General features: G+C 39.6%; 12 protein-coding genes and 1 non-coding gene across 31 annotated transcripts in view; 5 read left to right on the forward strand and 8 right to left on the reverse strand.

Moving 5' to 3' along the window:
- Nucleotides 1–2,064: 2,064 nt before the first annotated feature.
- Mid1 (calcium-permeable channel component Mid1) lies at nt 2,065–66,628 on the reverse strand. Its single transcript, XM_077414375.1, has 4 exons — nt 64,553–66,628; nt 7,205–7,415; nt 4,889–5,092; nt 2,065–4,211 (listed from the first exon to the last, which is right to left on the reverse strand). The coding sequence occupies exons 1-4, from the start codon at nt 66,626–66,628 to the stop codon at nt 3,412–3,414; spliced, it is 3,291 nt and encodes a 1,096-aa protein (XP_077270501.1). The 3' UTR covers nt 2,065–3,411.
- On the forward strand, nt 58,238–165,443 carry LOC143901837 (uncharacterized). 4 transcript variants are annotated; one of them, XM_077414446.1, is made up of 5 exons: nt 58,238–58,506; nt 58,861–58,982; nt 76,585–76,711; nt 77,001–77,055; nt 79,339–79,467. In XM_077414446.1, exons 1-3 carry the CDS (start codon nt 58,378–58,380, stop codon nt 76,589–76,591), a joined length of 258 nt encoding a protein of 85 aa, XP_077270572.1. In that variant the 5' UTR covers nt 58,238–58,377; the 3' UTR covers nt 76,592–76,711; nt 77,001–77,055; nt 79,339–79,467. The 4 variants fall into 4 exon arrangements, with proteins under 4 accessions (XP_077270572.1, XP_077270591.1, XP_077270581.1 ...); XM_077414465.1 differs by lacking the exons at nt 58,238–58,506; nt 58,861–58,982; nt 79,339–79,467 and adding exons at nt 69,828–69,891; nt 118,717–118,815; nt 164,836–165,443; XM_077414455.1 differs by lacking the exons at nt 58,238–58,506; nt 58,861–58,982 and adding an exon at nt 69,828–69,891.
- Nucleotides 79,462–83,273, reverse strand: LOC143901830 (neuronal acetylcholine receptor subunit alpha-2-like). Its single transcript, XM_077414427.1, has 8 exons — nt 83,165–83,273; nt 81,949–82,172; nt 81,620–81,664; nt 81,411–81,520; nt 81,004–81,217; nt 80,431–80,608; nt 80,217–80,369; nt 79,462–79,842 (listed from the first exon to the last, which is right to left on the reverse strand). The coding sequence occupies exons 1-8, from the start codon at nt 83,223–83,225 to the stop codon at nt 79,490–79,492; spliced, it is 1,338 nt and encodes a 445-aa protein (XP_077270553.1). The 5' UTR covers nt 83,226–83,273; the 3' UTR covers nt 79,462–79,489.
- On the reverse strand, nt 83,620–96,377 carry Gogo (thrombospondin-1 like protein golden goal). Of its 2 annotated transcripts, XM_077411371.1 has the most exons (16): nt 95,268–96,377; nt 92,034–92,180; nt 91,423–91,666; nt 90,774–90,978; nt 90,119–90,340; nt 89,874–90,023; nt 89,312–89,660; nt 88,614–88,744; nt 88,272–88,517; nt 87,871–88,126; nt 87,444–87,662; nt 87,093–87,261; nt 86,373–86,546; nt 86,071–86,212; nt 85,551–85,749; nt 83,620–85,457 (listed from the first exon to the last, which is right to left on the reverse strand). In XM_077411371.1, exons 2-16 carry the CDS (start codon nt 92,092–92,094, stop codon nt 84,412–84,414), a joined length of 3,813 nt encoding a protein of 1,270 aa, XP_077267497.1. In that variant the 5' UTR covers nt 92,095–92,180; nt 95,268–96,377; the 3' UTR covers nt 83,620–84,411. The 2 variants fall into 2 exon arrangements, with proteins under 2 accessions (XP_077267497.1, XP_077267487.1); XM_077411361.1 differs by having other exon boundaries at nt 83,620–85,749.
- On the reverse strand, nt 98,194–103,945 carry LOC143901813 (SCY1-like protein 2). 2 transcript variants are annotated; one of them, XR_013258184.1, is made up of 8 exons: nt 103,093–103,945; nt 102,505–102,743; nt 101,945–102,283; nt 101,503–101,805; nt 100,999–101,383; nt 100,531–100,906; nt 99,877–100,454; nt 98,194–99,795 (listed from the first exon to the last, which is right to left on the reverse strand). XR_013258184.1 is itself a non-coding variant. In XM_077414402.1 (7 exons), exons 1-7 carry the CDS (start codon nt 103,526–103,528, stop codon nt 99,944–99,946), a joined length of 2,589 nt encoding a protein of 862 aa, XP_077270528.1. In that variant the 5' UTR covers nt 103,529–103,945; the 3' UTR covers nt 98,194–99,943. The 2 variants fall into 2 exon arrangements, 1 of the variants encoding a protein (XP_077270528.1); XM_077414402.1 differs by having other exon boundaries at nt 98,194–100,454.
- LOC143901807 (uncharacterized) lies at nt 104,765–114,075 on the forward strand. The gene is made up of 11 exons (XM_077414388.1): nt 104,765–105,106; nt 105,192–105,550; nt 105,656–106,553; nt 106,670–106,839; nt 108,741–108,876; nt 108,970–109,128; nt 111,624–111,860; nt 111,947–112,051; nt 112,138–112,344; nt 112,527–112,882; nt 113,106–114,075. The coding sequence occupies exons 1-11, from the start codon at nt 104,846–104,848 to the stop codon at nt 113,218–113,220; spliced, it is 3,003 nt and encodes a 1,000-aa protein (XP_077270514.1). The 5' UTR covers nt 104,765–104,845; the 3' UTR covers nt 113,221–114,075.
- Nucleotides 119,087–159,644, reverse strand: Hgtx (HGTX homeodomain transcription factor). Its single transcript, XM_077414418.1, has 4 exons — nt 158,055–159,644; nt 148,194–148,304; nt 139,234–139,445; nt 119,087–123,473 (listed from the first exon to the last, which is right to left on the reverse strand). The coding sequence occupies exons 1-4, from the start codon at nt 158,869–158,871 to the stop codon at nt 123,219–123,221; spliced, it is 1,395 nt and encodes a 464-aa protein (XP_077270544.1). The 5' UTR covers nt 158,872–159,644; the 3' UTR covers nt 119,087–123,218.
- A 17,840-nt stretch (nt 165,444–183,283) lies between the features above and the next one.
- Nucleotides 183,284–198,869, forward strand: LOC143898771 (UDP-glucosyltransferase 2-like). Of its 5 annotated transcripts, none has more exons than XM_077408486.1 (6): nt 183,287–183,361; nt 183,525–183,841; nt 184,526–184,945; nt 185,645–185,876; nt 186,215–186,443; nt 187,322–187,691. In XM_077408486.1, the coding sequence occupies exons 2-6, from the start codon at nt 183,542–183,544 to the stop codon at nt 187,614–187,616; spliced, it is 1,476 nt and encodes a 491-aa protein (XP_077264612.1). In that variant the 5' UTR covers nt 183,287–183,361; nt 183,525–183,541; the 3' UTR covers nt 187,617–187,691. The 5 variants fall into 5 exon arrangements, with proteins under 5 accessions (XP_077264635.1, XP_077264630.1, XP_077264602.1 ...); XM_077408495.1 differs by having other exon boundaries at nt 183,314–183,366; XM_077408509.1 differs by lacking the exon at nt 187,322–187,691 and adding an exon at nt 197,782–198,869 and having other exon boundaries at nt 183,284–183,841.
- Nucleotides 198,870–198,876: 7 nt separating this feature from the next.
- Nucleotides 198,877–211,260, reverse strand: LOC143898756 (uncharacterized). Of its 3 annotated transcripts, XM_077408453.1 has the most exons (17): nt 211,066–211,260; nt 210,690–210,812; nt 210,080–210,197; nt 209,618–209,879; nt 209,214–209,336; nt 208,600–208,690; nt 208,397–208,530; nt 208,092–208,224; nt 206,455–206,574; nt 205,869–205,986; nt 204,727–204,988; nt 203,937–204,059; nt 203,332–203,422; nt 203,129–203,262; nt 200,490–201,224; nt 199,795–199,913; nt 198,877–199,364 (listed from the first exon to the last, which is right to left on the reverse strand). In XM_077408453.1, the coding sequence occupies exons 1-15, from the start codon at nt 211,258–211,260 to the stop codon at nt 201,041–201,043; spliced, it is 2,211 nt and encodes a 736-aa protein (XP_077264579.1). In that variant the 3' UTR covers nt 198,877–199,364; nt 199,795–199,913; nt 200,490–201,040. The 3 variants fall into 3 exon arrangements, with proteins under 3 accessions (XP_077264579.1, XP_077264571.1, XP_077264588.1); XM_077408445.1 differs by having other exon boundaries at nt 198,878–199,364; nt 208,397–208,690; XM_077408462.1 differs by lacking the exons at nt 198,877–199,364; nt 199,795–199,913 and having other exon boundaries at nt 201,096–201,224; nt 203,129–203,245; nt 208,397–208,690.
- Nucleotides 210,963–230,676, reverse strand: Hop (tyrosine-protein kinase hopscotch). 3 transcript variants are annotated; one of them, XM_077408427.1, is made up of 23 exons: nt 230,520–230,676; nt 230,161–230,446; nt 228,233–228,534; nt 227,716–228,075; nt 227,357–227,569; nt 227,000–227,277; nt 226,567–226,894; nt 226,344–226,500; nt 226,152–226,273; nt 225,915–226,068; nt 225,495–225,819; nt 224,839–225,257; nt 224,153–224,481; nt 223,632–223,942; nt 219,961–220,223; nt 215,958–216,080; nt 215,393–215,510; nt 214,594–214,855; nt 214,133–214,252; nt 213,199–213,289; nt 212,990–213,129; nt 212,364–212,496; nt 210,963–212,120 (listed from the first exon to the last, which is right to left on the reverse strand). In XM_077408427.1, exons 2-23 carry the CDS (start codon nt 230,272–230,274, stop codon nt 212,094–212,096), a joined length of 4,689 nt encoding a protein of 1,562 aa, XP_077264553.1. In that variant the 5' UTR covers nt 230,275–230,446; nt 230,520–230,676; the 3' UTR covers nt 210,963–212,093. The 3 variants fall into 3 exon arrangements, with proteins under 3 accessions (XP_077264553.1, XP_077264561.1, XP_077264544.1); XM_077408418.1 differs by having other exon boundaries at nt 212,119–212,287; XM_077408435.1 differs by lacking the exons at nt 215,393–215,510; nt 215,958–216,080; nt 219,961–220,223 and having other exon boundaries at nt 210,963–212,249.
- A 1,136-nt stretch (nt 230,677–231,812) lies between these two features.
- La (La autoantigen-like) lies at nt 231,813–235,085 on the forward strand. Of its 3 annotated transcripts, none has more exons than XM_077408381.1 (7): nt 231,813–232,171; nt 232,884–233,237; nt 233,601–233,743; nt 233,926–234,001; nt 234,093–234,344; nt 234,444–234,570; nt 234,788–235,085. In XM_077408381.1, exons 1-7 carry the CDS (start codon nt 231,974–231,976, stop codon nt 234,865–234,867), a joined length of 1,230 nt encoding a protein of 409 aa, XP_077264507.1. In that variant the 5' UTR covers nt 231,813–231,973; the 3' UTR covers nt 234,868–235,085. The 3 variants fall into 3 exon arrangements, with proteins under 3 accessions (XP_077264507.1, XP_077264517.1, XP_077264498.1); XM_077408391.1 differs by having other exon boundaries at nt 231,814–232,171; nt 234,444–234,579; nt 234,727–234,879; XM_077408372.1 differs by having other exon boundaries at nt 231,816–232,171; nt 234,444–234,579.
- On the forward strand, nt 234,627–234,717 carry LOC143901999 (small nucleolar RNA U6-53/MBII-28). The gene has a single exon (XR_013258240.1). It is a non-coding gene; the product is annotated as a small nucleolar RNA U6-53/MBII-28 (small nucleolar RNA).
- A 106-nt stretch (nt 235,086–235,191) lies between the features above and the next one.
- Nlg-5 (neuroligin 5) overlaps nt 235,192–243,592 on the reverse strand; it is a 214,539-nt gene continuing 206,138 nt past the window's right edge. For all 4 annotated transcript variants that reach the window (XM_077408313.1, XM_077408305.1, XM_077408322.1 and 1 more), the window contains 5 exons: nt 243,378–243,570; nt 242,033–242,477; nt 239,485–239,758; nt 238,801–238,947; nt 235,192–238,714 (listed from right to left, as the gene is read on the reverse strand). In XM_077408313.1, the coding sequence (XP_077264439.1) occupies nt 238,062–238,714; nt 238,801–238,947; nt 239,485–239,758; nt 242,033–242,477; nt 243,378–243,570 (1,712 nt within the window). In that variant the 3' untranslated portion in view covers nt 235,192–238,061. The remainder of the gene's footprint in view (nt 238,715–238,800; nt 238,948–239,484; nt 239,759–242,032; nt 242,478–243,377; nt 243,571–243,592) is intronic.

The raw sequence follows: 243,592 nt of genomic DNA on the forward strand, positions 1-243,592 counted from the left end.
CGTGAACGAATTGCGCGTACAGTCTATTTTCATTCGTGCGTGGACGTGATGTGTGGCGTGAATGTGCGGCGTGTGCGATCCTAAGATCGAGGACGAGACGATCCTCAAAATCGAACCGTCCGCGGTTTTACTTCCATGAAACGGCAGATATATACAGATATATTTCTCGGGAGGCTACCTTTGGTGGATATACGTCCATCCTTTTTATTTTTTTTTCTCCTCCGTCACTCTGCCCGACCCTGCGTGGCTTCGCACGGCTCAACAACGAGAAACAACACGAACAATTAACGACTTGTTTAGGCGGTGGGCGAATTTGTGCGTATCGTGTGATCTCCTCCTTACATTCCTCCTCTCGTCTTATTCATCCCTCTTCGTCGTCCTCTCCTTCCGCACTGTACCGCGCGATCGAGAACTTTCCCCCTCTCCTTGCTTTACGTTTTATTTTACGTCGAAGATGGTGGTCGCATGTGCATGTGTATGTGTGTATCCGTGCCGTTAGATACTTCTCCCCGTCTCCCGTTTTTTTCTTCTTCTTCTTTCCGGAGAAGGGTTACCTCGAGTCTCTCGTTACACAAGCGGAACGAGCCGTCCCCTCGAAAACTCGACTTTTCTTTGGTTACCGTATCCTACCATTCTTACGTTGCTATACACCCTCGCGCTCCATCCGACCGTGTTCTTTTGCCGGTCGTGTACTTTCGATGTTTCTCCCGCTCGTCCGTTCGAGCCAGCTTTAACTTCGTACACTTTTGTTTCCTAAACTACTTCTTCGTATCTTCAATTCGATGGAGACATTCGTAGGATTTTATTTTTTGGTTTACCGTTCCGTTAAATCAGATAAACTTTGACTGTGTCCTGACTTTCTTCGCGTTCGTTTAGAATTTTCGCTGGCGCAATTAATTCTTATCGTCCCCGCCCCTGAAATCGACTCGCAATTTCTCTGCTCTCGCGACAGATGGAGAATCTTATCTCAAGATATTACATCTCTAGATGCTACATCTCGACATATCCCAAGAATGAATGCACGAGCTTCCAAAAAAGAAATCGTCGAGCGAAATAAGGAATAAACAGATGGTCGATAAGGCGCGAGCGAAAGGGACGAAATGAAGAATGGAGTGCAACGGATAAAGGAAGAAAGGCGCGATCGAATCGAATTTGAAATGTAATAAATCTGTCGCAAACTCCGAAGGAAAAAACGAAATCGATGACGCTTGAAATCACGGCGAGCGGAGCCTAAAAGGAAGTCGAAGTCCTGGCGCACCTTCGCGTGAAACGAATCACCAATATGTGATCTCGCGCGACCAATCACCACGCCGTCCAGCGCCGACATCGCCTTCCGCATGGTCGATCTCGATAATCGAACGCATCGCATCGCATCGCGTCGCATCGTATCGCGTCGCGGTGATGCACCCGAGGATCGAAATGCGGAACGCAGGACGGAAGCCGAGATTTTCTCGGGGATTTCGCGTGTTTTTTGCTTCCCCGACGCGACAAACGGAAAAAAAATCGACTCTAAAATTTTCCCTCCTCTACTCTTTGACCCCCCCCCCTCATCTACTCTTCTCGATCTCGATCGGCAAAACCATCCCTCCCTTCACCGTCCGACGTTTCCTCGTTCCTCGTTTCTACAACGGTTCTCTCGGCCCGTCACCTCTCTTTTTCTCTACTTTCCCTTTACTTATCTCTCTTTATCCTCCCAATCCTATCTCCTATCACTCGCGCAAATACACACACACGTACACACACACGTACACACACACACACACACACACACACACACACACACACACACACACACACACACACACACACACACACACACACACACACACACACACACACACACACACACACACACACACACACACACACACACACACACACACACACACACACACACACACACACACACACACACACACACACACACACACACACACACACACACACACACACACACACACACACACACACACACACACACACACACACACACACACACACACACACACACACACACACACACACACACACACACACACACACACACACACACACACACACACACACACACACACACACACACACACACACACACACACACACACACACACACACACACACACACACACACACACACACACACACACACACACACATGCATACACCCTCTCCACTTCGACTCAGTCCTCGTTACACAGGTCTATGTTTTAATATTTACGATTATTATTTGCGGTAATGTCTAAACGAACACATATTATATCGCGATAACGTCGTGCTTATTTATCATCCCGTGCCACACGTTTTTCTATACTCTCTCTCCTCTCTCCAGCATGTCCACATCGGCTATATAAGAATATACCAATCCCCCTCTTCTCCCCGTGCGTTCAAAATACCACTCTCTCTCTGGCCGAAGAAACTACCTATCTACGGTTTTTCTTTCTTTAATGTTGCCTCATTAAAGTTTAACGACTCATACCTCAATGTGTATGTGTTCTTTTGTGTGCCTATACGTCTGCTTTTGTCAGATTCTGCAGCTATTCTCTTTTATTCTCTGCCCCTCCTTTTATCACCCTTACATACATACATACATATACACACACAACACACAGGCTCTCTCTCTCTCTCTCTCTCTCTCTCTTTTCTCTCATTTTTTCACTCTCTTACTCGCATCGTGTGTAACGTATATATAATTTAATATATAATAATAATTGTGTCATTATCATTCTATCGTTTACTTTAACGTAACTCTTCAATCGTTTCTCTTTATATATATAATATATATATATATATATATATATATATATATATATCGTTTACTCCATTATTTAATTCTTCATTATTATTTCTCATTATCATTATTGTTAACTATATTATTATTCATTATTTATTATTTTATTTTGTTGTATTCATTATTATTGTATTATTATCATTAATAGCTCATCATTAATAGCTCATCATTAATAGCTCTAGACATTACGTTTCCTTCGTTCTCGGTTGTTCTTGTTTTTGTGGTTAATGAAGCTGTTCTTTGTTGTTCTCCCTTTCCTCCCTCTTTTGCTCTAGTCTGCGGAACCAAAGTCGTCGACGAGACCGGCCCGCGCTCCTCCACTTGTGTGATCCTTGAATCCTTTCGCACCCTGCTACTTCCTCACTATCCTCGCAGTGCTGTGGTGTTCTTTCTACCCGTGCAATATCCCGGGGACATCCCCCGATCCTTTGTACACTTCCTCCGTATTTCGCCCGACAAGACGTTTCGCTACGTCGACCTGTCCTCGATCGAGTTTCGCTTCGATCGAGTCTGCGCGTTTCTCGAGTACTCCGGCACCGTGGAGACAAGCTCTCGCGGACACCTCGCGATAGAAGAAAACCCGTACGATCCTGCGTATCCAGGAAAGCGAAGCTGTGTCCATCCTATGGCGGGTCCTTCCTGGATATCAATTTGGCCGACTTTTCGACGTCCATCCTGAGAATCCTGGAAAGATCCCTTCTTCTCCCGCGTCGTCGACGTGCCGCCCCGTGAGTCGCCGGATGTTTCCTCCGCAGGACAAGCTTCGTGTACCGCTCGCCTGTCGATCCACACTTTCGCCACCGACGCCACAACCACCACCAATCGCGACACCGACACTTCGCCACGAACTTGAGGAACAGCTCGAGAATAGCAATCGACACGCTCAAGATGGACCGCCGGGACGCGACGCCGAAGCGGCGAAGAAATTTCCAGCGGAAATGCCGGCTGCTGGACCTCCTCCAGGACCTCCACCACCACCATCCACGACGACGGCACTTCATCACCGCCCGTCCGGGCATCCCGAGGCAACGCACGACGGCAAGCCGGTAGATGCCGGCCGAGCGTGGACCGAAGGAAACGCGAAGATCGTTGAAGGCCCTCCTCAGGACGAACGCGCCCGAAAGGAGCAGGCCGGAACCGATCAGCCGGAGGAATCCGGAGGGACTCCAGGACACGGCGTTGTACTGCAGCGCGTTCGCAGGGAGGGCGATCAGGATCGAACAAAGCCAGAAAAGTTGAAGGACAATCGGCGGACTCGGTCGGCCGGGCGAGGACGCGCTCGATATCGAGCCAATGCGACCGCTGCCGCAGAACGCCGTGTCCTTTTGGCCGACGGTGGTGGTCGAAGGTGTCGTGGTGTTGGTGTCCTGGTCGTCGTCGCCGTCGGTAGACGTTTCCGGTTGACCCGCCTGCGAGCCCGGACCTGCGGTCAGAATAATCGGACCATTGACTTTTAGAGGAGAATTATATCGATCAAATAAATAAAACGGAAAATTCTGCAGCTTTTTTCGGTATCGGGAATTGGATAGGACTAATTAGCCAAAGAGCTGCTAAAAAAAAAGATGATTCTATTCTTGCAAATTTTTTGGAATATAATCGCTTAAATATCCGCACAATTTATATATTTGCAAATATGGATACTGTAAATATTTATAAATAAAAAATGTGAATTAAGTAGAGAGAAGTGCCATTTTCGATCAGGCTGGATCCTGATAGCCCAATAATAATATTCTTGTGTGAATATTTTAATACTTTTTCCAACTCAGCAAACTGTTCAATTATTTAGCGGCCTTAAAATGCATTCTCTGTTGAAACAGTAAATTTATATACTTAAATTGTTAATTGATTTAATTTTTGACGTTAATAAGCATCTTTTATAAATCATTTTGCAGTAAAGAATTTATTGCGAAAAATATCATCCCAGCCAGGGTTCAAATCTGGACTTTCCTCCAATTCGTGGTGGATATCTTTATCGATTCGTCCTCGTATGAGAAAACGTTAAGATTTTTAATTTTCATGAAAATTTTTTCGAAATTCTTACACTTTGTCAATTGTTTTAATCGCTCGCTCGTTTTCGGAATTCTTTTTGTCGGCGCTTACCTGCAGAACCAGATTGAGGGGGGCCCATCTCGCAATGGGGCGCCGTCGCGGGGTCCTGGACCATGCCATGTTTCCACGGCTCCTCGCAATTGGTGCAGATACCCTCTATATTATCCTCGGAGCATACGTGGAAGCAGCACTCATCGCCACTGATGCTGTGCAACGCCCTCGCGGCCTGCTCGCCGGTCTCGAGGATGTTCGGGTCTGAAATCATTGCGTTTTCCAACGACCTCGTGCACGGACGGATGCATACGATGGTCGTTCTCCTCACAACCAACAAGAATTTGAGAAAGGAGGCGGCAGGAAGCGCGTTTTGGAGAATACATATAAACCTCGGCGAATCAAAATAATTATTTCTCAATAAATTTCTTTCGAAGGAGAAGCGGGGAAAATAGTACAGATCAAAGCATCGTAAAAGAATTCGCAAACAGAATTCCGTAAACAATTCAGTGAACGATGATCTCCGTGCTCGCGCGCATCTCCTATTGTTTTCGCGATTTTGTCACATACGCACACGGGAGTTTAGATCTAGTTGATTAAAAGCGGATTAGTTGGCACGTAGTCGCTGACGACTCGCCAAATTTTCTGCTAAAGGCCAATTATCATTTAAATCCAAAATCGATCTTACCAAGGACGATTCTCGTTCATAACTAATTGGCAATCGATTCTTACGAGGAATTGCGAATCAACGACGTGCCATTTACCTACCATATCTGTCAATTAGATTTCTCCTCTCAATGCGACAAACATCGCGACAAATAACAGGATAAATGTCCAATAAGTTGTTCTCTATTTTAATTTATTCTGTGTTTCTCTCCATATATTTTTTTGCCGACTCCATGTCTACGCTCCTTCGTATTTAATTCCATCTCTCGCAACCAGGCGTGCGCCTGCACCAGGTGTCATCTTAAAATCCCACCTTCGCGTTCTAGATCCGCCGCGCCGCGAAGATTTACGTAAACAGCGAAGGAGAAAGAGAAATAAAAGAAAAAGAGACAAATCTTTTCGTTAGCCGTTACGGAAATACGACAGCGAGAAGTGAAGGGTTGAATGGCGTTCGAGCCGGGGATTACATCGGGCGATCTTGGGGTGTCGGTGGGCGCGGGGTGCAGAGGGATAAAAAAAAAATGATAAAGCGTCCAATCTTCCAATAACCGCGCGACACGCGTCCCATTTAACGCAGTTTATACCCAAACGCGGCGGCGCTCCTTCGCCATTTACGACCCTCGCGCCGACGCATGAAAAAAGAACAAAAAGAGGATGACGAGGAGGTATTCGACGGTTCGGACGCATTCGCCTTCGTGTGTGCTCGGATACTAACCCATTGCGCTCGGTAGTACGGTGATATAAACTGAGGGTGGATGAGACTCTTCGTATAAAATAACACGGTCAACTTCTCTTACGGAGAAACCGGTGCGGTATTGTATTGTTATACGTTTATCTTTTTCTTCATTGTTTTAGTAATTGTTATGCCATTGTGCTTTATGTGTCAAGTTGATAAATCTCTTAAGAAATATATTTCAAATTTGTCCCTTTCATCTTGTGATTTTTAATACAGTCGTATCGGAGTATCCGTAGCGCCGAGCGTAAAGAGCCAAGATTACCGAGTCAACGGGGCTGACAGTGAAGCGTGTCATGCTGGCAGAAACGACAAAACGTCAGATAGAGCGCGAGAGGCCGGATCATGCTGCGAGGACGCTGCGTATTAAAAAAAAATCCGTTCGGGAAAACACAGAGACGCGCGCCGATCTGCTGAATAAAAATTGAAAGAATTCATATTACCCGTTACGGTAAATTACGGGGCGCGAGCCTGAAATGTCATTGATCATGTTATGGCGCGGCGCAGTATGGCAATAATAATTTACACGAATACGGGGACGCCTCTCCCCCTCCGGCGTAAGGCGCCCGCATTGTTTCGCGAAGCTTATGCAAAGCGTCCACGGCGCGGGCGGCGACCGTTTATGCGCTTATGCGTATCCTCATCATGCAAATTTCTATGCCACGCGGACTTAGCGCTATGGCGTGAACGCCAAAATGAACGTTCGTCGTGAACAAGAGGAGAAGGACTGATGGCGGTGTGACGGATATCGGTTGCCCGCGTGTTTCATTACTATTCCTCGCGAACTCGCGAAGCAAGCAGGGTGCCAACTGAACATTTGTACCCTTCTTTCGAGATGTCTCGTTGAACGAAAGAACGACTGAATTAAACGATCGAACGCTTCGACTAACTTCGACAATGATTATGTTTTTTCTTTTTTCTATCTGATTAACGTCTCGTTTTCCTCTTTTCCTTTTTCTATTTCTTTTTCTTTTTACCTCTGCAAAGAAAAGTGGGTTCGCCGGCGTATTGTGTAGGGTATGCGGGGGCACGATCGCCCGGAAGGAAGTAGGGGCAACGTTGCTCCACGGTCTGGCAAAAGGATCGGCAGGGCCTTAATCTGGTCCAGCTGCCCTCTGAGATTTCTTTCGGACTCCTGTGAGCAAAGTAAGGCACCAGGGAGCTGCACACCCATTTCCTATACGCCTCCTGCAATCAGAATCATCGTGCATCGTTAGTCAATATTTTCCTACGATTTTTTATAATATAGGGGAGACCGGGGCAAGTTGTTACACGGGCAAAATGTTACACGCGTAAACAGTAGGTTCGTGAAACCGTCTAAGAAACGCTAGATGAACGCATTTTGAAGATAAATAATCATACATTTCACAATCGTTTATCTAGCGTTTATCTAGACGGTTTTATGAACCAGCTACTTTTTACGCCTGTAACATTTTACCCGTGTGTAACAACTTGCCCCAGTCTCCCTTACAATTTAATTATAAACAGAAAAATGTGAGAGAGACAGTATACATCTGATTACAGATAAAGTAAAAATTTTTTCTAATAACCTTTACATATAAATTATATTATTTGCAACGTGAAATTTTATACTTTCTTGATTATTATTTTTCGCGGAAGAAAAAAGAGCGCGCCAAACTTGCGAGAAAATTTTAGTAGAAAATTTTGTATTATGGCTTGAAGGTTTTAATACGCGCTCCTCTATGTTTATAGCCTTCCCATGCTATTCAAGATGCGGTTTATAACCCAAGCGCAAAATGTGTCTCTCAATCAGTCTCTCAGTCTCTCAATTAACGTATTAACATGAGGCTTTCCTCCGTTTGCAGAAACGTGACTTTTCTAAAAGTGCACGTTGTAACACGTATGTGAGTAAATCATCATTCATACAATAATTTCTTTCGACTAATAATTGCTTTGAAATGATTCTATTTGAACTACTTGGTGAATCATCACTCTTACAAAACTAAGATATTTCACATATTTTACAGCCTATAAAAGACTGTATATTTTATATATTGTATTTTTATTTATTTGTTTTTTACATATTCCGTAAGTGATTTATAAAACGTTTGAGACTACTGTCGCAACGGCTATACAAGTTTTATCGCCAGATCATCGATTGCAAATTGATACATTGGCGTACTTATCATAAGAATATATTCAAATAAAAATTGCGAACTGTATTGAAAATCGACTGTGCTTGAAATTCGAGCTTAAAAGCTCGTGCAAGATGATTCCATCGTTTGACGTCTCCCCTAGGAGATCATGAGGGTAGGTCAGATCCGTTTATAAAACGGAAGCTGACGGCACTGTAGAAGAAGAAGGCGGCATAGCATCGACGTCGACGTCGATCTATATCCGTCCATCCGCTCAAATTAGCTGCCTCCCGCGGGACAGACCGGTTTACGAGCGTCCTATGCTTTTTCGAGGACTATTTGTCAAATATCAAGGATTTTTGAGGTCAGCCCCGGCGAAGTAGGAATAGGCAATAAGGCGGGTGTCTGACCCACATAGCCGTCTTCAAACATGAACACCACGCTAGAGCGCGTCCCCTTCCGCGAGAGCACGCTATAATTACACACACATACCGCGACTCCGCAGAATCTTTTATCTGCCGCCAGGCTATCCCCGGAATCTCCGCCGGGTGCCCCGCCACGAAACACGCTGAAGCCAGAGTGAACATACCGAAATGTTCCTCGGAATTTGAAGATACGAGTAGAAGTGAAGTTTCCCAAGTTCAGAAATGAATTCGCGTGATAGAATTAGCTCTAATCGTAACTGGTCGCGAGAGAAAGATGGACGCGAATTAATAGCAGCTACTTCCCGCCTTCGGATGATGGATATGAAAAATTAGTCCCGGCGAAAAAAATTTCTTTGCATAATACGCGCCGTCTTCCAAAGTTATCCAACTTTGAACTTCTTCTTTTACCTTCAATCCTGAGGGAGATATACAGGTGACCTGCTTCTAATGGATCTACCCTCTGCAGGCCAGAAAGAGAAAACTTGATTCACAACGAAATTTGTCGTCGATCGTCTCCCCCTCGAAGCGAATTTAAATCACGCGAACCCGCCCGTTTATCCGAAACCTTTTGATTTTCAACGAGCTGTAAGCGATTAATCGCTGGATGAATCTTTTGCCGAACGAGAACGAACCGAATAGCGTATCTCGATTGGCACAATTATAATTACTCGTCACAGAGAGCCTGAATGAAAATCATGAAAAGAGGTACAAATCTCATTTTCGAAACACCCGATAGACTCGACCCTTTCGCGACTCCCCTTAAAGGGTGCTTATTAAAGTCGCGGTGTAAGTTCGCGCTCGCGTCCGGAAAAAAGGGAGTAGACGTCGAAAGTATCGCAAGGGATTGTTGAAATATGTCATTGCTCTCCGCTGGGAAAACGTTGCACATTGGGAACTCCGCGGAGACAGAAGAAGCAGTATTGCAAAAATATAAGCAAAGCCACAGGGCATCAGGGTCGGATTTATAAATAGGCTAACCAAGACCGAGGTACAACTTTGAGTCCCGAGGGGCCTTGCACCGTCTTAAAAGCACCGGCTGATAAATAATGCAGATATTTTCAATTTTTTAAACATTTCGCTCCGCTGGTGAATTATGCGTAATTTATCACGTCTTAAATATTATTTAAGATACATTTAAAAGCAATGATGTTTTAGGCTAATCAAAATACAGCTTAAAGACTCGTGTCCCGAGGGCCCCTGCACCATCTTAAAAGCTAAGTATAAATAATTCAGATGTCTCCAACTCTTTTATTTCATTGCTGGATTATATGGAGATTACTTCGTTGGAAATCCATTGAAAGATATTTCTCTTAAAATACATTTAAGAGCGATGATATTTAGAAGAAGTCTGCGCTTTCGGAAGTAGCGCGTGCTTCAAAATAAAACGTGAAAATCTCAAAGCTGCGTTTTTTCCCTCTTTCATTCATAAAATGTGGATTCAATTATGTAATGGCATCATTCGCGCGTGTATTGTTAGAGATTTGGCCGAAGAAAATCAATTCAACGGGAAAGTCTCGGTTATAAGAATATCGGCTACCCTTGAGAGATATTCAACGAGATATGGATATTGACCTTATCGAGTATCGCACGTATGCACGATGCATCATCGAAATTGCGCTCGGAATACGGAATACAATTTCTTTTGAGTGCAGCGCTGGGCAAGTAATGCGAATTTCCGACACGCTGTAACATTGGGACGAAAATATTCTATAACGAGCAATATGCAAATAGTAATACTGCATTTCACGCGATCCAGTTACGTTATACTGAACGTCTCGGGGGTTCTTTTCAATGCGAACATTTTATCGAAATTAAATTAGTCAAACTAGTCAAACGCTGAATTTTGCAGGGCCGTATATTTCTCTAAAATGTTTTAGTACTAACCTTTCATGCAGTACCTTTAAACATTTTTAGATTTATAAAAATTCGTAGCACAAAGACGATTCTTTTAGCCAAGACTGTCTAATCATGAAGGTTAAACAAATTCGTTTTCTCAAAGGATATCGCGGACGTATCTTCCAGATTGATCGAAACGGCCGTCTCTTTAGAGAAGCCAAACGGGACTTGAGAAAAAATGTTTTTCGCGATATAGCGAAGAGATTCATTCCCGATCCCTTTGTTGCGTCGCTAGGATATTCGCCATAATGACGATGTAGACAAGGAGTGACAAGAGGAAAGGCTTGATAGGAAAGAATGAGGAATAACCGGGACGATAAATGCGGAAGTGCAAACGGCGCTACAGAGAACGAGGAGCTGAGGGGAGAAGGTAGCGATGTTATTAGTCGGCGATTACTGGAATTATAACGAAAATTTAAGTACACGGAAAGGCATTAATCTCGTCATAATTGCGTATAAGAGAGCAGTTTGAAAATTTAAGAGTAACAACGTAACCGTGCAGTAACTTCTTTACATTTTATAATGCAGTAATATCTTCCTACGAACCGTCTCAGTGCTTAAAAATATATATATTCAAATATAATTATAATAATTTTTCATATATATCAACCGTACAATAATTTCCTCTTTCCAAATAGCGATAAAAAATATCTTGCAATCTTTCACGCGCGAACTGAGGCCGCGCGATTGTTGTATCAGCACATGTCTCCACTTTAACTCGGCCGATAGTTTGTCATAGTCATTTTACCTTCGACGCTACAGCCTTCTCGAGCGGCGCACGAGGGTAGGCAGGGTGGCCCTGCTATACTCTTTAGGAAGATAGGTACCTACACCTGAAGTACCCTCCAAGCCCACTGACCCAATTCTCTATTCTACCCTCCGACGATCTGCGTTAGTACGAACCAGACAGATGCGGCAGCTATCATCCCTTCCTGCTCTCTTCAATCCTCCGCAACCCTACCTTCACCAGTGCCAACCTCCAGCCTGTCCGCGTGTTCGCGTTGCTTCAATCCGTCCCTTTTTCGTTCTTCGTTCCTTTCGAGTATTATTCAATAATAATTACGGAATTTCGTCGTTTAATTTTTGCATAATTTATTTCTTTCTTATCCCTTTTTTCCCCATAATTTTAGTATGTTGAGTTCTGCAAGCTTAAATCGGAGCTTTTTCGAAGTTTCGACACGAAAACTGGGGATTCGTGGAAAATGCTTACTGCATACTTTACACAGTGCGTTCGCGATTCGCTTGAGGTTTACAAAGGCGCGGAACGTTTCGCGCATGCAAACAGCCGCTTCAAAATACATATTAGACAAAGGCATACTTGAAGTGGAACTGAAGGGAAAGAAAAGCAATAGGCGAATACGCAAGTCACTGTATTGTGGAACATGACAAATGCGATTGCATTGGCCGCACATATCGTGAGCTATAATAAAACGCATATGAGTTGTTACGTCATATTAAACAAGTCGGTAATTTTCAAAAGAATCGCTCTTGCTTAACAGAGAGAGAGAGAGAGAGAGAGAGAGAGAGAGAGAGAGAGAGAGAGAAATATACAAAAATATTAAATAAATGAATCTCCAAAGATTTCTCGATTTTTACATCTTCTGTGCCATTGCTAAATTCTCGCGTATGGACGAAACGCGAAGATATCGGATGCCGAAATTCGAGATTCCGTGAGTCGCGAAGCAAAAGGGGTACAAGAACTCGGACAAAAAAAAGCTCCCCGCCAAAGCCCCTCGACAATGGATAACAAACGGACTACGCAATCGGCACGGGAAAATCCCAGCGCCCCATTGCAGTAAAAGGAAGGCAGAACGAGTGTTTCCACTATCCGTCCTCGACCACCCGCGCAGTCTGGACCAATCGTTATCGTGTAATCCGACAGCATTCCGTGTGGTCTTGTCTAATCGATAACGAACCGCCGCTCCGGTGGGATTAAAAATTAAAACCGTTGTTTAAACGGCCTTAATCGCGCTAAAAGAGATACTAAAAAAAAAAAGAAAGAAAAACCGCACGTGGGAACAAAATGTTTCAATCTTAATGAATTTTTTTTTTTATAGGAAAAATAAGCTGTGTGATTGCAGTAACAGAGCGCATTTTAACAGAGCATATCTTGCTACAAATTAACATCTTGCAAAATAAATGTGGCTCTCTCTCTCTCTCTATCTATCTATCTATCTATCTATCTATCTCTATCTCTGTTTTATCGTCGCTTTTATGCGCATACAAATGGAGTCTAAATGAAGTATTAATTCGGCGTTGCTATATCACGACGCGGTTATTGCGCGACGGACACGCGCGCGAAGTGCCACTTCGCCATAAAATTGTCCACGATGTGAAACGAACGCAAAAGGGAATGTCTCGCGCGCAAGGGAAAACATGCAACCCGCGCGAGCAAGCCGGAAAATGGCGAGATGGCACTTATTAGCCCTTATAGGTGTCGGCGCCTCTTCAGTACCTTAAATTATCTCGAGAAACCCCGAGCGAGCACGTTTCTCCGCACTTCTCTTTTTCGTTCCCCTCACCTCTGTCCCTCGCCCCATTGCGCTTTAAGAGGTAGAGATAGGTCATAAGCAACACTCGAGAAAAATTACGCAGCTAAAAATATACATTTTCTAATTCTAGACTTGTTATCATTAACTCTACGAGTTTCTCAAGACACACCGTGTATATGGGAAACGAAGTTCCCTGAGTGAATTGTTTTGCGGCTACGAGAACCGCAATTGGATCGCGTTGATTTCAAAGAGCCTTTTCACCTGCTTTCTGGAAATCATCGTTTCTGCCGCGATAGACACCCTCCCGTGCGCTACGCGCGAGTACGACGAGAACTCGTGAAGGGATTAAACGAGATATTGAGCAGGGCTCGCAGGCGTGAGAAAGGAAAAGTCACAGAGCGCAAGGGGTTTCTCCGGAGAGGAGAAACCCCTTAACTATGCACGGAAGGAAGTAACCCATCCGCGAGGAGCGAGACAGGGATGAAACAGGATGACGTATCGTAAATAAGAAAGAGGTAGTCGTCTGTCGAAGATGCGACACACAAGGGGGGGACACGTTGTCGCCGTCGTCGTCGTCGTCGTCGTCGTCGTCGTCCTCGTATCGGATCGAGACACCGACAGCAGGGGGTTGTGATGCGACACAAGGAGGTGGTTGGATAGGAGGGGCACGGTCGCGCGGCGGCAAAAGCATTGCCCTCAGTCAGGGTGACCCAGTTGCCTGGTCCATATCTGCCCACCCGCTTCCCTCCCGCTGCCCGCCAACCCAAAATCCACGCGCTTGCTCGCCATCCTCCTCCTCAATTCTTTCCCCCCATCGTCGCCGTTGTTCCCGTAGGCATCCGCTCTCTTTTTTCCCCTTCCGCTTCCCCCTTTCTCTCTATCTTTCACTGCAACCCTTCTTAAAGTCTCCAATCGTAGAATACAGCTGGCGATTATCAATGTACTCACGTGTCTTCTCACTCTTTCGCAACTCCGCGCGAAACCCAACCATCCCCATCGCAATCCTTGTTTTTTTTTCCTTCGTTTCTCTTTTTTCCTTCCGGTGGCGGCTTTGTCGCTCGTGGAGAGTTGGACTCATTACGAAGTGATTTACGGACGAGATAATAGGGCCGGGGGCCGGGGGACGTCGCCGACACGAGGGATTCGCTTGTATCGGCCGCAGCCATCGCGCGGTGTCCACGCGAGCACGGACAGTCAGTCGGTCGGTCACCGGAAACGGAAAGCCCGTTCCGCTTCTGTATTTTATTCCGTACTTGACAAGCGCAAAATTCTTCTCCAAGTTTTATTTTATTGTCATTTTCGATAAGATATACTTCGTTCCGTGAATTCTGAAAAATTTGAGCCGGCTTTTAATTCAAGGAGTAAGATCGATTCAAAAGACTGTTTCTCGCGCACAAAATGAAGATAAAGCGTTTATAATTAGCACTGCTGGTGCTAGTTAATTCATTTCCGTGGTACAAATTTAATACTCATTTAAATTAAATTTTCTGTATGTGTATCTTTTAGTGAAGTTTTCATCAAGTATATGGTATAAGAGTTTTATATTGCAAGACAAATTAATTTATTTAGTTAAAAATTTGTCGACATTTGACTTATCTATAATATTTGTGTAAGAAGAGTGTCGTAATTGGATAATATCCCGAACAGCAATTTCACCGTAGATGTTTGACAAGACTTAAATAATGTTCTCTCGAAGGTTAAAGCGGCTAATAAACAATCACGCGAATTTCTTTTCTACAAAAAGTGAATCCCGCAATAACGGCTTTAAGGTGGTCCTTTCGCGGACCAAGTTAGTCAAGTAACAGTCCGTTATGAGGTAATTGAAAACAAACAGTGACAAACATTACATAACATCCCAATAATTATAATAATATAACATGATTTTACACGCACGATTTAATCGCATTTAATTATTTACTAATTAAAAAAATATCACAACAGTAGTGCGGTTGGACTCGATGTAGGTTAGGTCAGGCATGACAGTACGAGTAAAGCAATACGCGCGTGGATCCACTACTTATTTAACCTCATATATCAGAGCAAAACATTCGGCAAGCCCTTATTTTCAAGGTATGTACGAAATCCGAAAACTTCAGGAAATATTTTAAGACATGAATAATGTATTCGTCTGATCGCTAAGTACATGTATTGTTCGTTGAAAACCTCGGCCGTGGCGATTTGCATCGTTCTATCTTTCTCGTTCGTTAGATGTAAACAAGGATAGAATGACAATGGCACGCTCCGCGAACGCACATTTAGAACGACTTATTTCTTGTAAAGTGTCGGTAACCTCACTTGATTCTTCGTACACATGTCCCTTATTACTGTATATTTAACATATATAAAATTTAGGTACTTATCTAATACTTGTTCTCACGAAAGGACCACCTTAACGAAGCGCGCGTTGCCAATTTGCAATGGGAAAAAAAGATAAAAGATAGGGGAAAAAAGAGAGAAAGGGAGATCGTACAATTAATCCGGGAACTCGATCCGCGACGGGGGAAAAAAAAGACCATCCAAATACTAGCGGTATAATTGGATTAAATTCCACACCTCCGCCTCGAGTCACTCATTTGCCGACCACTGGCGATATGTTGCGTGTTCTTTTTCTTTCTCTTTTTTTATTTTTTATTATCACCCCCCGCGGCCTCTTTCCAGGACATTAAATTTATGCGCGGCGCGCCCAGAAGCCTATATACGTATACGCGCCGTATAATCACTAACAAGAATATTGGCGCGGCTCGGTTGCCGGCGCGGCGTGTCACACTAATTATATATATATATATATATATATATATATATATATATATATGTACACGTCATATCCGCGCTAATATCCATGCCAATACTCTTATCGTGAGCCGAGTCACTCGACAATCGATATTCGCTATCGCGCACGCGGTACCAATCCGGCGGCCCGTGTAAATCATGTTCGATTTGATCAACAGCACATTTGACTCTATCGAATTACGAGCGAAACTGATCAACAAATAAACATATGCAGCCCATCCGGTTATTTACGCTCGCAATCTTGCACGCACAAATAAATTGATATCTACAGGGATGAATTGGGATCAAGCCCGGGATCAGGTGAGCAAAGGAGCAATCGCACGTGCGGCTGACATGAGAGTTTATTTCGTATTTTATATAAGCAGATAAATAGGCTGTCTGTAAATTTTTTATAAATTTCGAAAATCGAAGGCTCTCTCTCGGATCGTAAATTTCATGCTTTCAAAATTCTCGAAATGTCAAATATTCGGAATCGCGATTGGTCTAGAATTCTAGATAAGCTTCTCTGTTATTTGTCGCTTGAAATTTGCAGAGCGGCTGTACTTTGAATTGGTGACGGCAATAACGATGGAAGCTGCCCACTCAAATTCGTCAAGGAAATCTATTATTCAAGTTAAGGTCGAGAGTTTCCCCTGTATAGCGGGAATTGTACGTCCGAGTCCGTTCTCGTCATCGCCGGATTTTCCCCGTATAAATGCTACATCAAGATGAATTTCACGCAAACATCGAAATTCTAATATCGCTGCCTCCGCTTGCCAATTAGTTGCGCTCCAGATAATGAACGTGAATTTCACAACCGGCAAATATTTTCTACCGTGATCGCGGATGCGCGTGTGCGTGCGGTATTGGCCGCAAGGGTATTAATAGAAAAACATTTTATCCTGAAAATCCGGTATTACTTCCGGCGATCTGTACGTGCGTTCTGTACGTTCGCTTACACGTGTGTCGGCGTAACCCGGATGCACCGCTGCGACGTGTCGCAATAACTCGCTCATATAGCGAGCCCCGAGAAGGGGACCGGAAAAATGCGAAAAGCGAAAGGCTTTGGGATTCAATATCGAGTGATTTTTATGCTCGCGCCACTCTCAATCTGGCCGTTATCGAGACTCGGAGCACTATCTGGAAATCTGATGGTATGTGTTGAGTGATATTGAGACCAATAAATGACTTAAAAAATATAATTAATCCGGCGTATTTGTCTCTTGATTATTTTATTCTACAAAATATTATATGTGCGATCAAACATATTAGATAAAAGTATAAGAAAGAGTACGAATTTAAGTATTATATACTCTGACTGTAACCCCAAACTTCTTGCTTATTTTAATAATTAAAATAATTAAAATAAAATGATAAGATTATTGAGAATAATTCTGATTGGCTTCTCTTATCACCTAATTCTGGAGTATCTTTCTCAAAACTCTTTTCCTTTTTTTTCTTAAATGCAGTCTATGACGAGCAAGAGGCCGTCGGGAGATTTAAGGGAAGCTCCCGGTGCTTTGTGGAGAAACGCGAATCGCGCGCCGACGTGTGCGGCTGCGGCTCACTTGCAGCTCGATAAAGCTGCCGTGGTCGTTGGGAAGACAATTGCCCGGAAGACAGCCCCTGGCAAGTGTCACTTTTGTATGCATACAAAGCGGAGTGGGCGCGCGAGGCAAAGAGTCCGGAAAAAAGTGCACCTCTACGCTTCGCCGCTTTTTAGCGAGCCGAGCATCAGGAATTTTGCATGTTTGCCGAACGAACGACTCGATCGAATGTCACGACTCGTTCCGATAACAGAGGCCCTTGAGAAACCGTATCTAGATTGTTAATTTGTGAATCTCTATTTTATTTAAGTAGATTTTCAGAGTTAAACGTCTGCCGTGTTAATAATAATTATTAAAGATTCTAATTAAAGCGACTTAAGAAATAACTGATAAATTTTAAAGTCACGCGTTTACATAATTAACACTTTTTTCTAATAAAATAGCTTACATTCTATTTTTTCGTATAATTTAAACACTCCTTACGCAGCCATCGTACACATTACATATAGTTATTCAATTATTCAAGTATAAAACTTTGCAAATTCCTTTTCGCAAATTCTATTATTTCTTATAATATTTAACAGAGTTTTCTTGGTTTTCTCTTTTTGGTGAGATGTATATATTATCTCATTAATAAGTCAATTTTAATTCTTCACTTCTCGCAAAAATGCTCCCTCGTACTCCTCACTAATTCAACTTAAACATCTGTATTAATCGCAAAAAAGATTAATTTTGATTCAACATTCAATTAATTATCATTAAATTAATTGCGGACATAGATACGACGCGTTATCAATTAAAAGAATTGATTTCTTTAGCAAGCGAATATACGTTTCTCACTAATGAGATCTCACGATAAGTCAAGGTTATAACAATGGTTGCAGAAACTTTTTTTTTCACTCTGTCGACGCCACGGTTTTCTCTTTTCTTCCGCGTTGTTAAAAGCGACGAGTCATCAAGACAGCTTTGCAATGAAAAATTATGTGGCAAAAATAAAGCATAAGGATGTACGGAATACGCAAATTTTCAGTTCATTATCGCGAAAATAAAAGAATGTTTTTTTATGCAAACGCATCGTGGGTAGAATTAATGGCGATATAGTCATTGCATTATATTTATATTATAACTAGTTAGAAGAGGATTATCGTAAGATTAATAATAAAAATAATAAAAAATAATTACAATACGCGTATTTAGAATTAGCAAAAAATATAAAGTATAATATGGTATATCAAATAGAAATCTCAATTCTCAAAGAATTATAGTCAATTCAGGATTGGCGTATATTTAATGAGATTTAAAAATCGATTTAATAAAAATGATTAGGGTAAACTCGGGTAAGATGGCCATAGAAGAAAGATGGCCAACCCACGTTCATTCTATGTTTCATGGTCAACTATAGATTGAAAGAACATAGGTTGGCCATCTTTCCTCTGTGCAATACCGATCGATAACAAGAGTTATAAATTATCGTTAGTTATTGCAGTTGCCTGTCTGTATGATGATGCTAATTTCTGTTTTATTTCGCATTAATATTATGTGCGGGCTTTCTGTGTACCCACAACGCGACGCGACGCGATACGGCCTTCCTCGGCCGACGGCGTCGAAATCCCCGGCGTCGTTTCCGGCAAAGCCGTATAATTACATTATCTGTATTTTCGACCGTATAATAGGCTTCAGCGGGGAATTCCGGTTTTCGCGTCACGACAAGGTATTACATCGATTATTGGATATTGCGAGCCAACTCGCCGACCGAACGCCGAGCTCATTTTGATTGCACCACACCGAACCTAGGACTAAACCCTTTGCAGACTTTACCGCCTCTTGCACCTGCGATTGCGACTAATAACACACTCGCCAACGGTCTTGCTAAATCCAGTTGAATTTTTACGGGCCACCTCTCACGCTTTCCGTCGCACCCAGATCAAATAAAAGTTGTCCGAACGTATCACGCTTTATTTTGTGTCCGCACATGCATCGTGTATCTTTAAAGAAAAAGAGAGAGAGAGAGAGATGCCGTTCGGTATACCTACCGCGTGTAAAAAAGAAATTTATTTCGTCGAGAAAAAGAAGAGAGTATGGATTAAAAATTCGGAATATTCACCGGGAGAAAACACACATCAGGATGTAGACAAGCCGCTCCATCAAAAGAGATGACAAACACCCGTGTCGCAAACCACGCAAAGTGAATAATTCCCGGCGAGTTCAAAGCGCGCGGCGCGAATCGTGGCGGCGCCGCGGCGACAGGACGATGGACGAATTGAAAATGCAAATACACCCTCGGTGGACAAAGGGAAAGGGGATGTTACGGTGGCTAACGTCACTGTAACCGCCGTCATCTCCGACGGGCGAATATCCACGGGGTCGGACCGTCGGCAGCGAGTGCGCGGAATATGCCGACATATATGTGGATGCGGATAAATGACGTGCGATGAGTGATGGAACGATCGTTCTCGTTTCGGGAAGCTCTTGTCGAAGCTGTCGGATTTAAGGCGAGGATACACTTGCTCTTCTATCTCGCGCCCTCGCGATTTGGATATCATGCCGTCAAGTTTAAAAGGAATTTCTCTCTCTCTCTCTCTCTCTCTCTCTCTCTCTCTCTCTCTCTTTCTCTAATATTCTTTTCATAAAATAAAAATTATTTTTCACACATCGCGTCGTGTAACATATTTACGCCTGACACGTCTTAATTTTTTATTTACATATTGATTATTGATAATAAATCTAAATGACATAAAAATGCTGATTACGTTTCGACGAGATAGAGAGCAGAGATTCTATGCGATAAGTTGTCTCAATGCGGAATGCCTCCGATGCAGAATCCGCCGCGGCGTCTTCACCGCAGAGGAAATTCCGCGCGTTTTCCAACGGAATCGTGCGCACGTGCGGAACGCAACAGTTTGTGTGAAACCTCGGGTAAACGTATGGGTGGGTCGAATTTCGAGTCGATTATAGATTGCACGCTCTTCCCCCGCTAAAATTGAAACTGTTGACATTTCTATCAAGCGACTAGCTATTATGAACACACATTCGTCCCGCGAATTCTCTCTCTCCCTCTCTCTCTCTCTCTCTCTCTCTCTCTCTCTCTGTCTTTCTTACTCTCTTTCTATCATCCGAGGCTGTAGTTGCTAGCAGCTGTTAGATGTATCTCTCGCTCAGGTCATATTAAATAAAACTGATACGTCTGCTCCGCTATAAAAGCCGCGACCGTGTGTACCGAGCTTGTGACGCCCTTAATAAACGTGGAACCGTGGACAAAATTTCATCAAATCGAGGCACGGCAATATTGCTCATCGAGTAAATAGCGAAAAGCTCGCCGTTAAATAGCATCCATTGCAGCGAAGTTACGAGCTTACGAGTTAATTAGTTGAACTTACGATCTGCAAGTTGATAAGTTAAAAATTATGAGCTGTGCGTTAACGAGTTAATACTCGGCGGTGAGAGCTAACGAATTAAAATTTTCAGCTACGAATCAGTCTTTCGATACACACTTTTGCGTTCGTCTTTTTTTCCTCATATATGCAGCGCCAGTTTGTAATCGGTGTCTTACTAATAACGTGTCTGCATTATATTTGCATAAATCAATCGCAACGGTAGCATTGCATGCCAGTAAATTAATTAAATTGTATATATAACAAAATTAAGTTATCGCTCTCCTATAAAGGGTATGTCTTTTAAGAGCGCATCGTATTACGCAGACAAATTTCTTAAATCGTACCTGCTAATATGCAATCGAGTTGCAGAGAGTTGTGGCAATAAACTGCGGCGGATGCAGATGTTTGGGACACGCGGAACAAAAAAAAAGAACCATCGAATTTTGCTCATCGACACCGCGGACGCGGTAAAGCGAGGCGAGAGTAATTAATTTAAATCAAATGAAACGTTTACAGGTGTACACGTTGTGTGTATAGCGGGAGAGTTCTCGATGGGTCGCGGCCGGGATAAATTAAATCGAAATGATATTATATAGTGTCACAGTGTTATTAAAAAATCCATAATTATCGAAATTACACATTGAGGCGGGCGGTAATTATTGTTCCGTTACGCGTCCACCAAGTGCCACGCTAATTGGCGAGTTTAGCGTAACTGCTATACGCGAATCTGCCGCCTGTCGCGTTCTGTTAGCCACACAAATATTGACAAACACTGCATACGTTATACATCCATGTATGATACGCAAAGCGTCCATAAAGGAAAATTTGATATGATATAAGATAACGACGGGAATGGCAATTATTTACTTCTACATTGCAATCTTTTATGCGTATTCAATGAAAACATCACTGTGTATAGAAAGAGTAAATTTCTTAATCTTAACTAATCTAATTATGCTCTAGATACGATACGATAGAAATAAATTCTGTTATTTCTTATATTGGAGGATATATAAATTTAATAAGACGTTACACTTAATTATATATAACGTTTTAAAAAGAAAGAAAGAAATTGTATATTTTTCTACTTTCTTGCATTTAATCCCTTATCAGTGATAAATAAATTATCGCCGAGCTAATACCGACGTTTTTATGATGCGGACCATCGTAAAAAAATGCTTGTAAGAACCAGCTGCAGAGCACTATTTATACGCGGTGATTCGAGATGAGATCGATGCTCTGTGACGTCCGCGATGCCCGAACGTCGAAAGTTCAAACGCCGATACCTCAAAGGGTTCCAAATATAAACGGTGTCTTTCGTTGTCGTGGAGAATGTATATGATGTTCCGAAAAAATGACAGCGAGGACGATCTTACGACTTTTTCTCGTAAGAAAGAACGGGGGTTACCTGATAGAGCGGAGAGTAAGCCTGTTACATGTATACCTATTGGTAAAACTTAAGGAGATTTCTCTGGTAACCAATTTGACCTCGTTTGGTAACCAGTGATCGTTGCATTATAAGCAAGCGTCGCGTATCCAGTCTTGTAAACGCGCCCTCTCTCTCTCTCTCTCTCTCTCTTGCTCGCTCGTTCGCTCGTTCGCTGAAACCTGAAACTGTCGTTGCTACGCCGAAATTGAACCGTAACGAATTTCGTCATCGGTGAACGGAATCGATGTTCGACCATGATATACCTTCCGCAACCATCCAACCATCCATCCATCTAGCTATCTATCCATCCATCCATCCATCCAGCCAGCCAGCCAGCCAGCCAGCCGATGAAACTGCAGTACGCTTCCGGAGTGGTGGCACTTTCCAGATGGATTCTTCGCCGCTGCCAGAAAACTTGCTCGCTCTTTATACGTAAATCAGGCGTTATCCGTACTCGCGAAGATGAAGAGAAATTTCGCGGAAGAATAAGTCATAAACTCAGCGATTCGTACTTCAATGGGGAAGCGCCTGATGTAATTACGCGAACTCTGGAATGCGCGGACCTTCTTCACGGGTGATATCTAGAGAATTTTATAGCTAGATAATAATAAATAAAAAATAAAAAAAAAAAAAAAAAATCTCAATCTTGAAATAACACGATCAATAATTATGCTTTATTGTATGACATTATTTCTGTTTTACATAAATTTTAATAATTTAGGGATAATGAATTTTAGGCTGGTGAGATAAAAAAAACCCAAAAATAAGGCACAAAAAGAATAAATGTTATAAAAAATTCATAACATACAAAGATGTAATAATAGCTATTTTTATATGTTGGCGTTTAAAAAGACGCACGAAATATTGGCGGTAACGACAAATCATCCGTGGAATGAGCGGTGGTGCCAAAATATTCATGAGCCGCATTTATAGGTATTAACTATTGCAGGTTAGTCCTTTATTTAACCCCTTCACTGTCAATGTCGTGTACACGTCATGCTGAAATAAATGGAGAATGTCCCGGACATTTTTGGCCCACTTTGTGATTTTCGTCTTAATAGTGAAGAGATTAAGGTAACGAAATAAATCGCGCAAATAAGGCATATATTTTTATGTTATAATTTTGTTCATGCAAATCCTCATACTTCGAACTCGGCAAAACGCAGTTAAAAATCGTAAAATTGCGCCGTCAGCATAAAGTTCAGATAATTGGAAAATTTCGCGAAGAATATATGCAAAAAGGCAGAAGAAGTCGCGAGAGAAGAAGCGACGCGACGAAATAAAATGTCTGTCAACGTTGATTGCCGAGACATAATAAACGTAAAAGCCGAGACATTTTTTGCTCTTGCGAGACGCGCCCCATCTCGACAAGTATTTTCCTGTATTAAATTCTACCCTTCGCCGTTCATCCCCCCAATTAAATAAAATTCTTCGGAAATATTTCGCGGTCTACTGTTACCATGTTAATATCGACGGAGCCCAATTAGCGGGCCTGATAATTTTGAGAGAAAAGTACAAAGAGCAGACGCACTTTGCTAATTACGTTGGTTGAGCGAACAAAAAACTTAGCCGTGTCACTTTTACAAATGAAGTCGGATTCCGGCGAGCGCTTTCGTATTTATAATAAAAAACGAGCGATAGAAATGATAATATAAAATACCAAAATACATCGTTGATCGCTAAATAAATTGCTTAGACAATTTCGTTTAAGTGACTGAAGATGTATGTGAAGAAATACGCATTTTCGTAGAACTCGCGAGAGGGTTAAGTATATATTATCGTCGGTGAGTACATCTCGTATCTTGAAACGAACGTCTTGTAGAGTTGTTGCAACTCCTTCGAAGGACACCCACGGGACTTATGCTCGCGGGACGAAATGTTTGTCCGAACCGCTATCATCTGACATGACGGGACCTTCTCAATAAAGGGAAAAGATAAGATCAGCATTGAGCCAGAAACAGAACGATCGTGAAACACGATGTGAAACACAAGTCAAAAGGTCTTGTTTCGACGTCGTCCTGGAGAACAATTTCCCAACAATGTTCTACTGTCTGACTAATGTCTGCGATGTGTTTTAATTGGCATAAAAGCTTGAACGTTAATCACTCTTTGGAAACCATAGATTGTGTAAAAATTTAAAGATTTGACTTTTTAAATATAAAACAGCTAAGATAAATATATTTAATATCACTTATCTAATTTTTGACTAGAAATATTTTCCTCAATATGTCTAAGATTAATATTTAAACAGTAGTATACTAAACACGTCGTTTAGTACTAATTATTGTGCAATACAAATTTGTGGATTATAATGAAGAGAAAAGCTTGCCGTAGATTAAAAAAAAACAATAAAATTCTAAAATTGATAAAAAGGATTCGCGGAGCTTTGCTACTCCAAAGCGCTTATTTTTAATAAAGCGCGTAACGGATAAAACGCATTTTTTACGCAATTGCGCGCAGGCAGGTAAAAAGAAACGACGCGAGGCGCCGAGGGCGGAAAGAAGCTTTTCGAAATAGCCGGCTGGTTGTACCATCGGAGGCGTGACACAGGGTGGCTTACAATGGGGGGGGGGGGGCTTTTCTCGCTCGTCGTCGTGTCGGCGCGGCGGCGACAAGGAGGGTAGCCTCTCCCGGAGAGAATCGATAATCGAAAGAAGAAGCGTGCATACGCGACGCGCGCGTCAACGTGATACCGCCACGTGAGTCATCGTCGAATTTAAGGGCGCGTCCGTTCCCTCAAAGCTCGCATAATTGACGATGCAACGCGATGCACCTATATATCCGACGGCGCGCGCATAACGCAGGGGAGTTCTTTGTGCCGCGTGAGCGGCACGTTTCGCTCCGCACGTAATTAACTCTTTACAACGGATAAATTACGGAGCGACATCGCGGGGAGGACGACTTCGTGCGACGCACAACGTGACCGGCGTACATTAAAGATTCCACTATCTCGACCGTAAACACTGAAAGTTAACTCTGTTCGACGCTTCTATCTATATTCTCAATGTAAAAAGAAACGTTCCATATATTATATTGAAGAGAATATATGTAACATTGTAACTGGAGTAAATCAAACTCGGATCATTGTTTACAAGTTAAATATATGTTAATTATTTTATAAAACCAGAATTTATGATCTTCGAAATATGATTACTTTCGGTGGAGTGCATGCGTTTCTCAATATCGCGATATCACCAATATAATGATAATCTGATATTAAATCACGTAAACGAGCGGTCCACGTGTATTATTAAAGCGGTACAATCATCGATTAGACTTACAGACGATAACGTTTAAACGCCATAAACGCGTGACATACTGCCTTTATCCGGGGAGTATATTAATCGCTGCTTCAATCCGCTACGCATTTACTGTACGCCTGTCGCTATATATATATATAAAGCCCGGAATAGTTTAAATAGATTTCTCTCACTTGCGGTTTGCCGCGCTTAATTCCTCCGAGGGGAAAAAAAATAAACGCACGAAAATCGAGTTATCCGTCGAACTCGATTTTCAAGTTGCCGAACGGCGGAACATTTTGACACTTCCGTCATTCGGACAAGGTTCGAGGGGTTTTCCTTCCCATGTGGATTTAAAGACCGACCCCAGCGTGTAAATCGTTCCACGCCGTGTAACAGGGGCGGAGGAATGGCGCGTGTATGCCGCGCTCTGGTCACCCATTGTGAGTCCGTGTGTAAACACAACGGAGGAGGGCGGTCGATCGGGCGAGAATTTGGTGGATGAAAGCATCGGCAGCAGGGAGAGAAAGTGCCGCGCGCGCGCGCGTATATGTGTGTGCCCGAGCTTGTGTATTTATGTACATACGTATTGTATTTTCGGAAGCGTTCAACTTCGTCACCGGTATGTCGGCCCAAATGAGTGTATACAGCATCGTTCGCGCGCGCGCGAGCACGGTGATCAACGAGACACCGATCCTTGGCCTACCGCCAAAATCGGGATATTAAGTTAGTAAGTACTAGCGATTCAGTCGAACTCAACGAGAATTCACCGCGTTACCACCGTCTGGAATTTGATCGCCCTTTCGAACGTGAGCCGCAAATTGAACCTTCGCTTTACATCCCAGGAGGCATTAACCTTAGTGTTACCGAGGGATCCGAGCACTTTAGTATCTACTGATCGCACATTCATATCTTATTTCATTACTTGATTGCAAAAAGAAAACTTCCACGAAACAATAAAACCATGAAATAATAATTCTATAATAACACCTAGTGATATTTAACAATATATATAATATAATTATATAAATTATATAATTTTAACAAAAATTGCTAAGTGTATATTCCTATTAAAACTAGCTATTTATATTCATCAAGCCAATGTAAAATATATCTAATACACGCCCGGGCAATAATATATGATAAATTTATGGCGATTATCAGCGGGTCGTTGTAAAATTGCAGCGGCGTGTTGTAAGAGATTAAAATGACCGGAGCAAGGTATCGGACATGTAAGACGCTATCAATCAGGACACGATGGACGATATATAGAGGAAGTGATGGACGAACGAGAGGCCCTCTTCGACCTCACTGTGTCTCCTCCCGTCCGCTGGAAACGCATCAGTGTCAGTTTCGAGGAAGACCATCCTTTTGCGTCGGACGACGTATCGATAGACCGTCGCCCGCGATATATCGCAATTTTACACCGTAATTTTGCCTTGCCACACACATACTCTCTTTTTTCCTTTCTTTTATATAAATTACTCTGTATTATATTCCACAGGGTGTCCCAGATACTTCACGCTCGCCTTCATCCATCTCTGGAGATTCTTCAGCAAACTATTTTTTTTCTCAGCGAAGATCGAACATCACGTTTTCTCGCAATCTTTTAATATATTTGATTTCTATATGTAAGGTAAATGTACCAATGCCTGGACACGTACCTATGTCTGGACATTTTTATATTATTTTAGTCCTTATAAATAAGTTATAACGCGAATTAAAATCAAAGAATCAAAGATAAAAATATTTTACTTGTATTATATTTTTATCTTTGATTTTAATTCGCGTTATACTTATTTAAAAACTAAAATAATAAAGGTTTCCAGACATAGGTCTTAAGTGTCCCGGCATTGGTACATTTACATTTACCTTATTTAATTAATTCTGAATTGAAAAAATTTGTATTAAGATTAAGTATATAAAGAATAACATTTTTAACTATGTGAAAAAAATCTAAAAAAAATTTCTTGCATTCTGCTTCCCATTTCGTCTTATTGATATCATTTTATTGATGGTATTCCATTACTGACAATTAGTCTGAATATACAACTAAAGACGTATTCGATCTTATTGCGGGCAGATTGCGACAGCTTGTCGCCGCAATCTTCGAAGTCACTAGAATCGATTCCGGGGTTATTCGTACTATTCCCGCGGGATTGTGGCTCTCCCCCTCCCTCCTCTCTACCTACCACCGAATATATCCCCGTGGAATTTCACGTAGAGAAATAAGTAGATGTTATTTCTTGGTCAAGCGACTTTTTCGCGGGACGTCTTCGTCTCGCGCGACTCTGAGACGAAAGTTCCTAATTTTTATTGCAGTACGGGACACTCGTCAAGGCAGTATAGGGTTCATACACTGTTCCCCAAGGCACTCCTTCCTTCCACATGTACACCCCCCCGAACTGCCTTAGAAACCCGCAAACAACAAGCAAGTCCGCTGATGTGTCACGAATGTCGCCCGTCTCGCAAGACGTCGAGCTATACTACTGTCCTGACCGCTTGTAGTGGAAAAAGAAGCGTCAGAGGAGCGACAAACACGGGCACCGACATTGTTTTGTTCCTCTACTCCTGCCGTATACTATGAAACTTGTGATTAATATTCTCCAAAGATATGGAAGAGATAAGAATGTTAATTATTTAATAAGAAAAGCCATTAAATAAGAATAAGAATTTTAATTAACTCTGCAGTAAGGTATCTATAATATATTTCATAATTATCTTTTTTGTGATAGAAACGTTACTTAGAAAGTATGTTTAGCATTAAGCTCAAAATTATATATAGATTAATTCAAAATGTTATATGTACATTCCTAATATTAATTTCGTGCATTGATTAATTACATCGATCATTCTCGCTGCTTTTTCCGGCAAACGATGCACACTTAGGTATACAGGACATCGCAATGGCAATGCAACTACATTTACAGACAAGTACGCCCTTCATTTCCGCAACGATTCGCCGCTACGTTTCTCGCCGCAGTCGCATTCCCATGAACGACGTCTTTTGTTCTCCCATTGCAAAGTGCCGCGATAACGCTTGTCGAACAACACAGGTGTTTCAGAACGGACGAAGACAAGCTCTTTCGATTCAAATCGAGCTTTCCATGTTCTCCAACTTAACGCGTGTCGCGATTTTAATTCGCAAATCTGTTTTGTCAAAATTCATAAAGTTTAAAAATTTATTGTTAATCCATTTAAAATTGACTAAATTGATTCTTTGAACAAACAATTGAAAAAGCTATTATCTCGTAATTTATTGAATATATTTTTTTAGCTTTTAAAATGTTTAAAATAAAATTTATTTGAAATTATTAGAAAGCTTGACAATGTCACAAGCCTAAACTCGCACAATTTTAAGAGCCCAGAGCCACGGCGAAAGAAATATGGAAATTATCGTGCGTTGCCGACGAGGCTTCTATAGAGATGCAAATATTTCGGCAAGTTTTCCATAGTGGCCCCGATGACTTTCCAATGGCTTCCAACCACTGTTGTCGTTTTCTCATGGCTGCAGCACTTAGGCGAACCATGATTTCCCTTCGTGACAAACTTGTTCAACTCTCAGAAACTTACGAAGCTTCAGACATATTCAATTATTTCTCGGAACTCGCACATATCCGCGCGTTTCCTATGACACTTTGTATTATTCAATCGAAGACAATTTGCATGCCAGCACGGTATGCACCGAGACACTCAACTGTAATCTTATAATAAATTTCTCAATCAATTTTACAATTGGTAGAATTGTTGTATCAAGTGTAAAATTTCATTATTTCTATTTGTTTTCTTTCCTTCACTTTTATATTTAATAATACTAAAATAATTAACCCTCAATTAGCACACCTCGGTTGGGCTACCTCAAATGCCACACTAGTGCGATTTGAGATTTTGACAACTTTTAACTATCGTATCTCGGTCATTTTTAATAAAAATCTATGTAAAATTTCCCTGGCAATCGAGTAGTGCACTTTATTTTAGGAAAAAAAAATGATTTTTATATGAAAAATTGAAATATATAAAGTGCTGATGAACAAAAAAAAAGTGGCGCAAATTAGCACATGTGTGCTAATTGAGGGTTAATCTGTTATCTGCTATATAAGTTACAATTTCTTCTCTTTTTCCTTTAATCTGTCATTAAATTAATGCTAATTTTAAGAGCATATGTTTATGATAAATTGTCCGTCCAACTATCCAAACTATCTAACATCACTGTTTCATATTATTATGCGTATCGGAAAATCGGATGTGACAGATGGCACTAGACAATAGATGTTTGATTGATATTGCGGTCGTGACTTCGCGCCAAATTCGGTGGTTTCGAAACCCGACGCGATGTCATATTCGTTATTCGTCGCTGCATCGTATTCCGACAACGTCCTCCGCCGATCAGTACCGTACTCCCCTTCTCTTTTGTCGTTTTTCTAAACAACTCCTCCTCTCTCTTTCTGTCTCAACCCCTATGGAAAGTATCCCTTTATACGTACAAAGAGCAACTTAATGATGATGACACTATAGTAATTCCATCTATTCATAAGAAAGACAAATTGCTATTTGTGAACAACATAATGTGCTATTGTATATTTAAACTCGATGAAGCTAATAATCGAACAAATGATAAACTCTCGATTATGTCTTATTTTTATAACATTATTTTCATACGAGATATATTCAAACGACACATACATAGGTAAGGATAAGTATCGTTGGGGTGAAATGTAATTAAGTGTAGTATAATATCTCAAAAAGAGACACACACACACATAACGATAATCGCGATGATTGGGACTGCAAAATAGGAGACTGAAGGCACGAAAAGAAGCGCGGCATATAGGTATATATACATATACATATATCATATTTTTTTAAAAGTTTCCCTCCCTTTATTTTATTTCGCCGTATTGATCGAAGGAATTTTCTGCTGCACGCCCGCAGATGGAACTCGCGTGCCAACAGTGCTTACGATTACACTGCGGTATACATAACGGGATACATCGTGCTATATATATACATAGAAATTGCGGCGGACAACAGACGTTTCTCTTTTCCCGCCGGATTTTTATCTCGTAGACTGAATTAAGCTAAGTAATGGCGACACGGACACCCTTCGGAGAAAAGCGCGTTGTCGGTATGATTAAATTAGCGCGTTCGCGTCGACGCTACTCGCCAGCTATGACGTTTCGAGCTGTCGGATTCCTGACGGAATAACTTGAGGACTTGTGTTCAACAGTGAAATGAATCTTTTCCGTATGAATTAAGGAGTAAGTGTATCGAAATTCGGTAATTTTCGCGCAGACCGTTGCAACATCATAAATCATAACTTTAAATGTCAAAACTTTTCGACTTTTCCCCCAATTAAGATCAAGACGTCAAGAATTTTTTTATTTATAAGCGAGTTGTATATCGCTTATACAGATTTATCAAATTTTTGTTATATATCTATCACACACAGATATTTATATTATTTTGTTTCTAACTTTAGAAAAATGTAAATATACTTTTTCTTAAAGAAATAACATGACTTATTTGTGTTTGAATGAAATTTAGAATACGTTGCTTCACGTTATTGATTTTCGTTAAATTATAATTTTATTTACATATAATATTATTTACACGTTTGTTTAGTAAAATATATGTTCATCTAAAGAGATCGTGTAGACGTGTTTCTCTTTCTGCGGGAAAATTTACTTTGAAAATTCCGACTTTATGCGACTCGGCGACGGCCAACGAACTCATCTGCTTTTATTGCAACAAAACTTTACATTCTTCCCGTTTCCAAAGCATAATAGTAAAAATCTCTTGGCGCGCGGATTGCCTACCGAGTAAAGAAAAAAAAAGGAGAGAAAAAAAAAGAGAATTGATGCATCCTTGGCACCGCGCCAAGGAGGGTCGTGCGATTATCAGAGAGAAAAAGAGAAAGAGAAAGAGAGAGAGAGAGAAGAGAAAGACGGCGTGACAGAGGGAGAAAAGAGAGCAAAAGGAGAACGTCACGACAATTCTTCCATGTACAAGAGCCGCTTATAAAACCGCAGTTTTCACAGCGTGCGAGTTTTTTTTGCCGCGGGGTTAATAGCGGGGAAAAGTGACGAACGGTCAATATCCCGACGACTGTAATTGCTTTCCATAAAGCCACCAACAATCGCGCTCCCGATATGAATGATGGAATTCCTCGAGAATGACGAGTGCATTTAAACAATCCTTCAGGAAACAATCGCGTTTTTCGCAAAATATTGCAACGTACGCATTAAAGACGACGTTACTTCGTAAAGAAATACCAACAACTTCGTTAAGACAATGTACATACACAAAGTATAATAGGTAAAAAGAATAACAGATGAAAAAAAAGAAAGCTGATTAGAGAAATTCTAAACACAAAACGCAGGAAGTTAATGGTGCGTGCAAAAAAATCTCGCGCCGCAGCTTCTTTCGCTTGTCGTATATATGCCCGGTGTCCACGATGCAAGAACTTGGTCCAAGTTTTGGTTTAAGCCAATCAACTTGCAGCTCTTACAGAAAAGCAGCAGTTTCATTGGCTTAAACCAAAACTTGGACCAAGTTCTTGCATCGTGGACACCGGGCTGTACACAGGCTTCAGCCTCTCCCGTGTCTTCTCGCCCTCTTCGCGCCGCGCCGGGACCGCCACCCTCGCCTCGTTTTTGTGCGAGCCCTCGAGCCACCGGGGACCAACTTTCCACTGTCTCTCACTTTCTTTCGAGACGCAAGAAGGGAGAGACGGCATCGTGTTAGTTCTCTCTCTTCCAGGAGAGCTCACGGTCCCTCGAGAGAATAGAAGGAGTAAGAGAGAACGAGGAAAAGAGTGAGATGAAAAAAGAGAAAAACAAAGGAAGAGACAGTCCGAGATGACGGCCGGGATGGGCGAGGGAGAGCCTACGGAGGACAGAGCGAGAAACAGGGAGAGTAGGAGAAAAGCTGCTCCGGAGAGAGGACTAGTTTCGCGCGAATGGAATACGGATCAATATCAGGAACCGAGGAGAGACCTCGCTCTGCCTGTTCGGTCCAACTCCTTTGGCCTTCGGAGATATCTCGCGTCCTGTCTTGTGCTTTTGACGAGAGCGCGTGAGAAAAGATTCTTCCTATCCTCTAACACCCGGGAGATTTAATAGAGACGACAATCGGAAGGAAACGGAACGGAAGCGCGTTATTCCCGACACGGCTCGTCCCGTTGTGTAGTCTTTCGTAGCTAACACGGTGAAAAGAGATATGGGTCGATCGCTTTTAAATCCTCTAGAGAATACGTGCCATTATATGATTTTATTTGGAAATCCTAATCCAATCCATTTTCACGTGTAATTTTCCTATCTCAATTTGTCTTCTTTTTAGAATCATGTATATTTTTTTATGTAAATAGAAATTCCAAATATAATTGAAATACTTAAAATTTTAACAATTAGAAAATTATAAGAAAACATTCCATCCAACGCAATTATCCTGGAACAAAAGCACTTCGAAATTCGACGGAAAAGACTTCATTATAATACAAGTTGTCCGACGGATCCTATTCTGCACGGTAAAAATAATGATTAAACAATTTGCGCGCGCCTGATACGCGGACGTGCGTGAAAATGCACAAAAGCGCTCATTAGAAAATCCGTACATCGTTCCAGCGTGAAGACAAAGCACTGGCAGGGAAAAAAGAAGATTATTGCCGGTTTCAATGCGGCGCTTGTTTCCCTCGTTTCCCGACCGTACAAGATGCAACTTTTTCCACTTGTCTTAAGTTTCGAGTAGCTTCCCAAACCCGTTCGAGGTTCGTTGCAGCTGCGTGTGGAAGCTCGACGGCAGCTACACAACCATCCGAGCTCGACATCGAGTCGCTGCGAGTCTTAGGGCTCCGTTTTCTTCTTTTGTTTGCCGCAATGTTTCTTTTTTAACCTTTTTAACTATCCTTAATAACGCGGGATCGCGTTTCCACCGTCTGGCGGAACTTTCTCAACCTTCCCATTAGAACGTTGTATAATCGCGCGAATTACCGACGTGCTTATGAATAATTAAATGGGATGTTCCTGATTTTCGCAAAATAAGACCTTTGTTTCATTATACGTAATGAATATTCCGTCATTCAAAAATGATTAGCAGTATTAATTTCCGTCAATTGTCTTTTATAAGTTCTTTATCTATCGTTTTAATTTTAATAATTTTAGCATTTAAGATTTTTCTAAGCATATGTTATATGTGTTAAATTATTTTCCAAGTTGATTATAATTAATCTTCTTTTAAATAATAAGCTATACAAATTAAACAATTATCTAAGGTAGTTCAGAAATGTCGTCTAATTTTAACTCTTTCGAACGTATATACACAAATTAATAATTGATATCAGCAAAATGTCTAATTTTAATTTTTTCAAACTGCATGCACAAATAAATAATTGATGTCAGCAAAATGTCAGCGACACATTAAAATAAGATATATAGATTTGATAGAAAGTCTTTAATAAAAATTGCGTGTAATTGCCACCTTAAAAACAATAAAAACATTGTATAAAGATATATTGCAGTCGTATAATGGAAGAGGGAGATTTCATGGTATTTGTATGTGTATGCGTATAATCTAAATGCGTATCTACTTTGAATGGAGTTGTTCGCCACATATCCGCGATGTTTACATTGATGTCACGTGAGATGCATTATCTGCTTGAAGTGTACTTACACTGAGAAAAAAAATTGTTAATTCCAAGAAATATTTAGTTCGATACGTTCAACTAAACATTTTAGTTAGTCAACTAAATATTAGTTGTTTCAACAATTTATTTCGTTTCTTTAATCAAGAATTAATTAATTCAACTAATGTTTAGTTGACTAACTAAAATGTTTAGTTGAACGTATCGGACTAAATATTTCTTGGGATTGACAAATTTTTTTTCTCAGTGTATTAGGCACACGCAAATAGCCGATCGGAATGGGGCTTAAATGAGCGGACAGTTAATTATCGTTTTAATTATAACTAACGCCGGCCATATATTCCTTGTACCCGTATAAATGTTTGATCCATCGCGAATATGCGATTCCTAATATAAACACACGTCAGTGGTGTTTCTCAACATTATCAACATTATATATTCCGATGCGATTTGAGAAGTTCCGTATAAACGGATGCAGAAATAATAAATCGCTACAATTTGGCAGAAACGCGGTGATAAATTCCCAAGTTACCCCAATTCTTTCAGCCTTGGATCCTTTGCCAAAATAAAAATTATCGAACCATAAATGATTGTTATTATCTTGGACGTGCAAAATACGTGAATAGCATCTTTATTTCCAAATGTGGCACGCAATATTTTAAAAATATTAGTCGAGTCACATATTAGTGTTTGAGCATTATCAAAAGAGTTTACAATAATCATGATAAAATTAACTGTCTGCATCAATACATGTTACGTTCCTTTAAAAACGTAATATTTTACTTTAATTACTCGAAATTGTGTTAATATATGTTTCTTTACTATTCTACTGTGGCTTTCCATTTACATCCCTGGATAAAAAGAATTACCCGCGTTGTACTCCATCACCGATGTAATCTCATACAAGACAAAGCAAACGTATGCACTTTGATCGCGCGATAAACGGTCCCGATAATATAATCGGCGGCTTAAAACCAACGCAGGAGGCAACATCGATACACGGGAATGAAGTATTCATGGTATCTCGACGCCTCGTGCGTTTCCCTAGGTAACTATATTCACGTTAACCGCACGCATACATATCCAAGTACTCACGTGTAAGTATAGGATGTAAGCATACTAAATGATTTACTATGAAGTTAGCGCAGTTAAACTAGTGACATGAATAATAGAGTGCATCTTTGAAAAAAAAAATGCACTTTAAATCGACGACTAAAAATTATTTCTTATGGGTTACTTGAAAGTCGTAATCCGAGTGGAAAGCAAGGAAATAATTTTTGTCGTCATTGTGGCCGGATAAAAAGGATGGAACACAAAGAAATGATTGATAACTATATCATCTCGCAAATCTGGTTTCGAGTCTTTTTTTCACAATTCATAATATTTTGAATATTTAGGAAATATTATACGAATATTCACATATTTTTCCAGTGTCTGTTATATAATATTGATATAATCAATCAACATTAATTTTTTACTATCTGTTATAATATTGGTAAATCAATACCGATATCAATTGTTCAGTTGTCATTAAGTAACAAGTAATATCCCCGACATACAATATACACTTAATTAATTTCCATGTAGTAATTTACAGAAATTTGTATCACAGTACCAATAAAATTTACTTATTTATAACCAGTGTTTTGTTTAATAATTTCGAGAATTAAAACGTTCTGCGGAACTGCAGCTGATAACGCCAAGTTGAGCGGATGAAATGTGCGTAGATCTCAGGCGGCGCGATATTGAAATCGGAAGAAAAACAAGGCATATATGTATATAAAATTCACGGTTTGCCCATTTGCAAAGAAAGCGAAGGCAAACGGGAGAAATTTGAGATACCCGCGCTCCAGTTATCGCCCGGTTATCAGGTCCACCGCCGGAAACTGGGAAACTTTTCAGGGCGCCTTTTGCACGCGACGATGCCGTTAAGCCGCGGTCGCTCCCGTCGCGCCGCCACTGCCGCCGCCGCCGTTCGGCTACAGCCCCCTATGCTCCCTGTATCCCCGCCCTGATGGCACATGCAACACCCCCGCGTAGATCTGCAATCGTAACAGCTCTACGTGTGTGTCTATATATAACGGTCTTATATTGGCGTCAAGTAGCGACCGAGCGCGAGGGCAATCTCGCTATTGATTGCACCTTGCATCCTACCCGAACGATCCCCACGTCGCCTCACCACCCACCGTCCCAACCTATTTCGCCCTCTGCCGCCGCTCCACCCCGGCCACCCCAATTCCATCGGCCTGGTCCCTTTCAATCCGCCACCAGCATCCCGCCGCTGTCGCCCCCTCCCTCCCACCCGTCCGCCAGCCTTTCCTCTCCCGCCACAGTGTCCTTCGCCCCCTCTTCTCACGACCCCTCTCGAAATAACGGTGCCTATTTTTGGTGGGATATCGCAACGGCCTGGGTACCTGGGCTAGCTCCCGCTCGTCGCGATCCTCCCTCTTCGACATCAATCTTTTGTTAATTAATTCGTCTCTATTAGAATATATATCTCGGGCGACTCCCGGTATCGGAGTTGCGGCTGCATCACGACGTTCGAGCATTCCGAACTCCCGCGTGTTTTCACGAACTTTCGTTCGGGCATTGATACATACGGAGAAGGAACTTCGGCCGGATAAGAGAGACGGAAACATGGAAGCGTTTCAAGTCTTGTTTCAATTACGCAGATAAAAAATGTTAATCAACAAAATTAATAGTTACAAGTTTATAATTACACGATTCGTTACATAAGTAACGACATTGTTCTCATGATTAATTTCAATAATAATTTATTCCAACAAAATTGATAAATTATAATATTTCTCATTTGTCCTCACATGTTAAACCAATAAAGTTAAAAAATTTTTACGTACTTAATAAAACTCTAGTGCATTACCACAGAGAGAAAAATACGATAAGTTTTTAATATAGTTTTATCGCCACTGTTTCATTTTTTTACGAAGGAATACGTGCCCCGTATCTTAGACTCGAGAACTGTCCGAAATCCGCCGCTTGATACGTTGTCTACTTTGAGCTCGGGGGTCGTTAGAGTCGTTCCCGAGAGTCCTTGGAACTTGTCGCTGAAGTCGAAGAAAAGGGCTGTTCTTGCGCGCATATACGGACAACTCTTTCTCATGGTAAAAACTTCCTTTCACGTATGATATAAATATACCTGTCACGGAAAGCTGTACAGCGCTTTAACACGAAGTCTGCCCGCGATAAGCCGTATTATGTCGCTCCCGTGATGTAATACCGACACAAAACGACAATCAAGCGGACGCGTAATATAATCTCTTTATTGGCGAAAGATCATCGAGATGGATCTATGTTGCGGAAAGATACTATATTTTCCGTGCAACTGCAAACAACTGCAAAATGTCCCTCCATAAGACTCTCAACGAAGGTTCGATTAAAAATAGAATGGCATATAACAGCATAATTAAATAATAGAAATAATTTCCGATTCGTCGAATATAAACGCAAATTGTTAATTGTTACAAGTTACAACGCGTTTACATATGGCGCTGATGGGGGTTTTTGATGATAGTCGCGGCTGATTGCCTCGATTTACTCGTTCGATTGTGTTTGATTTGCGTCGAATTAAACGAAATCGTATAATTTCATTAATTTCATTATAAGTATGGCGTGGTAACAGGTTCGATTAGCTCATCTGTCGACCCGCAGTTCCCTCCGGGCTCTAGAAACGACGTTGTCCTCTCCTTGTCTTCCACCAGGGATCGATACTCTCGTCCTTCCCCTCGTCGGGGATATAGGGACTCGAAGGGAAACGCCTTAATGTCTTGCTTACCTTCGGGCCGATAAGGATAGCGGCCCTCTATCCACGACATTGGCGCCGGAGAGCTGTACTCAAAGTCGTGCGGCCTGATACGATATCCCGGAATTTCGTTCAATTCCATTACCGATCCGATGAACGAGCCTGCTCTCTATCTCGATGCCGAGCGCCTAATTTGATCTGCATTTTGAGACCCCAGCGGAAATGCGGCCATTTACAGAATCGATCCATTAACGGGACCCCTCGCAAATCATCCTCCGCGCGATCGCGGCGTTCAGCATTCTGAAGATATTTGTACGTAATCTATTTTGCCAATTTTTCAGCACTTAATATTAAATAATTCAATAATAAAATTCGTGGATTAAGATCCGCGCATTGCTTAAGATTAATAGATAATAATATTTTGTTATTTATTGACAGCTATTTGAAGCTATAATTTACAAACGTCTTTCATCTTATTTAATATCCAAAGGTAACGTGATATTTTTGTGAAGAAAACAGTGTTTGTTAATTTGTCAATAAATTTTGCTACGTAAAGCATATTTATAGCCAGGCTAGAAGTTCATCTATGTTAGTGTGAAAAGTAATGTTGCTTAGTGCTTACAAGCGTAATGATGATCGTCCTTCATTTCACTGGAATGACAAAGCTAACATCCATCAATTTAAGGAAAGTAAAGATAGGAGTGTCCCGTGCCGATTCCGCTCCGAAGAAATATTTGGCGGCGATCCCTTTCGAGGGATGAAAGGAGGGGCTCCGGAAGAAAGCTCGGAAATTACGAAAGTCGCGCGGTGTAATCGATGGCCGTTTTTTTTTCGATTGATCTTTCCCGGTTCGGGTTATTTGCTCCTTCGCGAAGCGTGCGTGCCATCGTATCGGAGGGAGACAATTTGTTTTCCGTTTACACTTTTTTATACCGTTGCTTGACTATATTTTGCCGATGACACGTTTGTTTTACGACGAGCACTCCCGTGTAAAAATGTTTATAAGGCTCTAATAAGGGCCCAACTAGTTGGCCTTAATATAAATAAGGGCCTTGTAGGGTAAAATAATAAGGCCCTTATGTGGCACGTAACAAATTGTTTTCAAGGTCCTTATAAGGAAAGTTTTTCGGGCCCTTATAAGGAAAATTTTTTGGGCCCTTATAAGGCAAGTTTTTTTAGCCCTTATTTCCGATATTCACTCGACATAAAAAAAATGATTTATTTAAAAATTTTATTATTATTTTTTAACAAATTTGTTTCTTAAGATGCAGTCTATGATATTATAAATATTTTCTTTATTTAAAAAACACTTACCTTAGTGGGATTTGAACTCGGGACCTCGGGACCGTGAGCTAACTATGCCTTACGTGGTAGACTACTTCTTAATTTGATGTAAGTGTTATATATAATCTACATATGTCATAACCGGCGCAAATATATAATTTTTCACAAATCATCTTAAGAAACAAATTCAGTTTAAAAAGAGTGATAAAATTTTGAATTGGATATGTTATAATATTTCTTAATGTCGGGTGAATGTCAGAAACCAGTGCCGGTTCATTACGAAATTTTGTGTTTGTAAATATATTTATGAAAAAAGTATATTTATAAAGTTAAAACATCCTTACACACACAAGGCCCTCATTAGACAAAAATAAAAAAACCTTTCTTATTGCATCCCTAATAAATAATGATCGGGACCTCATCCGGTTAGCCCTAATAAATAAGTATTTATAAAGTTAAAACATCCTTATCAAATCCTTACAAGGGCCTCATTATACAAAAATAAGGAAACCTTTCTTATGGAATCCCTAATAAATAATGATCGGGACCTCATCAGGTTAAAATAAGGAAATCTTTTTTATGGCATCCCTAATAACTAATGATCGGGGCCTTATGTTATATAAGGCCATCCCTAACAAATATATTGCACTCGATATCGGAGACCGTTTCGTCGCGTGCGGAGGAAATGCTGTCTAATTCCCCGATCAAAAGCCTCGATTCGATGGCTAATTTTGATCAGAAGTTCATTTTAGAACAGACATAATCTATTTTCAATGGCAAAAATAGCAACTTTGTTCTATCGTTGAACGTTGTTGCGAAATTTCTTGGAATCAATATTCATACAAAAATTTAAGCAATTTTTCCGATAGCGGATTAAGATTTAAAAAAACCTCATATATATTTTTTATTTTCATTTAATTTATATTTTTATTTATGTATATAACTTCTGATTATAATTTATTTCTATGTCGTTTCTCGCTTCTTTTATTTCTTTTTCAAGAAGATTTCATTATTTGTCGACGTCACATTTTCGTATTTTCTCGGCAGATAACGCATAAATCTTCGCGCGAGCCGTGACAAATTGATTCATTCATCAAATAACGGCGTTCCGCGATTTTCGAGTAAATTTACCGACAAAAGCGTATTAATACGCTCGCGATCCACGCGCGATATGTTTTCGCGGAGAGTCCCCGTTTTCGTTGCAACTTTTCGCAGCGGCTACCGTCGTGTTGAATTAATGTCAAACTTCGTCCCTATTAACTTTACCCTCGACTCAACCTTGATTTATGAGCATCAATGCGCGGAGATGTGCCAAGGGTGGCGTGTGGAGCACGGTAGGGCTGCGGACTGAAGCGGGATTTACGAGAGATTCGCGTATTCGGGGAAAGAGAAAAGAACTGGGAGCACCGCTAACAAGACTTACGACTTTTCGCAGCCCGCACAGAATGCCGGTTATTTTGATTTTTGTAATATTCACGAGGAACCGTATTGTCATCAATAATAATTTTCCAATAAAGTATACAGCATGGAAGAACCGTTGATATGAAAAGTTGAGACTACTCATAAAAATCTGATAAATTGAAATCGAAATATTAAATTGAAAAATCGATCGTTTCCAAGACGTGGTTTGTCTTCATTGACCAGCGATAGCATCAGAATAGCATCTCTTCGCGGAACCTCGATAACAATTGGCGCGTTAATTAAATTCAGTATATAGAACAAACCGCTCAGTAGCAATCGAACGTGATTGGCTCTTACTTTAGTTTAGACCCAACAAATCAACGTATCGCGTTGATAAGACGACACTCAACAGTTGTGTCTGCTGAACGCGGCCAATACCAGTTTTGACAAGTATCTCTCACAGTCGACATTATATCTAGAAATTGGAAATTTTGTGAATTTTGTGTATCAGACCTCAGACCTTTATTATTTTAACTTTCTTATTTCAACAATTCTTCATTATCCTGTGCGTCAGACTGCTAAACAAAAATTTTTATCTTTTTTACGGTAAAGTTAATTATTTTCCGCATTTATTTTTAACCATATATATAAGTTATAGAAGTATTTATAATTTGAAATTAAATCGGCGTCATATTAAATTTCAGGGATGAGTGAAAGTGTCTGAATTCTAACATGTATACGAAACGTATACGAGTGCCGAGTGAGTCGGCGTTTCGATATATATTTCGGAGTCAAAGTAATCACGGGTAGCGCTATCGCACGATTTTTATCACCGTGTTACACGCTCGCCGTTCCGCGCAATTTGCGCCGACGAAACGCACTGACAAAACGCCATCAGATCAACGAACAATTTGCAGCCGGCCGCGTTGTCGAGCTTCCGCAACAGCGAGGAAGTTGACAAATGGTGCACTAATTACGCATTAATATATCAAACGAGCGGCTGTCGTTCCGTTTCGCTGAAAGGCCGTTTCCTAAAATGCGGCGATATAAATTGCGGCTCTTTGTATCGTTCGCGAGACACGCCTCTATATGATTTCTCAAGACCTATAGATCCATTGTTTTAATTATAAGACGGGGGATTCAAGGAATCTTTCTAACTATACTCTATTAAAAGAAAAAAATAAGGAACATGTAAAAATCAATATGAGTACGAAATAATTAAAGTACAATAACATCCTTCAGTTGATAACTCTATATAAATACAAAAATCCAAGTAGAATCGAAGAATCTACATATAAATTTGAGATTACGCGAATTTCAACTATATTAAATCACCGGCTTTTCTCTCGCAGTATTTCTATTTGCGGCTGCTTTGTAAAAGCGAGAATCGCACACCTTTGCCGAAACACATCCGCGTCGATAAACGGTTCACGCCATGATTGCTCGGCCCGTAAATCTAACGACGACATAAAAAGGAAGATATTAAACGACGATACCCCTCTATCGCACAGTCGATACTGCGTAGTCGACCGTTTTTATCACCCTGGGTGTACGATCGAAAGATCCACGCGCGAAATTCTTCCTTTCTAAACACATACGTATAGAAGGGGCAGAAATGCGAATACGAGGAAGGGATGATTTTACATGAGGAACACTTTATAAGAGACTATTATACTTTCGGTTCCAAAACGACACAGCGTTGAAGATGAATAATTGATTGCATGATATCCCTCGGGGAAATTTAGAGCAGCGAGAGAGAGAGAGAGGGAAGACGGGGGAAAGCTCATCGACGGTGTGCAACGAGACTGCCACGAGGATAAGCCGCGTCGAACGTTTCGTGAATGAACTTTATACAGTCACGAAACAGTCTCTATAGAGACATTAATAAGCGATAACCGCCGGGGAGATTAAGCGCTTTAATAAATAACGGAGAGAACGTTTTCACGCGCGCGCGTCGAACGTTAATCTTTCCGAGACAGAGACCGACATATTAATCTATATAATTACTTGTTTAGAGAATTTGCATTTTAAATTTCAACGAGGATTGTGCGCGCGGTCAGGCAAAAATGCCGAGGTGATTAATATCATCCGGTGATATTTCGACGCATAAATTTATTTCTACTTTCTGCACTTAATTTATTTCGAAGGTGCGTATGTCCGTGAGTTACGATCCTCTCGATGGTCTTCTTCGAATGTGATGCAGTTTTCGCGCTCCTCGGGTATATAGGATTTATATTTACAATCCTGCATGGCGAACGCGACACGTACGTGTTACGAGATGCTGGGCACGAGTTGGTCCTAAGAGAATATCGGCTTTATCGAGGTAATAACGAAACACACAGATCATATCCGCGACCGCGGCTCGTTGCCAAATATCCGAGGTGTTCGTCCCCCTACACCTCTCGCCAGTACGACGGGGGGCCAGACTCCGGATGAGGAATGGATGCCCGCCGACACACGGGCGCGCGCACACTCGCGTGCACGTGCGCATACGTACACACGTGAACAAGCGGCCGAGCGCGAGGATGAGGACTATGAGGAGTGACTTGCCGTCTGCGAGCGACAGGCCGCAACTGCATATACATACATCGGCAATGCAACCACATGCAATCGCGTACTAACTCGTGGAGCTAACGGCGGCGGACACGTTTCGACTACTACTACGACGACGACGAGACGAAGACGATAACGCTCGAGTGACTTTTTCGCGGATTCACTTATACGTGTCGCGACACGTGTAATTCCTTTCAGGAGAAGAAATTCAGCCGGATTTGCTGAAGTGCGGAGAGAGAATTTACGGCGCAATTCGTGCGTGCGTGACTCTTGATCTTCGATCTTTTTTTCGAGGCACACTGTTATCAGAGCAAAGATGGATATACTTTTTGAGATGTGATTCATCATGAACGATATATACGCCGGATAATGTTACATTCTCGATAATGGTATAGCCATATAGCCTCTCTACTTCGTAAGACAAATACACCGTCCGTCTTATGACGGGATTTCTATTAAAGAAAGTAATATTCTGTTAAAGATAAACTGTAATCAAGCGCTTATTGATATTTGCCAACATGTTTTCACGATTATTGCATTGTTACTTGAGAATCGAATTATTAGTCGCCGACAATTTATTGTCCGTAAAGAGGGACGTGTGCCGCGGCTCGGATAACAATATCGCGATTGAAACACCTCTGACATTGAATTGTTATTATGCAAGATTATCCGGGATGGCGTCAATACATTTGTGTATGCGCGTGCATACACAAACGCTTGACAACCATCATCGCGACCGGGGTGCACACATATACATATACATATATACGAAAGAGAAGTGGTCGGCGCTGCACACGACAGGCTGTAACTCCACACGCATCATTTCGATGGTAATTCGACGGTATGCAAAATGATGACAATATTAATTCCTGTGACACATTCGAATGAATAATGCCCCGCTCGCTAGAGACGTAACGCGCATTTCCCGCATTTTTCACCGTGCATGAGTACCCTCGTCATCGCCGCTGAAAACGTTGGCAGTTCCCGCCACGGAAAAGAGGGACACGCGAAATCCAGGATCGTAGAGTGCGAGGAAGCGTGAAAAACGCGGTCTGGGAATCCGCAAATCCGTGGACACGCGGAAAACCGCGTAGATCCAAAGATCCTTGTATTTGAGGTTGTATAAATTTATAAATCCGCAGCCTCCCCTTCGAGCAAATATATAATCTTGCAGCAATCCATTTATTCTCTTTTGGGTCATGAAGAATATATATTCTAAAATTTAAAGATTAAAGAATGGATGAGAGAAATTAAAACCTAATGACTATAATATATAGAAAATGTGCCTGAAAATCAAATCCATGATTCAAATTAAAGAATTCTTAGTATAACAATTTGCGTTTCAGATGTCTCTTTTTTTTTTTTTTTTTAAGAACGTACATACATGATATACATTCCAACGATTCCATATTACTAGAACAAGAAAAAATTAGATTTTCCGGGGGTTAATAAAATATTTAAAACGCTATTGAACGAGCTCTGCGAATAACGGAACCACGTCGTTATCGCGTGATCGTCGGGGTCTTGCGCATCGTAATCAATCGCTAACAAACGGGCGATCTGTGTTGAAGTCGCGCGAGGAAAACACGGTAAACGCTCGCGGAGAAAGAGTGGACGAGAGATGGAGGAGGAACTTTTGCGGTTATACGTCGAACAATAAACCATTAAGCGACCCGCCGCTCACACGGCGTGCGCGTGTAGGTACATACACGCATACGCGAAAGATAGAGAGATGTGGCGACCGTCTGCATGCGACGGGGGCTGAAGCTGCAACTGCGCGACGGCGGCGGTCGTCATATCTGGGTACACGTGCACCGGACCGCCATCGACCGCTGTCAGTGCGAAGGACCCGCGGCGCGATAATTATTACGCCGTGATAATAATGATGAAAATAATTAGCGCATCGCGATTTTGCGATCGACTGCCTCGTTCTTTCGACAAGCAGCTGTCGCACGCTTTTCTTCTCTCTCTCTTTGATGCGCATTCACGCAAATGCACTGCGAATGACTGTGGTGCGAACAAATAAACGTGCAATGAAAAATCCAGTACAGATCAAGTGCCGTTTGCGATAATGGAAACGACGCCCGGAAAAACGACGGTCGCGGCCGTCAAATTTGTCAGCTAAAAGCGTATCGCTGCAAATTCAGAATACAACAACACATAGCTATTATTTTAATAAGAGCAATAAAATGGATTGTTTTTATTTGGATTATTGTTTTTATTCGTTCAAAAAATGTCTGATGATTGAATGTCGCTAAATGTAACAGTCTATCAAAGATCGTTTAAATCTGTTTCGGTTGCAGCGTCGTTCAAACCATAAAATTGTGCGCTACTCTGAAAATATAAAGTAAAGTTTTTATACCACGTAAAATTGTTAAACGTCAATATCCAATAACATCTACGATCGCCAGCTGTGCGAGATAAATGGTATTGTTTGCCGCGTTACAATGCGAATCGTGTGTACTTCACACATTTTTTTACGCTCTCATATTATCAATGCCATTTTTGTATGTTCAAAAGTGTATCAGTTACATCACGTCATATTCGAAATTTGCTCTGGATTACGTTACGTTATTCATATCAATTGACGATACACCTGTGTCAACGCGCCTCGTCCTCGATTATTCAATCAACGACGAGATTTGCATCCAAAGTCACCGAATAAGTTTGTCGCACAGCTACAGAATTAAAGAAGTTTCTCGGCAAGACAACAGAACTGCCCGCGGAATTAGAAATATTTTTCCACGACGGGATGACCGGCGGAATCTAGAGAAAAAGCAAAGAGAGAGAGACGCTTTACCCGCAGTTTATCCTGCCGCGAATCGATTTCCGTATACGCAAATGGCGCGGCGGCAATTTCCGCGCGAGAGAATAAGTTCTGCCGGCGCGCAAAACTTTCGCTTGCCGATTTATTCTGCTAAAATGGCGATTCGCGCTGCAGAGAGCGATCTCGCAGAATAGCTATACAGAATTAAAAAATGCAGATATCTTCTAAATATTTATTTTAAAAAATTCATTTTAATTTTATATCATACAAGTTATAAACATTTTATTTTATTTTAAAGGCTTTGTTTTATAAAAATTGTACGGATCTACTATTACAATATTAATGACAAAAATATTTCTAAAATATAATAATGTAGCAATATTCGAAAATGAATATCAGCTTCAGTGTCAACGATTATACATATTATATTATAACTATCTTCGCTAATATGACATCGAAGATCAGGCGTGGCACGCCGCGAATCCTATATAAAAATCATATTACTAGCGGGCGGCCGTAACATCTTCCCCTGATATCCTTTCGGCGCGAGAAATCCGATCCGGTGGCACGCCGTAAGTGATAACGCGATATCCCGTTGCAAAATCCCGGCACCGTAGTCTCGCGTACGCGGCGTTAAAGTAAAATCCCGGATCGTAAACCTCCATTTGACTGCACGTAAGATGCACCGTGGGAACGTGGAAAACTCTCGCCGATAAAATCGGATAACTGCGACTGATAACGATGTCCGACGCTTTCATGGAAATGCCCGCCTGACACGTGTAGCCCCGTGATTTCTTCAAGTCGCACAACCGAAATTGAAAATAATTGTAAAATATAATTGACGGATAGAGCGCGGTATTTAGAGTCACTTTTTATAGTGACGAGCGAGTTTATAATAATTTCTTAAATTAAATTTAAAATTTCTCTATTATCTTAATACACAGATAGATAGTTTGCTAAAAGATTCCTGAAAGCGCGTGTGTCTTTAAATATCTGCCGTAATGTGCCGCGAATAATTTTTCAGAAGCTTGTACCTGGCAGGAGTTAACTGTGAGTAAGCTAATGCGCTAATTTAACGTGACGCATTAGCGTTTCGCGCGACCGGTTTCCGGATGCAATTATTTCGCACTCTGATCCATTACGAGATCCCTCGAAATTAGGACCGGTTGCGCTTTTTAGGGAACGAAATCGCTCGTAAATCCACGTTTCTCGCTCGACTACGTCGTCGTTGACGCAATCATCATCCTCGTTTTATACCTATCTGAACCTTGATTCGTCGCGCGTGGTTAACCGGAATTTAGCTCGCCCCGTGCTATGTTGACATAGCGTGACTTGGAGGCGGCTCGCGAGCTTAATGTCGCCTTTATGATTCTCGACGTGAATGTCCTGTTTATATCATTAATCCCAGATTATCGCGCCGAACGGAACATTGACAGAGAGCGAGTCTGCTGCTTTATCACCCCTGATAACCGGAACGTTTCCCAGTCTTTGAACGCGTTTCCTCTTGTCTTGAGAATTTAATACGTATAACGTAAGATAAAACTGCAATAAGCTGCTTTTATAAGCTTTACGTAACAAATGTTTCACACACACACACATTTCCGCTATCTAAAAAATATATCCTTCAATTTAAAAGTATTAAAATTAAGAAGTACTATAGAGATAACCAATTTAACCTGATTTACATAATTAGTTGCAATTTACATTCCTGTTATGTAAAACATCTGCCTTAAATTTCATAACATCACAAATAAGATTTTCTTTCCAAATACAAAAATTAAAATTTCTTATTTCATATATGTACTAACGTACTCGTTATTTTATACCACTTAAAGTCAGTATCAGCTTTTAATTTCTCGTGCGGACTATCGCTTACTCGTCGTCCTTATTAAATATCGCAACAGGATTAACATTATTACTTAAGTAGAGATGAAAAAAATTTCAAGAGTCTCGGACCAAAAATTATCTCGCTCGTTTCGGACCCTCGCCCTCGTAGAGAAAGTTAGTCGAGGGAAGTGTATATGCATGCTCGTAAATAGGCGGGTTAAAGCGGCGTTAGTCGTGACGAGAATCTCGCGTAATTCTCCCGAGATTGAAGAGATCCCAGGTTCCCCTTCTGGCGCTCCGCTATACGAAAGGACATATCGTATCCTCCGCGAACGGAGGCGCATCCCACATTGCAGTTTAACCGAAGTCCCTGCGCGATTATCCCGCTTGCTCGTTCGTCTCTAACTAGATCGGACAATCAAGCGAGAGCCTCACTTGATAAACAATCGTTCGTGCGTCCATCGTTGATTAGACGAGAGGTTGACGAACCTTTGTATGCGTTTTGATCTCTACGAGTGCGATATACATCGCAATTAGCCTGACTTAACTTATGTATGTTTTTTGTTTAAACGTTTTCGATAATCAATATACATATATGATTTTCTGTATAAAATAAGGTTATTCTAAAAAAGACGGAAATTTAACCATATTTAAATATAATTGCTTTTCTTTTAACAATAACGTATCCGGTTTCTAAAATATTATTATAATATAAATTATTATATATATATATATATATATAGTAATATATTATTATATTATATAAATAATATATGTAATTATATATTACTACGTAATTTTTACTATATAAATAATATAATTAATAAAATGATAGATGAGAGAATCAATCAAATGCAGATTAAAAAAGTGTAGCAGTATTTCTAATAAATCATCACGTTATTAATGCTAAACAAATGTTTTAATCTGGAATTATTTTGGTAGAACCCGAAGAGGATGAACTTCGTCTTACGCGCCGAGTATCTCCGTCGATCGTTTCTCTCCACTTAAGTGGCGCAAAGCTAATATCTGAATTATATGCGGGTTCCCTCATCATGACCAGGTTGACTTAATTGATGCCTTCATAAAAATTACGACGCCCGACGCGCGAGTTTGATGAAATCAATTGGGCGGTCCCGGCCAAGGCCGTGATCGCATCATGTGGAAGGTCGATAAATATAAGAATATCGCTGTAGCCAAAGAGCGAGACAAATTAAATAATAGGTTCGATTGAACAAATTGAACCTATTGCACGATCTAATATCCACCACGATTATCCGAAACGTTACAAGATCGAGAACTTCCGAATCACGTAGAGAAGTCGCCTTGAAGAACGCTTCATAGATATGCGTCGTCTTTGTTTTGCTCGCTGCAAACAAATGTTACGCTGTCTCCATCCTTTTTCTAACATTCTTTTGTTTTAAAAATCGTTCACATATATTTTTGAGGTTTAACAAAAGGAAATCAGTTTGAGAAGCGCCTCCGCCACAGAACAGTCTCCGTAATTGTTGGAAGTGCTTTTTACCCGCCCTTTTGAGCCGTTATTTTATAATGTTGAAAATTTTACTTCAGATTCGTATTCAGCAACCTTGAAAACACATTACCTATGAATTTCATGTGATTATACATTTAACATTTTTTTTTAATTATAATTACTTTTTCACATTTTTCTTAAAAAAATCGGTTTTTTTCGTTTTTTTCCAAAAATAGGTAAGAGCACATGAAATAAATAGGTAAACTTTTCCATTTAAGGGTAGAAAAACACTTTCCAAAAAGTTTCAAATGAATTCAGTCTTCGAGAACAAATTTCCAAATAACGCATGTTTTTCGCTTACGTTGCCTGGACTAGGTAGAATTTAATGGTTTTTGCTGCAAATAAAATTATTGAAATTTTATTTGATAAAATTAAATTGTGAAAGAAATGATAAGAAAACGGGATTATGATGTTAAATATAGATATACAGTGAAGTAATTCAAAACAACTTGATTATTTCATAGTTTCTTTATAATTAACGATTTGTTACATAATAAATTGCAGAAAGATTTTCAATACAATGAGTAAGTAACATAATGACCGTTAATTATTAATCCATATTAACCGATTAAGATAGAAACGAGAAAATCCATTTTAACATATGACTCTCGGGTTCCTCCTCGGGTTTCTCGGTATGAGGTGGTGTATGTGGAGATTTATTTTTTACAATTACACCCATTATAAAACCCAAAACGAATCCCACCACAAATGGGCCCATCTGCAAAAAATATGTTATTTATGGAATTGTAAGCTGTTTTATGCATAGGCATTTTTAGAAATCCAAATTAAGATCGGAATTCTTAATATCTTGTACATGAATTATGCGCACAGACATGAAATCTCCTTAATTAGCATAAAATTTATTTATTTTGTAGAAATATAGATTCTATAAAGCCGTTAATGCAAAAAATACTAGATAGAAAAAAATTCAGTTTGTCATAAAATATTAATTTAGCACGACACGCTAGCTCCAATATAAAATCACTTCCACTATTTTATTTAAATATCGCTGATTAAACGAATGATATTTCACGACAACTTGCGAGCTATAAATTGTTATCCACCAAAGTAAAAGAAATTTTGTTAACTCAATATTTTTTAAAACACATTTTTACAAGTGCATAAATAATTTTCTAATATTAATTTTTTATCGATCCAGTGACTTTAATTTACTTACTGTGCTTTGTTTATCACGATTATGGAAGTACTCGTTTATACTCAAGTACACTGCTTATGCTGCTGTATCCGACACGAATGTGACGAACGTCAAAGAGCAAATGCTTAGTCTCAAGCTACTTATTAGCGAATATATGTATGTATTATAGGAAATATATGATGAGTATAAGGAACGAGTGGGAGAGAACTAAGAAAACGTGTCGATGAATTCTAAGTATCAGGCCTTCTAAGTAACAAATCTGTAAAGTAATGAGAAATGTTCAGTCTCGATTACATATGTCAACACAGATATTCTTATCTTATTTTTTTAACGGTCTACAACGATTTTAATAAGTGTCTATGTAATTTTTATATGTTTTTATATTATTGCTTTTGGGTATTAAAGTATTAATTACATAATTGATAATATATAATTTTATTTCATATTTATAATTTTTATCCCTATCAATTTTATTAAGCCGCGATATCTTTACCGTTTTTATATCATTTTCACTATTTTTAATCTGTATAATTCTTTCATAGAAATGATGTCGTTTATGCCTGTCTTAGACCACTATTTTACAATTCAATCAAAAATTATTAAATATTTGCTCATAGTCACGAGGCCGTTAAGAGAACATTTTGCGTGTTATTTGGTTGAAACTTATCAAAATGTAGGCAGATGCAACAATCGATTACCGATAGGACGATTACAATGCGTCTGTTCTACTATTTGCGCATGACAGTTACAAGAGATGCCACAATGTTAACGGTATCTATGAAAGATACATTTGTCTCTTCGACGGGTATCAGACATCGCATTGGTCTGCAGATCGACAGATCGGATGATAGATGCAATTATTTGCAGCAAGATGATCTCAATTAAGGGCATCGCGACCAAAAGCCTTATAATCATATCAATTATATTTCACGGTAATAATTATTTAGTCATGTTCTTATGTGTATAACTAATTGTAAGCAATTATATCTGTACGGTATAATTACTTACAATTATAATTATGTTCTTATAACAAATATGTTACGATAATAATTATTTCGTAATATTTTAAAAACTTATAATATGGGAAAAAATGAAGCTATAGAATCCTTTTAATTTATGTAAAAATATATCGCATTTTCTTAATTATTATAATTAACGTATTAAAGTAGTTATAAAAATATGAACGTGCGGCGAAATCGTAATGAAAATGTAATGCAGTATATCTGTTTTTTATTTAAATCTTTAGAGATTAATCAATCATTAATTGCCTACCCGTTCTTTCCTCGTAAAAACTATAATTGTCTATATTAAAACGATTTCTTAGTACTCTTTTGTGACTATATTATTTGACTGGCAAAATAACATAGCATATCTAAAACGTCCTGATGTATATTGTAATCTAATCCTGTATATTAAATTTCACAATTCTTTTCAGAGAAAAAGTTATCAACTAACGAGCTGCTGAGATTGCGAGTAACACGATCGGACAGCGCCGTAATCTATCGCATAAATTTCAACGAGAAATAAATAATAGCACAGTATAATGCGACTTAAAGACAATATAAAAAACATTCGAATATGTAAGAAAATTTAAAAAAATTATAGCAAAGAAATTAAAGATATATATGTTAAAATATATCTAATTAATGTGTGGAGATTAAATTAGAGATGGAATATAGTTTAATCCAAGTTTTTATTGCACGCCGTTACACACACGACTTTTTCCTTCCGCCGTCTTCTCTAACTCTGCCTCGTCGGCGATCTCACAGGTCGGTGCGAGAACAGAAACGTCGGACTGCACGGCAAAGGCGACACACGATCCTGACGCCGCATGACGCAGATAAAACACACACACACACGTCACACACGTGTACACGATGCGTGTGAGTAAAACATGAGCCTCTCTCTTTCGACTTACAACAAATGTACGTTACAATTAGTTGTATCAGTGTAAAAATAACGAGTATAAAATAAAAATAAATAAAATAAAATAAAATAAAATTAATGTAAAACTAGAAAAGTTTTGTAAAGCAATAAAAAAATAATGATTCAAAATTAAAATGTTATCTAAGGCGATATAGCTATTATTGTGTGTATCATCTTGGAGTTTTCTTTCCATGTACCTAATTGTTTTTTTATTAAAGCACCATAATAAATTTCGTGCTTGTGGTATATTTCCGATAATACTTCGTCGATTGCTTTTCACTACAAAACTAATCCGCGATGAGTGATAAATACTCCGCAAGGTCGAAACGAGCTTTAGGAACAAAATTGAGAAAAAGATGGCACTCTTCGATGTTCATGAGACTTTCCGGTCTCTTTTGATCGAATAATGTTCCGTTAACACATTCCGTTTTTCCCCGACGTTTTCTCGCTCCTCTTCCCGAAACAGCCAAAGGCGTGCGGGCGGCAACGAGCTTCATTAAACAAGCCGGCAACTTTTGTCTACTTTTTGAAGGGAGTAACAAACGGATCGCTGATGGGCAAACTTGTAATCCCAACAATCAACAAGCGTATACGCCATCGCGGAAATCGCAGGAATGCTTTTTATCCGAGAGAGGAAAAAAAGAAAGAATAAAAGAGACGAAATTTTCGACGAAAGATGTCGGAAATCAGGATTTTCGTAATAATTATAATGGCGCGCGATGAAACGCTCGCGCGGAAACGATAAGCCGCTAGGGAATGCGTTTCGAGAAAATTATATGAACAGCGAGCTATAATCCCGAGATTGTAATGCAGTAGTTCGCAGGGAGTAAAACTCCAAGTGCGAGCCTTTGAAATGGAAACCGCATCGTGAGCTGCACGTTCCTCGTTTAAGAAGTTAAACACGCATTCCACGGTAAATTGCAATTCTCTCTCTTCGATCATGTTGAATTCGACAGCAATAAATATTTGGCCGTAAATAGCTCAATTAAGTAACAATATGTTACGCAAATTTGTATAATAATAAATTATTATCGTAAAAATATATTAATGAATTTTATAAACAGGCTGCTTAAAAATTATAATTTAAGAAAAACGTATTTAATACTTTAGCGATTGTTATAGCAATTTCGATATAATTTAGACATTTAGAAAAACAATACTGGAGAAATATGATAGAATTGATAATAAAATTACGCATCTAACATAAATAAATGTTAATTTCTATGCTATTCTAAGCTGCATGCTTTATAATTATATGATACGTGCAACATTATTCAATTGTACGTAACGTTTAATCTCTCCTAAAAGCCCGCTATTAATTTTCACTGTTCACCTTTCTATATATATTACCCGTTTCTAATCAATTACACGTAGACATTCTTATATATCATTCGCCATTTATATAACAAGAGAGAGAGTTTTATCTCGCTGCGATCGATAACGGAGAAAAACGAATGTTCGATAATACATTTCCAATTTGATAACGCACGAATTGCCGTGACGCGTATCAAGCCATCGTTGAATTAGTTAATTGATTATTAAATCGAATTTAAAACAGATCGTGTGTAAAAATAGCCACAAAAAACTGCAGAAAAACGATTCGAGAATGCTCGCGCACGGGATCTTTTTCATCAGAACCGGCGTTGTGTGCATTGTTCCGGAAATGGAAGAGCAATTCTATGCATAATGCGCAAGTATAACTTTGCTAAAGCGCTCATAGCCAATTTACGCATTTCGACGTATCCGATATCGACGATGTCATGCGCACGGCCCGTAAACGTTGCGCCAACACTCGCGTGTCGGGAAGCTCGCGATTGATCGCCTCGCATCCTGCGAAAATCGTGTTCGTCAACGAATTCATCACCGAGCGCGAGAAAAAAATATTGCTGTTTAAAACTAGAAAAGAAAAAGATGGAGAGGAGAGAAAAAGAGAAAGAGATACGAAACGAATCGTGCGATCATAATTGTAAATTAGTTTAGATTTTAGATTAATTGATTGCGGTAAAATTGTGTGCGCGCATGTGTGTGATAGTTATAAATATTTTATTATATAATATATACTAATATTAATCTAATGACTGATCTAGTACACTTGGCACATATTGTTAATTTAGAATTTTCAAACGCGCGCGAATTATTATGAAACTCGAGGCTCTTGTAAAGGCGCGGATTTAATAGCTAATCCGTCGGAAACGCGGGAAAAGAGACGATAGAATAAACTTGGGAATAAATTGGCGAGAATACCCTAAAATCGATTCACGGCCATTATTATCCCATCTGGAATTTGATTGCGAGATCGTCCCATCCTCGCGTATGTTTTTACTTTAAGATTTCACTTGCGCGCGGATTTAGTCACCCACTCACCGACCCACCTACTCCGCAGAGGAGCTGTCTTAAGAATGCCCGCGATCCATATATCAACTCGACCACTCGGATGCGACGGGTTATTTTAAAAAGGCACATAGGTGCATACCTACACACGGGGCTAAGCGGACTCGCTGCTTGACCTTTGTCATCCACGAGCAGAAATCTTTGCCATTCGCGCGTGCGGCTATTCGTAGATTAATTTAGCCGCTCTTTAAGCTAACCGCAAAATTATCCGTGAATTGCGGAACTGTCTTGTTTTACAACGCTGTACATCCGGAAATTTTTCGAGAGTGCACTAGCGCACGCTAGATTAATGTCGATAATATAGAATTTATTTATCAAAGTATCTGAACGTTTTTCCTAAAGGTATAAGATTCTCGTCGGGGATTTCAGAGAAATAAAACGCAACTTTAGTTTGTTGTCGGGCGATATAAGAGACTTAAAAATATTGGCATAAAGTTGAATGACTATAAGAGGTACAATCCCCGCGATTAGACCTCGCAATTGAATTTCGCCGATAAAATCGTCCACTCCCGACGATTGTATAAGCGCCCGCGATATCTATACCCACCTTGCAATGTATAACTCCGTCGCGCGCTGAACAATAAAAGTACTTAAATCAGTTCGTCGAAACTTCACGGCGCGGAGGTAAAAATTGAACGGTTATATGCATTTAGAGTACGTCCTCGGAAGAAACTTCGCCTACTTAATACGCGCATAAACTTATCTCGAATGGACTTCGTCTGTACGTCGAGCGAGCCAGTGTGCTTATTTATCCGCGCGTAAGCTTCCTTAATACAAATTGCATTTTCGCGTAGAAATTCTCGATCGCGGAATATTTTGTGCAGCGAGTAGTAATTCGTCGACTGTTTGCACAATAAAAAGTTAACTAAATAAATGGAGCATAATTTGTTCAAGAGTTCACGGTGGCTGAAATATCTTTCCGTTAATCGACATTAAGATACATTCATTAAAATATCGGTACGTTGTCGGGGTCGCCGACCGTTTTGCGAACCGACGGTACACGTGTGGTCTACACACGTACCAGCACGGGAGGATTATATTGGGCTTCTGCTGGTCACCCCGTCGATTCAATAAGTGATAAATATGACCGCCACTCGGCACGTAACCCACACGTAATATCCTCTCCGCGACGCCAGTATATACCGGTTTATATCATAATTTTCTCATCTTTTTAAGATGGCTGCTCGGGTGGAATCAGGTCATAATAAGATTTTTGCTCGAGCGAAAGGATACTACTACGGATCTCTCTATATACCGTCAATGGCTCCTGCAAAACGAGAATGAGGATGAAAGGGGGGAGAGCGGATGAGAGATGAGCTTTATTAATGTCACCGAGCGAGCGCTTTGCCGAGTGTAATATACGGAAGTACAGTCGTCTGTAAACAATTTTGTCATTTTTCCACGTGCGTAAGACTGAACGCGACGCGACTAATGAACGAGCACGTTAACGATATTAATTCCGACGAATAAAAGCCTTATTATTCGTGCCCTATATAGAAAAAGGAAGAAATATCGCTAACAAAATCAAGATGATATGGAATAATATAATACAATTTGCGTATATATTATACAACATGTACATGTATTATAACAGAGAATATTTTTCTTTCTATTGTTTTTAATATCTTATCTTTTAAAATAAAATAAACATGCGCGACACATAATTTTCATCACTCGAATCCTCTCTTTTCGATTAATTTCAAACTTTGTTAGTGAACTTTGAATCATAAATAACAAAAATAATCGAGAACAACTGTGTTTGTATTTAATTATTTCTTCAAATGCTCTCCTCTCTAAAATGATAAACGCACGACGATTTAATCCATAAATAAATTATGAGTAACCATTTGTATGTGTTATCAATTCTCTCTCTCTCTCTCTCTCTCTCTCTCTCTCTCTCTCTCTCTCTCTCTCTCTCTCTCTCCCTCTCTCTCTCCTAATAATTAATAATTGAATATTAAATCTGTACTTGTATCGCTTTTGTGATAATTAATTTTCGACCATTTTTGTTACACATTATTTGTACAATATTTGCTTATTTATATAATATTGTTTTACTATATATATATATTACATATAATATATCACCTTTATTTATTATATATTATTCTATTTTATATATATTTTACATGTATGTATATCTTTATATATTTTTTTGCACTAATATAACGTTAATATTAGTTTAATTGTTTTAAAAGGCATAAAAGTTAAATGTGTTGATTATTATATTATTTCTTAAGACAACTTGAGCTTACCAAACGATGCGCAACAGCGGAGTTTTAAAACTGCATTGCAAACTATACGTTGAACCTGTAAAATACAAATAAATCCAAATTATATTACGTTCAAGATAATCAATATTTGCAAGGAAAACTATTACACGAATCGAATTATTTGCCTTTTTTGGGAATATATATATTTAGTAAAATTATTAAATATAATTAAAATCCCGAAATAATAATTTCCAAAAAAATGTTAAACAAAACTATTATATAAATTCCAAATACGAAATTAGATAATTTTGGAGAGAAATCTCCTGCCTAAACAAAATTTTTCATAAACGTTACATTCTCTCTTTTGTTTAAGTTATCTAAATAAATCATCGGTGAAAAATCACCGCGTTAATCGTGAATACGCAAGAATAAACGTTCAATACCGCAAACATAAATCAAATAACATGATATAATATATGCGTACATAATAAATTTTACTCACCCTGTGGTTGCTCCGCCGTCGCCCGATGCCTCCTAGGCCCTCTTCCTCCTCTCAGGTTAGGTTAGGTTAGGTTAGGTCGCATTTGCACACTCACTCGCGGAAACGCGAATTAATTATCCCGTGCGAATTACACTCGAATTATTATCAGGCAATACGACTCTCGCACGGCACTCCCGACGAATAATCCCGTTAATCGCGCGCAACGTACATACACTTTGAGGAAGGTCAGGCGTCGAGCAGATCGCGCATGAATAACACGCAATCTACTCGACGCCCGTGGCGAATTGACGGAGCGGAAGATTCTCGGACGATCGGGGCGTTCTAACGGGGATGAAAACGCGAAATTTATGTCACGCTTTCGACAAACACATTAATTACAAATACGCTTGCTAATTGAACGCGTCGCGACGCCGCTGGGCTCGGGAATCGATCCGCTTCGTGATCACGCTTCGCGTTCCGCCAAGGTCTGAAGTCTGAGCCGGAGCCGGCCGAGAGAGATTCGAACGTCGACAACTTCACACCGACGCGACGCGACGCGACGCGACGCCGCCGCGCGAAGGCACCACGCGAGTCGAGTCGGCAGCCAGTTCGAAGCGCGAACGAACCGTTTGAAAAAACTTAACACTCGCGATGTTAGTCGAGCGCGCGCGAATAAATCCGCGAGAGACACAAATGCGATTAAACACGTCGATACATCGTTCCGTTACTCGAGTTGCACGATCCGCTATTTCATTACGTACTACGTATGTACTACGTCACGTAGTCGCGCGCGCGGCCAACGACTCACGCAGGTACCTAATTGACGTACGCGGCGCGAGAGGGACGCGCAGATCATTCCCGAGTCGACGAGGCGCGAGGTGCGCGACGATCCCGCGAGAAACGGTCGTCGGTAAGTTGGTTCCTTCCGCTCCTCCCCTCGCCGCGATTCCCGCGGATGAACCGCGCGAGACACTCCACCGCGCGACGATTCGACCCAGAGCCACGAAAGTCTCTGCAGCGAGTCGTCCAAATGACGGGAATCGGGCGGGAGTTGCGTGATGGGCGAGCAACGCGACGCGAGACGGTTAGTGTTATTGGAGAACGATTCATATCTTTCTGAGACTCGCGGCACTAATCGCGGCACTAATCGCGGCGTAGGCACATATTTCGCGGCGTAGGAACACTGCACGGGGAGCGAATCGCTCTGCTACGTGCCGCTTCGAGCGTCGGGAGGGGAATAGGGGAATCTGGCTGGGGAATGGAAATATGAAGATGGAGAATGGACAGCGCGGCGCGCGGGGGTTGCGTGACGCGGCGTACGGCGGGGCGGCACACCAACGCAAAACCGAGCGCCGCGCCCCGCGGCCGCCCCGCTATAGTAATACTTCCGTAGTGCACAACGCGGAAATAACGTTACGCTGCATATTTTGTGCCTTAGATTTCGACGGACCATCGTCGGAGTAATGTATCTCCGCATCGTCTTGTGCTTCGGTTTGGTGGACTCGTCAGCGTCGCTTTAAACGAACGCCGACTTGTGAAAGAGCTCTTGTTGGATTTCAGGTAAGTATTTCCAATACTTTCAAAATCTCGCTTGCGATCGAGCGCATTAATTTAATAGATGTCGAAGACGATAAATTCGCGAAGCGAAGAACACAAATGTGCGACGATAGTCTCATCGAGATTAATTGGAAGAGTATGTAGTATTAATAATAAACGGTGTGCATAAAAAAAAGTACTTTAGAAAAGAGAAGGCAAATTTTTATATGTACGTTTATATTTATTGTGTATATAATTCAGAGTTTACTATTAGAGTTTGATTAGAGAAGAAGTTCCAGAAATAATTAGTTAGCATCATGTTTATTTATTTTAAAAAGAAAAATTTATTTATTTCAAAAGAAAGAGCGGCATAGTTTATTTAGAAAATATATGTAATGTGATATACAGTGTCCAATAAATTGTACGATACTTTAATAATGTATATTGGAGAGAAAATTCTAAATAAAAAAACGTGATTTTATTAAATCAAAAAAATTCAATTGTTGCGAAAGATTTATCTTATTCTCTTATGTATTAAATTCATACAAATTTTATTTTTTTAAATAGAAAATAGAGAAAAAAACAGTAATAATAATAAATTAATTTTCGCAATTTTTTTTTATAGAAACATAAATTTTAATTTTTAAGAAAATGTTACAATATTTTCTAAGTAAAGTAATTAAGAAAATATTGTATAATTTATTTCATGTAATATTTAAACTTATTGTTAGTTATCATCTAATCGATATCAATAAGAGATCAGTAAGAATTTATTTAATTATTTTAAAAAAAGTGCGTAGTTTCTCTTTTGAAATTATATGTAATGTGATATACAGAGTGTCCAATATAATTGTAGGATATATTAATAATATATATTCTGGAAATAATTAAGGTGGTCCTTTCGCGGACCCAGCTAGTCAAGTAACAGTCCGTCATGAGGTAATTGAAAATAAACATTACACAGCATTCCAATAATAATATAACATGATTTTACACCCACGATTTAATCGTATTTAATTGTTTACTAATTAAAAAAATATCACAACAGTAGTGCGGTTGGACTCGATTTAGGTTAGGTCAGGCATGACGGTACGAGTAAAGCAATACGCGCGTGGATCCACTATTTATTTAACCTCATATATCAGAGCGCAAAACATTCGGCAAGCCCTTATTTTCAAGGTATGTACGAAATCCGGAAACTTCAGGGAATATTTTAAGACATGAATAATGTATTCGTCTGATCGCTAAGTACATGTATTGTTCGTTGAAAACCTCGGCCGTGGCGATTTGCATCGTTCTATCTTTCTCGTTCGTTAGATGTAAACAAGGATAGAATGACAATGGCACGCTCCGCGAGCGCACATTTAGAATGACTTATTTCTTTGTAAAGTGTCGGTAACCTCACTTGATTTTTCGTACACATGTCTCTTATTACTGTATATTTAACATATATCAACGTTAGGTACTTATCTAATGCTTGTTCTCACGAAAGGACCACCGATAAATTCAAAATAAAAAAACGAGGTTTTAATGATTCAAGAAAATTAAATTGCTACGAAAAATTTATCTTATCTTTTTAATGTATTAAACTCGCACAAAAATTTATTTCTTTTGAAATAGAAAATATTGGGGAGGAAAAAACTGTAAAATATAATAATAAAATAATTTTCGCAAATTTTTTTTCGATAAAAATAGAAATAGATATACTTCAACTTTTATGAAAAACATAATTTTTTCTAAGTAAAGTAATTAACAACAGATTAAATAATTTATTTTGCATAAGATTTAAACTTAACTATAGGTATCAACTGAATACCCAGTATTTAAACGTATAAGAAAATAAAAAATCAGCTAAGCGGTGCAAATTTATATCATCTATAAAATCTATTGCTGATGATGATAGATCGACTCGTGTACCTAAATATAATTATGGATTTAAGAGTTTAACTACGTGATATTATCCTTAATTATTTAGAACTCAAAAACTGTGGCGATAACTTTCTGAACATGATCGTTAAGATTTGCAATTAATAATTGCGAAATTTTATCGCATTTCTTGACTTAGAATTTTTTATTTTAATTCCAAAAGAATATGATGTGTGTTAAAATATTGTTGACACACAGTGGTTAGACATTCTATATATAGAATATGGATAATAATAGATGATGTATTTAACCCTTAAAGCGCACATGGGGTGTAGGATACCCCACTTCAAACTTTGTGCTTTGATAAGTCCCATTAAAATGTCTTTTTCAATAATTTTTTAAACAATGTTAATTTTAAGAAATCGCTATAACTTTTGTTTATTCTTAAAATACATGACTTTAACTTCATTCAGAAATTTTTATGCAATAAAATAGTCAATAGCGTTGTTACAGTACATACTTAAAGACACTGGGGTATCTCATACCCCCAGTGCGCTTTACGTAATTTTTCGGAGGTGTGCGCTTTAAGGGTTAATATATGTGAGCGAGAGTATAATGCATAGCGTTATCTACGGAAGAGCGTTTCATATGGAGTAATTGTATCCATTTTCTACCAATTTTACGGCAACGCTTGCACGGCGAAATATAATTTCCGCACAGTCGTAACAGATGTTTTATTCACGTCAAGAATAAAACAATTATTTGAGATGAGATTCTCCTCGTTAGTCGGGCTATGTTTTGCCGAAACGTCAGTAGGTAAATTTGGACAAATTTGCTCGGAGCGTCGCTCCCGTAGGAAATAAGATCATTCCGCTCTCTCTCGGTGGATGGAAAACGGGGACAAGGGAAAGGGAGTAAGGAGGAGCTCCCGACGATAAATTAAATTCGCTTTTAAAGAGCACCACTTTTTTGCTGGAAACGCTCATTAGTGCTGATTGTGAGGCAGCTCGTTCACGTTCTGCGGGCGCATTCTACACACGTCGCTATGCAGTTTTGCCAATAGCGATGCGGTCTCGTCTCGAAAACCGACGAAAATCAATCCGCGTCTCGATCTCACGTAACAAACGAACTAAATTAAACGAGCGAGGATCGTATTTACCACAGCCGAACGCTTTAGATATATTTTTCGTATAGTAACAAATGATATCTCGATAAGATAACGAGATAAATTGGAGCGAATAAATTGCGTAATACTCGAATAACCGCGAAAATCAACGGGGGTAACACAACGCAATTAATTTTTCCAATGCATAATTATCGGCGGTGGCTGTTACCACCTCTTTTACGAGCGTGTCGGACGCGTGTTTATCTAATTACCTCGATTGCAGCCTTATTGTATCGCTGACGGTAGGGCTAATTAAGTCAATCAACGCAATCGAAGGACTGAATGCGAATCGATAAACGCGTAATTATACCGTTTCTGATGACGATCGCGCACGGTAAAAAAAATACAGATTCGAGCCTAGCCTACGACCAGACTAAAACGACTGGGAGGGATGTTGCTGATCATGAATCGCGGGGTGCACTGGCTGGGCAGTATAATTATCGTGTAAACCACGTCGCGAGCGCATAATGCGCTCTCGTATTATTGCCGCTCATTGTGAATTACCCGCGCGCGCGAACTCTGCCACTCTCGTGTATACTCTTGTATGGACGATGATAATGATGCGAACAACGCGGCAAGCGGAGAAAGACGGACGGTACTGTCGGTTGGAAATAGGGAAATAGTTTCGACGCTCGTTGAATGAATCGGACCGCGAATCACTAAGCGAGCAATTTATGCGTCGGCGTTATCGGCCGGACGAGGGAGAAACACCTGTTCGTTAACTCATTCGACGACAGAGACGACGACGACGACGACGACGACGACGACGACGACGACGGCGACGACGGCGACGACGACGACGACGACGACGACGACGACGACGACAGTGCGGCGACGATGACGACGACAACGACAGAGTGTTCGCTTTCCAAGGCAAACCGCCCACGATTTACCATTCATCTGGAAATTAGTCCTGTCTGTCGTAGACACCGGGACGTCTATCGACAGACCGCACGCGCGACTCGAATAATTCGTCCCTCTGCAATTGAGCGCCATGGAGTGATATTTATAGTCGTGTTAGCTATGTTTATATACAAATCTAAGGGTAGAGAAAATCATTGATCTTACTCTCTTTCGGATTCTCTTGAATCCGCGCGCTCGAGAATACGGGCGCCTTCCAAATAGTCCAAATATAGTCGACCAAGCAGTTAGTCACGGTTGTAAGTGCCCAAGTTAACAGCGTGGCTGCTCGACTTCGCGCATTTCGAGATTTATGCGTTTAAAGACGTACACGTGGAAGATCTACGCATTTAGATGAGACGCTCGCAGCAAAATCTTGTGGAAACATAGTCTGAGGAATCTCTCCACGGTTCTTCTAATCTCAACGAATGCCTCATATCAAATTATGATACGTAATGCTTCGCATAATTTACGCGTTCAACTCAACGGCGAACGGCATAAGGCACCGCAAAGCCGTCTACTGTCCCTCTCTTTCTCACGGTGCCCCGAGGAGATCTCATGGTGAAATGCCGCGAGTAAATTTACTACGCCCCATATTAGACACGAGCGTGATACAAACTCCCGGGAACAGCCCGCGAGAATTTCCAACAATTTCGCTCACGCTCACGAACGCTTGCGATCGCGCGAAACTCCTTTGCATTAATTCCCATTAAAACGGATTAACGCGCATCCTAATCGCTTAATTGTTCATAAATAACTGCATATGAGCGATATGTCACAAAAACGGTACAGGCCCGATTTTGAAATATCATGAATGTTGGCAAAGCTCAAATATAACTATAGCACGATATGAGCATTACTTTCAAAACAATTCTATGCACACGTGTTTAAAACATCCGAGAGAGAGATTTATATACATCTATAATAACGATTAGCTGCAGAAATTCAGTGTGTCATTCAGATTGTAGTATTAGGGTATCGAATATTTTACAATTATACGTATAACAGAGAGATAAAGATGGCTAAGTTTATTAAATTGCTAATAACGGGTAAAAGTAATTAATATCTCGATTTCTGTCCAAAATATATTTTAAATACAGTTTATTTTTTCTACCAGCTTTTTCCAAAATAGAGCAAGCTTGAATTTTTAACCGTGAAAATATTGCAAATTACTTACGATTTATGACCTTTTTAAGAGAGCTAAAATAATTTTTTTCAGAAACATCACGCGCGACAAAGCGTAAATGTGTACGAATAATAAATTCAATACACATTTACGAATTCACGAAGTTAATATTTATGAAATATTAAAATACATAAAATGCTCTATATGTGTACTTCAATTTGTGCAAAGATCTTAAAAATGTCGAACGTTCAAATTCACTATCATCCCACATCATTTATTTATAAATTTACAAAGTTAATATTTATAAAATATTAAAAAACATAAAATACTCTGTGCCCCAAAAATGTCGAACGTTCAAATTCAGTATCATCCCGCATATTGTTCTGTCATTTATACGTAGGTGACAATGTCCTCCAAATTCACAAAGCGATCCACATGAAATTCACGCATCTACACGGTTCTCTCTCTCTCTCTCTCTCTCTCTCTCTCTCTCTCTCTCTCTCTCTCATCGTGAATATGTGGAAATTGCCCTCTTACCTTGCAATGGGTGCAGTTGTGGATGACGGAGTACGGCTGGGCGCAATCGTAGCGCTGCAGTACCTCCTCGAATTCGCAATGCAGCCTCGCGGCCAGGGCATCAACTTGCAACAGCTTGTCCAAGACATTATTGCACTCATCGTTGCCTTCTAGCACATTCTCTAGCACGCCGAGCGGACCGCCCGGCGCCAGGGCGTTGAACACCGCGTGCTCGCAGCAGTGCCGTAGACGCAGCCGACGCAGCAGATCGGTATTCCTCGTTTTCTTATTCTTTTGACAGATGATGTTCTTGTGCGATTCCTCGAGATATAAAAGGCACTGTTCCTTCTCCTCCTTCTTTTCAGCGGTGCTATATTTATCACCATGTCGACTGCCGCTATCGCCTCCGTCCTCGACCCCCCTATTTATTTCCATATTGTAGGTCTTCATTATCCCGGAAGCGTTTTCACATGGATTCAGGCAGTACTCGGGTATTTCCCGTGCTCCACAGCTACCCTGAAGATCGGTCGGCGCTGGTCCCGCCAGATCGCAAGCCGACAGCCAGGGATTTATCATGTTCACCTCCCAAGTGTATTCGTTGTAGGGGTGCCGCTGCTCGGAATTCTCTTGATCCGACTGTTCCTGTTGCTCCTCCTTCTTCTGTTGCTGCTGCTGCTGTTGCTGGTGATGACGATGACGCTCGCTATCGGTATTGTGATCGGTATCGCTACCCTGAACGTATTGTTGCGAATGCTGGTATTGGTGCTCGATGACTGTCGACGACGAGAACAACGATGGGTCTGGCGGTGTGGCATTACCTCGGTGCGCGGGATTCTTGGCGTGCGCGAAGGTCGGGTTCTGCGCGAAAGTCGAGGCGAGGTGACCTGAGGGACTGCTCGAGCACAGGAGGGGCCACGCCAGAAGATACAACACGAACAGCAGCAGCCTGTAATAGCTTCTGCGTATACTCGGCTTGTCTCCCGTTCCTCTTGCTTTTTCTCCTTCGCCTCTTCCTTTTCTCCTAGTGATTGGCTTTTGGAACCAGGCAGTGTTATCGGTACGTCTCTTCTCGCTACATCTTTCTCCCTTTCTTCGTCCTTGCCCGTCGAACACCTCGTCCATTGTCGGGTACCCGCAACCATAGTCATCGACGCGTTCGCGATCCTTCTTCCCGTCAAACGAAGAGGATTGCGATGCCCACTGATCACTCTTAAATACACCACGATTACTCGCATCCATCTCGGTGCGGATGTAGTCCTCGCGAGGCGCGTTCTCGTTCGCGTTTTCATGTTCGTATTCGTCACGCGGATTATTCGAAACACTAACACGCGCGTTGTCATCGTTTTCATCTTCCTCGTATTCGTCACGGGTCTCCTCGGACCCACCGTGGGTTCTCTTACGCTCGCAATGCGCTTGTCCCTCGTTGTCATCGTCGTCGTCACCGTCGTTTTCTTTATCGTCGTCGTCGTCTCTGTCATCGTTATAGGCAGTGTAAGCATGCACGTCGACGAAAGAAACGGCCGAGGTAGCCACATCGGGCCCTTCCTCGGAGATCGCTCCGCTCCCTCGTCTTCTTCGTGACCTTTTTCTTGCTCTTCGAGCAAATCGCGGGGCCCGTCGTCGTCGCGGCGACGAACGATCAGCGCGAAGAATGCGTGTCCGCGCGCGCAACGCGTCGCTATCATTATCATCCTCGTCCTCGTGATCGTCCTCTTGGCGATCACGTGTGCGCGCGCGCACCTCGCCGCGCGAAGCGGAATCGCGAGAGATGCGAAAGGCAGTGGCAGTTCCGGCTGTCTCGTCGGGTCCGTGCCCAACCTCACAGTGTCGGGCTTCGTGATGGTGTTGCGCGGCGGATACGCCACCGTCGTCGACGACGCGATCGCGAATCGACTTGGGGAACGGCCTGGACGACGCGTACGAACGACACGCTGCGCGGTCAGACCGTACGCACTCCACGAACGAGATCGATGACAACGACGACGACGACGATAACCAGAGCTGCTGCTCCTTCTCCTCCTTCTGCTTCCTTCTCTTCCCCTCTCTCCATTTTTTCGACGTAGGTGGTCCCGTGAGTCCGAACGGGTCGAGCCGCATGGGCGCGACGGGATAATCGGGGACGCTAACGTCCCCGACGTCCTGCCGTCGTCGTCGCGCTCCTCCTCGTCGACGTTCCTCGGCGCGCACGTTCGTAGCCGTACGACGCGACGTGCTTCGCCTGCTTCCAGCAAAACCGACCGATCTTCTCGCTGCCGCTGCCTCCTTTCCCTCGGTATCGCGCACGCCGGTTGATGACAAAAAAGATGACTCGCGATGGACTCGTTGCGTAGATGATCCGTGTCGCAGCCGGGCTGCTGCAGGAGGCCCCGCATCGCTGCCACCAAATCTGAGGCCCGCCTCTCGGCACGCGCTCTGTTCCCCGACACTCGACTCTTCGTGCTCCCGGAACGCCGTACGCGGAGCGACTTGTGACGCTGCTGCTGGTGCTACAGCTGCTACCGTTATTTCCGGTACGTCTGCTGTGACACGACGCCAGCAACGCTGCGCAACGTGACCGTTCAGGCGATTCCGCTTCCGAATGTTTCCTCGAAGATATATCGGAGATATTCTTCCGCCACTCGATAACTCGCGCCAGATTTTCCTCACTCTCCCTCTCCACTGTGCAGCGATACACGTCAACGCCTTCCTGGACGGGTGATCGAACCTCGACGTATCTTCGCTTTCGACCGGAACGCTCTTCCCTCGTTTCCGTTTCTCTTCTCGTTTGCGTCTCTCGTCGTCGCGGTAACGGGCAAACTCGCGCCACGATAACCCGCGTCGTCGTCCACCCCGTCGCTCTGTCGGCGAGCGACCACTCGCCGGGATGTCCCCGCTGTTCGATGATGTCAGCCCCGCTCGTGCGTATCCCGGACCAGTCGCCCAGGTGCCTGCCTGAGCGGTCCGGGTTGGCGGGGCCCTTAGAAGTTCCCCTGGACCAGCGTACCACGGCCGACCGAGACGGCGGCGACTGCAATAGTCGCGGCTGCTGCGGTGGTGGCGACGACGACGGCAATACCGGCAAGGAGCTCTCTCGACGGCGACAGCAACAACGGCAACGCAACGCGTTCGTAATAATCCACCACCTCCGCTTTCGTTTCTTCCTCCTGCCGCGCCACCTGCACCTCTTGCACCACCTCGTGTCTCTCGTCGGCTTGGCGATGCCTTCTCTCCCTGATGCTGCTGCTGCTGCTGCTGCTGCTGCTGCTGGTGGTGCTGTTGCTGTCCCCGCTGTGCCAGGTGTTGTGCACCACTTCCGAGTGAGCGCGACGACGCCGGCGGCGGCGGCAGTTCTCGACGCGCGCGACGACGTTGCGTGTATCGAGGACAACCTGATGCGAAAGCACCTGAACAACACCCGTTTCGTCGTCGTCGTAGTCCCCCTGCCGAGACTCGCGAGCTCCCAGTGCGGGGCACCGAGGTTCATGCTGCATCCTGAACGCCCGGCTACGTACCCTCCTCCTCCTTCTTCTCTTTCTCCTCTTCCTCCTTCTCCTTGCACCCTTTGCTGCTGCCTGTCGTTGCCGATGATCACGGCCGGTGGTGGCACGACAATACGCACCACCACGACGATAACGACGACGACGACGACGACGACGACGACGACGACGACGACGACGACGACGACGACGACGACGACGACGACGACGACGACGACGACGACGACGACGACGACGGCGGCGGCGGCGGCGGCGGCGATAGCGGTGACGATGACGCGGACGACAGCGGCAATCTGTTCAGAAATCGCCGCACCCGAGATCTCATGGACGCATCCCGAGGTCACTGCGTGTCGGTAACCGATCAACCAACCCGACCCGAACGTCACTAATACAGAGATACAAAGAAGGCGCACTCACTCGAATCGCGTCGGAATCGCGACGACAGGAGATGAACACACGGCGATTCGAACTCGACACAGCAACATTGATGTCACAGTGATTCTTCAGCGGTGATTCCTGGGCGAGAGAGGGAGAAAGAGTGAAGGTTATGGCGTTTCACCACTCAAACCACACCATCGCCACCGCCACTCTCGCGTTCGCCTATATACCCAGAAGACGGGATGACCAAATTAATTACGCGTACAGAGGATTCACGCGCAAAACCGGAGGGCGCACTTTTTCTCTCTCTCTTTTTCTCTCACGGTTCTCGATTACGTTTCCGAAAGAGGGCGAGAAAGACGACGATGACGAAATATCACGGCGATGACGATGAGTATGGGCAGACACCAGCGGGTATCTCGCGGTCGCGACGAAGAAGGAACGTACGAAAGGGCATTATTAGGATTAGGACATCGTCGTCATAGCGAGGATTGCCGCGACGCTGGAGGTACGCGCTGGAGGCCGCTCCGTGCTGGCGGTGGTGCTCGGGACCCTGCTGCTGCTGCTGCTGCTGGCACCACCGTCGTCGCATCGGCGCATTGTCACCCCCGTGTGTGCAGCCTTGTCGCGGCGCTCTTCTGCGCCCGACGATTCCACTCTTGGATCTCGGCGGTGGACGGCGGCACGCGCCACCGAAGAATAACGCTTCGCTCGGACGGATCCTCGTCGAAAACCTCGTAACGTGGTGACGACGATGATGATAAAATCGGAATTAACATCCACTCGTCGCGTAGCGGGAAAAATTCTTCTTGTTCTCGGTGAACTTTGGGATCTATCCTACGCTCTGCTTACGACGTTGTCTTTATTAATTCTATTTTTCCGATAGGTTCTCTTTGGAGTATCGTTACCTACTTAGGAGATTATCTCGTTTTTCTTTTCTTTTTCTCGCATCTTTTTAACGCGCTTGTAATACCAATATGCACACGTGCGACAATCTAGCACATGCACGGGGAAGGGAAAGGCGATGTTCTATGTATGTCGCGTAAGCACGTTCCTCCTCATCAGCGCGATCGTTGTCGGAATTACTGATCTATATTGGTAATTGATACATTTGTTATATAACATTTGCCTCTCTCTCTTTCTCTGGGATGCAATACCATTGCTTTGCGCGGGGGGGGGGGCAATCCTCCGTTATATAGCTATTTATTCTCCACTCCACTCGCTTGATGCGCTTCGACGATCGTAATCCACGATCGCAAATATCGGGTACGTCGATCGCGGACGGACGTTCGCGAGGGGAGGAGGCGAGCGAATGAAGATGAGAGAAAAGAGACGGGTAGGGGGTGTTGTTCGCGCGACACGAACGACGGCTTCGAAAGAGTTACGGCGAATCCACTTTGTTCGCGCCCCCCCGAACGGGGAAGGGTTAGACCCGCGGCGGGTGCGTCGGGTTGCGCGGCGACACGACGCGGATCCGATGTATCCGGATGTTACACCGGGGTGAAAGTAGGTGTGCTCTCTTCTTTATATCTCTATCTCGGCTCTAAAAGACGGCAAAGGCGACGGAGGTGGCGGAGACGGCGGTGACGATAACGGCGGCGACGGCGACGACGGTCGTACGTCGGAACGGGCCCGGCGACGTAGAAAGGGACGACAGGGAGCACAGTGGGCGAGCGCACCAGACTAATAGTAGGACACACACACACACAACATGTACACACCACTCTTCACTCGCTCGTTCGCTCGCTTGCCCGCTCGCGCGGTCAAACGCGCGCGCGCGCGTTTTGACACGACGTACGAAGAAGAAGAGGAAAGAAGAAACACCGCGGAAGCGCGATCCGCGCCGACACTAGGCACTGCGCGCTAGCTCGTTATCGGCTAGCTCCTGTACTACACGGACGTACCCGAGGATCCCTCTTGGAGAGACTCGTCGCAAAACTTCGGGGGAGAGCGCCCTCTCTCTCGCACGGATCGTGTCCCTCCGTGTCGCGCTGTTTAGCGCGCGCGCGCATCACGCACCCTTTCGCCGTCCACCCCTTCTTCCATCACGCTCCCTTCTCCGTTCTTTTGCCAACCCCCGTCAACCCCCGGTTCCCACTCTTTGTGTCCTCTACTCTGCCTCCCGTTTTCCATCCGCGTCTCTTTTCCGCCGGTCTATCCGCTTTGGCTACCTTTCTTCCTCTCGCGCTCGCGCTGCGCGCTCATCCTTCTTTCTCTCTCTCTCTCTCTCTCTCTCTCTCTCTCTCTCTCTCTCTCTCTCTCTCTCTCTCTCCCTTCGAAACCCCATCGACCCCTTCTATCGAGAACTTGCATCCGCTCTTTCTTTCTCTTTCCCTATCACCCTTGTTCCCGCGGGAAGAGATTTGTAGGGCGGATTCTTTCTCCTCGCGGAAGTCGCGCCGCACCTACGTCCTCGTTCTCGCGCCCCGTGGCAACGCGATTCCCTTTTCTCGACGGGATCACCGACAACGTTAATGGGACACGTTCTCCAACGAACGTCCGATCTCCCGATCTTCATGATCGTCGTTGCAATATGCAGCATCCAATGTATCTGGATTTCTGTGTCTCGTGCCCGTGAATGTTAATGACGACAACGTGATGGGCGTCATCGAGCGCAAGCCGCCATCTTCGTTCTCGCGCCGCTCCCCGTCCGGGGACGGCGGCTTCGAGCGTTTCCATCCTCCCATGCGATCGTTCCCCGTCGCGTCCCCATACCCTGCATCTCTCATCAACCCTTCATCCATACACGCGATCCTTCTCGCTCATCCCCTTTCGCTCGCCTCTTTCTCTCCCCTTCGCCCCCTTCTCTCTTCCTTCTCTTACGATCTCCGTCTCTCTCACACCTCGAGCCGCATTAACCATTCCTCTCCCTTCCTGTCCATGTCGCTCCCTCCCCTCTGTTTTCTTCTTTCAGCCACCGCCTACCCCTGACGCATACGGCGCTACACACACGGTTTCCGACTTTGCTACCTTCCCCCCTCGTTTTCTCTGATCCCCGAGTTTCATCCCCGCGGAGAGCTCTCCGCCAGCCTACTCCGTTTTCTTCTCTCTAACTTCATCGTCGTCCCTCTTCCTTCTCATCCTTCTTATTCTTCTCGTCGCCGCTACCCTGCTGATTCGCTCACCACCCGCCCTTCCACCCTTCTCAATACCGACGAACGAGGCGCTCGCCGAAAAAAAAGAGAGAAGCGGAGCCGGCCCAAGTACGATCCTCGGCTCTCTTGCGCGCGTGGCGCAGTATGGATTTGTGCTCGTTCCGAGATTCGAGCGACCATCCGAACGACCCGAATATATCGACGGTGGCGGCGGCGGCGGCGGCGGCGGCCACGGCCGCGCGCCGCGGCGCGCGTTATATACGCTTCGACTTCGATCGGCGTCGAGGTCGAGAGGCCGAGCCGAACCCGAGAGGGCGAGAAAAAAAGGGAGGAACAGAGAGAGGGAGAGAGATAGAGAGGGGGGGAGATAGAGAAAGAGAGCCCGCGAGAGATCGGACCGCGCACGGTCTGAGCTGACTTCGCAATCGTCTGGTCTCGGCTTCCGATTATGAGGAACGATGGATGCACCATCATTCTTCGTGGGGCTCTCGAACAGTAGAGACCACCCTCTTATTCTAGGAAACGTTAGACTCGAGAAGATTCTTGCGGAGATAGCGCGTATACACGATAACGCTTATCGGTGAAAGAACATCGCCGATTCAACGATTCTAAATTGAAATACGCGGTTTATAAAGAAATTCGCGATACTTAACTGTTATAGAATTAAAGGGAAAAAATACAGAAAGAAAGAGAGAGATTAAAATAAAGTAGCTATTAGAGCAAGAATGGTTAATTCCTCATACTCATATGTATATTTTACATGTACATCTCATTATAATTATATATTTTTTATAATATTGGATAGCCACGTGGAAAAGAAGTATGATAATAATAATATTAAAATGAAAAAGAAGATATCCTCAAAATAGCAGAAGTATTCTCCTTTCTATTAATAGTATTATGGAAGTTTTATTTATAAAGTGCTTTGTGTAGCTTCTAACAATTTTTCAGGCTTGTAGTTTTCTTGTTACTTCACGCGTAAAATGATGTGTGTGATAAGTACCTTGCTCATCATATATCGGCGCAATTTTTTTTTACAAACATTCATTATCTAATTCGTCTTTTTTTCTTCGTCACTTTTTTATAAAAAACGTATATTTTTACAATTAGACTATCTCATCATATAAAATATATTATAATTTTTAATAAGAGAAATAGGATCGTAACGATATACAATCAATTAGAATCAAAAGCCATGCGATCCAAGCTTAGGTCTTTGACAGCCTTATATTAGTTTCTGTATACATATATGTCTATATATATACATATAATTTTTCCAACAAACTGCGCGCCGATTATCTGCAAAAATTTCTTTACAGTTTTCAGATAATTAAATCGAGTTGATTTAATTTCGGGGAGGGAAGGGTTTTTAATTCTAACAATTATTGTGTTTTGAGTCCGACAAATGATCGGCGCGCAGTTTGTTGGAAAAATTATATGTATATATATAGACATATATGTATACAGAAACTAATATAAGGCTCTGTCAAAGACCTAAGCTTGGATCGCATGGCTTTTGATTCTAATTGATTATAAGTTTTATTTACGATCATGTATCTGTTGAAGAATTCAATTGAAACTAATTTTGAAATTTGATACAATTCGACCAATATATCTTAAAAGTCAATATGATATTCGTAATGTCATTTGTAATCACTATTTAACTAAAGAACACTTAGATGAAATTTGTCCTAAGACATAGTCTAAGTTCTATTTCCCGTGAGGGAAATTTAATCAATTCTTGAGAGAGCATTGTACGTATTCGTATTAATAGTCTTTAAATCATGTATGCACAGAGTATTAAATTGGAAGTAATTGCATATTGTTTAAATGTTATCCGGAGATATTTTTGAGAGCATGATTTTCACTCACGTGAAAAAAGTCTGTCTTGTGATTTAAAAATAGATTTTTGACATTTTTCCCCTCTGATCCAAAGAAATATTTAATAACCCCCATTATGTTATTTCAGTTTCCTGATGTAATATTACATGACAATTTTTTGTAATGCATATTGATCCATATGTAAAACGAATTTACGGAAATTATTAAATTAATTTAATATTATTATTTTTTTCTCCAATTTTTAAATATTTTATAAGCATTGAAATTATCTAATTTTAATAGATAAGTAAGATTAAGTTACATGAACTTTTTAATTTATTAAAATCTTGATACACAACACTTGATTTACTAAAATTACACAGTTTTACTTTTCTCAGATAAAAATATTAAAAAAAAGCAATAATTGAATGAAATTATTGTTTTACATAACGCTAACAAATCTGTAAAATCAAACGTAAAATTTGCGATAATAGTCCGTTTATTAAAATGTAAGGAACGGAATATATTATTCAGCGGTATAGGTATTTTACGATATTTCTGAGACATTGTGTAAAATTGGTATTGTGTTTACTAGCAGCGAGACGGTTGGCACGCGGCGACAGTATTTGTTTTTTCGTAGAGTATATACGCGCCGTATGTACGCCGCGTCGTAAACCGCGCCACGTTTGTAGAAAGATCACCGTGCTATCATTCCCCTCCCGACACTCGAAGCGACAGGTAGCAGAGCGAATTGCTCCGTGTGAGGCGTTACTGTGCCGCGAAATGTGTCGCGATAAGTATCACGACGATCCGATACCATAGGTATTAGAAATATGAATCGTTCTCTATTAATTGTCGGATTATCCGTCTATACGCTACTGATTGACTTACTCCTTGCGAACGTACCGAGATGCTATATGTATTCGTTCGTCGCAAAGCGGGTCTTTCGCGTGGTTTATCCATAAAGATTGGAGCGAGGGGAAAATCAGAGCACTAGATTAACGTTCCGGTTTAACGTCGCGATTTAACGACGATTTATCTAACGATGATTATCTTTTGAAGGATAATTAAACTTGAATGCGTCGCGCTTTTGCATCAAAAGCGCGGAATAATACGCGAATCGACGAATTGCGCGATTTGTATGATGGAATGCGCGGATCAAGTGATTTAAGTAACGGAATGCAGTGATGTGTTGACCGTTTAATTGCACTTGTATCTCGTGGAATTTATGCGCTCGAATTGTGTAGCAAGCGTGTCTCGAGTGCATTTTCAGATGATTCGTTCAATTTAGTTGGTTACTGAATCGACTCACGTTGTATCTGCGCGGAGTCGATATGAATATCGTTGATGCTCGAATCTCTCGATGAATTTATATTTAGATAATGGAAGAATGCCATAACAATACATCGCTTCATTTCGGGAGTGTTTAATAAGGCATCGCATCATTTTACTAATTTTATTTGTTACTACCGTTTTTAGCTGTAAGAAATATATTTTTTACTTGCGACAATTAATTCGCTCTCAATCGCGTTACCGTGTGAGTGCTGAGTCGTGATCGAGTGTGCAGCGAAGGAAATTGGATGATGAGGAAAAGGAGGCATCAGGTTTATTGGCAGGGCATCATATCGATGAGTTTTTTTTCCATTAACTTAAGATGAAATAATAGATCTATGAAAAATTAGAAAAATTTGCACTTTTCCTCATAGAGGAAGCTTTAACTTTCGCAGATTTAGAGATATCGATCTATTTCTAATTTTATTATATTTTTCAGTCTTTTTTTTCTACCCCTATATTTCATATATAATTCTTTTAAATTCGGTTGATTAGACTTAGCTTTATACGCGATCAAAATTTCCGAAATTTCAAACGTCTGTAACTTCAGAACTAATTAACCAAATCTTAATTAATTATATATGAAATAGGGGTAGAAAAAACTGAAAAATTAAATAGAATTAGATATAGATCGCTATCTCAAATATTGAGAAAACTATAGGATAAAACACACTTTTCTATATATAAAAAAAAAAGAAAAATTCCAATAAAATCTCCAAAAAATCCGTACATACACACATACATACATACTTCCGGACATTTTTTACTAATACAATTTTTTGACATTTTAGAACATTCTAAACCTATTTCCATCAAAATCTCGAAAAAAAAATTTTTCACCATCACCTTTTTCTATGAGGAAACAATATATCATGATTAGATATAACATTTCCCAGATTTATTGCCTTGAAATAGATGGGCTAGGACAAATTATTATAAATGTTTAACCCTGGAATAGATGTAATCGCTCGTCGATTTATTGTGCATATAAAAATGCACGTAGTTCATAGGAAAGAACTTACAATTAGAACTTATAAAAGAATTTATTGATGAATTATTGCCGGATCCCTTAATGCATATTTTAATGTTACTTGCATAATAATTACAAGGGGCACAAACAATTTGAAATGTACATAAATTTGCTTCTATAGAAATAAATAAAAATACACGTAAAAAATATAATTCTTATATATTAGCTAAGATATGATTGGTGAAAAATGAAATTAGTAACACCGGTGATTATTGTAAAAAAGGATTATGTTCAAATTTGATAAAGGTAATTTTTTTTTTGCATTTTTTGCCAAGCTGCACTATGCACAGACAAAACTTTTAAAAATTAAAATTAATAGAATATTATGAGGATATAACATATTAATTCTAATATTAATATATTGTAATTGAATACATTTTTTTAGTTTAGTGCTTTGATAAATAATACAAAATAATAAAAGAAAGAAATAAAATAAAACTGTAAATAAGTAAACTGTTGAATATTTTTAAAATATAACATTTTTATTTAATTTTATTTCCTTCATGTGATATTTATTTTATGGATAAAAATCGGAGTAAAATATTTATTTTACTGCAGTATTCACTTACAAAATAATTAATTATATTATCTATAGAGTAGAAAAAAAGTATTTAATTTTGAAGTATTTAAATATGTTAGTTTATTTTCTCTTCCTTTTTTCCCCCAAATATCGTTTAATTAAAGTCTAATTTTGTAAGGGGCTTGCGTCTCTATTTTCCCCCCCCATCAGGGTTAAATATTATATAAATTGGTGCAAATGAAAGAAATATAGAAATCTTTTTAATATGTTTAATTTAGAAACACTTATAAAAAAAAGAAAATAATATTTTAGCATTACGCAATATATCTTAAATAATTGAATAAGAAGTTCAATGCGCGTAACAATTATTTAATCAAATCGTTTATTTATATATATTTCAGAAAATAAGGAAAGAAGCATTATCGTATCGAGGGAATCCAAGCTGACGAACAGAGATAGCTTGAGACGAAGCTTAAGAGGAGAAGGAGGCCTAGGAGAGGCGTCGGACGCCGGCGGAACAACTTTGCGGTAAATATTATTTTTAATTTTGTGTAAAAATAATATTTTTTTCTGTTTATTCTTGCCATTTTATTTTACTATAATTCAGAAATAATAATTACAAATGTAGAAGTAATTTTAAATTATTTTTTAAAAGTTTATTCTTGTAAAGATCTTTTTCGGAGAATGAATAGTTATTTATATATAAATATCTAATTGAATAATGAATAGAAATTTCGATGCGCGTAAAAATAATATTTTGAAATATTGGTTTTCTTGAATGCTATTTTAATATGAATTTTATATTTGTATGTTACAGAATCTACGTAGCTATACGTGGCAGATACAAGCTCCGCTGCTGCGCATCGGGGTCGGTGAGTGATGAATAATTTATTTATTTATTGAAGTAACGGAGAGATGTGTGGCAACTTATTAAATATATACATATATATATCTAGATGCATGTATGTAATTTTATAATAATATAAAGATGTTGCAGATTAGTATATATAGGTAAAGCATTCCATATATTTGTTGCCTCGAAATAGATAAGTTAGAAGCAGATTAGGGGGGATAACTTTAATCCTAGATCCTCTTTATTATTGTATTTATATTGTATTTATATTATTGATTAATTTTTAGTGTGCATATGCGCAATGTACTCGTATGCACACATTATGAACAGATCTTATAGATATTTTGAAAAATTGGGAATACCATGAGTCTCAATACCATGACATAATAGAATTTTGTAGTGATTGATAATACTACTTACTGCATAAAAATATGGTTTATATACCAGTTAAAGTAGTAAAACGACGTGAGATCCCATATATATTTTGTTATGAAATAGAAGAATTTTTTTCTAGTAATTGTTTAAGAATGGATCAGTTTCTCATCACTTAAGGTAGTCGTCTCGTCAGGGCATGTATTAGATAAAGTTTTCGATTTCGGATTTTATATCAAATTATATGATCAGCTTTGCAGTCGATTTTTTTTGTGGCTCCTTACCGACTATTTACTCTAGAAAATCGATCTCGAAAACCACAAATTTTGCATTACTTCATACAGACGGCCAGAAAAAGAAGGCTCTATCACGGTTTCGATCACATATTTTCGCATTTTTCGATTAGATGAAGTGAGAAAAAACATTGCTTTTTGTACATTAGATTTCGAAGAATCCGATGCAACCATAAAATATATAGTTTACCGGAGATTTCGCTGCTAATTTTTTAGTTTATTTTAATGAAAATGCGGTAATCGAGCAGACATTTTTTGGTCGAGATGAGGTTGGGAAGACTTGGCAACGCCGCTGGCTAATCACTGTAGTTGCAGGTTATGGGGTTCGTCTTTCTTAGTCGAATTGAATAGTGATTGACACCCTTGTCATGCGTTTTGAAACCCTTTCTCAGTACGTGTCAAAATTCAATCGAAAAGTATTTTTCTCACTTGTAACCTTTCTCGACGACTCTCATGATCAGCTGATCAAAACGGAGTCAAATGAAAAAAATCACATAATTTGGAAAAATCAACATACTTTGTCACGTATGAAATTTTACACCATAATTCATAAAATTATTTTTCCCTTAGCAAAAATTGCCTGAAATATATTTCTGAACGTAAAAACCTATAAACAGTCACATGACTAGCACGTAGCGAGACGCCTACCTTAAAAATTCTTGATTTTGAAATAATATATACGAAAAATTTTAATAAGTATACAAAGTATACAAAGAAAATTATTCCTTTCGGATCTTACGTCATTCTAAATTTCTCATCTCTGCATCCTTTCGAGATGAGATTCAGCAACAAATCGTTCGAATCGTTGAAAATACGGATTCTGTCATTCGTAGTAAAGATAATCATAAAAAAGTCTGTTTGCATCTGACTATTTTCTTAATATTACCATTTGCAATATAAAAACAGCAAGACGTATACATCGCATAGATACGTAGGTATATAACCAATAAAAATAGACGATAAGTCCGAGTATATAAATTTTGTATGGGAACTTAGAAGTTCCGATGTTACTGCTACACTCTCTACCTTCTGTTTATTTCTATTTTCTTTCTACTTTCTTTCAGTTCAGCAACGATCGGCCAATAATTATTATATAATTTACGTTGAATTTATTTTAGAAGATATCGGTAGAGTAAAACTCAAAAAGAATTTTTTTGTAATACGCATATAATACTCACTACAGATACTATCAGCTGATATTAATAAGTAGAGAGTACTGATAACCATCAATTATATAAATATTGCACCCAATTTATTTAATCCTTTGTTTTAATAAAAAATTATTATGGTTAAATAATTATTTTATTTGAAGAGAATTTGAAAAAAAGATAAAGTTTATCTCTTTATTCTGTAAATAAAAATAAATTAAATAAATTTAATATTATTATTTTTCTTTTTTGAATTTTATCTTGAAATATTATTTTATCTTTTCTAATCTAAAGATAACTTATTTACGATAAATATTATTATCTTTTAAATAATTTTATTATTGATTTGAAGTAATCGTTTTGAATACTCTGGTTGAAAATTGAGGATTATCTAATAAAACGATATTTTAATATTATAAAGAGTATTTCAAATATTATGGAAGCTAACGAATATTAAGCAAGATATTTCGACGTTATACTTTTTGCTAGATTAACTTGTGAATATAAAAGTAATCAAGATGACAACGTAAGTGAGATGCACGCAACGAAATGACATTTGAATGTTATGAGAGTATTTCAAACATTGTGGAAGATGGGGAACATTGGAGGATATTCCAGCGTTAATATTTTTTATCACAGATTAACCAGCGGGTACTAGAGTAATCAAGACGATAACGTAAGTAAGAATCACACAGAAGAAAGATAACCAGTCGATAATAGCAGCAAAGTATTTCCAGGACGATTCCTTCGTGCTTATTTCAGATTTGGGAGCATTCAAGTTTTCTTCAGTCACAATATCTCTGTCTATTATCTTACAATTAAACTCGTCGTCTTTAAGGATCAAAAAACGCCCAGCTTTGTTGTTCAAAACAAATGCTGTAGTAAACGAGATCCAATTTGGTATCTCTGTGCTCATATCTTCCAGTTTGCGTAACAAAGCCGTCAGTATTATCGCGAAGGTAGCCAATGCTAAGGATTCACGGTAAAATAACACTGTAAGATAAATATGAAATTTATAAATTTATTAATAATTTACTCACATTTGTTATATATTAGAAACTATAGGTCTTTTAAGTCCGATTTTAATGCCAATTAATGCTTATCGTTTGTTATGTATGTGTGATATACTGGAAATGTTTCGATATACTTAATTTTAATTGTAGTTGACAGTTCTAATATAATGTGATATCTTATATTTTCTTCAGCAAATTAAATCAATGAATATTTTAAGTCTGTTTTAATATATTTTAAATTTTAATTTAGCAAAATGCTGTTTTCAAATTAATAATTAAAAAATTAAAAATTATTTGGATTTTATATAGATATGCTTTACATATTATATTTTTTTATGATCTTTCGTTACTTACATATATTAGGGGGATTAATCCTGTTGTATGGTATACTCCAATGCACAACGTACATACAGAGGAAATGACAAACAAAATTCACGCTCGCTACCGCCATTCGTTCAACTGACTTCAAGTCGAGGCAGAGCACTATTAAAGTGAGTAGCATCAAAGCTGGAAAGAAATGTATCGTCCTTATTGTTAGTTCCTTGCACTTTTGCGAACAATTACTCACCGATAGCCGGTATGATAATAGACGAGCGATGTTTGCCGTGATGGCGCGTCAACAAGAAGTTATAATTGATTTTTGGATACGTGTCGTTTGGACAGCACTTATATTTTTTGACTTCCCTTATCGAATTGATAAACTTGAAATCCCACCTCGTGTCATTCATGTAACTGCTCATAGTAATCTGCGAAAGAAGATATCGATTTTTTAACAGTCAGAATATTCATCAAACTAATGTGAATAGATACGATTAAATATTGTAATTTTTTAATATAAAATAATCTTTAATCTTTTTTACATTTTTTACATGGACAAGCTCGCACTATAAAAAAATACAAAAATATTTAAAAAGCACGGGGTTATAATATAAAAGTATCTCATTAATCCTAAATACGTTATAATTTGATTTTTGCAACGCGTAGTTTTTAAATAATTTTATCAAATTAGTATCTACCCACGTGCATAGACAGAGAAAGTATTATTCGGAAGGCAATGGGAATTAACAGGCACTGTTTTATGTAATAATAATGATAGATCAAATAATTAGGGAATTAAATGATTTTCGATTAAAGCGCATACCCCAATTCCACTCATCAGCAAATCGACTTCTTCCCCTTTATGCCTCCATGAAATAAACGTGACGCGACATTGATGTTTATCGTAAGGCCAATACGTATAATCGGGATCGCATTTTGAAATAAATTTTACTACGGGGACGCAGCTGACGGATCCCGAGTTGAAGAGCAAACACTCTGTCGTAGGTAGCTCATATTGATCACTCGACATATCGGCACTAAAAAAAATAGAACAGACAAGTAAAAGATTTAAAAGAATAACGTGATATATAAAAGATTTTTGTTGATGCTTTCTGTTACTCTTTGCCTATAAAGAATATGGATAAGAAAATGGATTGTTAAAACACAATTTACTTTAAAGCGGAAAGGGTTGGATAAATTTTTATAAATTATTAGAAAAAGTCTACTTACGAATTGTTGAGACATAGATCGGGCGTCCAGATCTCCCAGCTTTTTACATGAATAAAAGTTATATCGTCGTAATCGCTCGGTGTCCAAGTAAGTCGCGGATCCGTCCACGTCTGTCAAATAAATACTATATTGTAGTAAATTTATTAAATATTTTAATATTACACACAAAAAAACGAGGCGTAATGACAATAAAGAAATTAAGTACTCACAAGTGACATCCAACTGTGCAATAATAGCTTAGCATTGTCTGTTTTCTGTAAATAAAGTTATTTAATTTTTTTACACGCAATATATTATTAAATAGCTATCAAATATCATGGAAAAAATAAGTTTTCTATAAAAATTCGGGTCTCAAGTAAGTCAAGTAACAGTAGCGAAGCTTTTATTTTGTTGAGGAATATGTTTTATGTCATGAAATGAAACTAAAATTTATTAGTCCTATAAATTTTGTATTTGGAGAATGGACACACTTTATTACGATTTTCCACAGTTGGATAACTATAATTTATATATTATAATGTTTCTTATGTACACTTACGAAATTCATTAGCTTTGGCATCAAGGCCAGAGTAACATTGGTTGTTTTAGGATAATTTGGATGAACAGTATCATCGTAATCGCAAAAAAGATGCTTTTTAAGGCGTAATAATGGCGATAAAGTTTCCAAATTCTTGCAATTTCGTTTCACTATATCCAAATCCGATACCTTATATCCGTCAAATCCACCAATCCAATTATGAATATTCAGGCTGTCCAAAGCATCTATGAAAACATTAACGAAATATTTATACTGATTTGTATATATTGATAATAAATTTACTACAATATCGATAAATTAAATTAGATTTTATTTTACTTTAATATTATTTTTAATTGAAATGATTTTTAAGGCAATATAATCATAAATATAAAAAGAGTGCAAATTACAAACTTGCACATTGCTTCCTCATTATTACAGGAAGCTTATTTTATTTAATGTATAAATTTAATGAATATGAGGAAGCTTTTATTTTATTTAATGTATAATTATTAGTATTTATTTTTTTGGCTTCCTCATAGAGGAAGCTTTGTGAGCAAAGGGTTCTACTTGCACACTTAAAAACTATAAAGAAGCCCGATATCTCAATATTTGCGGAAGTTAGAGCAAATTTACCGAAATTTCTACAACTCCAGAACTAATCAACCAAATCTTAACGAATTATATATGAAATATATATAGGAGTAGAAAAAAGACTGAAAAATATAATAAAATTAGAAATAGATCGATATATCTCCAAATTTGCGGAAATTAAAGCATAAACAAACATTTCTGCAAATTCAAAATTTTATTAAAAAAGAACCCCTTAATTATTAGCAATTTTTATTAATTTTATTATATTCTTTAATTTTTTCTATATCCCTATTTCATATATAATTCGTTAAGATTTGGGTTGATTAGTTCTGGAGTTATAGAAATTTCGGTAAATTTGGCACATACACACACACATACACACACACATACATACATACATACATACAGACATTTTTTTAAATTGCAATTTTTCGACATTTTAGAACATTCTGAACACATTCAAAAAAACGAAAAAAAATTTTTTTTTTACGAAAACAAAGTTTTTTCTATGAGAAAGCAAAATTATTTTTAAAATTATTTTAGATAGAAATATTGATAACATGACTACAACATTATTGAACTTGTTAAAAATACGTAATTACGTAAATAGTTCTATTTTAATGATATCAATTGTCTTACGTACTGAATTGTTCGAAATTGATGCAGAGGATACCAAAAAATCCGAACACGTTTAATATTCTCATATTGATCGTTACGAGCCAACGATTTCGAGTCGACTAATTCTGTTCATTATAGTACCAGATTAATTATCGCCGAGTTCGTGATACTCGACGCTATTGATACGCCGAACGCCCCCAAGATATGGATGTCAATGTAGAAACTTTGTGACAACCAATCAAGTAAAAATCTATACAATGAAATTCGAAATTTGCAATTCTTTAAATTCTTTTGTAAATTGTCACGTTGACTCATAAGGTATTTTCAGCTGATTTAAGTTATATATGTGATATTTTTTATGATATAATAGATGAGAATTTTTCTACTTTTATATTGCTATATGAAAAGATTTACTTACCTTTAATACCGAAATAATTCTTTCTCCTGCGATTGTGATAATTTGGTGGAAAACTGTCTGTATGTTATATACGAGAAATGTTTATTTCTATATGTACACGCGGTAATTCTACAGAACATCAATATATCACAGAAATTACACCGAATATATGGAGCGATTAATTGTTAGTGCGTCGCATTTGTATGTAAATCTAAAAGTATTTCAGAGATTTTCATTAGCATGGCGATAAAAATATGACAAGATCTAATTTTCAGTTAATTGACAACGTTGCCTAACTTGTACGATATTCCGATCGCGAATGCAGAGAGCTCGCTTAAAAGTCTATATGAAACATATATATAATCAAGAATAGAGTGAAGTGTAAGAATAACAAGGTATTCGAGGCAGGGTTACGAATTTTGGGGAATAACTACATTTCAATATGATTTGGACGGAGCATATTTACATTTCTCGTGCAAGATACTCTACACATTTACAAAAATAGCGATTACAGCAGTTATACTCGCTTTTCCGCCTTCTTCCGTGTTAGAAAAGAATTATACATGATCGAGATACGATCTGACACGTTAATCGTTATTCATTAAAAAAAGTCTAAAATCATCGAATAATAATTGTCCACAATTCATAATTTGTCTTATGACTAGAAAGTACAATACATTTGTAATATTACGTCATTCCTTTGCACGCGTAACAGAAGATTATGCATATGATTGCTAAATATAACAACGTTTAACGTGTCAAAACATGTCCCGTCAGATTCCCCCAAAACATCGTTGTACCGATACAACATTCTCAGCCGTAAAATAGCAATAATCTTTATTGCGCTCCCATATGTAGCAATTACAACGTAAATTTCACAGATTCGCTCTGTTATCGATATACTCGTCGTCGTCGTCCGCGAACTTGATACCGTCCTCGTTCTCGCGGATCAAGTCGTAGAAGGAGTCGCGCGATTCCGTCTTCATGTCGCTCTCGACCCCGTAATCCGGGCTCTGAATCTCTTTCTTGGACAGACTGATGTTCAGGTTGTCCGTCGTCAGTCTTCGCGTCGCCGCCGGCGAGTTCAATCGCGGCCCCGATGAGAACTCAATCATCGGAATATTAGTGCAGTCCGAGAGTTTATTGATCTCGCGCGGTTGCGTGAACTGCGTGAAGTCTCGGTACTTGCACGGGCCGCTCACATTCAGGTTTGTCAGAACGACGTCTGATTTCGGATCGTCCTTGGCACTCTGAGGACCTCTGTCCTTGCCGTCCGCGTATCCTTGAGTCTTCGAGCTGGTCGACTTGCTAGACAACTTAGGCGCGTTCTCGTTTTTGAAACAGCGGTTCTTTTTGTCGCCCTGAGAAACATCCTTCGCTTTTTGAGTCACGTGAAGCCTGGAAGTACCGTGATGAAGTACCGCCTCTTCGGGATGCCTCTTGAAGGCCTGCCTCGATTTCTCCGATTTATCCTCCGCCTTCGCCACGACGCCGTCGAAGATATTTACATAGTTGTCCTGCCGACTGCTTCTCGCAGCGCTCTGTTCCTGGGAGAGATCAGGTTTAGTGCCGTGAAGACGATTGGGAATGGTCCTGTCAATCGCAAGTTGACTGCACAGAGACTCCTCGCTGACCCGTGTCCTAGAGTCCTCCAGGATCCGATGGATCGGCAGTAGGTGTTCGTTCAGCCTGGTGGTTCTGCTCTCGCTGATGCTATCCTCGGACAGAACGCTAGCCGATGACGAATCGTTCCTCGACGACGACGAGGACGTCGAGTCTTGGCGTTGCTGTTCGAGACTCGGTCTAGTCTCCTCGACGCTAGACGCGATTTGATGTCGCATACGCCGATACTCGGCCGGGGTCAGGGTCGCGCCTTCAGTGCTCTCCGGCAGTCGGTACAACGCCGGGCTCGTCGTCGTGCCTTGAAAACAATCCGGACAATCCGCAGACGGACCTTGAGAATCCTCGGACATCGACAACGGGGGTATCCATAGGAGAAAAGCTGGATCCATACCTAAGTACGAGCCCGGCGCGGCGCCGGCGTTCGCGACGTTGTAATCGTAATAGTCGATCTCCATATCCGTCTCCGGATTTGTCAGACTGAACTCCGAACCGGGCCCCTGTAGCAGTCGCTCGCGATTTCGACGGTCCTTCGTCTCCTTACCGCTGCGTAACGTGGACGTGCCCGATAACGGACTGCTCGTCGACGAATCCTGATAACAGGTTTCGGTCGCAGTAATTAAATAACTTTTCTAGCGCAAAATGTCGAGTTAAAATTGAAGTTTACCTTCTTCTTAAATTTTTCCCGAATAACATTACATTTATTTCACTTGTATTTGAGTAATTATTTGAGATCGTCTGTTTTATTGTAATTGATTTAATTAAATTTCATTAACGTTAGACATTATATTGATAAAATATTGTTGCTTTATTAATTAGACAAATAATCTAGCTTCTTTTTTTCTTGATCCTGTTTCAACTACTTTTCTGTGTGGTTTTAAGTGAAATACCACGCAATCAGATTAGATCTCTACCTTGGACTGCAAAGGATTAGACGTGTAACGATGAATTCTTGCAATATGCGGGCTGTCGGTAATACTCGCTCTGCTTTGACATCTCGTCGTGTTGCCCGACGTCAATTTATTCGCGGGACTGACAGATCCCAGAGTGCGTAATCTGCAATGTACAAATTATTAAACTGTCCATTCGACTGTCGGAGGCATTCCAAAACGCGGCCGGCGATTACACATTGGCAATGGATATTATATAAAATATTTCTTCATTAAGTTTAATGAATTATATGAACAAACAATTTTATTTCTAGAATCATATTTACTTGACTGGTGTGGCATATTTTACTTCCGGCTGGCCAATTGCCATAATAGCCGATACCGTCGCTGGTGGTTCATCGGCGTGCAATTTGTTCGGTATTACACTCCTCTCCGTACAGCTTTCCTCGTTATCTCGGAACTTCAAGGTGGTCGAGCTCAAGCTGGTCTCGTCTTCGTATCTATTACATCAAAAGTATATACCTTAGAATAGAATACAGATGGTTGATATAGGGGTTGCAAATAAAATATTCAATAAATCGATAGCTTTCTCATAGAATGAATAAAGCAAAATTGCACAATACTCACACACACACACACGCACACGCACGCACGCACGCACGCACGCACACGCACGCACGCACGCACGCACGCACGCACGCACGCACGCACGCACGCACGCACGCACGCACGCACGCACGCACGCACGCACGCACGCACGCACGCACGCACGCACGCACGCACGCACGCACGCACGCACGCACGCACGCACGCACGCACGCACGCACGCACGCACGCACGCACGCACGCACGCACGCACGCACGCACGCACGCACGCACGCACGCTCGCACGCACGCACGCTCGCACGCACGCACACACACACACACACACACAGTAATGTTAAAATATTAAATATATAAATGCGATCAAATTAAAAATATTTAACCATCCATATATCAAAGAATTATAAAGATCTTAATTTATTAAGTCCCAAATTGTCACTTACTCCGCCAAAGTTTCCGAACTATCATAACCATCCTCCACCGCGCAAGGTGCTTTGCGTTTCGACAGTCTTGGTGTGCACTTCTTTGGTAGTCCCACTAGGGACGCGACTTCCGAAATTAGTGTCGTAGAAGACATCGATTTCGCTCGGCCCACCATCATATCGCTACATCCTGAATAATTTATCAATTTTTTATGTTTTCATGTTCCAATACGTTTTTATGTAGCACATAATATATTAGTTGTTCTAATATTAATTAATTCTATTCTGTACGATTAGCGCTTGTTGTCGACATTAACTTCTTAATAATCAATGCCTAATCTTTTAATACACGAAATTATATCAGATACTCACCGGAGTGCTCGCTCAGAGTATCCAAGTCCTCCGCGATATGATACTTCCTATATTTCAGTGCAAATTGTAGTGCTAGAAAAATAGATATAAAGAATATGAGTATCAAAAGGGATGCTGTTGCTAGATGCGCGGGTCCCCAGAAGATCCATTGCTCAACAGTGAGGGTGGAATTCGTTTCCGAAGGGAGCGAAGCCGACGTCTTATTCTCATACAATTTTTCTGAAAATATCAATTACGTAAATTGCATCGAATACAGTAACGACTGTAACGAGTACGAAAACAATGTATAGTAAATAAAAGTACACAGTGATTTATGTAATTGATAATTCGTTGCACTCATATCATATTTATTATTATATATTTGATAGATATCTATTGATATTGGATTTTATTTTATTTTATATAATACATGTTAAGTAACGCTTACGAAACGTGCTCGCGTGTCCCAAAAAACCACCCACGCAGGAATTCCCCGAGGCAGTGTGCTCGTCGCTAAAGAATTCGAGCAGCAAGCTTTGACCCGAGGAAAATATCGTTCCCGTCACAGGGGCAACCTTGTCAAAAGCGATATCCGTCAAGAGCTCCGCGCTCAGCGAATCACCGTCGCGAGCACGAAAATATTGTCCCGGACAGGGAAACTGCGTTTGATCCAAATGCAGTCTGATTATGTAGTCCGATTTTGCCTAAGCAAATCGAGATCTATTGTTAGGTATCTTCAAAGGCCGAAGAAGAATGAAGCACTATTAATTTTCATTGACCGAGTATAAGATTATTCGAGTTGCGTATATTAAAAATAATTAGAACAAAATGTGCGCGAGAGAGATTTACCTGCAGCAGCCAGAAGGAGCGACCGGGACAGGCTTGGGTATTTGCCGCCAGTATCTTATTCAAGGTATTATCGCCGAAATTGATAATGCAACCACACCGACACTGCGCGCCGATCTGTGCCGTAACTTCCGGTCTCGCGGCCGCTAATGTCGTTCCGTGTCGGCACTCCCATCCCTCGGTATTCCACGCCTCCTGGAAATCGATCCTGCCGGTGCCGCCGCAGGATTCCGTCTCGACCGCTCTTCCCTGTTTTATTTATTTTTTTTTTTTTTTCCGAGCAAACGCGTCACTGTTTGATCCGATTGCCACGTAATTTGCATTTTGTCGGCCGTTAAAACTCACCTGACAGAATTTCGCTCCGTATTTCGGCGGTGGCGTGTCGCAAAATCGATATCGATTACGAACGCCACCCACGCAGGAGCTGCTGCAAGGGCTCCACGCGCTCCAAGGACCCCAACCGGCCGCGTCGTTTTCTGCATTAATAATTAAGATGAGTAGGGAGGAGAATATATATAAAACGTGTCTCAAAAGTCGAGCACTTTGTCGCGGCTCAAAATTGCTCAAAGAAATTTAAATTTAATGAGACACGCATGCTTTTTTGCAATCTTTTAATCTTCGATATCGTCTGCAGTCGAGAAATTTTCAATCATTCGTGTTTCAATTATTTTTGTGAGAATTAATTTATTTACCGCTCAAAGAAAATATAAAAATACACGCGCGATTTATTTTCTTAAGTGATTAATGAATAGAATCCGGATCGTCAAACCTCGTCAGAGTAAATATATAGTAATAAAACGTAACAGTATATTATTAACAATATAGTCATGAACGAAATTAATTTATGCTCCAGTTTTATTTCACCGAAAACAATCGCACACGTTTTTATTTTGACCTACATCGAACGGTGAGCAATCGCGAGGCTCGTTAAGGGGATAAAAATCTACGTGCAGCGCGCGATCTCTCGAGGTGAATTACGAGGCGGTAAATCTGTCGGGGACGAGAGGCACCCGGGTTTTAAGCGTTATCGCATGTCCACTCACCCAGAAGCGGGAAGGTCGGTATACACGCGAGCTTCACCTCCGCCATCGCGCCGGTGATCGCCTGGCTCACGTATATGAAGCAATACTCGATGAACTTCTCGGTGAAGATATCGCAGTCGAAATTCAGCGAATGCTTACCCGGCGCCGCCTTCAATTCCGCCACGTAGTGCAAGGCGGACGGCGGCGCCAGGGAGCTCACGTCCGCTCGCAGGCGGCCGTAAACGCGCACGCGATCGCCCTGAAGACGGCACGCGGGGTACTGAAAGAGGACCGATATGCCCGCCGATCCCTCGCAAGGATAGATCGATCTCGCGTGGACGTTGAAGCTAAACTCGTCGGACCATTCCACCTGCGAGTAAAACAGACGTGCTTATATATATATATAATTATAGTTTACATATGTATGTACATATGTAAAAAAAAACCAATTGTTTTAATTTATATATATAATAAGCGCGTGTGTGTGATGATATTAACCCTTCTATGCCCTAGTAATTACTTCCGTAATTATTACCTTCCGCAACCGCATGCTCCAATTATTTTAATTAAGAAACTTAATTACCTTAATGTACGCGCTGGTCGTTGGCGCGGATGGATTGACGTCCGAGGCCTTTAATCTGAGCGCGTAATTTCCGGCCAGTCCGAAAAATTCGCATTTCAACTTGACGATCTTCGGGGAGGCGAAGCCGTTTATTTCCTCGTAATAGAGCACCTAAGGAAAGTTCGAGGAACGTAAGGGATTGAATTTCGCGACGTTCTCGCGCGTTTTACACGGACACGATCCCTTTATCAAATGTGGGCGCTTACTTGCATGCGACCGTTGTTCTGTGGATCGCAGGCGGCCGCGGTCGTGCCGCAATATATGAGTTGCAAAATATAAGCTGCCACCGGAACACCGTTGGCAGGTACACATGAAATTCCGTTGTACTTTATAGTAGCTATTACCGGCTGGCTAGGATATGTACCGAAGTGTTGGGATTCCAAAAGCAGAGAAGGGGTTGGCCATTTTACGTCTAAGGCACTGCTCATCTGGATACGTTTTGCATTTCAATTAGGCAACACTTTCAAACGAGACACCGATATTATAAATACGACGTTCGTTAAGATTTTTTTCACGATTCTTTCACGTTTCCGAAAAAATACATATATAAAGTCAAATCTCGAGAAAAATGGATTTCGACTTTTATGTATAATTTATGTGTAATAAACGTATAGTGTTTATCGATCTTGAATTTTATCTCGCTCGATATATTAATTTCTCTAATTTCTACTAAAGAAAAGTTTCTTAATATGACTGCTAAAAATAGCCAATAATTTTAGAGATTTAACATAAAAAATTATGCTGTTATTATTAACCCTGTTACTCAAGTTCTGTGTGTTAAATTAATTATTTATTTTATAATAATTAAGATATAACATGATTACGTGGAGTATAATTTGATAGTTGAAGTAGTATGCTGACCTCAATTTCGGGCAGCCCAGCAATGGCAGTGTTGTATCTGGCAGCCACGGTTGAGAACTTGTACTGAAGTCGTAGTGTATAAATTCCGCCGCGTGAGAAGACACCACAAGGTATTATCACAGAAATATTCTCACTCTTATGCGGCAAGGTATCCAGAAGGAAATCACCGATCAATTCCGACGTGAGGCCATCGACGTATAGTACTCTGAAATTAATGCGCGAAATTAAGATACGATATATATCAAAATGCAATCATTTATATTAAATATTATATAATTTATATATATTAATATATTGAATATTAAATATAAATTTATATATATTAAATATATCATTTTGGAATTAAGATACGATATCGCATCGATAGTAATCAATTAATTTATTTATTCTTCGAAATTTTCGAAGAAGAAAAGTAGAAAAGAAAAGTTTATTGTTATCCATTTGTTTTAGACATATATTTATATATATTTGGACAAAATATATATAAAAATTGTTTTTTGTGCAAATACTTTTACTTTTACGAATACGGTTTAACGTCGTCTAGTTCATTTCAATGCTCGATTATTTAGGGGTGCGTGTAAACAGCTGAACATTTCAGGGCGTCGCAATGCCGTGCACGTTCGTGAAGTTTTACGATTTTTTTACATACCTAAGCACGAGCGGTTCGTGACCCGCGCTAACTCCATCTTTCTTCGGATCGATTTTTTCTTTCTCGTCTTTCTTTATGCCATTTGTGACGTTGTTGGACATGGTACTTGTGGATACCATAGAGGATTCCTTTTCCGAGTCCAAGATAAAAACGGTCACATCGCCGGACAAAGCCGTGTGGGACGGAGGAGCTACAACTTTTAACAGTATCGGCTCCTTCGCGTCTGTCATCGATCTTGTGATACCTGAAACCGTTAAACACAAACATCTAAAGTTGCGCAAAGTTAAATATTTTTTTTAATAGAGGCGTTAGTCAATATTACCATTAATGAATTTAAATAATTAGGAATTAATAATTTAATTTAAAAAATGCGGATTCAATATCGTCCACGATTAAAGCTAAATTAATAAGAATGGACAAACTAGTCTTTCAATCTTAATAATCATTTTTAATCGCTAACTTAATATAGTTAATATATAGTTAAATAATAGAGTTATTATTTCACTCAATTGTGTTACTCGTTATTGTGATACGATATCATATATTTTTTTAAGTACAACGTTGCATTTCTTATACGTCTATGCGAAAATTAAAATCTTTAATGTTAATACCGCATCTCAGAAGAAGGATGATTAATAATCCCAATGATGACCGTTCGGATGTCCAATTCATGTCCGGCTCTTCATTGATGACTGCCAGGGCCTAACCGAGATAATTCGGTGCCCCGGAAAATGTAACAAATCTGCTCTGTCTCTATTCTGTTAAGGATAATAAAAAGCGCATTAAATTTGACTGTCATTAAATAAATTAGACTATACCGTTACCGATATGAAATAAGTTACAGCAAAGTAGAGCATACTAGATTACGTTCAAAGAAAGTAAACCAGAGTAACCCAGATTACGTCGGAATAATAAACGCTCCTATAAAGGTCCTGAAATATTTTTAACCTCAATGATAACTATCGAACATGCAATTCAGGCATTATGTGTTCCAAAAAGTTGTTTATTGTGAGGTCATAGTTTAAATTATATATTAAGACACTTTATATAATTTAACAGCATTTATGATTTTATAATACTTTTGATATTCTCTTACAATTAGTATAATTTTCCATCCGTAAATTAATTTTTACACGGGAAATTAAGAAATCTCTATTCTCTCGTGCAAATAAGAAAAAGGAATTTGTAAAAAGCTGATTACATTATTGATAATGTAATGCTCTTTTTGCAGATATTAATTCAAATTCCTTTGCTTGAATAATAATATTATTTTAATTTTAAGCGCAATAATTGCGAGCATGGCAAATAAAATTATCTTCTAAATATTTATAACTTTTATTTATTAATTTTGATCTTAATTTGTATATATATATTAAGAAATTAAGATTAAATTAATATAAAATAAACATTCTCAATAATTAAAAAGTTAAGTAGGCATTTATGATTTTACAGCGTAAACTCTTGCTAAATCTATCTAGCCCTAATCGCCAACATCTTATTTTTGCGAACGATATATTAATGCAAGATACATCGTCGATTTAGTTGTTTCCCAGATGCAAATAAGTTAATGCCGGTAGCGGCATAATTTTGCTTCGGGCCAACGATCAAAGTCACCGGGCGGCGCGTGCGTGTGTTTTACACCCCCGTTCCGCTTCTGAAAATCTGCAGCCTCGTATAATTGCACGTGTTGCACCCTTAGGGCAACCCCGCATCGCTTCTCGGAGGAAAATCGAAATCGCGGGCATCGTCCTTTCCCGTCCGTATCGATCGGCCGCGTCCCTATAGCGTGCACCGTTTCAGAAAACGCACGTATGTATGTACGCGTCTGTGTACGACATCGACCGCATTAGGGGGTACGATATTTCATGTCTATCATGATACTCGCAAGGCTAATAGACAGATAGCACAATTAACATTTGCAAACTTAATGAATGATATATTTAACGTTATAGAATTCTATTTTCATCGCGCACTTAAAATATGTGAAATAAATAACAATATAAATGAAAATCACAATTTTCTCATGTTGCATAATGTGCAATAAACTTCTGCATAAATTTTTATATTGCATATTGAATACTTTTTAAAATAATAGTATTTTGTTGAATGTAACTTACGGAAAAGTTTGTTTTTTATAAATTTATTTTGAAGACAGTAATGATTTGACATTAATAGCTGAAAGACGTTAATAACTTTTAAAGCATTTTTGTTTATATTCAATTTTATATTCCTAAGTAGTTGACTATAAAACTGACTACTGCGAAATATACGTGATGTTCGTCTGAATCGTTTTCCGATATCGCCTAGGTTCACAAAATATTTGCGCATATCTGTGAAAGACCTGACTGGTCTCCGCGGGGTGTCTCGAACCCCCTGAGGATTCTTTTCACGCGAAACAAAAATGGATGGATGGTGGACCCTTCCATAAATGTGCTCGTTAAAATCGAGATTTCTCACTATCCGCGTTCCCCTGCTAATTTATGAGAAAACGCGATCCATGTGTGAACCTTTTCCTTGTTAAAATTTCTCGTTTAAAATACCAAAAAATATGATGTATAATAAAATTTCTATTCGAATAAGTAATTTTTCTATTATAGAAAATTTTTATTATAGATATTATAGATATCAGAATATAATATTGTAGAATAATTTTGATTTCATTATGTTTATGATTAAAATGAAGTTATTATTGAAGCAAGAAAATTATTATTAAAGCAAGAAATCAAATTCTACGTAGAGAGAATTACTTATGTTATCAGTAATTTTTTTATAATTTCAGTTTTCTTCTCTATACAAGAGAAAAAAAAGAGAAAGAAAATTCTTTTATTACGTAGTACTTGATTGTTGCTGGCAAGAATTTATTTTGCATTTGCTTTTAAATACTTATATAATGACGTAATAATGTGAGGATGATAGATGTGCCCAATGTGGACAGTCCACGTGTCGGAATGGTGTAGAAAGTATTTGGATCAATTATGCAATTGGAATAATGAGTTCGTAGTTGCGTACAAAAGGGAATACCGACCCCACACAGACAGACGCACGCATTGCTTATCGCAGCGAACACGCGTAGTGGTGATTAACATTGATATATCACAGATAAACATCGCCCCTCTGTCGGAGGCGCGACGATATAGGGCAACATCGAGCACTCTTGCAGTAACAATCGCGAAACATGCACAAGATGCATCGACGATTTATGGCGTAAAATAAATTTTTGGTAATTTTTTAAAGATATTTCTGTGAATCTCGGTAGAAAATTGCTAAATAATTAAATTAATAAATCTCAGTCTTGTATCAAGCATTGAAGACATTTTTTAAATAATTATAAAATTACGGCAACAACTATGCACTAATATTTTCTTATTACTTTACATCTTTAACTATATGTTTCTCTTGAATTAAAGTCTAATTTACAATTATATTTTTTAATTATTCTAATACAAAAAAAAATTTGATAAAGAAATTAACTCTTATTTATTAATTAATAATGCAATGATGCTGCCAAGCGGTCACTTTTTAGTTTATATATTTGTTCATATATATTATAAGTTTATATATTTGAAGAGTTCTTCTACTTAAAGTTAAAATTATTTATTATTTATCTTTAAAAATTATCTTGACTAATTCTTTAAAATTTATACTCAATTATCTCCAATTATCATTTATTGTCAAGCATTTTTGAATATTTTCTAAAAGCAACATAGAAGTCATGATGTGAAAGATATTTTCAAGCTCCTCAAACATTCGATGGATATCCTAATTTTAAATAAAATATCTTTGAAACATCTTTGCGATGTCTTTCCAACATTTATATTGTTTAAAAGTCAACGTGCTTCGCTTACGTAAATGTTTCTTATCCTGACACTGTCCGCATCTTCTTTGGATTAATCGCAGACCGGTATAGATTTCTTCCGCCCCGGGCAGGACAATATAGATGAATTCGATCGTCGGCTCTCCGACCCGATCGATCGATCTTGCCTCTCATTGATCCCCCCTCCGCGTATCGACGACGACGATGTCAACGAGCGGCCGTTTTGCCGACCGAAGGTCGACGAAGGGGGTGCGCGATTACTCCGACGGTGGCGGCGGCCTCCTAGAATCGATATCGAGAGCCACACGCGAAATTGCCGGCTCGCCTATCCACGCCGCACAAACACCCTCGCGCGCATCCCCGCGCTGCTCCGAGGGTCGACCCTCCGACGGACACGAAATTACCCTCCCGCCGAGGGAGAATGCCGACGATGTTTATGAGAGTCGGGTCTTCTAAGAAACCGACACTATTCTTACTTCGTCTCTTTCTCTCCCGGCTCCCTTTTCCCTTTTCTTTAGTCAACGAGAAGTATAATTTCGAGTTTTTTAATTTATTAAATCTTTAAAAGTAAATCTCTCTCTCTCCATAGCTGCGACGTGTGCATTTTTCAAGTTAACACGGGAAGAAATAAACGCTTTCCTTCATATATTTCTCAGTCGTTTTCTTAGAATTGCTGTCAATACCGCGATGCTATAATGACACCGTGAAGACTGAAGCACTAAATCGACAGAAACTCTAAGTTCAGAAATTAAACAATTTGTTTTTCCTCGCAACTTTCTGGTCGAATTGTTCGCAGGTATCACTACCGCACTCTCCCTCGTTTCGAATTATTCCGTAAGATCGGAAAGAAATTTACGACGTGATCGGCGCGAGATTTTTGCCCGTCGGCAAGGGATCTCTCGCGGAAATGCGAAACAGGGAGCAACTGCGATGGGGCGACGCGCACATCGCGACTAAAGCCGGGGTCGCCGGCCACCCCTCTTTCCCTGTGTCGGATGGGGTCGAATCGTCGCCACCGCCACTGCCGTCGCCGCTGCCGCCGCTGCCATGCCGCCGTCGCCGTCGCCGCCGCCGCCGCCGCCCCCGCTAGCACCCCCGTTCATCGCTCGACGGGGTGCGCCTTAGGGTTGAGCATTATGACAGAAGGTTGGCTTCTATGAATGAATGCCCGATCTATACGTGATAGCATGTTACCCCGTTGCGTGTTTTCGGAGCCCAGGAACGCGAGACCGATTTCGCCTTGGGGGGTGGCAATTTGATATCCGAAGAAACGGCGAAGAGGCGAGAGATTGCAATGCGAAGGCGCCAAAGTCGGGAGTGGTTTTGAGCAATATCGGCGCTGAGGAAGCGAAGGATAGTGTTGGTATATAGGAAGATCAATGTGATATGATGTTTCGAGAGGGGAAGAAAGAATAATTTGTACATTAAATGTAGATATGAGACGTATACATCTTCTTTTATCCCCTTTAATGATATTAAGGGTATTCTCTGAAATCTAGAATATTAATGCGATACATCGTAAATATGTGGTATAATAAAATATTATTTTATATAAGCTTTAATATATTATTGAGCAAATTGATTGATGGAAATCGATTTAAATCTTAGATTAGACAATTTAAATTATATTTTTCTTCTATCTTTGATAAACAATTTATTTTTAAACGTTTAAATCTACAAAATTAGTCTAATTAATGCCACTAATGTTATTATATTAGCAATATTTTTACCGAAGAGATATTACAAAGAAATATTATAAATTTTATAAAAGAAGGAATAAATATTTTTAAAGTTTTGTTATTTTCGGTATCTATATAATTTTTGTCATATTTATATATATATATATAATTAATAATTTAATATTTCTATATTTTTATATATAAAAAGAGAGAAGTTTACTAACAGAAATCATTAAAAATCTTTAAAATTTTGTTTCTGTACAGTCGTTTCTGCCATCTTGTTTTTACAAACAAAGATTGCACAAAGACCCGTTGTTCAATAAATAAATACAGGATTGAAGACGGACATAATATAGTGCGTAAGGGAATGTCCTCTGCAGAATTCCATATTTCTTATTCCTCAATAAATCATTGGCTAACGAGACACGACGAGTAATTATCGCGAGTAATGTTCAAACAAACGAGGGTTTGAGTGCGCTTAACTTCCCGGGGCGCGAGCCACTTCTGCGCAGCCCTTATTCGTATATAGCTGCAAATCGAAAGAGAATGGAGGGTCGTTGCAGGGAGGCATACCTCAGCCAATTAACGAGTGCAGCCTTTATTTAAAAACCTTTCTTTTTCTTCTACGTTGAATCTAATTCCCATTTATTGTCTGTCTGCTCGACGGTAAGGGCGGCATTCTCTTCATCCCGGCACTTCTTCTTGCACCTCCTCGGCGGCGACGATAGTATACAGCTTGAATAATCGATACTTCCAGCATTTCTCCACCGCTGCACACGCACACGGCTATCGGCGTCTACCGAAACCTAATTGCGCGGTGTTCCGAGAACAAAGGAATCGCTGGTTCTTTTTTGTTCTTTATGACGAACGACAACTATGGGGTGAATGTCCCTTTTCAACGCGAACCCTTGTTTTTTCGGTTGTAGATCAGGCGTCTCCCACTGCATGCTTGCAGTCAATTGCAGGGAAAACCATTGCACAGAAAAAAAGGAATATAACTTGGAGGGAAAGAAAATTTAAAGAGCTTTTAATGATTTCCGCAAACTCTTGTTTCTTCTATGTGAAAAATATGATAATATCAAATTATCAACAAAATATGGTAGAAATTATGCAGATATCGATGTAGACAAAAAATTGTTAATCTTTGCACGCGAATTTCAACTAAATAATAATTATAAAATCGAGTTTTTGTTAAAAATACATTTTTGCATGCGATTAATAATTAATAATAATACAATTAATAACGGATAAGAAGGAAAGGCGCTATAAGTTGAAACATTTTAAGCGTTTAAGCAGCAACATTTCAAGCAGTTTTTATTAGACTCAAACAGCAATTATTAACAATCGTACATAACAACGAAATAAACAACAAACACAGATCCAGGATAATATTATACAAATAAATATGTACGTACAATTCGCTTTTTTCTTTTTGTGACTTCATACAAATACACTTGCTTCAAAATAACAATTGCACATAGGACTAAAGAGATTTACGTACAATAACATACGTAGAGATTTACGTAGTAACTCTGCATACACAGAATTTTGAATAAAATGCATTATTTTGACCATTCGTAATATACAACGCTTGATCATTTCATACAGAAATATATTATAAAATAAACTTTGTTTCTGCAAAGCTCTTGACAGTACGATAATATATTACAATAAAAGTAGATGCTAGTAGATAATAATTATGTTAATACACAGTTTACAGATTAATATATACATACGATCCGTTATTACAAATCTCGTAATATAGAATGGAAACGGCGGTCCACAATCCTGGATCATTTGAATGAGCAATATCTTTATTAAATAATTCTTACATTAAGATTTTCTTTATCCTGCGGGCAAGTTATATATACCTCGTAGCGTTATATAAGGAGTATGGCGAATTAAATCACGATAAAAACATGCGTTTCTGTATAAAAGACTGTGTGACTTCTACTTTATTATCACATAAAAATAAGTTACTACTTTTTAGCGTTCGTAGTAACTTATAATTAGTTTCATACTTAGCGTACGGTTTAATGTTATCTGAAAGATCACTCTGTTTACATAGCATTTGTCGATTCTGAACATCTTTATAAATATATCCATTTTCATAAATATTAAAACAGGAAGTATACAATAGAACTCTCTAACGAAAAATTTAAAGAAGAGTTACAACACATATAGACTTTTCTAGTTATCAATAACATTATATGTATGACAAGTATTATATAAGACCGCATAATATCCGATCATACATCTTAAGTGCTGGAGACAAAAAAAATATTGCGAAAACAAGCATTTTATTTTCGAAAACATTGTATAAGCATATTAATTCTGCTAATTGTAAGTGAACATCCTTTACTTCGGTAATAATTTTTTGTTCTCCAAGATTTCTCAAGATTCGAAATTCAATTACTTTACGCTAAACAGCCTCAATATAAAATATACACTAAAGTTATTTAATATTCATCTAATACTGCAATCTTTGATTGCTTGTGCTAATACAAAGGATGATTAATTTCTCTTTTTGCGATTATTATAACGTGACTTTCATCTTCGATAATGCTGTCAGAAATCACGCTAGACGAGAGAATATGTATTACAATCACTGTTTTTACAATCAGCGTTTTCATATCGCTAACGATGTAGCTGTCTCTTTTGTTTCATTTTTCTAATTTCAAAAATGATACTGGTCTCTGTCAGCATTGTAATGCAATAACAACTTGGCTTCTTCAATTCTGTTCAATTCTTAGAAACTTCTCTTCGAAACTTAGTAGCTTCGGTCTTCGATTCTTATAATTTGATATATTTGGTGATGCTCCACAATTCAGTAACAGTTCACATCTTTCAGTATATCCGTACTGAATTAATCATTTCTTGCTGAAATGATTATGCAGAACAATTAAAACTTGACGACATAGTGTAAAAATATTTTAAAAAGAGACCCACAAAGACACGTACTGGTATATGATTCCTTTACCAGTGATGTCCAATCGGCATTATATCTTTTGTATTAGGATTAAATCTATTAACTAAGCAAATCCATGATATCTTGCGTGGATGAATTAGGTTTGTTCGTATTGGTTTCCATATTAGTGGGCGACAAAAGAGGTTGCATAGTTCCAGGAAAGTTTAAGTTTGGTTTAACTTCTGGTTGTGCTGCAAAATTTACATTATTCTGGGGAATGACAGAGTTCCACATCAAGGTAGATTGTGGCGAGTTCCAGTTCATGGGCGCGTTCATTCTATTGGAATTCCAATTCATTGGCCTATTCAATGTTGTTTGCGAATTAAGCGTTGGAGATGTTAAAAATTGCGATTGCGTTAAACCGTTATATTTATATGCATTTTTAGTAGCCAAGCAATCCGGTTGTGACATGGTCGATCTTGACATAGACAGATTTAATTCGTCTAGATTGTTTTTTAACAAAGTCGCAGTTAAATCCTTTGGCTGCGACTTTACAGGTTGTGGCGCAGCTTTAGGAGTCAACATAGATTGAGACTGCAATCTTTGATGCGTTTCTTGCTGTTGAATTAATCTGGAAAGAAATCAATGTAAATAGCAATTAGTATGTCGAGTAAAATATGAAATTTTTGAAAATAGCTGAGACAAACCTGTACTTGTCTTCGATGGTTAATCCATTTTCAATATTTACTGTTTTAGTATTAGCGTTCGGGGATAGAACTTGAGGCGATAGATTAATGTCGCTTAGACTGTTGTTTTGCATAAAAGTGGGCGACGTCACTTGAGAAAGTGCCTGATCGAGTTGTTGCGTCTCACGGCGCACCGCATCCAATTGTCGTAATGCCTCTCGATGCTCGCTGGTTACTCGATTTATCATATCGACGATTAGCGTGGAAAGTGCCTCGTATTGTGTCATGCTAAGATTTTGTTCTATGCAGAGAGGCAACAGAAACGGTAGTACTTTCGTTGCCAATATTTCTTTGCCCATACCTAGCTTACCGTGAGTAAGCAACATTCTGTAAATACCTGGCAACATAAAAAAAATATTTTTATCGATTTTTTTTCGGAACGAAATTGGACAAACTGCAATAAATGTAAAATTATCTTAAAAATATTACCTATAATAGCCATCAAAATTGCTGGTTCGCCAGAATGAGGAACTTCCTGAAGGAATGGTAATATCTGATCGAATACCAGCCAGCGATCGAAACTCGGTAGCATTTTCGCGAGACACAGTAAGCAATTAACGCGTACTCCAAGATTAGTAGATTTCTTTCCCGGTGACAAACATATCTTTTTCATCCGTGGAAGTATGGAATTCTTTATGACTGGTCCCTCGATCATCGTCACTATATTCGGCAGAGCCGATAAGCAGAGTTCCTGGAGCTGTTCCCATTCGGATTCCAGAGCACGCAGTAGCATAGGCACTATGTCGGTCTTAATGACGTCCGTGGGGCACAATTTCAATAATAAATTTACTTGTTGCATAAGAACCAGACTAATCTATAAAAAAAATACATTTTAATCGTTTATACAATTTACACAGATATTGTATCATCATTATTTTTAACTTATTGTACATCTTCTTACTTTACTGGCACTGTAGAAAAATGCATGCTTACTTGTGGCGGGTCTTCTAAAGCAAGAACAGGTTTTAGATTAGGTAGGATATGTTCTCGAAATTCCTCTACTTCGGTAACCTCCATTACTTGCAATATGCTCGGCAATACGAACGGTATCATAGGTGGATTAACTAATTCCTTGTAGAGTGCAGGTAATACTCTGTGTAGCACAACTCTGTGTGGCAACTGTTTTAATAGCTGTGGAAGACCTTTGTAAAATTGCGACTTTTGGAGATTATCCCACTGGAATAACTTGTCCAAATAATTTAACGTCTTAACGCCAATGTCTGTGAAGTATTCGATCTACAACAATGTATAACAATGGAGTAAATATCATTATTTTAAGAAAATTTCTTCTTTATATTAATTATCTTAAATACATTTTTTTTTAATTTGCATTTCACATGAAATAAATTACTTAAAGAAAAACAAAATAAACTACCTTGATAAATTGATGAGCATCTAATCGCAATTCAGGACTATGACTTAGCATGAGTTTTACGGTATCTCTTAGACTTTCGGGGATTGGAAGAAGCTTTGCCGAGACATTAGTTCCTTTGAAATTTTCCAAGAAACGTCGACATTTTCCTAAATCATTATGAGATTCTAGCAGCGGTTGATGTTCCGAGGAATGTATCGTACATATCAGCATGCCCAGGGCAAAAATATCGCTAGGTGGTCCATTGCTACTCGCTAATATGCACTCGGGTGCCTGATAATTTAAATGAGGTTGCACAACCGCCGGGAGCGTAGAATCATATTCCAGGTAAGACCACGTTGGCTGAAATTAAAAAAAAAAAAAAAATGCATAATACAATAATTGACCCAAATATTTAGTTCACAAATACATAATTTAATAATTGCTAGATTTATTTTTGGTTTATAAAATATAGACGGTATAACTGCATATTGTTTTTCAATTTATCGCATTAAGACGTAGCCAACAATTGGGCTTATCTTAATACTTGATGCTTATCTTCATATACTTGACGACGCTCGTACCTGTTTACTATCTGAATTTTTATTTAAGGCACAAAAGTCAAAACCAAATATCTTCCAAGCTCCATGAACATTCATAACAATCGATTCTGGACACAAATTCCTGTGCAACAGTTTTACATCGCCGTGTAAAAACGCCAGACCTTCTCCCAGTTGCAGCAATCCATACCGTATTTCTATATCATGCAGCTTGTAGTCTTTCAAGTTTGCTGGAGTCGGTTGAGGTATATTCTCATAATTACCTGCAATATGTATCTCATATGTAAATATTGTCGATACTAAGTGAATTCAGATCATAGAGATATAAGAATAGAATGCGCAAGCGAGCTAAAAAAGTGATATAGGAATAAAAAGAGAAAGCTGCATATGAGTCCCTTCTGTCATTGTCTGACAGAAGGGGCCTATATGTAGCTTTCTTTTTCTACTCCTACCTCGCAGCCTATCTTACGTGCTTAGCATATGACTCTCGCACTCTAGTCTTATATCTTTATGATTCAGATAGAACACGCAATTGAATTTAATCTTTGCAATAGTATAGAATTTATGTGCTAACAGAAGCAACAGATAATGCAAAATTTATGTATCGTCTACCTAGTACATTAGCCAGACTAGCAAACACTGGCTCGGTCGCAAACGCCAGGCTGTCTCTCGACTCCTCGAGTGGATGCTGCACGGTCAGAACCTGCGGGTGCCTCAACTTCGTTAACTGCGTCACGCCTCGCTTCAGAGTCTCCAGCACAAGCTCCCGATCTGCCCTGGCGGACCATCTCTCCAGCATGCGCTTCTCAAAAACGAAAATAGCTGCCTCTTGCTTAGTGGACTTCTTGTAGCCGCTGTAGATCTTCCACAACAATCCTGGCCCAGCGCTCGCCACGTGAGCGGTCGCCTCGAACTCCCTGGTGACTGGATTGCCAGGTAGAACGCTGGACAGCTGCGACAGACCGTACGCTGTGTTTTGAACGGTATTGCTGATAGTGTTGCTGATAGTGTTGCTGACTGTGTTGCGAAGCTTGTTCAGGACGTCCATCCTGTCAATCGACTGCTACTTGGCGACGATGTCAATCGTGAAAAGATGCACACGCGTGGAGTATCAGGCGGAACGCGCTTTGGAATATTGAAACGACTATCCGACTATGGGAGATCGATATTTGTAACTGTATGTAAATGTCTCAGCGCGAGGCTAAAGTTCCAAAAATCGCTGCTATATATCACCATGAGTCATCGCACGGAGCGTAGTGGAGCGTAGTTCGTACGATACTCCAGAAGAAGCGCCTTTTAAACGCCTCTACAACCAAGGTGTAAACACAGTACGAAATCTATCGAGTGTCTAGTAATGGAGGATTCACACTGCGTCCTATGTTCGACGTACGACGATCCGACATCCAATAGGAAATTTTTGTCTCGAATAATAAATTCTGTTATTGGATGTCGGATCGTCGTACGTCGAACATCGGACGTGATCGGACGCAATGTGAATCCTCCATAACATTTTAATGACATCATTCGCCATTTTTAGGCTAATTACGTTTGTATTTTTCAAACACATGGTTTAGTGAGCAGTATTTACGAAGTTTATTTTAATAAAAAATAAATTTAATTAAATATAGCTGTACGTATAAATATTATTATTATATTATAATAAGTATATCTACAAAACACAAATAATATGATAAAATATATAAATTTCTTCCTGATGGTTTAGTCTGAAACATATATGGCAAATTAATAAAAAATTGTATTCAAATTTAGATTAACTTTAATCTTGGTCGCCCAATACAAATATAAGAAGAAGAAGAGAAGTCGCTTGTTATCCACACCGGACGAGTTAACCTCTCGGCGCAGCTGACATCTACAATTATTGGGTGCACCTTGAACCACAGGAAACCGTTGACCAGGGGTAAGGGGAAAGGGTAGTACGTAGTACCGTAGTACCGTGGTGAGGTACATACTTTTGCTCGGGCTGACTCGGGCTTCGGATGACTTCGGAGTTCGGAGTCATTCCAAGTCATTCGGAGCAATTCGGAGTGCGAATTCACGCGAGGAGTCCGTCTGTTGTTGGACGTCGCGAGAGGTCTTCCCCTCCCCGATGACGTGACGGCGACGCGCGGTGATCGATAGCATCCCCTCGCGCCCCTGCGACGTTGCCGAGGCGATATATCCCGCCTCCGTCCGAATCGCCACCGGGCTGTTATGTCTCGCGGTCCTAAGTAGATTAGGCGATTAACGTTTGCCCTTTGTTGACTGACAGCGAACTGCGCCGTGTGCGTTGCATCGGATGCCGGGCGGCCCCCCCCGACCTCGCACTGAGACCTGAGACCCTGACGTCACGACGCCCGCATGCAGCATGTCGAACACGACGAATTTGACGTTCACCTGCGTCAACGATCTCCTCCAAAAGGCCAAGATCAATTTTGCGGGTAAGGAGCCGCGCAACGTGTACCAGAGGCTCCCCGCTATGCGAGTGAAGTCTGATTTGGCGAGGAAGCAAGGGGACGAAGAGACCGCGTACATCATGCTGAAGAGGTGGCTGGACTCGGTCGAGTGGCTGAAGAGAACTCGCGTTAAGGATGGCAAGTCCTATGCTGCGAACATGACTGTCGACCAGGTAAGAAGTGTACCTGCATTTCTACAACCAACCAGCCCGATGTGTGTTGTACGGATGGTGGAATATATGAATGTTTATATTCTAGATAAATGAAGTGAAAAACATACTTGTAGACATGAAGCAAAAATTAGAAGTACGCTATGAGCTTAAATCGAAAATCCAAAATAATACGGTGGAGGAAATGGAGGTGGACACGAATGAATTGGATGCGCCGAATAGCGACATTGGATTAAAATTGCCAGAAATACCGACGGAAGAACCCTTATATATAAGTCTGTGTAACGATAGTGACCAATTTATATCGTGCGATCAGTTGTATTACCTAATACAAAAGATAGGTATTAGATATTTGATCATTGATACTAGGCCGAAGGCCCATTATGAAAGTTCCACGATACTGTCGGATAGATGTATCAACATTCCACAGTCTGAAATTAAAGAAGGGTAAGCGAGGCATTTTCCTGCGATCTTTCCCATGATTTTTTATCTTTCAATTCTATCGGGTCTCTTAATTTATATTAATTTTTTATGGTGGGTTTTTGCTTGTAGGTTACTGGGTTGTCACTTTGTAAAATGTTTCACGAAAGGTACGTTTGAGTGTAAATTATTTATTAATCGATCGGCAATAGATGTAGACATTTTAGTCTTGCTAGACTGGAATGCTACGGAAGAGACTCTGGCACAGTGTGTTCATGTAAAAATATTGAAGGAGATTTTTGATAATTGGGATCCCGGTATAAAGCATAATAAGATTAAGATTCTGAATGGAGGCTATCAGGAATGGCTGGAGCGGTATCCAGCATTTACAACGAATCCCAATATCCAAATACCAAATATCAACAATATCGAGAATGATATTTTGGAGACATTTGAATATCCAGATTTGTCCGCGGTGTACTCTAACGAGGAAGAAGAGCGAATAAGAAAGAACAAATTGAATAACAAGAACATGGACATGGAAATGGAAATGGATCATGGTGACAACAAATCAGCGATATCCAGGCATATCAAATCGAACAGCAATGACACAGTTTCTTCAAACAAATCCAAGAATTTCGTTACTCAGGTAACGATATCAATTGACGACAAACGGCCGTCTAGGGGCGACAGTGTGAATGGGCAACGATTGGATAGTCCCGAAAGTCCAGTGTTAGGATTTGGGCCTAAGATAAGGTCAAATAAAGTGTTACAAAACGTGAGCGTGAAACCGGTGATTGATCGCAGTAGTAAACCAATCACCTTGAAGACGTGTGATCCACGATGTAAGGAAGTATTAAGATTTATGAAAGAGTTGAATGAACTGGCGAAATCGAAAGAGAAGCTTGCTAACGAATTGTTGGGCCAAGAATACCAGCTTTATTCGCAGCGTGAGAATAAGTACAGTACCAGTGACGAGAACTATCTGCGAGCAGATATAAAATCTCTGATAGTGAAATTGGAGGATATGGTACTTGTTCATTTATTTTTGATAATCCGCTTCAATTTGTTGACTGCTATACAACGCGCAAGAACTATAAATTATGTGATAAATTTTATGTTAAATTTTTATCATTTATGTTACAGCACAAAATGTACCTCAAAATCGAAAATGAGTATAAGACATTTTTGAACGAAGCGGGTACAATCAACTATAATGCCATTGAGGACAATGAGAAGAAAAACCTTGAACTTTCTCTCTTTTCTCTAAAGAGTAAAATCAAAGACATTGAAACCAGAAGGAAAAAACTACAAGAGTAAATATACATATATATTTTATTTATATTTTATGAAAGTTTTTTAATATATTTTAACACGTTGAATGTCTTTATACAGCTTTATTCTCGATGCTATTTTTATATTAACATGTTAATATGTTACTTAATTATATTTATTTTTTATTACACGCAAAGCTCATATTTTTTTACCTTTAAAAAATCAAATTGGCAAACAGTTGATATTTATATATCTATAAATTGCTACTTGGTTGATTAAATTAATTCAGCAATCAACGTGTTAATAATAATAGAAAAAAAGGTTAGTACAAACTAGAGTATAATCAGAGTTTGGCCAACTTGCAATTCTGGCAAAATTCTGCGAGAGAAAAGAATACAAGAGAGAAAGTGAGCGCGATATACATTTATCGCTTTCTTTTTCTTTTTTATATCTTTTTCTCTTTCTGTTTCTTTTGCTTTTGCCAAGAAATGGCGAACCAATCAAAAATTGCTACTTTATGGACAGACTCTGATTAGAGGGACCCTAATACAAATCATCGGTAACGCGGTAACCGATTACATTTTTTACGCATCTATTATTTTAGCAGGCGGTTAATCAGCTACCGCATTGCTTCTTACTGTGCAGAAAGCATTTCCGTCTTTATATGTATCACAAATTTTGAGTTTGTTATTTAATAAAAAATTCGCAAGAAATTTTTCTGTGCAATAAGGAACAATGGGTCTGTTTTCTATTGCTGAACTGGCTGCACTAGTTCAGAGTTTATCTTTTTTCTTTTAATGTGGAGTAAAAAAGATAAACTCTATAGGGGTCGATGTACTTATCTTTTCCCTTAGGACGGAAACGTGAAAAGTGAAAAGTTTCATGTAACTATCTCTTTCTGTTGGTGTTGAATAGAAAGAGATAGTCACATGAAACTTTTCATCACTGAAGTTAATAATATAGCGAAAATTTTCACTTTTCACATTTCCATTCTAAAGAAAAAGATACACGATCGATCCCCAGGGGGGATTGATGCTTAGGGAGATCTCTAGGAATTCTTTTTCTCTAGGACGAAAATGTGAAAATTTTTTGCCATTAACTTTAATGGTGAAACTTTTATATGTAAAGCACAATGTCCATAATGTCCATTAGCTGGGCTGCATTCGGAAACACTCACTGGTGTGCCACTAATAGATAACCGTTCGGAAAAGCTGGTGTGTAGGTACGTGCAGTCGAGTGAGATCGTTTTCGGAAATGTAGAGAGAATCACACCGAGTGTCACAGGACCACTCGCGGAAAAAGAAAGAGGACTCGTTGTGAGATGGTTTGTTAGCTACTGTCCGGAAACGTTGGTCACCCGAAAGCACACGGTACCCCTACTATTTCTCCACTGAAATCACCGAAGCACATCAACGAGTGATGATTTCGAACGCAGCCCTAATCAGGGCTTTTGTTCTTAAAGTAGACTTTAGCTCTTTAAGGCTAAAACTTATTATTAAAATTTATTTAAAAATGAACGACGACAAGCAGACATTTTTTTTTCAAATAGATGTCCTTGATTACAAGGACAGACAGGTACTTCATTACTATTAATTTTGGAAAAATGGAAAATTATTTTGGGGGTAGGAAGACATGTGAAATATAGTTTCTAAATAGTTAAGAAGAAAGAAGAAAGCTAAGAAAGGCTACTGGTTTCTATTCTATCCATATTATTTTACTGTTGTCGCATGTGAACGAAAGCTAGTGAATCAAATGAAAATCATTAAATAAGTGAATTTTATCATGTTTGGACTAATAATATTTATTTTTATTCTCGAATCATTAATGTTTTATTTTTTGTGTCTATTTTTATCAATGACTTGTATCACATTATTAAAATTACACTTTACAACACACCAAGTCCATTTCTCGATTTTATTTATATTATGTTGTGTGATTGTAGAGATATTTACCAAAGAGAGCACAAGGAGATAATAAAGCAAAACGACAGTGACATTCACAAGGAACCCTTGAAGACGGACGGTTCATCCATTAACACCGGCTTGGAGCGTTCTTATTCAAGTCCAAATCTACTACAGGTACGAAGAACTCCGCGCTACAATCTTACAATCAATCCGTTTTTTTGTTTATCTATTTAAAATAGCAATCGCATAATTACATAATTCCATTAGTTGGGAGATCGTAAAACACCTCAGATAGATAGAACTTCTAAGCCACATATTTCGTCTCGCAATCAAAATGGATTGGGAATTGGGAATGAGAACGTCAAAGTGTCTTCTCTTAATTGGGGAAATCGGGAGGAACGAATGACCCCTATTCACGGCACTGTTGTAAGTACTTATTCGGACAAGATTGTACGGGCGCTTTCTGGCAAAATTGCTAATATCGATCTTACATACTAATATTGTCACAGCTTTCGCTTTCATTACATCCGTTTTCGCGACATTGAAGACGAACGTCCGTGTTTTAAACTATCAAAAATGCTTGTGGTGTTGGGTTCTCAGTCTTCCACTTCATATAAGGCTTGGCACAAGTCGCGTGTATGATATTGAACTGCAAGTGATATCGGCATGATAATGACAATGAAATTTGCGAATAGGAATACAACGTTGTTAACACAACATCGGTTTAAGATCTTAGGCATAATTACATGGAATTTTACAATATAATTTTATATTAGGTATTACGTTTGAAATTCGAGAATTAATTTCCTTTTATTTAAAATTTTCATGCAAGTATATTAAAATATGAATTAGTACTGTTATTATAATTGAGATTTTATTTGAAAAAAATTTTTTAAAATTTTTTTAAACGTTTCTTCAACAGTTCAAAAATTAGTAATGTAGATGATAAAATATAATTTTAAATATATTACAGAGTAGTTTTTCAGGAAGATATTGCACATATACTTATACAATAAAGTAGGTATTATAATATGATAGTTTTTATTAAGAATTAGAGAACTTTAACCTTCTGACTAAAAACTATTTGAAAGATATTTTGTCATTATTTTTGTAACCCGCATTATTTTTGAAAAGTTTGTCTTGTCAATATTAAAAACGAAACAGATAGTAAGCTTTATATAATTATATATAATATTATACATTAACAATAATTATACATATTTTAAAGTTATGTCTATCCATTAAAATATTTCCTCTGATTTTTGATATTTGTAATATTTTCCCAATTAGATTCTGTAATTTGTAAGAAACTCATTAAAACCGAAATAAGTTTCTCATTATAATTGTAAATATAGAGTAAATATAGTGAACATTTTTTAAATTAACAGATAAATAGCATAAAAGTCATTAAGTCGGTTGATACGTATATAATGATTTCTGTCGTGAGGAATCTTCGTAGAACACGTGCAACATAATTATAATAAATGAATGTACGCTCACGTATACACGTGCGGAGTGACTCAACACACGTGGGGTTTCTCAATCCAATCCACAGACAAACTTTCGACGATTAGTGCTACGACAAATACGGATCAGTGTCCAAGCAACATTTGCCAGATCGGGGATATCACCTGTCAGAGGTGTTCCCTCCTAAAAGTATCCGCGATATCTTTTTGTACGCTATAAAGAGACATTTCTTACAATTAAAAGCTTATTACAATGAAATATTAATTGTCCAAGGAAATCCGTTGTGTATATATGCGTGTGTATGTGTGTATGTGTGTGTGTCCGTTAATATATTTAAATTACATTAATATATCTGCTACGGCTTAAGATTCATTCACTCGTGAGCTTGCAATAAGGATATAATGTTTAATTGTAATTTGATGCACGATAATATAGTCAAACATGCATATGGGTACAATGCTTACTATCTCGTGATAAAATAATTGTTCGTTGGTGTGGTGAAAAATGATAGAGACAATGGTGTATCTTCAAACAAGATTTATCTCGTTGCAATTGCTTAATTATTTTAAAAAGGTAATGTGTGAATAGTAGAAAAACAATTTTAAATTAATATTTAAGTTATTTATTTGACATGATAGAGAAATTAAATAAAAAGGTATTACTTTTTTTTATTTATAATAACTGCTGAGAGTATATCTCTGGTTCCTATAAAAATTATTGTATCTAATTGAATATTTGTACTTATATCTATATATAATTATTTTTTATATGGAACTAACATAACTTTGAACATTTTAATGAATATTAAGCTCGTCCATGATTTTCTAATGAAATGTTTTAAATGCCATGCTTTAAGAAATAACTCATTAATTCCATTTATTAAAAAATAACTTACTAATAAATATCATCTATTAAGAAATAATAAATGGTAAATTGGTCTTTACGTCAATATACGATATATAAATACGTAAGTGCGTCAGAGTAAGTGCGTTATAAGGTTTGATTGACCACCGCATGTTGATGTAAATAAATCGATATACCACTCGCTTAATTACATTATATGGAAAACAAATCGCGCAGTTCTGCAACTGTGAATTCCACTCTTTGAGAAAGGATCAATTGTTCGCGCAGTTATTCCTTTATTGTAAAAATTCTATAAAATTGGATTTCTAAAATAATTCTAACAGTTGTCACCTTATACGAAAAGTTTGTTTTAAAGTTTTAAATATGGTATTTAAGCAGACATTTTTTTAAGATTAAAGTGGAGTACCGCGTATAAGAGACGAGCTAAGTAAAATCTAAATGTTGAAATCTTTCAAAATTCTGTATCTGTACTCTCTTCTGTCATAACACGCGGTGGGTGTGTGCGTGTGTATGTCGTGTATATACGGCACAATCATACGCAATTGATAACATGATTTGTCAGCGTAAAAATAGCCTCCTTGTACTTGCAGCAACCGGGCATAACCGGCCTGAAGAATTTGGGCAATTCTTGTTACATGAACAGCATCATTCAGTGCCTGAGTAACACGACGAACTTAGCGAAATATTTTACTGATAACTCATATGTCGACGATCTCAACACGAGTAATGACAATACGACGCGAGGCCAAGTGGTGGAAGAAGTCGCTCAAGTAATTAAAGTGTTGTGGAGAGGCCAGTATAAAAGTATATCTCCTCTCGACCTAAAGGTACTTTAGTCGTTCATAGGCCTTATCTACTCTTAAATCAATGCCAATGCAATTTGTACAATTGTCATGAACTATTATCATTGCAGGTGGCAGTTGGACAATACAAATTACAATTTGATAGTTACGATCAACAAGACTCTCACGAATTTCTCACATTCCTTTTAGACTGGATGCATAATGATCTTAAGAAGGTAAAAGTTTGCGATGAGCATTCCAACGAAAATTTAATTAATATTAAAATGAATATTAAGGTACTAAAAATGTCTTTTGCTTGCAGGAGGCACAGATTCTAATCGAAATGACTAATGCGGAGAAAGAATGGGACAAAGCGATGAACTCTCAGAGATCTATAATATCGGATTTATTTTTCGGACAATTGAGATCCACTATTACATGTTCATCTTGCAAGCAAGCGAGTACTACATACGAGACATTTAATAGTTTAACAATGTCTTTATCTCAGTCCAATCGGTGTTCTTTAAATGTGAGTATTTTACAAAATACGATGTTACATATGTATATCATACTTGAATGGTATGATTTTTTTCATTTTTCTCTCCCTCTTATATGTGTAAGCATAATATAAATATAAATAAATAAGTTGAAACGATATGTAGCGTTTTATGGCAACTATATGTCTCATATGAAATTGCTTTATTATTTTAGGACTGTATGGAGAAGTTTGTGACAGGACAGAAAGTGAGCGGATGGAAGTGTCCCAAGTGCCAGACACCACGCGACGCGACGAAGAAGTTCGATTTCGTCAAACTCGCACCCATCGTGGTGATTCACTTGAACCGCTTTGCCGACAGCGGTGGATGGTTGGAAAAGCGCAACACCGCCGTCGATTTTCCTCTCACGGGATTCAACTTGAAACCGTACCTCGTCATGGAGAACACGAGCGCAATCATGTCAAACAATATCCGTAATTACAATTACTCTCTTTACGCGATATCGAATCACTATGGAACAATGGACGGTGGTCACTACACGGCGTTCTGCAAAAACGCTACGCAAAATAAGTGCGTATAGTATTTATATGGTAGATCCGAAATTCAAGAATTTACATTTCCAAACAAATTTAAGAAAGAATAAAACTTGAACATTAATTTTTTTTTGAAGTATTTCTTTTCTAATAATAATCTTTTATAGAATATGAATATTTTTCGATAGAATTCTATATTAGAAACATTGGAGACAAATTTTTATGACTTTGTTATAATGATAATGTCTGTGTATTTACAGATGGTACAAGTATGATGATCAAACTGTCACGGAGGTGTCGCCGAGCCAAGTAAAGTCTCAAAATACGAGTGCCTATTTGTTATTTTATACGTCATTTCCAAATACGATTATGTAGTATGAGGACACGGCCGCGGATGTGATCAAGATCCAGTTATGACGAAAGTCTTCAGTGTGATATTAATTAAGGGAAGGAGGAATATGATTTTCAACGCTCTGTAGATATATTAAACGATTATATTTTGTATGATAAGTCTCCTATGCGCGAGCAAAACGTATAGGGGCTGTGACGATATTAAAAGCTTTATCGGTGCTGGCATTCATTAAGAATATGTACATACGTATAGCGATTTTTCTGTATTTCTACAGTCTGTCGCTTTAAAGATAAAGCAAAATATTGTTTGTTCTCCAGAATATTTTACTGAAATATGTGTATAACTTCGTATAATTATATTAACATACCTAAATAGATTAGTCAGATTATATATTATATTCGTTTGACATTTTGTATTATTGCAGCCGGATTATCATTTTTGCTTTGTATCAAAACGAAGCCATAAGGTCATAGTTCCTTGGCTTGTCGAGCAATTTAGATAACATTTTCGAAGAATTTATTCGAATTTGGAATCCATCTGTTAAAAATATGTTCTGTTTATTCATATCTTGCACAAATGGTTTCAACAGTCATAAATAGCGTTTAGTCATAGACAAGACGCATACGTCGCGTGCGGTTTAGATAGATTAGCAGCACACTAACTGCCTTCTTTGCTGCGTTGCCAGTATTGTCACAACGTACGACCATTTTGTACGTGAAGCAAAACGCTTCTCGTTGAAACGTACGCTTCTTAAAGAAAAAAACAGTTAAATAGGATTCCGTTATGTACGAACTATTGTGTGCGTGTATATGTAAGCTTCAAGCAGCCCAAAGAAATCACATTTTATAATTAGTCAAATATAATATTTCTATACCTCATATAGAGATCGTCATGTTTCAATGAAGGCTACATATAGCATACAGTCTTTGCAAATACAAGCTACTTCCATACTTCGTGGCAATACGTTTATGTATATAATTATATTATTTTTTTGTAATTTATGTATATAATTATATTGGTATAAAATTGTGCTAATATATTTATGTATATAAATATATTCCCGCGCAAATAGCATAATATAACGATCCTCGAATATTTTATATGTATTTGCCGTACATATTGACATAGAGTATGAAAGCAACTTGCACTCGCAAAAGCTAGAATTAGAAAAATTCTGCGAGCTCGCTAGTTTTATCACGCAACTCATGTTACTGATTTGCTATTGCCATATACGATCATATTATTATTATTATTATTATTATTATTCATGAGGTGCGTAATATACATCTAAAATGTCAAGGGACAACGTCAATAACATTATTACAATTTTGTGCAACGTATTTATTTCTTTAAATTTGTTCCTAATTCTTTTACAGAAAACATACGCGATCTTTCTCTCTCTCTCCCCCCCCCATACTTTGATCATGAGATATACTGTGCTAATATTTTTGAAGGATTCGAAAAATTCGAAAAGTTCACACACAGTGTCGCGTTTAAGGACGCTAATACAATTAAAACATCTAAGAAGTGGCTCGTATATTAAGCATGCGATTCTTCAATCATCTTGCAGTTTGATGTAATTCTAGACATTGATTTCGCAAAGATTTAACAAACAATCAATACTTACTTTGTTTTAATAGATATGAAGTATCTTTAATACGAGATGTATATCAGACAATTCCTTTGATTACTTGTGCTATTCACTTCGATTTCGCTATCATTCCATTTACGTGAGAGCGTATTAAATTAGACGACAATTTTTATTTTTTTATCGTGTTAATGCTACTCTTCTCGTCATATTGCATTTCATGACAGTTAACATATACATCTCTATTACAATAAATATATTATCTGAATACGTCCTTTCTTTAAATTACTAGATTTTTTCCAACGAGTATATTTTTCCAATTAGTTACTTTAATGTATTGTTTTCTTAACAGCTTCCATCTACGCATTCGAAAGAAAATCCAGTTTTACACATTTATAAAAGTCTGAATGTATAAGTAGTATCTTGCAATACAAATTGACGCCTAATTAAATACGATAATTAAATTTTATAATTAGAAGTAAAGACAAAACAATCTTCGATTTAATAAAAGATCCATGAAACGTGAGAGTTAAATTGTCCAAGTCTCGCGAGTCTCCGTACATAAAATTCGAATAAGACACGCTTGTCCATTCGTGTCCATTCTTCTTAATTAAATACTATATAATTAATTTTGTACTGCCGCCGCATTGCGATCGACGTGCATGTTTTCGGCGAAGTTTGGCCCGCTCACGCCGCGAATCCGCGCTCATATACGACTCGCACCAGCACAGTTCGCGCCCCGCGGTCGTCGCAATTAGCATCGGCCACCACTCGCGAGAGAAGTGCCCAACTTTTTCCGCGCGTCGTTAATAACCGCCGCGCAATCTGTAGTTCAATATACACGTCCCGCGCGATCCCGAGCCTTAATCGGAAACTTCTCGCCGTTTTTTCTCCGACCCACCACTCCCTCCGCGGGGGACAATTTATATTCTTTTATCCTTTAATGCGACTCTTTTCCCCCGGGGGAGTATTACACCCTCCGTGTCGTCGGCGTGTCGCGAGCGCGCGCGCTCGGCCCAACTTTTTCCATATTCCAATTAGGAATATTTCCCATTGATTTAAGGCCCGACCGCCCGAGAAGGCGGGCAAATATTAACGCCTTAACGCCGCGATAAATTTACAGCGCCGATATACGCCGCGCGGGGGCTGTACCCCCCGTCCCAGATAGAGAAGGAGAGAACCTTTAGGGGGCAGAGGGGGATGGAGAAGGGAGCGACGTAAGGATCGCGCGCGTTTACGTGTCGCCGACACACTTTACGAGTCGCAAAAACTCTCGTTAACATTAATCACCGTGCTTATCCGAAATCGATACGTCGAGCAGGCCGCGAGGGTGGAGGGGGTCACGCGCGTGTCACCCCGCCTCTGTTTACGAGTGTTTCTTTCGTTTACCCAACCCTCGCTGCAAAAAAGGAAAATCATCTCGGGGGCTGCGCGTATACATCTTCGCCGAGGAATTTAAGCTCAGGAGGACGCGAGACGCGAGAGAGATTCGCAAGTATAAGCGCCGCGCCCTTCGATACTCTCCCCTTTCGATTGAAAAAGGCTTATTATTTACTCGCCATGCGCTCTCTCTCTCTCTCTTTCGATCGTCAACAATTACATTACTATTTCTGAGCGCCATGCCTTTAAAATGATCTCGGAAGGAGGGTTTCTTCCAGTTTCTTTGATATTTAGAAGGGCAACTTTTTTAATAACGTTTGTGGGTGCCTTCTTTTGTCCAACGTTTTATTGTTGGATTATATGTGAGAATTTGCCTCGAGAAACTAATATAAGCTTCTGATCTTGCGGAAATAAATGATGCAAGTTACAGGAATTGTGGTTTTAAAATTTATATATAATAGCGAATATAATAGAAAATAAATAGAAAATAAATTTTCTCGCTTTTTTTGTCTTTATAATACATATTGACGTCGTGCTGTGCATTTTTTCAAATATTTAGTGTTAGATTTGGTGTAAACTCTCTAAGCAGATTATCGATGGCAATGATGATTTAACATTTAATAACGCAGTTAAATATGTTTTAAGAGTGGCTTGACATTTAATATTGTAATTAAAAATGCCTTAAGAATAATTTGCGGTAAAAAGAGGCGCGAGAATAATCGAGCTGTTCTACTTACGCGACGCCAAGTAGTTACGGTCAGGTTTAAATCAGCCGTAGTTGACGACGCCGCGCACAGATGGCGCTCGCGGTGACTTTGTCGAGCGTTTCGGATCGAAAGACGGACGGATCGAAATCGAAGAGCGCTCGCGCGCTCGGAGTCTATAGTGAGTCCAGTTCGCGGCGCGGTTGTTGCTGCTCCGATGCGTCGTGGATCCGGCATCCGGCTACTGATCGCGATCCGTTTCTAGGTAAATATCTAATAACATCGCGAGATCCACTCTGACGAGATACCCCGCTGCTTTTTACCCCGCGAAAGCGTCTCGCCCCGTTGAACTTCCGCGTCGGAGCATATCGTTTATGCTCCCGAGCGGAATTTCGAAGGCTCGGCAGCCATATCTTATTCTAACTCGTCTTGTTCCGATAGATTGATTCCAAATCGCGAAGATCGCAATGCAAAGTAGCGGAATTAGTAACTAAACAATTAATATTTACGTAAATTAATAGGTATCTATAATACGCGACATTGAACATCCCAATAATGTTGCAGCGTTCCCGCAATATCGCAGGAATGTAGATATGCTATATGGATATAGTAATAATATATAATATAAAATAAAATCAATAATCATATAATTATAGTAACTCCAAGAGAGATTTGTTATACGGGGAGAATTTTCTTTTAGAATTTACCCTGAAATCATAGTAGTTGTGGGACAACGTGCATGTATCCACCAAGAATTTTATGTGTGCGAGCTGTTCTGATTAATATCTACCATAATAAAAAGTATTAATATTTATTATATTAAAATATAAAATATGTTTAATTAATTTTACTGAAATATATCTAGAAAATTTCAATAATTATTCAAATTTTACCAATCTGCTTGGTAATTTTTATCACGTTATTTGTAAAATGTATATTGTATATTTCAAAAATTCCTTGGTTGCCAAGTTGTCCCAAGTTTGTAGTAAATTTAAGGGTAAAATATGACAAAAAATTCTCTCCGTGCGATACATATTTGATTGTCTAAAATAATTTTGCGCGCGGCGATCTAAAAAAGATAAGCGTTTAGTATATCTTATTCACTTGTACTCGTCGCGTGTTAAAACTTCTGGCATTGTACGCAAAAGTTGATGTGCGATACGACGATCGTATATGCCGTCATAATCCCGAGTATAATTTATTCTTTTGCGGCAAAGTTGAAGCGGCAGATAATTTTCCACTCGCTCGCAAAAATCGAGCGTTCTTCTAGGAATTCGTTCTAGGAAATCACTTCCGCCATTCAAATTTTTTGCATCCTCCTCTCCTTCTTTAACTCTCTCCCCCTTTTCCCTTCTCTCCTTTCTACCTCTCGACCTCGCGATGGCCGATTAATTGCGCGCTAATAATGCTCTTCCTCCGGGCGCGCTCGCGAACCTTACAGCAATCGCCGGGACTAAGTTGCAAATAATTTCGCCAGACACGGATACGTGGCTTCATATAGCGCGAGTTACGCGGAGATTGCGTTGTAACCGCGATTTAATCAGAATACGGAGGTGCCGATTAACAGTATATCGCGCCTGTGCGTTAAAATTGCGCGCGAGGAACAGCAAAAAGGGCTCGACAGCCGCATATTATGCGTATTAATAAGATAAAAGAATTTATCTCTCTCCCCTCCCTGCCCGTTATATTTATTTATATTTTTGTTGTTCCGTATAGTTTTGTTTATAGTTTTGTTATACGAAGCAGCGTTTCCACCTCTGTCGTAATCGATGTATTATATCGATGTATATAATTGTGATAAATTATAAAATACAAAATTTATTCTAACATACTTTCTATACTTCCAGGCGTGACGGAGAGAAAAAGGTCGACGGAAGGAGATCGGATGGGAGAATCTGTTCGGGGTTTTCGGGAGCACGGATCTGGTAACCTGCAGGTCATCGCCGGTAAGTGACTCCACGTATTTTGCATATCTTGCGAACTTTATCAACTTTATTCTCTTTATTGCGCGACGTTAATCCGATAACATGATGCTTTTTCAAAATGGAGAAATTCGATCGCAATCCCAGAGTTCAACGGACTCTGAAATAAAAGAAATTACCACTCTGGTACGATAATATTTATCATCGGTAATGAAAGAATATTAATTCAACGGCGTTTTACTCTAACTTCGTTATATATACTTGCAATTAAACGAATGTTTGGCCGTTTTTTAAAAGCTAAATGAATTTTAATCGAATGAAAACGTGCATCGATTACGGCGATTTTAACAATGCACGGAGCTGTGAAAATTGCGTATATACGCAATAATCGAGGAGGGAGGCGGGACAGGATAAATGAAGTGAACGCATTACGAGATATATAATATAATTCTACAATTATACCATAATACGTGTTCCATTTATTAAATTGGAGATATAATACACAAGCGATAGATAACACGTATGTATAATTTATACAGTATTTTATACAGATTGTCTCTACCTCGTCCATTAACAATTCACCTAGGTTTACTGTACAGCAATGTGTGTGTGTGTGTGTGTGTGTGTGTGCGTGTGTGTGTTGTCGGATACTCGATAGACGTTACAAGAGACTTAGGAATACGCCTTTTAGGAAACGATCGCTCGATTAGTCACAGCGCGCGAAATAGCGAAGCGTTTCTTCCTCTTTTTTTTCTGCGAAAACCCCTTTGCCCCCTTCAGGACCCTGCCTGCTGCCGAATCTTTCTGAACACAGCGCTTATCAAGTTCTACGGTTTGCATTCCCGCCGCATGTTAGACCAAAAGGCAAACGCAAGAAATTATCTGAAGAAAAGCTTTCGGAAATTATGAGAAATCTAATATTTAATCTCTCCGTAAAAAGACGCGTTACATTATAATGAAAGTTACACTTTGATCAATGTTGGATTAAAACGACATCTAATATTTATTCGCCCAATGTGAGGACTTTAAAAGACAATTACTAAAACATATAAAAATCTCCATAAAATCTCCTATGCTGTATAAAACAAAGTACATATACTCTGTTAGAATAACGTCTTTACATCAAGCGAAAGCTCGGGATCACGTAATCGTATTTAGCGCTAACCTGCGGCAAGAATACAGAAGGTTCGTTCTTTTTAGTTGCACTTTTCCTTTACTCTATTTCCTTTTTCTTCCCCTTCTTCCCCCCCCCCCCGAAAGCCCGAATATACACCTGTCTCATTTTAAATGCGGAAAATGTAAGGGAGTGCAGCTGAAAAAAACAGAGCCAGAGTTACGAGTTTAGATCGCACGCCACGTGCGATTTATATATATATATATATTTGTGTGTGTATGTATATATATATATATATATATATATATATATATTCTCCTATTCCTCTGCATTTTTTATTTTAGTTTACAATAGACGATATCTACTTACTTCACTTACGCGCCTAGACCGAACGCCGTATTAAATACGTTAGATATCACATTCACGTTTATCGTATATATCTACATAATATACAAAGTCCATTTTCGCGCGATCCGTCGACGCGCAAAGTCCATTCGAACGTGTTAAAAAAATTCACGTATATAATTTATCTCTCAGATATATATTTTCTTTTCTTTTGATGTCGATCTGCGACTTTGCCGTAATTTATAGATTTAAAAATGGTTAAAAACGATAAAAAATTCTCCATCACTTGCTGGCAGTTTAGGCAAATAAATAAATATCCGTGTGTAACAAATAATAATAATAAAATCATACAAAGAGATAAACGAATTAATTTTCTAATAATTTTAAAATTTTTTCAACAAAGGAATGCTTTTAGCTGTTTTGCAGAGTTTCAATTCTCCAGGAAATAACATTAATTTTAAAATTAATTTAATTCTTTTCCGAGGCAAACAATTTTTATTTGTCGATAGCGAGATCACTAGTTCAGTACAGTTGGTTAAATTGTCACCTCGCGTTATTTGATTTATAATCTCGACGTCATTCAACATGCGATTAGAAAGTTGCAAAATTAGAAAGATATCTTTCATATTTGGCAAATAGATAGTTTCATTAAGCGGCACGCGAGCGCGAAGCCGGGGTATTAAACGGCACTATCCTTCTGTAAAGCAACGTACCTTTGTCACATCCGTGAATCCGCGATATTTAATGCTTTCAGATAAAAAAAACGGTCAGTTACGTGTTTATGGCATGGCCTATAGGCATGGCGAGTAATTTCCTCGGGGCGTTTTGAGCCTAGCGCATTTTTGCATATTATTGTTTATTCAATCAAGATAATAATTCGCGCCTTTTTCCCCGGTGACGAGTCGACTAGTTTAGAACGACGTACAGATTGCCGGGGGCCCTGGGATTTATGGTTATCCATTAACACCTTCTTGACGGGGGCTGACGTTACGTCGCGTGCGTTGTTTGCCATATTTGCCGTGCGTTGTTTGTCGGATGGATAACAAAGCCCCCGGCGACTAATCTGCCATCGCATAAGCAGCTCGGCAAACCCTTCCTATCGATTCCTCCGTATGTAGCTCTCGCAGCTACAGACTAAATATGCACACGCGATCGAGAGATTTTGGGGATGGTAACGCGTCGCGATCCAGAAGGTGGTTAACGATATATTTGGACGTCGCTATATTTTCCTGTCAAACAACACAGAAGTGTTGTCATATAGCGAGCTGTCATGCGACTGTGCCTGCTAAACCGATTTTAAATCTACACAGACACGAGTTCTATTATCAGTTTGTCGATACGGCATTTAACGATTATTTAAAATGACGTTAATTTATCACGTATGCTATTTCAAGATGATCTCGTTCGGAAAAGTATAAATTTTAACATAAATGTAAGTATTTAATACAATATATTTGCTTGACAACCAAATCTGATTGCGTTAGAAGCATTTACCACACACTAGATTCGTATTTATTTCCTGGAGCAAGATAGTTAGAAAGTCGCCGTACAAATATTACTGTAGTCGCACAAAAGCAAGCTCACTTTATGACAATAAATTGGTATTCGTGACTGCTCGCGATTAATTGAAGTCTCCGGATCGATAAATGCGCTCAATTTGGTCGAGCGATTTGACGTCATATTTCGAGATCAGCGACGAATCGGTAGTCTTTATCGACGCTTTCGAATTATCATATAGAGATCAGTTTGGCAACGGGACTTAATTCGGATTCCAATTGTCATTTTGTCGGGTGGCAGATTTATTGTGCCTCGAAATTTTTATTTAATGAGAAACTCTTCTCACGAAAATGTTGTTCTCTATTTAATAATCGCGATATATTCACAATAATATTCACACAATAATAAATAATAATAAATATATTTATAATAATAAAAAAACTTTTTTTTATTAAGATAAAAATAAATAAATAAATGGTATTTTGCTTTATACATTGTAGCGCTTAATTTCGATTTAAATGATCGTCGTTTCGTTAATACTTATATACTTAAACCATCACTCTCGAGCACCAACAAATCCGCCATCAACAAAATCAACGCTTCGCAATTCGCAATGTTTCAGAGCGAATCGAAACGTCCGTTAGAACCGGACGAAATGTTTGACACCGGTCAAAATTAATGGCAATCACCATAAAGATTGATTCGCTTCAAAGAGCCACGATCGTCGTCGACTATACTGACACGGTATTGTCGCGAGAAACACTTACGTCCCGTTTCGTACGAACGTTAGACATATCGGACGTCCCGTAAATCATCGCGCGCGCTTCCTCTCGCGGTTGTAGTGTTTCTTAATATAATCTTGGAAAATCAAGTTCTCCTTATCGAAAGACTAGGCGACGACAATTAAACTTCTCTAATTAAAATTTTGCTCCGGCAAAAATTCACCTGGAAGTTAACTCGAAAGTAAATCCTCTCTACTTTCCTTCGTATATAGATCGTCCGACGTTACGCCCGTAACTCAATAAGAATCGACTCGGCGAGCCTCAACATTCTCAATCGGCTCTCTATTAAAATTCTAAAACCGTCCCCTCGTACTTTCCCGTGATACGGAGAAGACGCGCGACTTCCCGAACATCCCGTATGTCACTCGCGACGCCGCGTTAAGCGTCCGGCTAAATCACGAAGAAAGACACGCGGACACACACACTCGTGCAACGAACGTCTCTCTTTCTCCCTCTCTTTTTCTCTTTCTTCGTTCCTCTCTTTCTCTTTCCGCCGCCGCCGCCGCCGTACAGTCGTTCCACGATCATTTCTGAGCCGACACGCGCGTTGTTCTCCGAACAAGCCGCGAGGAACCCTCCGGAACGCGCCGCCCCCGGGCCACGCCTTATCCTTCTCCTCCGCGTCCCTCTTTTCCCTTTTTTTGCGCCCCCGCGTGTCCCCGGGCAACCCCCGCCGTCCCCGGCGGTTCTCAATGCCTGTACTGCTGTTCGAGCTCCCTTCGCAGCCTCTTCGCGGCGGTCTCGCCGCCACCACCGCCGCCGCCACCGCCACCACCGCCGCCACCGCCGCCGCCGCCGCCGCCGCCGCCGCTACCGCCGTCGGCCTCAGCATCGCTGCAACCGTCCTCACCCTCGGCGACGGCCTCCTCCTGCCGCCGCTTCGCCGTCGCCATCTCCGCCGCGTGCTTCTTCCGCCACTTCGTCCGCCGATTCTGGAACCACACCTGGAAATCCGAAAACGGACGCCCGTGTTAACAGGTTCCATGATTAAATCGTGATTTTAATTCTCCGACGCATTCGTTTAAGCTCAAATCCAATCTGCGAAAAATTTCGCCGGTCTCCGAAAATTGTAATTTAAAATGCTCATTGAATATTCGTTGCAGTTTTATATTAGTTCCAATGCGATAAATGTAGAATAAGGTAAAAAGACTTGTCCAAGGTGACATCTTAAAGTCGAATGTAATATGAAAATTAAATGTTGTGACGTACAATGTGCAACAAAATGCATAGAAGATTTCCGAGCTTTTTAAATAATTATTTCGTTACTGTAATAGAACGCTAATAATTCTTTTTCTATTACATTATTAAAAATTAATCACTGTTAAAAAGATTCCGACATCTAATTTGATAATGCTACAAGTCTTTTAAAATAAATTTCACCTCCTGTTTATTCAGCTAAGTTATAAATGATAAATCACGAATAGAAATCACGATGAGATGGCTTTCTAAACCTTATCAAATACGTTTCAATTCGATTGTCGAAGAACGAATTAACCCTCGAGGTAAAACACCCCATCGCGAAGCAAAGCTTTCGACGCGAATCGACCGGTGAATTATTGAAATAGTCGACTCTCGACGTCTTTAACATCGCCCACCCGCGGAGTCCATTCGACCTCTTTCGATTAATACGCCGGCCTCGACTCTAGACCGGGCGTCTATAACATTTGAATTAACGGGCAAAGGTCCCGGAGAAAATTCATTGGCGACTGGCCTCCCGCGGGGACCGGAAGGGGGTCGGAAACGCCGCTAACTTAAGGTGCCCCTCTGCACCTATAAAGCTCGAGATACACAGTAGGAGTCTGTGTCCCCGCAACAATGTATTTAATTAACGTAACGGGTGTCAGGGGAGCACGGGGAAGCTTCACCGTAGCGCGATTGCACCCACAAACCACCCCCGATCCATGCCAGCGTGTGGCCCCCGCTAAACTCCTCCTCTTCCTCTTCGCTCCCTCGTCCTCTCTCCCTCCCTCCGGCCATCCCGTTTGCCGCCACCGCCACTGCCGCTCTTCCGTATCCAACCCCAATCCGCAGGCTTGTTCAATGGCCGCCAAGTCGAGAGCTTAAATTAAAGATATAAGCGTCCCGGCGAGCGAGCACGGGCGCGAAGCGGTAAACGAATTAAAAAGTAAACGGCCGGCCGTAAAAGTTAATGGTTGTTCGGATGAAAATTAAAATACTCGAGGAATTAAGATAACGGAGAGGCAGGCGAATGAACAATCTGCAGGGATTGACTGCAGGCAAATGCCGGACGTAAAAAAGCAGTTCGGCCCGGCTACGAAAGTCCAATTTATATTTCATGTTGGTCTTCATAAAGAAAGAGAAAGAGAGAGAGAGAGAGAGAGAGAGAGAGAGAGAAACAGAGCAAGAGAAAGAGCTAAAGGGTGGATCGAAAGCGAGAATACGCGAGGAAAAGATTAGGCGGCGCATCAGGCTGTTCTCTTAAGTCGCTTAATCTTTGATTATAATTTTGAAAGAATCTTTCTTGATTTATAATAAATCTCTCCAAAAATTCCTTTAACAGAATTTTCATCCTTCTCTCTTTCTCCGACATAAAAATGCAGATATTTTCAATAAATGTTTTAATTAGAGAAAAAGAAAAGATCCCCCTTTTTAGAGGGATGCCAAGATTAATAACGCATCGATTTATCGACCAGCGATATTGATATTATAATATTACTCGAGCTCGAGATATACAAACGCATTTCGCATGGAAAAGTTAGATGCTCGATCGTCGGGCTTGCCTGTATGCGATTGTGATTTCGCAATCGTGATAAACAAGCTCCTTCCGTCCGCGAGGATTCGCAATTTCAGAGATATCGTTCAATGGATCGGAGAAACTGAGGACAATCAAAATTGATACTAAGTTTACCGAACTCCCCCTCGGGATCGTGCGAGCCGACCTAGTTTCTCTCTATTAGTACCGACTCTGTTTGCTTTGCTAAAACAAACTTTAAAGACGATAAAGCACTCAGTTAAGCCCTTAATAAATTCAAATGCGATGTCCTATTTTTCCAGGAACGCGGATGTTGCAGATTTGTCGGATAAAGATTTATCACGTGCTTCTCTTTTCGAGATAAGAACATTTTTCCTTTCGTTAATTGCTAAGTGTGCACATTCAGAAATACTTTTATTAAAATTATTGTTTGTGTAAAACGACAAAAAAATATGCGGTTAGTTTGTTGCTTTCATCAAAATTACTTAAATTTTTATTTATTTATCAGATATACATTTTTCAATCAAATACCATTTACGTGATTCTGAATTCTGACAGTATAATGTAACACTTTTATTTTTATATCGTTTGATAAATTGCATTAGTCATTGTATGATAAGGAAAATTTCTGTGAGCGATGTTCGAAAAATGGGGGCCGACAATTCGCAGTCGCAATTCCGATCTCTTCTCGATGAAACGTACGATGAAAAACCGATTTGGGGATGTAACCGCAAAGCCCTTCCCGATCGTTATTCTTTAAATCGTCGCGACTGATACAGTGCGAAAATGTAAATGCAAAGAAAGTCCTGGCCGCGCGATCCATCCATCTTGTTTTTGAACGCATTAGTCACGCGCACGTTGCCGGGAACGGGGGCGGGCGGGGGAACCGGCGGTTGTCGTTCTCTCTCCCTCCCCCTTCGTTCCCCTCGACGCCGACATTGCGCGTCGCCTCTCACAACTGTTCGATTTATTAAATCAGGATTATCTAAGCCCATTACTTTGTCCCGTCGAGAGCTAGATACAAAACCGCATTTGTAACTCGCGTAAAGCCCTTAGGGCGGGCCCGCAGAGCGAGCGGCACTGATTTCCGCGGTCGTCCACCTACCCTTTCCCTCCCCGCGTCCGTAACAGATAATACCGATAGCATCTGATCTCGCCGTTGATATCGCCGCTGGGACAATTTATTATGCGAAAGATTACGGCCGTGTGACTCAGTTCTCACCCTCGAAGGGGGGGGTGGCAAAATTCGCGCGAGTTACTTCTCGAGTCAAAATTGCGTAACGAGACCATCGCGAATATAATTATCTAGACAAGTATTGTGATTTAAATGCGTAAACCTTGTTCTTAATCTAATTATTCGAATATGCACGATAAAGGGGTTTTAAAAATCTATTTTATCTTTATCATATTTTATTTGTCTAAAATGATTTTTAATATGTTTGCTGGCACGTAGAGAAAAGATTGCGATTCTCAGAACGTTCTTTATACGACTCTTAAATTATACGATTTTTTTAATGGCAACTCTCTCTTTAGAATTATTTTATTAGGTAACAATATTTTAAGAATTTGGCAGTTAAAAAATTTCTCTCGAAGCACAATGATTGTATTAATAAAGGTATTTTTTAAGTGTTCGGTTTGAAAGAAACGTCATTTTCGTACGGTTGATTTCGAAATGTAACCATGTAGCGATAATAAAAAGACAGTAGAGAAAGCCGATAGACACAGATACCGAGAAGGTAAAGCGTGCGGCAGGGGTAAAAGAACGTCAAAGACAGACATGCGAAAGAAGACGGAACGGTCGGAAAAGAAGCAAGGAGTGTAAATTAACGCAAAACCTGGGGTGCAGGTGGAAATCGAGGGAGAGGGAAGAAAATAGAAAGAGAGAAACGACTGACAAGGTCGGATATTCCGCTGGGAGAGAAACGAGAGAGGCGCGAGTAAGGGGGGTGGCACAGAGATTACGAGAAAAAGAGAGAGGGAGAGATGGAAGAACTGTGTATGCATAGGAACGGATTTCGATGTAAATGCGTGAAAAGGAAAGGAAACTGCGGATTGCAGTTACAGATTGCTCTCTTTCTCTTTCTCCTTTCTCTTGTCCAAAGCCGCGTATATTCTGAGATGCCATTGGCGCAGCTCTGATAGTCCTAATCAGTTTTTCCTTCTGCATGCTTCCCACAGGAGAGAGATATCACGATGGTATATGTCTTTCATCGCTATTTGTGAAACATTATTTTGTATTAAAATACAAGTAAATTTTAAACACAAGTAAAAAGTTGCACAACGTCAGATTATTATATCAAGCTGCTATTGAGAGCTAAATACGGTAAAAAAAGTATTTAAATATTATATTATATATATTTTTTTATATTTAGGAATATTTTAGATATGTGTAAAAGACATTATTTATTCGTATTACAAATACAAACTAACCAAAAATTATATCAAGTCATCATTAAAATATTGAATAGACTTTCGAAGGTAAAACATCATCGCCAAATGACAATTCGATGATTTCTCGTTCGCGGGAAGCGGATCGCGCTGAAATGGAGCACTTAGCATTCTCGAGGACTCTCGGTAACGGTGATTGCCAAAAAGTCAATTAATCGGAAGCGCTGCCAGAAATACGGTGGAACTTCCGTTCCGTGCGATTGAATTACGTCGCGCATTAAGAGCGAAACTACGCACATAAGAGAAATATATTTTTCCAATTAAAAAAGAGGAAAAGAAGGGTTCGTGTTTTCCGTCTTCACTGCATTTGGGATGCATTATTTTCAATGGCTTGGCTTGGCACGCTTTTCTGATAGTTACTATACTAGCACACGTATCGCATATAGAATACTCGTTTTCAATACTTTTAATAACCTAAATGGATACATATACCCCAGTCTTTTTTACTTCTACTTGCATTTAATTCTCTTAGTAGCTTTCTATATTTTTCACCCACAATCGTGCTTATTAAGTTAAAAAATAGATCGAAATTATTTTTGTCAGTTTAGGCTTACGAACCTGACAAAACTTTATCCAATTTATTGTAATCATAATTTTTTATTTCATATAAATAATTAATGTATTCTGGAGAAATAGTACATAAAATATTATATATAAATTTTACTTTAAATACTTTTCTTTACAAATTCTTTTTTTAAATAAATTGTTATAAAATCTTAATTTTCTTTGCAACATTTTTATTATATAATATGAAGTTTATTATCTTTATTTTGTTATTTTTACTTATTACTTTACAAGAGATAACTTTGCGATATACATTATAACAATAAATATATATAATATATTACAAATGCTTTCATGTATTTAAAAAAATGATATAGACAGGAACGACGTGTGTTATGGAAATTGATATTCGAATAACAGTAGAATTTTTTGTCACGAAGAACCCGTTCGTTGTTTTTAAATAGCACGTACGATTAATCCGCGATCGATCCCGTCGTCCGTTGAGATACGCGAGATCTACCACCGACGTCGTCGTCGCGTCGACGAGGGAACGTAACTCCCGGTAACTTTTTCCAAAATCCATATCCGCGTCTGGCGCGTAAAAAAGGTGCACCGGAGCTTAAAAATTTATCGGCGATCCGATGAAAGCGTACCCTTTGAATAATAAGCGATTCGACCAATGATGCGGAAAACCTTCGAGTAAATGTCACACATGACTCCGCACGCGTCGTTAAGCATTATCGTGGGGGGCCCCGGCGTGTTTAGCGGAATTTTATCCTTGTAACCCCTTGCCTCTCGTCTTCCGTGCGCGGATTTCACAGATGCATCTTATGAGCTTTGAATTTCGATAACTGCAAGTACATATACGAGGTATATATTAATCTATAAACAGCGGGAATTAATATGTTCTATTGGACACGATTGTCTATAGTCACTTTGCGCGATAAAAATAAATCTGGAACAAGAATTACGTATATACATCAGATAGCATAGATGTGCTAATTTTATTATTTTTATAGACTTGATTGTCGAGTCAACTCGAAAGAAATTATATTATATTATAATCTCAATTTTTTTCACCAATAAAACATTTTGATCAAGATTCGGCAAATTTCGATTTTATATATTATATAGGACGGTAATTACCAGTTTTATTTGAAACTGAATACATCGTAAGATAACGGAGAACGGTGGTTTTAATACCCGCTTTTTTGCGACGCGTTATATGCCGTGACGGAAAAACCTGGCTTTTGCCTTTTGTCATGTTGATGCATGTGGTATGATAGTGTAGCGAGATACATATCCGTGTGATGCAAACAAAACTATTGAGCCTCGACCGATGCCCTTTAACGCATTGACTGCCCGGGCTTCTTTTAGTATAAAATTTGCATTTACGCCATATGGCGTGACGCGACAGCCTATTTGTAACCCACCGACCGGGGTGGAGTAACGAGAGCTCCTAAATGCCATCAAACCGAGAGTGTTAACCGCCGCAGGCTCGATATTTGCGTCACATGCTACATTAGCTTTGTACGTAAGGCAAGGTCGATGACGGCAGTCGCACTTTTCTGTCGACTTGTCAAAAATCCGGAGTGAATAATTAAGCGAACGATGTTGACGGGATTATTTACGATTGACATAAGTAATCGCACTTGTCAGTCCAACTAAAATTTTAATTTGTAAAAAAAAAACACTTGACAAAAACACTTAAGAACTAGATTTATTTCGATCCAATTTTATTTTTATGGAAATCATGTAAGACGTTTCAGAATGAACAGAAAATATTTCTTATTATAAGAGGATCTTTAACTTGAATCTACAATCAATGGGGTGATTTATTTAACAACCCCCTGTTTGTTTTATAAAACTTTTTCATATTAAATAAAATTGAACATTAGTATTTTATTGCAATGTTGTTTTCCGTGTTTTTCCTATATTGGAGCAAAAATTTCAAAAATTTTTTGCGCGTATGATTTTCAACTTCGCTCATTTCTCTGTTGTCGGTTCTGATAGAGAGAGATATATAAGGATTGGATAAATGCGATATACATATATATTTATGCATTATACAGAATCGGAAATGGAGATTCTCTCGTCGCGCACCCTCGTATGCGCGATTCGAATCGCGCAGGGTGTCGCGAATCGCAAACGCGCGGCCGCGCGATTTTGCGTTGTCAATCGGTTCGGAGTAATCGCAAAATTCCACGGTTCGCAATATTACAGAGTGCTCGGAACAGAACGTTTCTTCGAGTAATAAGTAACGCGATCCTCTTCGCGGGCACGGCCGGAAGAGGGAGAGGGAGGGCAGGCGGACGGGAGGAGGGCGAGTCGGACGACGGAGGGTATAGTTGGCTTGCCGGCGATAATGCGCTCCTCTGTATTCCGTTGCCGTAGCGCTTCCCCATATCGATATGTTTCCTCTCTTCCCCCTGCTCCTTCCCCGCGACACCCCCCGACCGCCCATTTGGCCCCGCGTGGAGATCAAATGGCTTCACCGATTCGCGTTATCCCCAATATTCTATTTTTATTTCGAAATCAAATTTCGCGACGGCCGTCGCGATCCGGGCGTACTTTTACGATTCTCTTTCTCTCTCCTTTCTCTCTCTCTCTCCTTCTCCCGGCGGGACGCCTGAGGATTCTACGTTCTCGGGAAAGCTCGTCGTGGCGGATTCGATCTCGATATTCGCCATTATATGAAGTGAGTTATCAGATATAACAGCGTATTGAAATGTCAAATAAACATCACCGTCAATGGTCGAAGTTATTAATGAATCTTCTCGAGTCGCGAGGCGTAGAGCATTGCACATTTCGCTTTTTTTGCGCCTCTTTCTATTTTCACGCGCGCTTTAACTTTACATCGCGAACATTCTCTATTGCAGCGTTCGAGTCACGAATCTCTGTGTGCGAGAGCACTTTCCCGTTAGAGCAGCTGCTCTTAATTCTCCGAGATGTACTCTCCCGCTCGCCCGGCGTCTTAATAGAAAAGAACTGTTTCTCTTTTATACGTTACCGTCCCCAATCGGGATGCTCCCGCGCGTTTATTAAAATACTCCCTGTTTAATTTCCACGCAACGTTCCGGTGTTTAGAACGCAGGAGGATTCTCTTTCTGTCAGTTCAAATACTGAAGAAATCTGATTATTAAAAAAGTATTTTACTAGATACTTTTCAGCGGAAAAATTGCATCATACATTTTTACAATGCGTGGTGCATAGGTATGCCATTCCTAATGTCAAAAAATGTATCCAATTATTACGCATAAATCTTTGCCTGTCTCATTTGTAAAATTCTGTCATTTTACGACTATAAGAATGATACAGAATCCATTTTTCGGTATCCAAAATCGTCGCTAAGATCCTTTCGGACATCTTTCTTCAGCTAAAAATATTCAGCGCTCGCCATCGCCGATGGGACGATGTAAATGCGATCAAAAATTTATGTTATTGTCTATCCTCGGGCCGTAAACGCCTTCTCGATCTCCTTATAAAATCCTTCCGAAAATGATTTCGCGCCCATGATGATAGAGAGATCGATGGAATTGATGTAGTTCGAGGGGAATCTAATAATCCGTCAGCACGGCCATCGCGAAAAGAAATATAAGTAATAGAGAAATATTAATACTTACGTAAAGTAATGCCGATAAAATTAACATTGATAAAAATTTAATCGGGTAATTTTCATCGATAACTTATAGGAACACAAGTATCGTTTATCGAATATATTTGAAGATTTGTGTTCTCTCTTTTATCTTTTGGAGGAAGGAATCATGTTTTATAGAATCTGTCTATTTATGAAATACAAGCTGTCCCTATTGAGAAATTGTTCCCAGTAGCAGTTACTCCTGATTTATGGAAATTAACTTTTTGCGAACGCGGACTGCAACTCTAATGCGAATTTCCGGAAACGGTACGATGTGCGTGACATGTGTACGCGAAGGAACGGTATATGTTAACGCACAGTGCCGCTAATTTAGACAAGAAACGCATTATGTAGAATATCTTTAGACGTCTCGATACGAGCGGTCGACTGACTCGATGATGAACACCGGTCAAACTAAATGCATCGAAACGATCCTCGTGGTGCGGCAAATAAACCTTCCACGATCATTCCTACGTATATTAATTAGAAACGTGTATAAAGAAATACATAAAAATAAATAATGCGATTGCACTAACGATATAGAATGTATTGAACGATATAAAATACATGAAAATTGTGCAACGCAAATCTATGTACTATGAATGTATTTACGCGATGTTTTTAAATTTATCATAAAATATTATTTATTAATTACTGTCGAGTATATGTATATTGTTATCTGGGATTAATTAAAGTATCGAAGTATAAATTAATATCACAATTTTATCACGTTTCAAACTTTTTTTTATTTTATTAAACTGAACATAATATGAACTTTTTTCACACGCACTTTTTGTTGCTCTATATTATAAATTAGCTCAAATAAATGCGTAGGTATACGAGCTTATATTTTCGGTGTCCTATATATTTTTGTATTGCGTTAATGATGTTAACTGGCGATATCATAGTGACTCAAAAATTAGCAAGAACGCCTCGCGTTCAAGGTGCAGAGTACCGTGCGTGTTCAAGCACGGAATGTGTACGTTTTGAAAATACCTGGCAGGGCCACTGTAAGCGTTCATCGGATGTGAGTGAAGCGACGTCATCGAAAAGCAATTATCGCATGCATCGTCGCGACCGACCCAAAAGCTATATAACGCGCGTCCGGTTTATTAAACGTCGACCGACGCAGTTTCTCGCCGCACCGCGATAATTGAGCTTACCGCGTTACAGCAAGCAGGGGGCATTACTTTCCTTTGCGCCGGTATCGAAATATTGGCCCCCCGGAAAAAGGTTCCTAATAATTTCCCGAGACCGGCCCATACAATTACGCGGCCCATAAAACATAATGGCGTCTCGGGCGCCCGTGTATACACCCCGATATAATTCCGTGCCGGCGATCTCGACGAGATCGTTCCGCTGGCAGGGTCGAGCGGAAGGAAGGGAAGGAGCGAGAGAAAGATGGATGGAAGAACTGAGGTGGGATACGCGAGACGAACGGAGAGACAAGATCCGAGCAACAGCGGCCGGGAAGGTAGCTTGGCAGGTTTGGCTGAAAAATAAAGTCGGTTTTATCGAGAAAGATTTGATTTGATTTGATTATATTTATGCCCTAGTCGAGACTTTAGGCAAATCTTGATACAATAATATTATATTATTAGAATCTATAAGAAAGAGAGAGAGAGAGAGAGAGAGAGAGAGAGAGAGAGAGAGAGAGAGATTGATTGATTGATATAATTTATTATGCCCAAGCAAAGGCTAAAGGGCAAACAGTAATATAACAGTTACAATATAATATTAGTGATTACAATTTACAATGCTAAAGCAGTTACAAAAATATAGCAGTTACAAGATGTTAAAGACAGAAGTTGATGTGAGTTTGATAGAAGTACAGTACTGTAATTACAAAGCATGTGCATGCTCTCTCTCATAAGGCGAGCAACCAATGATCCAGTATACAAACAATTGATAGGATGTTGAGTATGACGCAATAAAATATAACCAATTTCAATAATATACACTATAAAATTAAGAACTAACGCAACTTAATAAGTATAATAAAAATAGAATAAGATAAGAAGCAAGTAATACTAACCGAACTAAACAGTGTATATAGAACTAAGAACTAAGAGAGAGAGAGAGAGAGAGAGAGAGAGAGAGAGAGAGAGAGAGAGAGAGAGAGAGAGAGAGAGAGGGAGAGGGAGAGGGGGAGGGAGAGGGGGAGGGAGAGGGAGAGGGAGAGGGAGAAAGAGAGAGAGAGAGGCAGAGACAGAGACAGAAAAAAGAAAGAGAGCAGGACCGAGAGGCAAGCCGAGTCGGTGGAATCGCGGGCATTATGGAGTCAAGTACATGTGGGCCAATTTCGAGGGTACGCGATGTGGTGTGGTGTGGTGTGGTGCAGCGCGATACGGCACACTGATGGTGGTAGTGGGAGGTGAATGAAGGGTACGCCGTCTGCTGCCGTGATTTATCACGCCACGCCGCGCCGCGCCGCGTACATACACCGCCATGATGATACATGGCAGAGGCGGAGAAGCGGGGCAGAAGAGAGAGAGGGGGGGAGGAAGAAGGGGGGGAGAGAGACCTTCCGCCTCGTACTAATTGACGTCATCGATATTGGTATCCGTCGACGAGCAGATTACTCCGCCGTAAACAACTCGGCCCACCAACCCCCCAGTCACCGAGCCGGTCCCCCTCCGGTAGCTGCTGCTGCTGCCGCACATTCTGCCTGGACGGGGAACCACTTTGCCATCAGCATCAGCATCACCATCACCGCTATCGTACAGCGTGAATAGGGATACGCAGCGCACGTTGTGAGGCACGTTGCAATTCCGCGTGTACTGGTGACCCTATCCATAGCGTTTGCCCTTTGGAGGAGACACAGTCGTAGCGAAGGGCCCGAGCCCGTTTTGCGACGTGTAGTTTGATATCGTGTTTAATGTGTTGGGGATGCCGCTGTTTTCAATTAACTCGAAATGGTGCAGGATGTTTTGCTTAAAAGCAATGGCGAAAGGAAGGGAAGTTACTGAAGTAGGGTGAGTCGGTTGATTGTGTGGTAAAAGTGACGCTATGAATGTCCTCCAATTATAAGGTTGATACAACGCTCTAATGATGTCATTACAATTAAATAAATACTTATTATTTTTAATAACTTTTTAATTATTATTAAGTTTTATTTTTTCTAACGTACAGAGCGTAAAGCATTCATACGAATATTAATTTATTATATACTTTTATTAAGCAGAATTATATTATTCCTATACAGAAACATTCAAGGAAATTATATTAGAAAACTAATTTTTTAAGATTTATTTTAACCATCTCACATTATTTATATAAATCTTCGTCTTCTCCTAATGATTCTGTCCTGAGTTCAAAACACAGCACATTAGAAAAAGTTTTCGGTGAATTTATAGTCAACTTTTTTTAAATGGCATCTTCAAGTCCGAATCTACAATCCATTCAAATAGGATTCGTGCAATTCAGACAACTATTAGACCGCGCTTTAGAGATAAAGGACCATCCCCGCTCCCCCCCGCACACACTTCAACCAGCTCAACAAAGTTATAGTCTATCCAAACACTCCCTTCCGCCGTATCCGCAATCGCCTCGATAAAGAGAGAGGCTGCAGAGACCGCTGACTTTCCGTCGCGGCAATGAATCGCGACTACCACACCCCCGGCATCATCTGTACAAGAAAGTATCTAATCCCCCTGATTCACTGTCGATGCCATCGCTATACACAACCCTGTCCAACTCCCTCCCTCTTTCTCTCTTGCTTTCTCTTTCTCTGTCACTATATCCTCGAACAACCCCCCGTGCTCGCTCGCTCTCGCGCTCTTCATCGCCCTCGAAGCTACCCCTCTATCTCTCGTTCTCCCTCGTGATACACGCTCCGATATATGAGAGAGATAGAGCCCGCCTACGAAACAGGGGCGCCACGGTCTTTAACTCGCAAATGCCCCGCGTTCACTTTGCCGTATTAGATTCTAATAGGGGGACACGCGCGCTAGCTGAGGGGGTCATTCATGCTAAAAGCTCTTCGTCTCGTCTCGTCGCGTCGCGTTGCACTTGACTTGCCTTAACTGAGTGTTTACGCGGTGGTCCCTGATTAAATCGTGCGACGGACATCATTGCCAATTTCGACAATGACGAAATTATACCCATTCGATCGCGCTATTCATTAGACGCGTGACGAAATTAATTAATCCGTTTGAGGAAATATTCTATAAATGAATTGTATATGTATATAATTGTATCAAGCATATATTTTGATGCGGAATTCCGAAGAATTAACGATGGCAATTTTTTCAAACAAGTGTTCGTGATATTTAATTTAACTTAATTTTCTTTCTTTTTGTAGACAATGATATTTACAATTTAGAAGGAATAAATATGTCTCTCGAGGAGAAAGTTATCACTATGTTAAAAATTAACGCTTGTTGGTTTATTATAATAATTAAACAATATAATATATCTTCAATGCAATAAAACAATATAATATATATATAACAACATAATATATAATAATGTAATAATAAAAAGGTTCTACAGACCTGTAGTGATTTTAAATTCAATGTTACACACATGTCGCGTACAAAATACTATACGTACGTATGTGTGTGTGTATGTGAGACACCTGTATCATTTATTAGCTCAGATTACGCATATACATCACCGGTAAATATTTCATCGCAAGAATTTATGCGAACACCGACCGCGCGCATTACGGAGAGACGCTCCTTCCCGTGTCGTTCCGTGAGAAGGATATGGGAGTCACATTCGTGCAACGACGTTCGGTTGATCGAATATATTAACGTGCGGGCAATTTGTACAACCTGACGGATATAACCCCGTGAACCATCGGTGGCAAAATGTATTCCGGGAGATTACATCTCCCGAAATCCGCACAGTCGCGCTATTAGGCGAACAAAAAAGGAAAAAAAAGAGAGAAAGAATCGCGCGCGCGCGCGTTCTCTCTCTCTCTCTCGCATGCCCCCATACGGACGCGGGCGTCGGTAAAGTATACGTTTCGATAATGAAAAAGTTATAAATCTGGAATTGTGAAATGGCGGGCCGGTATAAATCTTCATCGGGCAGCGCTGCCAAATCCCTTCGTACCGCGTAAATCCCTTTCCAATATTGAAAAAAGTGATAGGTCCAGTATGTAATGATCCGGTATTACCCGAAACCGCGAGGGAACGGTATCGATCTATCCTTGATATTCCGCGCGCATCGATCGCATCGTTCTCTACATCCTCCCGCGTATCCCAATTATAAGATACCACCCTCGAATAAAACAACCATTTCGCGCACAGTCGCAATGCCGCGCCGCGCGAGCGCAGTTACGCGATTTCTTTAATTTCGGACAAGCGACAGATTTATTGAAATCTTTCGTATACGCTTTTTCTCCCTTTTTTTTTTATGACAAAGCAGGTTGCGAATTCTTGGAATCGATTCTATTAGCGGATGATCTCGTTTTCGAAGAAAGTTGAAACATTTAGATCGAAATTTCTCGCGTAGGGGTGAAGCCGCTGAATGTGTATAAAGCAACAGCTGTAATCCAGTCGATATCGCCATTTTTCCCCCCTATCATACAGATATATATTATGTTATACCGCAGATAGTTTCACGATTGCCGCTGAGAAACTTTAAAGGAAATCGCACGATACCGCGAGATAACGCGGGATTCATCGGGGGTGTTGATGTAAACAACCCCTCTCTTCCTCCCGATCTTTTTTTCCCAAGTCAGCCGGTCGCGCAAAAGAGTACGCGGGTATATATTGTCGTAATATTTCGAAAAACGCGCCGGCACTCTCCGAGATCCGGTGGCAATCTCGCCCTCGAAGATGGCATATACGCGGAGGTGAATCGCCTCTTCCCGAGGAAATCCGAGGTAATTGAATGCTAACCCTCCTCACCCCCGCGGCGCGATCCCTCGCCCCGCGCGCTCTTGTTCCGCGCAACTCCTCCTCGTCCACCCTCCGTGTCGCGTCCCTCGTCTACCCCCCTGGCCACCCCAACCCCCGTGGGCTTCAGGGGGCGCCACGCTCGCACTCTCGCTCCCCCTTCGCCATCACTCACCGACACAGACTTGTAGCTTTCAATAAAAATGTAAATATGGCGGCGTAGAACGAGCCAATGACAGCGCTACATCGACGCCCGAGTCCGCGAGGGATAGATAGATAGAGAGAGAGAGAGAGAGAGAGAGAAAAAGAAAGAGAGTGAGACAGAGAGGGAGAGAAAGGGAAAACCCTGCCCTACAGCAGGGGTTGAGGGTTTCCAAATGGGAAGCTTTCTCTCTCTCTCTCTCTCTCTCTCTCTCAGAGGGTCGAAGATGGCGAGAGAAGAGGAAGAGGAGGAAAAGAGAGACGAAGGGTGAAGAGGAAAGCTTCTACTCGGAGCGGAACGCCGAAGGTGGATGGCGAAGAGGCGGAGGAGCTTGCGGGGGGCCAGAGAGATGCCCGGGGAGGAAGAAGAGCGGAGTGCGAAAGCTTACTCTCTCTCCCTCCGTCCTTTCGCTTACCGTCACCGCGGCCTCACCCGAGTTTCACCCGTGTCTCACCCGGTGTTCCCCGTTCTTCTCCCTTCCGGTGACGGTGAGAGGGTAGCGAAAGGGAGAGGGGGGACGCACCGCCGGCATCCGCGAGAGAGCGACGCCGAGGATGACGCAGGTGCCGCAAAGCTTGACACGTCTCCGGCTGTTTTGTCACCTTCTTTTATCCTTCGAACTTTTTTACCGGCTACCTCGTTAGATGCCCTCCCTTCCCGCCTCCTCTGTTCGCTCCCTCCCCCTTTCTCGCTCCCCGTGCCTTCCCTGCCCCGCGGGCGGGGCGCGTTGATGGAGTAAGCCGGGCAACGAGCAGAACGTATTTTAAAATCGCGCCTCCGCGCGCGAGCGAGCCGCTTTTTGCGGGAGCCATCGTGGAAGGGCCCCTCTCGGGGCGTCGACAGGCGATCGCGGGCGGATTTCTTTTTTCGGAGAGAGATTTTTCGGTCGCGGATTACTTCGCAGCGCGCGCGGATTTGCGTTTCCCGCGTCGGGGCGATGCTTTGATCGATCTCTCGGTGTCAGCGGCGAACTCGAAGACAAATGTCTCCTCGCCTTCTTTTTCACGAAGGGATACTCGCGATATGGTTTTGACGAGTGTCGAGATATTTACAATGTGAATCACGTAAAACCCTTATATCTATTGTATTGGCCTATCGCTCTTGCAAAGTACCTCTCGTCAAATATTAAAAACAAAAAATATTAAACCTCTTTTCCATACAACCAAACATCTAAAAAGAGATATCAAATATCTTTAAATTCGGAGATAAACGTAAAGGATTATATTCTTCTTTTAGAAGACGTGGCAATTTTTAAACAGCGAAAAACAGAAGTCTCAGAAAGATCGAACAAAAATGTCATTCGCGTCAATTCGCCGAATGTACAGTGAGAGTGCAGTAGCGGAGATGTTACCTTGACTTGGGATTCCGACATCCCGAGGGCGTACGCCAATTTGGCGCGCTCCGGGCCGGCTAGGTACTTAGTCTGCTCGAAGGTCTTTTCTAGAGCGAAGATCTGCTGTCCACTGAACGTGGGCCTCGTGTGCTTCTTCTTGCCTCCCTCGTGTTCCCCGGCGCCGCCGCCCGTGCCCGTCATCGCTTGCTGACAGCCCAGCTGTTGCGACACTGCAACATTCGCGTCACCCGATGAGTGGCTCCTGAATATCCGTTTCGCTTCGCTGCGAATGGAGTAATTAGCCTTGGTCAATAGCATAGGGCGGCGTTCTGTTTAATTTAACCTAAGACGTAGCGTTCGAAGCGAGAGAGATTAAGAGAAGAGATCATAATGGTCACTTTAAAAATACAGTCGCATCTAACAGATTGAAACATTTATTATTCCGCTTTTTTCAAGCTTCTGAAAATCGCCATCCACTGCCAAATTATTTTTTATAAATAACTGTGTACTTTTTTCTTCGCATGCTGATATATTAGTCATTTAACAGAAAACACCGATTCTTGGAACAGTTGAAATAAGAGGCGTTGAATTCGATATAGTCAAAAAAGTCACAACGGAATTTTAATGTCACACCTACGACGAGCCGATTGTAAACTTTTATTGCGTTTTCGAGCAATTGTGTGCATCCGATTGTGCGTGCCGTCGTGCGGGCATTCTATCGGGCCCCTCATGATCTCTTTTTCGATTCGTAGAATTGAAGGGGAAACTCCAAGTTCCATCTGTGACTTTCGTCATGACGAGTCATAGGGAAATATCGTCATATTTTACTTTGTTATATACTAACATCAATACCTTGGATTATTGATAAGCGAAGATAAGATGCATACATGGGGCAAGTGCATGTAACCTTAATAAATTTGATTTCGTTATATTGCTATAGTATGCTAATTATACAGCGCAATGAAATTTATTACGATGATGCAACGCTGTTATATATGCACTTGCCCCATATACACACTTACCCCCATTTGTTTTACGTAGGAAAAATATGTCTGCGATATATCTTGGAGCATAATTAGCTTCCGTGTTATAACCGTAAGAAGTATTTCATTTTAACCGCAGTTCGAAGTTAATTCGCCGTATTCCGGGAATTAATTACGCGGTCCTTATAACGTTGGTATAATTATTGCCGCAGACATTTAATATTTCTCTCTTTCATTCGGCTCGCGATTACAGCTGACTGATTTTTCTACGATATGTCTTCTACTTCTTCAATTATTTATATTTTAATTACCGACGCAAATCAGTCTGGGCGAATATTTAAAGCAAACTAATCTGTCTTTATATATTTGCAGCTCATATACTGTTCTGATATTTCGATAATTTAATTTCATTAATTTAATTATTTTATTTATAGTTACACAATATTTACAATCTTTAAAAAATTGCAGACTAGGAATATATATGAAACGATATAAGTGTCATTTTTTTCCTTCATATTTTTCATATTTTTTTCACGAGCGCATTAATTGTAAGGTACTTATTCTCAACACCATGCATATGAATACTTTATATTCTTATCTCTAAACAACCAAAATCGATTACATTTTAGATTATATATTACTCTTTTCTCCAGTTTATTTAAAGCTGGTTTTTTTTAGACAATTATATCATTTAGAATTTCTAATCAACGATTATTATCGAGCGTCAGCGTCAACAGCATCATCTAGAAAACCTTCATAGATTAAACGACTTTATCTCATTTGCGTCGGCTGATTATTTTTAATCTCGGTCACACTCGGTCGAGCCGTCCAAAGTCTTAATTAGATCGGAAAAAAGAGGCTCGAGAAAATTTTCGAGGGTAATCGAGAGGGACAGTCGAGGGGGACGTCTTCTGCGGAAAGACGAGGGGGCCGCACACGGTCCGATGCGGCATGTGGGCGCGTATATACAAGGGGGCGAGAAGCGAAAGGGACTCGGAGGGGAGGGGGGGTATAGTATAGAAGGAAGGGTCGGCCGCGCAGGGTCGTCGTGACGCGGTACAGTGTGGGTTGTGGGACTTTAATTTAATAAAGCAATTTGTAACGGAATACGGAACGAGGCAATAATGGCCGGTCGGCGGGGAGGGTTCTAATGAGCTGCTTACCGCACTCCAACCCCGGGTTGCCTTCGACGGCGACGGGGCTGGTGTATACGTTTCTCCGCCGCGTTGGATATCCCCCCATTCGTCCTACTAAGCCGCCGTGCATATCTCCGCGGCCGCCTCCGCAAAACGCGATAAGTCCGCGTTTTTATCAAAATTTGTATGCGCCGCATACGGCGCGCCGCGGGATTTTCTTTCGCGGTGTAATTTCAGACTTGTCTCTCGCGAGACAAAGCGTTATCAGTGTCATTGGCGATGGCGTAATTTGTCAGGGAACTTACGAGAAACGATCGAACTCTTGATTGAGCACGTGACAATTAAATTCGGATTTTAATTAATTGTGAAAAATTTACTAAGACGTCAAGATAAAATTCCAACATTAAACTTAAAATTAAATAAAAGCACGTGATATATACGTTTATATATATAGTTATTTGGACATTCATGATATCAGGAATTTTTCACAAAAAATGATGAACGATTCATTATGATATATTTTGTAACATATATATATAATATGTTAAGCAAAATATACACACACATATAACGAAGAAATATTGCGTTTCCAAACGCGAGCTTTTTAATTAAAGTACTTTCTTGATTTTTTTAAACAAGCCGGATGTCCGGTTGTGTCCGATCGTTCCGACGATTTATTGCCCGGCTCTTTCCGCAAAATATTTTTTTCACTCGGGAATTTGGGGACCTGTGGTATAAAGTTTTAACCCATCTATCGATCATGCCGTCCAATTTCAATTGAATCCGCCCGCACCGTTTCGCGCGCGAGAGGTTTTTCCCGCAAAGAACTAGTTAATACAATAAATGAAATAAACGATCGTTTCCGCGCCATTCAAATTCCTGTGTGTTCAGATTATATACGCAACACGATGTTGTTTTTACGCAAACAAAATCCACGAAAAGAGACTCGTCCGCTCGGTCGCTGAGTCGTTTTTACGCATCACGTCGATCAAAGGACTATTTGTCTTCGGCACGTGGTCATATCTGTCGAAGGTATCATCCTCCGCTACGCCAACGTATTCCGGATTAATCTTTGTAGCGTGTCGCGGGCATGATAGAGGATGGGCGAGGAGAGGGAAGGGAAGGACCATAATTTAATCAGCCGATTTAGAGTGAACAAGTGACACGCGTGTCGCGGCCGGTGTATGCGAGCGAAATCGCTCCGGATAATGCGTATATATCGATACCGCCTCCACATATACATGTGTAGCCATCGCGTGCGCGCGCGCGCGCGCGCACGCGCGGCATCGCCGCCGCGGATAACGCTCCGATGTCCGATTAGACGAAGTATCGGCACGGCAAATTGATGCGTCCGCCCGCACCGTGTCGATGTAAATCAGCGGCAGGTGACCGTATCGGGCGTGAGCGCGCGCGGCGTTTCAAAAAAGAGGAACGATCAAAAACGAGACACCGTCCGGCCATTCGTAATATTCGTTATCGGCGAACGGAAGTCCGGGTGCGAGGCTCGGCCGCGCTCGATTGCTCGATTTATACGGGGTGAGCGACCCCCCTCGCGCGCGCACACGCGGTGTCACGGGCCGTTTTATCCACCCGAGAGTTCGGGGCGAAACAAATCATTCGTGGTAAAGATGCGTCGCGATTCGGATATAGAGAGAGAGAGAGAGAAAGAGAGGGAGGGGATCGATAGGATAGTTTCAATTATTTTTTTTTTTAGTGCAGTATCAGAATTTATTCTTGTTCGAGCGCTTGTGGCTGCTGTTTCCACTTAGGAATTCTAAAGCTCCGAAAAATAAATTTTATTATTAAACTAACAATAAGACAGTGTTAAGTTATACTAAAAAAATATGCCCCTTTAATTTAGCGTCTGATTGTCCTCATTAAAGGATTGAGCAATATTTAGAAATAATGGCAGGTAGACACATGCAATAAATAATATATCTCTTTATTTAATCTGTAAGTAAAATTTTTTGAATCACAATACAATATTACAATATTAAGAGAAATAATTTTCGAGGCAAAACGTTTCGACGTCAAATGTACTCCATCAATCATAATTATATTCAAGTGGATATTCAGCGCGATGCTTTTGTGTCGGAATAAAAAGTCCGGGATGACGTAGGGCGATGGTCCGTCACTTCGACGTAATTGAATCGGATATCACTCGACTTCTAGAAAGCATGATCGGGCGCTCTCTTGAAAAGGGGCTGCTCGCTCCATCGACGACCTGAGTAATAACGACGCGCATCGAGTCGACTGACGTCCGGAGAGGAATGCTTTATCGAGTGTGCAAAGTGTGTTGTCACCAAAAGTAAATGGATGCTTAGTTAATTCGAGCTAACGAGACTTCCCCGTCGCCGCACTGGTATAGCGCGAGATCCATTAACGGTGATATTGGCGCCGATCGAAGGGTCACGATCATTAGCGAGACTCGCAAGAAAGAATGTATTGCAAATAAAATTACCTCGATCCTTCCATGTAGATAATATTCGGATAACGAAGAAATTTAAAGCAGTAAGAAATAATACAAAAATTGGAACTGAAATGATTAATCATGATATAATGCTTAATTTCAAATATTCTAATTATTTATAACTATTAAAATTTATATGAGACTCTGTGCATAAAAATAACTTTTCGGAAGTGATGTAAATTTTTTGAGAAATCAATCGTCGAAGGGCTCTTCTTGATTTCTACGCCGAGACGACGGCGACGTACCCCGTGAAACGCACTCGCGAAAAGTTATTGTGGAAGTCTGATCGCGGTCGGCTTCTTCCTGCTAGGGTGATTCGCTCTCCATGGATATATCGTGAGTAATAACAATATACATCGGCCGGCATGGACCGCCGCTGGAATCTCGTCGCGTCAGCGACGTTTTCATTACCGGGTTCGCTTACGTGACGCTTACCCGGGTGAGTTTCGTGTCCATAAAGCCCACCAAATGAGGAGGCGAGGAGAGACAGGAGACTGGTGAGCGCGAGGGGAAAAAAGGGGGGAAACACGGAAAAGAACGGGCGATGACGGCGTGAAAAAAAGTGTGGAGAAATGAGAAGGAAAATACAGGAAGGAGTGGCAGAAATAACATTGTGCGTCGTGGATATCTAAACAGAAATAAGGTGCACGATATCCGACGTTCTCGTTATGGGAATGAGAACGAAGGGAAGGACGTGCGGATGGATAGATGATGCCCGTCATTTTCACGAGAGGTTCGTGTTTTATGCATAGGATAGGATTTTATGCTACACGGGAGTGAAATCGGAGTGTTATGAGGGGATTTTATGCGGGAAATCTTGTGCGTGGATTACAAATTAATATCAGTTTTAACGTTAAAACTTCTGTTTATTAATTAATATTGACATAGGCTTAGAGAAACTTTTTGTAACGCTACAAAGTTCTGTGATATTAAAAATATAAAATACTGTAACAGTAAAACTCCACAACGAAAATATTAATTGAGATTATAGAAGGTCTAAATATTTTCTTTAAAGTTTCAAAACCGTGCCCCATTTAAAAGATTAATATAATTAAAAAATTCTTGATATATAGGAATGCCTTTGTAAATATAATTCTTCTTTCCCTCCCTAAAGCCGTAATCACACTACGGGTTGCGGGTTCGGTTACGGGTTGAGGTTACGATTGAGTGTTGGAAACCAACCAATCAGAACGAACCAGTCCACCGGCTGAGTTGCAGGTTACAATTTAGACGTGAGCCTATTTGATCAATCTGCAACTATGTTAACCGTAACGCCAACAGCAACCGAGCCCGCAACCCATAGTGTGATTACGGCTTAACGCAGGTTCAAAACTAGAGTTCCCTATACAATTAAAATCTTTCTAATTACTTTCGAAAAATTTTTGATACAATTGATACAAATCATAAATACTTTAATCAATTTAGAGCTCCTGTTCTTAATTAGCTATACGAGTCTTATGTCTCTAACAAAAATCGAGACGATTATTGTTACTGCTAGCCTCTGCCAGGTGCGAGGAAAATAAGGATGACGGGAGCAGGAAGGATGGAAGTCGGTCCGGGCTGGCTTATCCCGGGTATAGTTGTAGGTATCCCGGATATATATATGGTGCGGAGGCATAAATAGACGACGGTTCCCGCGGCGATCGTTCGGCGATGCCTCGTGAGGGCCATGAGCCGATCAACGTTTCGCCCCGGAATATAAAATATACCGGGTAGCCGGTGTAACTCTTACGTTACGTGCGAAGGGGAGTGCACGCTGGTCCCTCTGTCCCCTCCTCCGTCGCCCCACGGGAGGAGGATTCCGACGAAGGGGGCGAGGAGGTATCCACCGCAGCGTGTACCGTTGGGCGGTAGAAAAGGCAGGCGCGGATGCCCCGATGCCGCAGTTAAAATATTGCCGGAGTTATTCGCGCGAGTGTGGAAAACGTAGCGCGCGGTAGAGGAGGAGGAGGAGGAGGAGAGGCAACGGGGAGAGCGACGGAGATGGGGCGGCCGACGGCCGGCGGCGGTCGCACCCGGGGGTTGGGGGCCAGGGTTGATATTGAATATGATGATATCCCAGACCCGACGCCGCAGCGGACTACCGCTACCACCCTCTTATTCGCCCCCCACGGTTCGTACGACACTCTCTTCCTCTTTCTCCTATGTCACTTTCTCTCTCTCTCTCTCTCTCTATCTCTCTCTCTCTATCTCTCTCTCTTTCCTTTTGCCGACATGCCGCACGGCGGCAGTGAGCACACCCGAAACACACACGCGCCCACACACGTGCCTCCACACGGTGTGTCCACGCCCGCGTTCCACACGCTCTTCTTACGTTGCGACGCGGCCGCGGCACATGTGCCGTCCTGTCCCCCATAGAGGGTTGATGTATCGTATTGTCTTTCCACCGTCTCTCGCCTTCACTTGCCGTTGCTCTCCGTCTCCGTCGTCCGTGTCCGTCGAAAGGGGAACCAGACGGGACGTCACGTGTTCCTTCACTTTGTTTGTGATTTTTTTCTCTCTTTTTCTCTCTCTCTCTTTCTCTCTCTTTCTCCTCTCTCTCTCTCTCTCTCTCTCTCTCTCTCTCTCTCTCTCTCTCTGCGGTGCCCTTAATCGTCTTCTCGTAAGGATGGGGGTGTATACACGGCAGCCGTACTACCATCGGGAATGTCCCGGTATGTATAACGGGGGGATCCCGCCGGCTAATTGAGCGTGAACCGTCCAAGTGCCCGAGGGAGTGCGAAGGGAGTGTGTCGGCACTTGATAACGATCGGGATCGACCTGCTGCGATCGGCGTGCCCGGTGCCTACACGTAAACGCGATGATCGTATTAGTCTCATATAACCTAGATATGAATGGCCAAGTTCCACAGATGTTCTAACTCGTAATTTGTAACGTTTTATTGAGAGGTTCGAATATATACAAGGGAGCAGTCAGATAGATATCGAATTTAATAAACCTACTTTAATATATGATTGACAAATCTAATAAATTATGATTGTCTGAATAATCATCCGTACGTTGAGATCAAAATGCCTTGCATAATATTATTTTTTATTCGACTTAAAAATGCTCGTATATCTTCCTGATTTTGATTAAATAATTTTAATTAAATACGATAAATCCGGAATTAATTATGCGCTTTCGAATCGAACATGAAAAATTTTGAAATGACCTACCTCATTTAGCTACTCATGCGTCCGTTTCTTTGCCACAAAATTGCATGTAAAAGATGATGTATATTAGTGTAAATTGGGAAGTAATAGATTACACGAATATTTGCAATTCAATTAGTAATTAGTATGCGTTGCATTACATTGATGAAACTGTAAACTCGATAACTCGATTTAATTTTAAATTCAACGTTCAATATCCCTCGCGGCATTCACTGCACAATTTCGTCTAGCTAGCTGGTAGAAATTTCATTTTTCTCGAAATTATTCTACATAATTCCAATTGTATATACTGTATGCAATTCCGTAAATTTCCAATTATATATATAATAGGCCAAACAATTATATTTGCTTGGTTTATATATTGCAATGGCAGTAATTATTCCGTTATTCAGCGCATAAAATTACTTTATTTTCTAACCACATTTGAAGATTCCAAGGGAACTAAAATCCTGATAATTCTCGAGCAAATTAAGTAACATACGGCAAAAGGGCTATTGGAGATGTGTCTTTTCGAGTGGTCAAATTTTCCGTTTGTGTGTCATCTAACGTCAGTGTCTCCGTTCAGATTGAGGGTCCCCCCCTTCGTCCTTTTCGTGGCCGCGGGCCCTTCGCTCCACGACTTCCTTTCCCGCGCTCTCCGCGCGCGACGATGGTTTCCACGCATTTTTTAAATTCCTCCCCGTAGGCGACCCACGCCGAGAGAGAGAGTCGCTTCAAACGACTTTCCGGGGACGCCGTTACAAACGGAGACACGTTTGGCAGCACGTGTTTCTTCACTTCGGCCCTGTGATTTTCCTGCCGCGAAAGCAAACACGCGCAGCTGTCAAACCCGACGGTGCCCGGGGAAAGGTAACGAAACATCCGCAGGCGGTTGAGACGTACGACAATGCGCGTATTTAGAAGTAATGATAATACGTCCCTCTATTGCCGAAGGAATAAGATGCTCGAAGAAATGCTCGAGTAAGATAAAAAGATGAAACGTATATAAGAGAGAGAGAGAGAGAGGAAAGTACTGTACGTTAAGAGGCGTACGTTAAGAACAATAAAGTTTGGCAAGTGAGGCATAATTGGATAGTTGAGCATCTCACTCCAACAAACTTTTGTAACCAATAAACTTTGAATTAGTTGTGAATATCAAAACGGTATTTTTTCCATATATGTAATGTTATCATATGTATATGTATACATATGTATATAAGAGATGTATATAGTATGCGAAAGATATTGGACTTACATGTGTGTAACCTTGCCCGCCATGCGAGAGGATCGCTGACTAGTCCCTGAAGGCCCGGCCAATAGACAGCGGTGTGTCGTGGTTCCGCTCTTTGTTGAAATTGACCGATACCTAGGGAGATATACAAATGAACACTTACGTATATTACGTGCGAATTTTTTACTTAAGACCGGTTATTTCGCAGTCTGCGCGAATCAATGGAGCCGCACACTTTTCCCAGACAATCTTTACGACGTCTTTCAGTCATACGTGCTATCTAGGTTCTCAATATTCCGCTTACAAATAATAAGTAACACCAGCAAGCCCTCAGTTGGTCCACAACAATACTAACTAATTCCTTTTCTAAGATACAAAAGAAATATAATTGCAAATTGAAAATAATGTGTTAAGTTTTAATCTTCTAAGAAATCTCAGCGAGATGCAGAAAATATGTGTGATCGTGTGGTACTTTTCTTTCTTCTTTTCCTCGAAAAAAAAAAAGCATCGCGTATGACATTAATATAACTATTCGCGATATTAATAATGGTTGATCTATATTTAACTGATATTGGGATTAAACGCAGCGGGCATAACATATGCTTTGGTTCGTCGTCGTAGATAACGATATTGGATTTACGATAATTCAGATAGCAGCGCATATTGAAGTAATAATCGAAGGAAGCCGTAAAATGCACAACGGCGAGATGTAGAACGGGCGCGCATTTACTGACCGAGTGAAACAGCTTCCTCGGATCGATGTCGGCCAAGTCGTCCCGTTTTCTCCACCGTAAACCGCTTTATTAAAGCTTCAGTTTTTTTTCCCTCCCCGCTCGTTTCCACATCTACGCGATTCATTTTACATTTTTATCATACGCTATTTTCATACAACTCGCATTCGCCCGGGATATGCAAGCGGAATTTAAATGCCGCAATTTTATAAGCCACGCGACCTCGCGACAGATTTCAATCTCGCTCCTTCCCCTTTTCCCTCCTCCCCGCCAAATAATTAAAACGTCAAATTGAGAAAATTCCGAACGTCCGTTATTGTATTACAAATAGTTACAATTTTATTTTAACTCTCTTGCGAATCATTGATCCTTTAGGTTTCGATTGGTTGAGAATGGCATGATAATCGACACTGTATATACCTAATTTGAATAATGTAATTCGTGTTAGAGGTATCGAGAGAGAGAGAGAGAGAGAGAGAGAGAGAGAGAGAGAGAGAGAGAGAGAGAGAGAGAGAGAGAATGACACAGACGAAATGGAAAAAAATTGTTAAAAGATCTCCAGGCATTTTCGTTTCGCCTCAGGACCCGCTGGTTTAGCTCGGCGGAAATTCGTATCTATACACCCGAATCTGGTGTTTTAGTCGAGATTATCGGCAACCGCATACTCGTGCACACGCACACGTGACGCCAATTCGATTCGCAGCCTCAAGGGAGGTAGGTACCGCGGCAACTCTCCGCCGTGCGGAGACCTTAATGATCCGACCTTTCGAACGCGAGAAATTAGTCGACTTAAGCCGGGCTCTATGCGAGGTAATGGTGGCTGAGATATCGAATCCGTAAATATCGGTCGTCGGGATCCGACGGACTTTTTGCGCGGATTAAGGGAGATCAAATTGATCTCTCTCTCTCTCTCTCTCTCTCTGACCGATCGAACCGCGCGAATCGAATAAGACACGGCGGAATTATATCATTGTTCGCCTTTCCAGGAATTATTATTATCTTATCTTATCGTCTTTGTGAAAAAGACGTGAGACTTACGTGCATTTGTGCATATTTCTGAGAGTTTTTATACTTTCAAAAGCAATTATACTTCTTTCAATAAATTAATTCTGTTATCACATCATTTATATTTTCTAATTAATTTTAAAATATAATTTTTTGATTAATTTTATGATTGTACTTCTTATTAATTAGAAAAGTTGATGGCAATGATTTAAATTTCGTTTGTAGACCGAATTTATTATTTATGTTTTAGTACGTCGGGCTCGAAATGATTAATTCACAATTATTAAAATATTTAAAAGACCATCGCTTTAATTTGTCCATCAGGTTATTAATGAGAACGTATTTTTATTGAACAATCAATTTCTCACGAGTCTCTCTTCGTGAATCTTATACGCAGAACTGTATCAATGTGTGTGTGTCGTCGGTTTCGCTATTGAGAACTTTACAGGATGTATATATATGTTCGTAGTATAATTTTGGAAAGTTATTTACACCCACGTTTGATTGATCGTTATCATACAATGGGCCCCGTATTCCCGCAATATTTCATCGGGGACATTCACGGACGACGCTTTACTAAAGAAAATCATCTAACGATCGGCGACATCGTCGTCCGCATTCAAAAATTAGCCATAATCGCGATTGAGAGCGCTGCAGCTCCCGGTTGCGTGGGCACGTTTAATTCGTTTCAGTTGCGTGTTTCTACCGGCCGTCTACGCTTGTCCATCCGAACAATAAAGCGCCATTTCCATTTTACCGTCGACGACGGCGAGAACGGGAATGAGAATAATGGGATACGCGCGATACGGCCGTCCGATCGCCGCTCCTTTTGTCCGTTACGCCGAAATCAGACGGAATTTATGGGATCATAAATGGCTTAACCCCTGCGCGCGGCGCTCATCAACAAAAATATCCGCGATCATGCTCTTTGTCCGGCGGGGCCCACGTGGCCGGGGCCCGGCGAGGGAAAGGAGTGGAAAGGTGAGGTCTTCTCGATTCTCAAACGGGGACCCCCGGCACGCGCTTTTACGACGCCTCGTTCGAGAACGCCGCGTGAATCGGGCAATTAAAAGCGTTTAAAAATATAGTATATGCGCGTGATGCCTGAATTATATCCGATCTTAATCTTAATTACAGATACTCCAACAATCAATCTTTGAAGAAAGTCTTGAGATTTAAGGTTGTTTTATCTTTTATAGTTTTTTAATATTTAGTATTAAATGTGTCTTGACACGATAAAACACGGTAAATCACGAACTAAATTTCAAATAAAAATTCTGTAAAAACAAAAAATTTACTTAATATCAAGAATAAAATTCTCTCTTATTTGCATGAACATTAGAGATTTAATTCGCAGGAATCTCTGTGCTGAGAAAAGCTATATCGACGCATCAACGTTTTTGCCAAAAAGAGTTTGCTTTAAAACGCAAACTAGAACATCCTACGTGTATATATATGCAATACGGTACGTTGTATTTATTGAAACGACTGCTATACCAATCGGGGAAACACGCCGCGGCGCGTGATCGTCGGCTATAAATATTTGACGCACTGAATATCGCGGTGAATAAGGTACGGACGCGACGTCGACGGGCGAGTATAAGCGGACGAAATATTTATCGTTTAATACCGCACATTTTGATGGGCTTTTTGTCATTTATACAGCGGCGATCGGCAGTCTCGGGCGCGCGCTCGTACGGCGAGAATTTAATTAATGACCATCGGTGTAAAGCGTGCCATGCGCGCGCGAGAGATCGATCGGTATCAGATGTCAATTAGCGGCGCGCGTTGCGAATCGCATAATCGCGATGACGATATATAGTGCGGGCGCGAAACGTGAAAAAGAAGAGCGATTCTCTGCGTACTTTGTGTCGCGATTATAATCCAATATATTTTTATATTCTATAAATAGATATAATATTTTCTTGACAATAATAGGTCGGTTAAATTATTTTCTTTTAACTCTATACGTTTTACGTTTATTATAAATATAGCATCGTGGAATAAAGGGAATAGCTCTCGATTTTTAAGATAACTTTGGCAAGTTACCTATATCTTTGACAGCATATTCTTTTCGTTAAACCATTTTATTTCAATCGTCAGTCGAATCGAATCGCGGATCGATGTCGCGACGCGTTCAAATCGGCGGGGCGGTTTATTGATATGAATAAAACGCGACGGTGTTTTAGCGGACGAAATTTATACGGGAATATGTACACTGTACGTATCGCATGTATATATATGCAGCCGATACCCATACATATACGTATATGTATCCGGTGATCGTCTATAATTCAGAGCGGCATTCGCGCGCCACCGAATTCGCGTCGTAAATATACGAGCCGCGCGCTGCTCGTCGTATTTGTAATCGACGTAATCTGTCTAATGCGACAATGAAGTCGGTTACCCATTAAACCGTTATTGAAACCGTGTACGATTACGGCGAATTACACGCGGGGTATAGTTCCGACGCGTAACGCGCCATCGCGCGAACGCGCATATGCCCCAAATGCCCGCGGTGTATACACCGCGCCGATTTGAAATACAGGCAAATATCGCAAATGCATTTGACAGGATTATACGCAATAACGATACATGACTATTTTATTTTGCCGCGCTAAAATTCTATATGTGCGTTCGCGTGTGGCGTTTTGCATGGCACATCAGGTATACATGCGCGTGTCACCGTTTCAAAATATTCGATATTTTCATTTCCAAACGTACGCTTTTGCAAAATATCCGAAAAAATACCGTTTTGAAGCCGATATTAACGCCTAAAAAACTATTTTGACGAAGTGCATACAAGGCATTTCTATATATATTGTATGAGGATTGATCGGTCGTGTCAAATTTGCAACGTGTAATCTTTTGAAAAATCTCCGCAGCGGTTTCCATATTTTAGAATTTAGTTTATCTAATTCGACGCGGCCTTTCGCGCGCAAGTAAATGATGTGTTTAAGAAACGTTTCGCTTCTCTATCGATTCCTGTGCTCATTGGCTGCTCCCGAATTAATTCGCCAGATAACTCCCTGCGCGTTTATATATATTGCAAGCGCGGGGTGCCTCTTAATGCAGTCGCACCGACGGCAATTCGATTGCGCAGGAATTTTCAGACCTCCGTGAATCACGTATAGCCTTGCATTGCGCCGTATAAAAAGAAAATGCCTCGTTGTCGCGAAAGATGCGAGTCGCGAGGAAGGTTCCGAGATTTTCGCGAGGTGCGCTTAAAAAGGGGGATGAGAAAACGGCGTAATTTATGACACCAGAAACCAGAGCAGATGTCACGCAATATTTCCGAGGTTTCTACTATACAGGCGATAAAAAATGAAAGACACACGTGCGTGAAGAGTCACATGGCGTGTCGAGCAGTTCGCCTTTTCAAGGATGATGTGAATATCTGCTTTCAAGATAAACCTACCGCCTCATGATATTCGACTCCGAAGGGGCGCGCTGCTCTATTTTGGAAACGTACACCTGCAGAATTGTCGCCCAATTTCGGCACGTGTGCCCGATTTCCGGCATTCGAATGATACTAATTTCTGCGAGATATATGGCAGTGATATTAAATCCGCGCGCGTTATCCCTTCTCTTCGAAATCGATCAGACACAATCGCGAAAACGCGTAGAATAATAATTTTAAAAAGGATGATGCAGCGAAGAGCAGCGGCGGTAATAATTCCGCGCGGTATTATTGGCGTCGCGAAAAATGTCCGCAGAATGTAATTCGTGACGAAGAATAACGACGCAAGAACGTAACCGCGATATTTTTGCGGTGAACTTTCCAAAATTGAATTGCTTGCGCGCGCGCGCTGTGTCGCTTCCCGATATGATTCTCGTTTCTTTCTGTTTTTTTTTCTTTTTACAAAACTGGAGTAATGAAGGATTTATTTACGGCATGCTTTAGCGCGGTCGCAGCCGTTACTATCGTCTTTATTTTTCGAACACTGCTCTCTTGCGCGAAGTCTCTCCTTTCGTATACGTGGCATTACATTTACACGCATCCCCTTATTTTATCGTCACTTTTTATCATCGCGGCGCCGTACTGCACCCGTTTACCGCTGTAGTTTATCGCAACGCGATCTTTTTGTTCGTTCAACCGCAAAGTGGACCAGAGGATCGTGCGTGCATCCTCTCGCGGAAATCCGAATTCGCCACCAAGCCGCGCATGGTCGTAGGTTGGTTAACCCGCAATATCCTAACTTCCGCTTGTATATGGTCGTCCTATTTGGCTATCAAATAATTCGCGTCCTCTATTGTAAACACCTATTGTAACCACCCGCGATATAATATTGTCTCCTTCTTAATTCTTCTACGATCGTAAGTAAAATGATCAGTAACATGCAACTTGATGTGTATGACTCGACTTTCTAAAAATTTAGCAATAAAAATCGAGGTAGCAATAAAATAATTATTAATAGAGATGTGTGGCTAAAATATGTCGAAGTCGAAGGTACAATGCTTTTAAAATAAATGGAAGATAACTATTTGTATCTTTATTTATTTCAATTACACGATTTTTCATTTAATTATCAGTATCGTGACAGAAAAAGATAATAATTTTTAACACGTAGAAAAATAGAGCAAAATCATAGAGATTAAAATTGAAGAAGGCGCAGAGAATTCTCAACTTAAAGTTATCTCCTTCGCTATTATTACGCACGCATAATGTCGTATTATCACGCGATAAAATCGAACTCGCGGTGATTAGTACATTTTGACATGCGAAACATATATAAATCGCGGATATATATTAGCGCGCGCTGTTTAGCGATTCGTTATTACGAAGTATAACCGCGCTCTGTCGGGAGCAAATCATTTAGAAATTTAATGCCATGAATGTTAAGTAACGTCCCTCGTTTGCGTCGCTCGTTAATGTACCAGGGGAGAGAGCAGGTAATTCGGTAAGCATAAATTTTAGAACCACCGTTCCGCGTCCGCCGCACCTTCCGGTCAATATTTCAATCAAAGTCACGTTGCAATTGTTATTCGCATTCTTGTTTTTATTTAATTTGCCATTTAAGTGTTGAACAAAGTACCTACTCTTTTGGTCGTTCGCGATTGAAAGCGATAAAAGAAATCGAGCGAAGTGATGCTGTTTAATTAATTCTGTGATAATTATTTCAGGGCTATTCTTATTTGCATTACTCGTTCAGTATTAGATAAAGCTATACGAAATATTATTAAATGTTTGGTAAATATTACTATGTTTGTATTAATCATTCCAAGAGTTTTCGACGTAATATTTGTTAATTATGTGAATGTTACAGTTTCAAATAACTACATTTAGACTGATAACATTTAGATAGCGTTCCGTTTAGGCAGAAGGCGCGCGATAAAATCATTTTAACAGATTATAGATTATAAACCGTGCCATGATAACCGGTATTTATGAATTAATCCCACGTCTCCGATATTACCGCGATATTGTACGACACGTTATTTGTGAGAACACAACTTCATAATACGACTCTATCTTCCCTCCGTTGTAACATCGACCCCCCCGATAATTCTAAAATTGATGCCTGAATACATTCCTGATAGCCGAGGAATGAAAAGTGACGTGTAAAATGATGCGGGGGAGATTTTCACAAAATGTGACTAAAAATTTATAATCCTCATTCTAACAAGACAAATTTTGTTTATATAGTTATATAGATCGTAAAATAAATCAGTAATTATCATATATTTTGTTTGAGTGGCATCGAGTCTGGAATGATTATATGCGTTCTGTAATTTTATTGTCTCGAGATATTATTGAGATAAATTCTTTTGAATTATGTTAGCACTTTTACACTTTTATAGACTTCAATATTGTTAAAGATTCGAGAAGCATCTTTCCAAAGTAATAAGGCTCGGCTCGGTATTCGGTGATATATTTTGACTCGTTGCACAAGGCATAAGCCGCGAAAAGTCATCCTTTGCTCGCTCAATAGAATCACGACGTGAATTCACATGATTCAGTCCAAGGATCATTACGCGTACGTTGATCCTGCTTGGATTATGTGAATTCACGTGATTCTATTGATCGCGAGCAAATCTGCCGTTGGAATTCCGCAATCAGAAATATTTTTGATTCAGTCGGAGATCGAAAATCGCGTGGCGCACATCATCGTTAATGCCAAATAATTTAGTGTCAAATATTAATAATGCGGTATCCGCATCGTATTTAGCTTAATGTATACGCGAGAGGTTAAACGTTGCACGAAAGCGCTCTTGAACGTGACATCTTTTCACAATAAGCTTTCAAGGCGATGACAAACGCCTCCTGCTTTGTCGCGCGCCACCCGATGGAAAAGTTATGCATTTGCAACATCACAAACGAGGTCTTGATGGCGCGGGCTGCCAACAACAAAACACGAGGAAGTGACATTGTAAAAGTGAATTGAAAGCTTGTGCATTTACGTCAAAAAATGTATTTCATGAAGAACGAGATTCTTCATTAGAAGCTCTTAGTAACTTTTCTGTGGCGAATTTAAGGAAAATGGCGTCTTTGAAATTAATAGGACGCCGAGATCATTTCAGAGCATTTCCACTATATAACTTACGTTTTCTTTAGTTTTATATTTTCTCTCGCGACTCTTGTATACACGAGTCTTTATGCAAATTTTATTTATCTCGTCAATAAATCAAAAGCCGCAGTTGATATTTATCTCTTCGTTAGGCTAGAACGGATTAAAACGGGCGACAGTGATTCGCGCGCGAATCAAAGTGGAAAATCAGACTCCGACTATATATGTAAATCCGTGAATTATACGCCGGGACCGATCGTATCGAATGCACAGATAGTTTCGTAATAGATTCGTAACTCCTATAGTCGCGCTTTCGTCTGGCCCGCGGTTGTTCGATCGACCGCCCTTGGTAATTCTACGATTAATGCGTTCAATCCGTCCCGCATTACATGCTATCGCAGCACGCGACGATTTGTGCGTGGAGAACGGTGGTTTCCCCCGATTTTCTATCGCAAACGCGCGAATGGCTACCGAATTGTTATACCGTTGCAGATGCTACTAATATCTACAAGCATCAATAACCCTCGACGTTTATCTCCGTTCCACGTTTGCAAAATATTTTTCAAACGATATTTTCACCTCGATCGCTATCTCCTTTGTCATAAAATCACATTGTCGTGAGAAAATTTATATTGAACCTTTATATTTTAATAAAACGACAGGTTTATTGCAAAAAAAAACACATCATTAATCACTATATATTTGCGGCTGTCAAAGTTATTCGCCTATAGAGTTTTTAATATATCTCAATTTCTTAATACTCTGACTTTGCTTTGCTAAACGGTACACACGGAGAGAATTTTCTCTTAAAATTTACCCTGAAATCATGGTAATTGCGTGGGACAACACGTACCACCAAGAATTTTATGCGAGCTATTCTGATTAATATCTACCATAATAAAAAATATAATATCTTAATATTACATTAAAATATAAAATATGTTTGATTAATTTTACTAAAATATATCAATTACCAATCTGCATGCTTGGCAATTTTTATCACGTTGTTTGTAAAATGTCTTTTGTACCTATATTTTAAAAATTCCTTGGTTGCCAAGTTGTCCCAAGTTTGTAGTGAATTTAAGGGTAAAATATAACAAAAAATTCTCTTCGTGTAGTTATAATTGGACATAAATGTAACAATTTTTATGAGACTTTCCCAAATAATGATCTTAAATATTATTCCGATGGTTCCACAAAATAGCTTTATACAAAATGATGTATCTTTACGTCGTATATTTATCTTCTCGAAATTTAATTAACAGCTTTAAGGATCTAGCAAGCAATGCTGAATGTCTAGAACATATTAGATAGGAGAGAAGGAATATATATTTGTAAATGACATATATTCGCAACTTTTATAAGTATCCTGACCGTTCCGAGCAAGCTGAAAGGTTTCTGCATATCTTTCAAGGGAACACATCAGTCACACATCAGTCAGAAAGGCTAAAGCTTTTTCAAAAGAATAAAATGTTAAAGTTATCCAAGGTATTTAATGTTCAAACAGATTCTTTCTCTCCATATCTAACATTTATTTATCTGGAACGATAATACGGGTTGGCTAGAACGGCCATTCTTGCTTAATCATACATGCAACCGCATCACCCGCATTTAAATTATCGAACTTAGGTAGTACGCACCCGAGGACGCTGTAAAGCCGGCGTGCATGGCGTATCGCGGCGCGGCCATGTGCTGGGGATGCGGGGTCGGTGGCAGGGTCGCGTGTGACGGCGGTACCGTCGCCTGGGGATGAACTGTTGCCGTCGGTCTCGAGAGTATCGTGTCGATGCCGTGGGGGTTGCTGCCGACGGAGGTGATGGAGGTCGCCGGGCTGTGCTTGCCGCTGCCGGTGGGCGACGATTGGCCCTGCGTGATAGTGGATAACGGCACTGTGATACGCGGCAATTGAATGCCGCCCTGTTGCTGCTGATGCGGCGGATGATGTTGCTGATGTGACTGCTGTTGCTGCTGTTGCTGTTGTTGCTGCTGTTGCTGCTGATGCTGCTGCTGCTGCTGCTGCTGCTGCTGCTGCTGCTGCTGCTGCTGCTGCTGCTGTTGCTGCTGATGCTGATGACTTCTCTCTGCCATAGAGTGCAGCGCTGCCAGCGGCTGACTACCGAGCATGCCGCCCCCGGCGGCACTCAGATTGAGAAACTGCAAAACGTGGGGCGCGGCCGCCGCATGAAAGTCGTGGAGCCAAGGCGGCCGCGGGGGCGGCGGCGAGTGACTCGAGGCGGGCGGCGGCGAGCACGAGCCCAGCGAGGAACCCGCGGACGAGCTGCGGTCGCCCTGGTCCAGATGGTGGTTATTGTTGCGTCGGTGCGCGTCGCTGAGCGACGACGACATGTTCTCGGCGATCTCGAGTCCGCCGCCCTCCGGCGTGGAGCGCGATGGCGGGTCCGGGCACGGGTCTCCGCTGTCGGCGCAGGCCTTGCCGCTAGTCAGAGAACACACCATCTCGCACCACGCATAGTTCGGTAGTGAGCGAAAAATCTTAGCCGGTGCTTAGCTGCGCGCTGGATGAGGCGTGCGGCCGCTTCGGAGCCGCCGCGGAGTCCTCCTCGCGCGCGAGAGGGTTTTCCCCGTGTACCGCCTGCCGTGCCGGGGAGGAAGTCCCGGGGCGATGTCGGTCGTTCGATCGAAGATGCGTACCGCGACGACGGTTGTCTCACTGCGCGTTTCGTTCGAATAACGACGTCGAACCACCGACGATGACACAGGACACGCTCGACACTCTCCGCGATCGCGACCGCGAGTGGCACTGTTCTCGAAGGGGGAGGATATTCTGACGCTCTTCTTCCCTTTTTGCCGTTTCTTCCGTTTCACCGGTGTCTCACCCAGGTCAATCACTTGATCCCCATGGTTTCCCGCGGATCGCTGCACGACGCGTCGTCTGCGCGCGACATAACAGGCTGACGATGACACGTTCCGCGCGAGTGGACGATCGATGAGCGGAAAGAAGTAGTCACCGCACACCGTGAGCAGTCACCGGTTCGCCGGTTCCCCGCGATGACATGGAGAACGTATGATCGCGCAACGTATGGATCAGTCACGGGCTGTTCCGGGCCTGAACTGTCATCGACGGATGGCCGACACGCGCGATCAGGAAGTCGTCGTTGTCCGTGCCGCGACGGTATACGGGATCGGGGATCCTCGCCGAGTAACTCGCCGCGTCGCCAAATGGTGTGCGAGCAGGGTGCATCGGGCGCGCGCGCTCTCACTCCGGCGGGAGATCGAGTCTCTCTCCCGTGCCTTCGTCCTTGCCCTCGTCCTCGCGCGCGCGTTCCGGAAACCGTCGTGGCGGAGGGAGAGATGGGTTGGCCCTCGACGCGAGTCGATTGGCGTGCCGTCCGTGGGTCGTTTAAGTGCCCGGGGGCGGTACCGCCATCGGATTGGTCGGCCCGGTGGTTTTCCACCGGAAGGAGAGGTGTTCCGGGCGGGGCCTCTCAATCTCGCGTTAGCTTCTTGTTAAGCGTCTTTCATTGTGTGTTTAAATTCGTAATTTATGATCCCGACTGAATAAAACAAGAACTTGCTGGTTCGCTCGCTCGTCCGCTTGCTCGCTCGCTCGCTCGTGTATGTACGTTCGCTGGCAGGCAGGCAAGCAGGCAGGCTGGCTGGCTGGCTGGTTGGCTGGTTGGCTGACTGAGCCTCTTTGGCTCTGAGACTGGCCCTCTAGTTTGCTCGACGACTGGGCACCTCCGCACGACTACGGTGACACTACTGTCTCGATAACTCGCTTCCTTCCTTCCGTCGGTCCTTCCTCTCGTTACCTACCTAACCGTCTCCTACCGTATCTCTTCCCTTCACCCTCTCGCACCATTTATAGCTCCATCCTCCATCCTTCCCGCCCACTCGACTTCTGTCCACCACCTACCTACCCTTCGGGGCCTTTCAGCGTTTCAGTCAGTTGAGTATACGCGTAGACAGAACAAATCGAGTTATTCGCTGTCGATGGTCCATTTGGCCTGCTCCGCTTCCTGCCTGCCCGCTGTACGTATGCCGATACGTACGACACGTGTCAACGAGAATTCGGTTACTTTATACCGATGAACCATCGCCGCGTCGCCCTCGGTGCGGCGCGCGGCTGACGTAACTAATGTCGTCGGATGAACTCGCCGGCTCTCTCTCCGGCTCTCTGGCAGCCGACCAATGTAATGTCGGCCGCGCTTCGTCGCTCGGTTCCGCTCTCGTCTATTGGATCCGCGTTTTAGACTCGCCTTCGACCGAACGGATAATTTACGGCGGCTGACTGCACTTCGCGCTCCCGGTCATTAAGCGCCGCTTAGGTGGGGTTTGCTGCTTCTCCTCTCTCTGTCTCTCTTTCTCTCCTTTCGCACTCCCCCTTTCCTCCTCGCGCACTCGCACGAGAAGGAGCTGCTCCGGTTCGACGTGCGACCGTATAGTCCTCAAACGAATTCCTCGCAAATTTCTTCCGCTCACCGTGTATGTGAGATAAATATTCTCAAACTTGAAGCAGGTTTCTTTCGGTTTGAAATTTTTTACGTTCACGCTTTAAACGTAGATCTTTCCGATCTTACGTGCGCTAAACGCTTCTGTAAGGACGAAATAAAATTTTGTAGAATGGAATGATAATGTTTCAGTTGTAGCTACGATATATAATTTGTAACATCCGTCTTGATGCCACGAAATCATTACTTGATAAAAAATTCAATTCAAACGAGGGGTGAAATTTCAAGTAAAACGTTGGAGTTACGAAAAATCATGAATACACAGACGTTACATTTTGAACGACAGTGTACGTCCGAGCGCAGTATATCTGCATCATTAAACGCGCGAGCGTGCCGAGATCGATCGTTTAAGAGTAATTATGCTAATGCGGCCCGATTATGATGAAGGCTCGAAATAAGCTTACAGGGTATCATCATTACCACGTTCAAATACGTGCGTATTATTAATAATGAAACAATAATGGATATTATTAAAGCAGCATGACGCAATAATAGCCGGCAAGCAGCGCAGTTGCCAATATATTTGTTGCATCGTATTAATCACCAGTCGCATTAATATTGCACTTGCGCGCGTATTAGGAGGCTTTTGCAACACCGCGTTTCGCGCTACAAATTGTTGTCTAATTTCGCAAGAAACCTTTTCGAACGCTTTTTCATAATTCGGAAACAGAGTGGATTACCCGGACCGGACATTTCTATTATCGCAGGTCCGACGATGACTTTCTTGCAAAGTATTATGCATTTTTTCCTTATTGTACCCTCTATTTAATTATCATGTCGATTCTTAACGCTTGGCAAAGGGCGACGGTGTAAAACGGAAAAGAGGCCGGTATTCTCCTCGGCGAGAAGACCGGGCGGGATTTAAATCTATTTTATTTGACCCCGAAGGATCAGTCCTTTTCATGGAGAAGCGACTTTTTTTCGAGCAGGGCAGGACGAGGAAGAGGAAACTCTCGGCCGTCCCTCTTTCCGTCTTCCGGCCTTCCGCGCGTTATCCACGGACGCTCCTCGCAAATTATATATGTAAAACACGACGCGGGCAGCCAGCGACAAGTATTGATTCCCATCGCCGGATGTTTTACGGCGCGTATTATTTTCGCGAGGAACAGTCATCCGGCTCGGCGGCGAAAACCGCTCGTTTCCCGTTCACGCGAATTTCTCGCGAGCGAAAAATTCGGTTTCATTCAGGACAATCTCTCCCATTACGCGAACTACATAAACAGATCACGACGATGAGGAAAATTATTTTTCCAACGAATTCTGATGTGCAGATGCGTAACGACGCGCTATAAAGATTCGGCACTCGAGTGGAATTTTTTCTTCTCTCGAATTCTCTCTCTTTGAGCTTTTTTTTTTGACCGTCTATATGATATCTTTACGTCGTTTATACGTTATTATTTTTTGTTGTGTGTTATCTGTTTATCTTGCTGTTTCCAGTTACCTACTTTTGTAACGATCATCTCGTTACGTTTCAAAGAATTCAATGATAAATTATATACGTATGACAAATTTTTTTAAATATTCTTCGTGTCTCTTCTATGTAACTTTTATTATTTAACATTATATCGCGATCTGTTTTTTCTCGAATTATCGATTATTCTCTGCAGGGCCAGGATATTTCTGTTATTAGGTGAGCCAACGTTTGACGTGTCGAATACCCGGCGCGAATCGAGTGGCAATAAAAGCGTTCTTATTTAAACACCGTTTCGCAGGATTATTACGAATAATTTGTTAGCTCCGATAAGCGCGCAGTAGAGCACGCCATATGCCGCGCGCGATCGTGAAACATTAAATCCTAGTTGTGCCACGTATCATTGCGTTACCTCGGCGTTGCCACGGCGAGCTTATCTGTCAAATATATACCTCGCTTTAATAAACCACGCAGCACACGAGGTATCACGTTATTCTCAGCAAATAAGAGCGGCTCGCCGCCGCGCCGTCCTGCCACTGTTACTCTTACATTTTCGTTATATTTATATTCGTGTCTATACAAATATATGCGGGTAATTTCGAAGGCGGTTCCGGCGAGCCAAACAGTCGTGAATATACTCCTTGACACCTCGCATAATCGCTTTGAGATACAACGCGTGCTCGGGACATAAATTTGTCGTTAAAAACTACGCCCATTACTCGGCTTCCCTTTCTGTAGAAAGTCCGCTATACAAATTCGGCTGCTCGTGTTCCCGGAGTCCCACCCCTTAACCCTCCCTATCGGCGACTGCCTCTTCCCTTAACCCTCTCTGATATGGCCCCCTCTCTCTCTCTCTCTCTCTCTCTCTCTCTCTCTCTCTTTTGTTATCCCTTCGGTTTAGGGTGAAATTATTATGCAGAGACCAAAGTGTCCCATAAAATCGCGCAAATTACACGCCCCGATGCGTGTCTATAAGCTTCATCGTAGTGATTAACTGACAATAACGGTGAAAACTGGCGATTCGATGGCGCCGATTAATGCATATTTACCGGCGCAGGACCGCCTGCGGAGGACTCTCCGCGATCGACGTCGTTTTAGGGTTTTACGCGTACATCAGCTGTCGTGGCCTCTTTACCGCGTGACGATGGGTTAATTTATCGGAAGATTAGCCTCGATTAAGGGCGAGAGAAAAAGCGAGTGTTTATCCAATCGTGGGTAATGCGGCCATGAAAAAAAATGTAGTCTTGGAATTTGAATTTCTTAACAAATCATACAAATTCAGTCATCGTCACATCATTAGCAGTTTAAATACAAAGAGTAAAAGTAAAATTATTCTAGTTGTTTTGCTCATTTTTTTAGTGCATAGAAAAAAAGTCCGAGTTTCCATTCGCTAAATATTTTCATTAGATATCACTTTACAGCTGCATGGAATCTTCTTATATCGCTCGATTAGTAAAACGATAAGACACTTAAGATTCGCTCTTCTTGCGCTCTCTCGTCGGGACATAAACGCGGAATTAGCAGTCCATTCGTACGCCCCGAGCGGCAGCTACTGAAAATCTTCATCTATACACGCGGAAGGAACATGCGGAACTCCCCCGTTATACTCGTGTCGCCGCGGTACGGCTAATTCGTATTCGCGGCACGGCCGCGCGTCGCATGATCACGCCGTATGGATTCGAATCCGAAACGAATCGAAAGTTTCGCGATGTCGTTTTGCTGCCGCGTAACTCACGGAGGACACGAAAACTTTTTCGGTGCCCCTCGGCCCGATAATACGTTCCCGTCGAACTTCGAAACAAGTCGCTCGGAAAAGGGCGGTCGGTACGAGGATACGATCGCCGTCAAACGTGATTTTTTCCCTTCTTCTATCGATTCGCGATTATTATTTCGCGAATCGCTTTCAAATGGGAGTTTGAGAAGCGCGAGGACCGGACGGTCCATTCTTAATCCGTTGTTGCGTCTACGTATGCGTATTACGGTGCCGCGAATTTAATGCGATATGTGGAAAAGATCCGAGGTAGCGTTCTGAGAAAAGAAAGAACGAGAAAGACAGGCAATGGGAAATAATTAATTTTATATATGTATATATATGTATAACTGAATTAAATAATTAAAGAAATTTTTTTATTTATATGATATCATAAATTATATTATACGCACTATTTTTTGTGCATATATACAGTATGCCGAAGTAATTATATTATAAACTAATAAGACAATTATAGGTCAAAGATATATTTTAACCAGATAATTTCTCGATTGCCCGTTAGACGTAATAAATACGTACGCTGATTTTTCAAAAATTTTAGGAGAGTTAAAAGGACATGAAATTTATCTCAACTGTCCAGCACTAAATGTCCCGATCTTTCGCCGCTATATGTATTAATTCGCCATACGACAGGACTTTTGTCCCGCCCTTTCGTGCAATACATAAATTTTTCCGCCTAATACACACACATGCGTTTTATCTATACAATAGGACATATATGTGTGCGTATACGTGTACATTATATTAACGTCTGTATTCTTCCACAGGCATTTCCTTCCGTGCAGGACGACACGACGGCGGTGAACGGGACAGCGAGCGGCGTCTCATCTCGACATCTCGGGGCCCGGGGGGGGGGGCGACCTCGGTAAGTGCGACCTAATTTTACGGAACATCGGCTCTTATTAATGACGCGACAAAGCGCAGGGCAGGTGAAGAGAGCCATATAGCTTGGCTGTCGGTGAAGAAGTCATTTCGCGCGGACACCGGGCCCCGGGCGCCATTGTTGCGCCTGCGAGTCGTCACACGCCGATGATTGCATTATATTAGGCGTGCAGAGAGTCGATCGCTCGCCCGTGGATAATCCGCATCCGTGGCGGGCCCGTGCGCGCGCGGCAGTTATTCCCTTATTCATCCCCCTCGCCGTAATAGCCCGTGCTTTTTTCCGCGCGCCGGGATCGCCTTTGCAGTTTGGCTGCATATGGCCAATATTGTTTTATTTCTGCCCCAGACATTATATCGATCGACTGCGTCGTAAAGATGTCGATTTCGCGACGGACCTATACGAATATGACTTTTCGAGAGTCGAGGGATGAGGTAGAGGGCGTTTTTTCAAGAACACGAGAGAGAGTTTTTCTATTAGTTTCATCAAGTCTTCTTTTATCAGTACAAAATTACCTTTTTCAAAAAAGGTAAAAAAAGGGCGCCAAGTACACGCGTGGTTGTTACCTCGAAAAAAAAACCCAAGTGGTAGTATCATTAATTTTATTCAAAAATAAATAAAATCTATTCTAACCTAGGTGGTAGTAGCTTTATTAATTTTTAAACAAAATTATTAAATTATAAAATAAAAATATTTAATTAAAATAAAATAAATAAATTTTTCTTGTAAAAAACTTGGCGCTGCTTTTTTAGAACCTTAAAAAAGCAGCGCCAAGTTTTTTACAAGAAAAATTTATTTATTTTATTTTAATTAAATATTTTTATTTTATAATTTAATAATTTTGTTTAAAAATTAATAAAGCTACTACCACCTAGGTTAGAATAGATTTTATTTATTTTTGAATAAAATTAATGATACTACCACTTGGGTTTTTTTTTCGAGGTAACAACCACGCGTGTACTTGGCGCCCTTTTTTTACCTTTTAAGGTTCTAAAAAAGCAGCGCCAAGTTTTTTACAAGAAAAATTTATTTATTTTATTTTAATTAAATATTTTTATTTTATAATTTAATAATTTTGTTTAAAAATTAATAAAGCTACTACCACCTAGGTTAGAATAGATTTTATTTATTTTTGAATAAAATTAATGATACTACCACTTGGGTTTTTTTTTCGAGGTAACAACCACGCGTGTACTTGGCGCCCTTTTTTTACCTTTTTTGAAAAAGGTAATTTTGTACTGATATCATGCGTTTTGTAGTGTTACGCATCCTCTTCTAAAAAGGGCATGTCATCTATACGATCTATCGAATCTGTCGAAATATTGTTGTCGCTTTTCCGCTTTTCTCGTCCTGCTGCCGAGAGATCATCCTATAAATACTAAATAAATTATATACATGTATAATATAAATATAAATAATTTTAATTACACACACACACACACACACACACACACTACGTTTACGCGAACGTTACTTCTGTAGTAACTTACGATAATTCCTTCGCGTAAACGGGATTTTGTAGTAACTTACGATAATTTACTCCGCGTAAACGAGTGAATTATCGTAAGTTACTACAGAAGTAACACTCGCGTAAACGTAGTCACACACACACTATCTGTCACGTATACTATGTTTACGCGAGCGTTTTACTTCCGTAGTAACTTATACGATAATTCCTCCACGTAAATGGAGATTCTGTAGCAACTTATGATAATTCATCCCGCGTAAACGAGTAATGCCGGGATTACGATGAATTTAACGTAACGGGACGCGACGGACGCGAAGTAACGTAACGTGAACTTAAGAAATTACGATCGCCGTAACGTGAAGCAGCGTGCATTTCAGAAATGATTTGACAGCTTGGTATGAATAGAAGGTTAAGATTAAGGTTATCTTTAAATTACGGCGATCGTAATTTCTTAAGTTCACGTTACGTTACTTCGCGTCCGTCGCGTCCCGTTACGTTAAATTCATCGTAATCCCGGCATAAATTATCGTAAGTTACTACAGAAGTAACGCTCGCGTAAACATACAGTTTGACAACTTTTACAAGGCAGCATATACGTACGTGTTTGTACGATTTTGTAGATACACCTTCCTTCTTAAAGATCTCTCGGCATCAGCTCTTTACGGTCAATACTTATATATATTTCACTATCTGTCACGACGCGGCAACGGTCACGACTATCACACACTTACACTTATCCTTTTCTAGGTTGTAAAAAACTGTCACGCACTGCGACAGTGCACGAGTGCACTCTCGTGTCAAAAATGGGAAAGTGACACACCAGCCGCCATTTTTGTCCGACGTGGACGTTTCTTAAAAAAAAATTTTCCACATTTGGTCTTTGCATTGCAATATCTTCGCTCGTAGGGCACGTAACGAAAAAAAAAGACTCTTATTTATAAATCAAACCCCAAGCTATCGATCGAACCTACTTAGAAGTTGATCCGTTCACTCGTTATTGAGATCTCAAAATCTCGGATACTCGCAACTCATGCGTTCGCGTAAAAGAGTCACGGTGCGTCTCGCTTCGCGCGTACTTGGCGCGAGACACTACCGTGTCTCTTGATGCTTCACACGTCTGGTTGAAATATAAAATATAATCAGACACGATGTGTAATAAAATTAAATTTTTTTTATTACGAGCAACTTAATTTAAATAACAAAAATGCGCTTACAAAATTACGTAACATAAATTATACCCGTCACAATATGAAGTAATGGTTCTAATCTCGACTCGTGTAGCGATGTTGTTAATGAGCCATTTTAGCCCTTCGGGGAACCATATCGCATAAGCGTCATAATTCATCCCCGTGTTAGACGACAAACAATAAGGCAGACTTCGCGAAAACACGCGGTAATACCGGAACGGATGGACGTATATATATTGTTGTACGAGATAATTGCGTTAATTTGAAAACGAGAAGATCCGTTCCAGCGTAAAGAAATTTCGCGAAATTAATATGAACCGGGTGGCACGAAGTACGGTGAATATAATTTGAACCACAACGGTCCGAAGTCTGTTTAACTTGCTGACATATCGTGCCAAGAAACTAAACGTTATATATACTTTCTATTACATTTATATATATTATTGATGCATCAGCGTTGACTTCATTAAAATTTCTCGTTGAGTTATTGACATAGAACGCGCATCTTTGAAATTTCGACAGATGAAGCACACTACATGTTCATCCAAGAGCATTAATACGTAGAACGTATTGTGAGTTTTTACGTACAGTAATTGTCTGGCAAAACTCGTTGCAATTCTCAATGGGGCCGGCACAATGACGATGACTCCTCCAGCGACGCGGGCTAATGCCGCGGGAATAGACAGCGAATATGAGATCTCCGTCTCCTTAAAACACTATTCGTCAGGGAATAATTCGGGGCTACCCTCCCCGTGAGTGAAAAGCTCATATTTTACGCGGCGGGGAACAAAACGTGTCTCGGAACGGCTACCCCTTGTGCGAGAGACTCCGACACACAACGGCGACCGAGAATCGAGATCCTATCCCGGGATTTAGCCCGGGTAGCCCTCTCGACTTCAAAGGATTAGACGGAGGATGGCGATAGCAGGAAGCCGAGAGGTGTTTCTCTCGTCTCGGACGCCTCTCTTTCTCCCGCGCGGCGAGTAGTTTTACATTTCGTCACATTGTTGCGGCCGACATTTATAAATGCTTGCGGTCCAGCGGCGGCCGATTACGACGATTATATCTGACGACGAGCAGGAAACAGGGGGGGGGTGGGGGGAGGAGGGAGACCGGAGATGACGCTGGATGTGCGATGGGACCGAGTGTGATTCAGCAAAATCAATGCGTCTTCAGGAATACTGGGAACGCTTGTTAGTGACGCTTCATCATTTCGCGATAATATTCGCGGCCGCCGCGCCGATTAATGAGCCGGGGGGCTCGTCGTCGCCTTTGAATACATACGGCGGCGTATCCGGAGTCTCTAACAGCCGCGCGCATCCTCCTTTAAAAACGTATTATCCCGGCGAAAGCGATCCGCCGAATAATATTTTAATGAAATTCGAATTGAGATGGTTGGCATCATGTTTTCATTTCATAAACAACGCGCGCCGGCTGCGCTGTAGGATAAGTTAACATCGATACGAGATCGTTTTATGTCGCGTCAAAGACGTTCGGTGAAACGTTATTGCCTTTGTGCAATGATGGAATAGACTCGCTGTGCAAAAAAAAATATGACAAATGGCAGAAAAGTTGCAGAGTTTTCTTCGTGGAAATTTTGTATAAATATAGATACGCGTGTGAATATGGGAATATACATAATTAATTTATCTGACAGAGTTAATGTAGTTAACTATTTGCGCTTGCAACTATTTGTATTCGCTCCAACGAGTAAACAATTAATGTACATAATTAACATACATCAGATTATTACACGGCTAATTGCTGCTGAATTTTAAGTGCAATCCGCCATTTATTGGTATTGATTCGCTCGGTGAATTGAGTCGATTCTGTAAATGAGAATTACTAAAAAGCAAATTATATGCACGCACATTTGCAATTCGCATTTTTATATCTAATAAAATATGCTTTAAATAAGCATAAAAAAAAACAATAAAATATTTTGTAATGAAAAATTTATTCAAGTTTATTGCAAATTAGTGCATTTCTTTTTATTTAATAAAGTCGAGTTTTTAATGCTTATATTTTGCTTAAAAGAGCACAATGTTCATGGGGAAAGTCTTAGACTACTTTTCAGATTATTTTCAAGCCGGAATTAAAAAAACAAAAAAAAGTAAAAAAAAAAAAAAAACAATTTCTTTTATATCGTTAACCACGAGCAAAGAAAGTATTGCGGTACTTCCGTCACTGTGCCTCGCATTCGTTATGATACGGTGCTGTGACGGACATAAACAAAGCTGCAACAAAGCTGAAGCACCTTTTTGACGTGAAAAATGTTCGGCACCGGTGCTGTGTGCTTTCGGTGTCCGATACGCATCAGTCAATCTAACTCGAATCCTTGAAGCGTGTATGCTATATGAATAAAAGAATTTCAAACCTAGCTGCTCACACATTCGCTTTTTCATTGCGATTCACATATACTCTTTATATACTCCAAAGCACTTAATTGTTCATTACTAAATTATAGTTAAATGTGCCTCAAGTACAATGCGACTGTCTTTATTTTATAAATTTAATAAAATTGCCTTTGCTGAAATTATAAGATCTAAATGGCGCTCAAATACCGGTTGCGTTAAAAAAAGCGCTTTTCGAAAATTGGACGTTTGATTTCGAAGCCGAATAATCGACGCTCCACAACATCGTAGCGCCATTAATGGCCTACCGGTGATCAGTGCTTCTTTCGTATAGGGCCACTTTATATCCGCGGCTGTAAAACGCTTATACGATCCGCCGTAAAAGATCGAAACGCATATATTACGCGGAAAACGGGGTGTATCGTATATACATCGCGATACACACAAAACACACACGACCGGGGCGGAGACCGGCGCGGGATCGCCGGGACGTCGTTTTTACGATCACAAACCCTATAACTACATCCGATGGAATTATTTGAATTTCCCAACGTTTCAAGATATTAAAAGCCCCGGCAGTCGGAATAACGTGGCGGCCGTATTAATCATTCGTCCGCGTCAAATCTGTGTTGAAGCCGAAACGCGGCATATATCCGCAAGTTATAGGTATACGCGGATCGATTTGCGATTTATCGGCCGTTTTAGCGGCGCCGATATTCGCATCATTTCGGCATTAGCGGAGATAATCGAGGCGGCGAATCAATTGTATTTTCGGGGGATTAACAGCGCGATCACGCGCGTTTCCCCGTATTTTTCCATATGTATTTCATGGCGAAAGGAGACGCGGATAAGGGCACTTTATTTTCCGTTGCAATATATATTACATGCTACAATATGTGTCTTCATTCTTTTTTTTATCTTATTATGTAATTTCCCTTATAAAAATCTACGTCAGAGCTCATAATACAAAATTGATAACTGACAGGTGTACATCACAGTGTCAGCTTCCATTCTACAGAATATCTCACAAACATCAATGACGAACGTCATAATTGACGTTAACTACCTGAGAAACAGCTTTAACGGTGTAACCGTGCGCTTTCGCGATGAACGGAGAAGTCATCCCGTCGTGGGAGAAGGTTCTTCAATTTCGCCATGAATATACGGCCCAAATCTATATGCCGCTGGCTCTCTCAGCTTCCGTGCCGTGATGTAGTCTCGTAACCCGTTTTCGTTCGCTTCGCGCAACGCGCCTGACGTGCTACACGCCGCATCGCGGAGAGTTAGGTGTAAAAGCGTGACTTCCAGCGGTGTGCGTGTCGCCACCGGCCACCAGATACCCTGATGTGAATGGACCTATATAACGCTCGGATGCTTTCTCCGTATATACGCTCACGATGACTGATAGACCGAGGAAGGACACTGACTTAAGCCTGTTTGTCGGCCCTTACCAGCCCCGGAGCAGCAGCTGTATCCCCTCCCCTCCCCCTTCCCGTCGTTCTCGTTCGGGGCACCGGATCCTTTCATGGCCCCCCAACAAAAGCGGCTGTCGTATTTGGACAGCATTAGCGTTAAATTTGGTCAATGAAATGGTTTAACAGGACACTGCCGTAGAATATGGTGCTGGGGGAGAACCTATACCTTTGATCCGAGAGAATTTCCCGTCGCGGATATACGCGACTGACATACGATTGTGTTGTAACAATCGAAAAGTGAAGCGTGATGGTGACTCCTTTAGCTGTATATAAAATACGATTAAATTTAATTATATGACGTTATATTTAACTACATTGACACAAATTCGTAGCACTTGTTTCCTTTTAAAGAAAGAGGATCTACGGCAATCTAGGTATGCTGTTGTCTATTGTACTACGAAGCGAAAAACAAAGCGCGATAGTGACTTGTTTAGCTCTATGTAAGATATGATTGAATTTAAATTATGTAACGTTATATTTAACTACGTTATAATACGAAAAAAATGGTGTTCTTGTAAAGGAAAGGGACCTTTTATTTATTACTGCGAAGTAAAAAACGAAGCGTGATGGTGACTTTAGTTTTATGTGTAATATGCGATTGAATTTAATTATATAACGTTATATTTAACGTCAACACAAAGAAAAATTCGTAGCATTTGTCTGGTAAGTATTTGTCTGCGAAGCAAAAAAAATAAAGTGTAGTTACCTCTTTTAACTTTATATATATAAAAGTACAATCGAATTTAATTATATAACGTTACATTTAACTACGTTAACACGAAGAAAAATTCGTAGCAATTGTGTCTTTTCAAAAGAAAAGGATCTTACAATTAGTATAATATGCCGTCGTCCACATTACTGTGAAGCGTATAAGTGCAACGATGACTCCGTCAGCGAGATCGGTGAAAGTAAGCTATTAATCATGCACGCAACCGTACACTTCCGGCTCGCTATAAGCATAAGAATAAACGGTTCATACGAGAAGCATAAATGCACGCTTCGCCCCCGGCTAATTAAGAGCTCGTACCCTCATCACTGTATTCGGTTATTTCAATTAGCCACTTTTTCTCAGCCATAATATATCGGCATTGGTTACAGAAGTAAGAGATTTCTGAAGAGCTTCGATAAAAGCCCAAACGAGTAACTGTGATACTCATTGAATTAGTGACGCTAGCTGATGAGATTTTATTGACGTACGTGCTAATTAAAGCGTGCACGTCAAATTTATCTTATCACAATAATCAGCTAACTATAATAAAAGTAAAAAAATTAATTTAGGATTATATTTAATTCTAATTTTATCGCAACTTTATATATTTCATCTTTGATCTGCCGTGGGAGGGATGTATAATTATGTGCAAAATAATAGCACCGGCTGAAAAAACGAAGAAAATTCTAAATTTAAAATGAATTAACTGAAAATTATTTTATTTTGTTTATTAAATATACATCAATTAATATATATATATATATATATATATATATATATTTATGTTATGTTTCTATTAATGATTATGTTTCTATTAATTGTGTTATGATTCTATATATATATATATATATATATATATATATATATAATCATAACACAATTAATAGAAACATAATCGAAACAAAACTCGCGCGGTATAGAAGTCACTTTTTTCAAACGTAGCATTATAATACTAAATACTAGAATCATATAGCATAGCAAATTCGCGATAGTATATTTAAATGAAAGGAGTAATTGGAGTTATCTGATATGGTCCTGACGCTGTCGTATCGCCACGTTTTACTGTTATTACCGAGCATTGTCTACGTATCGGGAGGGGAGGGAACGGACACAATAGGCCTCCGCGACACTTAAAAACAAAATTCACGCCGTTAAATCGAGCTGTACGATCGCTATCTACCCATCCAACAGCAAATCTCGCACCCGCCGCAACATCCCTTCCGACATGGCGGGGAGAACATTTGAATTCTCCTCTCTGCCTCTGCCTCTTTCTCTTTCCGTCTCACGCCGCTGTTTATATCGCGGATTTCTGACAAGGGTGCCAGGACACCCGTCTCTCGAGCAAATTATCCTAAACAAATTCGCCGTTGCCTCTGTTACGCGCAAATTTAATTCGCGCGCGTGTCGGTGCATTTGAGAGACTGATGGAAGATTATATAAGATATATAAGACATAAGAGATTGATAGAAGATTAGGAAACGCTCTCTTTATTAATGACAATAAAAATTGTTACTATAATTATATATTATATAAATTATATATATATAAATATCATATATATAATTTAATTGTGAAATATTTCCCGCCAACTGTACGGGTTCCAATCTGTTGAAAGTAAACTTTGAACTCGTTTCTAGATATTATTTTGTATGATATATAGGAAATATCACATCACGCGTTTTTGATCTCGTTTTTTCTCTTTCTCTCTCGGAAACATTTTAGAAAATGAATTTGATTTCGTCAAATATGATTTTTACCGTATTACCTTTGAAGTATTAATGTCAGCAGAATAAATATGGTCTCTATTATATACTTTATTTAAAAACTTACACACGGAAAGTGTATAATATACCTTTTTACATGGGAATTCAATTATTACGGGTGGGCAATCATTCATCGGCACCCTCCCTAACCGAGACGTGGATTTGCCACGACGCCGCCGCCTGTTATTATTATTTATCTAGTTTATTAATTCCTTAATTCCTTAGCGCGGCGCGGCCATCCCGGCGGACGCGGCGGCGGACGCGCTCTGTGGAATAAAGACGGGGGCCCTAATGCATCAATGTCATCGCGAGCAACATTGTTCCCGGCGCAACGACTCGCGCGCCTAACGACGTATTTATGACGTCACTTTGCGGCTTAAATAATAACCAGTCGGTGATGGATGGCCGCGCGGTGCGGTGCGGTGCGGAGCGGCGCGATGTGGCGCGGTGGCCGCGTAGAAAACCGACATCATTATTGTGATCGGTGGTGAGGGGGGGGGAGAGGGGGGGGATGGAGGGCCCAACCACGTGAAGTTTCCACGGCGGATTCCTCGCGAGCGGGCGCACAATGCGTTGCACGGCGAACAGATGCAGCTAATCTCTCCGTATTAGCGAGAGCTCGATCACACGTCGATCTCGCCTGCCGGTCGCGCTTGTCCTTCTGGTAGCCCGCAGGACACGCCTCTGATTGGTAATCTGCTCCGGTACAGGGTGTCCTAGACCTAGCGAACCATCTTTCACGTATTAGCTACTATTGGATCAACGTGGAATCGCGTTTCCCACTAAAGAGAAGATCGAGATGCCAATAACTTTAAGTTACAAGCGATATCTCTGTACGCTGCGTGTGAAAGTATATATATTTCCCGAGTCGAGAAGATATTTTATATTTATTGTCGTTGTATAGATTAAAAAGAGACGGTTAATCTTTATTTAACGTTATTCCTCTTTTAATTAATTGATTTAATATCTCTAATGAGATTTTTTTATAATAAACGAGAGAAATAATCTTTGCATTTTTGCAACGTGGTTCTCCAAAGTCAGGATAAATTATAGAACACCTGTTTACACGTACATATATATATATATATATATATATATATACGCACCATATTTTTATTAACCCTAAACCAACGAACCCGTACGTGTCGGAAGCAACCCCTCTCCGCAGACTACTACAAAATATGATGTACACTCGAGAAATCTAACGACGGGGCCTTCTGGGCGGGACCCCGGGGCAAAATAGTCGGTCGCAGGTTCATTACGATCTCGACAAATCGTGTATATATGCCGGGAGCCCCGGAATTCCGGGGTATGATTTATAACGCGTTCTCCGCCAAGAAGAACGGAGTGTCGAATAATCTGCTCCGCGGCGGATCGAGACCGAGCGCCACGACCGTAAAGAGATAGAAGAGGAAAACGACTCCCGCGCATTGACTCCCTGCGGACGAAGGGAGAGAAAGAGAGAGAGAGAGAGAGAGCGGGCCCTCCTCTTTCTCTCTTTCTCTCTCTCTTTCGCCACATCCTGCCTGTGCGCGCCTTTTCTCGGGGCTCCCGGACAAACGGTGCACCGGAAAGTGCGTTGCCACTTTTTCGGTCACGGCGCGCGGCATAGAAACGCGTTTCACGCGAATGAAATCCAACGCACAATGGTTGAAAGCCGTCAAATTAGGCGGCGCAGGTCAACTGCATGGGCGTCCCGGTCCCTTCGTCGGTTCGTGACTTTCGGCCGAACTCGGGGCGGCCCGAAACGACGACGACTCTCGGGCGGCGGCTCTCCATCTCGCTCGGCGCGGGGCCCAAAAGCCAAGGGGTCCTACCCCCGTCCGGATATAGGGTTGCCCTTATAATGCCATAATACAAATAAGCAGTCAGTCAGTCGAAGTCAGTCGCTGCTATGCGCTCCGGCCACGTATTGCCGCGTCGGTCTATTATAGTTCTTGATCTCCGGCCATTATGCGTTCTGCCTTTCTGCGTTCGTCCCCTTCTCCTCCGCCTCCTTCTCCTCTTGCGGACCCCCATGCCTCTCCTGAATCGCGCTGCAAAGTCATTCGCAGCGATCAAGCTACACTACTACGGCGTGCAGTGGTGGCAGTCGTTCCCTGACTCTTTTCATCCCTCACGTAAATGTATATAGATATACAGGGTGTCTTGTATATTTTTCTGATACATTATACTTGAATGGTATTTCTCTTTGATGTATTTTGTAGATTTTTCTTTGCCGAAAAGATTTGAAGAAATTATATTTGTTGAAATTTTTCGATGACGGTATTTTTGTAAATCTTAATCTCAAATTTCTATCGAAAGTTTGTGTAGATATGTAATTGATTCTTACGTCTACTCTTGTTGTAATTGTAATTAATTCTATGTCTTCATCAATCACTTGTCTTTTTAAAGCTCACACAATCACACAGTCGTTGAATATCTATTTAATTTAAAATTTATTTATGTTAATTTAATTTAAAAGTTATTGCCATCTCGACATCCTGAAGAAAATCTAGATACAATATGGCCAAGGAATCTGTTTCTGTTCTTTAAATTTAATATGAGATAAGTGGAACACCCGATATATACACGTAAACGAGCGCTACGCACACACACACACACACACACAAAATTCTCTTTGCGTGAACAGCCTGCAGAGTCCCTTCGCTGCGCTTTCGGATCATCGTCGGTGGTTTCGCATTGATGTTCCTGCTCGAGAGCATCGCGAGCAGGACTGCGACATGTTTAAAGGCCCCCGGTTGTTTCTTTAACATCTCGGTTCTCACGTTGTTCTTTGTAATAGCGATCCGAGAGATTTCTATGAGATTAGATATCATCGACAGATTTATTAGCTTTCCCTTCACCTCACCACATATCCTAACACTCGGAATACTTATATTGCACACAGATAATTTGTCTAGAGATTTTTACTAAGCAATATATTCTTAGGCTATTGTTAGGTTTTAATTAATGTACAGAATTTTTGGTCCAACCACGTAATTCGATGTTAAAAATTGCAAAGTCCTGAAAAACTAGGATAACAATATATAACAGATACTTCTCTCGTTAATTTTAAGTCGTTTTTGCAAGCTGACATCATCCTGGTGGTAGTAGCAATCGCTAGTCTTGCAACCGTTCATTCGGGAGAACGCGACAATGTCGTACAGAGTGTCGCGGTTGTTGGCGGTAATTAGCGTTGCTACGAAGTTTACGGATCGGAAATCGAAGCTTGTGGCTGTTTAGTTCTTCGCTCCTTTCGCTCGCGCGGATGAAATTAAATGAAAATTCATGCCTTAAAGTTTATAATGGAATCTACCTTTTCGCCTTTTTTAACGAGAAACTTTACAAGCCGCGGCTGCTCGACACGGTAATGCCGGCGGAAACTTATTTAAAACTCCCCGTATTTCAATACGCTCTCCCTCTAATATCCTCAAGTACACGCGTGACATGGCGTTAACTTGGGTCTCACTTTTTGCGTTATAGCTTGTACAGGGTGTTCTAGATATATCGCACATTTCTTTTCAATTGCAGATTTTTTTATAAATTTAAACCTGACTTTTTTCAGTGAAAATTTTAATAGGCGCGTTACTATTACTTTTATTTTTATCCTTTCTTCTTCTTCATGAATATTTTGAGCCTTAAATCGAAAATCACATTATGCGCTAATGAGAAATAAAATATGTTTTGAGAATAACTGAGCATTCAACCAAATATCATTTTTATTATGTGGTCACTGTGGTATAAACTAAATATGTACTAAATTAATGATAATTGCTTAAATTAATAATAATTGGTAAGTTAATCGTGTATTTCTTAAAAATACACGATTGCGTTTATTTTCCAGAAATAGGATAAGACATTTTCGCTGACGATCTTTCATCACGCAATTCATGGCGCAAAACCTCCAATTTCCGCGATGCATTAGCCTCGCGGCGCAAAATGCTTCTACTTACGTAAGAGACGCACCCCTTTCCCATCCCTTTGTCGTGACAGACAGGGATAGAGACGAAGTAGGCAGAGATCTATCGGAGAATTAGTGAGATCTACAAGTTGCACCCCCGCGAGTGAGATAGATAGATAGATAGATAGATAGATGGAAAGAGAGAGAGAGAGAGAGAGAGAGAGAGAAAATGTACGTGGGGGCGGACTTAGACTACCGGGCTCCGAGTGCGGATTTTCCCCCATCTTCGCCCCGGTTTCACGGACGCTCCTCTCGCCTCCCTCGCCGGGAGCCCTCCCTCTCGCCACTCAACCTCCTGATACCCTTGTTTCGCTCTCGCCGATTTAATCCGGGATTCAGCACTCAATTTGGTGCGTTACACGGCGGTTTGTATGCCCCGGCTCGCCTTACCCGCTACATCCGCTACACACACCCTTCTCTCATCCTCTTCTCTCTTTCTCCGCCACCCTCTCGCACGTATTACTTACCCTCCGCACACACATACACGGTAACCCGCCCATATCCCGGATCGCTTCGTCTCTTGTTTCCACCCCGCTCATTCTCTTTCTCTCGCGAACGGAGACCACTGTACGCCGCTTACTCACTTTTACTCCGTCCTTTCTGTTCCCCCTCTCTTTCTCTTTCGCTCTTCTCATCCTCCGTTCTCTCGATTCTCTCCTCGCTGTCCTCTCCATCTCTCTTCCTCTCTCTTTTTCTCTCTCCTTATCCTACATCAGCGTCTCTATTTCTCCGTCTTTCTCTTTTTCCCTTAGTCGCCCTCTCTATCCCCAAGAGCAACCACCCCCGCTTCGAGTCCTCCTTCCATCCCTCTCGCGCTGTCCCGAGAGGGAACACTTGCCGACGCTCCTGATGTTTCCACTGTCCGTCGCCCCCCTACCGCTCCCTAGCTGCCGCCACCGACGCAAACGGCGTCGTCACCACCACCGACGTCGCTCTCCCATCCCCTTCTTCAGCGACGCTATTTGGATCCGACCTACGTTTTTCATCCCCCTGCCCCTCTTCTCTTCCTTTCGAGTGGGAACGCAAGCGAAGGCGTCGTCGTCGTCGTCGTCGTCGTCGTCGTCGTCGTCGTCGTCCCCTCGTTCGCATTTAAATTAGATTAGATAAGTTAATCAATGCGGTATTCAAAGTAAAACCCGGGATTTCGTGTCGGCCGGCATGAGCAAACTGGCGGGTAGGGGGGGGAGGGAGAGGGAGGTAGGAATTATTGGCATCAGTTAGAAGCGCGATCGCTCGATCTCGCGTGGGGATCCGGAGGAAGGAAGGATGAGGCATGGAGGCAAACGGGAATTGGTCGACCGATGCGCGCTTTTACTTTTCCGCGTATCGAGCTGAGAGGGGCCAGAAAATCTCCCCGGCGCGCATTCGTCACGCTCGCTTATCGAAGTTTATAGCGAGCGTTCGAGTCTCGTCGCGACGATGATAACTACGGCTGCGTGGATGATTCTCGTGGTTGAATTCATCGCGTCCTTTCAGGGGTGATCCGCTGGACGCCCCGGACGCCTCGAGGTGGCGTCGTCAGTCGTTGTTGAGATTGTAATTCTGGGGGATGTTGCGATTATTACAGATGTTTGATCGACCGGATAATTGAGACAAATAAAGAAATAATACACGCTTATTTGACGTAGGTATATAGGTATGTAGAAGGCTGCAAGGGTCCTGTACGCTGTCACGCACGGTATTATACATAATATATAAAGTTTCATTTACTTGTTGGTAGCAGTAAGTTGTGGTTTTCTTGTCACACAGTATATATATTTATACATTTATGTGGATTGTAATTAAGTAAACTCAGATAATATCTCTAACTGTTAGATAAATAAAGATATGAGACGATACAAAATTCTGATTGCTGTGCCATCGAGCGTTAATTTATAAGAATTTATTATAGATGCATAAAAATGGAGACTTACAGCGAACAAAGTTGGAATACGATCGCGGAATTTTTGATAAAGCTGGAAAGAAATCTGATTCATTTGGCCGATTGCCCTAACGCGACGCCCCTTTTAATCACCAAGAAATGTCTACTAAAAGCACTGGAGGCCACTCGAACACATCGGGACGACCCGCAACTTTAATCTTTTCCCGCTGTTAGTGCTCTACGAGTGTCTGGATGTTCGTTCCGTTTAAAAGTCATATTTGTTTCATGAAAGGGAACGCGCGCCACGGGTGAAAACCGCACGCCGCCACCCCGATTTACGCATACGATTTTCCGAGAGACGAGGGCGCGACTCCCCTATCCTGAATTTCTTACACGCATGTGTTTGCCGCGGACTTACAGAGAATAATGCGAGTTATTCTTGTATCGTCAATCTTACATCTCTTGTAACTAATCTGTGACCTAAAATTGATAAAGCTAACAGTCTTCTCGATTTAATTTAGTAAGATTCTGTGGAGAGCAATTATAAATTAGTTTCTTGATCAAATTTTTTAAATTTTATAGTGCAATTTACATAACATTTTATAGATTACTAATAGAAATACGATATTTACCCCTTTTATCTGATATTGCAACTATTCTAGATTCTCTCTCTCTCTCGTCTTTTCTTTAATTATAAAGTTTATAAGCAAGACCATGATTTGATTGTAGAATCGCGCTCTTCCGTTTTATCTAACTTGCGATACAGGCTTTAAACGTGATATCCGTTTGATTAAACTGCAATTTAAAGTTTCTTCTATTAAAAAAGTACTTTATTATTATACTGTCATAATTTTTAATCAGGGATAACACAGTATGTCATTATCAATTTTCCTTTTAATAATGTTTTTTAAAATCACATTAATATTGCGATAAATTTTGTCAAAAAACAACGTTTTACCTCGTTTAAAGTGACATTTTAAAATTGATTTCTCTAAATGAAATTCATTGAAAGCGTTCGCATGAATCACAAGCAGACTTACCTTTACGTAAAATCATGTATTTCTATGACAAAATCTCCGAAATCTCGCTCGCTCGCGTAACATTTGTAAACATGCAATTATCAACGAGGATATCCGCTAATTTCCGAAATCAATTGTATTGTCAAATGGCGGACGAGTGAAATCTGTGCGGGGCGCACGTGCTCGCGTCAGATCTGCGCCCGCCTCTGAGAAATACCGGTGGCAGATTGCGTGAAGTTTATCCATTGCGGTGGAAGACAAATCGACGCAGGAGGAAAAGGACCCTCTTAGGTACATCGGTGCGGCTGACAAACTGACCAAAGCCATCCTCCCACGACCCTCTCGGCCGCCACATTATCGGAAGCCTGTGGACAGCGGGACCATTTATACTGTTAAAAGTCCGTCGAGAGCACGGGGCGGAGGGAGGGGGACTAGGGGGAGGAAGCGAGAGACCCCGGGAGACAAAAGAGGGACCGAATCGGGACGAAATCGTTCTCCATTTGGAGGCAATACGAGTGCAGTTTATCGCGCGCTGGCGCAATGGCCGGCTTCCCAATTACCAGTAGCAATATTATCCATCGTGTGCTTCAGCGATATTTATTTTAACCCTTTGCAAACTTACAAGCATGCAACTTAAACGGGCTCCCCGCGCGCATTAAAACTCCCTCGCAATATAGCATCTTCTTCCCTTATTTCTTTTATTTTACTTTCCACAAAAAATTTCTTATTTGCTTCAACGCGCGTTTTATACATATATGTTAGCATGTAAAGTTATTTGATAGCATCACACTTACAATATAGCAGAGGATATCGGCGTGAAGCCACGAAGGATAAGGTCTGTTTCGTAACACGGGAAACATAATGAAGAAGTTATTGATTTGAAAGACGCGATTCAAAAAAATATCGCTATAGTGATCTACGTTCGTATACAAATATCGTTGACATCGCGTATCAACGAAACCGCGCTTCTCGCGCATCGTTTGAACAATTGACGCAAATGATGGCCATACAAATATAGTTAGGACCATTGTAAAATAACTTAACAAGGCCGTAAATGCCATGGGCGATTCGCTCGAGATAATCAGCGAGCAGAATATGTATCCCAGCCAGTCCGCTTTAACCCGGCGCGGCAATATGGCTGAACGAAATGGAGTGGAATGCCTCTCTGCCCGGGTGCCGGATGGAGTGAGTACGGTCGGCGCAGTAGTTGGTGGGCTATAATAACGTATAAAGTAATTAAGGACATCGGGCGGCAACGGCGGCGGAGGCGGCGGAGGACGACAGCAGAGGACGACGAGGATCCTGGGACAGGGGGAGGGCAGGCAGGCAGGCAGGCAGGCAGGAAAACGGACAGGTTAGGGAATGCGACATTTACATAGTAATTAAATCGCGGGAGCAAGTGGGACCGTTGGGGGAGATACCGGTGCTCGAGCAATTACAGACGCATTAGATTGCGGTAAGCACTTGTTTATGGCCCGCCCTGCCTCTCCGCTCTCTTCGCTCTCCGCACTCGATTCTGTTCGGTCGTCCTATTGTTTAAAACTGCTCTCTCTCTCTCTCTCTCTCTCTCTGCTCCTTTATCTCTTTTTCTCCTCTCGTTTTCTTTTGTTTTTTTAAGCCACCCGCCACCGCGATGCACTAGTTTTGCACTTTATAGCGGAAACGCACCCCGACCGCTTTTCTTTCAAGTTTAAACTGAACGTGGATTTCCGGGAAGCGAAGAGGAACTTTGAGTACTTATACGCGTTAGAATGGATTGTATCATAAAATTAAGAGTTATTGGCCTACAAAATTGGTCAGCAAGAATGAAATTGCTAATGTTTTACTCCGCAGAACTATTCACAATTATGAATCTTATGTTACAATTTAGATAATAATTTTCAACTATTTCTTTTTATTTAGATATCAACTTTTGCAATTTTATATTTCTTTATTGATTCTCTTTAATATTTCTTTAAATATTCTGTATTAATAATGTATTATTATGCATATTAAATGAACATATATAGAAACAAATTATTAATATAATTTTCACATCATAACGTAATAATATTCTTTATTTCATTGAAGATAATGACAAGTAATGACATCATTTTTGCTTCCTCATAGAGGAAGCTTTGTGATGGTGAAAAAAACATTTTTCGAGATTTTAAAGGAAATAGATTTAGAATGTTTTAAAATGTCGAGAAATCATATTAGTGGAAAACTAGAAAATGTCCGGAAGTGTGTGCGTGCGTGCGCGAGCGCGCGCGCTCGTATGTGCGTGTATGTATATGTGTGCATGCGCGCGCACGAATATATGCAGATAAAAATCCTGTGTATCACAAAAAAATACAAAGAATAAAATGAAAATTATAATCTGCAAAATGTATATTCTGAATTACGTATATATCGTGAAAGTTTTCAGATCAACTTTGACAGATGGACTCCAGCACGCTTGGAACGCAACGCTTAAGGCGTTTATTACCACTACCACCACCACCACCACCACCACCATCACCACCTCCACTCATTTCCATTATCGTGTATCTTTCCTCTAGCAGAAAAACGGTCAGTATTCATTACCCAACTGACTGCAATGAACGTAGCTACGATAACAAGTACTGCCTAGTCACTACGCATATCAGAGATTACGTAAGGTGCCAAACATTATTAGATGTAACATATAGTGACGCGAAATCGTGACGAGCTCACTAAATCAACATGAAGGTGTTGCTCGCGGTTCTCTTCGCGATTTTGGTATGCGACCAAATTATCGCTAATGGTTACCGAATCCTCGGTGTGTTCCCGTTACAAGGCAAGAGTCATTGGATCATGCAAGAGGCACTGATGAAGGAATTGGCGAGACGCGGTCATCAGGTTGATGTGGTCACGCATTTCCCGCTGGAAAAGCCGATACCTAATTACACGGATATCAGCCTGAAGGGCAGTCTTCCACAAGTTACGAACAATATAACCGCGGTGGAATTAAATGCAGGTTTGAGCACTCCGTCTATATCCAAATTCTTTGCGATAGCTGGAAACGCCATTTGCGCGTTGTTGGACCACCCAAAAATACAAGAGCTGATTAAGAACCCACCGCAAGATCCCCCCTATGATATCGTCATACAAGAGGTATGCCCGATGTTTTCAAGTATATGTTCGATCATCCTTGCGTTGCATAAGAAAATTTCTATTATTTCGATTTAATTAAATATATTAATTATATCTGCGCGTAGCCATGGAGTTACATTTTTAATATAAATTATATAAATTTTTTTGGTGACTTTTCATGTTGATTTTATCTTCGAAAAGATATCGAACTATCGATTATATCTAGTATCCTATAAAATTTTGTAATTTTCTAATCTTTAGGGCCTTTATAATTAAATTTAAATTTCTGTTCCGTAAAATTTATTTAATACTAAATGCAGAATATAAGATTTTTGTAATTATTCATATCTTTGGAGCTTAATCCGCGAGAAAAGCTTTCGGCGTTCTTTATAACACAAAAGCTATTAGTATAAATCGACACATTTTTGTTAAGGAAAAACTTATTATTTAATTAAAAATTTCTGCAAAAATCTAGTAGGATATTATGTACTTATAAAAAAAATAAAATAAAATAATGATAATTTGTTTCTTCTCTCTACGAGTGATATCTCAAAGTAACATCGCGTCAAGGTCCAACTGTAACTTAACTGCATTATTAAATGATCGTGATCCGCGGTGCATTCAATATCAAGCGAGTGATTATATATAAGATGTAATTTATTGAGCGCAAATAATAATTAATCAATTGATTGACAATATGTGCAGTTGTTCACGGCACCGTGTTATCTAGCCTTCGGCCGTCATCTCAAAGTTCCCATAGTCACCACGGTAGCCACCGTTTTCCATGACTGGCTCAACGAGGTGTCCGGCAATCCGATGAATCCTGCTTACATCCCGAGCTTCTTCTCGGAGTACGGCCAAAACATGAATTTCAAGGAACGTTTGACAAATTTCCTATTGACGCATTATCTCTCTTGGGAAATGCATTATTATATGAATACCTATCAATTAAAATTTGTAAAGGAGCACTTCGGCATGGACTTGCCGCATATCAAGGATTTATATAGTGATGTAGCTTTGTATCTGGTCAATAGTCATCACTCGTTAAACGGAATCAGACCGATGACCACTAACGTGATCGAGGTCGGCGGTCTGCATCTCAAGGACGATAATCCACCGTTACCGGTATGTTTCAATGAGAATCGCTTTTTCCATTATTCGTAGCGCGTTCTTCTTGGATACAATGAGTAGAATCGAGATCTTTTTTATCGTAAATATAGTTTTATTTGTTTTCTCCTTTCGTTTAAGATCAAATATAAAAATGAGAAAATAACTAATTAAATAAAATCAAAGAAAATTTAATGAAATTTGTTGATATAAAATGTATTATTTAAATAAACATGCAGAACGTGATATTAATAAAAAATTAGAACAAAATAACATTTATGTTTTACGTGCACAGATATAAAATAGATTTTTATTAAAATAGTATTTGTTTCTATAATACCTATACGTGTTGATAATAACATAGACTGTTCACGTTTGCCACAAAATTTTCATTAAAAATGGGCAAAAACGTTTGATATTTCATTGACATATTAATGCGATTATACACAATTATGCGTATAACAATTATAAAACTATGACTACGTTTTCAGTGTATATTTAATAATTTTTTTATGGATACTCTTCTTTTTTTTCAAATACATCTCATATCATCGTGCAAGCAATATTTTTAAAATATGCTTGTTTCAAAATTCCATGCATTTAAAAATATGTTGTGCATGTGATAATCCCGTGTATATCTCATGGTAATCAGGAAGAATTACTTAACATCGTTATTTGCTCTAAGAATATGTATATAGAAATATGTATTATGTATAGGAAGTACAAAAATGGTTGGACGAGAGCAAGGATGGCTGTATCTACTTTACATTCGGTTCCATGATAAAGATCGAAACTTTTCCTAAAGAAATGATACAACAAATTTACGCGTCCTTCGAGAAGATTGCCCCGGTTCGCGTACTGATGAAGGTCGCGAAGAAAGAGGATCTGTTACCAGGTTTACCAAAGAACGTCATGACGCAATCGTGGTTCCCGCAGATCTCCGTTCTTAGTATGTATATAATTCTTGCCAGTCACTCCAATGTACTCACACTTTAGAGTTATAGAGTGTCAAAGTAACGAACTTTGTTCCTTCATAATTGTTTCGAGGATAAAAATTCGTAAATTTTGTATATTGCAGTAATATTTGCATATTAAAAATTACGTACAGTCAAATCAAATTCCTAAAACATTGAACCTAATAGAAATCGAATAATTGGTTTTCTGTACGAAAAAATACTCTATAATTTTTTAAATTATTATTAGTTTTGTGCACTGTGCATTTGTTCAATTCCCAATCGTAATATTTTCACAATAAAGAAAAAAACAGTGTCACTATGAATTTCGCAGAGCATAGAAACATACGAGCTTTCATTACGCATGGCGGGACCTTTGGGACGCAAGAGGCAATCTATTGCGGAGTTCCTTTGATTGGCATCCCTATGTTTGGCGATCAACGCATCAACATTCAAAATTATGTCAACAAAAAGGTGGCTATTTCGCTTAATTCAGTAAACGAAGTCACCGAGGAAAAATTAACTTCGGCAATAAATAACATCCTGAAGGACCCCTCCTATCGGTAAGTCCTTAAAGACTATAAACATTGGAAAGTCATTGTACAGTTGTCTGATGCTAATTGTAACGTGTTCATACTGTTCATCTGGGTTTAATGAAATCATAACATTGATCGAGAGAAACTGCAAACAAAGAATGTATCTCTGCTGAATTTACATAAGATATTGCGTTTAGTATAACGGCGATAATAACGTTATAATTCATATAACATTTTGTTATGAGAAAAAATACTAAATGAAGTCAAATATAATATACGTACAATATTAGTATTTTTTCTAATAATAAAATATTATTTATTGTTTAACTAAAAAAAATGTTATTCTACTTAACGTTAACATAATAAAATTGTGTAACTAACAATCAGAATATTAAAAAAACTTGAAAAGTCGAAACTTACTGCTTTAAATCTTATTAGCCCATTTATTGATCCGCAACCGGACCGTTCATATCGCGGAATAAACAGAGCATGTACTCATCTCTATTATAACCAAATCTTGCTTTACTCTCCAATGCATATCGTGAGTCAATTCTAATCAATCGGAATGTGCTTTAAATTCCACATCCATTTTAACTGCACGAATCCACATGAAACACGTTTTACGCGTAAAGGTTCAATAATAAGGACAAACGCTTCAACCGGACAGGACGAATAAAAAAAAAGAGAAAAGAAAATTATAAAATTTATATAAAAATCGTGCACTTTTGTAGCTACTAAAAAGTCAAAATTTTACGATCCAGCGTCAAACAAAAACGTGATATGACGAAAAATTTTGCTCATTGCAAATTTCCAAGTTTTGTCATAATATAATAGATTTTTGTCCATATAAACATTAATCTCGTTATATTGATTGCTAACAAACTTTTTTCTCTTACTCGTTTCAGTGAGAATGTAAAAAAATTGTCGAAGAAATTTCTCGATCGACCGACGAGTGCCTTGAATACATCTGTATTTTGGGTGGAGTATATCGCAAAATACGGAAACATACTTCAATCACCGGCACTTAACCTTTATTGGTGGCAACAGTGTCTACTAGACGTTTACGCCTTTATATTCGTCATATTTATCACGGTGCTTTATATCGCGCTGTTTATTCTTCGAAAATTAAAAAATCTCTTATTCGAATCGCACACTAGTGCAAAAAAGGACAATGCAGCAATGAAGTCAAAGAAGAAGTGAAGATGTTGTATAAATAACATTTCTCTTTGTTGTAGTGAATTTCTGCTCTTATTTAAATAATTTATTATGATTATAATAACTTTCAGATAGAGTTAGATTGCATCAAGAAGCATTATTCTATTGTTATCTTATTTTATTCTTTTCTCTAATATTCATTAAATCGTTGCGTTCGAGCAGTTTTACTCTCGACAGTCTCTGTCGCGAGAGTACATACTCTGATACATACTGATACATACTGATACCTACTAATGTACGCACGTGTTAATTCACCGTCCCATGATGGCCGACACGGTCACTCGTTCTATCCCCTAAACGCACCCATCCGGACGCTGGCTTATGCTCTCCTTAATCCTGTGTCCTCGGATCAAATCGTTTGATCCTGGTTTGGTCACGGACCCCTCCACTCCCCCTTGGGTCGTTTAAGATTCAGATATTTCGTCGCGGAAACCGAATTCGGTTTCAGATCCCGGCTTACTTTGAGTAGGAATATCATTTGAATCCGAAAGTATCACACCCGGCAACCGGTTCTCGTTATGCTACGACAATCGAATTCCACGAGAATGAGAATAATTTTTGCAAAAGAAAAGGAATTTGCTTAATTAGATTATCCTAATTAATAATATTATACGAGAATTGGTACGAAAGTAATGCCTTTTATTTTTTCTCATAAAATTTTATTTTTGAAACTATATAATATGGTTTTTAAAATATTTAGTTTTTATTGTGCACACTGTTGTTTTTTCACATAATCTCCATCTTTTTCTATGCACTTTTGCCATCTGTGAGTCAAATGTATATCAGTGCGGTAAAAGTCTTTGCTTTGAGTCTTGACGAACAGTTTTTTTCAGCTCTGATTACCATCTCTTCGGCCTACTGAAAGATACACTTCGTGGATATCATTTTCCAGATGACGACGAAGAAAAGTGTTAATCAAACTCTCAAGAATCAACGCAAAAGACTTTTATCGCATTAAAATGCAACGTCTGACTCATAGGTGGTAAAAGTGTACAGAAAAAGATAGAGATTATGCAGAAAAATAACAGTGTGTAAAAAAAAAACTGAACATTACTTCATGTAAAAATCATATTTCCAGAAATAAAATTGTCCCAGAAAAAAAATTAGGAGAAATTATTTTCGTACTGATTCTTATAAGTAAATAATTGCATAATGTCTGAGAAATACGATTTATGTTTATTATTTTTATTAGTTTAGTTATCATCGTTTGGGATATATCTAACGCTGGATGTTTGATTTTTATAGAAAGATTAAGATGTAAGGTATTATAAACAAAAAAATTATTTTATCAATTTTTCATAAGAAGGAGAATAATTTTTCAGAAATATGTCTCTTGCAACCATTATTCTCTATTTCAATCCTTCAATTATTCTTCCCTCTCAATATGCGAAATTGTTCTCTCCCCTATCCCCTCTCGTTTTGACACTATCGATGTATATACGATACGCGAAGTGGCGCTTAATATAAAAGCACGTCGGGCGATCCCCGAATTATTAATTATAATGAACAACAATCGAGTGACGCCAGGCCGCGGGCAACGGGTCGCATTTATCTTAATGACGTCACGGCGTGATGCACGAGTGGTTGAAATGTTAAGTAACGATATTAATAAATAGTGGAGTCCATGCGTGTGCAACGCGCGCGGCGCAATTGGGGGCCGCGGGGGCGCAACCCTTCGCAGCCACGAATCCGGGGGCGGCGGAACCACGCGCGCTCACGCGCGTGCGTATGCTCGTATGAGTGCACTCATTCTCCCCTCCCCCCTCCCCAGGCGAGAGAGAGGGTGCCGTGAATTATGAGCGCTCTGTGATATCGATGCATCAATTTGACTAAACGAAGGATTAATTTAATAACAAGTCAGCGGATGAGTCGTCGGATGATGTATAGAAGGGGGGGATGGAAGAGACTTGTTTCGAGAGGGGACAGGGGATATATGGACCCACGATGTGTTTTTTGTACCGCCCACTTATGGTGTTGCTTGATACTCTGTAAACATGATGGAGAAGAGAAAGAGAGAGAGCGAAAGAGAGGAGAGGCGGGTGGGCGGGAGGGAAACGCGGGTGCTCATATGGCGAGATTCTACGCCCTTCCCCTCCGGATCTGCAATAAGATTTTTGACATTCTATTCAGGATTTGTGATTTAGTGTCACAATACGGAATCTAAAGTTAATTGAATATGTTATTTTAATATGAACACATTTAAAGTACATTGGTAGAGAGTTATGGGTTATCTATTAGCGACAAAAGAGAGATTTCAAGATTCTGCTAACAGTGTTTTCCTGTAATTAGAAAATAAAAGGATAAGTGGCCTGTATATACATACAGAATATCTCAAATCTGGTCAAAAGAATTTCCGATACTTCGCCGATTCGAAAAGTCTGCTCGCAAGACGTTTACTCATTGTAGAATAGTTGATTATTTATTAATATTATATTTATATATAAAATCTCTTTCTTTTTTACTTCCAAACGACGTTGGTTGATCTTATATAGATATTTATGTAATTTGCGCTTATCCGCCATACATCCACACACAACGCAAAGCACAGGTTAATATACTTTTGTCTTTTTATGAGGACAAAAACTGTCTTTATCGAGGCAGACAGGATACGAGACGATATCACGCAATGAAAAACCGCCGGAGCTCTTCTTCTCTAATAATACAAGGAATCGAGCGCTCGTGCAATCCACTCTGAAACGTTTCGCCAATACGCGGAACAGCGGGTGGCGCAGAAGTAGCGACAGTAGTAGCAGCAGCGACGGCACGAGAGGAGGGTTGGAAATCACTTTCATCGCGACGTAATGTTACTAAGCGACAACTTCTCTCGCACCCTCTATCTGTCATGCCAATTAACCAGCCCTCTCTCCAGCCGTCGTCCCTTTACGGGCCTCTCTCTCTCTCTCTCTCTCTCTCTTTCTCTCTCTTTCTCTCTCTTCGGGAGAAGCTATCGGCCGGGATTTATGCGACCCTTCAGAGCAATATATTTTTCACGATTACGATACTTCTCAGGTCAATGGATTATGTAATATTCCGCGAGTACGGGGCGCATCTCAAGGTGCAGCGGGAGAAACTTTTAATGAGGGGCATTAGTCGTCGAGATCCGTTCAAAATGGTGCAAAACTTGCGAGTGAGAAATACGGTTAAGAGATGCCTTTTGCATTAAAATGGAAATGCGAGACATACAGTTTGGCCGTAAGTGTGTTAAATCGCGTATTCCTCGGAACGTGCAATTTTTTCAACTTTTAAAAAAACCTTTGTAGATAGACATTGTTTCGCTATCTGTTCTATCATTAAATCTGATTAATTATTACTTAGAAAGGACGCCTAAAAATTGACGTTGCGGGCCGTCTCGTAATAACGAATAAATGTTCTCCGAGTGAATCTTCTCATGCGTGGATAGCCTTATTTAAGTATCATACTACGATACCCAGGAAAAATGCAACACCACCAAGAACAATATCGAGGGTGTAGAATGACGGATTAATCGCTCAAGAATCAGCAATCTCGTCGTAGCCGCCATAAGGCGCGGGATAAAGCACACTCTCGCACCCCGATGACGCAGGAAAAAAAGATACAGGAAGCCATGATAGCAAAGATAAAGGAGCAAAGGGGGATAAGAGTGAGTGCCAAGAGCGAACGGGAAGAGAGAGGAGAAGAAAGAGAGAGAGGGAGAGAAAGAGAGAGAGAGAGAACGGAGAGAGCGAGTCGGCGGCGGGCGTAAAAAGGCAGGAGAACGATGGCAGGAGATCGTAAAGTAAGTTCGTGGCGTGGATGGCCACCTCGGGGCTCTCCTAATGGACAATAACCGCGATATATCGCCTCATTCCGGAGGATCCTCTCCCCGGCAACTGAATGACTACTTCCGTTCCTATATCGCGACTTTAAACGCAACTATGAATGCGCTTGGCTCTCGCGCAGTTATCCTACGTTATGCACCACTTCGGCGTCGTCGCTCGACAGAATTGCGTTATCGTGAGATACGATGGACGCACCGCCATGAAAGGAATCGGCGGATTAAGATAAATTCATGAAAGTTTGTTCTGCAAGATTATATATGAAGTTTTAATTTCTATTAAATTTAATTTAATAGAAATTAAAAAGATATTTTTCTTTCTTTTTCCCTTAATTGCTTCTTATTTATTTTATCATTTTAACTTTACACCTTATCAAGTTGTTTAGAATATATAGTGACGAATCCTTAGTCTAGTTTATTACGAAATATTTTTGTTTAATAGTACAATACTTTTGTTACATTTTCCATAAACTTTTTTTTAATCAAGTATATACCTACTTTTTATACGATGATATGAAGGTCATTAATGTGGAAGTTTTATTTTGCGGATTTTATCTCGGCATAAAACAAAATCGGCGCGGAATCGGTCGCGCGTTGCGCTTCACGAACGTCGGGAGCGGAAGACGTCGCGGCGTTCACGCGCAATCGCAAACGCAACGCTGACAATGCGATCGTTTGAAATTCAGTTAAAGGGCGTCCCTTCAATTACGGGGGCGTCGGACGCCGGCGCCAGCGCCGGCCGCATCAATAAAAGATAGACACGGCACACGAGGACCGCATTTCTCGCCCGAGGCTGCATTAGCAGCGCGCGTCAAATCGATTAGCGCGATTAATAACAGCAAACTGCGGCGATCTTGGGGGGGAGGGAAGCGAGCGCCCCGTTCTCTTTCATTAAACCCCCTTGCAACGCGACGTGATTCCTATAAGGGTGATTCCTATCTGTTTCTTCGAGATCGTCATCATTTTCTCTCTCAAATGTATAAAAATATAATAGGTATATAAAATATATAAATGAGACATTAAATAAAGATATGGATATATTTTGATTGTTCGTGAAAAATTACGAATCTCAGGAAAGTATAATGTTAAATTCGTAGTGTCAAATTATCTTACAATTACTTAATTATCAATTTGAGTCATTTTTAACCATTCCTATAGGTCACCATTGCTTTTACTCAATATGTCGTTAAATTAACTAATGAAGTTAAAATAATACTGTTTTGTGTTAAAATAATAAATTTTGACACACATATGGCTGTTAAAAATAAGAAAATGTTATTTAACTCAATAAGGTATTGGTTTCAATTTTATCCTTTAACATTCCACAGTGTACATTGCGCATATTATTAGAAGATTTAGCTAATTAAAGTACAAGTGGAACTCAATACTCAATTAGCTCTTTTAAATAAACGGATTGTTTGTCCCGCATGGGAGGCGAACGACATAAAATTTTTCTCTCTACAGTTTTTACCAGATACAAATTATTCTTTCGGAACAAATTAATTGCTCTTTTAGTTCGACAATTATATGTGAGATATCAGTTATTTTAATTTTAAGTAAAATGATCGCGACGCATTTAACGCTCGCGGGCTAACGATTACAGGAAATTCCTCCCGCGATACCGCGCGTCCCGCTTCGAGGAACGAGAAGACGCGATATCGACGGAGAACGGAGGATCCATCCATCGCCTTCGGCAACTGACGTACGATGAAAAAAGGCTCGTAAAAAAAGGCGAATCAATCATAAAGTTAGCCTTTTATTCCGCAAGAGAGCGGATAAAACGGCGCGCTCGCGGAACGGGGGAGTGCGCGGCGGGCGAGCAGTTGGTCGGCGGGCACCGCGGGGGGAAGAGGCGGAATATAAAGTTACGTAACACGTTTATTTCATTCCCGTCGATCCAATAAAAGTCCCAATAATAATTTTGGATGTTTTCCGATGCAACATGTTTGATTTAGTGTTGGACATTTTGTGATCGCATATCTGCCTCGTAAATCTCGCCGCGGTGGCGCCACTGCATAAAAATATCAAACGTCGATGTGTCCCGCGTTCAACCCCAATCCCGGGCGGTAAAATATTGCCCGCGATTCCGCGCGACGGAAATAGCCTTTCATGCCCCGCCGCCTGATAATTCCAGAATTTCGCAGATTTATACCCGGGAGAGGCCATGGAAGATACGCGCCCACGCCCGATCGCGCCCGTTATTATTAATCGCCGCGTACGTGTAACGATAAAGTGGGACGTTTAATTTTTAAAAATGGCCCCTAACGAATATCGCCGCGCCCGCGCCGGCCACTGGGTTTGCCGCTGTCCGGAAAAATATACGTCAAGATTATGCCGATTCGAGTACAATGTCGCGATCGAACGGCCGATCGGGCCGTATCATGATTGAGAATACAAAAAAAAGATTAACAAAAAAATAGTAAGCAAGGAAAATACAATCGCGCCACTTTGTGGCGAGTGATTTTGATGGCGGGCGTATATCAGTGCTCTGATGGTTGCGATCGGAGATTTCGATGCGCATAAGTAATAGTGATCGGTTGCGATCACGTTGTAGAGTATGAACTGAGGGGGAGGGGTAATTGCATAACCGTTAGGAACGGTGCGAAAGTTGATTTGCAACATGCGCGATTTACGTGATCGACGTCCCGCAATTAATATGTACCCATGCGAATTTCAAAAAGGCTCAGTGCTGGCTTGGTACTGGTGCCAGAATTACCAGTACTGGCTGACGATTCTGGGCCAGTACAACCTAAAGATCAGAGTCATTACTGGGACAATGTCGGAATGATAACACGGGTCCCAGTCTTGGCGCCAACTTTGGCCCGACACAGAGTACTAGTACGGGGACAACACTGATTACCAGTATTGGGCCAACTTTTGGCGCCAACTTTGGCCCGACACAGAGTACTAGTACGGGGACAATACTGATTACCATCGCTCGAGCAAAAAACTTTATAAATCCCCTCGCGGCATGTTGCTTTTGCGCGGTTGTTACCTCCGGCGCCGCTCGAGCAAAAAGTTAAGTCCCCTCGCGGCGTATTGCTTTCGCGCGGTTGTTACCTCCGGTCCTGAGCGAAAATTTTCCAAGTCGACCTAATACATCCCCAGTACTGAGCCGACTTTCGGCCGTAGATCAATATCATTAGATCAGCACCACCCATCAAGTCTTGGCAGCCAATATTGTGCCACTTCTGGGCCATGCGGACAACTCTGGCAAAAGTCCGACATTCGCACATGGTAGCTTTTTCGGAAGGTACATTGCTGTCCCAACGGCGCAATGGTACCTTTCGGAAAGATTTTTCGGTGGCGAGTGGATTACAGGAATTCTATTAGGGATTAAGAACGAATAGACAAGCTCCTTTCTCTTCGAATCGCATATAATGAGACTCCAAAATGAAAAATATCTACGCGTCTCTCTCGATCCGCCCTTTTCTAAAGAACACCATATCATACATTGTTAAATATCAAAGGATGAAATTTAAACTAATACCTTGAGTTAGATAACATCTTGTCTTGTTATTTTTAGCAACCATGTGTGTCGAAATTTATTATTTCTCAATACAAAATAATATTAATTTAATTTAATTGGTTTAGTTAAATTAACATCGTTTTAATTTTAGTTAACTTAACAACATATTGAAGAGCGACCTATAGGAATGGTTAAAAATGACTCAAATTAAGTATAATTTAACAATAACCGAACTCAACAGTGCGTACGCGTTTTGCTTAAATGCTACACGGCAACGAAAATGCATTTTTTTTGCCAGTATATGTTTTACCATTACCAAAATTGCATTTTAATACAAAATAATATTAATTTAACTTTTTTTTTCCGAAAAAACCGCGCCCCTCCGTGCAAGATGCGGAGAAAACTGGGCTCCGTCTTTCGGAAGAGACGTTAAACCGTCATGGTCCAAAGGAGGAAACAGTAAGGTAGTGTGGATGAATTGGAGGTTAGGGTTGGGTACGTCCCTTCAAAACGCCCTTTAAGGCCCCTTGGGGTATATAAAGTAAAATTCTTTATCTTTATCTTTTATTATAATTTAACTTTATTGGTTTAGTCAAATTAACATTGTTTTAGTTAAATTAATGACAAATTGAATAGGAGCAGTGGCGACCTATAGGAATGCCATGGTTAGAAATGACTCAAATTGAGTATAACTTAACCGTGTACGTCTTTTGTTTAAACGCTATACGGTAATAATGCACTTCTTTTCCGGCATGTTTTTCACCATTACCAGGGGCCGTATTCTGTTCCGCTAAAATCCGCTTACCGACAATTGTCGGTGTCGTTGCGCAGCTTTTACACGATATGAAAAACCTGCGCAACGACACTTATCGAACCGAAAGTTGTCGGTAGGCAGGAACGGAATACGGGCCCAGGATTGCAATTGGATTATATTGATTAATCGTGCACTCAAGACAATCCGATGCAGTTGCGTAGCGAGATGAGGTACCGTCACTTCTCTCAATGATAAATTCTGCAGTCATTCTTTTGTTTACAATTCTACGATAAGCGCTTGATTAATAACCGTGATTGCTTAACGACCTCGTGATGACAATCGATTTTATCATTAGAAGACACCGCGGTGTCTCATTCACCCCGCTGTCATAATTGTCCCCATTCATCTTATGCACTCTCCTCTATAATGTAACTTTCATTATCCAGCCGTCCATCGTCGATACTTGGTATCGAAACGTATTTTCGTATCCCATTTTCTATTTCTCGCGTGGCACGGAGAGAGGGGCCTAAAAAAAAACATATAAATGTTAGCGCTGCAGCATGTTAATAAGGACGAATAAAAAAATACAGTGGTTGTATCGGTCGAATCGATTACTCGGATATCACTGCTTTGGCGGCAACGCTTACAGCTTCCATAAGCCAAAACAGCTGCGCGATATCCGTTGCGTTCTCGGCAAAAATTTAGCTATCGAGCCACTTCAAGCTCGAATAAACAGAGCACTCCTTCTCGGTTTCTCCGGCGCGGAGCTCGTCGATATTACGCATAACGTCGGTCCATATCGCGCACTTAGCGCTACATACGCTCGAGATGTGGGCGCGGATCCGCGCTAAGAGCGAGAGTCGAATTTCGCGACGCGAAGCGGCAAGGGAACCCTGCCGATCGCACATCCGACGATTTCTTGCCGTAGATCGGCAAATCCATTCGTCTCCTACGTGTCGGGCGTCGAACGAGGAACGGAGCGAGCATCCGGGCGTCCCGAAATAATGACGCTCTCCGGGCGAGAAAAGGATTGCCCGGGCGCGGATTATTGAATTGGCACGAGACAACGAATGGGAGCGCACACTCCCATCGGAATATTAAAATAATCTGCCATTACTTTAATAAATCTGTCCCTCCGTTTTCCGGCGCTCCGGCTTCCTCGGAGCTGCCTCCCCTCGCCCACCCCTTCTTCTCCTTTACCCGCTCACCCCATCGGCCCTCCTCGACCCGCCTTCTAGCCGGGCTCCTCTCGAGAGCGCGAGAGCACTCGAGGCAGGCAGTCGCAGATGTCACTGTACCCCTAATGAGCGCGCTATTTTTCACGAGTATTTTTATCCCGTTTATTGGCTGCCCGCTTCACAAACTGTCGGCTGGTTATTAATCATACGGCTCTTACAACTCTGGTTTTATTTCCTCTAAGGATAAAGAATGGCGGAGGGGCGGCGAAGAAAATGTCGAGGGGAACGAGAGCAACTCTCGCCTCTGCTTTCTCGCTCTTGCGTATACGCGCGCGCGCGAGCTGTTCCTTCATTAATGTTATTAAACCGGCTTCCATGGACGCCGTCCTCGCCCCGGTCGTGACTCCACTTCGCGACTTACGGCCGACTTTTCGCCGAATCCTGTGCATCGCGGAAGACTCGTAGGGCTTCGTAGTCTATACACGAATCGTAAAAAGGATGCTGCACGCGCGAATGAATTCATAGGTTTCACTGATCGAATCCGAATACGCAATTTGACTTACGTCACTTTCGACCATCTAAACGTCGCTCAAGGATCATTACATTTGTGGATAATTTTATTTTTTTATTACTAGAATATATTAATAGCATAACACCTCAATTAACTCATCTTTACATCTTCAAAAGTTAACATTTTCTCAACGCTATCTCCGAATCTTGATCTACTTTTTTTTCTAAAATAAAAATTATCAATTTTGTTAATGTATGTTACAAATTTACATTTTTCGTTTGTTCTATTGTATTTATCTGCAGACGCTTACCTGCTAGACGCACTAATAAATTTTTTTCTTTACATAAAGAACAGCTTTCAACGTGGCGTTAAGAACAAGATCACTAACTGTTTTCTACGTAGATCTACGTAGGCTGACGTAAAATAAGTATTTCTACGTTTACAGGTGATGGAAGTATCCTCAGAATGAGGTAAAAATATTGTTCCACATCGACAAAGAACTCAGCTTTAAAAGGCTGCATTCGCGGGCGGGATTCATTCATGAGCGATATAACATCGAGGATCTCCGGCATGAACATCCATATGATGTACACAATGACAATCGTAAATTTTCTAATACAATCATTATCAGTCAGTATACAATCATCTACATAAAAAAAAATGAAAATTTTTGAATACATCAGTGATGGCGAGGCTACTGTAATATTTTGCTTCTTTAACACAATAGGACTATATTTTTAAGTATAACAATATATATACTCAATATAAGATTATAAATATATATCGTGCATAAATAATGCCAATGAAAAAATCATTTAATTTTTTTTTAAATACTGTTTCTATTATTACATTCTACTGCAAGCTCTCAAAAAATTTTATTTCATAAAAATATTTTAATACGTGATACAAGGGAAAAATTGGGAAGAGTTTAGGAAAAAAGTGTGGGGAAATTCAGCTATGACTCCAATTATTCTTGGAAAAGTCCACATTCATTTAATTCGATGACAGCGATTATAACAAACGCATTTTAAAATTAAAATTATGATATAAATCGTTAAGGATGTTCTGGAAGTACCGGTCTAACCAAAAGTCATGCAAAAAATATTTAAAACACCGATATTAATTCTCCAAGGATCCAAAGACAAAAAAAATGAATATAAATAGTTACGGCAGATCTAATAGAATGTAAAATAAAAAATGTAGATTTAGTGACTGTAAATAACTGTTACTGCTTTTTTTTTATTTTTTCGTTTAGAAAATCTCGAAAAGAAATGTTTGTAAATCGTTTCAAATTTTATTGTCATACGTTTCGTTTGTTGATGATCTACTTGTGTGTAAAATATCGTTATATTGGTAGCATTTTTTAATTTTACACTTTTTTCTGTGATGCCATAAGGCCATAAGGTTACGTGCATGTTAAAGTCTCGGATATTCAAAAATTGATAACTTTTTGTCTGAATTGTGAATTGATCTGAAATTTGACCACGAACTTTAAAAGAGCAGCATACAGAATATTAAATTTTCATCAACTTTGTAGCATTTTGACAAACCCTCTAGAACATCCGCGAGATATCGCGTATGTTAAGAGCTTCATCCGCACAAGACTTTCGTATGGTAACGTATAGTGTAACGAAACGTGGGTCAACGCACAAACGTATATCGGTTACGGCATTATACGTCAATACGTTTCTTGTGCGTTGATCTACGTTATACGTTACCATACGAAAGTTTTGTGCGGAGGCTCTAACTCGTCGAAAATAATGCGTACGATGAATAATATATCCGCTGCTGATAATAAAAGAGACAGCACGATTGATCTCACACACAGAAATACAATGTCGAGGTTACGGATAGAAATGCGCATTTTTTCCTTGGATAAAACGAAGTTTAATGTTTTTCTTACGCAATTAATAAAACGTCAATAATCTCGTAGTTTCGGCATGCTCGCGCATGATTGTGATCTCATAACGTGTCTTTTGTAATCTCCAGTCGTTCCACGTTCCACATATGTTCAAATAGATCCCTAAGCTAAAAATAAATAAAATAATGAGTTATTAATAATCAATAAATCACAACTTATAAAATAACAATAGCAAGACCCTTTTGAGATAATGATTGAGCGATTATAATTATTTATTAGACTATATTAATCAGTGTGTTTTAACATGATCATGTAATAATCGGATTTAAGTTCCACAAGATTTACGAACGATATATCGTTTATTTTCACTTTGTCGTAAATATTTCGTTGTTTGTAAAAATTATAGCTTTGAGCTTTAAAATTATGACTGATGAGAATTAAGCATAATTAAGATTAGGCATATTCAGAATTACAATTCTGAATATGATACATATTGTAAAAATAATAAAATTTGTAAAAGCGATTTTTTATGTAAATAACACATTTTTTTAAATTTGTATAAAGTTTATTAAAAATGTAATTATCGACCGAGCTTACTTTGTCTACATGTCTGACACGTGCATATACGTGGCTCAAGCTACCAAATGTAGGTATAAGTGCTGTATCACATCGACTATGAAGTCCACGGTGATGTCAGACGTAAAAATACTCGATAGCTGGAAACATATTATTGACCCTTGATAAGAGTAAAAAGATATAAACCTTCTCTAGAAAATATTATGAAGTCATCAAGAGACGTTTTAAAATTTTGAAGATGTTTTATATAGATATATCAAAAAGATATCTGCATGACACTTTTGAGATATATTTGTTTTAAGATATCTTCGAGATATTTTATTTAGGATCTCGCTTTTAAAAGTATATAATTTTAATTAAGACAGTTTAAGTAGTACATATATATAAAATACATGTATATAAACTTTCAGATGTTTTTTCCCTTTCGGAAAGTTTTGTGAACATATTTTGGTGAAATCTTAAAAATGATTTTAAGAATATAATGTTTTTGGGACATCTTTTAGATATCTAGAACTATTATCGAAAAATAATTATTGGGCCATAAATTTCTCATATAGAAAAGGTCATAAGTTCGATAAAAGTACATACATATATTTAATGAAATATTACAAGGGCTTTCCAATCATCTAATTCGTAAAATTCTGACATTTAATTGAAAGAAAAAAATTTCTGTTACTTAATATTAAAAGGAAATTTATTTGTAATGCCGTGATTACCTGAAAAAATGTAGACGACAGTAATACGATATAGTGATAACAGCCCTCACTAAACGTGCGCTCCATTTGCTTTGATAAAGCCATAAGTCCGCTAAGCTTCAGAATAAATTGATTTAATTTGTAATATATTCTGCGGGATGTTCCATTTGCTTCGAAAGTTGCCAACAGACTGACCGTAAAGGCAAGAATTCATCGATTATTATTTCATTGCTATAATCATAGTGCGTAAACAGCCGTTGTGAGAGCCAGACGAAATTTTGAAAGTGCACGAGTGACCCGACGTTACCAGTTACAGGTGCCGAAAAAGACGTTACCCGCGAAGGGTTAAAATATTTACACATGCTTTGTGAATTGCTTATTTACTTTATTTATTATATTACATTAATTCTGCGTATTTACTTATACTTGTGAACCGCATCAAGAGATTCCTGTTTCTACAAACTATCCTACTTCTACGCTTACAACTTGACAGAAACAATTTTAGAATTGTCTGATGCACATGCCATAGGAGATCACCGTTTGAAGTATCTTCGAGAGATATATATATTTTTTTATTCGCCGTTTGTTATGACTCGCGCCGAATACGCGTACTTCTTTCTTACCATTCCGAAATTCTGTAAAGACATGACGTAAAATTTACAGGCGGTTAAGATGAGCGGATGATAGCGTCGCATTATTATCATTAACAATGCCTTCTGTTCTGAAACAACTGCGTCGTACCATGTAGATTTGAATCTGCAAAGCCAATATTTTCTTTTTATTTTGTAAACAATCAATTCAGAAATTCTAAATATATAAAGAAAATTTAATATATATATATATATATATATATATATATATATATATCTCTTTAATAATAAATAAACATTGTTAATATAGTAAATTATGGTAATGTATTAATGTTTTTTTCTTCATTATAATATTATATCTATAATATCTCGTATCTCTCTCTTTACATATATATAATACGTATAAACATCTAATATATATATATATATATATATATATATATATATATATCTAAGTATAGTACTTTTATCGTATAACATATATTTTTTAGTAAAAGAACGCTGCGCGAATAAGTTTAGAGAAATTGTCTCATTCTTCCAATAAATTTTATATTTCAATGTTTCTCTTTTTTTGTCTTAAGGGGGGAGTCTCGTACATAACACGCTAAAAAGTAAGGTAATTTTGGAATTTTTTTTTGAAGAATTAATGCGACGGATCTTTTTCAAACTTTTAGAGTATTTTATTATATATTTAAAAAAATAAAAAAAAAATTTTTGTTAAAAAATAACAGTTGTGTTCGGTTGTGTTAGGAACTATGGAGGTTACGAGGCCGCGGTCTCGTTGCCGGAGTTGTAAATCGGCGGGCGTTATAGCGTCTGTTTGCACTCACCTGAAACAAAAACAAAAAAAATTTTCTTATTTTCTATAAAATTACATCGTCGATAAACCAAAAAAAGAAGGTAAAAGTGAAAAATTAAGGAAACGGCGGGACTTAAGGGGGCTTTATACGTCTATTGCACATATTTTCAAAAACTTTTGTCATAGTAAAATGTATTGAAATATCTCGAAACTTTTATATATTTTCTCACATATATTGAAGTACATAAAAAATTTTTTTTTCTTTTTATGTAAGGGTATCCCATAGAAATCTGGTTGACATGATATCTCGAGTTAGAAACGTCTTAAACAAAAAATTCAAACGGGATATTGAAATATAAGTAAGTGGCTATAGTCGGTACTAGAATTAAACATTTTGAGTAAAAAGAAACAAAATGGCGGACTGTTAAATATCTCAACAAATATCTTGCAGTTTTTTGCAACTAAAAAAGTCCGCCATTTTGTTTCTTTTTACCCAAAATGTTTAATTCTAGTACCGGCTATAGCCACTTACTTATATTTTAATATTCCGTTTGAATTTTTCGTTTCCAACGTTTCTAACTCGAGATATCATGTCAACCCGATTTCTATATGGGATACCCTTACATTTGTCGCCATAAATAAGAAAAAACAATTTTTTTATGTGCTTCAATATATGTGAGAAAATATATAAAAATTTCGAGATATTTCAATACATTTTATTATGATAAAAAAATTTTTGAAAATATGTGCAATCTAAAGCCCCCTTAAAAAAAGTTGCAATTTTGACAAAAAAATTTCGTTTTTTTTACGTCCCGCCGTTCCCTTAATTTTTCATTTTTACCTTCTTTTTTTTTAGGTTCATCGACGACGTAATTTTATAGAGAATAAGAAAATTTTTTTTATTTTTGTTTTAGGCGAGTACAACAGGCGCTATAATGCCCGCCGATTTACAACTCCGGCAACGAGACCACGGCCTCGTAACCTCCCTATTCCCAACACAACTGTTGATTTTTAACAAAAAAAATTTTTTTATTTCTTGAAATGTATAATAAAATACTCTAAAAGTTGAAAAAGATCCGTCGCATTTTAATTCTTCAATAAAAAATTCCAAATGTGTTACCTTACTTTTTAGCGTGTTACACGAGACTCCCCCCTTAATAAGTAGGCAAGAGGTTTGCATTGTTAGGTTTTATTATCATTTCGAATATTACAAGTGCAAGATATACTCTTAAATATATTATTTATTAGAAAAAAAAACCCTATATACTCACATTTTATCACATATACTCGAGCTCACATCCGTGATTCTTTGCCCCATATAACAAACCATGAATAAATAACACAGTGATGTAATGGAGACACCAACAGATCTGATAGCTAGTTCGAAACTGGAAATAGTTAATACCTGAAAGACTTCGTTTTAACGCTTCGACAACACTTGGAAACGCTCGAAACATTTCCGCAATCAACATACCTGGATTAACGTAAGACTCATCAAAATCACTATTCCAGTGAGATCCATTAGAAACTGTACTGTATGACAAGTCTCGATTATATCAACGAATCTTGTAAGGTGAAAGAAGTTATACGTGTTAAGGTAACGAGGCAAAAAATATTTTTCGCATTTAAAAAGACTAATATGTATGTTAATGTACATTTATAATTGGGAATACGAAAATGCTCAAGCTTGAAATCATGAAATTATTTTTCTTAATACAGAAATAATAAAATTGATATTTTTATAATGTATATTAAAAACAATCTAAATATAAATCTGTGGATTTATACTTATAAAGACGCGATAAGATAAATATCTATGAAAGCCTATATATATGCAAATTTATCTGTTTATTTTATCTGATTTAATGTTAATAAATAGATTTCTTGTTGGTTGAAATCGCATGAGAGTGACGCGTGAAAGCGACACTGTTTAGTAACCAGTATTGTTACTTTTCAATTTTCCTTGCAAAGCACAACGTTAATCTGCTTCGTTTCGCATGTTACTCGTGAAAAATAAAATTAATGCTGACACATTAAATATAGTATTAAATAAAAAATGTATTAAATAAAAATACGAACTGTATAATGTTGTAATGCTGCCGTACAAAAACGGCCATGTTCCCGTAACTTATTTGTGACTTTTCAATTAAACCACATGTCGCCTCGTCTCTGACAACGCAAAATAAGCGTTCCGCACGATACCTGCCGAAATTATTGCCAACGTTACTCTTATCGTAATTGACTTTCAGTCGAATGATATTCGTCTTGCAATGAGCGGAAGAAAAGATAAAAACGACTGTTTGTTGGCGTGAAAGATATAGAAAAGAAATAACAAATACTAAAAAATTTCAAAGTCATGAGAAGAAAATTTAAATTCTAAATAAAAGAAGAGATATATCTGTCGCACACACTCGAGAATTGATAGATCCTTAAAAATAAGTTAAAGATAAAAAGTTGCGATTTTAATGATTTTTTGTTAAACAAACATACTCGCGCGCGCGAGTTTGTTTATATTTAACAAAAAATTATTAAAATCGCAACTTTTATCTTTAACTTATCTTTAACAAATAGACGTACCGTTGGACTGGTTAAATTCAGTCTTTTGTTTAAATTAAATGAAGTGACAAAAACAATAACGTTTTGTTATTTTTTTTAAATATTAACATGCCTTTTTTTAGAAAAGAACGGTAACGATAACAAGTTATTTTCCAAAATTAGTAACAATAACGGGAACGAGTTATTTTTTTTAAATCAATAACAAGTAACGGTAACACTAGTTACTTAAAAAAAAATAACTTTCCCAACCCTGTCTAGGAGTCATCTGCTTTTTCGCAAATAGTAGTAAATTGCACGAGGAGTAATTTCTTACCCCAGCAACTCGCACATTCCGCAAACGTGTTGCGTGAGAGTCATAAAATAAGTGGAAGAGGCGATATAAATTACAGGCAACATTAAAAGCACAAGACTTATGTGAATCCGAATAAGGTGAAAGTATCGCTCCTCATCGATAAAAAATTCAGCATTAAAGGGTCGCACCCGAGGGCGAGAATCGTTCATAGGCGACACAGTGTCAAGAATATCAGGTATAAACATCCATATGTTGTATCCCCCTATGTTCATATATGTCAGGACTGAAAAATTCGATAATAATCACAAATTTATTTTCAGCAACAGAAGTATATGTGTGCGTATGTGTATAAAAGGAATAAAGTTTGAATGCAAGTACATGACAGGCATATTCATCTTTTGGTCAGCAAAAGTATCGTATGGTTGACGTTGCTTCGAATTTTTCAGAAGACATATTTACAAAAGCTGTATGATTAAAGCAATGAAAAATAATGAAAATATGTTCAAAGTAAGATTTAATTTTCACTATGTATATATAAACATTATTTTTGCTATTATATTTAGACTCTAATGGTTTTAAAAGCTCGATTTAATTAGACTGTCTTAATATAAAAATTGAATTCTAGTAAGTAAACTCTAGAAGTCTCTTTCTTTTTCTGATGTCCATTCAATGTTGATTAACTTCAATCTTATTTTACAATTTTTCTTAAAACTAGAAAAAGATAAAATGTGTAAGTTAAACCGAGATTAAAATTACATAGGTAGGATTTAGGTAAAAATGGATATTAATGTCTCAAAACATGAAAAATTAACATATTAATGAAAATAAAATAATGATTCAGAGAAAATAGGGAATAAAATAATTTAGAATCGAATCAAATGAATTATGCTTAGAAAATTTCACATTTAATTTAATAACAGCAATTATTAATCAATGCTTTTGAAGGTGAAATTGTGATATAAATAGCATAGAAGAAAAACCGCATGTTGCACATTGAAAGTCATGTGTACGATAAATTATGTGTGATAAGTTATATGTTTGATGCTTGTAATGAAAAACGTAATTGTCGCAGTCTTATACACAGAAATACAGTCTCGATCTCGCAGGCAGAAACGCCTGTCTTTTTCTTCTGTAGACTAAGCGAGGTTTAATGTTTCTCTTACTCAGGTAATAGAGTGTGAATAATCTTGAGGTCTCGGCATGCTCGTGCATAATCTTGATCTCATCGTGTGACTTTTGCAACGCCCAGTCTTTCGACATACGCTCGAGTAATTCTCTAAACTAAAAGAAAGTAGAATGATTAATAATTATGTATTTCAAAATAGTAAAAAAGAATCGTAAAACATTTATATATTAAGCCGCATTAATAACAATTGTAACATGTAATTTTAATTCTAAAAAATTTACGAAACTATTGTTGTATATTTTAGCTATAATGATATAACTTTCTTTTGTCACGTTAACTTCGCTTTACTCTTTTATCTCTTACTATACTCATAATAATTATCCATGGTGATGCATGATAAAGACAGATTATGACAATTAATATCTTAATTAACGAATGATCTTAATTAGGTTAAATAACGTCCCAGTTAGACAGAATGAAATTTGTATGTAATGTAGTAAATTTATGTCGATTACTAAAAATGAGTGGCCGCCAAGGTTTTTATATATTAGAGACAAAAGATACATTTCATTAAATTTAAGTTATGAGAAATACAAATTCTTTAGAAAATCTACGGAGCTTACTTTGTCGATGTGATTGATACGCATATACAAGTTGGTCAGGCTGCCTATTATAAGTAGAAGCGACGGTATCCCATCCACTATAAAGTCCACAGTGACTTCAGACGTAAACATGCTCGAAATCTAGAAAGATGTTGTCAACTCTTAATAAAAGCGAAGAAATAACTTCATCGAAAAATTATTATACTAAAGATCGATTAAATTTTACGTATGCCTTCATTATAGTTTCGATAAAACAGTGACATATTAGAGCTTTCTGAGTTTATATTCTATTTTTATTTTTTTAACAGCGTGAGAATGTTATTTCCAATTCTTTAGTTCGAAAAATATGAACTAAAAAGAAAACTATTTTCTAAAACCGGTAGTACCTGAAAAAATATAGATGATAGCATGACGACCGTGTAAGCGGCTCTTATTAAGAGAGCGTTCCGCTTGCTTTGATAAGGACATAGTCCGCTAATCGATAGAAGAAGTCGGTTCAATTTGTAGTAATGTTCTCCGGGATGTTCCATTTGCTTTGAAAGTCTCGAGCAGACTGACCGTAGGCGTAGAGACAAAAGCTTCTCGAGTATTTCATTTCATAAATATCTCCATTTTTTTTTTTATAAGGTCCACTAGATCTTTTTTCATTTATTATTTCTTTATCTTTATTATGAGTTGAATTACTTCGCAGAAAAATGCACGCGTTTAGCGTATAGAAGCGCGAATTTTTCAGAGGCATCGAGGGGATCGATCGGCAGCGCGCGTATAATGTTCGGATAATTGCGTGGAAAACATCCCCGGTGGTTCGCTAACAAAAATTGTCGTCAGGCAGTTTTTTATCCACCGTGTTAATTTTTCTCACATGCTCGATTATTACGCTGCGACATCGCGAATATTTTTCGATTATTTACAGCCAAAGGGAGCGAACGATGAGTAAAGCAAGTCTAAGGTAAAATACAATATTCGAGCCCCCTTGCACAGTGTATAATAAACGACGGCCAAATCGTTGAGATACATTTCTCTTATAAGAAATATTTGAGAAATATTTTATAATTTTAACGACAGGTACGACCTTTCAAATATTTCATTACAAGTATTTTAAAAGAAGAATTTCTGGACACGCTACAGGTATGTAGATATACAGAAGTAGATATTTAGTATTGATATACAGATATTTATTTCTAGATAAAATATAATAAATTGACATTTTGTGCGTAAGTCAAATCAACTTTAAAATCATCCGTCAGCTAATCTCTCACTAAAATAAAAGTCATTAAAAAAATTATAACACTGTCCTAAATATTCCAAAGTATATTCTGTTATTTTTAAAGTATTCACATATGCTTTGTGAGTTGTTTTACTTTTTATACTACATCACGCGTTTATTCTGCGAATTTACTTACCAATAACCACCAAAAGATTCATGTGTTTACAAAGAATTTTCGATATGATCGTAAGAAGAAGATTAGTGCATGTCTGACATTCCCGCGAATGTTTTCTGCGCTACTTCTACAATTACAATTTGACAGAAACACTTTCAGAATTGTCTGATGAACATGCAATAGGAGATCGTTGTCTGAAGTATCTTTGAAAGATACATGTATTCTTATTTGTCGTTTTGTTATGATTCGCGCTGAATACGCGTACTTCTTTCTTACCATTCCGAAATTCTGCAAAGACATCACGTAAAATTTACAGCCGGTCAAGATGAGCGGACGATAGCGTCGCATCATTATTATTAACAATGCCTTCTGCTTTGGAACAACTGTATTGTTCCATGCACAATTGAATCTGCAGAGGTAAAGTTTTTTTTTAAATTTGGAAACAATCAAGTTCGGGAATTATAAAGTAAAGTAAGTGACATGTGTAATATTTCTCTCTCTCTCTCTCTCTCTCTCTCTCTCTCTCTCTCTCGCACATATATTTTTCAAATATATTATTAAAGGATCAATATTATACTCACATTTTCTCACATACACTTGAACTCGAATCCCTGATTCTTTGTCCCATATAACAAGACATGAACATATAACATAGACCTACAATGGAAACACTGACAGATCTGAAAGCTCGTTCGAAATTGGAGAAAGTTAACATCTGAAAGACTTTGTTTTTTAACGTTTCGACAATACTTGGCGACGTTCGATATTTCCACAATGAACATACCTGGATTAGTGTCAGACTCATCATAATTATGTGTCCTATGAGATCTATTAGAAACTGTATTGTGTTACAAGTCTCGATAATATCAACGAATCTTGTAAGATAAAAAATGTCATATGTATTAAAGTAATAAGGCGAATAATATTTTTTGCATGTAAAATAATTAATATGTGTGTTAACGTATATTTATAATTGGGAATATGGCGGTGGTCAGTTTTGTAATAATAAGATTATTTTTGCCGATAGAGAAATAATAAAATTTATTTATCCAATATTTATTATATATATTTTTTTTAGATTGATATGTATTTAGATTGATCTGTGTGTATATTTAATTATATTATTTGATTTAATGCTAACAATTTATCCTTATTTTATATTGTATTTATATTTTTTAATTTAATTCTTATAATCCATATTCATTTTGAAATTGTATCAGAGTGACGCGTGAAAGAGACACTGTTTAGTTATCATCATTGTTACTTTTCAATTTTCCTTGCAAAGCACAACGTTATTCTGTTTTATTACCCATATTACTCGTGAAAAATAAAATTAATGCTGAGACTCGTTACATATATCGTATTTTAAATGAAAATATAGTAAATAAAAATACGAACCTTATAATGTTGCAATGCTGCCGTACAAAAATGGCTATATTTCCGTAACTTATTTGTGACTTTTGAATTAAATCACATGCCACCTCGTTTTTGACAACGCAAAATAAGCGTTCCGCGCGATACCTGCCGAAATTATTGCCAACGTTACACTCATCATACAATTGACTTCCACTCGAATGATATTCATCTTGCAATGAGCGAAAAGAAATAACAAGATAATATAAAATTTCAATGACATAAGAAAGAAAAATTATTTTTTCTAAATAAAAAACGAGATGCATCTGTCGCGCAAACTCGAAAATTGAGAGACCATTTGAGAGTTAATAGACGCTCCGTTTTCAAGTGATCTAAGAGTCTTCTCTTTCGTAAGTAGTGGTAAATTGCGCGAGAAGTAAATTTCTTACCCCAACAACTCGCACATTCCACAAACGTGTTGCGCGTGAGTCTGAAAAAGACCGGTACAACCGACATAAATTGTAGTTGTGACGAGAAGCGCGAGGCTTATCTGGGTCCGAACGTGGTAAGAGTACCGCTCATCATCGATAAAGAATTGAATATTAATAGGTCGCCTCTGCGGGCGAGATTCGTTCATAGGCGATATAATGTCCAGAACTTCCGATGAGAACATCCATATAATGTATATTCCTACAAATATGTACGCCGCGCCTGAAAAATTCAGTAATTGTAAAATTACTGATATAATTTTTAGCAAGAGCTATACGCGCGCGCGCGCGCGCGCGCGCGCGTTGTGTGTGTGTGTGTGTGTGTGTGTCAGTCTTATACACAGAAATACAGTCTCGATCTCGCAGGCAGAAACACCTGTCTTTTTCTTCTATAAACAAAGCTATGTTTAGCGTTTCTCTTACTCAGGCAACAGAGTGTGAACAATCTTGCAGTTTCAGCATGCTCGTGCATAATCTTGGCTTCATCGTGTGTCTTTTGCAACGCCCAGTCTTTCGACATACGCTCGAATAATTCTCTAAACTAAAAGAAAGTAGAGCGATAAATGAATGATCATGTATTTCAAAATAGTAAAAGAATCGATGGACATCTATACATTAAGTCTCATTGATCCGTTAATATAATTGTAATAGGTAATTTTAATTTCAAAAAATTTACGAAAGTAATGTTGCATATTTTGGCTGTGATATAATTTTTCTCTTGTCACGTTCACTTCGTTTTACTTTTATCTCTTATTGCTCATCAAATTATCTATGGCGATGAGTAATAAGGAAGGTAATTGCAAGTCAGTGTCTTAATTGGCGAGAGATTAAGCTAAATAACGTTCCAGAGAGTAAAACAGAGTGAAATGTAGGTATATACAATAGTAATTTTGTCTATTTCTAAAAATGAGTTATCTATCTATCTAAAAATGAGTGACACAGCTTAGGTTTTTATGTATTAGAAACAAATGATACATTCTATTAAATTTAAGTTATGAGAAACACAAATTGTTAGAAAATCTATGCAGCTTACTTTATCCACGTGTATGACACGCGTGTACAAGCTGCTCAGGGCAATCAATACAATTAGAAACGCCGGTATCCAATCCACCATATAGTCCACAGTGATGTCAGATGTAATAAATATGCTATTAATCTAGTAAGATGTTATTAACTCTTAATAAGAACGAAGAAATAATTTCATCGAGAAACAGTTATTTCCGAGACACGTTCGACTAAATTTCTCTCGTGAAGAGCGTTCGTTATAATTTCGATAAAACTGTAATATTTGATATCTGAGTTCATATTCTATTTTTTTTTTTTCTAATACCGTGAGAACGTTATTTCCAATCCTCTAGTTCGAAAAATATCTAACATTAAATTGAAATATTTTCTAAAACTGCAAGTACCAGCAAAACTATAGTTATTAGCATGGTGACCGTTAAAACAGCTCTTATTAAACGAGCTCTCCATTTGCTTTGATAAGGACATAGTCCGGTAACCGACAGAAGAAATCGATTCACTTTGTAGTAATAATACTCCTCGGGATGTTCCATTTGCTTCGAAAGTTGCCAACAGACTGACCGTAGCACAACAGAGTTCATCAATTATTATTTCTTATTGCTATAATCTCGAATTTTTTTCGTTAGGTCCACTCGCATCTTTTTTTTATTTATTATTTATTTATCTATTATCTTTATTATAGGTCAAATTTATCGAAACATTGAAGAAAATTGCATGCGTTTATCATAGAGGTGCGAATTTTTAAACAGCGTCGAGGGGATCGATCGCCAGCGCGCTGTTCGGATAATAGCGTGGGAAACATCCGGTGGTTCACCAACAAAAATTATCGTCAGGCAGTTTTCTATCTACCGTGTTAATTTTTCTCGCATGCTCGATTATTACGCTGCGACATCGCGAATATTTTTCGATTATTCACAGGCAAAGGGAGCGAACGATGAGTAAAGCAAGTCTAAGGTAAAATGGAATATTTGCGTCCCTCTTATATGTACAGTGCATAACAAACGACGACCAAATCGTTGAGATATATTTTTCTTATAGAAGATACATGAGAAATATTTTTTAATATTCTAACGGCAACGTTTCAAATATTTTATTACAAGTATTTCATACGAGTTATTTCTGTGTAACACTATGGGTAAATATACAGAAATAAGTATTTTTTATTATTATTATTATTATTATTATTATACAGATATTTATTTCTAGATAAAATATAAGAAATTGAATTTTTTCGTGAGACAAATCAACTTTAAAATCATCAGCGAATCTTTCACTGAAATAAGAGTCATTTCAAAAGAATTGTAACACTTTCTTGAATACTCCAAGAAACATTCTGTTATTATAAAAGTTTTTACACATGCTTTGTGAGTTGCTTCACTTTATTTGGTATATCACATTTATTCTGCGTATTTACTTACCTGTAATCCACACCGACAAATTCCTGTTTTTACAAAAAAGAATTTTCGATATGATCGTAAGAAAAAGATTGGTACATGTTTGATATTCCCACGAATGTTTCCTCTACGCTACTTTTACGCTTACAACTTGACAGATACATTTTCAGATTTGTCTGATGAACATGCAATAGGAGATTGCTGTTTGAAGTGTCTTCGAAAGATACATACATTCTTTATTCGTTGGTCGTTATGATTCGCGCCGAATTCGGGGCGTACTTTTTTCTTACCATTCCGAAATTCTGTAAAGACATCACATAAAGTTTGCAGGCGGTCAAGATAAGCGGATGATAGCGTCGCATCATTATCATTAACAATGCCTTCTGCTCTGAAACAACTGCGTTGTACCATGTAGAATTGAATCTGCAGGAGCATTTTTTTATTATTATTTTAGAAACATTCAAGTTCGGGAATTATAAAATAAAGTAAATGAAATATGTAATATTTCTCTTTCTCTTTCTCTCTTTCTCTATTTCTCTAATAATAAATAAACATTATTAATATAGCAAGTTAGCGTATTAATGTTTTCCTCTTTTAAAATCATGTCTTTTTTCATTGTAATATCCTATCTATACTGCAACGAAATCTATATCCTATCTGATATTTTGTATGTCTCGTAAATTTACATAATGCGTAAATATATAATAATACATTTATTGCACATATTTTTGAGGAAAAAAACGCTGCGCGAATAAGTCCAAAGAAATTTTCTCATCCTTTCAATAAATATTTCAGTATTTCTCTCTTCGTCTTGGGTAGACAAAAGGTTTGCATTGTCATGTTTTATTATTATTTCGAATATTGCAGTGCAAGATATACTCGTAAATATATTATTAAAGAGATCTTATATACTCACATTTTCTCACATATACTCGAACTCATATCCGTGACTCTTTGTCCCATATAACAGGACATGAATGTATAACTCAGTCCTACAACGGCAACACTGGTAGATCTAAAAGCTCGTTCGAAACCGTTACTGGAGATTGTTAGTACCTGAAAGACTTCGTTTTAACGCTTGGATAATACTTGGAGACGTCCGACACATTTCCGCAATCAACATACCTGGATTAACGTAAGACTAATCAAAATCACTATTCCAGTGAGATCCATTAGAAACTGTACTGTATGACAAGTCTCGATTATATCAACGAATCTTGTAAGGTGAAAAAAATCATACGTGTTAAAGTAATAAGGCGAAGAATATTTTTTGCATTTAAAATAATTAACAACGTTAACGTACATTTATAATTGGGAATATGGCAGTGGTCAGTTTTGTAATTATCAGATTATTTTGTCGATAAAGAATTAATGAAATCTAAATATAAATCTGTCAATTTATTTATAGAGACGAAATAGGAAAAACATCTATCGAAGCCAATACAATATTTATATTATCTGATTTAATGCTAACAGCTAATAATTGATTCTTCTTGGTTGAAATCCCATGTAGGGTTTGCCGAGGTTGGCAATGTGGCCATTGTTTGGTGCGCTATCGCATATCCAAAGTTAGGCGCCTAAATTCGGCCAATATTCGGCCAAAAATCTTGTCGCCAACATTGGTAATTTTAATTTCAAGACCGATATTGGGTCAACATAGACGAACCTACTTTGGCATACATATAAATAAAGCCAGTGTTTGGCCCAAGATTGGTCCATCGAAGAACCAAACTTTGGGCTTATAACGGTTTCCAATCTCGCGCGATAGTTACGCTCCAAGGTTCGGCCACCACTTGGCCAATCATCTTTACTCATATCGGGGTACTGATGTTGACACGATGTTTGGCCAAGTTGACAACCTTACATGGGATCTATCTATCGTAATCAGAGTGACGCGTGAAGAGGCACTATAATGTAATTACCCAACATTGTTATTTTTCAAATCTTCTTGCAAAGTACAGTGTTAATCTGCTTTGTTATACACATATTACTTGTTGAAAAATATATTAACATGCTGATGCATTAGATATCGTGTATTATATAAAATAAAAATACAAACTGTATAATGTTGTAATGCAGCCGTATAAAAACGGCTATGTTCCCGTAACTTTGTGACTTTTGAATTAAATCATACGGCGCCTCGTTTTTGACAACGTAAAATAAGCGTTCCGCGCGATTCCTGCCAAAATTATTTCCAATGTTATTTTTATCATATATGTATAATTGACGTTCAGTCGAATGATATTTGTCGTGCAATGAGCGGAGGTATAGAGATAAGACGGCTGTTTAGCATTTGCGTGAAAGATATCGAGAAAAAGAAACAAAATAATAAAAACTTTTAAAAATATGAGAAGAAAACTATTTTAGAGAGATATATTTGTCGCACAAACACGAAAACTGATAGACCAGTTTAGATTTAGAGATAATACCGCAACGCTCCACTTTTTCAAGTAATCTTACATTAGAGTCATCTGCTCTTTCGCAAATAGTAGTAAATTGCGCGAGGAATAAATTTCTTACCCCATCAACTTGCACATTCCGCAAACGTGTTGCGTGAGAGTCACAAATAGAGTGGAACAGCCGACATAAATTAAAGGCAGGATGATAAATAAAAGACACGTTTGGTACCGAACAACGTAAAAATATCTCTCCTCATTGACAACAAATTGAATATCAATGGGTTGCCTCCGCGGGCGAGATTCGTTCATAGGCGACATAATGTCGAGGACTTCCGGTGTCAACATCCACATGCTGTATGTCCCTATGACTGTATACATCATGCCTGAAAAATTTGATAATTATAAATTTATTAATATAACTTTTAGCATCAGAGCGATACATGTACGTGTGTAAGTTTGAATTGCAATGATATATTAGACATATTAATCTTTTGGTTTTGCAAAAATATCGTATGATTGACTTTGCACCAAATTTTTCAAGAGACAGCAAAGATATTTGTAAAAGCTGCAAAATTAAAACAAATATAAATACCGAAAATATGTCCAAAAAATAGGACTTAATTTTCACATAAACATTATTTCTGCTATTAATAATGTTTATTTGAAATTAAATCCAAGCTCTGATGGTCTGAAGGCTTGATTTCATATAAGACTACCTTAATGTGATATAAAAATTGAATTCTAAATAAACTCTAGTAAGAGGTTACACGTGATAAATATGTTGAATGCTTATAATGCAATAGCACTATTGTGTTGTGTCTCTTGTCAGTCTTGTACACAGAAATCTAATCTTGATCTCGCAAGAAAAAACGCCTATCTTTTTCTTTTGTAAAAAGAGACAAGTTTAAGATTTCTCTCACTTAGGTAACGGAGTGTGAATAATCTTGAGGCCTCGGCATGCTCGTGCATAATCCTGGTCTCATCGTGTGTCTTTTGCAACGCCCAGTCTTTCGACATACGCTCGAATAATTCTCTAAACTAAAAGAAAGTAGAGCGATAAATAAATGATCATGTATTTCAAATAAATAGTAAAAGAATCGATAGACATCTATACATTAAGTCTCATTGATACGTTGACATATAATTGTAATAGGTAATTCTAATTTCAAAAGATTTACGAAAGTAATGTTGCATATTTTGGCTGTGATATAATTTTTCTCTTGTCACGTTTACTTCGTTTTACTTTTATCTCTTATTGCTCATCAAATTATCTATGGCGATGAGTAATAAGGAAGGTAATTGCAAGTCAGTGTCTTAATTGGCGAGGGATTAAGATAAATAACGTTCCAGAGAGTAAAACAGAGTGAAATGATCTATCTAAAAATGAGTGACAGCTTAGGTTTTTATGTATTAGAGACAAATAATACATTCTATTAAATTTAAGTAATAAGAAACACAAATTGTTAGAGAATCTATGCAGCTTACTTTGTCCACGTGTATGACACGCGTATACAAGTTGCTCAGGCCACCCAATACAATTAGAAACATCGGTATCCAATCCACTATATAGTCCACAGTGATGTCAGATGTAATAAATATGCTATTAATCTAGTAAGATGTTATTAACTCTTAATAAGAACGAAGAAATAATTTCATCGAGGAACAGTTATTGGGGACACATTCGCGCGACTAAATTTCTCTCATGAAGAGCCAGAAATTTCTAATTATATTTCGTTATAATTTCGATAAAACTGTAATATTTGATTTCTGAGTATATATTCTATTTTTTTTTTTCTAATACCGTGAGAACGTTATTTCCAATCCTCTAGTTCGAAAAATATATAATATTAATTTAAAAAATACTATTTTCTAAAACTGCAAGTACCATCCAAACTACACTCATTAGCAAGGTGACCGTTAAAACAGCTCTTATTAAACGAGCTCTCCGTTTGCTTTGATAAGGACATAGTCCGGTAACCGACAGAAGTAATCGATTCAATTTGTAGTAATGCTCCTCGGAATGTTCCATTTGCTTCGAAAGTTGCCAATAGACTGACCGCGCATCAGAAGCAAGAGTTTACCGATCATTATTTCACTGCTATATATAATCTTGAATTTTTTCAGTTAGGTCCACTCGGATCTTTTTTTATTTATTATTTCTTCATCTATTATCTTTATTATAGGTTAAATTCATCGAAACATTGAAGACAATTGCATGCGTTTAGCGTAGAGGTGCGAATTTTTCAGCAGAGTCGAGGGGATCGATCGGCAGCGCGCGTACAATGTTCGGATAATAGCGTGGAAAACATCCGGTGGTTCGCCTACAAAAATTGTCTTCAAGCAGTTTTACATCTATCGTGTTAATTTTTCTCACACGCGCGATCATTACGCTGCGACATCGCAAATATTTTTCGATTATTCAGAGGCAAAGAGGGCGAATGATGAGTAAAGGAAGTTTAAGGTAAAATTACAATATTCGCGTCCCTCTTATATAGTGCATAACAAACGACGACCAAATCGTCGAGATATATTTTTCTTATAAAAAATATGTGAGAAATATTTTCTAATTTTAACGGCAACGTTTCAAATATTTTATTACAAGTATTTTAAACGTGGTATTTTTGTGCAACACTATAGGTAAATATACAGAAATAAATATTTATTTTGGTAGTCCGATGGGCTCCCCTCTGTCGCCGATTATTGCGGACTTGGTGATGGATGATTTGGAGACCCATTGCTTGAGCTCATTGAATTTTGTGATCCCGATTTTCTTTAGATTTGTTGACGATATCTTCGCCATAATACCCAGAGCAAAGCTCGGTGACGTCTTATTCGCGTTTAACAATTACCATCCACGCCTTCAATTCACACACGAAACGGAAGCAAACAACTCGATTTCGTTTCTTGACACCGCGTCGTAATTAGAGAGGGATGTCGCTTATTCACTAATTGGTATAGGAAGCCTACGTTCTCGGGCCGGTATATTAATTATTTTTCAAATCACCCATTTCTGTATAAGGTCAATACAATATCGAGCTTAATAGACCGGGCAATTTTATGGGCAGATAGTCGCTTCCATGCAACCAACATCAATATCGTTAAAGAAATTCTATTAAATAACTCATTTCCCTTAGAAGTTATAAATAAAAAAATTAATATCAGGCTCAGAACACTCTCGAATGCAACCGATAGAGTCAATGGGACACAGAATAAGTTTGATGCGCGACGTTGCATTGCCGTACCATATGTGAAAGGTGTAGGCGAGGATATCCGACGCATTCTCAGAATGATATTTGTCGTGCAATGAGCGGAGGTATAGAGATAAGACGGCTGTTTAGCATTTGCGTGAAAGATATCGAGAAAAAGAAACAAAATAATAAAAACTTTTAAAAATATGAGAAGAAAACTATTTTAGAGTGATATATTTGTCGCACAAACACGAAAACTGATAGACCAGTTTAGATTTAGAGATAATACCGACGCTCCACTTTTTCAAGTAATCTTACATTAGAGTCATCTGCTCTTTCGCAAATAGTAGTAAATTGCGCGAGGAATAAATTTCTTATTCCATCAACTTGCACATTCCGCAAACGTGTTGCGTGAGAGTCACAAATAGAGTGGAACAGCCGACATAAATTAAAGGCAGTTCATAATTGCAATTCAATTAGTTCTTTTAATTCCTGCACATATTTCTCATTTAACAATAAAATCTATAAACAAATTTTCGGCAGCCCGATGGGCTCTGCTCTGTCTCCAATAATAGCGGACATGGTGATGTGCGACCTCGAGAAAATTGCAATACAACAACCAAGTTATATATACCACTAGGTATTTTATTGCCGGTATATGGATGACATCGCAATGGATGCACCATTGGATGAAATAGACAAAACGCTGGACATTTTTAACTCTCTGCACGAAAAATTGCAATTTACTTGCGAGGTTGGACAGGAGGGGAGATTGAATTTTTTAGATGTCACGATCATTATTCAGAACAACAGAGTCGTTCGTTTTCGATCATTACCACAAACCAACTTTTTCCGGAAGATACTTGAATTACAATTTTAACCACCCTCTGTGTCACAAAAGAAGCGTAATATATGGGCTCGTGGATAAAATTATCCTTCTGTCGCACCCACAGTTCCACAGAAATAATTTAGATGATGCCATCAAAACTCTATTAAACAATTAATGGATATCCGCTTGGATTCGTTTTCTCAACCATTAAGAGTAGGATTAAATACCACGCTTACAATAACACTGTTTCACATAACAATCTTTCTATCGACAATAAGACACCGAATTTTACAATACCATATATTAAATCTGTCGCAAAAGGTTTTACAACGTTAGCTAAAGACATTAATTTCCATCCGGCATACACGATCCCATTTAAATTGAATAATTTTATAAAAACAGGCAAAGACAAATTAGAAACATTTGCACATTGTGGAATCGTATACAAAATAAGTTGCAGCGACTGTGAAGCCACATATGTTGGACACAATCTAAAAGACAATTGAAAACTAGAATAAAAGAGCATATATCAGATATAACGAAAAAAAGCGGATCTCCATCTGTTATTTCCGAACATCGTCTTAAGACAGAACATAAATTGGATTGGGAGGGTGTGGAAATATATTGAACAATGAGCCCATGTATTACAAAAGATTAATTTCAGAAATGGTACATATAAAAAGACAGAGCCAGGGCCTTAACAAACAAAGTGACACAGATCTATTACCAGACGCATATCTCCTGATACTAAAGTTTACTCCCTCCTTCTTAATTCCCACTCTATTCTTATCCCTCCCAAGATATATTATATCAAGATCCATAGAATTAGAATGTGCCTTCCGTTACATATAAATGACTAATTATATTGTAATCTATAAGGACACTCGCGGACAATCAGCATGTTCCAGTCTTGGACGACAAAGGATTGTGATCCTTCCTTTCTTCCTTCTACCGACTTATGGGCTCTACATCCAACTAATACAATGGATATGAGGACATGTAAGCGCGCGTCAACCCGATCGTACGTAGCGACTTGTCATAATATAATGTTAGTCATCGGATGGAGCGACTTCGATTGTATGCGTCGGCTGGTTTATTGGATGGAGCGACTTAATATTATAATGCGGTTAATTTATGTATATGATACTGAAAAATTTTTTAATGTAACGACTCTTTAAAGAACGACTAATGTTACACTGAAGAAGGCTACATTCAAGGCCGAAACGTATGTATATTAATTGTTTTAAAGTAAATATTTTAGCAATAACACCCGGCTAGTTCGCCAGCCCTACTATCAAATGTTATTTTTTCTAATTGAAAAAAAAAATGCAATGTATATGTCGCACGAACTCGAGACTTGATAGAACAGTTTAGATTTAGAGATAATACCGACGCTCCGCTTTCAAGTAATCTTAAAGTCATTTGCTCTTTCGCAAATAGTAGTAAATTACGCGAGGAATAAATTTCTTACCCCATCAACTTGCACATTCCGCAAACGTGTTGCGTGAGAGTCACAAATAGAGTGGAACAAGCCGACATAAATTAAAGGTATGGTGATAAATAAAAGACACGTGTGGTACTGAAAGACGTGCAAATATCTCTTCTCATTGACAACAAATTGAATATCAATAGGTTGCCTCCGCGGGCGAGATTCGTTCATAGGCGACATAATGTCGAGGACTTCCGGTGTCAACATCCACATGCTGTATATCCCTATGAATATATACGCCATGCCTGAAAAATTCGGTAATTGCAAATTTATTAATATAATTTTTAGTAACAGAGCGAGTGTGTGTGTGTGTGTGTGTGTGTGTGTGTGTGTGTGTGTGTGTGTGTGTGTGTGTGTGTGTGTGTGTGTGTGTGTGTGGTGTGTGTGTGTGTGTAAAAAAAATTAAATTTGAATTGCAATGACATATTAGACATGTTAATGTCTTGATTTTGCAAAAATATCATATATGATTGACTCTCTGCACCGAATTTTTCAGGAAACAGTATATTTGTAAAAACTGAAAGATTAAAACAAACAAAAATACCGAAAATATGTCCAAAGTAGGACTTAATTTTTACTATACATAAATATTATTTTTCCTATTAAATTCAAGCTCTAACGGTCGGAAGACTCGATTTAATTTAAGACTGTCTCAATATGTGATATTAAAATTGAATTTTACTAACAAGGAAACATTTGGAACTGTGTCTCACCGATTTTTATGGGCTTTGGATAAATATGTTGTAGAGTAATGAAAAATAACAGACATGTAATTTTTTTATCGGCTTCGAAGTGTGTTTAGGGATTGAAACAACCCCTCGCGAAAGAAATTCTATGTATTTGATTACGAGTGAATATCTCTGAGACCGTGAGGTATATGAAAAAATGTTTTAGACAAGAAGATTACGGTATTTAGTGATCTCTGCAATCGTGTATTTAGATTTTTTTAATGTCACATTTTTGCAAAAATAACATTAAAGAGTGGGGATACGTCAAAAACATACACATCTATTTCTATCGAAGTAGAGTAACTTTAATCTCGGTTTAACTTACTTTTTATCTCTTCCTATCCTAATATTTAGACCTAGGAAAAGATAAAAAGTAAGTTAACCCGAGATTGTTTTAAGTTAATTTACAATTGGACATTAATGTCTCAAAACATATCGGAAAAATCAATGTAATTATAATAGATGTTTGGTAAAGATGAAATTATAATTATGAATATCTAAAAGAAATATTGCATGTTGCTCATTGAAAGTTATGTGTACGATAAATATGTTGGATGTTTATAATACAAATCACTATTGGGTTGTGTCTCAGTCTTATACACAGAAATATAATTTTGATCTCGCAGGCAAAAGCGCCTGTCCTTTTTTTCTGTAAACAAAGGCAGATTTAATGTTTCTCTTACTTAGATCTTAGATAACAGAGAGTGAATAATAATCTTGAGGTCTTAGCATGCTCATGCATAATCTTGGCCTCATCGTGTGTCTTTTGCAACGCCCAGTCTTCCGACATACGTTCGAATAATTCTCTAAACTAAAAGAAAGTAGAGTGACAAATAAATGATCGTGTATTTCATAATAGCAAAAGAATCGATAGACATTTATACATTAAGTTTCATTGATACGTTAACATAATTGTAATACGTAATTCTAATTCTAAAAGATTTACGAAAGTAATGTTGCATATTTTGGCTGTGATATAATTTTTCTCTTGTCACGTTTACTTCGTTTTACTTTTATCTTTTATTGCTCATCTATGGCGATGTGTAATAAGGAAGGTAATTGCAAATCAGTGTCTTAATTAGGCTCAATAACGTTCCAGAGAGTAAAACAGAATGAAATTTGTATATACAATGGTAATTTTGTCTATTTATAAAAATCGGTTATCTATCTATCTAAAAATGAGTGACAGTTTAGGTTTTTATATATTATATAGAGACAAATGATACATTCTATTAAATTTAAGTTATGAGAAACAAATTGTTATAGAGAATCTATGCAGCTTACTTTGTCCACGTGTATGATACGTGTGTACAAGTTGCTCAGGGCACCAAATACAATTAGAAATGTCGGTATCCAATCCACCATATAATCCATTGTGATGTCAGATGTAATAAGTATGCTATTAATCTAGTAAGATGTTGTTAACTCGTAATAAGAACGAAGAAATAATTTCATCGAGAAATAATTATCTGAGACACGTTCGATTAAATTTCTCGTGAAGAATCTTCGTTATAATTTCGATAAAACAGTAATATTCGGGGTTTCTGAGTTTATATTCTATTTTTATTCTGATACCGTAAAAATATTATTTCCAACCTTCTAGTTCGAAAAATATCTAAATATTAAATTGAAAAGAAAACTATTTTCTTAAACCGTAAGTACCAGAAAACATACGCATACAGTGTTCGCGTAAACATGGGAAATAAACCATTTGTGGGATCTACAAACGGAAAATATCTTTAGTTTAGTTTTTTCTTACGAACGGTTTTCCTCGCGATTATTTTGCTACAGTTTACAAGCAATTTTTTCCGCTTTATAGTATTTTTTTAATTTATTTTATTTCGGAAATAGGTGAAGCGGAAATGCCAAGGGGGATAAATTCAACGTAAAAAAAAATTCGCGCGGTATTAAGTAACAGAACATTGTCGACTAGATACGTCTTTTCTGTAACAGCGTCATCAAAAGCAGGATAAGTTTTGTAAGTAAGTTTATATGTGAAATGTTAAAAGTGGATGTTAAACTCTGTAACACCAAAGAAAGCTAAAAAGATAGGCATAGATACTATTACAAGAGATGCATTGGAAAGATACGTCGTTAATCCTTCACTAGCAGATTCCTTGATTTTCTACTTTTTAAAATAAAACTCTTAGACTTAGATAACAGTTTCGTTTTTTTAAACTTTAGTCATCTAAGAATGTGAAAATAAAGTTTACTCTTCAAACCTTTTATTGGAGTAACATTGATTCAGTACTTTGTTATATATTTGAAATAAGATTGCATTGCGTAATTGTGAAAAAATATTCAAGCGGTGTAAAAGGGTGACGTGTGATTCCGCATGAGTGCAATCGACTCGTGGTCAGCGGGTTCGAGATTCGGTCCTGACTTTCATGTCAGGACTGTGTATATCCTCGATTTAAATATAGGATGTGGATTAGGAAGTTGAAAATTATATATAAAATTAATGTGAGAATAGAATTATAAACTTGCTTGGGGACAAACTAATACTGATATAATACTAATACTCAAGGTATATTTCACACACGTACATGATAAAATGGCGAAAATATCTTCGACTAGATAGATACTTTCTATACAAGATACGAAGATCAGAAAGATTGTGAATTCTCCAATGACAGATTCTTTGATTTCCTATTTTTTTTCTAAAATTTTTATAAAACAGTATTTTTTTCTAAAATTTATCCATCTAAAAATATAAAAATAGAATTGACCTATGTGTATAATTTTCTATACTACAAAAACCTTATAAAGGAATAAAAATGGCTTTTCTTGCGAAAAATAAGCTAATTGTAGACTCTTCAAAGAATCTTCCATTGATCATGAGAAATCATGATTGTGATATGTCATATATTTTTAAAATAACAACAGACAGATTTGTGTGGAATCACGAAGTATTCTAATAATTACAGAGTAGTTGCTCGATGTCTTCGCGTAGAGTAGCGAAAATTGGTCTCTCATGGCTGTTCAGCTGCCAGCATGATAACATCAGTTTTCTATGAATTTCTTGTGGACAGTTGTCTGGGCATGGAAGACGGTGGCCACGTTCCAGTGCGTTCAGTAGGTCGGTTATAGTCGTCATTGAGATTTCTTTCTCACCCACTCTGATTGACAACTGTGGGTCGACGCCGTAACTGAAAACCTCGTACATCGTCACGCCGAACGACCACACGTCCGAACGTGTTGAGAATTTGTTATGCCTTAAGCTCTCCGGTGCGTACCTGAGAAAATTTCCATTTATTCCATTTATTTCTTTTGATGCGTATATTATATAGCAACGCGAAAAATTAATCCAATCTTAAGGCTTAATAAAAGTTAACGAGAAGAAAATGAAAAATGTTACATTATTTTCAAATGTAAAAAATTACTTGATTTTATTGTCTAAATATAAAAAAAATGGAGATTAATATATATATTTTTGTAATATTTACCATTTAATTGGAATATTACGAAGGGTTTTGAAAACATAATAATCACTCGCCGCTATTACTTGCGCGAGGCCGAAATCACTGATTTTCACTCGATCCTCGTTCGCTACTAGAATATTTCTCGCTGCTAGATCTCGATGAACGATGTTCATACTACCGAGATACTCCATGCCCGCGACTATGTCTAGGGCGAAGCCTAACAGTGTTTTGTATGCGAGACTAAATCGATGCGAGCTTAGATAACTCAGCAACGAGCCAAATTGAATAAACTCCATCACCAAGATTCGGTCCACTGAGCACAAAATCTTCACGATATTTGGATGTTTGAGTCTCTAAAGATAAACAAGAAAGAAAAGAGTTAATGTAGTCAACTTACTACTGCATTTAGCTATCATGCAATTAATTAGTATCTATGTTAATTTTAAGCACAGTAAGAAATAGAAACATTTTGTTTCTTATTGTTATTAAATCTTTTCACGTTATACGTATTAATATATATATTAATACGTATAACTATGTCGTTAACAAAAAATATACTAGCTAATTATAGTAAGCATATACCATATATTAAAGTTATGCTACTTAAATATTGCAATGGCAACAGATATGATTTTAAAAATTCTTGATACAAAAGTTTTGTATAACAATTTTTAAAGAAAAAACAACTGATTCTTAAAACAATAATTCACCTCCATGATTTTAATTTCCCTCTCGAAGTCAAGCACATTTTCCGAGTCCTCCTGCGTCTTGAGCTTCTTGACGGCTACATCCTGTTCCGAGTCAACTTCTTTACCGTTACGCCTCCTGAGCGTACCCTTATACACTTCGCCGTAAAAGCCTTCACCTATCCGTCCTTGAAGGATCACATCCAAATTTTCATTTATCTCATAGGTGCGCTGCCATTGGGAGTTATCTTTGCTGTTGAAAGTCTTGTCGTTGGTTTTGCTTTTGTTGGTTTTGCTCGAGCTATCTTCGCGGCTCGGGCCACAATCGCTACCGTTACCCGCAACCGGCATCTTGTACAATTCGTTGTTTAGCCAACGTAGATAAAACGATAGTTCGTCCCTGCTGCTGTCTTGATTCTGATAGCTGATCAGCTGTTCTGTAGCTTTTAAAGAAATTAAAGTTAATCCATGTCTCTCTTGTATCAGTTGTTACAATTAAGTTTTTTTATTTGTAAACTCAACATATACTGTGTTATAATGAAGAAATTGAGATAACTCATGATTTTTTTAATGTTTAAAGATCCGACAACTCGATTACACACGTCTATATAAATAGCATCGAAACTGATCAAAAATAATACAAATTATTTTTGTAATTAAAAAGGTTTAAATCGACTTACCGTTATCGTCGAAAGGAATACTGGTATAATCAGTGACCAAACTCGTTTGTGATTCACTATTTGATTTGCTCTCTTCTGTAAAAATACTGCCATTTTCATCGTTGTTTCCATCGGCTTCTTTGAACAGCTTAGGGCATATAGTAGCGTAAGTATGAGTTCTACGAGCATTATATACTTCATATAGAATCTGATTAATATCTCGCATGATAGCCTGAGGCTGTTTCCTTGATATAGAATTATTTTTGCCCCAGCATTCCAACATTAATTTATAGATTTCGTTTGGACAATCCTTAGGAGGAGGTAATCGGTTTCCACATTTATAAAACTGTAATACAACACCATTTAATCATGTTAGTCAGAGTTTAATAAAAAGATCAAATCTATCAAAGTAAAGAAATCACATAATTGTAAAAAATGTACCATTTTAACAGTATGAGTTTTATGATATTTAGGTGGGGGAGCTCCTCTGGAAAATATCTCCCAAATGGTTGTCGCCAGCGCCCATATATCTGCTTGGAGACAGTATTTTGCAGATGTTAAATCCGTGTAACATTCTGGCGGTATCCAATATATGCTGTGCAAAAGAAAGAATCCTTGTATTACACATGAAAAGAAAACAATGAATATAATAAAACGAAACGTTATTTCTTTACTTACTCGTCCTCGGTATAAGTGAACAGACCAGGATCTCCCAACTTGACAATGAAGCTGTTATCCGTATGCAAATGTACGAGAACGTTTCGGCATCTTATATTTCCATGAATTACACCATTCTCCTCCTATACATTTTTACATGGTAAAAATATTATGTAACACTAAAATATAACGCAGATATTTGGAGAAATTTACCAGATGCCATAGGGCTGTTGCCAGACAGACAGTGGCTTCCACCATATCAACCGTTAGCACAGATTTGCTATTGCTGCACAGGTACTTGTCCAATGGGCCCAAGTTTACCAGTTCGAGGAGCATTCCGATTGTCGGAGCCACAGTTATGCCGTACAATCTAAAAGCGAAGAGTGGAACGTAAAATATTTCCACGCTACATCTTTCTAAGATTTCTGATATTCACCTAACTAGAGCTCCCGATCGCAATTGGCTCCACTTGCCGACCAACTCCAAAAATTCTTTGGTATAATTATTCTCCTCCGTCTTGAGTATCTTCATTATAACTTCGAGCTTCTTGCCCTTTGCAACTCGCCATATAGCTCGATGCAAACTCGTCATTGTTATTGTACGAGTCAAATCCTCGTCGCTCTTTGCGATCGCTTTGTATACCTGCAACTCATTCCATGGTACGCATCGCGGTCCACCTTGTAATAAAGTGGTGATTATCTCTTCATCTGCCGCTACTTCGTTCACTACATTTTCCGAAGCGCAAAGTAATAATTTTGACTTGTCTAGAAAAAATAAACAATCTCTATATATAAATAGAAAACTAAAATATGGACATTTTCTTTTGTTTTCCTCTCTCCAAAACATTACATATATCAATTCATATGTACCGTATTCCGAAAATCCTAAGCATTTTCCTAAGTATATTGATTCATTGGGATTTTGGAACGAAGAAATTAAATGCCTCAGAGATTCGTACACCCGAGCGCTGTTTGTCATTGCAAATTTGTCAGGTTTAGTTTCCATCACTCTTTGCGAAGATATAGTTCCATCTTTGTTGTAAACGTCAATATAGTACACGCCGTACTCGGTTTCACTCTCGCGCAGTATGTAACTTCCTGGCTCGTTGGCACATTTTTCCTTGAGTTTCGTGTACGAAAAGTCTTTCCTGAAATGTTTTTTACAGACTCCTTGTAAATAAAACAAGCAGAATATAATCTTGTGTCGTCTTGCGAAAATTATCTTACCCAACCGGTCCATGGCACCTTAACTTTTGTAATCTTTCTAAAGAAGGCGTAATAATGCTACTGTCACCACTGCAAAGATTAAAATTCCACTTGACAGATAAGCGATAATATCCGTCCAGTGCGGATACAAAAGACAACAGAATCGTTTTTGTGTCAAATTGTACGCACAATGGTATGCCCGTCCTCCTCCCAATCAACACAGTATTGTTCTTTCTAAAGGATTGAAAATGTGATAGATATAAATATAGATATTTATATAGGTATTTATATATAGAAATTATTTTAAAATTTGTCATAAGACTGTGCATCAAGAAAGAAAGCTAACATGTTGAAATATGGTATTATATGTTTGTTATTACCCTATGGAAAGGGTGGAAATATCCTCTATCCTGCAAATCGTTTTCCATGTACCCATGTCAATCTCACAGTATTTCACTTGCTCTATGGTAACTCTAAGTAAGACTTTAGTTCTTAGATTAGGAACATCTTTATCCATTAACGTTGTATATTCTTCGTATGGATAATTCGGAGCCATGCGTTCAAATTGCTTCAAATACTGCTCCTTGACGTATGCAGCGTCGTACCCAGATAACTTCGTAAGTGCATTGTGAATAGGTTTCCTAATAAAAAAGGCGTGCCTCTTTATGCATTCCTTAGGTATATATTTCTTATATTCCGATTCTACAATTTCTCGTGGGAGTTCTTCTTCGAGCATTACCCTGCAACGAATAAAATGCCATAAAGTTACATCATATAATGCTCAGCAATTACATTAAACAAAGTCTACGGCAAATTTGTTCGCTGTAAAAGATTATTTATAAGATAAAATATAATCGTTTATTCTTTTATCAGAAGAAGATGAGTTGTGTACCTTACCTGTACATATCGCTAACTCCTAGGCCAATCAATTCATGTTTATGTTTCTCATAAACTATGTCAGGTACTTTATTATCCAACACGTCCCTGCGGACTTGTTCAAAGTAATAATTATATGCATTTAAATCTATTTCTCTCAGTCTGTCCATACTGGATGGCTTGAATCTCAAGCGAAAGTTGAATCTGTACTTCTCCGAGTCCTCTTCCAATATGTGACCACATGGGAACCATAGTTTCGTAGAACAACTTTGCAATGCGAACAGGTGTCTTGCTAAAGGACTTATATTGAAAGCATTGCATATCTAGAAGTTGAATAAAATTTTGATTTTTCGAGAAATATTCAGATGCTTTGCACGGAAGGATAATAAAAATTTATTCAACTATGACAAATACAATAAACCATAAACAATGCAAAAATAAATTTTAATAGCATTTTGAAGAAACAACGAAAGAGATGTAAATCAAATATTTCGTGGATTAAATAATTAAATACATAGATGCTTTATAGATTTATATAACAAGAGTTAATTATTCTACAAAGCTCAATGAATAAATTTTTAATCCTACTACCTATGTTAAATACAGAGCCTCTTTTCTATATTTAAATTCTACATATTTTCTCTATATATATATATATATATATATATATATATATATATATATTTATTTATTTATTTATTTATTTATTTATTTTATACCGAGACAAAAATCGCTGTACAAATCGATTTATCATACTCTTGCGTATATTACTTAACACTAGAACAACCAGCGTCAAACATATACTTAATTTTACATATCTGACAATTTGATAGGTATTTGAAATACATTTTATTTGTTATTAATTGTAATTCTTTAATATTTAAATAATTAACAAACATACCTCTCAGTTACAAAGATTTTTACTATTTCACACTTATTCTTTTCTTGTTAAGCTAAAGCATGAATAATAAGTGTAGATAAGACAAAAATTATTTTTATCAAGTAAATAGAAAATGTGCCAATATACGATCAGACTAGATTTTTATAGCTAATAATATTTTTCGCATGAATTTATGTACATTTTTTGCTTCACAAACTACACTGCTCTTACTGTCGGTCTCGAAACGTCTGAAACTGAAGCTAGAATAGTACAATCAGATGATTAAATTGACAAATCAATTTAACATCAATATTATTATGCATCTTTAGAACCACTGCAAGAATATGTTGCACAAAATATTACTCCAGGGTTCAAACCTAGATCTCTCTACTATCTGGGAAGATGTCTTTACCAATTCAACCACTGAAGCATGTGATGGTATTAATCGCAACAATCTATAAATATATTAAGGAGAACATTTTTTAAGGCAAATGCATATAAAATCATATGTTAAATGAGTCATTAAGTGAGACTTACGATAAGTAAATAGAAAATGTGCCCATATACAATTAGGCCTGGATCTTTTGTTTATTATTTTAATTATTTTTATGTACTAGCCAGGATGAAATTTTTCAAATAACTATTTATAAAAAATCTTAATATAAGAGAATTTTATATTGTAAATTTTTTATAAACAAAATTGCAACAAACTATGGAATTATTAAGCCTTTTATTTTGATGGATTAGGTATTGTATGTACAAAACTTCGAAATATTGAATGGATGGAAAATGAATCGGTATATATAATAATTTTTTTAGCTCGACAAAAATAAACATAAATTCCAACAAAAGCACCTTAACAAATTCTGTAATTTAAAACAAGAGACCCATCATTTTGACAGTTGGTTGTTCTAGTGTAAAGATAATAGTTTCGTATAATTAACAAATAACGTGACGAAACTTTTATATGAAAATCGTCAAATCAGAACCATTCGTGTTTGCTATCAAAATATATACGATAACATTCCATTCTGCTTTATTTAACTGAAAGAAAGAGAATTGCCCGCACCTTTATACACAGGTATTCGATGGTTTCACCAACAGTAAATGCAAATTTCAACGGCTTATCCCTGCTGGCCATATAAATGTACACATAATGTGACAGTCGTGGATCGTCATCCATATTAATTTACAAATCGTCGATCTTGCCAGAAATATTACATCTTATTGCAGCAACCCTCGAGATCCAACGCACGCCAATTTGTTTTTTGTTTACCATGTGTGACGAATATAGCGAATTCGATCACCTGCATTACTCTGCACTTGTGCAGAATAAAGATTATTACACCAGACACCTAGTTATTCAATAATAAAAACATAATACACACACATAATAACCGATAAAATATTCAATATTAATATTGTTACCTCTTTGGAATGCGTGTTCGAATCTATTCTATCGGTCAAAACACTTTAATTGAGCTCTTCTATTTGGATACCTCTTACCAGCTTCTTTACATATAAATCTTTACACAACAGCAGATTGGAGTAGTAGTAGTATGTATATACAATACACTGGGTGCGTCTGAGCACGACGAGCACGACCGTTCACTGAGCGGCTAAATAGCGAAGTGTGATTGGTTGGATCCAAAAGTAAAAGCCAATCACGTTCTATTGCTACTCAGCAGCTCGGTGAGCGGTTGGCGGTTGGCGGTTGTGCTGGTTGTGCACCTGAATGCACCCACTGCGTCTCATTAGGGCTCATGCACAATGCTGCGTTCAGCGGAAAAAATAGCTCAATGAGTGGCATAAAGCGGGGAGCACACACTTCTGCACAACGCATAATAGGCGCATTCAGCGGAACAAACCGCTCAGTAGCAATCGAACGTGATTGGCTCTTACTTTTAGACCCAACAAATTAACGTAGCCTGTTGATAAGACGACACTCAACAGTTGTGTCTGCTGAACACGGCCAATTGAGAATTAAGAATCGACTATGAATACCGGCCTTAATCCTTAAAGGCTACACCTCAAGTCTCAAATACTTGACTCTTCAAAAATTGATGTTTTTGTGGACAAGTTAATGTTAATTATTGGCATTTTTCTAATTTTATTGTATTCTTCAGACTTTTTTCTACTCCTATTTCATTTATAATTTTTTAAGATTTGGTTGATTAGACTCAGTTTTACGGGATTCCCCATGGCACGGAGCAGGGCCATTGCACGTAAAGATACGATTTCATTGACGCTAGAAACCAGCGGCAGCGTCAAGAAAATGTAGTGGGGGAAGAAGTTCATTCAGACCGTCTCAACTTTTTAGCGTACCGCAAAATTCAACGGAACTTCTTCCCCCGCTACATTTTCTTGACGCTGCCGCTGGTTTCTAGCGTCAATGAAATCGTATCTTTACGTGCAATGGCCTTGCTCCGTGCCATGGGGAACCCACTCACTAACTGCGGGGTCCACTTGACGCTACAAATTTTTTGGAGCATCCTTCTTCTCTTTCTTTCTTCATTGAAAGAAAAGAGAAGAGGAATGCTTCGAAGCATTTGTAGCGTCAAGTGGACCGCAGCCTAAATAACGGAACGGAATTGAAACGGAACTACTCTGATTGGTTAACCCCCCACCCCCACCATATCTCTTTTCCGTTTACTGTTCCGTTCCGCTATTTCTTCTCCATCGGGATGCACCCTTTTTACTCGTCAGCGTCATGGCCGTCATTGGTCATTGGCGTCATTTCCGTTTTTGGCTTAAACGAGGAAGCACGTGTGTGGACGTCTCTAGAGTAATTCTTTCTTTTCGCTCTTAGAATTTAAAGACGTAAATAGTATATCAGTAGCTGTCTGTCGTTTCTGTAATTGTCGCGGATAGAATACTTGAACATGGAAAACGAGCAAGAGGAGACGAGTGTCGGCGACGATCAGTTGAACGGCGACACCGCTACCGAGGTTAATGACGACGCGCCGACCGTTGACGCCACGGATGAAAAAACGGAACAACAGACAAAAGCAAACGGAAAAGATACGGAAGAAGAGGAGCCTTCCGAGGATCTTTTGACGAAGATTAAGGCACAAGTAGAGGTATACTTTGCACTTTATATTTTCATAAACGAATAATTTAGTAGTCTTCTTTTTTTTACGTCACTGTGCAGAATCACGCGTCGGTGGTTCTGAATAATCTGAATTGTAACGATATTCGAAGATGTCAACGTATACTGTTTCGTTTGAAAATCGAGGACATACATGGGGCGAGAGTCGGGATCGAACTTGAGACTCGCTGATCACGAGTCGACCGTTCTCACACAGAATGACGTGTTTCCCCCGTTCGTTGTTTCTTCTATTTTGTATATTCTTTTTGCAGTACTACGTTGGCAATGTAAATATGTACAAGGATAAATCTCTTATTGACAAAACAGAACTGCGTGAGGATTAGGATCAAACCTGGAATGCATTACTGAAGCTACGGGTCCACTTTACGTTACAAATGCTTTGAACCATTCCTCTTCTCCTTTCTTTCAGTGAAGAAAGAAGGAGAAGAATGTTTTACCCTGAGAGCCTCCGCTCTCGTTTGATAGCGTAGCATAACGAAACGTGGGTCAACGCACAAGAAACCTATATATCGGTTACGGCCTATACGTCAATACGTTTCTTGTGCGTTGATCTACGTTACGTTACCATACGAAAGTTTTGTGTGGAGATTCTGAGTCAACCATTCTCATACAATTCCAGGCGTCGCTCTGTGTGCAATGGTTACTGGTTATATATATATATTTTTTAAATTTTTTTTTTGCAGTACTACTTCGGCAATGTAAATATGCAGAGGGACAAATTTCTCATTGAGCAAACAAAACTGGACGAAGGCTGGATTCCAATGACCGTCATGTTAAACTTCAAAATTTTGGCTTCTCTCAGCAAAAATGTCGACGTAATTCTGAAGGCTTTGGAAACTAGCGATCTCATTGAGATATCTGAGGACAAGAAAAAGATACGTCGCTCGCCGAAGCATCCACTACCGGAATTTAATGAAGGATATAGGAAGGCTCAAGAGGCTCGAACGGTTTATGTCAAAGGCTTTCCGTTGACTGACACAACTATTGACAAGCTGAAAGCCTTTTTCGAACCGTATAAGCCATTGGAAACGATTGTGGTAAATATATTTGTCCGACACAGAAATAAGTAAATATAATATTTTTGGGCATCGAGTAAATTGTCCAATGTTAACGTGTTAGCCATAAACAGTAAATCGTCCTCTTAAATAAGAACTTCTTAGCTGTAAACACCTACTTATACTTGACTCGGACAAAATAAAAACTACAAACTCGAGATTAAATTTAAATAATAAATAATAATCAATGTCTAATTTTATTAATGTCTATTTCTTATTTGGTTATTTGGTTATATTTAGGATTATTTGGAAAACTTAACATTAGATATTGATATGAATATCAAAATATAGATATCAAAAATTATTTTTAGTATACTTAATATCTCAGATGATTATGTTTTGCAGATGAGAAAATATCAAGATAAAGATAAGGTTTTTAAGTTCAAAGGATCTGTTTTTGTACAATTTGAGACTGTTGATGGCGCCGATGCATTTATGAAAGCAGAATCGGTAAAATATGAAGATACTGAATTGCTAAGGAAATGGGCGTAAGTAAAAATTATATCTGGAGAGAGAGAGAGAGAGAGAGAGAGAGAGAGAGAGAGAGAGAGAGAGAGAGAGAGAGAGAGAGAGAGAGAGAGAGAGAGAGAGAGAGAGAGAGAGAGAGAGAGAGAGAGAATTGACATATATTATATATTTTTAATATACACTTGATATTATATATTTATAGTGCAGATTATAATGCAGAAAAGGCACAAGAAAAAGAGGAACGTAGAAAAAAGAAAGCAGATAAGACGAAGAAAACTGTAAGTAAGCAAAGCAAATAAAAGATGAATATGATTGTTATCTATCGTTCTTAATTCTTTCTCTCGTGTTTTACAAGTTCGTTTTTTTTAGACAGAGCAAAAAGAGACTGAGGGTGATGAAGAACAACCTGCAGCGACAGATAATAAATTGCCAAAAGGTTCAATTATTTTCTTTTCTGGCGTTTCTAAGACGTGTACAAGAGAAAATATTAAAGAATGTTTAGACAAATTTGATGCTGATATTGCATACATCGATTTCCAAAGGGGGCACACAGAAGGCTGGGTACGTCTGCAGGGAGAAAATGCTGCGAAACCCGTGTTAGACAAAACAGACAAAGGCAAGGTGAGAGAAATATTCACAAAATTTTTAATTTTCTAATAACTTTGATGGTTTTGAAATTAATTATAATAATCAAGTAAAACATTTTATTCGTGTTCCAAGGTAGTAATCCAGGACATTGAAGTTACCTGCAAAATCCTCGAGGGTGAGGAAGAAGATAAATACCTTGCTAAAGTAATGGAAGAGATGTTAGCTTCGAAGAACAAATATAATAAAGCTAAGCGAGCCGGTAAGAAAGGTAAAAGATCATTTCCAAAATATTACAATTGTTGATTATCAAATATATTATAATGATGCTATTTGCCATGCTAATACTGAGAAATCATAAATATATTATGGATTTCGCTGAGTTAAACTCTTCAAACAACTGAATTTTTTATTGCAGCGTAAAAGAATTTTGCGCTAAAGGAGCAAGAACTAATGAAATTTGTTGAATATGTTCAAAGGACGTGCGCGAGGTGCGAAGAAGAGAGGTAGCAGTCCTTCACGTGACACAGTTCCGGCTAAGAAGAAAGCTGTCGAGTAAGATCGATTCATTCTGAAAACTTCAAAGTTACATATGTATATTACACTGTATTTTCAATGTATTGACTAGTTATATATAGAAAAGGAACACTATAAATTATGCCTGGCATAATTTATTACACGAGAAACTCATCTGGTTTAAACTTTTTGTTACTTTTCCTTTTGATGTATATTGTTTTACATACTTTGAAAATATAGCCTCGTCTATATTTGGTTAAATGCGTTTTCAATTATTTACCATTTCACGTTAAACTTTTAATTTCGTCATGACGAGATTTAAAAATGACAATTCTGCCGTTTGACGGATGATTAACAAAAATCGCTGTATATTTTTATAAATTGGCATTTATTTGTTGTACAGTGAAATTTACAAATTGGTTTCTCTAGACTATAACTGACTATAACACGTATTTAAATTTCACTGTCGTTTTACATGCGTCAATTCTACCTTCACGCAAGTATCACAACGTGTTAAAGACTTAAAGATCGTATCGTCCGCGAACAGTTACTTTGAAAAATTACACGTAATGACGCATGTACGTACTTAAAAACTATCGTAGTCGGCAATACGATTTTACGCGACACCGTGTCTGTGCATTATTACGCTACATGGTATTTAATTACAGATTTACGTTCTTAATCATTGATACATATGTATAGTTTCATGTGCCGAGGAGTCGTACGTAATCAGTTAGATGAATCTTTATTTTTTTTAGACAGTCTCAATATTTAATGATTTTTTGAAACTCATTCTATAGGTGGAAAAAGTTTTCGAGGTCTTTTTCTTCTTCTAGGATAACAGTTAAATTGTTAGAAAATTCAGTTCTCGCAAGTGTTACCTGTTAATTGTTACGTAAGAATGAACTTCTTACAATCTGTAGAATCAAGATATAAACGTGATAGAAACGTTTCTTTAGCATGTAAAAATCTATCAGTGGTCGTGTCTACAATGTTTCCCGCTTTTCATATTGTTGTGCCTGATTTCATCATCAATTATCGCATTCCATTGTATCCTGAGAAGCGCATCTCATTTTCTCGCGCGGACCGATTTAGTTGCACACAATGACGAGGATGACTTTCGAAACTTGGTATCTGTGTGGAATCTAGTGGTCTCAGCGATCTCAGGTCATGAATATTAATTCGGGATTAAGAACTCTCTACAAAGACAAAATGTATCTCTGCAAACACGGGCGCGATCACGTCTTAGGATACTTGGTCGTGGAAGAGAGAAAGAGAGTTCTATACAAAAAAAGTCGATAGTTTTAGTCCTTCTTTAAGAGAAATTACTCCTTTTTCTTTTATCGTTACGTTTTTTTTTACGAGCAGATATTTGACCTTCGGCAATGATCTCAATTTATAAAAGGTAGTAGGAAGGATATATATAAATATTGTTCCATAAATTTTGGCTCAATAGAATCGAAGTGTCATCAAGCAGGTTCATCTCAACATTTTCATCTCTTCGTCACACAATAACTAATTTGGAATTACTAAAAATTACGCCGCTATCCACGAAGGTGAAAAGACTTAATTCTTGTAGTATAACATTCAAATATTTTAAATAAAAATATAGATACACTTAATGCTTAATTTTTTCCTTGATGTTAATACTGTCTAGTACTCGTACATTGTTTTGCAAGTGGAGAAGAATATACAAGATGCGTTGCCAATTGCGAGGTCTCGAGGCTCGCGGGCGAGAAACGCGAGAGAAAGTGTGTGTGTATATTATCAGACGGGAAGTTTTAGCCGCGATTTCGTGGCGGTACAATACTTATGACTGTCGGACTATTCTCTACGAGAAGAACACTCAGCGGAAGGTCGAGTTCGCCCTCTCGAAAGTCGTCGCGCTGCTCGGTCGTAGCCCTTACGGCTTTCCACCGTCGAATGCACTCGTGATTGTGCACTTGTGCGACAGGTGAAACGCAGTTGGAGAATTACGCTTTCCGCCCGAATAAATTTCGCGAGCGCTATTAAGCCGTTCTCCTCGGCAGGATCGGAATTACACGTTTCGAAGGACGTGGCTAACTCTGTGTGTCGCAAGGGCGGAAACGACGAGTGCGCACCTTCACCTGATAGGTACCGACGGCTTTCGTATACACCGTTATTGTTTCATTTGCGAATAACGAACGCGCCCGATCGTTTGATCCGCGCTTCGCGTCGAGTGCCTCTTCCTTCCTCCCAATCGATGCTTTACAAAGCAATCGTTGAGACGATGGCATGCGATCGTTGGCTTTGGTATTCCGATTCCCGTTTCGAGATCCTCTTAGATCGTCGTCGTCGTTGTCGATTACCGTGTATCGATCCGCCACACGGTATATTCTTATACGTATAATTGCTTTTTAACAGAGAATTCGATTTGGAGCTTTTTAGAGTGAGAATTTCATTATACGTTTCGTCACAATAATTCCTCGTCAGGCGCCCTTTTTCTGTGACATCGAAGACATCGACACACGTTTTCTTTATGTTCTGTAGTGATACTTAATTAAGGCCACCTATTTGCCACGGTCTCCAAAAGAATCAGGGTTTATTCCGATGAATTAAATGGCTAGGATGCATAATCGTATCGATATCTTCAATTGCGAATAATGTCCTTTGAATAAAATTCTTTTTGAGCACCCGATATATTACGTAACATAGCCACGAGTTATGATAAGTACTTTAGCAATCACTTTCTTTAAAACCATCAAGAGAATATATCTCGTCTCTTTATAAGTAGCAACTACGTACAATCCACGTACTCTATTAGAAATAACGACCACGTGCAATCATACAGTTCGTAGAAAGAACTGGTCGCAAAGTTTTCCTAAAGTGGTAACAGTCAGGCGCAATCCGGCAGTAATAACAGTTCAGTAGCGCGACCGCGTTATAGTTAGCCACGGTACCGCGCCGCAAGTAGTAACAGTCGGCGATAATCGGCCGTTTTTAGTAACGTTCAACTATAATCGGACACGCCGCGCCGTGCCGACCGTACATTGATTATTCGACGCCACAATTCACGCGCAATGCACACTTGTAAAACATCTATTACAAAGCCCTTTTTCGCCTGCTGAATTCGAGTTACGCTTAATCGGCACTGTCCAACGATTCGATTAAGGGGGAACATCTCGTTCAAAATCTGGACTCCGTGGTGGCCCTCTCCGCGTCCACGAAGGTCACCCTCTTCGTCCGCGCGTTGCCCTCTGGGGGCAACCCCTAATGCTATACGGATATCTCTTGTATCTGCACGCGTTTCTTGATGGTGTTGGTGCTGCCGGCAGTGGTGAGCGAACTGGTGGTCCTGGCGGGCGGTTTTGGTGGGATCGCGTCCTTGTGGGCGTTGCCGCTGGTCCCATGGCCGGATCTCGGGTCTTTCCTATTCTGCTCGCAGTCCTGGCCGTCCTGGGACTGCGCGAGCTGCTGCTGTTGATCCTGGACGGAGGAGCTTCTCGCGAGGGTCGTGTACGACGGGGGCGGCTCTTGAGCGGGTCGCGGATTCTCGGAGGGTTTCATGGACGTCCTGGTGGTCATCGGCAGGGACTCCTGCCCGTTCGGCCTGCAGTCCATTGCGGCGCGTTTCTTGTCGCGATCCCGCTGATAATAGATGCCGGCGAAGATCAGCATGTTCAGGACCAGGAGGATGCAGCCGACGCCCACGGTGATCCCCAGGGCAGTGGTCGTGCTGTAGTAATGACGGGACGCCAGTCGCTGCAGCAGCTCGGCGTCGTCCTCGGAATCGTCCAGAATCGGGGTGATGTCCTCGATGAGGCTGTCCTCGCCCCCCGTGGACGTGCTGCAGGCGGTGGTCGAGGACGAGCTCGTCCGAGTCGTGCCTGTCAGCGGCAGCGGCGTGTACCATTCGTCCCGAACCGGTCCTGAATAATACAACGAAAAAGAAAAATGAGGGATAATTGAGGATGGTATTCAAGTCATCTCTTCCGCGAAAGAGCTATGATCTTACCTGCGTAATAATGATCGCCTCGTTCTCGGAAGTGATGATGTCGCATGGAAACGTCGTCGTCGCCGGGACGATGGAGCTGCGGTATCAAGTTAAGCCACACAGCCATTTTATGGCCGCGATAATGGCTCTTCATCTTCGGTTTCAATGCTAGAATAAAATTTTGATGGTAAAAAGCGCCTGTTCTCCTTCGACAATTATCTGTATAGGTACCCGTTCACTAAAGGATAGTTATTACGTATTGATCAATCGTAAATGTGCGAGGTATTATGAGCGACGTATCGTCGCGAATAATTATTAACAGTGAATCAATTGTAATTATCGAAACGCATTAAAGAGTACATAATTATTATTAAAGACTACATAATTATTATCAAAGAATAATTTTGCATTATATTCAAAAGGGTTTCACCCTCGCGCGCAATTGAACTTTTCAAGGAAATTTCAAAGAGAACGTCAGAGAGAACGGTGGGCAAAGTCCACTGTACACAATCAAATTTCTGCAGGAACTTTTTGAGAGGGAATTTAAAAAGATCGCGGCGACGTTCCACGAGAAACAGAGAGGACGAGAGAAAGGCGCGCTTTGTGGAAAATTAAATTTATCGAAAAATAACGAAGGGGGGAGGGAGAAAACTCTTCTCTTCTCTTCTCTTCTCTTCTTTCTCTCTCTCAAGCGCCGCGACGTACCTATCGTGAGATACTGCTGAGTTCCTGTCTCATATTGTTCCCATGTGAGACCGCGGAAGCGCGTCTTCTCCTTCGGCGTGCCGTAGTCGACCGACTCGATCTTGTGCGGCTCGTTCGGGTTGCCGGTCTTGGCGAAATTGGTGAAGAAGGTGAGCACGGCCTCCGCAACGCCCTGGTCTTGTCGGGAATAATTCCGCGGGAAGAAAGCCCCGCCTGCCACCAGCGGCAGCCCGAAAATATACGGTATGTCTTCCCCACGTACGCTCCCCAGACGCTGCAACGAGATTTTCCCATTCTCAGAGAAAGAGAGAGAATCGTCGAGCGCTCTCTCCGTGATCGATAATTATACCGCGCGGCCGCCGCGCCGGCCTCTTCTCTATGTATGTACGTGCCATTCTCACGTAGGTAGGCGCGCGAGCCTAATTATAATATTTGCTATGCCCGCAATTCGCGTAATTCGTAATTCATGATATAGTTAAATCATTATTGGCTATTGACGATTGTTTTATTTAATTAACCGAAACAAGATATTAGGTAATTATTGATAGCCAATTACTAGAATTTTAGTTTATTAATAGAACCGCACGCGACGATGCGCGATTGCCTAGGAATTGTGTGCGGGCCGGCGGATGCCACTTCCAGCCCGTTGTACACAACGACCGTAATATCCGACAGCGAAATTCTCCGTTGTGAAATGCTACCAGCTACCCGCGTATTATACCACTGATCCCCATTAGCACGCGTGAAACGCGCCTCGCCATCAGGAAAGAATGCGCGAGGAGGGAACCGTGGCAGGCGGAAAACGCCGCGATTAACGACTGAAATAAATTCATCGCATTTGCCTTCAGTAGTCTTGATATCGCTTTCTTATCCTCTCTTCGCGCGGCTTTTTCCCGCCTTTGTCTCCGCCTAATTCGCGCCCCCTCTTTTTTCTTTTATCGCGCGTCCGGTAAACCCAGCACAGCGACGGCGACGACGTACGACGACGTTTCGATTGTGTTGCCGGTGATATTTAAAGCGACGCGGAGTTCATTAGTTCGCGATTACGCGAACTTATTAAAGAGCGAATCTTTCGCCCGGCGCTTAATTAAATCTCGTTTCGCACACGCGGACGGGGAGGAGGGAAAAGGTAACGTTGATGCTCCAAATCGCGTTGTTAAACTATACGACCACTTGCATCCTCGCTTCCATCGTCCCTTCCCCGAGCGGGATTAAACAACTTTCGGGGACCGACGTGACGCGCGCGCGGCTAAATGCTAACTTTCGTTGTTTCTAATACGCGCGTTTCCAAACGCCAGGAAAATAATAACGCGAAAGATAATATATATACCTCCGGCACTTGCCAAACGGAGGAGATATAATCTGTTTCCTTAAATATCCTACAAACACGAGGTACGAGATATTTTTTTTTCAGCGTCCTCTCCCTTTCCCACTAAATTGAAAACGTCAATCTGTTTCCCCGTCGCGACTTTAACGCGCCGCCGCGCCGCTCGGCAGCGCGACTTTACAAATTGGCCGATATAACAATTTCTTTCTTGTCCCCCCCCCCCGATATTACTTATTATGTCAAGCGTGACAAATCCCCGTCATTCCCGGGACAAAATGCGAACACGGTGCGCGCGCGGGTCGCCCGGGGCGTTTTATTAAATCAGTGTCTTCATCGTGAAGTCATGGCCAGCAGCGGTTGCCAGCCCGGGGTATAGATCGAGCGGGACGCAGAGTGAGACGGATGAGCTTACGAGGACAGTACCTATAGGATCGAGGGAGGGGGAGGAGGGTTTGAACGGGTTGCTTCCTTAACTGGAAGTGCCGGCGGACTACTAGGTGTCGAGGGCGAAACGTTAGTCTCTCTTCGGGACGTCAAGTTAATGGAGTTAACTCGCCGACTTAAGCAGCGTCTCCACCTCTTCTGCTCACCCGCACCCGCCTGCCTTCCGTCTGTGTCGGTATGGCGCGCGATATATAGCTGTGTGCTAGCGCGACGGGACGATATCGTTTCACAATAGAGAAAAATCGACGCCTCGAGATACTCCGGATATCCCCGTCGATCGACAACGCTAAATTACGCGATTTCTTGCTACCCTTCGTCGCGCAAATTTCCCGCGGAAATCTCTTATCGTTGGCTATTACTTAAAAACAGCTGTGTTGTAAAATTCGGTATTCAGCTCGCCACATTCCGGTCCAGTGGACCGCTGAACGCCGTTTCGGTTTTCTAGTTGCAATCTTTTTCTTATAATAAGTTCAGTTCAAACTGAAATCATTTTCTCTTGACCAGATATTATCATAACCATCTTATTCAGACTCCGTGTATTTCCAATTCCTATACATTATATAAGCTTAAAAATATATTAATTAGAATGAAATTGACAATAATGCGACAAAGTCTCACGGACCGGAGGTGTGACGAATTAAGGACTCGAAAATAAGTGTGGCTTAGTTAATGAGTCAAGCACATAATGATTACGAGAAAAGATTCACGATAAAATTTCTTCGCGTCGAGGAAGCTCGTGCGCGAGCTTCCTTGGCGAGCGACAACGACGTGCCTTACCTGCACGTAGCCGCTGTCCTTGGACTGATGATTGAAGTGATAAAAGTACGTCTTGGCGCCCCGCCTGGCGTGGTAGAAGGCGATTCTCATGAGCGGCGCGACCGTGTGGCCATCGCTCAACGCCTCCATGGTCGAGTCCCGTATTATGATGGGGTGCAGCACCGGCTTATCCCAGTCCGTGTACTCGTTCCTCACCGCCGAGAAGATCTCGTTCAGATGGTAGACGTAGGCGTTGCGGATGAAGGTGCGCAGGATGCGATTCCGGTGGTCCTCCTCGAAGCCGAACTGTATGTCGTTGTTGTTGAAGTCGAGATTCGACTCGGTCGTGGAGACGCCCAGGATCAGCGGCACCTTGATGAACGCGTCGCTCGCGCGCTCCATGTCCAGGCCCGGGTCGGGATTGTTTTGGTCCACCGGCAGGCCGGGCCCGATGCGGGGCACGAATCTGGAGGTGGACACAAAACGGAAACGGGGGAAGGTCAGTGATGCCGCATGCCGCCTCTCGCTCGTGCGAACGACCGGCGATACTAAATTGATATAACAAGGGTATTAAAAATCAATAATGCGAAGGGCTATTAACCCGCCACGATCCGACGGTAATCCGATAATAATTCAGCGTGCGCGCGCGCTCCCGTGATTATCCTTGCAATTAGTAATATCGCAGATTCATTTCGACCTCGCGGTAAATACATATACTCGCAAACGCGCCCGCGTGGCCCAACGGTTAATCCTGATGAACGATGATGCGAATAAGTGTTGACGGAATTCAATTTGGGACTTTCTATAGATTTCCGCGTTCTCTCCGCGGAAGCGTGAACGCGTCCGACGTGACGATTTATAGCGATGCAAGATTTTTAAATGTCGCTACACGCCAGTTTCGACAATTCATCATAATTCACCGCGGGTCGTGGACTCATGAAATCGTTATAAATTTGTAGCGCGGTAATTGCTGCGCTTGCCAAACGTCATTTTTTAACGTATCAATCATATCTCTTGAATTTTTTACCGTCCGGCATTTTCCACTTTTCATCGAAACGCGTAGCTCCAATATTCAGGCGACGAATATATTATATATATTGTAGGATTCATATATATACATATACATATATATATACAATATATGTATATGTGGCACAAACGGGGCGATCGCAAGGTATAATATTATTTATTACATCGACGTGCTATCATAAATAAAAAGATGGAAAAGAGGGTACCGATGCATTCCATCTGTCCCACAATTTCACGATATACATATTTCATTATTTTAATTCTCCCCGAATGTGGAACTATCCGTATCTGAAGGCAAGAAGGGGATGAATGTTTTCCCCGAACCATCGACGCTCACCTGATTTCCGGTAATTGCACGTCCATGAGGGTCTTGAGCGGTACTCCGCGCAGGCAGTCGGCTATGTCCTCCTCGCCCTCGGTCGAGCAGCCCATCTGCTCGCCGATCTTCGCCCTGAGGTTGTTCGGATCGTGCACCGAGGCCCAGGGGCTTAGTGCCGAACCGCTGGATAATACCACACGATGAAATAATCCTGCGGAAGAACAGACGGTTGG

Source organism: Temnothorax americanus, unplaced genomic scaffold (genome assembly GCF_048541705.1).
Source record: "Temnothorax americanus isolate GAGA-0224 unplaced genomic scaffold, ASM4854170v1 Scaffold10, whole genome shotgun sequence".
Taxonomy (NCBI): Eukaryota; Metazoa; Arthropoda; class Insecta; order Hymenoptera; family Formicidae; genus Temnothorax; species Temnothorax americanus.

Bases quoted from the DNA above. Each gene is read 5' to 3' on its own strand.
- Mid1 (XM_077414375.1), bottom strand. From the start codon at position 66,628: ATGCGGCTCGACCCGTTCGGACTCACGGGACCACCTACGTCGAAAAAA. The intron at 5,093-7,204 runs GTAAAAAGAAAA...CAATGATTTCAG, and splicing joins ACCCACTTTTCTTTGCAGAG to ACCCGAACATCCTCGAGACC. The intron at 4,212-4,888 runs GTAAGCGCCGAC...TTCTGACCGCAG, and splicing joins CCCTCAATCTGGTTCTGCAG to GTCCGGGCTCGCAGGCGGGT.
- LOC143901830 (XM_077414427.1), bottom strand. From the start codon at position 83,225: ATGAGAATATTAAACGTGTTCGGATTTTTTGGTATCCTCTGCATCAAT. The intron at 82,173-83,164 runs GTACGTAAGACA...ATGTTTTCATAG, and splicing joins CATCAATTTCGAACAATTCA to ATGCTTTGGACAGCCTGAAT. The intron at 80,370-80,430 runs GTGAGTAATTGT...ATTTCTTTCCAG, and splicing joins TATTATCATACCGGCTATCG to CTTTGATGCTACTCACTTTA.
- Gogo (XM_077411361.1), bottom strand. From the start codon at position 92,094: ATGAATTGGACATCCGAACGGTCATCATTGGGATTATTAATCATCCTT. The intron at 88,518-88,613 runs GTGAGTTTTAAC...TAAATAAAACAG, and splicing joins ACGGAGCGAAATTCTGTCAG to GGAAGAGCGGTCGAGACGGA. The intron at 87,262-87,443 runs GTGAGTATCTGA...TAAATTATTCAG, and splicing joins TACTCTGAGCGAGCACTCCG to GATGTAGCGATATGATGGTG.
- LOC143901813 (XM_077414402.1), bottom strand. From the start codon at position 103,528: ATGGACGTCCTGAACAAGCTTCGCAACACAGTCAGCAACACTATCAGC. The intron at 102,744-103,092 runs GTAGACGATACA...TACATATTGCAG, and splicing joins TAGTCTGGCTAATGTACTAG to GTAATTATGAGAATATACCT. The intron at 101,806-101,944 runs GTAGTTTATTTT...ACATTGTTGTAG, and splicing joins ATGCTCATCAATTTATCAAG to ATCGAATACTTCACAGACAT.
- LOC143901807 (XM_077414388.1), top strand. From the start codon at position 104,846: ATGTCGAACACGACGAATTTGACGTTCACCTGCGTCAACGATCTCCTC. The intron at 105,107-105,191 runs GTAAGAAGTGTA...TTTATATTCTAG, and splicing joins CGAACATGACTGTCGACCAG to ATAAATGAAGTGAAAAACAT. The intron at 109,129-111,623 runs GTAAGTACTTAT...TTGTACTTGCAG, and splicing joins CCCCTATTCACGGCACTGTT to CAACCGGGCATAACCGGCCT.
- LOC143901837 (XM_077414440.1), top strand. From the start codon at position 116,963: ATGGCGCTCGCGGTGACTTTGTCGAGCGTTTCGGATCGAAAGACGGAC. The intron at 117,135-118,716 runs GTAAATATCTAA...CTATACTTCCAG, and splicing joins TGATCGCGATCCGTTTCTAG to GCGTGACGGAGAGAAAAAGG. The intron at 118,816-164,835 runs GTAAGTGACTCC...ATTCTTCCACAG, and splicing joins TAACCTGCAGGTCATCGCCG to GCATTTCCTTCCGTGCAGGA.
- Hgtx (XM_077414418.1), bottom strand. From the start codon at position 158,871: ATGGTGTGTTCTCTGACTAGCGGCAAGGCCTGCGCCGACAGCGGAGAC. The intron at 139,446-148,193 runs GTAAGTCCAATA...CGAATGTTGCAG, and splicing joins GCGGGCAAGGTTACACACAT to TGTCGCAACAGCTGGGCTGT. The intron at 123,474-139,233 runs GTAACATCTCCG...TCGGATTTCCAG, and splicing joins TGTCGGAATCCCAAGTCAAG to GTGTGGTTCCAGAATCGGCG.
- LOC143898771 (XM_077408476.1), top strand. From the start codon at position 183,431: ATGAAGGTGTTGCTCGCGGTTCTCTTCGCGATTTTGGTATGCGACCAA. The intron at 185,877-186,214 runs GTATGTATATAA...TGAATTTCGCAG, and splicing joins CCCGCAGATCTCCGTTCTTA to AGCATAGAAACATACGAGCT. The intron at 186,444-187,321 runs GTAAGTCCTTAA...TACTCGTTTCAG, and splicing joins CTGAAGGACCCCTCCTATCG to TGAGAATGTAAAAAAATTGT.
- LOC143898756 (XM_077408445.1), bottom strand. From the start codon at position 211,260: ATGAACTCTGTTGTGCTACGGTCAGTCTGTTGGCAACTTTCGAAGCAA. The intron at 210,198-210,689 runs GTAAGCTGCATA...ACTTTCTTTTAG, and splicing joins GTGTCATACACGTGGATAAA to TTTAGAGAATTATTCGAGCG. The intron at 208,691-209,213 runs GTTCGTATTTTT...TTATCTTACAAG, and splicing joins CAGCATTGCAACATTATAAG to ATTCGTTGATATTATCGAGA.
- Hop (XM_077408418.1), bottom strand. From the start codon at position 230,274: ATGGATGACGATCCACGACTGTCACATTATGTGTACATTTATATGGCC. The intron at 228,535-230,160 runs GTGCGGGCAATT...TTCAACTTCTAG, and splicing joins TCGAATACCTGTGTATAAAG to ATATGCAATGCTTTCAATAT. The intron at 214,253-214,593 runs GTAAGAAATTTA...TAATTTTGGCAG, and splicing joins GGAATGTGCAAGTTGATGGG to GAATCGCGCGGAACGCTTAT.
- La (XM_077408372.1), top strand. From the start codon at position 231,974: ATGGAAAACGAGCAAGAGGAGACGAGTGTCGGCGACGATCAGTTGAAC. The intron at 233,744-233,925 runs GTAAGTAAAAAT...ATATATTTATAG, and splicing joins GAATTGCTAAGGAAATGGGC to TGCAGATTATAATGCAGAAA. The intron at 234,580-234,787 runs GTAAAAGATCAT...ATATGTTCAAAG, and splicing joins TAAGCGAGCCGGTAAGAAAG to GACGTGCGCGAGGTGCGAAG.